The following is a 288,358-nucleotide window of genomic DNA, read 5'->3' as shown; positions in this document are numbered from 1 at the left end:
CTGGAAGCAAATGGAAAGATGGCATGACACCCATCTACTACCAAACCACTGCTCCTGAGCACCTTCCAAGGAGCTGCCTCACCACAGTAAGGCCAGAACTGTGAATGCCAAGAGACATTGCTGACTCCATGATTTTCTAGACATTTTTGCAGTTAGCTTTTGTTGTCGTGTCACTAAAGGTATTCAAGAACATTTTGATGTGGCCTAACCTGTTATTATCCTCCCAGGGCAGGGTACAGGAAATGAAGATGACAATCACTCACTATTTAATTATGCTGTCCATTAGTCAATCCTTTTCTTCTCATGCCCAGAAAGACTTCGCCCAAGATGAGTTCCTGCTCTACACCTCCATGGAAAAGTGAAAGGGGCCAGCAGCTTGAGCAGCTCCAGCCATCTGCAGGTGGACCCCACCACACAACCTCCAGCTGCACTCCCTGGTCCTCAGCAAAGCAAAGCTCCTTCCTTCGTATACCAGCTCATCCCTCACCTCTGCAAAAGGTGCAGTGAGACCTTGGGGGTTCGAGCAGAGCACACATGGGGTAGAGTGAGAAACCCCAGGGGTTTCCACTCTTTGAGGAGATCACCAGCAGTCTGTTCACCCAAGAGGATTTGTGCTAGTTTGTGCACCAGCAGAAGATGCTGCAGTGTTTCACACTGAGGGAAAAAAAAACAACTGTCCTTTTATTTCTGAATTGAGGAATAGCCTTCGGAAAAAGCAACAACTCGAAGCATGCTCATTCCTCCCCTTACAACTCTGAAATAATAGCAAGGCTGCATTTTTGTGAGTGAACAACAAGATGTACCTCATTGCAAGGGACATGGAAGAAGAGAATGAGTTGGGGCACCTGGACCAGATCCTTTGATGTCCTGCACTATGAGGGTCTGGGAGAAGTCAGCAGCTTTCCAGATTTCCCCAACTCCAGTGCTCCGGTGCTTGCCCAGCTCTCTAAAGGGAAGCTGGGGAAAGCATAAGATGCTTTTTAGGTGGAGGAAGTCCAGTAACCTGCAAAATTATGAATAGCTTTGTGCGAAAGCCAGCTCTAAATCTTTTCCCTATTAAAATAAAAGCTCTGCAGGTTCCTCTTCACATATTCATATAAGGCAAGATACACATGTCCTGATTTCAGCCATCAAAATTGTGGGTACCTCATCTAAATATTTTTGGAGAGGGAAAAACAGGATGATGATTTTAGCTATGATTTCAGGATATAAATTAACATGTGGGCACTGTGGACTGTGAAGGCTTTGGGTCTGTTGCCACAGCCCATGGGAGCAGGGAGATTAATGTGCATCTGGGAAAACAGTGCCATTTCAAACCAATGTAGTGTTGGTCAAAACGAGTACTGCCAAAGCAGTGTTGCCATAAATTGTTAAGAATTTATTTTTGCCTTTTGCACTGAAAATTTTGAAAGAAAATCCTGACTTTGCTCTATGAGAGAGGCTCTTAGAGAAACAGATTTGCTCTCTCTTTTGTGGGCTTCACCATGCAAACTCTCTAACTGAAAAGACCATTATGAAGAAAGGCAACAGAATTGTGCTTTTCTTTTAGACAGAGAAAAGGCATGCTCTGCATTGTAAGGGAAATATCATTTGCAGCCCAGTGTAAGTATTTCTTTGTAAGCCTTCAGAGCCAAAACCAATTAAATTCAAACCTTTATCCATCAGTATAAAGTCCCACTTTCTTAGCTAATAAAACCTCTAAGAGCATCCTGTTAACCATTGTAACATCACTAGATGAAAAGCTGCTTCTTATTCCCCCCTTGTGTTTTCCCTTGTGTTAGATTAAGCAATTTGCAACAATTTACAATATAATTAAAATTTAGAGTCCTCTGGATGGGATGGAATATTTATAATTACTCATTGTGAAAATGGGCATGGAAAAAGTCTTCTGACCTGTTCTTAATTATCCAGCTCACACTTCATTGCAGTACACGCAATACTTAATTTTTGAAACCAGTGTAATTGTATTTGGAATCTGTGCTATCCATGATGGTGTGAGGAAAACAAGCAGCCTGTTAGCATGGTGACCACCATTTCAGTGTGCCCAGCCTCCTGGCCACACTGAAATCACCAGCAAAGCAAAATAAATTGCTTTTGCTTAGCAGGAACAACACTCTGATCTCACCCTCCAAACAGAGAATTTCCTGCTCCTGCTGCTCTGACTCAGCAGCTTGCTCTGAGCAACAGGAAGAAAACAAAGAGGAAGAGGTCAGGGAGGAAGGCAGAGGTGGGAGCCCAGCACTCACTCATCCTCTCCTGCTGGTCCTCCTGCCACAGTCTCACACGTCCCGCAGCTCTGGTGCTTTGGGGCTGGACCTGGTCCTGGTGCTGGGATCCATCCATAACCCTGGTGTGGCTTCCCGTGCAGCCACAGCACTCCCTGCCTCCAGCCTCTCCCCAGGTCCACCTGCAGAGTCAGTACTGGAAGATCCTGCATCATTTTACCAACTGGTGTGCACCATCCACAGCCATGGAAGTACAAGGCACCAGGAATTCAGCTGACTCCTGTGAGCTCATCTCCTTCCCACTGACACATTGAACCTCCTCATTAAGAGAGATAAAAGGATGGCATAGAGGCATGCAGGGGAAGAGTAATGCCAAGCTGTGGCAATTCCCTTCCCTTTGCATCCACAACAGCCGTGCAAGCCCAGCCTGCAAATAGTAAGGCAATGAATCACCCTGCTACTCTGGATGTGGCTCTTATTGCTTTTATGCTGATGCCATGGGTGTCAGTGAGGCTCCTCCTGATTTACTACAGCAGAAATGAGATGAACAGGAGTATATGAGGCTCATGTATCAGAGCAGTGTGATTGCAGCACAGCCTCCTGAGAAGCAAGACACAGACACAAAGATGTGACCTGGGAGCAGCGCAGCAGAGCTCTCGAAGTCTCAGTCAGCACTGGACAGAAGCTGGACCAGAACAAAAAGTTTGAGCAGAGATCACATATTATTATATTGCTTACTTAAATGCCAATTAAATATTACCTTCTCAATTTGTATTTACCTGAGGAATCAAATGTATGTACTGCTGGTGGTATTCAAAGGCTGCCTGCAAGCTGATCTGCAGCTCATGATGACAGACTTCCCAGTGGAATGCTGGCCCTCAGTACCAGCAGCACATTGGTAGGTCCCACACCAAAACCTTCCCACCTGAGCATTTAACACGAACAGTTATTTACTGGGTGACTCATGAAAAACAAACAAGAAGGGAAGGGAATTAAGAGTCCTCAGTTTTTCTGCAGTTGAGTTAGTAACCCCCAGGGTGAGAAACCCTGGCACCAATCATGGCACTCTGCAGTGAGAGCAGGGCTGCAGACAGGCAGCATAAGGCTGGTTTGCCCCTCAGGTCGTCTACTAAGTGAAATACACAATTGAATATCCTTGAATAGCAGTCCCAGCTTTTGGCCCAAGGCTCTAGAAATGCTGTGTCAGTGCTGGTCCATTAACCAGGGCTGGGGCCCCAGCCCAGACACTGGCAGGGAGGTGTCCACACACTGGCATGCTCAGGGCCAGGAGCCCCAGTGCCTTGGAGGCAGCCTGGAAGGGACCACCTTGTCCTTGAGATGTGAACTCTGCCCCCAAGCCAGAGGCCCCCGTGGTGCAGGGGGTGGTGGGGATGAAGGCTTTTGCAGAGCTGGGATAGGACACAGTGCCACCCCTACCCCTGAATTCAAACTGGAAGCCACCTCCCCTTTGCTGGGAAGGCAGAAGTGCCCCACAGGTCACCCTCAGGGAGCCCCCAGGGCTGCAGGATTTGCTTATGGCAGAGCCCTGTGGGGAAGTCCAGCAGCTGGCCCAAGCACTGACCTGCAGCCTCTGCTCAGCCCTCATCTGGAGCAGCTGTTGGCTGCAACCCAAAAGCATTCATCACTAAAAAACCCAATTCCATGTCTATTTAACTACCTAGATAGATCATGTGAGTCAGTATGATGGCATCATTGACCCATGATGTCATCACCTACTGCACCAACCCCTATCTGCCATATCCCCCCCAGTCCAGGACTTTGCTCTTGGAAAGTTCTGTGCCTAATACAGGGCATTTGCCCATGCAATAAGGAAAGGGCATTGCAAATTTGTTTTCCTAATTTTCCCTTTTTTTTATTAGCAGCCCCAAGCAATGGGCTGACAACAGGTTAATTGTATCTGATTTCTGATGTAAAATTTCCAGGAGTTTTGTTTTGCTCTGCAGTGCACATGTGACAGATATGAATTGTGTTTAGTGCTCACATGAATACCAGGATAATAACCCAGAGAATCTCACTGCTTAGACTATGGAAATGGAAAAAAAACCCTCTTTCTGCATGTGTATAGCTATTTCCTGTCATGTCTAGATCCAGCTGTACGCAATCCAAATATATTCCATGATTAAAAGCACTTTGCCTGATAATGTATTTGTAGACTTAACACTTGTGCTGGGTGCAGAACTGAGCAGCCTGCTTTATTTCACAGGCAGAGGGCTTGGCAGAAGTTTGGCAGCTGCCTCCAGCTGTGGAGCTCTTTCTCTCACCAGGTGCAGATGGCAGCAAATCTCCTTCCTCCATGCTAAAATGTAAATTCCAGTCCTTTCCAGGCTACTGCACTGGATAATAACCACTCTCTTTCATAATAAGACTCACATATTCTGCCATGAACATCCTCAGGAAAGGGCAGAGAGAAAAGAGCAAGAGATGAGGTATATCCAACCTGTAGCAGACAAGGCAAGGGAGAAAACTTGAGCACTGGTGTAGATCAATTAAAAAATTGCAGTTAAGCAGGGACTGTGGGGGTGGCAGGAATTAGATTAAAGAGGGATTGAGTATCATTTAAGGGGAGGCTGTTGATACTCAATGCTTTCATTTCCTGATTTAAATATCACTGTAGCAGCCAGCAAAGTGTGCAAATGCCTTCTCAGCAGGTGAGAGAGGGGTGCAGGGTACAGAATGCAGAAGGCCATGGGGAGGCCAACTGCAAGGAGCCAGCTGGGGAGAACAGTGGTGAAATCTGTGAATCAGTTCAGAGACAGCTTCTAACAATAGCCTTATCATCAATACCCATGTTTGCATCAGGAAAGAAACAGGCAGGAATGCACAGATTTAACTGTATTTTCCTACGTGTTGCTTATTTGGGAGAAAAACACATCACCCACTGTACCACCAGGGTCCTTATCCCCCCACACACACACAGAGATTTATTGTTTGCTAATTGCAAATTGCTCACAAACACGGGGGCACTAAATTTAGGTTGAAGAGATGTTTCTTTGTTTGAAAACAAAACAAACAAAGCAAAATAATTACAGGAGTACTGCAAGCGAATGCAATAAAAAGTCAAAACAGAGGCAAAACAACACTTTTCCTTTCTAGAGCTCAAGCATTTCAGCAAAGCTGCAGCAGGGTCAGTACCTCCTCCGTGCTGAAAGGAAAAAAAAGCACTCTAATCCATACTAGAGGCCCCTGGCAGAATTCAGAAAACCTTCTGAATTTCTTGCCTCTGCAGACCCCACTGTAAAAATTTGAGGTGGGGATGTCATTTTGAGACAGATTTTCTTCTCAGCACCATGCAATATAAAATATAAGTCTTGATTTGCTTAAAGGCTTGCCATGCCAACAGAAAGCAGTCAGAGCCAGTCCTCAAATCTAACACCAAAAATCCACACCAGGGAAGGCCCATGTGATGCATCCCTCAAGCCCATACCAGCTCTTCCACACTGGTTCTTACCCACTGCCAACACATGATATTCCATTTTCCACTTGGAGCTGGTGGGAATGCTGTGCAAGCTCCCAAGATTTCTAGCAACCTCCAACCATAACAGCTCTCTAGACAGTGAGTTTAGTAAAGCTGCTTTCAGCTTTGAACCCAAACTCTACCCTGAAATACATTTAAAGCCCAAATCCTTGTTTTCTGCCTGTAAACACAGAGGTGAGCACTGATTTGGGGGGATGTGGAAAATGACCACCCACTGCCCCTCTGGCTGTTTCCCATGTGTTCCTAATATATGTCCATGAGTCCCTCACCTTCAGCAAATTCAGTGCTGCCAGGGAAGGAGGCTGGCTGAGAAGTGTGTTGGGATGCTCACAACAAACTCCTGCTCATGGCAGTGCTGTGGTAGAAGAAAAAATCTGTAGAAAGACAAGTGCATTTTAAGAAACAAGGGCAACATCATTAAAACTATTTCTTGTCCCCAAGTGACCAACTAAACTGTTGGGTAACTGTTGGGAGTGCAGACAGGAGCTCATGTGTTCAGCATGAAGCAACTACTTGCTGCCTCTGCAGAATAATGCAGCTGGAAAATTCACTGTGGGAACTCGTGGCTGGCCAGAAATCTGCAGGGGAGGCATGATCTGACATGACAGGAGCTGGATGTCTAGGAGCAGCACCACCAGCCAGGGAAGAAGAGCAGATTCTGGGAACACTGGATGTGGGTTAAAACTCAGGAAAACTGGGTCTAGCTGTAAGGACTTGCTCCTGCAGGTTGGGCTGCTTTGGTGTGCTGGCCTTTCCCCTGGGAGCTCAGGAGTAGCTCTCTGGTATGACCCCCTCATACCAGCCTGCTGCTAGAGATTTAGGAAATAACAACAAGTATGGGAAACATCCCACTGACCACAGAGCGTTGGCAGCACTGGGTAGCAGATCCCACCCAGCTGATGCTTGGTTGACCAAAGGAGTGCTCACAGCACAGGCACAGGGCTGAGAGCTGTACAGCAAGAATTGCTCTGGTCCTGTCTCTAACTGAGTTTACTTTGTACAGACCAAAGCATTTGGTTTTTTTATAAGTTCCTCAGTCCAGGATCAGACACTCCAGGTTAATTTTGTTCGCAGACCATTTTGGTTTTAAGTCTTCTAAAAATTTCTTCACTAACACATGCATTCTCAATTTATTTATTTCCTTGATTTTCTTAACAGATACCAGGAGGTTATATTTAAACCTCATGTATGGTATTAGCTCTTTGCCAATATTTAAATTCTTATGGGACCTGTGTGGTCTTGAAAATGAAAAATTAGGTTAATTGTTTGACCAATTCAATAAAGCAGAGCAGCATCTCTGCGATTTGAACTCAGGCCTGTGTTATCTGACTGGAAGGATATTTTTTGTTCCTGTCACTGAGACAACTTTCCCTCACACATCATGAGCTAGCCCCCTGGCATCAATGCAGGTGCTATCTCTGTCATTGCCTTACTTGGATGTCACTACCCTCTTGGTCCCCAGGGCAGGCAGGAGCTGGCAGCCTGCCTGCTGCCTTCAGCAGCTCCAGCTGTGTGCCAGGCGTGAATCCTGATCCTTAAATGTTTCCTCTGACTCAGCATCGACCCCACGATTAGTGCTTGGGAGGGGAGCACCTTGAGCCATTCCCTTCACATCAGTGACTCCCACATGACTCACAATGATGAGCTGGCACGGCTCTGTTGGAGACTTTTGGGGAGCAGTGGGGGCCTGCCCACTCCTGCACAACCCTCTCCTGTGCCCAGCTACATGGGCTGTGCAGAGCAAGAGTCAAAGACACTCCTGAGCAGTGCAGGTCAGCCAGCAGCCCCCAGGCAGCCATCTGGGGTCCTGGGGGGAAGCTGAATGTGGGTCCTCCCTGATAGGAACCCCTCTGATACCTCGCTCTCTTTGACTGGAAGTGGTCTCGACTGATTTTTCAAGATTAATAGAATAGTCCAGTCACCTTCAAAAGTCCAAGGGGCTAAAGCTCCTTGAATGAGTGAAGGGAAGGGTGAAAAAAAGCTCATGGTAGCAAAAATGATGAAGACAGACTGAGGGTGATGCACAGAATGCAGGTAGGGGATTCAGACAGCCCAGTGCATGTGCAACAGCTGCCTGTCATATGAGTATCAGCACATGCACCTGCACGCCACCTCTGCAGCAAGAGAAACATAAAACAGAATCACAGAATCATGGAAATGTTCAGATTGGAAAAGATGTCCAAGTCTAACCATTAACCTAGCAACACCACCATGTTTTCCATTGAACTGTCCTGAAGTGCCACATCCACACACTTTTTCAACACTTTCAGGGATGGTGACTCCACTACTGCCCTGGACAGTCTGTTCCAATGCTTTGCAACTCTTTCAGTGAAGACAGTCCAAACAAAACTAATATCCAAACTAAACCTCTGGCACAACTTTAGGCCATTTCCTCTCACCCTGTCTCTTGCTACTGGTGAGAAGAGACTGACCTCCACCTGGCCACAGCCTCCTTTCAGGGAGCTGAAAGAGTAGTAAGGTCTCCCTTGATCCTTTTCTCCAGGCTAAACAACCCCAGCGCCCTCAGCTGCTCCTCATAAGAGATCTTTTCTAGGCCCTGCACCAGCTCTGTAGCTCCTCTCTGGACTCCAGCCCCCCAGTGTCCTTTCTGAAGTGAGGGGCACAGAACTGGACACAGCACTCAAGGTGCAGACTCACCAGTGCTGAGTGCAGGGGGAAAATCACTGCCCTGGCCTTGCTGGTCACACTTCTTCTGATACAAGCCAGGATGTCAAATGTCAAAGAAGAGAAAACAGAAAAAGAATGCCTTGACTCTATCTTTCTACTCATTCCTGAAGATGACAACTGATCTACTGTTTTCTTATTGTATTTTCAGGGATCCCCGTGGCAGGGAGGAATGAAGGATCTGACTCCATGTTCTTAGAAGGCTAATTTATTACTTTATAATACTACATTTTATTAAAGCATACTATACTAAACTATACTAAAGAGTACAGAAAGGATATTTACTCAATGCTAAAAAGCTAATAAGGAAAACTCGTGACTCTTTCCAGAGTCTTGACACAGCTTGGCCCTGATTGGCCAATGAGTCAAACAACTCACACCAGAATCCAATGAAATAATCACCTGTGGGTAAACAATCTCCAAACACATTCCACATGTGAGCACAACACAGGAAGAGCAAATGAGATAAGAATTGTTTTCCTTTTCTGTGAGGCTTCTCAGCTTCCCTGGAGAACAATCCTGGGAGAAGGGATTTTTCAGAGAATGTGAATGCTACATTTTCTATCAAACAAAACTCCTATGCCCCTCAAATTACAGGACATAGTTTTCTGGGAAGCACTGGCAGGAGCCAACCTGGAGCTTGGCCTTGAACTCTTCATCACAAGAAGAGCCATGATTGCTGCTGCTCTTTGGTTACCAAGGGCTGCAAAGGTGATATGGATGGGGACTGGTTTTTCACACTCTGAGACTCTGAGGGAAATCCTCACTCAGTCATCCACCTCAGTGCACTGGTGATGCCCTCCCCTCCTGTCAGTGCCCTGCTGCTCCTGTGAGGCCTCTCCCAGCCCTCAGCTCCAGCCTGGAGAGCTGTGTCTGTCAGTCCTGGTGCTGCAGCCACCATCCAGCTGTGCTCATAGCTGAGCTTGCTCCAAGCTCTGTCCTCATTCACAGCTGCTCATCACAGCACAGGCACTGTTCTGCACCTGCAGGGGTTCACTTTGCTTCCCATGCCTCTGGGAGCCCAAAGGATTGGCATTTTACTCTGCATTGCACTGCTACCATCCAGCTGGGCTCTGACAGACAAGCACTGGCAAAACTTGTGCTGCTGCTGGTGCAGCACCCACTCTCACCCTTCTGTATTGTTATTAAAGTAAATAACCAGAGACACCTTAATTTCTCTGAAGTGGCTTTAGGCTACAACTACTTGCTTTGTCCCAGTAGGCCTCGCCAGTTGGCAGCCAGCAGCTGGTGGCAGGTTGAGCTGCCCTTTCATTTGGGTAAGGTGAGGTTTTGAGGATCTCAGAGCTGGGAGCACAGCTTGACACAGTAATGCCTTCCTGTACTGGGCAGGCTGGCAAGCCAGAGCATGGGCACCCCAAAAGCCCCAGAGCAGTGCTGGCTAGTGCAGGTCCCTGCTTGCAGCGTGAGGGCAGGGGCTTCCACCTCCTCCCATGGATGATGGACTGCAGGAGGACCCTGCCAGGTAGACTGAGCTGTTTCCCACTGAATGTAGAGCAGCACCAAGCTGCCAAATGGCCATGTGAAGCTATTTATGAAAATGCAGAGTGAAAGACATAAATGGTTTCTTTAACCAGCCTGCCTTAACAAACAATGTAAACTCTGCGTGGCAATGAGGGAGGCAAACCCCACTAATGTTTTGTTTGCTGGGATGTGCAGGACTCTCCTGTCTGGAGTGGGGTTGTCCTGCACAGGATTCCTCTACAGGAATGGCAGGAGCTGCCCAGACTGGGCCCTAGGGAGAGCCTCTGCAGGTTTGCTCATGCGTGAAGCACACGAGGGATGTCTGGAGGCACTTCAGCCATGTGTGGCACTGCAGCAAGGAACGTGGAGTTGATGTGCAGGGATTGTAATGCCTTGGGAGGCTTGGGGAAAAGTCTCCCTCATGTTTTCAGAAATGATGATGTGTGTTCTATCCATCCACTCCCCATCAAATGCTGTCAAAACTTCTGCCTGCACACCTCTGTTCTTCCAAATCCATCCTCCACCACAACCCACTGGCCACCAGCCTTTGTCACAAATGGACTTTTGCTTTCTTTTCTTCTTTTAAATGTGAAGCTGCTGACAACCAGCTTTCTATCTGAAAGGCAAATGGTGACTCACAGCCCTTCCCACCTCTGCATCCAGGAGAGAGCTGCTCCCTTGGAGTGGCACTCTGCAAACAAACCATGGGGGATGGGGAGAGATGCCATCATTCTAGCAACACGTTCTCTCTCCAGGGAATTTAAGGCTTCCAGCATTTTAGAAAAATGGGCATTTTTATTAGCAAATTCTCTTGTCCTGGAAGCAACTCTTCATTTGCAGCTTCACATTCATCAGCAATGTCCCTGACATGCAAAACTATCATAAACTGCACCAAGCTCTGTGGTGCCCTGGGCCATCACCTTCCCAGCCCATGCTGCACCAGAGCTGCAGTTTCCCCCTTCCTTTCCCCTTCCTCCTACTTGGTTTTCAGTCTGACATCAGTCTTGGTTTACAGACAAGCAGAATTTCCCTGGGTGGAAGAGAGGGAGAGGCACATTTGGACTCAGGATGGTGGAGGGGGGGCTTCATAAATTGTAAAAATCAGGGGAGGCAGGAACAGACAAATTTGCATCAGGTCTTTTTTCTCTCTGACCACATTCCCACTGGAGAAGGTAAAGTGTGTGAGGACACACAGCCCAAATGATGCTGTATCATAAGAGAGCTGGATCCCTGTGTGGGGAGAAGAGGCAGCAGAGAATGGTTGATATGGCTGGCTAAGGCCATCTAAAAGGCTGACCCTTTATTTAATTTTTATATTTCTGTGTTACTGCCTGCCTTTATTTCCTTGCTGCCTTTCAAAATCAAAACACCAATTGTTTCCTGCTGAATTAGCCCTCATTAGAGCACTGGAACCAGCACAGTAGCAAGTGTCTGTCCAAGGAGGGTTTGCTGAGGAACGCTGTCCTGCCATGTTGCCCTGGCAGGGACGGGTCTCCTGGCCAAAGGAACATTTGTTTTGTGCCATGCAGATACCCCAGACAAAGGGAAATGTGATTGAACCTGCCATCTTCCACTCACACACTGCCTTCCTGCAGCTCCTCAGGAGAGAGGAGGGCAGTTTCTGCATGTACCTGCTGGGTTATTGAGGGAGACAGAGCACCTCTGATCCTGTGGCTGTCATTTCACACCTCCTGGTGTTTGCTGCTGAGAGAAGGACTGAAGCAACTGCCTCCTCCTAGTCACTGCTCCAGGGCATCTTAGGTGTTTAAAAAGCAACAAGGACTGAGCTCTGGAAGTGCCTGTTGAGTCCTGTATTTTCCTGGCCTCTTGGTTAAATCTGCTATGAGAGAATTAAATGAGGCAAGGAATCTTCTAAAGCATTTATGTTGCGTTTTGCCCTTCTGTATATTACAAATTGCACATTTTGTGACAGGAGTTAGCATGTCAGATTGCTTTTCCAAATAATTATGCATGATACACTCCCTCAGCCAGCCCTCTGGTGACTCAGCAGGAGGTAAAGCTTTGAATAGGAAGGAAAAAATCTCTCAGACACATTTCTATGGGCTCTGTGCAGCCACCAAACAAACATCAAGTCTAGCCTTTTTGTACTGCTGTCTGGCTGCTGAATCCCACATCAGATACAAGCAAGGGAGTTTTGTGACAAAGAAAGATGCAGAAGATAGTCTGCTTTGGAGAGAAGTGGGGATTTTAGTGGTTTTGGTGCTGTCTCCTATTCCTTGCTTTGCTTTGCTGTTCTGAACCACCAGGTCCACCAAAATGACCTGCAGAGAGGGAAAATAATCTTCTTGAGGGTAGGGCAAAACTTTACAGCTGTGTTTTTGGTGTAATGTTGTGTACTGTGAAGAAGAGCCCCAGAAATGGGGACTGTCCCCCTCCCGTGTCTCCCCGTGCTGTGACCGAGGGGCTGGGAAGGGGCAGAGCCTGGGGAGCACCAGGGAGTCCCAGCTGTGCTGCTGGAGCTGGGAGTGGGGCTGGCACAAAGCTGCAGCAGGGGAGTGCCCACCCAGCCACCTGTCTTTTGGTTTTGGAGCCTGGCTGGGGAGCAGTGGGGTTCAAGTTTAATTAAGCAGCACCTCAGAGAAAAAAGAGTCACAGAGAAACTTGCTATCAGATGTGATTTCACAGGAGCCCAAGAGCACGACCTCTTTTTAAGCATCTTTATTTTTGCCTGGCTAATGAGCGTTTCCTCCCAGAAAAGCAGATTCCCAATGGGAGGGATTGCAATATAATCTACACCCCCTTTGCTCTGGCAGCAGTGCTGCAAAGGGGGATGGCAGAGGCTCAGGCACGCAGACCCAGCGGGTCTCATCCTGCCTTGGGGTCACGAAGCCTGGTGGCTTTTCCAACCCACTCTTCTCTCACAAGGAGAGGTCAGGGCCACCAGGCCCCAGCCCACAGAGCCATGACATGCCCAGGAACATCCCCTGTCTGTCCTGTGTCCCCACTGTGTCCCCACCAGAGCCCAGGAGCTGAGTACTGGAGAAGTGGTCACAAGGTGTGGCAGCTGCACTAGGAGGACCTGCAGGTGGAGTCTGATTTCCATAGGAAACCAGAGCAACAAATTGTTAGGAAAGCAAATAATCCAAAACAAATCCTTCTCCTTTATTCAGTAATGGCACACAGGCACAGAACAACAGTGGGGCCAAATCTCTGCAAGTTTGGATGCACAAATCCCTTTTCTTACTAATGGGAGCAGAGTGACAAATGTGAGCTATGACACGTCTGGTTACAAGACCCCATTCCCTTGATCAACAGGAAAATCCAGTCTAGGGACTCTTAATGTGGGAGGATCAAGAGCCAACTGAGATACAGGAGACTGGGAAAAATGCAGGACTTGGGAGGAAAAAAAAGCCTGTTTAATTAATATCTTTTTCTTATATGGAAAACTGTATACTTGGAGAAGAAATGTAGAAGAAACATTCTTGTAAATTAATTTTGCTCAGAGTGAACAGTGAAGGTTAGAGAAATGTTTAACATGACATGACTGCTGCCATTCTCAGATCTTCAGAATGCTTTCAATAACTAAGATATTTCAAATGAAGGTCTTTTATTTCAAAACTGCATGGTATCAAGCAATTAAAATGCTTACAGACTCTCAGCTTCAATACCTAATTTAATGATGGGTTTGGCTGCTGTTGTGTCAGCTGCCTCACAGACACTAAGGAGAGAGAGAGCAAATGTTAATTTTTCAAGCTTTTGCCCTATTTTCTTAAATTTGCTGATGTCTTGTGGTAGGATATAGCCTTCTTTCTTACTTAAAAAACAGCTAGATGGCTCCTTTTAATTTTTCAGCATTTTATTTTCCTTAAGTTAGAAATATATTAGTAGGCAACACATGTACAAGTACCTAGCATATAGTGGTCATGTCTCTCACAGTTTGAAAATAAAAACTGAAACTCAGCTTTGTAAATGTATCCATCAGCTCCTCTGTTGAGCTAACTGCATAAATCATATTTTCACCCTTAATTTAAAAAAAAAAACCAATAATTCTGATAAACAGCATAACTACTGAAATTACTTGAATTTCCTAAATTTGGTGGGTTTTAAAAAAACTATTTTCCTCCTTAAGCCTTTAAGACTTCCAGAGATTGTCCATCTCTAGGCAGAACAAGATTTCCCTGTCAGACCCCTGGCATCACATATTCCCACATGCCAGCCATCTTTAGCCCTGATGTCCCCAAACCAGCCCTGCTCCTGAAGCCAGGGGAGTATTTTGTCTGCCTTCCCCCAGCACCCCCTTGCCCCAGGGCCTCCACTCACCCCTGCCCACCTCTTCACCAGCACCTCCCTCCATCCCCAGGCACTTTGGGAAGGGGTTTGGTGTCAGCAGGAGATGCTGGCTGCTCTCCTCTCCCATGAAATCCAGCTGGAAAGCAGGATCCACAGACCTGCTGAGAAATGCCAGTTTTGTGGGAGTGTTAATAGGGGCTAGCTCCCTCCAACCAGCTGTACTGCAGGCTTTTTGATGAAAAACAGTCACCCTGGGGAGCTGTTTTGCAAAATTTTAGTTGAAGAGACTGTATTGCAGTGAATGCTGTGCCTTCCCCAGAAAAGGATTGGAAAGTCATCCTCGTTTCCATGGATACCCTGTAACAGGACTGAAAACAAAGCTGAAGCTGTACTTTTTGATATGGCTCCCTGAGCCTCCCTGTCTGTCCTTATGCACAGGGAAGGGACAAACAGCTTCTGCAGCATGAGGGGGTCATGTCCACATGAAAATATCCACTTGTGGCTGAGCAGGACTGGAAACTTTGTCAAGGCATCTGCTTTTTGCATGGAAACCCCAAGAGGCTGTGCAGTGCAGGGCTGGTTCTCCCCTCCCAATTAAATCTAGTTGAGTCCATGTTTTATATATGACCTTGAGGAGCTTTTTGATCAAATAGATTTCATTTCATCTCTCCATAAATGTCAGCATTATGGAGCACGCTGAAAAAAACCACAGCAAACATAAAGAAAATAGAAAACACTTTCTGGGCATCACATAACTGGTGATATTCCCTCTGTTGCCAGTGACATAAATCTGCAGCAGCTGGGCTCTGTGTTGTGGTGAAATGGTGCTGCAGGCACAACCACATGGCCCCAAAGCACTTGTGAGTCCAGCTCAGTTCTGAGCTTCTCCTTCCAGCAGAGATGCAGAAATCCAGCTCCTTACCCACTGGAAAGGGCTGACATCCAACATTCCCAGCTTTACACACCTCTGTGCTTGCTCGCTCGCAGTTCCCCAGCACAATGCCCACTTTTAAGAGGCCACACTCTGCTCTGTGCCAGGCTGCTTGCTGCTCTCTTTCTTCTCCTTCAAGAAGATGCAGAGGATCAAGAAGATACTCCACCTGACTTGCTGCAACCTTGATGCTGATGACTACAGCTAAGAGAGGGTTGGCTATTTTAATCCTCAGTGTAGACTCCATCCCAGAAATATTCCTTGCAGCAGTGTTGCAAACCCTTTTGCAGACAGTCACATCTTGTTATTCATCAATGTGTCTCTCATGGAAGTGCTCAGAGAGCTTAGAAGTCCAGAATTCTGTGTGTCAGCTGCTGGCCAGGGCAGAGCTAAACCTGCTGGCACCCTACTCTTAGCATGTGCTGAGCCACAACACTGCCTCCCCAGTACTGCTGTATAGTCAAAGCAGGGCAACCCCTGATGAAGGGGAGAAATGATGCATCTGACTCCATCTTATCAGAAGGCTAATTAATTAATTATACTATATTATTCCATACTATATTGCCCAGCATCTCGTGACTGTCAGCCAACAGTCCTGACACACACACCTGGATTCAACTGGTCAGTGAATCAAAACACTCACACCAGAATCCAATTACCAATTCCCTTCAGGTAAACAATCTTCCACAACTCATTCCCCTTGTTCCAAAACACAGGAGCAGCAAATGAGATAAAAATTGTTTTTTCTTTCTCTGAGGTTCAGAGAATGTGAATCCCAGAAAATCCTTGGGAAGTTGTGCCTTGCTTTTCTCTGTGAATAGAAATGCAGCCACACTGCTGTGCCTTGTCTTGGTCATCTGTGATGTTATTTGGAAAATAAAATGAGGAAACACGGGGTATACTAATGTTAAAAACAGAGAGATGTCAATATTGGTGCTATGTGAGTACTTCAATAATCCTTGGAAGAAGCTATTTTGTTGTAAGGAGCTTTGGTTGTTCTGTTGGATGGGAAGAAGCTTTGTGTGGATGTAGAAGGACCTGGTGGATCATGAGCCCTCATTCCAGCCAGGGATTCTGTTCCAAGCTTGGCAGCCCACCCTAGGGCTCATCTCAGAGCTTCAGTCTGAAAATGCCTTGGGAATTGGGAAGCACAGCAAGGACCAGACCCCACAGCACAAGCACCACACTGCTTTACCCCAGTGTTGGACCTGGACTTGCAGGAGATCAAAACACTTAATGAGCAGAAGTCAGCACAAGGGAGGGAGACAGAGAGTTAACTGAATATTCAAGATAACGAGTGAAAAGTGTAGCTTGCCGAGATTTTCTTCCAATATTATCTCCTGTCATTTAGTAATTGTATGTACACACAGGCATGCACGAGATACAAAGTGGTGGGAGGTGGGTTTTGGCATGGGCTCCAACAGATGCACTACACACAGAGGGAAGAGGCACCAAGTCAGCTGTTCAGATCAGCCCTCACAAGTGCCAATAAAGTCTTTATACCATGCCATTAAGTATTCACCATGCACCATCTGGACTGCAGGAAAGCTAATTTTGGAATGTTTTCAACACAGCACTTTATAATCTCTGGTGCATTAGTTTCCTAGTTACCTGCAGGGCAGTTTTGCAGGATTCAGAGAGAAATGGTAAAAGGCACAAACAAACTCAGTCTGCAGCTAGGTGGTTTTAAGTCCTCCATCCTGGACTCATGCAAAACCCCTAAGGTCTCTATCACTGGGAAGTTGCAGAGTGCCCCAGCCCCAGTGGATAAGCTCTCCTTTTCCAGTCAAACACTGGAATTCCTTTTTTAGTACTTTTTTACACATAGCTGATGCTAGCCAAATCTTCCTGACCAGTAACAATGGAGACAGAGACCAGAATCCTAAATGACAGAGTGGAGGAGGATGAGGAGGAGGAAGAAGGCAGCAGGTGGACAGGGTTGTCTGTGCAATCAGTGCCTCTTTGGACTGGTTTGGGGTTCCTCAGGCTCCAGTGGTTTCCTGGCTGCAGCAGGCAGTGTTATTTATTCCTGACCTGTCTGGGCATGGGTTCCTCTCTCCAGGCATGCAGCCTGCACTGCCCCACACAGGCACCATTGGGCACCCTCTGCCTCCCCTCTGGGTGGAGGGAGGCTGCTGGGACTGGTGAGCAGCCCGTGGGAATTGGATCTACTCTTCCAACCTGAAAGCAGGCATTTTCCTTTCATCCCTCTGAGCACAAGGGAGCACTGCAGGGAGCCCCAGCACGCTGCTTCCCTCCAGGCCACTCAGTCTCACGTCTGCAGGCAGGAGCCCTCCAGCCCTTGCTCTGCTTTTGTAATCAGAAAAGCTCTGGTTAACCCACTGGATTTATCCCTGCTCAGGCCAGGTAGATTAATGCTTTCCTTAGGTCCTTGTCCAGAGCTTTTAATACCTAAAGGCATTTGGCTGCTCTTTCTGCTGGCTTGGACCCACTGCTACCTTAGTGAAATCTGCAATTTCATGGAACCTTCCCCTCCCCATAATGGTCATTAACACCTGCAGAGCCATAACTGTGCACATATGCACCCACACATCTTTTGGGGAAAAAACACCTGAAAATAGGGACTGCACATATGAAATGGCCACGTCTCACATATTAAGTGGGTTTACTAACCAATAACATTTTGAATAAAAATTTCTTGCATTTGAGTTTAACAAAATTTTCTATATATTTTCACAGTAGTAGAAAGAGTTGTCAAGCTAAAATGTTATGCCTTTCTCTTTTTCTAGCTTCTTTGAAAGAGGGTATTTGCCTTTTTTCACTTCACATGTAAGGAAGCCCAAATCTGGCTTTAGCTGAGGAAGGCTTGGGATTTTTATCCAGCTTTGAGCTGTTGTTTTGTGCTGACTTCTCCTTGGAAAGACTCTGCTCCTCCCTTCCACCTCAGAGACTTTTTTCATTTTTAGGCATAGAAAAACCTTCACAACGTGCTTTGCTGGTGTCAGTGCCACAGGATGTGTCCTTTTTGGCACACCAGTGTGAGGGCAGTGGGGAGGTTTTGCCCTCTGTGCTGGTGCATGGTACATGGAGAACATTCTGTCCCTGAGGTGGGGGTCTGGGGGAGCACCCTGCATAGCCACAGCCTACCCTTATTCCTGGTTGTTGAGGTGGTATCTCCATTCCAAAAGCTGGGATGGTGCAGTGATAAGAATCCCTTGAGTGCATATGTGTGAGTAAATATAAAAATAAACTGAAATATGGTTGTCCAAGGTGTATAAGGAAGCAGCAATATGAGTCAATAAGTTGTCTCCTATTAGAATTGCTCCCATCCTAGTGTTATGAATAAATCATGGATAAGTCAAAACCAACTGCTCATAAGATGTAACATCAGCCTTCATCTGTGGATCCTCCTTTTACCTGCACAGGCACTGATCCCCTTGGCTGGGTACAGCACTGGAGGAAGATGTGCTGCATTCTTTCTCAGACATGGACAGGTCCATGTCCACACTGAGGAAAGATGGGGGAAAGTCCTGTATTGAGGGCTGGTTGGCAATATCATGAGAGTTTCCTAATTCAATTATTCAGAAATTTCATTATAGCATCCAGGGTTTGAGCAACCACCCCAGACTGCAAGATGTTCTTCAAGAAAGGAGGTGCAGCTTTATTATTTTAATGATGGCAAAGATAACCCCCATTTTCCTCTGCATAGGTCACCTCAGCCCTTTTCTACCTGACTCAAAACACACTCACACCCACTCACTCTGTACCCAGCACCAGTCACATCCCTGTGCACACATCTCTGTGATTTCCAGATCTGAATATTTTTATGGGTCTCCCTGGTACTTTTCCTGCTTTTCTCTTCCCCTTGGAAATTGCAAAGGGGAAACCAGAAGCAGGAAACTGTCAATTAGCATTGCTAGAAAAACACCTAACAAGGCTATCATCAGCTGGAAATGAGATGCTTCCCACACCAGCAGCTGCAGGCTACTGGGGATACAAATGTTTGTATCAGTCTTCTCAATGGTAAATTATGCCAGTCCTCACCTGGTGTGGGCTAAGGGGAAGGGTCTCTGCTGCCCTGAGACTTGCTGGAGTCTGTGGTCATTGGATACCCCTTTTCCCCCAAACCTGCAACTGCAAAACCACCCAGAAGATGATAACCACCAGCAGAAAAAGCAGGGAGACATCATGCAGAAAGTTTGCCCATAAGGGAAACTGCAAGGGAGCATAGAGTTTTTCTAAGAAACCTTGGTATGGCAAAAGATGGGAGAAAAAGTCTCTCTCTCACTGTTTCAAGAAGTTCTACTGTTAGTTATTTTGTGTTGGTCCTCCTCTGACCCAAACCTCATCTTTTGCTTAGACAAGGTAGGTATAAACAGCTCTTTCACAGCCAACATTTTTAAGTGACTCCCAGGGATGGTCAAACCTTGCCCAGCCAGAGAGAGACAATCTGGGCTTGTCTGCATGAGGAACTGCACTTAACCACATCAGTGCACTGAAGAGCAGTCATCTTCCAAGCATGGACACGCTTCCCTCAGTGCACTCAAACACGAGGGTAACATATCAAAAGGGGAATTACTATGCTTCCATAAATTATATCTGTATTTTATGTATTAGCTGGGTGGTAGAACCCTCAGCTTCTGCAATATCTGGGAAAACTTGTGTATGCAAAGTGGAACACAGACTTGGACCAGTTCACAGTGAGATCCCATGTACCTCTGCCTTTGAACCACTGCCAGTGGTGAGGGATGCAAAGCCACTGTGCTGGGTTCACATTATGTGTCTTGTGATGGAGGGCTGCATTTCACATTCACCTTGCTCCAGTGACAGCCCTCCTTTGCTGTCATCACCTGGGGCTGTAGGTGTGGGGGGAAACAAATTATGTTCAGAGTCTAATAAATGGCTCAGGAGATGCTGGAGCAGCAGCTGCCCAAGTCTGCAATGTTCAGAGACTGACCTTGCAAAATGAGACATGGAAATGGGTGAAAATTTCCAGTACAGAAAGTGCTTCCTCAGTTTGTGGTTGTTTTCTTTTTTTCTCGATGTGTAAATTCTGTCTAAGGATGTGGAAGGTCTAGGGCAGAGCATTAGCACATTGTCAGCCTAATCACACAATAAAACCTGCCACTGTGAAGCCACAATAACCATTTATGGAGTCAGATGATGCTGAAAAAAAGGTTGTTTACAGCTTAGCATCTCCTCTGTCTGAAAATCACCCAAAGAGAGGAAGGAACTGAGAGAGGACGCATTTGGTGATTTAATGTTTAAATAAGAGTGTGAAATGGATATTTCTGTCTCCACTCAAGAGGGTTCAAGATTTGATTCCTTAATCTCCCTGCAGCCACCCTCATGGGATGAGCACATAGGCCCATGCCCTGGGTGTCTCCTGAAATGGGTGCTAGCAGATGGGAAAAAATCCATGGGAATGGGATGCTTGTCACACTTACAACAGTAGTGGAGTGGGGAGAGGTAAACCCACATTTTCAATTACTTATTTCATCAGGGCTGTGTTATTAGTGTCTAGATAAGGGATGTGAGTCCATTGTGTCAATGGCTTTAGGAAGAGCAGGCACTGTGGAAGAAGCAGATCCCAATTTTCATTTCTATTTCCAGCCCTTTGTAAATCTACGTACTCCTGGTGCATAGTGTAGGGTGGTGGTAGGTTCATACCCACACAGCTGGGCAGCTGCAGTAGCAGTAACACACCACCGGCCTGGATTTTACATGGATCAAAAGCCTTTGACAAGGTCCTCCAAAACACCCCTCTCTGGATGGAGAGAGATGGATTCAGTGGACTGGTGGGTAGATAAGAAAGTGGTTGGCAGACACATCCAGGGGATTGTGGTCAACAGCTCAGAGTCCTGATGGACATCAGTGACCAGTGCCCATCTTGGGACCAGGGTTATTTAGTATCTGCATTAATGACAGAAACAAAGGGATTGAGTACACACTCAGCAAGTTTGCAGATGGCACAGAGCTGAGTGTTGCTGTTGACACACCTGAGGGATGGGATGCCATCCAGAGGGACCTAGACAAGCTCAAGAATTGGGCCCATGGGACTTTCATGAGGTTTAACATCACCGAGTGCAAGGTGTGCACCTGGGTCAGGGCAACCCCCAGTATCAATCCAGGGTGGGTAGTGGACAGATCCAGAGCAGCCCTGCTGAGAAGGACTTGGGATGGCATTCTGAGCCATCCATAATTTAATCTCTTTAGAATTATAAGATATATCAATAGTCAAAGAAATAATATCCTGTGTATTTTGATTAGTTTAAAGAAATTGATACCTTCTTCCAGTTACTAGAGCTAATGGTATCTAGCTCCTATATGAAGAAACATTCCTTATTTTCCAAATAAATTGTATGTTTGGGCTAATCAGCCCTTGTATAGCCTCTGCAAGGTAAATAATTATGATCAATGCAGAGTAGCAGGGAGCATTTAGAGGCAAAAAAATATATATCATTAGGAATCACAGTCGAAAAAAATTTAGGAATCACAGCAGTTGAAATAAGAGTGTCAGGGCTTCCCATGCCACCTGCAGCACTGTGCCCTTCCTTAAAAAATCCTGTATAGGTGCCCAACTCCATTATACCTGCCCTAACCCCAGTGTTTGCTCCTCAGTGAGCTATTTATTTTTGGTGTGCTTCTGTGCATCCTCAAAGCTGCATCTGCACCAGGACCCCAGCAGCCCTGTGGACCAGTAACCCCTGGAAGAGTTAGGGCTATTCTAAAAGGCCTGGAGGGCCATGCCAACCCAAACTGTGGCTGAAATGTTTTTACCTGACTGCTTTTACCTGTCCAGGCACTGCATAGCAGACTGCACAACACAAAATGATACATTGCTGCTTTGATTAGTGTATGCTTTTCACTCTTTTAAGACTGTTGAAAACAGTTGCTTCATAAATCTGGCTCTGGATTTATCTGCTTTCCTATTTATTGTGCAGCCTGCTGTGTCCCTTTACATGTTGTGGTGCCTGGGATATATTATTTCAAAAGTGTTTTCCCTGAAAGTGCTTCTTTCAATGAAATAGGCATGAGCAAGGGCAAGTGTGGTCTTGGGAGCTTTCAGACATTGTGTCTGCTCTAACATAACATCACAGCTGCTGAAATGCTACCCTCAAATCCAGAACCCTTACAGGCACTGGGGAAATCTCACCTAAGAAAGGCGATAAGGTTGTTATGGACACAGCACAGCCTGAATCTACCTACCATCCCCTATTCACCAGGGCTGCCAGACAGTGAGCCCGTTTTCTCCATCCTACCACTTCTTGAGACATGTGGCACTCTGAGAGCCTGCTGCTTGCCATAAGAGATGGCAGCAAATAGACATGGCATGCCATCAGCCTCCCCTTCCATGCCCCCTGCTGCTCTCCTCCTCACTCTCCCTTTACACCTCCAGCACCAAACCCATGCTGTGCAGTCATTAGCACCAGGGGAGACTTGTTCTGAGCACTTCCGAACACCATTTTCTACAAAGGTCAGTACCAAAGGTCAGAACATCAAAACATGCCCAACTTTTCCCCATCTTCCTCAGAACACAGCGGGGTTACTCAAATAAGCTTGTACCAAGAGTCTGCAGAAGGGCAGTGCTAGCATCATATGCATGAAGAAACACATCATGGTGTGGGAAAGTACCAACCTAATGATGGAAGATTTTTGAGCTGCCTCACTGAATTCTTCTGGAGGGATTTTTAGTTTATGCTGACTTCTCAAAGACTTTCCTACCAAGGGGACCAGGAAGGTGTTTTGCTGGATCAATATGCCACTACATAACAAGAACAACACAAGGCAATTCAACACAACCCACACTGTGCTGAGTGCAGAACTGCTCGTGATCCAGACTGCCAAACTGGGACAGCACAGCTGTGCTGGAGCAGCAGTGCCACCCAGGAGAGGCAAGACCTTGTTCAGGGTGGCACAGGTCAGGAAGTGGTTAAAGAACATGTGAGAGGAGATGACTGGAGGATGTGGACTGGTTGGCTGGAAGGCTGGAGGATGTGGACTGGTTCCCTGTCCTCTGATGTGGGCAGGGGCACTTCCAGCAGAAGATCTTTAATGAAGTAAGAAACAGGAACAGGCCTAGGTCTCCCTCTGCTCTTGCTGGTGAGAGTTTAAGGTGGGCAACAAACAGAAGAGAGACAATTAGTTAATTCTGAAACTCTAATTAGCACTATGTCTTCTGTGGAGCTTTTTGGGAGCACCAAAGCTCACCATATGCTCCGTGTCACACTGCTCTTCCCTGGCAAGATGGCCTTTGCTGGCAATGGCTGACTTCTTGTCTACCAGTGGCTTTGCCCTTCATGTCCACCACCATTTCCTGAGCCCAGAAAAGCATTGGCTGGTGTGGGCTTCAGGAGAGGCTCTCCCAGCCTATGGATGTGGCATTTAGCTGGAGGCACAAGCCTTCCCCATCCAGTGAGACACCACAACCTTGTCTCTCCCGTGAGTGACTCATTCTGTTCATGATGGCTTTCAGAAACACTGTGCACATCTGGAGCAGCTGGACACCAGCTCTGGGGAGGGTGATTTATGGAACTCCCACAGGGACAGAGAGTGCTTGGGAGCCAGAAAGCTAAAAGCCATTATCTCCATTCCTAATGCCTTTGGTCAGGAGGCAGATTCCCTTCTTCCAACACTATTAGCTTCCAGGTAACACTGGGAGGATGAAATCCCTGTTAACGTGGGGTAACTATCCAGAATACCCAAAGAAGCATGACAAAGAGCACAAAGCATGAGAAAAACATAACCCCTTCCACACACAATCCCTGCTTTCTCCTTGCCCAGGAGGAAATGTTGTGTTTTAATAGGTAGAAAGCCTCACTTATCCTGGGAAGCTGCAGAAGGAGGCTCCAGCTCGTTGCTTTCCCTTGTCTCAGAAATCATCTCTCCCTGAACTCCGTGGGAAGACATCACAACACATGAAAACACAAATACTGCTGAGATTGCACATACTTTTGACAGCCCTGTAGTTGTAGCTTACTGAATGACTGTGTGGCACTGTGCATAAGGGGCAAGGGGATGCCCAAACCTCACCTGCACACTTTAAGGCTGTAACTGGAAAAGTGTGAAGAAACTTCAAGCAGGGATCATCTGACACCAGCTCTCCTGGCTAGAAAGCTGGATTTGACACATAGCCTTGCCAAGCACCATTTGGCATCATCAAATTGAAAATTTCCAGGGGATGTGTGGCCAAAATTGTAAACAGAAGGACATTAGCTGGGATGGACAAAACCCCAGGCAGGTCAGTTGCCCACACTGCCCTTTGTAGGGTTCATGTTCATTCCTGCACCAGTGGCAGCCACTGGGACAAGTGAGGAGACACACCTGGCATCAACCTCATCATCTCAGACCACAAAACTACTAATAAAATAAAATAGCATAAATTTAAAATGGTTATCCAGACCTTACTTTTGAAGAGGACAAATGCATCTTTTCAAGCTAAGGAGCTTGAAGAATGGATTTATCAAGTTGGCCTTTTTCCATGAGGCTCCAAAGATAATTATAATTATCTTAATTCTTAGTTCATGTTTTAACAATCAGCATTTAATGACCACTTGGAGCAAAAGGCTAACTGAAAATCATATGAATTGTGGCTGAAAAGTTATGGCATGAGGCCAAACAGTCTGGTTGCACTGACTTGCACTATTTCTTGGGACAGCAGTAAATACTAACACAAAAACCTAGTAGTTTTGTTCCATTTTATGTGTCAGACCAGACCAGTAATTTTGACATCTACATTCATAAAGATTGTGTCCCTTAAATCAAACATTTAAAAATAAAGGGAAGACTAATGGCAATCTAATAAAACCAATACTTTTAGTGGAAATTACTTTTTTTTTGAATGCTAAAATTTATTATGGATGTTTCACCCATAGCTGGGATGGGGAAGAACAAAAGAGCTGCTCTTTCCCCAGCTTACTTCCAGAGTGTAACCAGGGTTTGCCAGCAACAGACCTTCCCTTACACAGGCATACTTTTGGAATTCATACAACACACAATGGCAAAGAAAACCTGCCCAGCTGCTCACAGGCTGGGATTCACTCTCCCTTTGAACAGGGCATATTGGCTCACGGGGACAGCAGCTCCTGCAGGCCTCGTGTGGTGCAGTGCAGGAGGATGAGCAAAGCTTTCTGAGGATAAATAATATTCAAAATACATCTGAGCTGAATTTTTTGCATCCAAAACTGAATCCAAACTGCCAAAAGTTCAAGGATGCTCAGGTCTGAGGTTCTTGTTCAGTCGTGTCTCTGGAGACCTTAGAAACCCATTTACTGTGCAAAGAGAAAAACAGGAAGCAGAGACTGTGTCACCCCCAGGGCCTTTCCTCCAGCTGAGCCGACTGGTCCTGGAGAGATTGTTTTGGTTGCAGGCACAAACAGGAGGAACTTTGCTCTGCTCTTCAGTTACAGCTTTTTCTGTGGAGCACTAACCCCCTGACAGGAGGCAGTGCCTACTTGCAAGCTCTGAGCCCAGCTGATGGAAACCCAGGGGCTGCATCAATGGTATCTCAGGCTCACAGGCTTTTGGAGGTAGCTTGCTTTTGAGGCATCTTTTCTCCACCAAGGGTTCTCACCTGGGCTTAACAAACAACTCAGTGGTTTTTTAAGAGAACTGAGTCTTGGCCTGGCCTATTGCCGGCTCTTGTGTCTCCTCTTCCAGTTGGTTTAAATATTCAGGTCATTAGGGTTTATCAGCAGGAAAACTCACAAAATAGGACAACAAAGTGCTTCTTGAAAGTGAATTTATGAAATCCATATATGTGTCAAAATTGCACGTGAAGTCTAGAAACCACAGCACGCAATTCAGGAAGCTAATCAGCCACGCTGTAATTGCAAACCCTTGCATCAGGCAGCTGAGTCATGAGATAAAGGGAGAGAACTGGGGATGAACAGCAAGAAAATCCACATTCTTGGCTTGGAGTGATGCAGAGCATTTCCAGTTCCCTTCCTGGCTGCTGTCAAGGCTTTGCAAGTAAATAACCAGAATGAATAATCTATGCATTTCATGTACACTACTCCCATAGAACAGTTTTAATGTAGAGAGGGTTTAAGGGATTTTGAGAAAAACTGCTCAGAGCTGTTTCAAACAATTGCTAGGTATTAATGTCACATTTGCAAGTCCTGGTGTTTCCCTGATTTTAGCCAAATAACATTTTCTGCTTATTAAGGGTTCATCTTTTTGCTCTAGCTGTAAAAATACTGGGGACAGATGCTAAATTGCAGGTAAATATGCTGCTGTGCTGGGGAATGGCCTTGTATCAGATGTAATTGAGACAAACACTGGAAAGCCAGGAGGCCAAAATTTGTCTTTCATTCAATCTGCTAAACAAGGGTTGCTGAATAAAATTAGGAAAAATTAGAGCTGATTCATGGGCTATATGCTGGCCAGAAGGGAAGTGAATGCATAACAAATACATTTTATAATAAGTAGTTCAACCAAGTCTAATATAAGAATTGCTCATGCCATGGCAGTGTGCCTTTATTCTTTCTCTGCTTTTGAGATATCACTGGAAGCATTTAGTTCTTCTCCCACTCTCTCCAGCTAATACACCAGGCTCATAATAACACATTTGCTAAGTTTCCAGTGTGACCAATCCCACATATGCAGAACCCTGTGTGTCTTATGGTTTCACAATATCAGGATTACATGTTTCCAAAAACCCTTTTTCAAATGTGCAATTTGAAGTGATGGTTTTAGCCACTATTCTCTGTCTGAGCTAGTTGGTGGCCTGTGCTCTCCTGACAAGTGGGGAGAAAACCTACTCAAAATTACAACTTCTTTACGGAAAGAAAATTAAATCCTCTTCAAGAAACTTCAGAGAGACCTTAATGGATGAGAGAAATGCTGTGGATGTGGTTTACCTGGACTTTATTAAAGCCTTGGACACTGTTTCCCACAGTATTTTCCTGGAGAAACTGGTTGCTCATGGCTTGGACTGATGTGCTCTTCCCTGGTGAAACAGTGGCTGGATGGCCAGGCCCAGAGGGTGGTGATGGATGCAGTTCCTCCAGTTGGTGGCTGGTTGCAATTGGTGATCCAGCTTGTGTTGAGGCCAGTCCTATTTAATATCTTTATCAATCATCTGCATGAGGGGATCAAGGGCACCTTCAGTCACTTCACAGGTGACACTAATTTGGGTGGGAATGTGGATCTGCTGGAGGGTAGGAAGGCTCTCTGATGCTCACCAGAAATCTGGGAGAGCTGTCTGGGTTAAATGCAGCAATAAACCACCCAGCAATATCCAAAATGGCAAGTTTAGATAAATTTGTCTAATGGCCCTTGAGACACAGTTTCACAGCACCTTCTTTCTTTTTCAATATCAAAGGCCTGTTCTGTCTTCTGCCAGCAACACCACGATGCAGCTGGACCATGAAAGTCAAAGGAAGGTGTTTACCAGGACTGAGATGAGCAATGGGCCACATCAGAGCACAGCTCAGCCTGCTCTGCCCCCATCAGCTCCATCACAGGGGTGCACACACTCCCATGCCCCAGGCAAGGGCTGGCATCATGAGGCACAGTGCAAAGCAAGCAGTGCAGCCACCTCCTGGAGGACATTAAGTCCCCAAGGGTTGTCTTGTGTTCCCCACTAAAACCAACCTTGCTGTGATTCTCAGTTGACTCATATGAGAGAGGTTTGCATCATGGCCTCGTGGTCATTGTGAGTGTGCTCCCCTTTCAGCTGCATTTATTTTTCAGGGTATCAAAGCTGATAATCCCCAGGAATATCACAACCGAACACAGCTGTCAGTGCATGAGTGAGGTTTTAAGGCAGGCATACCCAAGTGGTGATGTTGACTCTGCAAACCATCCTTACCCAGAATTTTTGTCCCAGAATGTGGCCTCACCCCTTTTCAGACTTATTTGCCAGGTATTCCTGGGAAAGGGTTGTGCTGTTGTGACACGCCTGGAAAATCCTACATTTGCTCATGTTAGGAAGTCAATTACTAAAATATGTAAAGTGAGCCCAGGCTATAAGTGATTTTACAGTTTGCTTAACTGGTTTCTTAGGAGAAGCAGCACAGCAGGGTCTTTGCTTGACCTTCCCACTCTGTACCTTAAACATTTTCTGATTATGGAACAGCTGTTTTATTGTGGGTTGTTTGTTTGTTTGGGGTTTGGGGCTTTTATATTTGTTTTGCTTGTTTGTTTGTTTTTCTTGATTGGTTGGGTTTTTTTGGGAGTTTTTGTTTGGTTGGTGGGTTGGTTTGGTTGGGTGTGTTTTTTTGTTTGTTTGTTTTCTTTTCTTTTATTTTACAGGGATTTTAAACTGCAAAGCTCTTCACAGAATAACAGGCTTAGAATATCCTGCATTGGAAGAGACCCATAAGGATCACTGAGTCCAGCTCCTGGCCCTACACAGGACAGCCCCCAGAATTAAGCCATGTGCATGTGAGTGTTGTCCAAGTGCTTCTTGAACTCTGTCAGGCTGGTGCTGTGACCACTTCCTTGAGGAGCCTGTTCCAGTGCCCAGCCACCCTCTGGGTGAGGAAACGTTTTCCAATATCCAACCTAAACCTCCCCTGACAATTTCAGGCCATTCTCTCAGGCTCTGTCACTGTCATCACAGAGAAGAGATCAGTGTCTGTCCTTCCTTTCCCTCTCCCAAGGAAGCTGTAACTGCAGTGAGCTCTGCCCTCAGTCTCCTCCAGGCTGGACAGACCAAGTGACCTCAGTCACTCCTCACACGGCTTCCCCTCAGGGCCCTTCACCATCTTTGTGGCCTCCTTTGGACACTCTGCAGTTGTTTCATGCCCTTCTTACATTGTGGCACCCAGAGCTGCCCCCAGCACAGGAGGTGAGGCTGCCCCAGTGCAGAGCAGAGCAGGACAATCCCCTCCCTTGCCCAGCTGGCCATGCTGTCCCTGATGCCCCAGGACAGGGATGGCCCTCCTGGCTGCCAGGGCACTGCTGGCTCCTGTTCAACTTTCTGCTGACCAGGACCCCAAATCCCTTTCCATGGCACTGCTCTCCAGCCTCTCATTCCCCAGTCTGTCTGTACAGCCACAGCTGCCCCATCCCAGGTGCAGAATCTGGCACTCTGTCTGTTACTCTTCATATGGTTGGTCATTGTCCAGGCCCTTTAATTCTTCAAGGTCTCTCTGCAGGGCTTGTCTGCCTTTGAGGGAGTCAACAGCTCCTCCCAATTTAGTATCACCAGAATAACAGCCCAAACTTCCCAATACAGGCTTTCAAACTGGCTTCTTGGGCAATGTCTTAGGCTAGCATTTACTGTCACTTTATAGACAGGTTCTTTTTCATTTTCCTCATTTCACTTCAGTTGTTTGTGAACAGCTGGCTTTAACCTCACAGTAAAAGCCCAGAGCTGTGTATGGTGTTCCTAGCCTCAGCAGATCACCTTGATTTTTGCCACAGAAAGATCTGTGACTGATCTGTTGCATTCCCTGTTTGCTTACCTGTGCACTCTGGCCTACATCCAGGTCCTGAGAGCTCATGGGTAGATATTAAGGTAGACATCCAGATAATTTTTACACGAAGATCCCAATTTAGGTTTGTCCTTAAAAATGCAAGGTATAAATTTGATGAAATGTCACAGGTTTAAATCAGTATAAACCTACTGAAATCAATGAGGTTATTTGGATTCACAGCATGAGGGCTGACTCCATCCCTGCTCTGATTGCAAAACTTCCCAGTTCAAGTGATGGTGCTTCTTTGATTTTACTGTTTAAGAGCCAACATTATTTAATATATAAAGGAATTACCTTGGCATGAAAGGAAGAAGGGAGACAATGACATTTGTCAAGAGTCAGGCCTGCAGTGTAGGGACAGACTGTCCTAAGGCAATCCAAAGTAGACCAGGCTCTGGGGATGACTGGGAGGGAAAGCTTGGCCAATGCAAAGAAAATAGGTTTAGTTTAGCCTGGTAAATTTGGGATAATTTGGGATGGTAGTGATCTCCATTAGTGCAGCAAACATTAGGGATAAGGATGATGATTCAGCTTGGGGATGGCACAGCTGGTGCCACCAATTGCCCTGCCAGAGCAAACAGGCTGTGCTCAGGAAAGGCTTCAGACTGAAATGAAATAGTGATTCTGGCCTGTTAGAGCAGGCAGGGACTGAAAAGGCTCCCTGAGGAAGGAGAGTGACCAAAAACACCTATGAGTTTGAAGATGGGATTAAATTTGACTGTGAGAGGGTGGGAGGGGTTGGTGAGTGGCAGGGAGGTCCCTGCCCATTCTCTGCATCCCACATGCCCCTTGCAGCCACTGTCAGGGCCTGCTCTGCCCATGGGGTGCTCACAGCCCTTTCCATGCAGAGTTCATCTCTGCCAACAAAAGTGAGCCTCTTCTGCAGTTGGTTTGGCACTTAAACACTGCCCTGAGGAGCCACATGTTGAGGCATGCAGCACCAGCTGGGTTCAGAGCAGTAGCACTGGAATGAGTGGCTGTGTTTTGGTGCCAGTGCCCTGCATCTTCCAGTTCCTACAAATCCACCTCTTTGTTCATTAATGTGGAGCCACATTGACACAGTTTTTTTTTCCATGAACAATCAGATATTTTTCTCTAGATGTACTGCCTATTTATTTACTATTGTTATTAGCTGATAAAAGTCTGGAGATGTGTATTAAAGACCTGTGCATCTAACTAAGGCAGTAACAACACACTAGTTTATTTTTTTGTCTTTAAATGAGTCAAGCTTCCTGCCAGCCCTCTTAAAGCATAGAGAAGATAAACATAATAAAAATTAAATCGGTGTCAAGAAAACAAGCCTACAGATAATGCAGTCCACAAAGAGGTCCTGGGGAGAGAGCTGCACTTATCTTTTCAGTCAGGTAGAGCTTGTGTTTCAACATTAAACTCTTAGTTCTATCAAAACTAACACTTGTTTCCATCAAAGTCATTAGTCATTAGCTGTGCTCAGTTGATAAATATGTTATTAAAATGGGGTGCTAATAGAATAATCTGCAGCAAAGCTCAAAACACTCACATTTTCACTCAACAAATGCTTGGAAATATTTAGTGCATGTTTTTCTCGATGGCTTCTAAAATTTGGATGTCTTATGAAGCATATTTACATTTACTATGATGGCAGCATCATCTGATGGAGTCTCTGAGAGGGCATTTGCTATAGTCTGGGCAATCCTTGTGATGAGGCATTAGTGAGCAATAGCTGCCCATAAGCAACTGCACAATGCCAAAGCAGGAGGCTGGGCTGAACAGACTTCTGTGGTTTGATAAATGAGGTGTCAGTGCCCTGTTCCTGCAAACAGAACTAACCAGCACTGTATGGTAAAGGAGAAAAAGGACTTCTTTCAACCAGTTTTTTAAGTACAAAAGCAGGTGGAATTGCTTTAAATTTGGTCCTGATGTAGAAAATCTGGCCTGTAACTGAAAATAAATGCCCAGAGAGCTGCTGAATGGTACAGTGATGCTCCTGCTGTATCACTCTGACACGAGCCAGGATCAGGAGGAATGCTGAGAATACCTGGAGTAGGCTCTGTTCTCTTCTAATTATTCATAGCCAGCTGAAACAGAAGCTCTTCCTGCCCCTCATGCCTTCCTTCACCATAGTACATGGCACACACCAGGCTCGAGTCTTGCCAAAAATGTCATGGCCCTGGCCCACGTACCCTGCCATTTGTATGAGCTGTGCCACACTGTTGTGGCACATGAAGCTGTTATTCCCTGGCAGTTCCTCCTGGGCCCTGGGAGGAGGCTGGAATGTACCCTGGGCCCTGGGAGGAGGCTGGGGGAGGCTGGCTAGCCAGCTCCCTGCAGGCCAGCAGATGCATGGGGGGTTTAGGTGTCTTGCAGACGAGACAGGCACTACTTTTTCTTGTCTGAAGATCTTCTTCCTTCCTGACTCCCTTCCTGAGACAGACAAAAGTATGGAAAATGCCAGGGCCTGCTCTCTGCAGGGGAGATAATTTCTGTCTCACTTCTGCTTCCAGACTCCCATGTAAGTGGCAGTCATGGGTATTACTAGACTTCATTTCATATAAGGTAATTTACCTGCCAACTTTTGAATGTGAAGATCTTGTTATCTTGTTCTACAAAAGGAATCTATATTTTAAAGTGATCTTTTTTTCTCTAGTTAAAAATCACACCAAATAGTTTAGGTTTTGCTTTAAACATGCAAGGGGTTAAGTATTCAGGATATTTCTGTTGTGGCCAACACTACTTACAGAGTCACAGAGGATGAAGAAGCTCTTCAGTAGCAGTGCCACTGCAGGAACACTGAAAAACAGAAGCTTGTTACCAGCATTATCCGCAGAGTAACAGTGCAGAATATCCTGAGCTTGGTATAATCAGCCTGAACACAAGAGAGTGATTAGTTAGAGCTACAAGAGTATGAACACTAATGCATGTAAATCAACCCCAGCCTTTGAAATATATAAGGAAACTGAATATAAATTGGACATAAATTCCTCTTTGGGGTCATTTTGAAGTGCCTCTGGAACAAGAGAAGAATGTGGCCAGAGTATTTTCCAAAGGCCAGGTTAACATGGACTCCAAGAATGTAGACACAAATCTGATAGCATTCAGTGCAGAAACCTGCTTGCTTAACAAAGAGAAAAATGTTACAGATGAAACCCAACATCTTCCTCAAGTGGACGATGTCAGGGCACTGGTGTGTGCCTGTTTTCTACACTGTTATTTTTGGACACAGCCTCCCTTCTCCTCTGGAACTGACTCACCTCTACAGGAAAGCCTTTTCCCTCCCCAGGCAGTTGTTTGCATTTTCCTTCCATGGCTTCTGGTTTCCTTCTAAGGGTTTGCACCAAACCTCACAGACAAACAGTCTTAGAGCATGACCACTGGGACTCTTTACAAGGAGACACCTGAGCCAAAGAAAACAATAAATGCTTGAACTCTATCCTGTTAATCACATCTGAAAGCATGATTACACCAAATCTTGTAAACCCCAACAAGTAATTCCTCTTATCCTCGCTTTACATACTTGGACAGTCAGGCACGGACAACTCCAGTTACTTTCCCCAAATCCATGCTGTGTAGCAGGCCCAGGAATCGATTTTAGATCTAGACATTTGTAGGCAGCCCAAACTGGAGGGGATGAGTTTTCAGTCAATATCAGCTCAGAAGCTGGTCTGAGCTGTCCCTTCTCAGTGCCTTCACTTCAATTGTACCAGGCAATGAAGCAGGGCAGGAGCACTCTGAACACAAACCAGACACAAACCTCTCTCTCAGCAACACTGTAGTTACTCTCTCTGCAATAAGAAACTGTTCTTTCATGTAGAAAATGAATCCCAGGGATTTAGGAAGCAAGCAGACACAATTTTGCACATCCTGATGGGAACAGGCACCCTAAAACAGGGCCCATTCAGGAGCTCCAAGGACCTTTAGCAGAAGATCCTTGTGGTGAATCTTTCCTTCAAATTCCCAAATAAATCGATCTTAAAAAGCAGGCTGCAGAAAACAAAAAGCAAGAATCTTAGTAATCATTGTATGTCTTTAAAAAATAAAGGGAGGGTGAAAGTGTCTCATTAGAGCTCAGTAGTTGGGTGGACCTGCAGGTGCCCAGGAGTGGATTTGTGTGTGGCAAAACCTGCTGGGAATGGGAGATGAGGTCATGCTCTGTTCTGGATTTTTGGGTTGTTTTGGGATTTTTTTTTTGTCTCTTTGCCTTCCTCTTATGCATCCCCTCAGATGACACATGAACATCTCTCATCTTGCAAAAGTTTACAAAACTGCCTTTTGGTAAAATTTTCATTTTAGCAGATCCATCTCCCCCAGCCCTGGACACGCCATAGCATCCAAGAGGAAAACCAAATGCTCAGCACCGTTCCTCCCTGAGCTGCATCAGGTCTCAGCTCACTGAAAAACCTTCCCTATTTGATCAGAAACCACAACACCAATGAAAACTACAATTTCCTGACTAAAATTCAGATACAAAATCTGCATAGAGATGAGGTCTTGAAGGGTCATATTATTCTCTGGGCTGATCACGCTCCCCTGCCCACTCTTTCTCATCTGAAGACTTTAATGGCTTTAATATGTAAGTGTTTGGAGCAGTCACAGTTTGTAGCTGTGTTTTAGAATAAATAGGAAGTGAGAAGACTTGAGCAGCAGTAAGGTTGCCATAGCAATTGTTTGTTGAAGAAGAGAAATTGCGACAACAAACCCCTGGAAAACATGACACTGTGATTCTACCCTTTGCATCAGGCCCATCTGGACTTCAGAAAGAACAGGTTGCATGGCAGAAGGGAGCCCTTGTGGCCCCTCTGGGCTCTTCCTCAGGAGTTTGGGGAGCCTGCCTGAGGGCACAGCTGAGGCAGTGAACCCAGGGGCTCGGGAGGAAGCTCTGTTGAGTGACACAAGCCCGAACTTTGCCGACACATTAAATCACGCATGACTCATCCTGTGATCCCATCCTTGTATCAGCACAAGCACTTACTTATAAATCATGGATGAATCATAAGGCATTAGTTTGACTCTTCAAACCATGGAGTATCAATCATGTATTTTGTCTTAGATTTCAGTCTGCAATCCCTTGGAAAACAAGTTGATCTCTGGTGTAGGAAGGTTATCTGCAGGGTGCTCTTGTGCTACTCAGCTGAACATTGATGGGCCACAACCCAGACAAGCAGATAAATGGAAAATAAATCCATGTGCAATGTGGGGAATCTACTTTAACTTACATGAGAATATCTCTGAGAACCAAACACCACTTTTACCAGTGTTATCTGAGCAATGCAGTGCAGTGATAAATTCACAGCCTGTCTTGGGAGTTTTTCCTTGTGGCTTTACATTTGATGTTTTATATATTTCATTTGCTTACCCCTGACACCAGCCTTTAATGGCTGACTTGCATTATTACTCTCATCTTACAAGGGAAGGGACAAGAACAGAATGTAAATGGGAGCCAAGGTGAGATAGACACAGCAGAGCTGAAAATTGATCTTGTTTCCTCCATTTGACACAGACCCTGCCTAATAGTGTAAACTCGTGGTTCTGCTGCCATTAGAGCAGATGCTGCTGGAACCTCTTGGATGTGAGGGTCACACCATGTCTGAGCATCAGCATTTCAGTGACAACATTCAGAGACACCCGTGGGACATTTATATTCACATGTCAACAGCACTGGCTCAGGAAATAATGTTTGCATAAAGAATTTTAAAATGCTGTCTGGAATATCTTAACCTCCATAGGACACCCTTCTCTAAATACAACAGTAAAGTGACCCCTGTGCCTTAGGATGAGGGAGGGGGAGGAGAGCAGCATCTCACCAGTCACCAAACCAGCAGCCAGCCACACTGGGCATCAAGCAGCACTTGCAGAATGCCTCCACCCTTCTCACCCACAGGACAATAGCTCAGACTAGAACAGTGATTCTCTAGTAAGGATTTAAAAGTTCACTTCATGACAATGTCTCTGCTATAGTACAGTGACACACAAATGCTTCAGCTGTACTCACAAAATACATGTGGATGATGGCATATCCAGACAAGGTCTGATTACCTTATTGAGTAATCAACTGGTCCCAAATGATCTTTTGTCTTGAAATAATTGCCAGCATTTTGTCAGGCAGAGACAGTTCTGTTTTGGAGGAGGAAGGTGGACCAGAAAGCATGCCAAGATTTCTTCCAGCTCTATTTTCTTGTGGACCTTGTTCTGGTTAAAATCAAATCCATTGCATCCTATTTGAACTATTAGAGCTTATGAAGCAGAACAAACTGCTTGGTTACTTCTTCAGTGCAGGCAACAGCCAGAGATCCAGTGGTGTGAGATATTCATCAAAACCTGTGGAGGAACACCAAAACTGCTTTCCTACATAAATCAATGAGCCATGTAAAATAGCAGCCCATGTCCAGTGGTCAGTTATGCCAAAGTCAGAGGGAGATGCAAAGCAGCACTTGGTGTAAAATCACTGCCAGCATATCACACAATGTTGACCATGGGTTAATACCATTTGCTTCCAGAAAAGCAAGGCAACTGTAGGATAATCCACACCCACTTGCCCTGTGGCTTTACACAGAACATAACTCCCTCAAAACTGGCTGGTATAGGTAGTTGCTGAGCAAATTTTTCATGCACAAGGACCTCCTTGCTCTTTAAAGTAAAAAACACCTTGTCATAAAGAAATGAAAATCTGGGACCTTTTACATATTCCCAAGGTAGTTTCCAAGACAGGATATGAAAAGCTATGGCTGCACTTAAAAGCCTGCATTAACTGACAGCTTGTGTTAGAGAGGGAGTAGCTGCCTTGCCCTAAGACAAGACAGGTGAAATTTTTGAGGTGGCAGTTCACTTCATCTGCTTGGACCAGCTCATGAAGGATCCACACCATTCCAGGGAGGGCTCATCCCCAGCTCCTTCCCCAGGGCTGCTCCATGGCACCGTGTCTGCGGTGCTTCCAGTAGGGACAAACAGTTCACCCACTCACTGACACCAGCCTTCATGGTTACCTGTGTGCCCAGAGGTGAAGGTGACTGCAATCACCCCTGCATGTTTGCCACCACTGGGAACCAAACACCTCTCAGCCTGTGCAGCAGAGCACATTTCTGCACAGCCCTGCTTCTGCAGCTTCAAAGCATTATGTATGCTTGGCATCTTGCTACCTCAACACTGAAACACTGTCATCAGGCAAAGCTACCTCCCTGGATTAATGTACTGAATGCCAAGGAACATGAACCATCCTACAGCAGGAGATTTGGTTTGCTTTTAGCAAACTCAGATACCAAATCAAATTTTTTTTTTTTTTGCTATAAGACATGTTTGATAAAAAAAGTATATAAAGCTATCTTTTGGAGGGTTTGAACTACAGGTTTGGCTTTCTTACAGACTCTGCTTCAACACTCAAATGAAAGCTTTTTGTTTCCCTACATTTCTTTTTTTTAGCCTGGTCAAAGAGCACTGCTCTTGCCTGACAGCAGAGCACATCTTCTGAAGTCCAAGTCAGAGCCCATGGGTGCTGTCTGTCTGTCAGCACTTGCACTGAGGTCCCTGGTCTCAGAGATGTAAATACTGACTTGATATCAGCCAAGCACCATTTCTAAAGCAGTTTCCAAATCCTCCATGCCAAGAAGCTACAATTGGCATAGGAAAGGCTTCAGCAAGCAGAGACAGGTCTGCTCATGGATCAGTTCCTACCTCTTATATTACTGCAGATATTTACCTGTAAGTAAGATGCTTTGTTCATTAAATAGCACCTATCCTTCAATGTATTCTCCCTCTAAAATCCAAGTATCATAGGTTGGTATCATAAACTTCCTGCTGCAGAAGTGGTAAGGTACATTAACAGGATCAGAAAAAAACCCTCATTTTTTGGAACTCTTATGTACAACAAGCCAAGAGTGGGGAGAAGCATAAGTTTATACTATCTCAGCAGGGCTATTTTCTACTGGAAAACTTTTGGATTTGTCAGCATTAGATGATGAAATGACTTTAATTTCTTAGCATCCCCCCCTTCAAGGAAATACATCCACAGGAACTCTTAAAAATTGATTTTCTCCCCTACCCCTGACAGAAGGATTTTCAGTATCCAATACAAACTCCTGGCCTTGGCCAGCCTTTTCCATGGTAGTGACCATGCAGCACCAGAGAGAGAAAGTAGGAGAAAATCTGTGCACCATGTGGTGTGTGAGGTGAGTGCCCTGTTCCTGCAGCTGCTGAGGGGCAGGGGAGCTGCATGGCCTCTCCAGAGGCCACCAGGAGCAGCCAGGTAGCCCATGAGGCTCTGGGGAGCCCAGGTGGGCTCTTGGCCAGTGGCAAGGTGCACAGCACTGGGCTGGCAGAGTGGCACAGATGCAGTGCTGGCTGCAGCCAAGCTGCCTCCCTTTGCTCTGCACAGCCCAGGGCAGTGAGAGGGAAGCTGGATCTTGTCTTGGCTGAGTGATGGAGGTGGCTCTGCAATGGTGGGGCCAGGGACATGAAGAGCTCCATGGATGCAAATTCAGGCTCGAGTCAGAGATGTGGGACTTGCTGCTTTGTAGGAGTCTTAAGGCATTACAGATGGCAGAGATGAGGAATGAGGAGAGACCCAGGATCTTGTGGAGAAGAGGGAAGAGGGTTAAATATTGTGGGTGCAGGGAATTGCAGCCCAGTAGTGATGTTTGATGGCCTCTAAAATCCAGTGTGCCCACGAGAGCTGGTCTGCACTGCGCTGTATCTCCAGGCTTCTGGAAACCAGCTTCACCTCAGGGAGCACCCTCACTGTTTGCATTTGTAAACACCAGACCCACTGAACAGTGGGGTGTGGATCTGAAATGCCTGCACACCTCTCTTGAGCCCTGGTCAGGCAGAGCAGCATTTATGCTTTACATTTTTCTGGTTTTTTTTAATGAGTTTTTTATTCCTTAAGATTGCGGGCAGACTTTTCCAAATGGGGACTGGGTATCACCCAAACACATCCCCTCAAGCTCCCACTTCACCACAGTGTATAATTAAAAGTGAAACCCTTCTCTTTCTGATGAGCTTCTTGTGAGACATTCTGGTTAAGAGGTTGTAATCTTAAACTCCTTTGACTGAGTCTACAGAAGGAAAATGATGGTGACTGATTTCTGTAGCATCTCCTGTTACTTTGGCTGTGCTTGGCTTCAGGCACAGGTGAGCTCTGGAGCAGACAGACCTTGACTCCAGCAAGGATTCAAGGCCATCAGATCACCCAAAGCAGAGGAATTATGTTGCCTGTTGCACAACAGCCTCAGAGTACCTCAGAAAACCCAATACTCACCACAGGAACAAAAGTTCTACGGATTATCTCTGAATGCAACATTTGTTATTTAATGCATTAATACATTCTTTAAAATAATATTATTATCTTTACAGGAAAAACCACCCTTTTTCTTAGCAATGATTCCTTTTTTTCTGTGCTCATTATAAAATTTCTTATATCAGAGTGGGATCCTGGGTGGAGATTAAAGTACAGACAAATAGGATTTCATAAGCAAGTATGACTCATTACCACCACCAGATAACAGAATTACCTATTCGAAGACCTCTGAACTATTTGGTATTCATTGAAGGTGAAGCATTACGTTTATTAACAAGAAGTATTTGCATTAGACAGCTTCTCCACATTCTCAAGAGGGCATAAAGGCACCACAGTGTGTGTCAGCCTGTGTAAAGAAAAGTAGACACACCAAGACAAAATTAAAGGACTCAACCTCTTCAGTTTTGGCTTCAAAGGAAAACACACTGTAAACTTGCTCTTCTTTCTACTGCCACTAGAATGTCCCAGGGGGGTGCTACCAACACTCAGGCTTTGGGGATGGGAGTGGTCTTGGGTGGATGCATGCTCTTCACTCAGGCCCAAGTAGCCACAAAGAACAAAAACCAGGAGCCTTGGTGGTTTAGGTGCTGCTGGGACTGTGAGTTGGTGTTGCCTCACATCAGCACTGGCTCATGGCAGCAAAGCACAGGTGGCACTGCCTCTTTCCTTTGCTCTTCTGGGAGCTCTTCCAAGCTCTCCACAGCTGACCCATAAACCAGCAACACCTTCAACCTATCCTGATGAAATGTTTCCCTTCTCATCACAAAAGATATGTGCTGTGCAGTACTGCCAGCACTGGGGACAGCAGTGTCCCAGCAATTTCCAGGCATTTGGCCCTTTGTTGGTCAAACACATATTCAGGAAGCAGCCTGCAGGAGTTTAGTGTACATTCAATCTTCTCTCAGGTGACATTAGATTAGGACAGGTTTTCAAGGATGAAGCCAGAAGAGCCCAAAGCATGGGCAAACACCTTGTTGTCAACTTTTTTTGTTCAAATAGTTAAATCCCAAATCTTTCATTCGCTTTGCTCTCTCGTCCCATAGTGATCTTCTGCTGCAGGGAGCATGGCCAGTGTAAGGCACAAGGAACACCCCACATATCTGATTCAGCTGGGTTCTTCTGTGCACAGCAGACAAGGTGCATTTTGTCTCATGCTCACTAACTCTGGCTAAGTCTCCTCCTAAGCCTCCTGAGAAGGGAGGAAGGGCCTTGCTTGAGCAAATCACCATCAAAAGACAGGAAAAAATGTTAGGAATAGGCAGGCAGTGTTTTCAGTCAAGGGTATTACCAGAGAATCCCACAGGAATTTCTTCCAGAGTTTAGATCATATGAACCGTATGGATCATATGACAGCAACTTCATAAATGATTTGAAAGAGTGAGGAGCAAAGATTGATGATATGAACTGATTCAAAGCAGTAAAACTGAAAGCTGACTGTACAGAGTTGTAGTACAACCTTGCAAAAAATGGCTGGATGATAAAAAGCCAGATGAAATGTGATATTGATAAATGTGGAATAATGCATACTGGAAAGACAACTTTAACTCCAGGCACACAGTGATGGGCTCCAACTGGCTTGCTACCACTCAGTAAAGAGATTTTAGAGAGGTTTGTTAAACTGTCTACTCAAAGCTCAGGATCAGTTTGAAAAGGCTAATTTCAATACTACTATTAGGAAATTATAGAAAACAATTAGAGAGAAAAAAAAAAGAAATAAATATTACAAGGACTGTATTGCCTGCATCTTACCATAAATCTCTACAGTAAGCATTGGTATCTCTTCCCAAAGCAACAGAGAAGCAGCAGAAAAAGCACAAAGATGTGAAGCAAGGGTGATACAGGGAAGAACCTGACAGAGATAAGAAATCTTTAACCTAAGGAGAGAGGACCATGAAGGATATGTTAGGGTTTGTAAAACCTCAAGGCACATAGGTAGATTAATAGGAAATAATGATTTAACTTCTCATACTACTTGTAATAATAATAAGTTAGGAAACCTCACATAAAATTTTCTAGTGGCAGATTCAAAAACAAGAGGTGCACACAGTGCATTGTTAAACTGGAGAGCTCACTGAGACATGACACTGGTGGATGTCACAACTGCATGTGCTCAAACAGTGAATGGAAATAGCTCATGGAAGACAGAATACATCAAGTATTATTAATCACAAAGGTATCACACTTGACTTAGGAGTTCCTTGGCAAAGCCTCCTGGGAAGTTCTGCTACAGCTTTCCCACTTTTGTGCTCATTTCTAAGCACCCACTATCAGTCACCTCATTTTTTACGGGCATTAACTTCCTCACAGTTCTAAATATCATTCTGCAGTCCCAGCAGAGGTGTGAGAATGCAGCAGTGAAACCCAGTAGAAATGTAAGTCAATCTCACAAGGGACTAAATGACACCAGAGTGTGCACAGAAAGAATAGGTGCTTCTTGAAAAAGAATTTCTATGTTCAGTGAAAAATGATGATATTCGTGTTTGTCTTCACATCTTTTGATCAGCAGCAGCCTATGGCTTGCACAATCTTTACTTTCTTTCTGAACATGGGCAGAGACAACCTGTTGACCATCCAGCCATCTGCTCCCAGCAGTGTACATTTGGTCCTAATGCTTTCTGGCTGGTGGGGATCTTAACAAAACAGTTGGGAGTATATAATGTTTGTAGGTGCCTAATGAAGTAGAGGATTAAGCTAACAAAATAATACAAGAAAGAATAGAATAGATTATTAATTGTGAAGATAGTAACAAGATAAGACTTGTTTCTTATACCCTGGGGAAAAATAGGTGGATTTTTTTGTATTTGAACCTGAACTTGTAAAGAACTTTGCAGTTTTCTCCCCTGTATTCCTTCTCACTTTTGGCCAAGCTGCCCCATGCCAGCCTCTGTGCACTTAGGGATAACCAGTAAAATCTTTTCTGAGGGCTGCTGTGCAAGACCTTTTTCTAGGCTTCCTATATGTCATGATACCCAGATTGGTGCAAAAGGGAGCTACAAGACACAGATACTGTCAGCCAACCCTTCCACTTGCCAGGGTTCCTCTGCAGGGTGCACAACACAAATCTCTACATGGGAAAGGCAGTGAACCTCTGGACCTCTCAGAGTCTGGGAAAAAATACAGGCAGCCTTTGCTTTCTGCAGGTTCAAACTTTTCATCCTCACTGTGGGTGTGCTGAGCATCTGCTAGAAGATTAAGGTAGTTGTCAGTACAGACACTTCACACAGAAATGAGAGACATTTCTTATTCCAAACTACTGCTGCCTCACCTGAGAATGGGTGAGCAGGTGTTAAGACATGATTTCAGAGCATCTGCAGTGTGTGAGTGCAAGCTATGTATTAAGTAAGGTTATTAATTTTAAATTGATCAGCTTAGTGCAGCTCTGAACAGAAACATGTCAAATTTGGCTGCTAATTTGGGGGGAAGCTGAGCTCAGAAGAGTGCTGGCTAGGTGAAGGAGGCAAAATAAGGGGTACTTTCAACAAATTTGAGAAATATTGATTTGAATTGGCTGTGCTGACAGTAAAAGCAGTGTGAGCAGGGTCTGGTCTGCTGTGGGTGAGTGTCCCCAAGGATACTCCCCTATCCTGTGGGTGCTTGTGCCAGCACTGTGCCTCTACATGGGCACAGATGAAATGCCCTTTAAATGTCAGTGAACAAAGTAAGGAAGACATCAGTTAGGTCCTGCCCTATTTTATGCCTTCTGTGGCATCAAAATCCAATATTATAAAATGCAGGAAATTTATCAAGAAAACTAAGTATGTAGAAGAAAAGGCCATAGGTAGGAGGACAGGGGACAAGGAAAGACAGGATGTTCATTTTGCTGGTGCTGTGTGTTGGATAAACCTTGTCTTCCTGAGCAGGTTGTGAAGCCTAGGAGAGGGCTGCTGTAGCAACAAATTCAAAAATAGAAGGCTAGCACCTCTCAGCAACTGAAGGACAGGGAATTGGAGTATTAGACAAAAAAGTAAAAAAACTGCTGAAGGACAAGAGTAGAAATGTAATTATGGAAGATAAGACCTGCCAAAGAGAATATTTCATTCTTTGAGGAGATTATGTGTTTGATTTATAACTGCAAAGACATAATAGAGTTTTGCAAGGTTTCTTTCTGAGCACCATATTGGCATTCTGATTAGGAATTGTCAATACACAATATTTATAAAGCATTATGTGGATAAAGCAGTGACGAATAAACAGCTAAAAAACCTGTTTTCTTCATCAAAGAGATTTGTTATCTGTTGGATATTATGAAAACCAGCAGGATCTTGATACCTCTCTGAAACTTTTGTCCATTAATGCAACTCTAGAGAACCCCAGTCTGCAAACAAATGTTCTCCTGGCAGCTGGAGAATGGAACCAGCAATGGTCATGGCACCACTAAGGAATTGGTAGTGGCCAAAGGTGCTGCTGCTGGGGCATGCACTGCTTTGTCACAGCGCTTCATTTCTCAGTATTTTGAACTGCCAATGCTCCACACATGTCACTTTCTAATTTATTTTTAGCTAATGAAGTTTCTGAGAAGCAAATCAGATTGCTATTGACACTGTGTCTAATGCAGCCCCTTCTTTGTCACAGTCAGTTTCTGAAATGAAGTTATAACAGTGCTGTAAAAAAACCCTGATGTGACAGGCCTGGAAGATGAAATGGTTTGTTGCTGTCAGCCTCTGCTAATGGAAGCTGAGCTGAACAGCTCAAGAGCAACAAATTATATAGATTTAGGGCACAGAAACATTTCAGCTACATCACCTTAATGTCCTTTGTAATGAAAACAAATTGCTTTGTGCTATATAAAGTGGTGCCAATGGGAGCTGGAAAGTTCAAAATAACACAAGGACATTGTTAGGTTCCCCAACCAGCTCAGTAGAAGTGTGGCAGAGTGAAAAACAAGGAAGGAACTTCACTGGTTCCTTCCATAAGAATTTAGTCCCCAAGACATAATCCTGAACCTTTGTTTGATACTACACTAAGAAAAATATGAAAAAATATTATTGTTTATTCATAGCAGTAACTTCTGATCATTTGACTTATCAAAGTATCCATCAAATGTCGCTTAAATTTGCAACACCTCTAAAGCCTGGTCTGTGTCTCAAAGAGTTTAGTCATTTCAACTGCAGTGATATAATTGCAACAGAAGAAAAAACAACCCTAAAATAAGTGGCTCTACCAAGAAGCTGTTAATTCAATACAGTTTATTTAAACAGTGCAAAGCAACATTAGCATTTTGATGAGCAATCATTATTTCTGTGGCGTGGCACCTCAGGCTCCCAACAACACACCTGCATCACTCTGTACTGGATGCTAGGTGAATATACAAATCTGAAGCCAATATTTTTATACCAGGCATTTAATATCCAAAATATATTTGGAGAAGATCAAGTTTTTAATTGATATGGAGTAACCATATCCTTGTTTTAAAGAGGAAAACTCAAGTCAGTTCAATACTTCTTCCTATTACAAAAGTGGAAAAGGAAACATTTACATATTTCCACAGAAGAGACACCTTTGTCCACAAAGACAGTGGATTACTGATTCATATAATCATATAATAAGGTTATATAATGAAATCCTTTTCTCCTTCCCAACCCTGACAATGGAGAAATACTATCTATTTTCTTTTGGAGATGACTACATTACAGTGCCACTCTTTTATATTGTAACAGTGATTTTTTTCAGGAATAAACCTTCTCATTTTTACATGTATGTTCATAAATGCCTCAAGGCTAATCTTTAAATCTTAATAGTCTTACTGGATACAGACATATCTACCTTTTGTACTGGAAAAAAAAAATTGGAATAAATCTGGACATCACTATATCTGTGTTGTCACAATTGGCCACTGACAAGACTGACTTTTGGCCAGGCTGGTGAGCCAGGTGCAAGAGCTGTGGTGCTGTTCAAAGACAACACAGATGTGAGAGAGCTCTGGGACTGCTCTGGTAGGTCTCAGTTGAGAATCACAACAGTCACTGATGCTTTGTTTTGCAATAAAAGGGAGCTCTTACAGCTGTGACAGGTATATATTCCTTGGATCATATCCCATTTACATTTTTTGATGCTTACATGACACACTAAGGATTTTGTTCACTTTCAACTAATGTTTCTACTAACTAACTTTTTGCTAATGCATCCATCAGAACAGCATCATAAATACTTCTGGAGACAGACATTAATTGTGGGGTTTTCAGGGAATGTGTGCTTGGCCAAACTGAAATGCATGAAAGATCTGTCAGTCAGATGCACAGAAAGCAAAAATCACATTGTATGAGCTGGGTGACTTTTCCTGCAGCATGAACATCTTGGGAATATAAGCAAATTCTAAAAGGAAATGTATTTACTTAATCACTGGCAAAATAATTTGAATATCAAGTACATTTGTAGAAGATCAAAGTCTATTCAAGGATGAATAAAATGGGCTAGTCTGATGAAGCATGTGGCCAGAGAAAAAATATTCTTCATCCTATGCTCCATCAAAATTCTACAGGTTTCCTAATGGCCTCCATTCCTTTGCACACATTATTAGTGCTTTGGTTATTTGTGTGCAGATGTACAATCAACAAGCCCATGAAGTACCTGTGTGAAGATGTGTATCCCAGTGCAGCTATTACACAGACACCTTTCAACTCACTCCCATGCCAGAGTTAAATTTAAGCCTAAAATGGCCCTGGCAATGAACTAATTCCTTTGAAAAATAACTCTGCTGAGCAATGGCTTTTTTATTCCTTGACAGCATATAGAGGAATTGTAAGCAAAACCCATGCTGCTGTTACAGAACCTGGAAGCTGAGAATCTCCCCAGTACACTGAGGATGTTGACATTCTGCAGCAAATCCAGTGAGGGCCACAATGGTGATGAAGGGGCTGGAACATTCATCACATGAGCAGAAGCTGAGAGGTGGGACTGGTCAGCCTGGGGAAGAGAGGGCTCAGCAGGATCGTATGAATATGTTTAAATACCTGCTGGGGAGGGAGCAAAGAGCACCCAGCCAGACTCTTCTCCATGGCACCCAGGGACAGGACCAGAGGCATTAGGCACAGACTGAAACACAAGAAAATAGATTTAAACATTATAGAAATACTCCTTTTACTGTAAGGGTGGTTGAACACAGGAACAGATTGTGAAATCTCCATTCTTGGGATACTCAGAACCCAACTGAACCTGCTGTGGGTGACCCTGATTGAGCAGAGCTTGGGCACTTTGCTCTCCAGAGGTCCCTCCTGCTGGTACCTCAGCATCCTTGCCCCACCTGAAGGCCAGGTAGAAAGTAGAAAACTGTGGCAGCAGCTCTCTGGCCACAGTGAGCAGCAAGCACAACTTTCCCAGGCGTTTTCCTGGGGAAGGCAGTGAGAAGATCAGAGAAAAGAATGAGAAACAATTCTTATCCTCACTTGCTGCACCTGTTGCTGTGAGCATGTGGAATGTGCTATGGAGATTTGTTTACCAGAGGGTGGCTTCTTGATTGGCCAATGGTGACGGTGTTTGGATGGACTAATTGGGTCAAACTGTATCATGACTGTCTGTAAGGGTGATGGGTTTCTTAATAAGTATAGCATAATAAAGTGATTGGTCAGCCTTCTGAGAAGCATGGAGTCAATGCTAATTATCACCCAGCTGGGGGCCTGTGGTGACAGAATGACAGAAAAGTTCTGGAACTTTGCAAAATTTTATTACTTAGTTTCATTCTCCTCTTCTACCTCGCTCTTCTTGTATCCTAAATTTATTTCTTGTGAGTCTTTCTGACCTCTGAACTGCAATTTTATGAGGCAGCTGGCTGAGTTTTGCTGTGGCTGGACTGGATTACAACTGGACAAGATTATGGCTGGACTGTGTCTCTTGTGGTAAAGACTATCATGGTGCCAAGGACATCTCCTTTATTAAAGCAACTCTTGGTCTTCTATCTTAAAAAAACAAAGGAAGATGAATAATAATAATGCAAACCTGGCATGCTAAAATCGGCCAACACAATACTACAAATTTTAAACCTCACCTCTTAAATTTCTGAGGAAGAAACCCTTTAATTAAGGACTGGAGAAGAGAAAAAAACAGGAAAAAATTTTAGAGGGTTATAGTGGTTCTAATTGTACACACACACATATGTATATGTATATGTATATGTATATGTATATGTATATGTATATGTATATGTATATGTGCCATTTACAGTTCAGTTGTGGTCCTAATAGCTTGTCTCATTTGTGTGACAAGGATAGTATACTGAGGCAGGAAATAGAAATGAGCAGGACATGCATAAAGATGACAGCAAGCACAGTAAATCCTCAGGATGCAGGCAGGGCAGGGCACTCACAAACACACCACTGTCCCTGACAGCCCTTTGCCAGGGGTCTGTCACTGATGAGACAGCTCTTGGCCTGAGACACTATCATGCCTTTTCCTGCACACACAGAGGATGGTAACTGGTTCATTTGGATGGGAGAAAAACAGAATTTTCATTAAATTTGGTACCTGGGCAGGCAGCCTGCTGCCTGCTGAAACCTGACATATGTGACTGGTTCAGCCTCACAGGAGGCAGAGAGAGAGGAAATCCAGGGGAAGGAATAACTCATACTACAAGCACAACAAGAGCCAAAAAAAAAAAAAAAAAGAGAAAAACTATCACTTAGGTGCAATCCCCTGCTAGGTGTAAGACAGATGGTTTTCCATGGCACAGAACCAAGTTTTTTTTTTTACTATTGGCCAGAAATTGCACGAAATCATGTTATTTATTTATTTATTTATTTACTTAGTCTTCAATTAAAAATACCATTGAACCAAATCTGACAGTGTTCAAATTCAGTTTACTCCAGCCCTACCATTTCACCCACCGATGGGTTTAATTCCTTTTTGATCTTTGCTGTACAGAATTTTTATAAGGTCTGCTGACAGTTTCACTCTGCATCAGCTCCCAGGACTTTCCAGGAGCAAATCCACCTGGGCAGGTGTGGCAAGACCAAGACTTGCTCCTCTTTCCCCTGCTGGAAAGTTGTCATGGTGATTCAATGACAGCATCTGTATGCTGGGAGGGAAAAGCTGTCCCACACATCTCCAGCCAGGGGGAGGGGAAGGGGAAATAAAAGTCTCTGTGGGAGTTGTGCTGCAGAGGCTGTGCCCCTCCTCAGCACAGCCACACCATTCACCTGATGGAAGGCCAAGCCCTCTGGGAGCACATGGTGCTTGTGATTGCATCCCTGCTACCAATGGCACCAGATTCCCACCACAGGTTCACAGAGGGGTGGAGGCTGGAAGGGACCTCTGGGAGTCATCTGGTCCAAGAGTGGATATCTGCACTAGTGGAAATATTATTTTGTGTTATTTCGTTCTCTCTGAACTGTGTGAGGTACGCTGAGACCATCACGTCTAGGTTTGTTTATTAGGTTCTTGGAAAAAATGGGCTATGAAATCTATTAATCTCTTTCTCTTACATTTTTGTAAAGTGCACATTTTGAAGTGATGGCCTGGCATCATACTCAGCCAAGTTTCACTGAAGGTGAGGATCATCTGGGAGCAAGGTGGTGATACAAGCAAGCTGACAGCAGAGCTGTGCTTGAGGTGCAAACACAGAGTGTGAGGGGTACTGGCCTGCTCTGTGAGATGGGATCTTCCACCCACCTCCCACAGTGCTGAGGGCTCACAGCCAGTCCAGCCTCACCTGAGATACTGAGTTAAAAACATGTAACAGAAACCAAACACAAGGCAGAAGGGAATAACCTACAGGAACTCAAACTCCAGGATGAGAAAACCAGGGCAGAAGATGTCATGGCCATGGGGCAAGGGACCAGCAGTGAGCAAGGCACAGCACTGCCAGCCTTGGAGAGCTCCCACCTCCTCTCCTCTCAGCCACAAGCACAGCTGAGGCAGGCAGGGAAGGGGTCAGGAAGCATCTCGGGGAGCTGATGGGCCGGGACAGACATGGTCTGGGAAAAACCCAACACATTCAGTAAGCCTTTATCTCAGGGCAGACTGTGAGATACTGGCAAATGTGAAGAGTTTGTATCACATAATTACTTCTAAAAACAAAAGTGGTGGAGTTTTTTTTCATGTAAGAAAGGTCTGGTTATGTGATCCAGCTGAATTTTTATTTAAAATCCTCTGCCCCAGATTTTGTTATAACATTTTCTCAAAGCAAACTGCCCAAGGACTAGATAAGAATAAGCCAGAGCATTAAATCTGTTAATTCACAAGGTTTTAATTTTCTCTTCATTAAATTTTGTGAAAGTTCTTTTACAACACCCTAAAAGTGTTATTTAAGAGAAAAGGTGATTTTAGCAGTCAGAAACAGGACATGAGGTGTCAGGGCTTATGAATCAGGTAGTAAAGGGTAAGCAATGAAAATCCACTCACTTCCACTAAACTAAAGCCATTTTACACCACCTGAGCATCTGCTCCTTCAGCTTCAGCTCACCTCCACTGCCAAATCTCTGTTGTGATAGCATTCTTCAATGCACGACATCCACTAATGGAAAGAACAATATGATTTTTCTTTCCTTTCTGCTGTTCCAAAGATAATTACAACTAGAGAGTTTCAATAAAGGTTGTCTTTGCTTTTGGTTTTGTACAAGGACTTTATTTTGCAGTGTTGAACACAAGGTTTAATCACAGCTTGCATTACCTTAGTTGTCCTGAAACACAAGCACCAAGGGAATGCAGCCCTTGAGCATCACTGTGCAGGCTCAGTCCTTGGCCATGGTGGGGCAGGGCCACCTCCTCCAGGGTGGGTTTTGGAGGGCTCCCTGCTGGCAGACCGGCTGTCCAGCCTCTCAGGCCAGCTCTCCATCCTCACACACATTTCATGGGCTTGGATGAGAAAGGAGAGGCAGACATCACATGCTCATTGAGCAGATAAAATGACTGAATGCTAAAAGGGAGCCATGAGCCCACTGCCCCAGCTGGAGCATGGGAACCAAGAGGGCAAGATGCAGAGGGAAGGGCTTTGTGCTGCTGTAGAGGAAATCATGGCCCTTCAGAAAGGCAGCACAGAGAATTTATTAATGTTTCATGAGTTCTGTTGAGAGGTCAGACCACATGTAAGGGTCCCTCTGGGGATTTACTCATCATTCACCCTCGAGAGACTCCCAGAGCTGCAGCCTGCAGGTTGTCCGTCTCTGCTCATGGATGCGTTTCTCCAGAAGTCCCAGTGTCTGAGTATGACCCAGTCATACCCACACCTGGCATTCCTGTGCTGGTTCACAACTATTCAAAAGTCTTTTTTAGGTTATGCTCTTCAGAGCTGGGTGAAAGCTGTGCATCAAATGCTTGCTTTTAAGTGTGCAGCCTGTGGGAGACAACCATCATGGACTGAGAGTGCCATAGGAGAAATCCTCACATCTGGGGAGTGGAAGCCTTGATCAGCTTTAGGTTTAATTAATTTCCTTTTCTAGGCAACAAACTTCACCTTAGAAAGGGCAGCAGAGTGCATAGCAAGGACCTCAGCATCCCAGCATGGTGCAGGCATGCCTCAGAGCCTGCAGAGCAATCCCAGCACCTTCAGTCAATGGTAACAATCTTTCCAGAGCACCACCTGTGCAATAAAGCTGGGGAGAGATGAGACTCTGAGGAGCCCCACACTCTTTCCAAGTAAGTCAGTCTCACACTTGAGAGCCTTGAGTGATCCTGCTGCCCAGAGAGGAGGCAGGCTGCCAGCACTGCATGGGGAAGGGTTTGCTGATCATTTCCTGAAGCAGAAGCAATAACTTCAGTCACCTGGGCTGTCTTTCAGCAGCACAGAACTCATGTTTGTGGCTGTTAGCAAGTCAGTTACAAGTAAGCAAATTACATTATTTAAAAATTGTGTGAGAGAACATGCCTCAAAACCAGGTGAAGTGGCCTGACTGTCCTTTTTTCATTCTCAGACCTGCTGTGTGATGATTCCTGCCAAGGATGCCCATGTCCTTGTGGTGGCATCCCTGGAGGACCAGCAGGCTCCCCTGCCTGCCTCAGCCTCTGCACCATCACACTGCAGGCTCCTGTCCCACCAGGGGAAGATGCCCACTCCTACCAGAGGTTTCCCAGCCCAAGCCAGCAGCTCCCAGCTACAGCTGGGAAAGGCACACAGGACCATGCTCCCCACCCAGGGAGAGGCTGTTGGCAGCACAGTTTGAGCTGCTGATCCAGCCCTGAATCAGGCAGTGGGGTTGAGACTGCCATCACAAAATGCTGCAATTTCCAAGCCTGGCATTTGGTCCAAAGCTCACCAAATGCAGAGGAAAAAGCTCTGCATTTCATGACATTTGGATTAGACTCCCCACCTTTAATATATAATAATGTTCCCTTGGCTTACTTTTCTTTCCATTATTAAAAAAAAAACAGCAGAAACACGCAGTAAAAGAGCTGTTACTTGAACATAGATAAGTCCCTCCAAATCATTATCCTCTTGTATTCCAGGACACCTGTGCATATTAAGCAAAATAATCTATTATCTACTACAAGGCAGGTGTTCTAGCTGTATTGGAGTTAGAAATGAGAGTCTGGCTAAAAACTAATTCAATTCAATGAGTAGTTCTTCAATTTAACACACAAATTGATTTGTTTTGGCTGATCAGTCGTGATAAAAATAGAAAAATATGCTTTGAAATAATTAAAGAAACATTTAACTGGAATAAAATGTTGACTACAAATGCCTTCTGAACGATAATAATTTTCACTTCAATTTTCTGAGAAGAGATTTGGAGCTGACAATGATGTGAACCAGTTTTCTAATATAGGGGTCCTTGGCTGCTTACAGACTACTGAAGTCATATGCTCCTTTTGAGAGTAACTATCTGACTTTAGAATGTAGTATTTAAAGAGATGTCATCAATTTTTAATGCCCTTACTGGCGCATTGTGTTACAATCCTTTTTCAGTACACAATTAAATGCTCTAAAACCTGAAAAATATATAGGAGAAAAAAATTACAGGTCTTAGTTTCTGAAGTTTCTCTTCATTTATTCCCTTCCTGAACTGCTCAGAAGCTGTAAGGATCTTGATAAATCCAGAAGTATCCTTCTCTACAGAGAGTTACATAGTGTTTTGCACTACAATAAAGAACCTGTGACATTGCTGAGTGGTTCTTCATCTCTGTAAGAAGCAAAGCATGACTTTGATCAGTACTTCTTGCTTTAAACTGAGGGGTAACTCAGGGTGATTAGTATGAGATGGAAATTAGTGGATTTTCTAAGAAAAAGGCATTTAAGCAAAATCCAGAATGCTTCAATCTGGCCTATCAGGGTGAAAAGTCTGCATTGGGAATCAAAGCAAAGCAGCTTTTGTTTTTTAAGTTCATGAACCAGGACACCTGGAGCACTCCTTGACAGGCATTTGCATCATTTCCATTGGAGAAGTTATCAGAAAATATTAATAAAAACAATGCAATAATATTTTCCAAGAACAAGCATCAGTAATTTTCTTTGGTTTTTAGTAATTGTCTTTGTTTTTACACCCACAATGTCAGCTGTGTAACAGATTCTTATGTTCAAGCAGGGTGTCCCGGGCTTTGCTGAGTTATATGAACATCATTCATATAGGGTCCACGGCATCATTATAGTGGTTGGTGTGGTTTTGTGTACATTGAAATTACATCAAGAACTTGTGTTTTTCAAACAGCTTGAAAGTGCTGCACAAACCACTCAGACCATCCTCCAATATCTTTATTGTGTTGCAATTTCCAAGGGATGCTGTTATATGGAGTAAACGTTTAAGCTGTCAGTATTGCAGCAGGAGAGTGAGGAACAGAGCTGGCATGTGGGCTGATTGTGGAACTGGGAAGAAGAGCAGAACTCCAGAGTTGTCCTCCTGCTTGTGCCACCAACCTGAAGGGTCATACTGTGACCAGTTTCCAGCAGGGATTTCCTTCCATTCACTATCTCAGGGTGGGTACAATCCTGCCTTATCACAGTAGCATTTTATGCACATGTGCAAAATGGACAAGATGAGTTCACTATAGCAAGTAAGAACATTTTCTAGTTTTATTACCCAGTAAAGAGTCTGAAGGTCAGGAGTATTTAACATTAACAAGTGCCTTGGGAAACCCTGGGATTCCTATGCAGTGCAAGAGGAAAACATCATAGCCACCGAGAGCAAAGGGTACCATTCCTTGTCACCCCACCTGAATTTTTCTAATCTTGCACTCTATACATATTTATAAGTAGAGCCATCGTGCAGTTAACATAGTCTCTGAATGAAATGTAAGCTCATTCTAGACACCTATACTAACAAGGAATTGGGATAACATTGGTGAATATTCTCATGAAAGAAGAAAAGCTACAGAAAAATCCTAGAGTGCGCCGAGAAAGTCTCTGCCTGTATGAAGTCAAGTGCTTTAATCTGCATGACAAAGGCCGCCCTCCCCTTCCGAACAGCCACAGCATGGCATTGGCTATTCATTCCATGCAGCCTCCCTGCCAGAGTGTGGAAAAAGAGGCCGGAGCCGTGCGGGCAGTGCCGCGAGTACGCCATGCAGAAGGCAGAACATCCAATTCTCCCCAGCCCATGAGCGCTCACCGCCTTCCCCAGGCAGGGCAGGGCTGGCAGGGCTCCCTTGGCGCGGCAGTCAGAGCCTTCCCTGCAGCAGAGATTCTGCCAGCCTGGCTCTAGAACACATTGCAGAGCTTCGATTACTCATTCACTATAAAATTCTGCATGGTAATGAGATGTCCCTGCTTGCAGCTGCTGGGCTGCCGTTGACACAACAGAAATAAGAGATAAGGCAGAAAGGAAGGAGTGTGAATCACCCAAACCCACAGTAAAGCAGACTGCAGTCAGAAACACGGGTTGCCTGTGGGTACTGCTTTGTGTGGGGAGTACCAGTGGGACCCCACTGAGATCCGCAGGGTGGGTGACCCACTGAGGGACCCACGGGCTGGTGCCAGCCTCCAGACACGAGTCCCTGCCTGGGAATGGCCAGGCCAGGGCAGCTCCCCAGAGGGACAAGCACATGAGCCCATCAGCCCCACTGCCTCCCCAGACAGTGCCAGAGCTGTGGCAGGGCTCTCTGAAGCCAGAGCATTCCTTTAATCGAGTATGTGTCACTTTTGACTCACACTCACACTCGGGTTCCCCAGACACACTGATTCACTCCCTGTCTCCTCTACAGACTGCAAACGCTCAGCACTCCAGCCAAGCTCTGCTCTGAGCTGCACAGGGAAAGAGAAAGCAATTCCAGTGAAGACAAAGTCTGACACAGAATAAATAAGCAGACGTTGGACTTTTCCCTTCTATCACTGACTTCTTACATTTAGCTCTAGCCAAATCTCTCCCATGTTTTTGGCAGGATCCCCTCTCTGATCAGACAGAGCTTCTGATAAAGACAAGATGAATCTTGCTTAAAGCAGGATCCTACTAAAGACAGAACAGTTTGTTGTTGGTTTTTGTTTTGGTGTTTTTGGTTTTTTATTTTATTTTGATCAAGTAGCAACTGTTACGGAAAGAAAACAACAATTTTTTAAACTTTAATTTCTTAAAAACTTGCCCTGCAAATCTGTGCCCAAAATTTATGTGAGATATTGAACTACAACAATTATCCATCTACTTGCTTGCTGTTACTGATCGTTCAGTAGGTCAGGATGGCAGAAGCTTCTTATCATGGGGCACAGAGACTCTGTGCCAGATTCTGATCTCAACTGCACGTGCTGTAATTTACCTTATGTTCATATTGCACTAGAATAACTGAGATGGAAATGTGTTTCACTCTTCCCATCCTTTTGCCTTTGGAGCTGAAGCAAAGGGAATCTTTATTTTGAAACGTAGGAGCAGTGATATGATTAACAAAAGCTAAATAGGGCAGTTTCAGGCTGAAAAATGTATGATTCATAGCAACTTGTTCAGACATCTTTCTAAGTCATATACATTATGGCAATTTAATTATGTAATAGAGGGATCATGTACTGTTGCGTGCCCACAGTTCCCACTCGTTCAGCTAAACGCAGATGGGCTCACACTACACAGAAAGTAACACATGAAAGAGAGGGAGAGAGGAAAGTGGTGCTGGAGTATAAGAAAAAACACATAGCAAAAATAATACCCAAATGGCAAGTTCTGTTCACTACAAAGTATTCATTTGCTCAACTGCAGCAAAAGGCTGGGCAGGAGAGCATCAGCAACAAGCCAAGGCAATCTCAGCATAGGATTAAGGCCATTAAATGGAGGGGAAATGTCACAGCATGCATAAGAAATCTGAAGGCTTCAGACACGCAAATACCACTGGATGTGACTGTCTTCATTATACAGCTAGATGTAGAATATCAAAGCCTTTCTAGCACATTTCCCCACCTAAATCAGAGGTTTAAAGGCTACTGAGTGTTGCCTCAGCTTCTTTAACCATTTGATAAAATCTAGCAGTGATTTCTGAATAGTGTGAGAAGGGTGCAGGTATTTTGTAGATCACTCATGCCCTCAATCACTACATCTTCCATGAGCCCAGGACACATCCCTACTTCAATTGAAAGATGTACTGACTTCAGAAAAGTCCTGGGTTGTTTATGTGCTGGAAGATTTAGGTCTATGGCAACATCCCTCTTCACAGATTGGTGTCATATTGATCTCTTTTGAAAGCAGTGATGGCAAACAGCAGCTGAACATGAGGGATGCAATGTTGGCACTGATCACAAAGATAATTACTGTTCACAGTGATAGGAAATTTTCAAAGGGGAAATGGCCTCACATTGTGCCAGAGCAGGTTTAGATTGGACATTAGTAAAAATTTCTTCATTGAAAGAGTGATCAAGCATTGGAACAGACTGTTCAGGGAAGTGGCTGAGTCACCATCCTGGAAGGGATTTAAAAGATGTATAGATGTGACAGTTGGGGACATGGTTTAGTGGTGGACTTGGCAGTGCTGAGTTAACATCTGATTTAAAGGTCTTTTCCAACCTAAACCATTCTATTATAGTGAAAAACTCCTTCAGTCCCCTGAGGTGCCAAAAGTGACATCCCTCTTTTGGCTTACCTTCATATCAGAGAACAGCATGAGTACCATCTCCTTTAGCCATCAATGCTGAGGGAGCTGTATGAGAGATAAAGCCTTGGTATGTATGAAATCTAGATGTGACACTAACACATAATTGCTTTTATATAGAATTAATAGGACCTGGTAATGTCAAGTTTGTGCTCTGTTATAGCTTTATGCCTGCTTTTGTCAGCTTTGGGAGAGCAGATAAGAACTGATTAGCCACAAGGCCCCCAGTGTGCATTGTGGTCCCTGGACAACAACACCCCTGTCCCACATTCCTTTAGCTAGGGCTCCATCCTGACAGGGAGGATTGCTCCCAGCAAGAGAGGAGGAGGGCTGGGAGTAATATAAAATATAAAGATACCTTTTAAAATATACAATATTCTATGATATAGAATATACAATCAAAAAACAAATGAAAATCAATGCTTTGGTGGACTGTCAGACCACCTGGGTATGTCCCCAGATGCATCCTCTCTGTGCCAGCACTAGCAGAGCTGTAAATACACTGCTGCACTGGAGGAAAACCTGCCTGTTCCCAGTAAATGGCACCTGAGACAGGAGCAACATAATTAAAAAATACATATTGGGGCACATGGTGTGAATGGCCTCTGAGCAAACAGAGTGGACACAGCCTCCAGCAAGCCTTGCTCCCTCAGATTTGACTGCTTCCCAACGGGAGGAGCAGGCAGAGTGGAAGCCTGCTCACCAGCCTGACACCTTGCCAGATATGTGGGGGGACACAGAGGGATGCAGAATGATGCAGAGCAATCCAGAGTGATGCAGAGGGATGCAGCCATAAGCAGAAGGAGGCAAGTGCTCACAGGAAACAGACACAGCATGGACTGGCCTCCAAGAGAAAAGGGACCTTCCGTTTGACGTGATACCTGCAGCTGCCACAGGCCAAGACTTGCACCTAGTGTGTGGTTAAACCCTGAGGGAGGGCAGGGAGAACTGTTGTATGGGGCAGATGTTCACATGCAGTGCAAGAAGAAAACCTTTACTTACTAATCCAGCCCCCATTAACCAGCAGAGCTGGGCTGTGGCATTTGTCTGCAGGATGTACAGAGAAGAAAGCATAAGGAAAGCCTTAGAAGAAAGGGGGTTAATCAATTTAAAGGAGAATGGGAGAACGTAGTAGCCTCCTGCAGGAGTGAGGTCTGGGAGCAGGCACAGCCCCCATGCTTAGCTGCACTGTCTCTGGATCTCCACTCCCATGGGGGAGAGCAGCCACCGCCCAGCGCGTGGGGAAGCCAGCGGGAGCATTACCTCATCCCACGGGAGTGACTCAGAGCAGCAGTATCACCTCTGCATGCCAAGTGCAGCAGGTCAGGAAAATTAATTCCAAGTATTGAGGAAACAGGTCTAGCACGCCAGAGAAAAGGAATGGACACAAACTGTAGAGAAAGGCACATTATTGTACCTGCCTGTACATCATCCCTCCATGTAGCAACATGCACAGGTGATCAGCTTCCATCAGCTGTGATGCTCTTCCCTCTCTCCAGGAAGAATGCAGCATATCCATGCTTCAGGTGTGCAGCTGCCCCCTCCCTGCTGTGTCCTGTTACCAGTGAACACAGGGGCAAAGAAGCTTACCTGAGTTTGGAGCACAAAGGCACATACTCCTAGGGACTGGTAGAGCTGGTTGCACAATGTTGAGCTAGTCCCTGAAAAATGGCAGCTAAAGAAAGAGCCCATATTGCACCTGAAAAATGGCAGCTAAAGAAAGAGCCCATATTGCACCAAAAATATTCATCATTGAGTTTACAGATCAGCTCACGCAGCAAGACCTTTGGGCTCTCTTTGCAGAGTCATGGACTATTAAACTTCCTAGAGGCTTAGAAAGTGGAGTAAGTCTGATCACTGCAACCATTCTGATCTGGAATCTGGAATAGTGTCTTCATGTATGGGAAATGACTCTGTAGGCATTACATGCAAATGTGGAGCTATACTTTGGGAGTGATGCAAGGAATACACTTCAGCTTGTCTCACCTTTGACAGCTTCAGGTGAAAGAAGCTGTTTCAGGAGAGAGACAAAACCCAAGCCTGATCCTACCCTGACTTTGTATGTCAGACCCCCAGTGAGCTGAGATCCACTGTTTCTGAACTGGGATCATACCTTCATATACCCTGAAGGTACCATATGTGTCCTTCACCAAAGCAAGCAGAAGGGATTTTGGTGCACTTCTTTTGGAACAAGCAGGATTCAGGTTTTAACACTTTGTTAACACATAGTAAGGCACTGGTCAAAATAGACTTAGTGACAGGATAATTTAACACACTTTCCTTAAAAAATAATTACAGGTAAAAAATACAGCTCTTTTTAGCAGTGATGGGCATCAACTTATCAATGATTTTAATACCAGAACCCTAGGTTGCAGGAGGCAGATTTCTGACCTCACATTTTAGCTGTGAAATCTTCATATAATCAAGTTGTGAGGCAGAAGCTATTTGTTGGTCCATCTTTATTCACAATGTTTTCAGTAGCTCTAAGAGACATTTTGCACTTCTCTGTAATCTAGGTTTTCAAAGGTTTGCATACACTAAAGCAAAACAACAGGGTTTAATTTTCTTGATGGAATAAAACCAGTAAGGTGTATATTTAATAATCACATAAGGAATACCCATTTTATTTCAGTTTGCCTTTAAACAGAATAAAAAGGCATCAGCTTACTTGATATCCAAGCACTGCCACCAGCCAGCAGTGGACTCTGTCCCCAGGGCAGGTCACCACCAATGGCATAGTGCACAGCATGCTGCCAGGCCAAGAAGAATTTGCTTAGGAACAGCCTTCTGGCACCAAAACTGCTGACTATCATATTTGACAATATTGCATCTTTTTCCCAGTCTGATTGAGAAATGGAAGGGGGATCATTCTGGTTTCTGAGGTGTAGCAGCTCATGACAAACAATCAGAAGAAATGTCCCTGGGGCTAAAAGTCAGTCCTTATTACCAGCTCAAGCTCAACCTTCATGCAGAAACTTGAGCAAGTTTCTGTGCATATGGAGATGATAAAACTAACCAATCTCATGGGGGAAGAGTTATAGAATTCACTCATTCTTTTCTACAAAAACCATTGCTTGATGCAGTGAACACAGGGCTGGGAACCAAAGATAACTCTGGAGAAATGCTCTGTGCTCTCTGGGCAAAACCTGTCTCACTCCAACCCTCTCCAATTTCTGCCATCACCATCAGTAGGGCTGATTTAAAAAAAAAAAAATCTGATTTTTTTTTAACCAAGCACAAATAAATAAGGATGTAAAAGTGGGAACAATAATGTTTATGGGACACTCTCCACTGGTTTGAGGTCTCATGGACAGGTTACATTACTGACTTCTGGCTTTGCCTAACCCTGGCTGTAGCAGCAGAAAGCCCCTTCCTGTTAAAATGTCAGAAATCAGCTTTTCTGCTTGGGCAGCTCATTAGCACCAGGCTCTAAAGTTTAAAAAAAGCAGGCTCACAGAAGTTTAAAAAGGCTGGAAGAAGTATTAACACTGCCTTGAACCTGACATTAACCACAGAAAAGGGGAATTACACCACCATAAAGAAAGTGTGAATTTAATTAATCATGCTGGCAACTTAATTCCCTATGTGAGTATTTCCCTTCCAATATGAACCATGGCCATTTTCAATACAGTTGATGTTTCTTAACATCAGAAGAGGCAGTTTAAACTAAGCTGAAAAGAAGTCACTCTTTAATAAGAGGATACACAAGAGATTATATGGCATAACTGCAGCAATACAGTTATAATTACAGCAGTCTGACTTCTCATGCAGAGGAGTCCTGACCCGGGTAGAATTATTGATTTGTGCTGCTTCCTTTAGGAGGGAAACAAACCCATTGTGTCTGAATTATTCTCTCTGCACAGCTAAGAAGGAGGACAACAATTTTTGGTAAAGAAAACAGAAATTACCTTTCTGCACTTCTCACTTCACAACTTGCAACAAAACTATTTTATGTCAAACCACATCATCTGTAGGATTGCAATCCTCCCAAAATACCATTTGAAACAGACTGCTTTTTATTTCTCATTTTTGCAGGTGCTAATGGAGTCATTTTAGATACTAAACCAAGGGAGAATGTGTTCCTCCCTTTTCCCCCTGCAGCCAAAGGTTAGATGAGCTGGCACTGTAGGCTGAGCCTGCTTTCATGACATCTTCCCTGACAGCTCATTTTCAATCCCTGATTCAGCCATCCCTGATCACAGGTACATTGCATCACACCTACAAGCTCCCTGGCACTTGATCAGACTCCAAAGAGCAGACTGTATTCCTATGTACCCTGCTCTGTATGGAAATAGCATAACATTAAATCATATGCAAATGTCTAAACACAGCCCACCATTAACTGCCATATAAATCTATCAAATAGGCATAATGAGGTGAAGGTATGAAACACAGATTACTCCAATGAGGATCTAACCCCAAATGCTTGTGAAGTTCAGCACTGCCTTTGTTTGAACCAAGTGTCATTCCACATGCAGGAGACAGACCATATAACAACTTTTAATGAGTTGCATATGAAAATGACCATGATATTAATAGCACGACGTCTGAAATTTAGTGTCATGCTCAATATTTAAAGCCTGTGGGCTCTAGTCTTTCATCAGGCTGCTGATATAAACATCAATTTATGAACTAGAGTCACTACCTGTCTGATCAGGGTCATGGACAAGTAAATGTAATGACTTGGGCTGAGAGACATTTTGTCTTGGCAAAAGAAGATCACAATTTCCCTCAAGAAACAGTTTTCACCTAAGCTATCAAAAGTAAACAGCACATGAAACCCTAAGTGCCTATTAAAACACTTCCCTTGATGAAATATTTAACACATTTTTTACTTAACAACATACATACTCCTTTTCTGCTTAAAAATTAAGTGTTCCTTTCTGCTCAATGAGCAAAAATGTGAAAAGGCAAATGGTGAAGAATCTCAGAAAGTTTTATGAATTGAAAACACCTCATTCAAGGCATTTAAGAACCTGGTTCCCACTTTCTGTATAAGGTGGAAATGCCTGGCCAAGAAGTGCAGTCTGGCATTTCAAGATGCTGTCTTTGGAGATCCTTTCTCCCTTCCCAGCCTCATACATTATTTGGGGGCACACAGAACATCCCTGGCAGGCAAGGGGCAGCAGACAAAACTTAGGCCAGCTGGGATGCCAAGGAATCCTACTTCCACAGGCATTGTAGAGGTTGCCACAGCAGGGATGGAGACCTGAGCACCAAATGACCATTATGAAGCCCTGCCCTGAAGTAAAAGCCACTATTAAGGAGAGGTAAGATAGTAGGTCAAAAGCACAGGAGAATCTTGAGAGGTTCCTTTCTCCTGATTTGATCCTCTTAGGTACCTCCTGGACAGGTTATTCCTCCCTTTCTTGTTTGAGGGAGTTACATTCCTGAAAGGAAAGGGCTAGCTGAGCTGCACCTGGGATGGCGGTGGGAAGGAGCACCAGCCCTGCAAGCAGCTCTCAGTTGCACAGGAGAACACAGAGTGTGCACAGAGGAGCTTTGGGGTCAGGTTGGGGCACAGAGCTCTGGGTGTACTCGTTTTTTACACACAGTTGTGTCAGTAACACAAAGCAGGTCTGCAGCTTGAGCTGCCCTCCAGGGTCCTCCCTCTGAGGCCTCCTTCAAGTGGAGGATCCACAGCAGAGACAGGAACGACTCTGATGTGTTTGTGTTATTTTTGAACTGAAGATTAACAACAGTAAGCAACAAATGAGAGTTTTGTCCTGGCACAACTACTGTGCCACAGACACTTTCCTCCTTCCTGGGGTCTCAGCTGGGATGCTCTGAGAGCAAAGGGACTTGTCCCTCTCTTGGGGGGGCTGCCAAGGCTCACACTAAGCTGTGACCAACTACACCTACTTCAGCTCTCTCAGAAAAAGGTTTGCTTTCCACCAGCCAAATGCTATGAATCTGCACGTTCCCCCCAGAAACCTTTTATTCATCCCCAACAAAACTGAAGTGACAGTGGCCAAGGTATAAGGCCTCAGGCACACACAGGTCTCCCAGCACATTCCCTTACCCACATGCATCCTCTCTGTTCACAGGCCAAGCAAGTTGCATTTGCTCATCCTCTGGGGCTGGGAGCTGGCAGCCAGCTCCCTCAGTCTCCAGCTCCACACTCCTGCAGCCCCTCCCTTCCTACAGGGTTCCTTGGCTCGCAGTTTGGCATGCCCCCCTCTCCCCAGCCTTCCCAAAGCAGCCTCCCAAATACAGGAGCTGGAGCTCGGTGATCCCCCTTCATCCCTCTCAGCCTGGTTATCCATTTCTGTCAAGGGGAATGATTTTTATCCAAGCCATTGTTTTCTCTTTCCTGCCTGGTTTCTTTAGTTCCAGTACTGCCTCCTTTAAGTCTGCATTTCCAGTTAGCAACACAGAACCAGGCTGGGAAAGCAAATTGTAAGGGATAATAATTTTAAAAAACCCCAAACCAAAAAACCACCCCAAACCAAACAAACCCAAACATTTTGGGTGCTTTCCCCCCACATTAAGAACTATGCAGAAATTGATGTGCATAAAAGCACAGGACTCTCCTGTTGGGGTGCTGGAGCACAGTGGGGAGCAGCAGAGGCTCCAGTGCTGCAGCAGGCAGGCAGGCAGGGTGCTGGGGAAGTGCCTCCCCCGAGGTCTGGCCTTTCCTATGTTTTCCAAATAACTGGACATGTTGAAGGTTGAATCCCACAGATGAGTTAAGTCCAAACCTTCAGTTGGTTGCAGTGAGAATGAGTCAAGGGTGTTTCACCATCCCTCTGCTCCTCCCTCCCAGCAAACTGGCACACTGCTCAGGTTTTTCTCTGCAAACTGCCAAACCACTTAGACTCATGCCACTGGAGAGAGGAAACTATTTATAGAATAAAAAATTGAATGAGTTTGCTGGCCTAGGTTCATATTTGGTGACTTCAACAAGTTATATAAGGGCAGATTTTAAACCACCACCTTTGGAGAATCCTTCTCAGAGTTTTCCCAGTTTTTCTTGCTGTTTTGCTCTCTGCTGATTAGAGCTGGGCATCATTCTTCAGGAGTGTTTTAATTAGTACATTTTTAATGTTTTCTTTAGGTGAGAGTTCTGTGCCTGGCCTGGCCTGAGGATCTTGCTCAGAGCCTTGCTGCAAGCAGTGGGATCCTGCAGCCTCCTGCAGTCAAGGCAGAATTCCCCTGTAGTATACTCACAAGCCTGATAGTGTGGTGATGATCACGGAAGGGATGGAAGATATTCCCTTCCTTCCCATTGTTTACATTTATCAAAAGTTCTTAATAAAATATATGTTGTAAAAAGCACTGCAAATTAACTTCACCTATTGTTAACAAAAGACCTGTCTTAAAAAAATATTTCATGGCTTGCATAACAAATGCAGGATATCATAGTTAAATATATAAACTGAAACAAAACTGAGCTGCCAGAAGCCTGGGAATCATGAGTGCTCAGTACTTCTGAGGACACTAACTGTCCTCAAAATTGAGATGCAGACAGCTACCTGATAAAATATTGACTTTTCCAGTAACACAACTCTGAATATGAAGATCAACCTAAAGACACAATTTCTAATCCAGAGGAACAGAGAGACCTGCTGTCCCATTGAAAACAGCTCCTGCAGACTTCTGAGAACCCCTCACAAGATGATATCAGCCCCAGCTGCCAGCAAGAGCCAAAGCATTTTAAGTGCTCGTTTTGAGTGCAGCATTTCCACGAAGCAGAGCTCCAGTTTGCAAGTGGTGAGAAACAATCCACAATATAAACAGGGAAGTGTACCCCTATCAGCATGCAGTGCTGCTCTCAACTCATTAAGAAGAAGGATTACCTTTCTTATTTCAAGACACATCACAGCAATACATGACCTTTCGATTAGACATGGGTTCTGGTGCAATCTTCAAAAGCATTGCAATGCATTTTACATCTGCCAGAGCTGACATGCATTAACTGCTGCAGAGTTTTATGAGACAGCAGCCTAGGGATGGTTTTGGCATCCCTGCCTACCTCAGGTCCATATGGCACGATAGGAAGCAGTTTCTCAGGTCACATGGAAGGTGTGTCTTGTTTCCTCCGGTTAACGGAGACAGGGAAGTGCCCCCTGGGGACCGTGTTTTAGTTGTAGTATTTCCTTTGTTGTAAACAACAAGTTATGCCCTAGTAAAGAACCTGCTAAAATGATCTGGAGGGTGAAATGTGCTTTTCTTGTAGCTTGGCTAGGCTTGGCTTGGCCACCAGGCATCAGCTAGTGCACCTAAGTGTCCAGACCCATAGCCTTTAATGATGCTTTTGAGTTAATTGACAGAGAATTAATACTCTAAGCTGCAAGAAATCTGTTAATATGATCTCCCTTTTTCCATAACTGAGGTGACTGTAACATTTAGGAACCTTTGATCCGTGGGTGAAAGCTGAACTTCTAAACTGAGCTGAGAAGTGTTTCAGTCCTAAGGTTCAATGAGTGCTTCAAGTTTCCTAATGATTTCAGCTAAAATGATGTATTATGAATTTAAGTATTGTGTAGGCATACACCAAAAAAACCCCAAACAGGCAAGGAAGTGGCATTAAACAAAAGCGAGAAATTGCATTAAGTGCAAAAGGAATGAAATTATATGGAGTGTTGGAATATTACTTAGATGTTGATGTTCAGTTTTAACAAGCTCTTAAGCAGTGCTTGATTAGATTAGGTTAGATTAGGGATTAGCAGGGATTAGATCTAATTCATAAATCAGACAAAGCCTGAAAAACTCTATGAGAGAAATGTGGCCAGGAGGATTTGGTAGCACATAAGTGACATCCAGGCAGTGGAAGATGATGGGAGCAGGGGCTGTGTCCAACAGCCTCCCTCCTGTATCTGCAGCTACTAAGGGTGAGCAAAGCTTTCCTGGCTGCACAAGTGAAATGCTGCATTGCACTCCAAATGCTTCTTCCTTAGAAAGATCCCAGTGTCTTCTCCAGCTTCAGTACCTCTGGAAAGGGCTGATATTGGAGGCATGGGCAGGACTCAATACAGCAGTAACCTCACACCTACAGGGGTACTGCCCCTGATACACCAGGTACAGGCATGATGACAAAGTCATAGGAGCTTCACAAAGGTACTGTAGGCAGGGCATCACTGCCTGTTGCCCAGGCATTGCTTGAAAACACACAGGACTCCAGGTTATTGCCTTGAAATTGTTTACATCCTCTTAACAACTCACTGACACACCTGGGTGAGGCAGGCACTCTTCCACTACCAGACTTCAATCTTTAATGGGGGCTCAGCATCTCTCAGGATGCAGAGTGACAACAGAAGGAGAATTGTCAGGGTACTTTATGACAAGGGCAACACAAATTAGAGTGCAGGTTCAGTTGCCATAATTATAATGCCCTTTACAGGCATGATGCACATCCTTGAAATGCTTTGACAGAGATCAGATTTCAGTATAAAGTCCAGATTACTTTATGGCCCTAATTTCTCTATTCATTTAGGTTGACACCAAAAACTGTGAGGTGCCTGTTTCACTTCACTTTCTTTGAGCAGGAAAAAAGCAACAATTCCCTCTTTATTTTCTCTGACAATGGGATGCACTGTTGTGGCCATATTCCTCCTTTCAGCTCAGAAGCTGGCTTAAAGCAGGTTGGGATGGTTTCTCAAGTCATTTTTTGCCAGGCATTACAAAGCAAGTGTCTGCTTTGGACAATGCTTCAAAGGACAAATGCTTGAAAGCAAACGTCATCCACAGCAGATCCATCCTGGCAGATGTATACCTGCAATATCATAGGAACTAAGCTTCTCCCAAATATTAGGCAGTGAAAGCTTGCCTAATAATCAAAATGGGGATGAGCTAATTACTGTACAAACAAGGCACACGGTCTTTAGTGTACCTTAACATGTGTCACATCCTTCTGGAAGTGTGCTAGGAAGTGTCTGTCCAGATTTTGGGACACATGAATGGTAAAATTCACCCAGGGAAGTAGATAATGTGATGCCCTGAGTTCAGGGACCAAATCTACTGCTGGTCCTGACTTTTTCACCAGGGGAAGGAAACCTTTCCTCTCCCCATCCCTGAAAGGGAATAGAGTTGAACAGAGGGTATTTGTTCCCTTTCCTTGTAGAAACAGATTCCTAATCCTTCAATGGAAAGAGCAAGATGCTCCATGAGGCACACTCCCTGTTCTCCTGCAGGTTAACATTCACTAACATCTATCCCTGTGCCTCAAGCTTGTGGCTTTGCAGGAGGCTTGTGATCTGGTTAGCTCTCCTCCAGACCCAACCCTGACTGTGAAAGAATGTAAACAATGTGACAAAATGGAAGAAGAGTGATCTCCTGCTATAAGGGATGACCCAACACAGTGACTTTTGTCTTTTCCTTTCCATGCCTGACTCCAGCTAGATGAGTGTCAGAGACAGGAGTTACGTGTTGTTGTTCTATTATTTCTCTGGAGTCCCATAATGATATTATCAGATTTCTAAAGCCCATACCTCTTCAGTGTAGTCTCACGGCTGCAGATCTTCACTGACTCCTTCTTCTGCATGCTGTTCTCTCTCAGGCCAGGGCTCCTCCAAGGCTCCCCCTAACTGGCTAACCCACCCCCTTTTATCCCAGTCATCTTCACTGGTTACAGCTGCAGCCCAATTAAGGACATCACAGCTGCAGCCCATCAAGGACAACGGGACTTCCTGGGGCAAAGCCTATACAGAGATATTCAAGTACAATACATGCATTTTGCTAGGACTCAAAGGCCACCTCTACTATATTTCCCCCTTTTCTTTTACTTGTTAACAGTTGTACAGATATTCAAGTACAATACTTTTCCTCTACTATAGTTATGTGCAGTGCATTTCACAAACTTGCTTTAACAGCATCAGTACACAATAAACAATGGCAGCCATGTCCAGCTGGGAATGGCAACTCCTACTCCAGTGCACTCAGAGATCTGCTTCAGCCTGAGGACTGGTACAACAGTGAACTACAGCTAAAACAAGAGTACAGGAATGGAAAGGGCAGCACTGCGCAGCCAGGTGTATTTCAAGTCAAGGAGCCATGAGTTTTTCCACCTCCCTTTTGGCCTTCTGAGACAAGAGGGAGACCAGTGCCACTGAAGGAAGAATGTCATCCTTGCCTTCTCCATGGATCCTTGTAGGACAGCTTGTAGAATAGTGTTAACTAGGCTTGCTCCTGCAGTTCATGTTTGTTTTTTACTGCAAACTGGCAAAGATTTAAAGCCATTTTGCAGGCAGATTCAGTAACCTGTTAGGGGAGCTTAACCCTTTCAGGATCACAGGAAGTGGATCCTTTTTCTGAAAATATCCCATATTCTTTTACTGATATCCTAACATATTTTGCTAGATACCTGGTTTTTGCTGCAGCCATTACCTGCCCTCTTGCATTTTGGCAAAGAGCAAAGTGCTGGTGGCAAGCTGATTTACCACCACAATCCCATACTGAAGTCTGGAACTGATGGCCTCTTGAGAAGCCTGCCTCTTGGCCAAACCCCTAGCAACTGCTTAGTGCAGGGAAAAAAAAGCAGATGAGTGATAGAGAGGGAGAGTTAGGAGCCTGACTGTGACAAAAATAAATAAATAGAGCAAGACATCAAGGATGGTACCAGGGCCTACTCCAGTACACTGTTACCAAGACCTGACTGTGCTCTGGTTCTGAGCCCCAGCTGGAACATCTCTCTACGTTGTAGACAGGGAAGGTACTATTCCAAAGGATGGGACACTGGAACAGGTTGTTCAGAGAAACTGTGGACACCTCATCCCTGAAGGTGTTCAAGGCCAGGCTGGAAAGGGCTTTGATTAATCTGGTCTAGTGGAAGGTGTCCCATTGCACTATTCCTGATATAGGTCAGGATGTCATTGGTCTTCTTGGCCACCTGGGCACACTCTGGCCCCATGTTCAGCTGCTCCCAACCAACACCCCCAGGTCCTTTTCACTAGAGAAGCCTTCCAGCCACTCTGCCTCCAGCCTGTAGCAATGCATAGAGTTGCTGGGACTCAAGTGCAGGCAGGAGCCAGCACTTCATCTTGTTGACTCTCATTCCATTGGCCTCAGCCCATTGATCGAGCCTGTCTAGATCCCTCTAGATCCCTCTGCAGAGCCTTCCTGCCCTCCAGCAGATTCACACTCCCACCCAACTGGATGCCATCTTTGAACTGTCTGAGGATGCACTCAATCCCCTTGTCCAGATTGTTGATGAAACGTGTTGCCTCCTCATCTACTGAGCTGACTGCCCAGGTGATAGGGCATTATTGCATCAGTCAAAAAAATTCACAGCTAAAGGAAAACTACAACAGTTGGAAGGTAAAGTTCTTCTATTCTAAAAGTGCTTACTGTAAACAGAGGAAGAAAACTTCTAGAGATGCGTTGCTGGCTTATGGTTTAATTGGTGCCCTCAGTTCTGAGCCAGCATAAATCATTATTATGAGGGAAATTGCTGAGGTCAGGCTATTCAGACACTCGCTAAAGGAAAGCAATTCTGAGTGTTGCTATAGGGAATTCTCTGCAGCTTTCCTGTAGTTTTGCAGTGTACTTTATACTGAACTGCTGGAACAAATTAACTTATACCAAAAGTAGTGCTGTCCTTAGCATGAAGATTGTTCATTGACACAGGTCTCTGGTGGTGCTCAGACTGGGAGGGAGTGTGCTTGTGCCTAGGGCCTGGTGTTCTGGAGGAATAGGATGTATTTTTCCTCCTCTGTCCTTATCCTTATTTTAAAAAATCCAGTTTTTCCTGCTTGCAACAAGTTTGAAAATGAGATCCTTCAAACTGAGGGCAGCCCTACACATGCCCACTTACTAATCTGCCTCTCGTGCACTTGGCTACCCCATACCAAAAGCAGCCATCAACCCTCCTAATGGAGACACACACAACCCCTGAAGCCTCTCCCAGGTAACAGCCTTCTACCCTCTGCTCTTTCCCTGGCTATCTAGGAATCCATGCCATGTTTAATAAATTTCTCCTTGAGTTACCAGAAAAGCACTGCCTTTAGACTCAGGGGACAAGGAAGAATTTGGAAAGATGAAATCCTTGTAGCTTCAGATTTCTTTAGGTCTGGACAGAGTCTGTGAGAAAGAAGACTTAAACCTGAGGAAGAGGCTAAAGGACAACTGCACTGGGTTAATATCTGTAAATTGGAAAGTAATTTCATGGTTTTCTCCTTTGCACATCCCTAGATCATCAGTGTGATAAAGAGGAGACAGAAGAGTGTGGGGAAAGGGCTGGTACCCGATAGCACAACGGCTTTGGGGGACCCTGGAGGGGCAGATAATTTTCCTGAAGCTCATGGTTTTAATACTCCTGCTTTTCAGATGCTTAGTAATGTAGTTTTGCTTAGTGTTTACTCCATGTGCTCCCCGCTATTTAATTTTTAAAAACCCCACTAAAAATGTATTTCCTTTCCACAGAAAGTGCAATTAATTCCACACATAAAATAAGGTAAAAGGTACACATGAATCATGACAATAGTATTCCATACACAAGAAGATATGCAATATACTTGACTGGTGGTTTATATAGACTTATCTGTAGTTCACAAGTGGCTGTTTGAGCCACGCCAGGAGCACAATGCATTTCTGACTTAATGGCCCCAAGAATGTACAGCATTTCTGTGAGGCTCCTCTTCTGTCTACTCAGGGCTTTTGGTTTGTATATCCTCTGCCTTTTCCCACATCTACAATTGTACACATACACAAGCCAAAAGCCCTCTTGCTCATTCTTCCCTTACAAAGTTGCTGCAAGAGTATTTCTGTCCTACTTCCACCTCAACATCAGTGCTGTCCATTCAATCATGATTCATCCAAATCATTTTTCATAGTCCTTATAAAGCTATCCAGGCCATAGGATAGTGGGCTGTTTTGCTATCTATGTGCAGGACAAAAGACTGAAATGAAGCAGCATCCTCTGAATAAGCAGAATAACTCTACAGAAGACATCAGGATTAGGCTGATTTGCTCCCATGAGGATCTCCGCTGTGTCCTTTGTTTATCTACAAAATGTACCCTGCACATCCAATTAAAGCTTCTTCAAGCTTGGGACCTTGGAACTGATCTTATTTAATACTTTCATTAACAACCTTGGCACAAGAAAATGAAAACATGCTAAAGAAACAAAAGCATATCACAAGATTCAAAGGCTGGGTCAATGCAGAGGAAGATCAGAGTATTGCATAGGTAGGCTAAGAGTAAAACAGACAGACTAAACTGAGGATCATGGAGTATAAAGTCATGTATTTAGGGGATTAACACCAGAATTTCTGCTAAAAAACTTAGAAGCCTGTAATTTAGCAGCCAACTAGGAACACCTTATATTTCTACATAAGCATAATCATCCCTTGCTAATGTGATGCAGGGCTGAAAAAGTTTGATGCCAAGAGGTATGAGTTATTTTCACCAGTAAAAAAGTTATTGTGCTAGTACTAAAAGTCTTATGGGGATCTTGCTGGGATATTCTAAGGAACTGGGGATTTTTTTGTTGAACAAAGACAAATTCAGGCTCAAGAGGTTCTGAGGCTGTTTTGGTGGAGGGAAAGAGGCAGATACAAAGGGACTAGCATTTAGGTTTAGGCTGAATTTGCACAGGCAGCTTGAGTGAATTGTAAGGTAGGAGGACTGCAGAATCTGAGGCAGATGTAGGCAACCAGACATGCTCCTGCCTTGAAATGTGCACAGAATTTGTTCTCATGCTTCAGTGAACAAGCACAGAGCCTTCCAACATCCCCTGTACTGCCTTCCACCAGCATATTTCTGCTGCTCATAATTAAAGGCAAACCTGAGAGGGGAGGCAGGCTTGCAGGAACAACTCCCTCAGAAGCTGCCATAGCAAAATGTGGAAAACTAATGTGGATCTTCTTTGCCAAATTGGACTAGACATAGCCATCTCCTTCCAACTAATGAAACACATCTTTTTGTTCCCATTTTCTCAGCTGGGGCTCCTATCCTGATGTTTTGATATTTGATCCCATTTTTCCCCATCTGCTCATATATTCTCTCCTCCCTCACCCCAACCCATTCCCTCTGCAAGTTGCCCATGTGAGTCTGAGGGATGAGATGAACTACAGAAAGGAATGTCTCACATCAGGCTCCCATGCTGCAACATGGGCATTAAGGAGCTCTTTTGCAATGAAGCAGCATCAATAATTCAGCAACATGAGAAAAGTGCAAAGCCCATGGCTGAGTTGGAGCCAGGCAATCATTTGGGAATGTAAAAGATGCCAGGAACTAAGTATTCCTATGTTGAAGCTTTGGGAATATAACATAGCAAAGAAAGCAGTTTGCAGGGATTGTGGACTTCCACACTACCTTCTGCATGTTGACTGACAAGCTATGCACAGAAATACATCTCTGCAGTAATGACTAAAAGACTGATGGAAGGAAGAGGAGAAAACGTGGAGTGCCTCCATGGATCCCAGCACAATGGAGTCTGCGGTGCCCAGCCTTAGCCACACGTGCCCATTTCCCCTGCCCACCCTTCACTGCCAGCCACAGGCTCAGCTGCCTGCCAGGGGCAGCCTAGGGTGCTTTGACCCCAGCTAACAAGTGCTTGGCTCTGAGGCTGTAGGAAACACTCATCTGAGAGCTCCACTCCTTCTACTCCTACAGGTTTCTCGGAACTGCTCTGAGACTGATGCCACCACAGCTGCCCACAGCATATTTTTTTTATCCAAACTGGTTCAAACTTCAAACAATGCTAAAGTCTATGGGGACAAGTTTTGTTTGGCCACCTTCTCAGATGCATCAAGTTGTGCTATTGTCACTGATACAAGCAAAAAGGTGGGAATACAGCTTTTACTTTTCACTCAGGCTACAGATAAACTGCATGGTGCCTAAAGATGTAGGCTAGTGCTCAATGTCTTGACTTAATGGTCTGGAAAAGAGTGTGAATAGGGCAAGTTTACAAGTGACACAATTTTATCTGACAGTCAAAACAGAACTCTGAGACAAGGTTGTGGAAAACCTTCATACAGACCTAACAAACGCTGGTTGAATGGACAACATGAAACAGAAGAAATGCCATGTTATCAAGTATAGTCTAGGGCAAAATTATTTAGGTATTGATGTGGTCAGCAAAATAAGAACATTTGCACCATGTTCAGTGTCATTTTATAAAGCTGACAGAATATCAGGAAGAATTGCACTGAGAAAAGTCCTGAAAGCACTAAACCACTGTTTAAATCAATAGTCTCACCTTGCAAGCAGTGTCCAGTACCAAGTCTCCCATCACAGACATATATGAGAAAATAAAGTGTCCACAGAGGTATAACTGAAGAATTTCAAAAGTAAGGACAAACTAAATGAGATGGTACAAATCCTACAATAAAAAATCTTCAAGGAATTAATTAAATGCAAAAGACACATATTCAAAACAGGCAGCATTTTTCTCTGATTTACACCAGACAAAAATCAGGCCTTATCCTTTTAAAGTGAATCAAAAAGGACCTTGTGCTCTGTGAAAGCAAACACTAAATGACTCTTGATGACAATCGTTCTACTTATCATGCCCTGCAACTACTGTTCTTTCAAACAAATTAAATGGATGTGTGCCAAGAGTAACAATAAAACAATTGCATCAGAAATAAGGAATATTCCTCTCCACCTGAAAAAAAGTATGACTTTGAATGAAAGTATATAAGTATGACACAAAAGGGGAAAATGTAGAAAATTCAGTCCCCTAACAAATGCCATTTTATACAGTATGAAATTGAGCCCTTCATACATGCCTGATGATCATTTATGTGCTTTCTGAGTGAACAATAACCTGCTCATAATTAGTATGTAATATTTGTATTGATCCATTAGGGGTAATTTTCAGCCATTATTCATGAAATTGTTCTCGTATTTGTAGGCTTTGGCTTATGTTCAGCCTATTTAATTTTATTTAGTTGCTTAAGGATCTGGAAACAGACACTTTCAGAATCTCAGTAAGATGGGAGGAATCATTCCCTGGAAATATTTTCCACAGGCTACACAGAGATGCTGGGGCTACTATGCTCAAAAATGCAGTAACTTGGAACTACGTCTATTGGAGAGAAAATCCAAGTCTATCTTTCTGTGGAGCATCCTAACAATGTCTTGGAAAACAGATCTGACATTTCCAGGATACACACTTCTCTTTATCTGTAAGAGAAGCCTTATTTCAGCCTTTCAGTATATACAGGGGACTACAAGAAAGATGTTGAAGGACTTTTTACCAGGGCCCGAGCAACAGGACAACAGTTTTAAACTGAGAGTTTAGATCAGACATAAGGAAGACAGACATTTTTTTATGATGAGGGTATTGAGGCATTGGTATGCATTTTCCAGAGAAGCTGTGGATGCCCCATCCATGGAAGTGCCAAAGGACAAGTTGGATGGGGCTTTAAACAACCAGGTCTAGTGAAAGATGTCCCTGCCCATGGCATGGAGGTACTTTCCTTCATACTGTAGAAGCATGGGGTTTTTTTCCATGAGAAAAGTTTGGCAACCTTCTTCTTCAGGGTAGGAATTCCTGAAGAGTTTGACAGAGCAGGACATTTGTTTCCTACCTAGCTGTGATGACAGTAGCATGGGTACAATAAAGCAAGCTGGTCAACCAGTACTCCTCCAACATCACACCCAGGAAAGTAAGATACCATCCCTCCTGGAAAACATTTGAATGAAATAGCTAACAAAGGTGATAATCGGTGACAATAGAAAAAAAAAAAAGATTAAATACTTGATACATTTAATATAACATTTTATGTTATATTTCCTTTTATATTTCCAAAACTTTCACCCTAATTATCTTATTATTTTAACGATCCATGCATAGCTTTTAAGCTCAGGTAAAGATGTATAGAAACATTGTATTTAAAAAGGAAATAAGGCCAATTCATAGAAATGCCTGTTCTGAAGAAGGGGACCAATGCTAACTATATAACATCTGAACATTCAAATATACTTTACTGAAGGTTACACAAACAACAATAATTTGAGGAACACCATAAAGAAGCAGAATGAAATAAATACTGGCATTTACTTACAGCTGTTCTGTGTGTTCTACCTGGAAGTCTCTGGTGTTCAAACACATGGAAATTAGATGTGAAAACTCCTCCCAGCATTAATGTTTAACACTGTGAACATCTAGCACCTTCAGACTAAACTGCTCATGTACTCATCCATGGATCAGGAGCACATCTGAATCTCCCTGTTCAGAAGTGTATCTCCTGCTGCAGAAATGGCTTTATCTGCCAACATCAGCATGTTACCATGCTCTCCATGATGCAAGCACAGCTTTTACCTCAACAGAAATCTCTGCTCTCTCATACGCAGTACAACACGAAAATAGGGAAAGGGAGGTTGCATCTCTCATTTGGTTTTTCCAAAAGGCAAAACCTCCCACTAGTAAGATCAACCCACCAATGCAGGAGGCAACCCCACACTTAGCCACTTCTTTCCCTCGTCTGAAGCTTTTTTCCTTGCTTGTAGCTCCATGGACACTCACCCTGTGTACCTGAAACTTCCTACAACATTAATGAAGTAATTAAGTGATATAATTTGCATTACCACAGGCCATCATTAAGCAGCTTGCCTATAATGATGGCAGACAAGTATAACAGTGATAAAATATTTCAGTAAAGCAAAGATGCAGTATGTTAACTGCCAAAATTAATTCACTTACTAAAGATGTATTAATAGTGCCCTGTTCTTGGCTTGTCAAAGGGCATTTCAGCCTAAAATATGCATATATATGCATATGCTATACCCTTCTTCCACTGAAGAATTATTTTATTCTACATATAAATCACTATTAATAGTGTACCAGATACATAATCATAGTGAGACATTTAATGTGTGTTTTTCATAGTCCTCAGACTTCTGATTTTTGAACATGAAAGACAGTTCTGAGTCCTAATTAAACTCATAACCAAGAACCTTGTCATTAGAAATAGTATGGAAAAATTCAATACGTACACATCCTATTGCCACATTGAGCTGATGGAAGAACATGAACTCTTCAAAACCAAAATATCTCATCTTTGAACAAATTGATGAGAAAGGATAGTTATATTACATCTTCCCACAGGTATCTCTACTTAACCACTTGACTGCCTTCTTTCTATCTTATCTTTTTTGTCTTCTCCCTTTCCTTACTTTATTCTTATGGCTGCTCTACACTGGGAATAGTCTGGTAATCATAGTTTGTTGTTATTGCTCCCCTAGCATGCACTGTATTTCAGAATAAAAGTGGCTTTCTTTATAGAATGGAGTTTCCATGAAAGGAATTACCCCAGTTTACTTAAAGTTTACAGGTAAAACTATTCACAATTCCTTTAGCAATCAGTTTACCTGTACAGATGAACACTTGACCTTCAGACATTCATCAGTTTTAATATTATATTCCCACAGCACCAAAAAGTACATTTAGATTATACAGAGAAACTACACTAGTACTTTCAGATCAAATGCTTGTCTATTTTTCAAGCTGCTAATTGATACACTAAGAGTTGTTACCTCTCTGCACCAGCTTTGCCTGCTGGCATCCCTAGCCCTAGCCACAAAACTAACAGGAGTGGCCTGCAGGGACCTGCCTGCAGGACCAAGGCTTTCTCAAGTCATGCTCCCAAATACAATTCCAATGCCCCCTCTCCTGTCCCCTCTGGGTCCCTTGGCTGACTGCTGCCCCTTCTTCCATTTGAATAACATGCTCTCAGGGCAATTGCAGAAGAAAGAGAAGAGAGAAAAAACAAGAAGTGCAGAGGTCAAACACAGACAGAGCTCTCCCTGAATTCACTGAATCTTTAGGAAACCTGGAGCCTTTCCAAGAACCAGTGCATCTTTATGCGTTTTGGTCTTATTCCCTAGTGCCCCTTTCCCTTCCAATACCTCTCACTCCCCAAAAGGCACACTAAATGCATGCAGTGTTTGTGCTCTCTGACCTCTTCATATCATTTTTGCCTTGCACATCCATCCTCACTACCTGCTTTCTCATTTGTCAAGGATGACCATTGGCAAAACGACAGAGGAGCCAAAATTCTATACAAATCTATTGCAATACAGATGTTTTCTGAAACCATTAATCTCATAGCACTACAACAAACTGTTAATGGATGAACAATTTTAATGGTCCACTCCATAAACTGAGTAATTTTTCTTAGATAAAAGCAAGACATATAATTAGAAAAGGGAACTAGTTACTTGTAATGAAAGAACAATCAAATCACCATTAAAAGGACATGAGCTACAGTTGTCTTAATTCTAGGGGCCCTCCTGTTACCTTCAGATAGGAGGATAAAATTTACTTGACAATCTGAGTGACTTTTTCCAGTTGTATTTGTTCATGCAAAAGGGGACCTTTTATCAACCTTTAGCAGAGTAAGTTGCATGTAACTAAACAAAAGCCATTAAAAGACTATTTGCTTCATTTCCATAAAAAAAGGACACCCCTCAGCATTGAGGGATACCATGAACTCCAGCTGGCTCCTGTCCTCCCACTTGTAAGACAGAGCCAGTGAAAATAAAAGAAAAGCGCACAGAAATCTGCGAAAGCTTTATGCCCAGCTGGACCAGTGCAGGGAATTCCTGGAGAGGAATCCCATATGGGACTCCACCACACGTGTCTCTTGACAGCTGCAGCACAGTGAGGTCCCAGGGCTTTGGATCTACTTCACAAGGGATTCACTGGACCTGCTTAGGACCAAAACAGACAAACCTGCATTTCAATGCCAACAGCACAAAATAGTTCTGTTTAGCCAGCGTCCTCCTTCCCTCCCTCACAGGCCCATCAGGAGGAAAGGAAAGCTCTCTGAGGTAGGGAGATGGCTCACCCAGGTAACACAGGCTTGACTCTGCTCCCCAGAGCCTTACTGCACTCTCCAGTACCACATGCCACAGATGGAAAGGATACAGAGAAACCCTGTCATGTTCAATAGGTTATGTATACTGCACCTCCCAAAAAAGGCGTGGAATCTAATATCAGTTACTGAAATGGTAGGAGGGAAGAGTGTCAGACAAAGGCTGAGACACTCCTATCAACTATGATCAGTAGCTGCCTCAGCACATCAGACTACAGCAGCATTTCCCTTGCAGCAGATACCAATATTCATCAATACCATCCTTTACAAGCAACGACCAAATTAGTCCCAGCATGGAGATACACTTATCCTGAAGCCACTTAAGCCAGACAAATGGCACTCAGCAGGAGAACTGAGGTTCAGTACCATCCTGCCACGCTGACAGTCACCTTCCTAACCCGAGTATTCCTTGATCCCTCTTCTCCCAGCAGAAGAAAACTATTTGCATAAAACAGCACCCAGCAGCAGCTACACATTCATCAGAATCTTCAGAGGCTTGTCCTCTGGAGCAATTAGCAGTGAGCAAGCCATGAAAGTATTTTCAAAAATTTAAGAAGTCTCATGGCCTCCTCACAGCAGAGTACAGACAGAATATGGAATCAGGATACTGTTTAAAGAGCTTGATCCCACTGACTCACATTTATTTGTCACTTAACTGGACTTGATGATGCTTTAGCCTCTTACATGGATGACTTTCTATTTTTAATATAAGAGCACTCGTGCCACCCTCTAGCACCTTTAAGCCATGAGAAAAAAATACAAGGGCAACGAGAGATCTTATCCTTTCATTCCTAAGTCCCCCAACCAAGTGCAAGATAAACGAATTTAAGTAAACTTAAGTTTTATCTAGAAGAGTCACGACCACTGGTTTAGTTCCTCTCCAAAGGCTTAAATACACACCAGTCTATATGAACACACTTAGAATGTTTTTCATGTTTTAGCTAGAATGGTTTAGCTGTTTTTCACAGAGAAAATCAGAGGGAATTCCAGTTGTGTCCAGGATGACACACTTTATTACAATTTGATTATCAAAGAATTCCAACACCTGTAACCATCAGAGTGGCACCTTAAAACTCCTCAAGAAATTGGCCAGATGGAAGCTAAGTCTTACACTGGTTTCATGAAAAATTAACCAAACATGGAAATCATAAAGAGAAAACTCAATTTTAATTGAGTTTCCCTCAGCTGACATCTTAAAATTTGCCTGCAGAATTTCCTTAAGACTCCAGCTCTCATATAAGACTGCTAAATGTCTAGGCCTCCTAAGAAAGTCTTCTTCTCTGCCCAGTTGGAACAAAAAAGGGAGGGCAGAGGGTACAGATACAGAAAGAATGACAGCAGAACAAGTGTACAGGCAGGAGCTGAGCAGAAGGCAGGAATCAGAAGGGGTAAGATGGGATAGCAGTGTAAATTAGGGAGCTGATAATAAGGAGGAGATTACAAGAAGAGTATTGGAGCAAAAGAGAAAAGTCCTTAACTACCAGAACACAGGGCCTTAATAAACATAAAATATGTTCTCTGGCCATGAAGTGAACAGACACAAGACTAGTTGTAAAGAATCTCCATCCTACTCAAGGCAGGACACAAAATGAGCAAGTTTTTCTACTGCTACCCATGACAGGACTATTGTGTATAGTTCAGGAGCATGCTGCATGTCCAAAGAGCTCACTCACACTGTTGTTCAGTGGTAGTCTGGGTAAATCCCATGACAGAAGTCTGTTTTGGGGAGTTCTCGTGTGTTTAGCTTCATTCACAGTGCTGTATGTTTGCTTGGTGAGATGCCACTTTGACCTGCCATGTACCTGTTGGACAGACAGTAGGAAGGACCCTCCTGCCTGCACCATCTCAACCTCCTTTGCTGTAGAGATGGAAAGCATTTGATGGAGGGGGCTGGTTCTGCTGACTAAAAGCAAGAAAAGTCTCATAGCAAATAACAGAGGCTCTAGAAAACTGTTTTCTAACTCTGTTGTAAAGTTCACATGTAAGTCTGAGGAATTTGCATTATATATATTCCTTATTTTTCTCCCACACCCCAATTGAGTAATTTGTGGTGTGAGCTGCTAAGATGCTGAATGTGAGTAGGTGCATCTGAAGTCAGTGGGAGGTGGACCTTCTCTACCTGCAAAGTAGCATAAAGCATTTACCACACTGGAAATGAAGGTCTTTGATACAGTATTTACCACTTGGGAAATTAAGGCTTAAATTTCTTCATATAGGTAACCAGAAGTGTTGATTTTTTAATTTCCTGCACACAAGACAAAATGATGCCAACCATTTCATAGTGGTGACAAGGGTAAAGTCCTTAATGGTCAGTAAGATTATAGCACTCCTGAAATGCTCTACAGGAAATTAGTTTTTTTAATTCAATAAAGGATAATGCTATGCAGTAAACTGTACATTAAATTACACATGGACTAAGCATGTATAAGAATATGTAATAAGCAATAAAAGAAACACGGATTTGGAAAGCTTCTGGAGCTTACTCTCCTGCTATTCCAGGCAATTACATCACATAAGCACTTTTATAAACTCATCAGGCTCTTCTTTCTGAGTGGATGGGTTTCCTGCCCTCAGCACAGGGAAACTGTCTCGTGGCCTCATTGCACTGAAAATTCCAATCCTTCTAAGTTACAGTCTAAATTCATTAGTGACCATTTAACACACATTTGTCTTCCATTTAAACAACAATTCTATATCCATGCCATTTACTCTTCCTGTGAGACAACATCAAATCTCCTCTTAACATTTATTTTTCTCAACTAAACACAAGAAATTCTTCAAGCCCCTTCTCTGAAAAGCTCCCCAAAAGACAACATTCCTACTCAGCAAAAGGATTCTTCTGGGGAAATAAGCTTATGGCTATGTGATTAAATCAATATTGCTGGGCAATCTCAGGGCACGTTAGCCCACAAGACCCAAGCCTGAAAAGCAAGGAGCACAGAGGGGGTTTGAAGGCAGACACAAAGGCCACACAGCTGCTCTGCACACATACATCAGGTTCTACATCATGCATGGAGTTCAGTCACTGCTCTGTGCACACAAACTGCTCTGCTCAGCTCTTCCCAACTCTTAACTTGGGTCTGTATTTCTCAATGTAGCCTCTCAATAGGTGGGAGAGAAATGGGAACTAAATGTTAGGAGGGTAATTCTTAATATCTTCCCCATTTCTGAGGTGAATCAGCAAAGGAAGTAGCCTCAATTAAGTCAGCTGTTCTTCCTCAAATAAAACAGACTCACCCACGCCTTATAGGTGGAATGGTTAGTTGATAGACATGGTGTTATTAAAAAAGGTTTTGTTACACAATTGGTCAATTTTGGTCTTTACTTCATGTAAATGAAGATAATTAATAGGGACTAATGAAAAGAGAACATATCCTACCAACAAGGAAGAATAAATGGGCATCCTAAAACTGTAGCAAGTTCCAAGAGGTAACTTCTGGGGGAGACCCAGAGCAGTTTATGAGTTTCATTAAATTTGAAAAGGTTGTTATCTATTGTTCTATATTTTTTTCTAATAAAGCAATGTTTCCCAAACTCAAATGACTAAGAAAAGTGTCTTGTTCACAGTATAGCTCAAATTTCCACATACACAATCCCAGTTCTAGTCCAAACAGAGACCAAGAGCTTTAGGAGTTGAGACAGTAACATCCTGGGATTGATTCAGAGACTTCATCATCCCATCCGGATGCTGAAGTTCCTCAGTATGACTATATTTGGTGATGCTGAAAACAAAGGTGAGGAATCTCATCACTTGACGCACAGACCTGGTACTGCACAGACACTGGAGAACCTGACCTCGCCCGAGCCCTGATTCACCAGATGCACTTGACCTGATTTTGTACGGCAAGACCAACAACACAAACCCACCGTGTCCTCACCACATCCTCTGAGGCTCGGGCAGCGTGAGTGCACACAAGTCATGCATCTACTCAGCCAACGGTTTGGACATACATATGGCCGGCCATAGGCGCCTCACCTTTATCCAGCCACGGGTGGGTAACTCGCTACTATTGTACGTCATAGCATGGTCTGACCTCTAGAGAATTAAGGTGAAATCAAGAGGATGAAAACAAGCACATATACTGATCGTTGCTTATGGGAAATGCTGCCTGTACCCGCGTGGGGCTCCGGGAACACGTACTCAGGAATGCGAAGCCCCGCAGTGCCTTTACCAGACCCCGCCGGCCCCGGCACCGGGCGGCGGCAGCTCCCGGACTTCGGCCGGCCCGCTCCGGAAGGGCCGCCCGGCCGCTCCCAGCCGTGCCGCGCCCGAGCCGCCGCAGGGCCGCCCGGGCAGGGCCGGGCTCGCCGCCCGCTCCTGCGGGAGCTCCCGCCCGCCGGCGCTGCGGGGAGCACCGACCCGAGGGCGCGGCCGCCCGCGGGCGGAACAACAGCCGCCGTGCTGCGGGCCCGGGCACCGCCTCGCCCCCCCGCTCCCGCCCCGCTGCCGGCACGGGCACCGCCTCGGCCGGGCCCTTCCACAGGGAGCCCCGGGCCCCGCTCCCACCATCCCCTCCCCTCCATCCCCCATTCCCGGTGCCCGGTCCCCTTCCCGGTCCCGGGCGCCGGGCGGGGGGGGGGGGGGAAGAGGCGAGGGCGGGGTGGGGGGGGGGGGTTGTAGCGGCGTCACCATGGCGACAGTGACGTCACCCCACCCTGGATCTCATTGGAGGAAACCCCGTGGCCCCAGCCGCAGCCCACGGGCCCAGCCGAGCTCGCGCCCTGCCCGCGCTCGCCCCCGCGGCGGCGCGCTCCTCTCCGATTGGTGGGTGGTGCGCGGGGGGGCGGAGCCGGGCGCGCAGGCCGGGCCGCTATTGGCCGCGTGGGCGCGGGCCGCGCAGCGGGTCGGTGCGCGCGCCAACGCCCTTCAGCGCTGGCTCGGCCGAGACGGGAGCGGCTCTTTCTCTCCGCCACAGCCCCGAGCGCGGCACCGACCGGGTGCGGCCCGGCCCCACAGCCCGGCGGACCCAGGTGAGCGCGGGGCCGCGGCCGGCGGCGGGATGGGCCCCGCTCCGCTGCCTCCTCCCGCCGCGTCCTCCATTTTGTGATCGCGGCGTGGAGAGCTCGGCAGCCCCGGGGAGCGGGAGGTGCATCCAGCGCCGCCATTTCGCACCCGCTGCCGCTTCCTCTTCCCGCCCCGTCGCCACGGGGACTCTGTCGGCCGCCCCCCGCCGTCCCAGGAGACGCGGCCGCTGAGCCCGAGACCGCACCCGCTGCCGTGTACCGGGAGCCGCCGCGCTCCCCGCCGGCAGCGCGGGGCCCCCGCCGCGCCGAAGTCCGGATCGGCGGCCGCCGGGGCAGACGGGAGGCCTGGGTCCGCCGCGCCCCGCCGCGGGGAGGGGAAGCGCCCGGGGCCCCCTCCCCGGCCTCGCGGCCCCGGCCTCGCTCGCCCCCAGGGAGGCGGGTCCTGGAGGGGTTTAACCCCTGCTGCGTTTGCCGGCGCCGAGCTCGTCTTGCTGCTTTTATTATGTATTTTTTCCCGCCAGTCCCGGCATTCATGCCCGCCTGCCTCCGGCGCTCGCCCGCAGGGCTGCTAGCACACGAGGGCAGGGATTTGGGCGAGGGCCCTAGGCAGGGTGGTAACCAGGCATCATTCCACAGTCCCTGTTAGAGGGCATATGCTCACGTAGGGCACGAAGGAAAAGCGGGGTGATGACTTTTTTTCTGATGGAAAAGCAGCTATTTCCACTGCTTGGCGGCTGGCTGCCGTCCCTTGGATAGCACCGACTGAGTGTGACTTCTCCGCCTGGGTTTCTAGGTCGTGGTTTCCCGAGGGGTGGACCCTTGGGACGAGTCCCCGTAGCCTTGCGTGGAAGGGCAGGATGTTGCAGTCCGCCTCTCCTGGAAGAGAAGTTGGAGATGGGGAAGGGAAGGCAAGGCTCACAGTAATTCTCGTTTTTTGCTGGGTTGCAGTGGGTGCTGTAGGATCGTGTTCGGTGGTGTTTGTCCTGGCATCATGGTTGCTGTCTTCTTTCTGTCAGGTTTTGAGGTGCATTCTCGTGTTGATAGTGTGACATCTCCAGCTTCTTCTGCTACTGCACTGCTCTTGTCCCACTGCCAGCCACCATGGATAAGACCGAGTTGATCCAGAAAGCCAAGCTGGCTGAGCAGGCCGAGCGCTACGATGACATGGCCACCTGCATGAAGGCAGTAACGGAGCAAGGCGCCGAGCTGTCCAACGAGGAGCGCAACCTGCTCTCCGTGGCCTACAAGAACGTGGTGGGGGGGCGGCGCTCGGCCTGGAGGGTCATCTCCAGCATCGAGCAGAAGACAGACACCAGTGACAAGAAGATGCAGCTTATCAAGGACTATCGGGAGAAGGTGGAGTCTGAGCTCAGGTCCATCTGCACCACGGTGCTGGTAAGTGGGGACTTTGTTTTTTCTATATTTCGTTTAAGGTAAAGAAATGCACTATTTAAGTGTGCTGCCGTACTGGGGGAAGCATTGGGAACTCGGTTGGGGCATATCATGCAGTGTTGTGCTGGAGTAGGTGAGGTCAGTACCATAACTTCTACAACCTTACATGGGTCACCGTGATGAGGAGGATCAGCTGCACTATGTTTTTGGCCCTATGTGTGTCGAGGCATTTGAGATACTCGGTTTTGGGTGTCTGTGAGGTACATTTTTGGGTGGAGTGATCTATATGCAGTATTTCACCAGGTAGTTGCAGAGATACAGAGAATTTAGCCTTTCTGCTGTGGTTAGTAAGCCTATTTGTAAGATAAGCTGGAAATGTGAAAACCCTTTTATTCAGATCAGCTAATAACTTGCTACAAACATTGAAACAATGTGTGCATTTTGTTTACTTCCTCACGAAGAAGAATACTCTAAAGGGATCTTCAAGAGACATTCTGAGGAATGTTATAAATTTGACTTTACAAACTTAAACATCTGTATTGAAGGGGGGAAAGAGACATGTAGAAATAGTCTTTGTTAGATACAAGCTGACTTTTCAGGGTATCTTTGAGATGAGTTTGCAGTAATTATGGAGCAATGTAAAGCTAAGGTGTAAAGACTGGAATGACACCCTAAGCATGCATTAAACCCAGAAGTACATTTCTGTGGAAGCAGCAGAATTCCAGATGATATTGATAGGAAAACTGTAGTGGGAGCTCAAGAGTTGTGTGTCAGCAGTGAGGAGGCTGCTGGACCCAGTTCTACATGACCAGGGAATTGTATCTACAAGAAACTGCATGTGCATAATGCAGTAGTAATTCTGTGGCAGATCATCTTCAGTGGTTGATTTGCTCCTCTTAGTTACCTTTTTTTTTTGTGTCTAGTATTGCTAATGTGAGACCAAGAGGAAGCAAGTCTATAAAGAAATAGACAATTTTGAGGTAAATTTATTCTAGATTTGTTTAGGAGATGTGACTTTAAAGGTAACTAGTCTGGAAGTAACTGATTTTTTCTTCTTGATTAAGTGTTCTGACTCACGTATAAGGGAATGCTTCTTTGGATTGTGCTGAAAATACCTGTATGCTTCCTTGTATGCTGCCACCTAGGTTTGTTCTTTCTTTCTAAATCAAAGTGAGTTGTCTTGAAAATAATTTTCGTATTTATTAGCTTTTAGTTAATTCCTTACCAATTAAGTGCCCATGCCTTCCACAAGAGCAAAATTGTTTCTCCAGTTACAGGTGTATTGAAATTCTGAAACTTTCACCTTTGTGAAAATGATGGGACTTCTGTAGGATTCCTGCTTCCTGTGGCAAAAGTTTCACTAGAACCCTGTGTGATGAAGGGCCAGCATTTGTGTCACTCTTCTTTCTCTACTCAGTGCCCCGCTTCAGAACTAATTTCTTAGGACCTCCATGTAAGGCTCACTTTTCAGATTTCTTAATCTCCCCTTGTCCTTTAACCAAATCTAGTGCCTTGGAGAAGGTGATGCATAAAATCTCATACTGGTTGTACCATTTTGACAAGGAACTCGTGTTTCCATAGGGAGAGGCGTGAACCCCTTCACACAGTGTCTCTGCTGAAGTTATTGCACCCCATCTGATGGTGGCCAGCAGCTATTCTGGTAGCCATGCTAGCACAGACCTCCAGTGTAGGGAAAGCAAGCTCTTCCTGTGCTAGATGATTTGTTCAATGCACTCTAGTCATTCTCTGTTCAATGGCCTGTTGGCAGCTCTCTCCTTCCGGCCTGCAAGGCTGCAGGAAGTAGTGAAGACCAAAACCCGCAGCTGAGCATGCTTTTCCTGTCCTGTCCTGACCTGCTGCAAAGATGTGCCTTCCTTTGGTAGGAGGAGGTGTCGGCTATCTACTGCAAGCCTTCCTTTTTTTATTCTCCCTTTGAGGGCCATGTGCAGTTCTGTTCTCTTCTGATTCCCTCCCTTTCCTCTCCATCTACCACTCCTCATGATCCATGAGTCAGCATATGAGAGGTTGGAATTCAGGAGGAGCAGGCGTTACAAAGGATGGGTTTCCTAAAGCTGAGCCACACCATGGGTTTGGCTCCTCCTTTGAATGATAATTTTTTCTGTACTAGTACTATGGTAACAGCTTGTGGCTTTTTCAGATCTCTTCAGCTGAATCTCAGAGATGCTTTTTTTAATTCTAGGAAGGCAGCTAAACTGTAACAACTGCTGGCAAATAGTATGGAAAGGTTGCTTGTCATCTGGAGTATTTGGATTTAGCAAGGGTGGGTGTGTTGGGTGGAGTGTGACTGCTGTTAGTCATACTACTAACAGTTTTTTCAAAGGTTTTTTTTTTAACTGCTGGTGTGGCATATTTCTAAATCTTCATGTATAAGTACTTGTGCTAGCATTAAAAATGCTGCTATTTTTTTTATTAAAATGGCATGAACATGGAATCTGTAATTACTTTTTTTCCTGAAAAAAAATGCCCCAAGCCAGTTAAGTAGGCATTGTTTCAGGTCATGGTTTGATAAAGAACTTAAATTTAATCACCACTAGAATACAAATATTCAGAATTACATTGAGATATCTGTATATAGGTATATGCATAAAAATAAAGCTTTTACTGATTATTTAACTGACATTCTTTAACTGCCTACCTTACAAGTAGACATGATCTGAATGCTTTTTAGCTGTTAATTTTATGACTGGTCTTTCAGATGAGAGTAGCTCTTTAATAGAGAAATGGTATGGCTGTCAAACAACTCGCATAAATGTTTTATTTGAAAGGTACACAGGAGTTTTGCTGAACTCTCTGTATTGATTGACTAATTCTTTGGTAATGTAGAGAGTTAATGTTGAATCATCCCTTATGACTCATAGTTATAACTGTTCGTGAAACTCACTTCTCCTTGACTAAAACAGGTTAGCAACTTAATTTTTTTCAAGATAAAGTTACACTACGTTGATTCATATATTCTGAGCACAAAGTTCATGTTGCTTTCTCTTGACTTGAGTGATTTCAAGACAGGTACTAGATAATGTAGAAGGGGTGGATGCAGCAGCAACTTTCCTATAATTAGTGAAATGATGTGGGGAACTTTGAAGATGGAACACACAGTATAAGAGCTGCTTAATTTTATGCACACTCCACTGTTCAGTGACAATAGTTTTTTTAAAAAGTTAACTTCTGAATTGGAACCTTTCTGGGAAGGTAGATTAAACTGGTGGGTTTTCTGAGAGCCTTGGTCGTTTTGCCATGGCTATAACTTGTGTTGCATTCAGGCTCCTTTGTTCTTTAGAGAGCAGTAATGTGAAGGCAGGAAAGACAGCAGCCCTTGCCTGGAAGCACTCTCCACTTACAGCTTGAGGGGTTTTGTGCCTGTTTGCATGTGTTCAGTTTCTAGGTCCTGATGTGTTGGAGCTCTTCGTGGAGTAATAGAGATAAGATTTGGTAACTATTTGCCCACAGTTTAAATTTTGATGAATATGCAAAGTCATTAGGGCTTGAAAACAACTGTGTCTTGATTGTTACTTCGCCTGTCTCTAGCTGAAGTGTTAAAGTGTTTTTTAAATATTCTTTAAAAATTTTGTGTAGAAAAGTTACATACCTGAGGCTTTTAAGTTGTTTCTCAACATCACTTTTCACAGTGTCCTCTGTAAACGTTTTTACATTGTATTGTGTCAGGCCCACGATGGCTTGTTTCTCTAGAAATGAGCGATGGCATTGTGAACTCTGAGAAATGACGGAGCGGTCACATTACTTGTGCTGTTGGTTCTTTTTGCCACCCTGTGGCAGTGCCTGCAATGAAATAGTTTTGAGCTATAGGTGTGCAATGTCTGTATTTTTACTGTCTTAAGGCTGGTGGGATGCTTTGATCTTCTGAGATTTTACTGTTAATTGTTGAAAGCATGTATTGGTGCGTTGCTCTTGCCAGCTCCCCTTTCCTTCCTTCCTCCCTCCCTCCCTCCTCCCCGAGGTTGCAGTGTTCTTGCTGCTGCTTCACATACTTAAGAAACAATAAAAGCGAATGAAAATGAGTAAAAAAATCTGTCCACTTCTGATTATTATCCATTTTGTAGATCTAGTTCTAAAGTTTGTCACTTAAAATGAGTAGAACAAAAATCTCCATGCTAGAAGGTAATGTTTAGAGCAGTTTGTTTCAACAGCACAAGTTCAGAGATCATTGAAAGTGAAGTTGGCATTTTCATGCAGTAGCAAATAGATTCCTCATATCAGCTAAAATATCTGATGTCTTGATGAATAACTTTGACCATAGCCCTATTTCTTCCCTACTGTTACTTTTGGCCTACAGAAAAGTGAAATCTTTGTGGGTTTTTTTGCACATGGAGAAATTTGCCATATTCAGTAGGTATCAGCTTCATGATGCTGTCTAAACAATTGCCAAAGTTTCATATCTTGTGAATTCTTTGTCTCTGTGTTGCTATTGTCAGGGAAGAGAGTTTGTACAGAAATGTATGTGGTATAGAGGTGAAACCCATAAATAAAAGGATATTACATATAGTCTTTTGATACAGGAAACTGTGTAGGATGCAGTTTTATTTTGAAGGTCAGGCATGCTAATCACTTAATATTACATTTGGACTTGAGTTAGTTGTCCTACTTGTGGTTGGGGACAGTGTTGCAAGTACACTTTTAACCTTTTTTAAGTTAAAGGAGCTGCTATTCTTAAGTGACTGAATAAAGGGAAAGGCTACTTCATAAAAGTTAGGTTGGGAATGTTACTTCTTGGTAAGTCCAGAATTGTGGAGTGAATGTGAATTGAATGAATAGTTTGGAATAAAAAATATTTTTTTGTGAAAAGTAATTTGTGGAGAGAGAGAGAGATGATTTTTCCTTTGTGTTCTTAGCACAACCTCTAGCAACCATCAACACATTTGTGGTAAGAATTGTGGAACTTAATAGTTTAATTTTTTTTTTTTGTGTAATATGCTTGAAACTTAGATCTGAACTTATTCATAGTTTTACCTTCTCTTACCTTCTCTGTGATCTTTCAATAGGATCTGCTGCTGGAATCCTCACTCTTGTGCAAAGGAAACTTAATCATTTCTGAAAAGGGTCTGATTCTTGCAGGAACAAAGCCTAGAGTGCACTGAGGTTCTTGAACAGACTGTAACTGTTCAAGAGTCCAGCTGAGAATAGTTCAAGGAATTCTGCTGGAGCTGCAGCCTCCATCCCATGCAGTCATTGCTTGCTGCCCCCTCCCCTTACAGCTGAATGCTGTCTAGAATTACTTAATTTCTTGGAGGACATTTATGGCTTTGGTGGCCTTGAGAAAGTAGGATGTGCTCACTAGGTCAAACTGGAAAACAAAACCAAAAATTCTGTTTTTCTGCTAATGCAGTGAAGCTTTTAACAGATTTTGTAAATCACAGTCAGGCTTACCTGCTAGACAGTTGTCTCACAGGCACTTCTACTACCTTGGATACTAATGTGATGAGGTGCCTTTCTGAAGAAAAACACAGCAGGCTGTATTTAAGAGAGAGAGAGAGCTTGATGGGAAAAGAACACACTTGAGTTTGAAGGTTATTACACTTGATTTCTTTGACATTATGCCATTTGGGGTTGTTTAGTACAGTATTAAAGGAGTAGATTGTACAGTTTCTGTACAGGCACTGTAACTTGGTATTCTGGTTTCAGCAGTGGGGGGATGCCTGATTTTCAGAGGAAGGTAGCAAAGAAAACAGCAGAGGAAGGGCTGGTAAAAGTGCATGGGTATACTTTGGTAGGTGAAGGTGCATGTTTCATTAATCAATGTTTTGATATTTAGCTTTATGCTCTTGGCCTTTCAGACTGAGGGGCCAGGTGCTTTCTTACTGCCAATAAACTTGAAGCCAATTTTGTCACAAAGGTAAGGTAAGTAATAACTATTCTTGAGCACTGCATTTGTGATGCTCAGTATAGCTCCACCAAGTTTATTGGAGGGATATAGAAGTTCCTCCTCATCCTTTCTGCATCCCAGGAAGCTGGAACCAACATGAGAACACTTCAGCTGTGCATACTGAGGATTTGTAAGCTTGTCATTTGCTAACCCATCCTCTATATCTGAATATATAACAGTGCCCAGTTTGTGTGAGCTGTGCACATAGGAGAGGCACCAAAACAATTTGAGTGCTGAGTTTCACATCTTGTAGTTTGTGCACCCACCAAAACATCAGGTGTCAAGATCTAAGAACTGGAAGTCCTGAATTAGCTATGATTTTGCTTGTACCTGTCTCTAAATTTGTTAAGTAATCAAGGGTTTCATTTACCAGTTTCTAATATTGATAAGGATTTATTATTTGCTCTATTGCTCTTTATTCTCTCCTTTAATTTATATGATCCATTCACTGAAGTAGCCTGATATATGAGTAGTGTTCAGCTCTGAAAACAGAAGAATTTGCATTTGCTTTAATAATAGCTTTTCTAAATACACTATATATACTCTTACCTGCCTGACAGCCACATCATTCCTGGACAAAACTTCTTCAGGAAGTTGTTGTAGGTTGTCTCATTTGGGGAATAACAAATTACTGGCACGGTCCCAATCACAGTCCCAATAGACTGAGTAAAATAATACATTGCTGGGTTTCCTTCAAGATAAAGTTGGATGATGCAAAAGGCTCTTCCAAGCTACACTATGCAATGGGAAGAAAGTGCATCTGTTGTGTTACCCTTTTGAGTTACAGTGATCCCAAGTCTCTGATCAAGAGCTCCCAAAGAGAGATGAGACCTAAAGCAAGTCAAAATTGCCCTTTGTGAAAGGGCGATGTACCTAAGACCACATAACTCCTGTGTGCTGCTGTCCCTCTTGAGTGCTGTTAGTCTAGCTATACCTTGGCCAGTCATTCAGTCTTACCTTTAGGCTTCTGTAGCTGCAGAGCATAAAGTGTTTTTAAATGAAAATTTAGACTTTTTTGTTTGATTCTGTCATATTATACAATGTCATGAGTGGATGCTGAAAGAAGCTTTTAGATGGCCAGGATTCTGAAGGGAAGGATTTGGTGTCTAAAATGTGTGTTTGCTAAGAGGAGAAGAGCACTTGGAAATATTTTGAGGAATTAGAACTATGTGAAACGCAGTCATGGAAGAATGTTAGAATCAATCTGAGATAAATGTCAGATACCAAGGAATTTTTCCTGAAAGCTTTTGGCTGTATGGCCATTAATTCATCAAAAATTTATAATTTTTGAAAAGAGGAATGACTTCTTTTTTAATACTCATTTCTACATTTGATGGAGGGAAACTGGAAAACTTTAGGGTCTTCCATAAAAACTTAAATAGTTCTCTGACTTTCACTGTATTGTTCATCTTGTCTGAAAAATCTGTAGAAAGGAGAACTTGTATTTCCATACATTTCTAGTTCCTGGCTTACATAGTTCTCTGGGGACCACAGAACTTTCTAACTTGAGGAGAAGTATAAGCAGTGAGTGTAAATTCTAGATTAAATTAATCTCAGCCCCAGGTGGGAATAGTGTGGGCAGACGTGCTGCAGCTCAGGCTTTCAGTGCATTTGTTAAGTGAGATTCCAGATACTTCATTCAGGGCCAATCCTAGGTATTGGCTGCCAGTTCTTACAACTGTATGGACAAAGACATGGAACCAAATGGAAAAGATGAATTAGGTCACCCTCTCTGTTTTCATGTCAGGTACGTTTGTCTCTGCTTTCAATAGTGCTTTGTCAGGTCATCTTAAGGCCATGCCATTACTGGAAAGGTACACACATATTTTCCTCAATACATAAACTTAAACACTGTTAGTCTGGAGAGGTCTGTATGAAAATCACTTAATGTTCTCCCAAAAGGAGTTGTTGCATAGAGCTTGAATCCTGAAGGATGAAGAACTCCTGAAGGTTCCGCTGAATTACAGTGTTGAAAGTAAAGTGATCTTACTGTAGCAGCAGGGGACTCTCCCTTTCCTGTCAAGAAAACAACTGCTGAACGTTAAAAAACACCTAGGTTTCAGTGAGTCATACTGTGGACTTTGGAATGACTGATTTTACTTAAAATAGTCAAGAAGTCTTAAATACTACTCTGCTAGACGATTAAAACAGGCAGTCATTTGTGAGTAGAAGCCTTATTGAAAGGTCTGAGCCCACCCCAATCATCTGTGCTGTCAGAGACTTTGGAATATTTGATGTGTTTAAATTCACATTTAAGTTATATTAGGTGATTATGTTGGTCTGAGCTGCCTCACCATCTTTAGCTTTGCTTTTTTACTGCAGTTGGGGTAGAAACCATTTCTGTCTATGCTGCTTCTAGGTCTTTTTTTTTTCATATTGGGTCTGAATGGACCATCAAAAATACTTGAGACGGAATAATTTTTTCAAATGTTTTGCATACTGCAGCCCTGAATTCATGTAGCCTCATACACTCATGGTGTTCCTGTGAGATGTAGGCTGCTCATCTAGATGGGACTCTGATGTTGAATCCATGTTTCAGGATGGTGAGGTAACTTGCTAGAAGTGTTGACATGCACTCTCTGCCTTGTGTATTATTTTTAGGAACCTTGTCTCAAAACAGGTTTATTTTGAAACAGTTTCTTCACTCACATGTGACTTTTTGGTTCTGTGGGGTTTGGCTAATTAGTGTTTGGTACAACATTAAGCAATCAGTTACTTGCTGTGACCCAGGTAACATCTGAGCTCCTGGCGGCTGTGCTCCTTGATAAACAAAACAACCCAAAACCACTTAGAGCTTGAAATAGAGAACATTCAGTGTCAGTTGAGAAAACAAAGAAACATCTAGGAAACAGCAATGAAAGAAACTCAGTCTAGTTCCTGTAAAACCTGTGAAAAAGTGGCATTCTGGAATGACAGCACCTCCTCTGCTGGCAGATCTGAGAACACTTGGACAGCTAAAAGGTGCTGAGCAGAAGTTCAACTTGGTTTCTTTTTTCTTCTTTCTTTTTTTTCCCCCATATAATTGAACTTTTTCATTATGCAGTGAGGAGGAATAGAATTTCTTTGATTTTATAAATATTGATATTTACTAGTTTGTTCCTCTGTCAAAAAATTACTACTATAAGATTTTGGGGTTTTTTCTATATACTTTTTGTGTCATATGAGTTCAAGCCAGGTGAAGGACATTGTTTTAATTACTAAAACCTGCAAATGCCAATTACTTCACACAAACTGTTAAGATGTTCACTTTTAAAAATAGCCTTTAAAATTACATTCACAGAAGATGGAGATGGTGCTGAAATAAGGAATTTTAAACATCTTGAAGTAAGATATGTGGGCTTATGGCTCAAGAGTATTGCTGAAACAGTCTGACTTGAAAAATCAAACTTTATCCAACATAGACTTCATTCAGAAAGTTGTGTGCCAGCTGTTTAGCGCATCAACACACTCCTTGCCTAAATACCATGCAGCAGCTTAACTGATGGGACAAACTTTTGGAGACCATTGCTGTTTCTGATGGTTGCTTTTACATTGACTTTTTTCCTTTTAGTGGAACAAAATTAATGATAAACTGTACTCAGTGAGGAATGCAAATGACAACGTAGATCTGTCTTTTAATAGCATAACATTAAATAACTTGGTGCTGGTGTTGTGACCCAAACATGTCATAGGTGTTGACATCTGAGTGATGGTGGCATTGTAAATGTTTTAGGTTACTTGAGTTTACCACATTGAGAACTCCTGTCTGTACCTAGGCACATGCTGTCTTTAATGTCCTTTGAAAATTGGCCTCAAACTAGTTGTGATGAGTAGATAATGTCTGGAGCTGACCTGGTTCACGTTTATCCTCTGGTATTGAATGGTTAAGTGTGAAGAATATGTCCACTAGCTTGTGATATTGGAATATATGAGGAGACTTACACTCATGTACTTGCTACTCTTACTGAAGCCCAAGTCTAAATGGCACAACTGCTGAAGGAAACTTAAAAGGTCAGTTGGGTATTCAAGAAGGCTTTTTTTTCAAATTTATCTTTGCTGTTGAGATTTTTTATAGCTAGATATGTGGGAAGAGAGACCAGCACAGACCAGATAGAAGTGGTATTTTTCTGCCACTTGAACCTACCCTGTAGTTAGACTGTATAGAAAGTATTTAGTGTACACTATGGTTGAACTTAATGTCTCAACCAGTCTTGCCTTTTAAAATAGGCTTAGGTGTGGAGAAAGTGGGACTTTCTGTTATGATGTCAGCTTTTTCAAGGAGGTGTTGCCCTGAAAAGACAGAACAGGAAGCATGTGTGGAGTGGGACTGGAACATGAATTGCAGGGGAGGTGTGCCAGTGTGTTGTAAGGAGAGGTTGGCTGGATGCACACACCAAAAATGATTATTAAGGAGCTCTGTCTTCAGGGAGCTGCATTGTCTGTGTCAGACATACCTTCAGGTAAAGGTATGCCTGACATTCCTTCAGGGCTTGCTTTTCATAAAGCTGAAAAAATGGGGAAGTGATGAGAGCAGATATACTTAATATTTCTGGCTCAGGTTAATTGCAGTGGTCAGTGAGTACCGCGTGCTCAACCCTTGAGCCTACTTAAACAGAAGGGAAAGGGGACTGAGAGGATACTTACCTAGTTGGGAAAGAGCAAGAGTAGAGTGGAGAAGGATCCAAAAAGGCAATTGAAATGTAAGTTTCATTTGCATGTAGAGGAATATGTTTGCCAATGGAGAGAGAAAGGGGAAGAAGTATCTAGCTGCCAGGCCCCCAGCCTGCTCCCCATGGCTTCTTCACGCAGCTGCAGACCTGTTCCAGGGAGCCTCAGCCCTTTGTTGCTGGCATCTCTATAGTAGATAAATAAACCTTCCTTTCATGGGAGGAGAAAAGAATATCATATATGAGAATATGATGCTGTTAGGATGACAAGAGTGTTTGCACACTGTGAAGGTAGAAATAAACTGAGATGGATGAGCAAGGCTTAGGAGAAGAGGAGTGGGAAATCTTGTCACGCTCTAGGAGGACCAGCGTGCCACTTGAGCGTAATATGGCAGTGTGGGGGAGGCAGCAGCTGCCAACCACAGCCTGTCACACTGCAAACCCATTGTAATGCAACTGCAGTGGGACACAAAGGGTCTGGTCTGAGGATAGAGCTTTGATTCCTGCTCCTGGTTCTGAGAGGCATCCCCATCAGGGCAGATCAGCAGCTTGGACATTGTGTGGCTTTCATGCAGCTTCTGAGGCATGTTTTGTGGTGCAGAGCACATAATGGCTGGTTTTTCAAGGCTTGGTTTAGAAGGTGATGGGAAGAGCTGCAATTCTTAAATGATGGTGGCAGCTGTATTTTAATACATAAAAGGGATGGGCACATTCACTGGATGTGAGCATGGATGGCAGCCTACTACTGTATTGCCTTACTTCATCTCAGAATCATGCCTCTTGCAGTGCTTGTCTCTGCCTAGGTAAAATCACAAAAATTTTGATGCTCTCTGTGGTCTGCTTCATTGCTTTGCCTGCCTGTAGCCATTTTACTTAATATCAGCTGATGTTGAAAATAAGGATTCCTGGCTAATTTCTCTCTGCTGGAAAGGTAAAAATGTCCAGGTGAGGAAAGATGAGAGAAGAGATGCAGGAAATTGAGTTTTCCTGGCTCTTACTGACTCACAGCAGTGTAAAGCAAATAATTTGGCTTACTGTGCTGTCTGCTCTCACTACCCCACCAGCATTTTGTCTCTGAGAGGGAGGGTAAGATGCCTTCCAAGAAGTTAAGATAATCCTGAGGTGAATGGCTCATGAAGTACAGCAAATAAATTATTGATTTGAAAGATTAACATCTGGCCTGATAAATAATCAGCTTCACTCAAAGTCTGTTTGGATTCTGTTCTAACTTACATGATTCATAAATGAGATCTTGTTCCATTTGAGGCTATTAAAAAAACAAAACTGAATATGTAAAGTCCAGAAGAAGAATGTTCCACCCTAGCTGAAGGAAAAGACACAGGTCTCTTCCCTACTTGTGTTATGTAAGGATTAGGAGGCCCTTTAGATGAACTGGGAGTGAGAGCTGCTGGGCTACTGAGCTTCTCCACCTGAGAAGTGCCTAGGAAATAACCCACTCTGTGCTGTCTGAAAAACTGCAGCTCATTCTCTGCATCACTTTTTCTCTAAGTTTCTCTGAAGTTTGGACAGAGCCACTGGTTATCAGATGTGTGTAACGAAGGCAGCATTTTAGGGATGCACTGACACACAGGCCCACAGTGCTGCTTGCTTGTGGAGGGCTGGCACAGCAAAATCCTTTCATATTCCCAGAAAAAGTGTGTGGCCTATGCCATCGGGGGTGGGGCAGGGGGAGTAGGGAGTGTAGCTTTCAGATTTGGCTTAAATTGGCCATGCTAAAGCTTTCCTGTAAACATTCTTTAGTGTGCACTAGATGCCAGGGGTTAAGTGTGTTTCAGCCATAACCAAGCCGGATCAGCTCTAGAGCTAGAGCTTCCCCAAAGACAGAATTTTGTAATGAAATGTGTAATACTTATTGTGGGCTAAGTATACAGTAAATTTCTGTGTTTTGGAAAGCATAAAAGAAAAATGCCTGATTGTTCCTGTGGATGTAGTTGTAACATCTTGAAAGTTACATTTCAGTATTTGAAAGATGACTCAAAGATAGAGTTTTGCAAAATACCTGGTTTAAAATTCTATATAGTATCTTCACTGCTTGTCTGGTCAGCGCTCCTTAGACTGTGGCACAGTTCATCTGAGCGCATGGATAGCTCACATCTCTGCTATTTAATGCAGTCCCAACCCTAGGATGGCTTTTCGAGGCTGGTGGTTACTCTTCTAACATCATGGATTTAAGGAACCTTTCTAAACCACAGGTGTATTATGTGTCACATTTCATCATTCTGGGCAGTTTCTTGGAAAATCAAAGTCAGACGTTAGACTTGAGGTTACCACGTTGTTGTCTCAGAGACTGAAACTGGTTTGTGCAGTGTTGCACTTTTATGGCTGACGTGGACATTGTCATAGGAGAAAAGTAGCAGGAAAACATTGAGCCAAAATGTGAAGTTCTTTTCTTTGCAGAAATTTGTCAAGTGGGAATAACTCATTCCAGTATGGAGTGATTCATGCACAATAACAGTATTAATCCAATGTTGTATTACCCAGCTGCCTACTACCTTTTAACTCTTCTTTTGAAACAGACCTAAGGTTTTGCTGCTTTTTCCATAACACCAGTGAGCTGTACTGTTCTATATGTTTGCTCAAGCCCCTGCAAGCTTGGCTGTGTTAAACTGTTACACAGATTCCTCACTTATGCCTTTGCCAAATAGCCAGTGTCTGGGCTTTGGCAGTGGTTTTATAGCCTTACACAAACTCCCAAAAACGTCTGTCTTTGATTTGGTAGGTGCAAGGGTGTGTCAGGCTTGGTATCATCTTACCTTCTGCTGCTTTCCCTAGGGTGGTATCAAGGGCAGGTATGATGCTCTTGTTGCCTTACTGCCTTGGTGGGGATCTCTGAGGCAGCTTGTCTGGGCACTGCAGTGTTGCATCCATGGGACACATAGAGTTTGGATGCAAAAATGCTTTTTTGACCCAATTTGAAGTACCCTTCCACAAGTGTCAGTTGAAAATAGTTGCCAAAACCTCAAATGGACTTGGATTGAGTAAACATTTTGAATTGGACTGCTCTGCTTCTATTGATCATTAAAGGAAGTAATAATGGCATGGTGGTATGCATAGGGAGTATGTTTGTGTCTAAAATTAGCTTGTTTTGATTATAGTGCTTTAGTAGTCAATTAAAGTGCTCAGGATTTTTGTGCAGAAAGCTAACAGTTCCTTGAATATTTCCTTTGTAGCTGCTTCATGTATTTGGATACATGTTCATGTAACAAAAATCTTAACTAGCCAGCTGCAAGCCTTGTGGAAACTTCCTGCTCCTTTTTTGACCTGTTCACTTTCCAAATAAGTAAATGCAGATCTTTATCACTTACATTCCTACTGTGAAATTTTTCTGAGTACTGCAGGGTTTCCTTGAGTGTGTCTGAACTCACTTGCATCTTTTGTCAACTCTGGAGAACATGGGTGGTTGTAGTAATGAGTTGGGTAAAATCTCTGGAGTTCAGGGGCAAGGTCAGCCAGAATCTGTTCTGCTGCTTGTCAGTTCTCTGAGCTACCCTGTTCTCTAGGGGAAAGTCCTGTACCTCTTCTCTCCTTTCTTCACCCTTGTCTTAGGATGACTTGCAGCCTTGGAGAGAGACTTACCTTCTCTTGCTGAAGGCTTGCAAACCTTTCCTTGTCCTTCTGGTATCAGGTAGGGGAGCTGTGGACAAGGGGAGTGATGTTTGCAGCAGCTCAGGGTGTGCTGGAGAGCACTGTATTGCTCTTTCCATTCTGGGAATAGCAAGGTGGGTATGAGGATGCCTCCCTGCTGTGCTGCAGCCAGGTGTTCCTTTAGAGCCTTGTGAAGAGCTGGTGCAGTTTGGTGAGGTTGGCTGCTGACTGAATGGGTTTGAATCCTTGACTCCATGTGGTAGGTGGGCTGGAGATTCCTTATCACAAGTCTAATAAACAGAATTGATGAAAAAAAAAGTAGCTTTGAAACTTTGTGTCGTTTTTGGCTTTTCCAGTAAAAGCTTACTCATTTGCAACGTTTTTGAAATGAGAAGTGTATATCCCGAAACTAAATTTGGTCCTGAAACTGTACATCAGTAAACCTTTCCTTGTTACTTGCAGTCTGATAGGCCAGTTGGCTGTTCATCTTAATGGTTGTGTGCCAACACAGTTTGTTGGAATAAGTGTGCACCTATTCTAGCTCTAAATGTGCCTTAGAACTCCGTTTAGCCTTGTAGCAAACGTTTGAGTCCATCCAAACTGGATGAACTCAAATCTGGGAGAGTAGATTGAACTTAGTTGCAGTGGTGTTTGCAATGTGTCAATGTGTGTTTTGTTGTGGTTTCAGGAGCTCTTGGACAAATATTTAATAGCTAATGCAACTAATCCAGAGAGCAAGGTATTCTACCTGAAGATGAAGGGAGACTACTTCCGATACCTTGCTGAGGTTGCCTGTGGTGATGACAGAAAACGTAAGTACCTTGGGTCTTTCCCAGCTCTGGTCCGTGGGTGAGGGGCCAGGAAATGAAATACACAGACTCCAAGTTCACATAAGTTAGCTGTGTTTGTCAGAAATCTCCAGTTTTCATACAGACTGAGAGCAAGATCTGACCAGGCCTTAAGTATGCCAGGGAATTTTAGCTGGTGTTCCTGTCATCTACCCTAAATTCCTGAAGAGTTGTTCTATAATGCTTATTCAAATCTTCTGGAAAACAATGTAGGTGAAGGTACGATAATATATTTAATGTTGCTTTTTTATAATTGTTTACTAAAATTAAGTTGGTTGGGGCAAGTAAACAAATCTCTGTAACATTTTGTACTCCATGGTTGAGTCCTGTTGGTCTTGAAAATTTAACCATTTCACTGTGAAGCAGACTTCATTGCAGTCACCTGTGTTTATAAAGAAGCAACAAAATTGCTAGGTTGATACTCCAGCAAAAAAGCGTGAGCTGTACTCTAAAATGATTGATTTTAATGGGAATTTTAGTTTGCCCTTTTGGGTTCAGCAGAAAAATCCTGTAAACTGCCACTTGATACTGGGCATCTTGAGACTGTAGACCTTTCCTAGGAATTAGAACAGGTGCATGGGTAGTTGTAAGTACCTCGGGAGCCTCTTCTGGGGAAGATTTTAATTCTGTATTGAGCAGATGTATTGAATTAATTATTAAAACTGTCTTGCAAGGTGCCCAGATAGTGTTGTGATGTTAAAAACTCTTGGAATGGCATAAGCTAGTGATCTGTTTCTACATAACAGACTAAAATTAGTTGTGCAGTAATGCTGTGACACGAAGGAGAGGGACTGCTGGAACCCGTGGATGCTGTGGTGTCCCCTGGGGTTGGGTGTGGCAGGATCTGTCTTTTTGGCCGCCTGAAACCGATGGCAGTGCATAGTGGGAGGATGGGGCTGGTTGTCCCTTCAGTAAAGGCTTTGTTAGTCTGCCTCTGTTGTAGGAGCATTCACATTGAAAGATGAAAATATACAGAATGGAGTAAAAGTCTTTGCATTAATGTGTTGCATTCAGAAATTCTTAACCCTTAATTTGATTCAAGTGCCAGCAACAAGTCCATGGGTAGCAGAGAAAAAAACTTGCCTTTGGCTTTCGCAAAGATGATGTGATTTATACTTTGTCTCAAGCAACAGCTACAAATCTGGGCTTGTCCAAGCATAGAAATACCAGCTCCTGTTTGCTAAAATGACTGCAGTTAAATGCCACACATGCTGATAGGGGATACAGTGCAGGAGAGGTTGATGGATACAGCCTTGTTAGCAGATCCTGCTGGGGTTTAGCTCTGAAGTTACAGTTCGTGTATCACCATGCGGACTTTTCTGCTGAACTTCTTACAAACTTCAAGACCTTAAGCTTTTCTGATGTTCCACCTCAAAACATCTGTTTATTTTCTCAGCTTCAAATATATTTTATGTACTTAAAAGTTAATTTATCTCCAGGATTTGCTAGCCTTTTGCCTTCTTTCACCTGTTCTCAACAAATGGATAGTCCTTTGGTACTCATTACTTGAGTCTTGACTCTTTTCAATACTTACTATATTTTACTTACAAGTTCTTTTACCAGCATTTGCTGGAGCAGTGCCAGTACTAGCTGGCTCCCTCACAGAATATTTTGAGCTCTGACAATGACCTTTCTTTTTCTTCCATTCTGCAGCATGTTTAAGGCAGCTGTTGGCCCTTTGGTTGTCTATCAGAAATAAATCTGGAATAGATTATAGGTAGCACTCCTGAAGTACTCTCTGACCTGATAACCTCTTTTCTCTGAGGTGTTTGTCCCAGTAACTCTGGGCACAACATTGGGGCTTTTAATCTTGACCTGTCTACATGCAGATTTTGGAGGCAAACCTTCAGTTTTTCAGGAACATAACTGTACATGCCTTCCAAACGTCCTCAAGGAATTGGGCCTTCTTTACTCTGCACACATAACTCACATGAACCTGTCCCTCCTGAGAAAGGAATGAAGTACAAGTTCTGTAGAAAAAGTAATGAACAAATGCTTCCCCTGTCCGCACCCCCAAAGTATCAGAGACCACTGAAGACTGAAGTAGTCTTGGATGCTTGTGTTTACCAAGTTCTGCATATTTATTCTCTTGAATACCTTTGTAGTGGCTTAGTTTGCTCCTTGTGCTTTGTCAGTGTGCCAGCTGTACTTAAGATGGGTGTACAATCGTTACTTTGATTAAACTAAGTGCACTGTTTTCCTAAGAACCAGTTTACATGCAGCACTGTAGAGTCTCCTACAGATGGAGTGATCTAGGTAGAAATATCTTTAAAAAAATTTAAACAAACCCAAAACCACTTTGTTTGTCATTCTTTTACAGAAACAATAGAAAACTCACAGGGAGCTTATCAGGAGGCGTTTGATATCAGCAAGAAGGAGATGCAGCCAACACATCCAATTCGCTTGGGTCTAGCTCTTAACTTCTCTGTATTTTATTATGAGATTCTCAACAATCCTGAGCTTGCCTGCACACTGGCAAAGACAGTAAGTAACTTTTTTTTCCCAGTATACCTGCAAGGAAATTAGAAGAGAGTTTATGTTTAAGACTGCACGAATTATTGCTTCCTAGAGTTTGTGAATGAAATAATCATGTTTAAAGTTTCTGGTTTCCTAGCTCGTATTGTTAGTGGGATTGAAGGGGTACAAGCAGGCTGTATTTACAATGTGACTTAAAAGCTTCCCATGCTGCTGAAAATTTATTATGTCTTTAATATGGTTTTGTTTCAAGTAGAGCAGGTCATTTAATGTCTGATGTTGCCTTTTTTTTAAGCTACCTTTTCTGATAGGTTTAGCTTCTGCTTGCTTAATGATCAGTTAATAGGAAGGCTAAAGATGATTTAATTATTCCAGGCATTTGATGAGGCAATTGCAGAACTTGATACACTGAACGAAGACTCATACAAAGACAGTACTCTCATCATGCAGTTGCTTAGAGACAACCTAACAGTAAGTTGCCTTTTTATGTATTATCTGGTTCTGTTCTCCAGGTGTTTGCTTAGACTGAATTTGTGATGGAAAAAACCACTTATTTTCCTCTCAGACACAGCACAGCCCTGACTTGGGCTGTTTGCCTATGATACCTTTTCATAACCTAGTTTGAATGTTGTGTAAGTTGATGTCCGACTTCATGCTGTGTAATGTGGAATAGCAGCCTGGTTAGCTCACATCCTTCCTGGTGTTTATGGTAGAGGGGAGAAGGGGCATTCAGCCCAACCTAATGTATGAGATAGGACAAGGAATTTAAAAAGGTCATCTGTGACCTATCAGGGAATTTTACTCAAACTTTTTTGATGACTACCTCAAAACAAAGTTTCTCCTCGTGTGCATCCAGTGTAGCTTGCTTTACTTGTTGTGATTTTCATTCAAAAGCTCTGAATTTTCAGTGTACTAAGAATAAAATCAGTTTGTTTGAGTATGTTATTATAATGTTGAACCATTTAAGAAACTGCTTTATGGAACAACTAAATTGTATTAAAATATGCAACTATGGCAGTTTTTTGGGGAATATCCTATCTGAATAATTACTGTGTTTAAAATTACAACAACATTTATTATTTTTCAGTAGTCCTTCAGTAGAAGTGTCTGTTGTTAGCAGAGCGAAGTGCTTAGCTTCGATAGCCAGAGTGGCAATCTACACTTGCAGAATTCAGCCTGCTGTGTTTGAAATGGAAGTTGCCCTTGGAGCTGCTGTTGAATGGCCTGGGATCTATGGCAGAGCTCACTCTTAGGCACGAGAGCTGGAGCCATTGAGAACGTGTCTGCTGTGCCTGAGGGGAAAAGCTCCTTGTGCCCTGCCCTGCGTGGGGAGCTCTGTCCAGTTACCTCTGCCCCAGCAAGTGCTGGCAGCCAGGGCTGTGCAGTGCAGTGCACTGGTACTCTGTGGGCATCCTTAAGTCTAATTCATTATCTTTTCCTTACACTCAGTAGTTGTCTCTTTTTGGAATTCAAGCTACACTTCTGAAAGCTGACACTGTTCTTCTTTTCTTTCTAGTTATGGACATCAGACAGTGCAGGAGAAGAATGTGATGCTGCAGAAGGTGCAGAAAACTAAACTGCACGTGGGGCGTCATTCTCCCTTTCCTTCTCAAAAAACCTTTTTACACGTCTCCATTCCTTATAGCTCCACTTGGATTTCCTATAGCAAAGAAAACCCATCCATGTGTATGGAAATCAATTTATAGTCTTTTCACACTGCAGCTTTGGGAAAACTCCATTCCTTGATTTGTGTTTGTCCTGGCCTTCCTGGTGTGCGGTTACTGCTGTAGAAAAGTATTAATAGCTTCATTTCATATAAACATGAGTAACTTCCAAACACTTATGTAGCGGACTAAAGTGTACCTGGTATTTAAAAACAAATCTGAACCAGTTCCTGCCAGTTGACTGTGTTTTGTATTACAGTAAGATATGAAAATGTAGTTAATTGCAACTAAAGAGTGTTCCACATAGCATTTAATTCTCCACATTCCCTTCTTATTCTGCAGGGTTTCCTTTCCATAATTGACTTTCACATGCTACTGTGTATTCATTTCAGTAGGAATATGGAAGTTTTGGGCCAGATCAAGTTGAGCATTTAAAGTTTGGAAAACCACAAATTGAGTTGCTTCCCGTATCATGTAATACAGAAGCTTGTGTGTTCAAAAACAGGGGCTTCTCTTAATCTTCAGTTGCTGCTGTTTAAGTTGATATCCCTTCCCAATAAAAGTTCACTTACACTCCTGCCTTTGTAGTTCTGGTATTCACTTTACTATGTATTAGAAGCAGCATGTTACTGCTGGAGTACAGGCAGTGCTTTTTGGCAGACTAAAGTGCATGTCATTTCTTAATACACTGGAATGGGAAAACCAATTGAAGTTCACATGTCCAAGTATAAAATTTAGTACTTTTCCATGCAGGTTTGTGCACATGTGAGAAGGTGTCAAGTTTGTCCAGTGATTGTTAGAGAGTTTGGACCACTATTGTGTGTTGCTAATCATTGATTGTAGTCCCAAAAAAGCCTTGTGAAAATGTTATGCCCTCTGTAACAGCAAAGTAACATTAAATAAAATTACATTTTATAAACCACCTACTGTTGACTTGTAACAATTCCATATAGTAACTTAAGGGCTGAACTTAAAAAGTAAGTATCTTGTGCTGGAAATGTCTTTCTCAAATTTATTGCATACTTCTTGAAAGTCTGCCTTTAAAGGAACTTGTTTTAAAAAAATACCCTGGATAACTTTTCATAGTTAATCTGACATGTGGACTTCTTAATAACTAAATTTACTAGAGGAAATGGATTCACCTTAGTAGTGAACTAAGAAAAGATAGCCAATTTCTTGATACACTTTCATGGCTTGCAAATATTCTCATCTAAATGATGCATTTTTTTTTTGTAATCTATTGGAGTTCTCTGCTGTGTTCCCTTGTGTTTTTCCTGATGGATTTCATTACAGTGTTCCAGCTACATTTTTAGTAATGCAGAGGACTTTGTTGTGCTCTAGAATGTTAGTTTGTGTGCTGCTACATCATGATCTGCTTTCTCTTGTTCTTAGACTACATTTAGTGTTACTGTTTTCCCTCATTTTTGGGGCTTTTTGTAACAATATGTTGCTCTCCTTTTTTCTTTTCCCCCTGGATCCCTTAAGAATTTTTTTCCTAAATCTCTACCTCTTACTTTCCCATGTTGGTGGGTTTTTGAAAATATTTAACTCTTGTTAGTGTTGTGGCTGGACAAGAAATCACATTGCAAAAAAGGATATATATTACTACTCCTTGAAGGCTTCTGGTGGTATATCTTCCACCTTCCATGTTTTTATTCATTGTGTGCACAATGAGTGTTTCTACAATAAAACTGTTCAGATTCTGTGCTTCAATTGACATGCATTGCTCTAAAAAAATTGTATAAATTCCATTTTCTTCATGCAGTCACTTTGAATTGCTGTCAAAGTATTGTGTGGCAGGACTCTACATAGTAAACTCATATGCTTCTTAATTGGTGTTTTGGTTTCGTAATTTCCCCTTCCCCACACGTTTCTTACTGATCCTTTATTTGTTTCATAAAGGTTTTAGCTCCTAAGTGCTGCCATTCTCTAGTAAGGGTGTTTGGGTACTACATGTAGCAGTCAGCTTTATCTGCTCGTTTTTTGCTTTCTTTGCTCAAGGTTTGCTTTCCTTGCTGTCTTCTGGCTGCTGTCTTGGCTTGCACTGCATTGTCAGCTAACACTGTTCTCTTGTTTCCTTTCTTTTGCACCTTGTTGAGAGAGTTGTCAGTTTTCCTTACAGGAACAGCAGCTGGGCTTTGTGTCTAGATTCTAGCTTAATTTATTAAATGTGCTTTCTGATTTTTATCAAGCTGGGCAAATGCTAGACTCTCTTGTTGATTGCATCTGTGTTTTACATGAAAAAAGTCTTGACACTACAGCATCAGCTTTAAATTTTAAATAATAATGAATACAGCAGTATCTCTCATTGTTACTTCCAAAATTTGGCCACGTATTTGCATTGTTTTGGAGGAGAGAGGGAATGAAACATGTAGGGGAATGGGACAATACCACAAATACAAGGGATGGATTGTAATTCCCTAAATTACTTTGCTGAGTCTTTCCCTCCCAGGTAAACCTGGGCAATAAATCATCATTTGTAGGTAAAGGGCAGAGTTTGTGATCTATTCCAGACATTATTGGAGGCATACAGACTGAGATTCCCATTGTACAGCTGAAATGCCAGACTTGTGTCCCAAGAACTAAGTGCCCTGTTTTGTGTGAGTGTGGCTAGATGACACAGCTGCTGAAAGCTGCAGCAATTACAGCTTGGCCAGCTTTCAGCTGTATAAAATGCCAGAGTGGGAAGGGTGAAATGTTAGTACCAGCTTTGGGTTACTGCCACGATATTTTCCGCTGCACTGCAAAGAGTCCAGCTTCCTAGAGGAATGCTTTGTTGTCTTCTGCCATGTGGTCATGAGGACACCTGACAATAAAGTGTAGCCTGAAACTATGTCATCAAGTATTTTAAAACTTGTATTTCTGTATATGCAAACCAGTTTAAAGGCAGTTTGTAGTATAGGATCTGTGCATTGATATTGTGTAAGAATTTCTGAGCAGAGATTCTGTAAATGCCATTAGAAGTGGCTCATAAGCTTTTTTTATTGCAAACTATATTATTTGTTGTCCAACCTCTTTGCTTAGTTAAGTCCTCATTCCTGTTGTGGTCATTATCATTGTAAAAACCCTCTGCTTTGGAAGCAAAAGGACAGTTTGTAAAATCTGTTTGGAGGGAGAAGACTGGGGCTTTTTTTAAGCCTTGGCTTCAAATCACATATGGCTGCTCATGGTGTTGCTGCTGAGCAGATGCTGGGTACTTCCATTCTGTTGTAAATATGTTGGAAACAATAAAAGAGGGTCATTACAGTCCTGTAAAAAGGAGGAAAATGAGAGGGAGAAGAGATGTTTGTTTCTATGCTATGAATTACTTAAATTGCATTCCCAGGGAAATCTGGTGTATGACAGCCAGGGAGTGATAGAGTTTGGTTTCAGCAGTAACAGCAATAACAACACTGTACATCATAGCATTCTTCACATAACTCAAGGCTTCCAAAGAGATTTTGTGCATGTGTTAAGTGATACTGAAGCCTCTGTAGTACAGGATGTGTGAATCAGCCCAGTGAAGTTTAAAAAATACTTGTGTTTTTATTAATAGAACAAATTATGCCAATGTGAACCAGGAGGCAACAGAATATTTTGGCTATTATAAAATGGCAGGGCCAAGGTTTTGCCACTCCCATCTCTTCTGAAAAATCCAGGCTGACACAAAACCTGCCTTTCTTCTTTGTTAGTGAAATTTCCTTGGTTTCAATGTATAGTGACTTAAACTTCATTTATAGAGCTAATTTGATAAGACTGAATGGTCTGAACAAGATCTTGCTATATGATTTAAAAGGTTTCAGTAGTTGGTGAACTTTAACATTAAAGGTGAATTAAGTTATTAATAGAATTAATCAGTTCAAATGCAGGATCTTGAGAACATAATTTTCAGTTTTTATACACTGGGTCTTCAGTAGGGTTTTATGCAAACATAGGATAAGCACCCAAAAATATATTTTTATTTGGACACTTCAAAGTATAGATATTTGTTAATATGTAGGTACTCCAAAATGCTTCAAATAAATATTAGTGCTCAGTAAGGATTGTGTCAAGTGGAAGCTCATGCCAGCTATTGCTGTTAAGGTTTGTGGTTTGAGAGGTGGTTGACACTTTCATCAGTGGGAGGAACAAGAGGAACTTCTTAAGGAGTACCAGAGAATCACCAAGGAATTTTGTGTACAGTGGAACTGCAGCTATAGCCAGTTTAACTGACCCAGTTTTTGATACTACATTTTGTCCCTCCCCTCAAGTTTTATACCATCTGGGACAGTTTCAATAATGCTCAGTGGGAAATAAAATTAGGGCTTTTGCTAGACCCGCTTGAATTATTTAGCAGCCAAGTTCAAAGCTACTTTGCTGTGAAACTTCCATCCCTACAAATGTGTTTCTGATCTTCTGGTTACTCTTCTGTTCTGCTTTACTCCAGCTGTCTTGCATTGCTCTTCCTTTCTACCCTGTTCTTGTAAGGCTCTGGGGCGAGGGCTGGGCACACTGGATGGTGGAGGAGAGATGCTCAAGGGCACAAATTGCTCTCCTCTCTTGCACATTGCAAATCCTCCAGGGGATGGTCTGCACCCAGGTGCCAGGTGTGTAGGATCCCAGAGGGGAGAAGATACAGCAAGATGATCACTACTGAAAGTGTTGTAAGGCAGGAGAATTGGAAAACCAGAGCCCATCTGTCAGTATTGAATGCAAACGCTGCAGTCTCTTGTTATTGCCTCCAGAGTGGAAAGGACTTAGGATACTTTTTCAATTAAAAGTGAGGGATGTCATGCATGCAAGTCTGGTGTGTGGTCAAGGCTGAGAAGATGTTTGATATCTCTGCATGTGCTGCTCCATTCTGCAAGCAATGAGATGATCATGTGCTGTTCTGTACCAAGAGTGCATGGTCACCTCTAGTGAGTCTGTGGAATATAGTTCAAAACCAGTAGCTTTGATAAATAATGAAAAATATAAATTTTGCGACATAATAATATAAATGGTTCCTGTGGAGGATACAGCCTTAAGTTTGCCAGTCTAACCAATTGAAGACTTCTGTTTCAAAGTGGGACAACTTATGCTGTGGTTTATGTACTTAAGTCAGGGGAGACCCCCTAGATATCACATCCCACTCTACACAGTACTTATCAGATGTGTATCTGTATGTTCATCTGCTGATAGCTGGAAAGCCAAATAAAAGCTTTCTCTTAGCTAGTTTCTACCCACTTGTTTTTGTGTCAGGGCTGCCTGTTAGCTAAACCTTCTAAGTATTTTGCTGTCAGCAGCTCTGCATGGAGAGGAATCTTAGATTAACAGAGTGCTCCAGGAATGTTTTGTGGTATGCAGGGATAGTACATTGTGCAGAACTTCAATACATCTGTAACAGTAACTGGTTTTCAGAGGTAGGTCCTAATGCTGCACATCCTTTTGCTCAAGGTTTTACTGATTTTAATGAGGATTCAGTTCATCAATGGTCTTCAATAGTTACATTTGTATTTTTTCAGTGATAACTTGGCTGGTAAGGGAGGCAATTTGCTTTGGAGTGCATCTGCAAAGAATCTATTGCAAAAGGAAAAAACAACCGAGGAAAAAGGAATTGTTTTGGTTGCTGAATAGAATGATCTTTAACAGCATGGGCATTGACATTTGAAAGAAATAAACATACTTTCTTTTTCCAAATGGCTGCTCTTTATAAAAATGGCTCACTTGTTAGTTCACTGTCTTAAAAGATAAAAAGGAAATGTTGCTTATCTGTCTGGCTTGGTTGATGGGTCAATTGCAAATATTCCAATTGGAACTGGAGAAGGAAGGGCAAATCATTCTTGTCAAGGGCGCTTTAATTTTTTAAAGGTGCTCAAGCTTTCCAGATGTAACTTTTTTTTTCCATCCAGGTACAAATATGAGATCAATATCAGCATCCTGGAACGTCATATTGTATTCCTTGACTTCCTAAATTTCACTTGCTGAGAAAACCAGGCACACCTTCCTACTAATTAAAAAATCACTAGGATTAAATGGTGCAGTAAGAAAAGTAACAGAAAGAAAGAAAACAAGTTGACTGTTCAGTGGATTTGTAATGCTGGAATGTTTTGTTTTTCTCTAACAGTAGGAAATTGCTACACCCACAAAAGGTCTATAATTTAGTGTGTTCTTCTGTTAGTAACCACATCTTTCCTCATCAAGTGGAATCTAGAAACCTGTTACTGCAAAAAAAAGCCAAGGAAAATTGTCATGTCACCATGGATCTAATCATTATTGTTATTACAGTAAAGCTTCACAACCCTGCTGTGGAGAGCATCCAAATCCTGGGAACTCCCACCTGCCATGCTGACCCTTTCATGAGTAATGAATGTTGGACAACCTTTGGTAACTGCAATGACTACCTAAAATAGTGGGATAAAGCCCATTTAAGTTAAGACAAGGTCAAGCATTATTTATGTAAAGGAGTGAAATACAGTGTTCTCATGTACTTTAAAAGACAAGTAGAACAATAAGGATTTGACATTCAATTCAGGGTTTATAGCAGAGATGGAATAACCCTGCAGTGTCTTTGTAGTTCTGCTGGGGACAAAATGAAAAGCTATGTAGATTAATTTGAAGATTTAATAAAGCAATGCTAGAGAGTAGCGTGTTTTATTCCTGAACTCTGGAGCACCTGAGAGCACTTTTCCTCTGTTGGAGAAGGAAAAAAAGGCATCTTTTATCAAGAAAATCTTACTTCTCTGGTGAGAAAAAAAGCAACTACATGCACTTGTACTTGAGGTTGCAGTGGTTGTGATCTTTTCAAAGATCTAGACAAGACATTACTCATTTTGTCATGATGAGCTTGTTTCTGAATTACTGAGTTTGTACTGAAGTTCCTTAAATGCTTTTGAATCCTCTCTGGTGAGAATGTTGCTGCAGGGTAAAGTTCAAACAAAATTCTCTAGTGAAGGATGATGGTCTAAAAACATCAAGAAATAATGTAGATAAGTGTGAGAAAGCAAAGAAGGATGGGAATTTGGTAGCCAAAGTGATCCAGTGAGGCTGAGTAGAGTTTAGAGAATCCCTGCCTAACTTCAGAAAGTGAATCAAGCCTTAAACCAAACTACATGGTCACATCTCTGGGTAAAAATGAAGCAAATGGGTCCTTTGGGAAAGGACATCATCCTTAGGGAAATACTTGGACTGCCACTTAATGGATTTACTCAATGAGCACAGTGAGGTAGTGGTAAAAGATGGGGAATGTTTGTATTTGCAAGCAGCATGGAAGTCATGCTGAAGCTGCCATAAAGGAAGTAGTGTCCCATTTCCCTATGTGTCAGTTCTAGCACTGTTTTTTCCATTTGTTAATTTTTTTTCCCCTTAATAACCAGTCCTGCTCTGTACAGACTGAGTGTTGTTTGCCCATTGAGATGTTCTGCTGAAGGATGGGAATCCAAGCACTGGGAGTAATTTATCAAGGCAACCTGGAATGCCTACAGTCAGCTAGCACTAGTGCTGGGTCTCCTGATGATGGTCTGCTCAGAGTATCACAAGTACTGGATGCTTCCTAAACTACTTACTGAATTAGTTGCTTGATCTTTTTAGCAGGAATCCTATTGTTTGATTGGTAGAATTGAGTCACAGAAACTACTTCCTGTCTAATAAAAACAGTGTCCCAAATTATCCCAAATATTGCATAATTTTTCTGTTAAAAAGTTTTTATTCAGAATGAAATTCTGAGATTTTGATTTTTTTTCTTTGAAATGAATTAAAAATTTTTCGATCTGATTCTCTCATTAAGCATTCTTGGCGAAATAGAAAGTCCTCAAAAGCTCTGGAAGCCATAGCCCAATGGGACTCTGAATTGCATTTCCATCCTCAAAAAGACTGTTGGAAAGATAACTGTGTGGGAAGTGATCCACAGCAGGGAACAGTCATGTCCTGGCAGCAAGGATGGACCAGATGACCTAATTTCTCTTTTCCATTGGAGTTGCCTGATTCCTCAACTAGTCATGCAATCACATGACTGATAACAAGGATAAAAAAATATGGAAAGTACATCTCCCAGTGAAACAAATAAATCCTGTTATTCTTGATTCCATCACCTTGCAAGCACTGATTAATTGAATGCCATACAGTCCTATATCATTATGTTGGTGTTTCAAATGAAACCCTTAAAACTGACTTGCAATCTGCTCTGTCTGGAATCCAGCACTGCTTCCTCAGCTGCATGAGACATCTGCTTGGTACAGTTGATGTATGAATAGAAGCAAGGCTTGAGAAGAAGAGCTCAAAAAAGGAGTTGCAGGAATAATATACTCTATTGCCCAGTTTTAATATTACCCCATACAACTCATCTACAAGACTTTGGAAGTGCAGCACTGTGCTGACTACTTCTCCATTATCATACCTTGTATCTCTCATACCTGAGCTTGCTGAGCCAAAGTCTGCAGTTGGTTAGATTGGCCTTAAGATGGCTTTTTTTGCAGCTGTTTATAAATCAGCCATGACCTGGTTATCATGATCCAAAAGGAGACTTTTTCTTCTATGTTTTTTTCTTCCTTTCCCATCAATTGGTGCTTCTTGCTGGCTGAACAGGCTACCTGTTCTCCCTGAGTGAGGTAGCTCAAGGTCTTGTAGTGGCAGATCTTATCTGCAATATGAAGAATTTTAGAATCAGCATTTAGATTATTATTAAGGGATAAATCTTTGAAATACATTTTATTAACATAACCTCATGCTGCAGAGTTTATACATGGAATCTTATTCCCACTTGGTGCATCCCATCTGTAATTGTTCTCCATTATTCACATCATACCTACAAACAGAACCAAACACGAAGGGCAAGGACTGTAGCATTAAGATGATAATGGATTACAAGAATGCACTTAAAAACACCTGCATCTGGGCAGAGAAGTGAGGGTGTACAAGAAAAAGAACTTTAAAAAGCAGAATACACAGACCAATAAAACACTTTGCTGTTTTGATGGAAACTACACAAAACCCCTGTATTGTCTGAAAGAGGATGTTTATCCTTGAGATCCTTCACAACTCTGATTTGTAATTACTAGATGGATGCTCATCTAGCCAACTGAGATGCAGGAGGAGTTTTCCTTCAGAACCACTTTGGAAGAACTCTGGAAAGGTTGATTTTCTCCTCAGTAAGAGAAAGTGGAATAGAGTGCTTCTTGCTAGAAGTGTTATGTCATATACTTTCTATTGCTGCAGAAATCAAGAGCCTCTGCAATGCCCAATCTCCTGACCTCTTCTTGTATCTTTTTTTATTAATAGTTGTGGCTTTCAGTCTGTTTCTTTCGGTATTTTGGGTTAGAGGATGTTAAAAACCTGTCTTTTAGCTTAGATTTATTGACTACATATTTTATGGGGCCTTCTGAAGTAGATGTCTATTACAGACTAGTATGTACAAGACTGGACAAGTCCTGTATTCCTTTGGCCCTGGTAATCTGTTCTTTCCTACTCATGTAGCCAAAAGGAACACTCTCTCCACCCTGCCACCTGTGGAGCCAGAGACATGGACAAGATACAGGGATGTCAATAGTTTTCCATGCCCTGCATTCTTCTTCTAAAGTATTTTCCTGTGCAAAGCAATCCCAATTTCTAAACAATGAGAAAAAATCTTCAACCTCTCAAGAAATATAAATAAATACATGTGTATTATAAAAATATCATTGGTTAATAAGAAAAATACTGTGATAATGAAGAAATTTTAACATTTAGAAATGAGGAGTGTCTGACTACTGAGAGACCTTTGTGGAAGGAATGACCAAAAATTTAAAAATCTTACATTTAACAGCATATTTCCTGTCTGTTCCTGCTTGTTTTTTCCCTTGACTTCTGCAGCTTTCTGATGTTTTCCAATTGGAATAAAGAGATTGCTGCTGTTCAGGGAAACTGCCTCAGAGACCTACTCCACTGAAACAAAAGCAACTGATAGATGCAGTTTGATGTATTTGTGTTTGGTTTTCTTCCTTGTCACTCAGCTTTCATATCCATTTGCACCCACCCACTCCCAAACTCCTGTTTGCTATTAGTAATTTGTTTACTTGCCTAATTTCAAAGATCTTTACTTTAAAAACTCTACATATTGCTTCTAAACAGTGTTGTGGGATAAAATGTATCAGTCTGACCCTTACAAATTACAGCAATCCAAAGGCTGTGCTGATTCATACTCCCTGCCAGTGATGTCTGAAGATTTTCATTAAAGGGGAGTTGCTGGGGTACAAAGCTCCAGTGGCAGCCTCTCCTCCTGGGCCATGTCTCCTGTGCTGACAACCAGATGCTGCACTGGATACATGCACTGGAGGATCCCTCTGAGGTCACAGTTATGCAGTCAATTTAGCCCAACACAAATCCATACTGCCTTTGAAATCTTCTGTGTCTCATCTCTGCTTGTCCCTACTGCCCCTCTTAGGCTGGCATCAGACAGCCTGAATGCCAAACCACACGCAGGGATGGACACCTTTGCCTTCTCCCTCCCCTGCCCACATGCTGACCCTCAGGAAGGGAAATGCATGGGAGGAGAGGCCAGGAGCACTCCTCCTCCCCATGGAAATGCAAATTAGGATGGATGATGTGGCAACATAACAAAAATCACAGGTACAAGGAGTTTAATCTCTTCTTGTCAGACTCAAGGCAGGTTTATTTGTCTATTTTGCACTGTATTCTGGGTCTGGTCTTGTAATGTTTATGGTTGGCTCAAAGTGAGTGACACCAGATTCTCATTCATTAGGCTGCATGATCAAAGTCTCTTTAGGAGTAATATTTTCCAGCAATGAAAGCTCATGAGTCTCAAACTGCACAAAAAGAAGACTTGTAAATAAAAGACAAAAACTAAGATCTCCACCTAGGAAAGAAGCTTGATATCCTTAGCAGAAGTGTCAATCCATATGACACCCCAGCAGAACACAGGCATGGTCAGCAAACCTGTTTTACTGCAATTTCAGGTGTTCTGCATCATCCAATTTCTTTCTACTTTCACAAGTTGGGCTTAAGGGTAAAAACAAATTCAAGCATCAAAAGGCAAACCTTGTTTACAGTCCTCCTCTGCTTTATTGTGTGGGAGGCTGTTTCTGTACTGTTCCAGAATGAAATGTCCTGGTATTGACACCTGTTATCAAGGAAACAGGAGAATATGGGATTAATGCAAGAAACAAGATGAGTTGATAATTAACCACAGAAAATTAGTTCACTAAAGAAGTTTAACTCATTAAAATGAAACAATCTAGAGCAAGACTCCTATTTCTTTCAACTAAGAAGTGGATTTGGAATCCTCTCTCTAAAATTATAACCTAAAAAATACACCATATTCAGGAGAATTAAAAGGTGGAAAAGTAATGAGTAATGCACCAAATAGTTTCAGTTGTGCTAGTGTGTGTATACTGAAATATATATTTTATTTATAAGTATTTATATATACATATTTACATGTATTTTTATATATATTTATATTTATGAGAATTGAAAATTTGACCATGTCTGCTTGCAGACAACTGACTCATTTGATGTTAGAAATTAGTTATAATCACATGCTAATAACTTTTGGTTACTAAGGACCTAGGATGACCCCATGCCAGTAACCACACATCATTAGCTGTGAGTTTGCAGTCCTGTGAGCCACTCCTGCCTTTGCATAATTTGGATTTCTGGACTCAAATGGGGACATAAAAATGTTGTTAAAATTTTGTACTAAATACATTACTTTAATTATGGTGTCTTGGTTGAAACTGTTAAGAAACCACATTTATGTGGTTCATATTGTCTGGAAAAAACATAAATAAAAGTCTAAATCCTCAGAGATAAACTCCTCTTTTCTAGGTGTTTTTGTATACAGGTAAGAACAGCCAGTTTACCTATTAATTAAACTTTTAAAATAGCTCATTTGAATATGGTTTAAGTTATGATAGGAAATACTAGAAACTTGCACAGTAAAACAGCAATATAAAAGCAATCAACTCATACAAAATAAAAAACCTGCTCAGATTTACTTACTACCATATATGCAGTATCTTTGCATTAATAAGAGCAAGATAAGTAATATACATTTAAGGATCTTACAAAAAATCTCACACTTAAACTGTTTTTCTACCTTGCATAAATTACACACACACATTTATAAAATGCAGCTGTTTGTTTATGGCTCCATACTTTACTAATTATGACTTTTTATAGCTTAACATCATGCCTCCATTGCTCTTATCATTACACAATGCTGTCAGCTACTAACAAGGCAAATATTTTAATAAAAGCACCTTAGTTTCAATAATGCTTTAGAGTCATAAAACCATTAAGGCTGGAAGGGACTTATGGAAATTACATGGTTCATATCTCTCCTCTCAGAGCAAGTCCAACTTCAAAGTTACAGGTTCCTCAGGGCGTGTCTTTCTAGCACACATAATGCTAAATCATCCCAATACTCTGCATAGCATTAAATGCATTCATACAGTCAGTTGTTCTCACTAATCCACTAACAAATACATTAAAGTTACCCTGTTAAAGTTAAAACTAGCCACTATATTTATTTAAACTTATATAAACAACAGTGTTGCAGGGGTTTTTTTCTCTCAAGTTCTTAACTTCTTTTATTTTTATACTATCTTTTTTTATTTTAGACCCCTTATTGCAGAGTCATTAAGTACAAACATATTTGTATAGTCAGTAGTGGTTTTATTCTTGGGGAACTACCATTGCATTCTTGAGATTGGGGCTTGATGAATTATGCTTTAGACTATTTCTTAGATGCTCAGAAAGCCAATAATCTGTATTCTCAGGGGAAAAAGACATGGATTTGTATCAGCTATGGTAAATGAGAAAACCTGTCCAACAGCAGCACACTAAAATTCAACTGGTTTAATTTTGTTCTAATCACTTTAGTGTCATAAAAGGCCCTGAAAATGATGTTTTCATTAATTTCAGTATAATTGCCTCGAAACCAGCAGCAATGCATCCTTGTTTACACTGGCTCCAGCAATGTTTTCATCAAAACACACAGAAGAACTGATTTTTGACAAAATGGATGGTTTAATTTGCAGTGGATAGTCTGCTAATCTTACTGATTCTTACTGGGAAATGACTCCTCTAGCAAGGCTCTGGCACAGATATCTGATCAGTCTGAAACCTGGCAAAGGCACCTAATCCAGTCTGTAATCCTGGCAAAGGTACCTAATCTACTCTGTAATCCTGGCAAAGGCACCTAATCCAGTCTGTAATCCTGGCAAAGGCACCTAATCCAGCCTGTAATCCTGGCAAAGGTGCCTAATCCAGCCTGTAATCTTGGCAAAGGTGCCTAATCCAGTCTGTAATCTTGGCAAAGGTGCCTAATCCAGCCTGTAATCTTGGCAAAGGTGCCTAATGCAGTCTGTAATCTTGGCAAAGGCACCTAACCAGTCTGTAATCCTGGCAAAGGCACCTAAGCATGATGACCACTGTTACAGGAGTCCAGAGGTTGTGCAGACACTTCTGCTGCCCTTACATGGAAAATGTAAGTGGAGGCCCATGGGATCCCACCACAGATGTTCACCTGTGTCTCAGTCTTCCCAGTCAGCTGTCCTGGAGGAGTCTTCCAGACAATTCAGAAATCCAACAACTGTAGAGCTTGATTGTGCATAGCTATTTATGCCTTCCACTCCTTTTATTTTACCTGTATTTGTGAACACAAATAAATTTTAAAAAACCCAACCAGCCAACAAAATAAACTGTAAGTGTACCTAAGAATTCAGTGTGATTTAATTACAAACACAAACAATGACAAACCATATTCAGCATCATTTAACTGGCCAAACTGGAACAGTTTTTGTGAAGCACAAAGGGAAAGGGAAATGAGAAGAAGGTATCAAGGAGACAAGACTAAGAGCAAAAGCTCTGATAGCACTACAGAGCTAGAGGGTTTTTTTTCTCTTAAACTTTTTCTTGGCCTCCTTTTGGACCTCCTCATCTTTCATGGCTCTTTTTATCACCTATTTCAGGCTCCTTCTTTGCCCCGATCCCACGGGTCATCTTTTCTCAGTATCCCAGAAAAAACAAGAAAAGTTGCCCAGTGTGGACATCTGACAGCAGAGTAAGTTTGATACAGCTGAAGCCTGGTACCCAATTAGCATAGGATCAGAATTAGGTTTTCCCTGTGTGTCTTAGAGATATGAACTTTATCCTTTGAACCACATTCTTGATAATATTTGTCACACATTTCCTTAGCAACTTCAAAAGTGTTTGAGTCCTTTAATTATAGTGCTGTTTACCTACTATCTTAACTAACAGGCATTCACTCAGGACAGACATTTTCTCAAACACTCCCTTCATTATCTTTTTCCCCAAGTGCAAAAAAAATTTACAAAGAGCCATATTAACATCCCTGGTTATATATAAATCAGTATTCTTTTGAGAACAAAAATATCTAAAGAGTAATAAGCAAGTATGAGTTTGTGTCCTAGATTTGCAACAAACTCTGTGCTTGTGCTTTTTGCTTTAGGGACCTTGGAAACTTCTGCCTACCAGTTCTTCATCAATAACACTTTTCTCGTGTGTGAGAAACACAAGCTTGGTGTCACTTTTCATTAAAAAAAATACCTAAGATAATCACTTTAAAATGGGTCTAGCACTGTGTTTGTTTTCAACTTATTTCCCAGTCCTTTTAAATTGGTGCTTTAAGTCAGCAGGTGTATACTACCTAGAACACTTGGCTCTTGCATTGCATATCTAATATATATCACTGTCTGTGTTCTACCACTGAAATCTGATTTCACACACAGAAAGGTGATAAGACTTAGAGTCTCTTTAATGGTACCTTAAGTTAGTTACAGTTGAAGTATTTTGGCCAGTGGTTTCCTCACTGTGCCCCATAAGCCACTGGTATGGACTCTACAGAATCATATGAAAACATGGTTTTGGGGAGAATTTTAATAATAGGGTGCAAGAAGTTTTCAGAGTTGACTGCACTCCAGTGGTCCAAACTGTTTGGAGACTCCTGAGCTAGTCTGACATTTGTGATTACAGAATTACCAAAGTGCTCCCAGCTGCCTTATGATGGCAGAGCTGTGTTACCAGGGTGATATAAGCGGCAGCTCAATGAATAACACAGCCAGCATATTTGCTGAGGGCAGGTCTCTTGAGGCTCTCTACTACCACTGCACAGAATATACTTCCAACCAAACCACTGCAGGTAGGCCAGGAGAAGGATAAAGAGCCAGCACAGGTGTAGAAGGGAACATGCCTTCCAGTAGCACTGTCCTGAAGCAGAAGTGTCTCCTGGCAGTACCCTTCTCTCTTGTCTTCCTGCTGTGTGCCCTGTATCAGATCTGGCTGGTGAGCACATCCCAGAGCAGTGTAATTGGGCAGGGCTGGGGAGTGGTGATTCTATGAGTCACATTTCAAGCACACGGAACTGAAAGCCCTGGCGAGGAGAGAAATGAGGCACCACGAAAATGAGACATCAAAGGCACATAAATAGGAAGACATATTAAAAAAAATGTTGAAATCTCAGCTGATGGGCAGGTGACTTGAATTACCCAGGTCTTAAGCTGTTCAAATGCAGCTCCTTCACCAAAGTTCCATGATGAGGATGGCCCTGACTGTTGGATGAAGTATGCCAGTGGTGCTCCTGAGCCTGAAATCAGTGGGCTATCTACAAGTCCAACACATGTGCAGGCCCATTTTGGAGTGGTGAACTGGTGTCCCAGATGCAGGCTGCTCACAGAGACTTCCTTTTCTTGTTGGAAACAGGTGGTATGTGTGAATTCTGGTCACATGAAGATTTTGACAGTGTTCATAGACCCAAAACATTTGGGGAACTTTTCTTTGTAAAGAAATGATTTAAAAATAAATTCTCTGAGGACTTGGATCCAGACTGCCTGCTCAGTGCAGGCACTTACACCTATTCAGAGTGTGAAGTACTTGCTAGCCTGGAGCAGCAATGCTTCACACTTACATTGCTATCAGTGAGTTGACAGGGTCAAAAATAAGTAAGGAGAATGAAACCTCTGAACTTGTTGATAGCTTGTAGACACTAAGGATTGCAGCAGCTCAGCAAAATCCAGCCTGCATTCCTCCAGTTCTGAGGTGAATGGGTTCATTCAGTCAGTGGTGCAATTTAGGGTAACTCTGCCCTGTCCTTCTGCTGCAAAGTCACCAGGTCACTACACGAGATCCTCTTGTCCTGATCTTTCCCCTCTGTTGAGCCTTTCAGATAGTTTCTGGAGGAGCATTAAGACAAGGCACACAGCTTCTCATTTTACAGAAGGAGAATTGCTGCAACATCCCATCACAGCAATTTTTTCAAGAGCATCTGCTTCTGCAGGAGGCTCAGGACTCCAATTCTCACGGTGGAACCCAGGGAAAATGCAAGGTGTCATTTGGTTGGCTGAGGCATTTATCTCTTTTCAAGCAACTCTTGATGATGCCTCATTCACAAGTGTGGTCTACCACAGCTCTAATTAGGAATAGCAAGCAAAATCTAACACTATATTCCATGTATTCCATGAACTGCTCCATATTTGAGGTATTGCCAAAAAAAACCCTAGAAGGCACAAATCCATTGCAGCACAGCCTTTTTCTAGCCCACTCTTTTTCTGTCTCTTTGTAACACAGATGATACAGAATTCAACACATGAATTTTCCATAGTATGTTGAAGTCTCCACTTACACTTAAATCCCATATTGTCAACCTAGCTTGCAAGGGAAAAAAACCCCAGGAGTAACCTTCAACTCCTATGCATGAGAATAAATCTCACTTGTGAAGCCAGCAAATACTGGTTTCAGTTTGCCCAATAGAGTTTCATTTATCTCTTTCATATTATTCTAAGCCTAAACAGGAACTCTTCATATGTATCTAAAGACATAATAAATATACACACACGAATGTAGAGCAAAGCAGTCTGCATAAGGTAGAATACCAGCAGATCCTCCCAAACCCAAACATATGCGAATTTAATCAGTAAAATGTTTTGGGGTGTTTTGTTTGGGTTTTTTTTTACTATGGGAGGTGTCCTGTTGTCCAGCTGCCAGGTTTTGCTTAGGCTGCTGGACTATACTGGCAGTCAGCTCCCTCTGCATCTCATACACCAAAATTGTACAGCTGGAGACTGGCCCACATTTCATCACTTCCCACAAGGTCCACGTTTGCTGCCTTGATATTAACAATACTCCTGGAATAATGTCTGGTCCTAATGTCTGATCAAAAATGCTGCCCAGAAGAAACACATTTTACCTTGTGCTTAGATTCTCTTTTCTTCTATTAAATTTCACATCAAAGAAGCTTTTTCCTAGGAGAGAAAAGAGAATCAATAAAAATATCTGATGTCCTCTGAAGAGCAGAAATTGATACCAAAGATGTTAACTTCCACCAGTGTCTGTGACAGCTGTTGGGTGGGTAAGAGAAATCACCAGGATATATGTTAAATCATCCGGATGTATTTTAGAACCAGAACACAACAAAACCTGGGAATTTGACATTAGGTCCAGTTCTTTTTTTTTTTTTTTTTTTTTTAGTTTTTTGGGGGGTTTTGTGGTTTCTTTTCTTTTCTTTTCTTTTCTTTTCTTTTCTTTTCTTTTCTTTTCTTTTCTTTTTTCTTTTCTTTTCTTTTCTTTTTTCTTTTCTTTTCTTACTGTAGCCATGAATATTACCAAACAATTGCACTGATGAAAAGAAAATCTGATACCAAATAAACAAAGCAAAAAAGTTGATCCTTTAAGCTTAAAAGGAAGTACGCTGCTCTGTGGCATTCACACATTTGTAAATGTGATCAAGCAGAAGAGAATGTGTCTCTCCATTATATATTGCAAGGTCTTTTCAGGCCAAATTTTGTGAAATGTGCTCAGTGGAACCTGAAGCCACATGACCTGTTAACATTGATGCTAACACAACTGTCTAAATTACAAATAGTGATTTAGGATGAGTTTTAAAACTGCATCCTGCTTCCATTTAAAGCAGTGTCACAGCTCTTCTTCTCTGAACAGGGCTGGGATGTCTGTGAATGTATGAACCATCTTGCCAGAGTGTATCCACAGATGTCTGTAAAGGTGAGAAAGGCATGTGTGAAACTACCCAGGAAATCATAAAGTTAAGTGGTTTATATTCATCATCTTGCTGTGGAACACTAAAAAACTCTGGATAGTTCCTGAATGGCTTTGCCAAGGACATCTGGTGAATCTTAAATATCTATGTCCAGTTGTAAGATAGTAGTAAGCTTTAAATATGGAAAGGTGTTTTCTGTTTCTCTTAAGATCCCTATTAGGACAAAAGTGTACCAGTCAGATGGCAGAAGTATCTTCATAATTTATGCATAAACATGTGCCACCTTTCCTAAAAACTGGAAAGGAAGAGATGGAAGACTGGCAGCACCATCTCCTGGCAGATAAAAGAAATAGGGACCACTTTCTGTCAGAAGGTAGGGCCCAAGTAATTTCTTCGTGGATTTTAAAAAGGCTGAAGCAGGAAGTAACTTCACAAGAGTATATTCCCTCCCTAAGAAGATTAACTTTTATATGCTTCAGGGAAGAAAAGCATTATGTGTTATTATAATTATAGAGAACATATGCTCACAATAATGAAGAACAAATTCAGATTGCTTCTGCCTTTACAAAGCTCTCTCATGTTAGTCTCTGCTCTCCTTTGTGATGCAGGAATAGCAGATTTCAAAACTAGCACAGCAGGTAAGTCAGTCCAATTGCAGCATATTTGTGTAGTCCTGGAAGACCACAGAAAACCATAGTAGTTCCTCGAAGTCAGAAAATCTTGGGATATGTATATTTCAAGAGTTGTAGCCAAATTTCTGTCTTTCTGAGTAAGTAGGGGAAATGTTGGGAAATCATCGGCTCACTAATGTTGAAATGTTGGAAACTCCTGGATCACTTATGTGGAGTGCTATTTTACATATTTTGAAAGTGACAATAGGCCAAACAGAGCTAAGTAGGGGTGAGGCCTTCAAAGTAATGAAACACTGTATGGGAAAGAAAAACATCTATGGAGATAAAAGAGGAGACTAAGTCAGATGACTTGGTGAAAGACAGACATGGAAGAGAAGAGTGGAGGAAAAAGAGGTAAGGAATTACAGAAATTTCAGAACTGGTATGCCACAGGAGTCCAGATCTCATTTATCAGCAAGAGGAGGACAATCTCAGCAATCAGGCCGACCTGTACCAGTCTTCTGCCTGTTAACTCTTGCAGACCTGTTCTTGCTGTTAGGTCCCCTGTTCCATGGTATGAAACAAACACAAAACCCTCCTTGTGCAACACAAACATGGATGATGTTTTGTTGTTGGGGTTTTTTCCCATGTTTTGGAAGTTATTTCACTTTAAGAAACTCCCATGTGCTTTTAAAGTTTTGTTTGTTTGTTTTCTTTCTGCAGAAAGAAGTGGAAGAGATTTATGAATATGTTCATTCCATCCTTCTCCCAAAGTATGAACACTTCTTATAAGTCACTGCACTTCCCAGGACTTTGCCCAACATAGATTCAAAAGCCACACGTGATACAGGTTTCAATAATTCCCATGGGAAAATATGCAGCTTTATGAAGCCTACATCTCCCACATGGGTGGGGAGGAGCTCTGCTTATCTCTTTAGCTCAGAACCAAGATCAGGACTTTTTCCTCGGGGGATCATTTACTCTTCAAACATTCACAAAACAAAGGTAATCCACCATCTTCCTCCAGGGCATGCCACAGAATCCATCTTCCTTTCCAAACAAACTACTAAACTGTATATTTTATGAATCATTCTGAGTAGTGGGCTTACCTCTTTTACCTAATAGTTTTTCTTAAAGGAACCCTTCTTGTCAACAGGGTCAGTTACCCAGCTAGCTGTCACTCCACATCTCTTTATTATTGACACAGGGAAACACAGTCACTGCCTTTATATATAAAATTATTTTGTTTCTTTTCTTTTTATTCAATGTGTTATACTTGTGCTATTCCTCACCAACACACTACGTGCTGTTTCCCATTAATTTCTAATCATATCCTATCTATTTAGCATATCCTTGTTTAGTCCATACTCATATTAATAAAATGGCTCAAATTCCTTACTGTGGGAAGGAAAGAATGCATTTCTATTAATACTGAGTATCAACACACTCCAAAAGTGGTCTTGTACTGGACACAAGATGATATATTTATATAAACAAATTAAGATTTAAAAAAACCCCACACTCAGACATCCCATTAAACTAACCTACAGATGACAAATCAATTCTTGTTATTAATGTGGAATAAACCATATTGCTAAATCAGTGACAATTTTCATAATTACTATATACTGTTATGCTATTATTAAATAGCAATAGTCTAAACACTTTAATCTAACAACTCCATTGTGATGGGCTCTGTGAAAACCCAAAGTGCAACTCTATAACCCTAAAAATATTTACAGCCAATCAACTTCTATTATTAAAGTGTCCTTGTGAGATAAGAAGTAAATGAAAGAAAAAAAAATACTCAGTGGGAACATTCAAGTTATAATAGAAAAAGAAACTTTTAATCTGGCTTTCTTTATCTTCCTCCACAAGTTACAAAATAGTGAGAGATAGAATAGCCTATCCATCGATAAAAAAATGGATCTGTACTGATACCTCTGAAGTCCAATATGTAATCTGGAAATTGGGATTAGAAAGAACAATGCATTCCAAAAAGTTCAATCTAAAGTTGATTCTATAACTTGCCAAAAGATTCTGCCATATTAAATCACATCTGATTAGATGGCAAATGAAAATTGAGGCTTATAAATGTTACATGTAACATTCACCAAATACTTACAATGATGACCACTTGTTTAGTTGTTATTAATGTGAAATGACATCTTAGAAAGCTGATGAAGTATCATCTACCTGAAACTTTAATTCTGTACTCAGTGGATGTCAAAAATTACAGAAAGTCACTAGAATCCAGACATGTGTAGAGGAAAATTATTTATTATATACTTCAGAATGGCTGTGCTATATCAAAAAACCCCCAAAAACCACAAACTCAAAAACCAAAACCCAAAAGCCAGAAAGATGTTTAGATTAAGCACAAACATGGATTAATCAGATACAAAAGAAGGCTAACCAAAATAAGACATTTCAATTGGAGAAAAACCCAATCAAACTTGTAACTCAGAGGGTTATGATAGATTTCATGAATGACATAGAAGGAAAGAGTCATAAAATGCATAAAACCCAATAATAAATAATTTTCAAGAAGATCTGAAATAATTTAAGATTATTTCAACAATCTTAGTGTACCAGGTGCCAGAAGCTGAGACTCACCAACCAAACTGGCTGCAAAACCAGTACTGAGAGATGATAAAACCATGGTGGAAAACCCAAAAGAACCTCCTGAGTGTGTGTTCCTCTGCTGGAGCACTTCATCATTAGCCTTACTTACCTCTGATCTGTTTCAAATGGAGACATTGACCTAAAAAGTTCATGACACAAAACAAACAACTTTGAGACAAATTCTGAAGAGACATTGTTCACCCAGGAAACTCAAGGATGCAATATTTTGTACAGTGTAGTAAAATTCTAACTGTGGTATCAATTCTTGCTTAAAACTTTCTTGGCATCTAAGAAGTAGATTGTATCAAATGTTACATTATTTTTTTAAATCGTGACCATTAAAAGTGACACCTTTTCCACGCAGACTAGTACAACTATAATTAGTGCACACGTGGGGAGATGTGATTTATCAGGGAAAGATCTACAAGGGTTTTGTCAACATTGTTCTTGCCAAGAGAAGTCTTGCTTTGTAAACTCAGATTGAATGTGTCAGCAAGCACCTGGATAAGAGGGATTGCAGAGATACAGTTTGCTGAGATTTCTGAAAGACTTTCAAGACTTTCTTGCTAAAGGTTCTTAATGAGACTAAACAACCAGAGGACAAGAGCGAAGATCCCAGCATGGATTGAAATGCAGTTAAAAGACTAACTTTATGGTCCATTTTCACAATGAAAGAAGTCACTAATGCACCTTCACATCTCTGCACTTACTCATAAATAATCCAAGTAAGATAAGGAGTGACAAGACAAAGATTGCTGAAGATATCATGTTATTCATGAAAGGAGAGAAAAGGTGTGGCTGAGAATTGCAGAAAGACCTTCCTCTGTTCAGGGCTCATAGACACCTACTGATGATCCACTATATGGGGACAGATATGCTCCAGCACAGGACTCAGCAGGGACCCCCAGACTCTTCTAAAGCCTCACTCCAACCCTCTGTGTCATCTGGAATAGCACAGGACACCTCCCTGTGGACAACTGAACAGAGACCTCAGAGCCTGGCAGGAAAACAACAGATGATCATGAAAACAACAGATGATGTAAATCCATGCACATGGGGACAAAGCAGTCCTACATCACGTGTGGAATAATGCTCTCTGAACTGACCACTACATGTCAGGAGTGAGAGCTGGGAAGTTTAAGGTTATTTGTAGGACAATGCCAGCTCAGTGGAGATCAACAGCACATTGAATATTCGAAATATTCAGAAGCAATACTGAAAACAAGGCAGGAAATATTATTATGCCACTTTATAAATCTACTAGATGCCTTTGTCATGAGCCCCATATGGAGTTCAAGTCCCACCACCACAAACAAGAATAACAGAAATGGTGAAGTTCATAGAATAGCAACATACACCTCACTGGAAAGGATATTTCACTTGGATTTGTCTGCAAGAGGAGCCTTACCAGACTGCAAGGGGATTTCATGGAGGCTCTGAAGTGGCGACTGGCACAGAGAAGGCAAACTTGATGTACTGTCCTTCCCCAAGCAAGAAGCAGGGTCAGGTCATCACACGGTGTCACAAAATGTCAAGTTGAAAGCAAGAAAAGTGGCTGTTCATACATACAGTGACATTGTGGAACTCCTGCCACAGGATGATATGGATGCTACAAGTTTACAAGCAGGAGATCACAGAAATCATAGAAATCATAGAAATCACAGAAAGGATAAAGTTGGAAGGGGCCACAGTGGAGCATCTGGTCCAACCTCCCTGCTTAAGCAGGGCCATTTCAGAGCACATGGCACAGGATTGTATCCTGGTGGTTCTGGAACATCTTCAGTGAGGGAGACTTGACAGCTTCCCTGGATAATCTCTTCCAGTGCTGAGTCACTCACACAGTAAAGAAATTCCTCCTCATGTTCAGCTGGCACTCCCTGAGCATCAAACCAACTGAACAAATGTATGGAGGAGATACAGTGAGGGCTGCTAAGCAAGACACAACCTCTGATTTCAGGAGCCACTGGATGCAAATTGTAGGAAGTTCAAAGCAGACCCAGCAGAAGTTTCCACAGAAGTTTCACCTCTTACAATCCTTTCATCTTTGGGGACAAGAACTGAGAGACACACTCTTGTTTTAAGTGATGTATCTGCCTTTCATAGCCTTTACGGTGCTATGAAAAATTGAAAAATGAGTAATTTTATTGATGCTTTTAAAATATTTCAGGTTAACTAATGAGCAGCACAGCTCAAGCAGGATGGGCAATTGGGACACTTTTTCTCCAGTTTTGCTGAGTACATCACTTGCAATCATCTTTGCTGGAGACATCCGCAAAAAGGTAAGAGATCACCAAATTCAGGGGAACATTAACCAGAGCACTACAGCACAGTTGTAACACATTTTCTATGCTTATATCTCAATAAGGTGTCCTCTTTGGGAACAGTTGAGCCATGGACCCATCACTTATTATTTGTACCAAGTGCCACAGTCCTCAGTTGTGCTAAGGAAACTGCACAAAACCTTGTAAAGTCCCTGAGTACAGTCACTCACGTGGGCTGGGGAGGAGCAGCAAATGCAGCTGTGAGTGGCATCACTGAGCCTCCAAGTTCTGAGAGCACCAGGGTCCTGCCCAGGCAGGTCCACACACCACACTGTCCCCAGAGAGGGGCTGCAGAGCCCAGAGCCTTCTCCCTTCCCAGGGGTCAGTTCCTGCCCTGGGGAGGCCGTGACGGGGCTGTGGTGAGGCTGTCCCAAGAAGGCAAGTGCTCTCAGCAGGAAGAACAGCATTGCCAACAGGTTGAAGGGGGTGATCCTGTTAGGAGTAAACCCTTTTAATTTCAATCCTGCCCCTCTACCCAGCCCTGGTGAGGCACACCTGGAGCGCTGGGTGCAGTTCTGGCTCCCCAGTGCAAGAGAGGCATGAAGCTCCTGGGCAGAGGCTACAAAGATGATGAAGGGACTGGAGCATCTTCCTTATGAGGAAAAGCTAGAGAGTTGGGCCTGTTCAGCCACAAGAGATGACTGAGAGGGGACCTCATCAATGTATTTCAGTATCTCAAGGGAGGGTGTCAAGAGAATTGAGCCAGCCTCCTCTTGGTGGTGCCAAGCAATAGGACAAGATACAACAGGCAGAAGTGGATACTCAGGAAGTTCTACCTGAACATGAGGAAGAACTTTACAGTGCGTGTGACCAAGCATTGGAACAGATTGCCCAGAGGCTGTGTCGTTTCCCTCCCTGAGTATACTCAAGAACGGTCTGGATGCAATCCTGTACCACGTGGTCTAGGATAACCCTGCAGGAGGGGGGAGGCTGGGCCAGACGCCCCGCTGCGGTCCCTCACTCGCTGCCCCACGCCGAGCCTCCGTGAGGGCAGCGCCCGCCGCCTCCCGCCCTCACAGCCGAGCGGGCGCGTCCCCCCGCACCGCCCCCCCAAGATGGCGTCCCCGCCCGCCCCACAATGCCCCGCGCGCAGCTGCCGCGCTTCCGGGTGCGGGCCCAGGAGGGTGGCGGGCCCAGCACGGCGGGCGGAGGGCGAAGCTGCTCCGAGCGGATGCGAACGAGCGGGCGCGCAGTGCCGGAGGAGGCCGCGCCCGGACCATGAGGCTTCGACTGTGGCTGGTCCCGGCCCTGGTGCTGCTGTGGGGGCCGGGCGGGCTGGAGGCGCTTGGGCACCCACAGCGCCCGCAGCGCTACGGTGAGGACAGGGCGCGACCACGGCAACCCCGGAGGGGAGGAGGAGGAGGGAGAGACCACTGCGACAGTGGGGGGGAGGCAGGCGCGGCACCCCTGTCTCTGCCGGGGGTTGGCGATGGGTGCTGTGTGGGGCGGGGCAGGGCAGGGCAGCCCTTGTGCTGAGGGCATCGCTGATGGGCAGCGTTTGGGGCTACTGCTCCCTGCAGGGATACACCATTGTTCACACGCGAGGTCTGCTGAAGAGTTTTCCTCCCAGGAGTTTGTGTTCTGTTAAGGCGGGCTAATCCCAGAATAGGTCGGGTAGGACGGCACCGCGGTGGGTCATCTGGTCCGGTGTCCATGCTCCTGCAGGGTCATCCTGGATCACATTCCGCAGGATTGCACCCAGGCGGTTCTGGAATATCTCCAGGGAGGGAGGCTGCACAGCTTCACTGGGCAAAACCATATAAATGGCATCCCTTCGTAGTTCTGTTTGGAGAGTCACCAGAGAGTTATTGGAGCTGAAAGTGACCTCTAGAAAAGCTTGACACGGAGTAGAACCGCTGCTTTATTTAACTTCTATAAACAGTTTTGCATCTAAGCTTCTGCTTTGCACTGAAGAAGTTGTAGACTTTTGTTTGATAAGCAAAAGCTTATCACTGCAATGGCAGACGGACTCTTGCATGAGGCAGTGGCCATGTCTTGCCCTCAAGACCCATGTCTTACATACTTCTTGGATCCTTGTCTTTGCTCCATTTTCCTCTTCTCTGTATGATAGTTTCTGAGCAGCAAAATTCTTGTTTCCTTTAAAAGCTTTGTCTGGCCCCCACATGAAAAACCCCTGTTTTGAAAATCAAAGGTACAAAAATGATTTTGTGATAAGTTCTGTTGCTTTCCTTGAGCCCATTGCTATGTAGGGTGGGATTCACATGGCGTGATGCTGACATTCAAAGGAACAACTGAACTGTCTAAAGACAGTCTCGGAGCACTGTTGCAGTGTTTAATCAGCTGTACATTCCCACAGAGATAGCTGTCCTGTCTCCAGTCCCTGAGGCCAGCAGGGACTGCTCCAAGTCTCCTTTCTTGGCTTAGATCTCTCAGCGCATTTCCTGACAGGTGTCTGCACCTCTGCCCTCCTCTCCTGCACCTGAGGTGGATGGATTTGTGGTTTTGTGCACACCTCAGCAGTTTGTGGCTGTAGGAACCTGGAAAGGCTCAGTGGGGGATGCTCCAGGAAGTGTAATAGAAATAAAACAAACACAGTGTGTCCTTTCACCATCAGGGAGGTCCTGAGCAGCTGTTGCATCTTGGGCTGTCAGATCTTCATGCCTTCTAAAGGACCTGTCTGCTATCAGTTTGTGCAGTCTTTATCTGATGGCTTTTATCTTCTTGGCCCACATACCACTGTGCCTGGACTATGAGCTCTTCAATTTTATGAAATACTGCATGGAGGAAAACTTTATTTCTTCTGTTTCTCAATGTTGGAAGAATTATTAATTTTCTTCACACCTGTAGTGACTTACATACCTATGCAATTTGTCTCATTTGTACTACTGTTTGTTGTTTAAATGATAAAATATTAGTCTATATAATAATTCTTAATATGAGGAAAGAATCATGGCTTTATTGGTTACTTTTTTCTATATATTTTGTGTTGGATTTTTATTTATTTGAGATGTATGGTCAGGGCTGCAGGACACCATTTGTAATACAAAGGCAGCATACATTTATAATTATGAATGGTTTTGGTTTTGTTTCCTTTCTGGGTAGTTTTTGGTCTTTAATAGTCACATCAAGCTCTCTTTTCTTTGTTTTTTTTTTTTTTGTTTGTTTGGGGGTTTTTGTATGGGGGTTGGTTTGTTTGTTTTTGTTTTCTTTTGGGTTTTTTCTGGTTTTTTTTTTGTTTTGCTTTGAGTGGTAGTAATTGTACTGATAAACTTCGTTGTGTAAAAACAGTGAGGAATTCTTTTCCTCACGTGTTATTTCACACATTCACACCTTGAATTTCATCACGTTTTGTTTTGTTGTCCAGTAAACTAAATATACAAAAGTTTTTTGTGAGGGAACTTGAAAAATCCATGTGTGCTACATTAGCTGTTACTTTTATCCACACACTACTGCCAGATCCATATATATGTATAGGAGGCACTGCTTTCCCCGTACCTTATTTAGCCCCAGGCCTAGTAACTTGCACGTCCTTGTTATTGTTACCTGTTGTTACCACGTCGGGAAACTGAATGTATTTGTTGATTAGGCCTTTGGATGGTACCTGGAGTGGAAATTGGTCTCTTCAGACCCCCTGCACCACACCAGTGGCTCTTTAGTCCCATAGCACAGTTAGGAGTTGACCAGTTCTATTTTTGCAGTGCTTTGTAACTCTTGGGGTAATGCATTCATATCCTGTTGATTTATTGGTCATTTTCTTGACTTCTTGTAAAGCCTCTTTTCCTGAGTCTCAAACACAGGTCTTTACATATATCCTATCATGACAAAAAGGTCCTTTTGGGGAACTTTTTAATCTCCTCTGCAGTGAATACTAAGGTCAGTTATTGGTACTGGCCTTTAGCATCCATTCTTGGGGCTGTATTTGCAGCTTACTTGTTTTACAAGCCCTTTTGGTTATTTAGCTGTGTGGTTTCTTCTCATAAAATAATAAATATTTCAAGTATTAGCTTTCTGCCTTTTACAAGCTGTTTTTAAAAATACCTTTGCCTATTATTGTGGTTTTACGTTCATCTTTTGTTGGAGTTCTGTTGTCCTCATCTTACAGCTTGGTTTTCTAAATATCATCTTTTCCTTCTAATAATTTCAATATTATTATTTTGAAAGCTTTGTTTTTCCATAGCTTAATTTTTGGGAACTGAAATCAGATTTCTGATGAGCAGTATCTGTAAGGAAGTTTCATGAATTAACATTTTGTGATTTCTGTTGAGAACTTCTTGCTTATTACTCTGAGTTCAGTTTTTCAAGGAGGAAAAAAATTATACAGCGAAAAAAAGAATTTGACAAAGAATAGAATAAGTGATAAAATGATGTGGGTCATTTTCCAGCTTTTTTTGGCTGAAGTAATCTTAGGGTGTGGTGCTCCAGGAGTCTAAATTGATCTAAAATGGGACTGCCACAACCTGACCTCAGCTTTCCAATCCCTTCCCCATTCCTGTGAGCACATTCATGGAATGTGAGCTGTCTGGAAACTAATCTCTTTTTTTGTTTGCTTTTTCCTTGCTTTTTTTTTTTTTTTTTTTTTTTTTTTTTTTTTTTTTTTTTAGTGGTTTAGGGTCTTTGTTTGCTTGGTTTGGGTTTATTTTCAGTAAAGGGTATAGTTTCTCTCTGTGAATTCCATTATTGTGAAGCAGCTCACAGTGTGACTGTCCAAGAACCTGCCCCATTGTTTTTGGGGGGTGGAAGGGGTTGTGTTCCGGGTGAGGGATGAAGGCAGAATGGTATCCACCTCAGTTTGTCTTCAAGGTGTTCTCTTTTTAGTAATGTTGACATCAGGGATCAGTTTCTAGAGAAGTGGGACTCCAGTACTCAATACAGTGACTGATACTATAGTTTGGCCCCAGAAAAATTAATGGCAACTCTTTCAAGATTTTTCTCTTTGTTGTAATTTATCTCTGAAGATAACCTTTTATACCTATAAAATATTATGCTGCTTGTCTTGGAGTTCAGACATATCTGAATGGTAACAGAGTACCATTAATGTACTTGAAAAGAGTAACAGTGCAAATGTCCAGCTTGGGTGCTGAATAGGTGAATAGGTACTGAATATACCTAAAGAACTGCCTGAATCTGTATTACAGTACAGTGGTACAAGTTGTGTGCTGCCACTAAGCAGCATGTGTGCAGGTTACCCCCAACAGACTCTGGATGTAAAATGTGTTTTACTCAACTGTTGCCCTTTTTGAGTGAGAACTTTTTGTCATAAGCTGGGCAGGGAACTAAAATAAGATATTTCTTCCTTTGCTGGGCTGATGATATTCTTTAAATCACTCACTGGGGTTCTTTTTCTATCTGCCAAATTGCACTAATAAAATCTGAGGCAGGTACCCTGATTTTCACCATTTTTTCCTCCACGCTGCAGACATACCACGCAGAACTTGGAACAGCTGCATGAGCTGGAGAAATGCCCTGGTACAAATGGTTCAGTGCAAACCTACCTGATGCACATCAGAAGACTCGGATTTAGATTTGTTGAGTGAAAAAAACAAATGGTGGTGGTGTTGATGAATAAACCAGGGGAGCTAAGTGATACAGAGGGCAGAAATAAATTGATTTACAGTCAGTTTTGAATTCTTCACACTTGGTGTGACAAAATGCAGGAAGTCCAAAGGCCAGGAATGTAACTTGCTGCCAGAGAATTTAGGGATTGGAAGTTTAGCTCAGGGTCAAGAATGTGCAGTGAGATAACTAGTGACAAAAATCGTAATGCAAGGTTAAATTTTATCCTGCTGGACTGAAGCTTCTGTTGGAGACTAAGGCAAGACCTAGGTGAGAGTCAAATGATTAATTTCTCTACCATGATCTGCCTTTTTTGTTACAGTTTCTTACCCCATTGGACATCCTTTGAAGCAAGATGACTGTTTTAGATGGAGCTGGTTTTGCAGTTTGTCCCCAAAAGCTGAAGGTTGAGTGTGTTTCTCACCATGGTGGAGAATTCAAGGAATCACATCACATGGTGGAGAATTCAAGGACACACAATCTCACAGCATGTGGTCCCTGCCCAGGATGTGGCAGGATTATTTCAAAATCATTGCAGGAATTGATGCAGTGTGTGTCTCTGTATAAACAGCAAATGCTTGGTGTAGATATGGCCCCATTGAATGCAAATTACCACTATTATTTTTGTGTTGTGGATTAGCAATCTTTTCCATGAAGTTACTTAATATCAAGGTTTTCAAGTACTTTTCTCGGGTTTGTTTTCATTTGTTCATATGAATAGGTCAATGTTTCCATTTCCAGCTGAAAAAAGTGATTGAAGTGTAATTTCTGCAAAAAGTACTCAAGGTCAACGAAAAGAATAATGTCCATGCTACATTAAATTCTAATTAATATGAATTACCTTTAACTGTTGTAAGAATTTTGATAGTGGAAGCCTAACACAGTGCTCAGCATGGGTTTGATTTTCAGTAGTGCCAATTTGTTCTGACCTTTAAGCAGACAAAAAGTAAAATTCTTGTTTGCTTTCAAGATTTGGGGTGTTTTAATTTTCTCCCCAGTAAAAACTGACAGCTTCCCTGCTGCTGTAGATTGCTGATAGCAGCAGTGACTCATCTCAGTTTCATGCTTCTGCCACTCTGGATTTTTTGTGTGCATGTGCAGAAGCCCCAGCATGGATTTCTGCTCTGTGGCTGGAAGGGCCAAGTGAGGAAGCACAGCCAGCCATACTCTAACACTGGCACTATGACTTTACATTCAGATGTAATTGTGTGTTTAGTAGTCAGCAAAGATTTGTCTTTGGGATAGAAGTTTATATTTAGTTTCTGTTATGAACAGGTTGATCCCCCACTCAGACTGTAGGAGTCTGAGTTTACCTGTTTGCCAGACTGATGATGGCATGTGTTTTGCTGTGAACCCAAGAGCTAGGTTTCTTTAACAAAGAGCAGTTTATCCTGTTGTCCTTTTCTGTGATCTTCGTGTGCAGCACATGAGCTTGCCTGTTTTGGGGATGTCCAGCGACCCTCTCAATGGTTCTAATGGATTTCCTGATGTCTTTCATTCTTATAGATACATGTGGTAGTACTGCCCATCTTTGTCACTTGTGGCCTGCATCTCTTCACAATATCCATCCCTGTCTTCCTGTGCTGCCCTAATGTACATTATTTGTACTTTTTTCCCTCCTTGATATTTGCATTTTTAACCTTTGTAGGCAAGTGGACTGGGAAGTGGGAAGGCAAGAGGACTCTGTTATGAACGGAGGCACCTACAGCTGCCAGTAGATGCTGATCTATAGTTGCTGAGGTGTTGAACAAGAACATGATATCCCTTGGTTTCCTTTCTCACATTTTCAGGTTTTCACTGAAATAGTAAAATTCTGCCCCTCGGTACCTGTGAGGTGCCTCAAATTTTGGAAGTTCATGTGTGAATGAGTCCATAGTTGTGTCCACAAGGAAAAGAAATGCAGTCAGAAGTGAAGGGGTTGGTCTCACAAGTGTAGTCTAGACAGTAATTAGTGTCTACCTAGAATCAGCTCCACTTGATTTTATTTTGTGACCCAGCAGGATTTTGTGGTGTGGTATCTTTGTACAGTAGTGAGGCTTGTAGTTTTTTGATAGCCAGACAAATGGTCTGTTTCCAGAGAACACTGCATCCTGGTGACTGGGCAGTTCCTCTCTGCAGGATGTATGAAAGCATGTGATTTAGGGGTGGGTTGTGCTGGGGGTTTTTGAGCATCAAGTCATATGATGCTGTTCTCTTGTAAGATGGGATGGCTGTATTCCCCTTGCTTCATTTTAATTATGAGGATGTTCATTCAGTAGACTTCCTTATTTTTTATAATGTCAATGTTTGGCAGTATATTGCTTTTTTTTCCCTTTGGAAAGTGGTCTATTGTCATTAACAGGACAAACTGTTATTAAATCAAGTAGATCCAACAGTGTAAGTTTTGTTCCTCACTGGTCCTTATTTAAGATGTGATTAGTGAAGGAGATAATTTGCAAGGTTGGAAGTGTGTGAGGTAATGTGTGGGAGCCATTGTGGGTATTCAGCTGTATTCAAAACCACCAGAAACAGCAGCTTAATTATCTATACAGCTTCTGCTAAACAGAATTTGCACCCTTAAGGAAATATTCCCACTGCCTAGAAACAGATGTTTATTTTACTGTGGGGAAAAACGTTGGAGTAGTATAAAGGTGCTGCTACATGAACAAGTTTTTCCTGAGATGAGCTAAAGGGTATTTAGCAAGCTGTTAGCTTTTCCATGATACCCATCACTGGCATGTCTGAATGTGTGATAAGGAGGGAGTAGTTGCCCAGTGTAGCTGCAGGAGAAGTGCTCTGTGGAGAGGTGGACAGTAAAGCAGCAGCATCCCTGCCCTCCCAGCGTGAGGGCTGATTAACCCTACCCGGAGGCTTCCTCTGCTGCTGAGTGAGTGAGTGAGTGCAGGCACCTTGTTTTCTCACGTGGTTTGACTAGTTTGGTGCAGCTGGGATCGAGTTAAAAACATGCCTTCTAAAACATTCAGCAGTGCTGATGTGGCTGACCATTCTTACTAACAGGTTTGTCCAGAAATGTGCTCAGAGTGTAAACTTTTATCTTGTTATGGTTTATTAGAAGGCTGTCATGTATTTGGTTCTTGCTTTGAACTGGTTTCTGGTACAAGTTCTTCTGTTTACATGTTCTTGATGAGCAAAACAGCAACCACTCTTCAGTGGAAACAAGTAAACATGATTTATCTAAACTGTTGAAAGCATGGGCTGTTTTGTGTGGGGTAAGTGTTTCAGTTCACTTTGTATTGTGTCTCTGGCAATGTCTCTGTACCAGATGTGCTGGAAAAAGATGTAACAGCACGTGCAAGGAGTTGTTACAGAACAGCTTTCCCACGATGAACCTTCTCAATGTGTCCTCTTTGTCAACAGTCTCCTAAAAGCAGCATAAGCTGTTCAGAGAGGGTACCCACAAACATTTATGCAGGACTGCATCACCTCCTGCCTGGCACAGACCGTTTGTGTGCCCAGCTGAAATGTGAATATATTTGCCTTCTCCATTAGCATTCCCTGGAATGGTGCTGCAGCCAAAGGATCCAGCTGTGTTGCAGCCAGTGAGTGGCTCTTACTGCAAACACAGGGGCAGCTGTTTTATCTAGGGTGATGGACACCTGCTTTAGCTCTTGTGCTTCAACCAGTCTGTGTTTCCTCGTCTAAATTCTGAGACTCTGAATTCTATTTCCAATTATTGTGTTTGGTTTCTTCAATTAATATATTTTAATGTACAAGAAGAGCATACAAAACTAAATAGTAACAATTAAGAATATGGAGTCCTTCTATTCAGTCACTCCTCAGCTGAATCAGAAAAATTGTTACTAGTCAACTGCTCATAAGCTTTTGATAGGTTGATTGGAAATCAGCTTGAGATCAGAACCCAGATGTAGTCAATGAGTACGACATGAAATACAGCCTGGAGCCCCTTCTTCAGTCTTGGAGATGACACTGATTTAACAGTTCCACTGCAAAATCCTTCCTGAATGTGTTTGCAGTGCCTGTTGTAGGACTGCTCGTGTAGGCTTGTCATCCCGTTCCAGTGCCTTTGACTGAAAAATTATTTCTGCTTTTATTCTCTTGGAATGATTGGAGAAATAACTGCAATTATTCCTGCAAGGCCCACTGATTATCTAGTGGTCTTTTTTAAATCCCAAAAGTAATTTTTTTTTTAAATTTTTGATCTTGAGTTTTAGGTAGGAACACTTTCTGTCATGGGATAATTTTGAAGAGAGTTCTAAAAAATATTAATTATATCTTCTGAGTTAAAACTTCACACTTCCAGATAAGCGTAACCTTTCCAGAAATGATGCAGTGCAAAAGAATGCTTATGAAATGGCTGACTTGCCACATTTACTTGTTGGGTTCCGGACAATAGATGGGGCATGAGATCATGGGAATTTACTATTGTACTTATGAAAGCCAAGCTGGTTGGAGAAGGCTGACATTGGTATTTGAATTGCTAGCTGAGCACTGAAAGAGAAACTTCTTCTTTCGAAATACATGCAGTGGCCTCCAACTCAGGGAGTTAAGCTGTTCTCTCGTGCATTCTTGAGCTCTTCGGTGCTAGAGCAGAGTTTATTAAAAGCTACTTTCTGTGTTAAGTCTGGAAGTCTAGTGCCAGGAGGCTTTTAGCCCTGAAACAAGGTGAAAAAAAAGAGGCAAGAGTTGGTGAAGTCAAAGCTGGGAGCAGAGGTGGATCACTGCTGCGGATTTCTTCTTGAGAACTTTAGGATATTGTCTTTGTCACTGATGTTCCTTCCCTGTCTGTCTTACAAACCCAATTTCTGTATGTTCTTAGGAGGTTTGTCTCCGGGAAGGAAGGTACCATGAGGTGAAAGCTGGTGGCAATAAATAAATACTTGCCATATCAGGATGCAATTAAGAGGTTCCCTAAAATGACAGGAATGCAGAAATCTAGGAGGGTGTGGAAGGGAACGAACCGCAAAAAAATGGTTTGGGAAACCTAAGCTCAGATCTGTTGAAGCCCATGGGAAATGACTCTTGGACCATAATGAAGATAATGGGGAATGAATACCAGAAAGATTTTTAAACTTGAATAAAAAGTCAAGTATATGCTTTCTATGGCTCCCATCCACAGTCTGCTGTACAGCTGGATTCTGTACAGTTCTGTGTTTTCTTTACAATAATGACACTTCATCTTTTATTTTCAATAAGCCATGAACATGGATTCATTTCGCAATATGAACATTTTACAGGAAAACTTTGTTTTGAGTGTATTACCAATATATTTGTTCCACATCTGTCTGATACCATAATTAGTTAACAGATTATGTCTGGGAGCAGTGTATCTTAAGCCTCTACTTATGTTGTAAGTAAAATTAAAAGCAAACAAATTTAGGAAGGATAAGAGGAAATATGAACAAGTGCACTCTTGTTTCAGGGTTACAGGAACTGGGAGTGCCGTGTGTTTCATTTGTTACTTCAATAGAATCATCTTACTCATCTTCATGAACTTCTTAGGTCTTGTTCTTACTACCCTTCCTGTGTCTCTGTGAGACATTTCCAAAAGGGTGTCTGTATATTAAGGTGGAGTAGGACTTGCCTACCAAATAAAAAAGCCTGATTTTTTTTTTAGCAGACCTCTCAGTTCTCTTGCCATGAAACTGAGACATTTTGTCTGGCCATAGTGGCAGCTGCGTCTTGCTTTTTGGCATGGCTTTCTCTTGGTTCTGGTCTGTACTTCAAAGGCAGAGGTGGAAAAGGACAGTAATGTTTTGTAGCTGGGGTTGTGCCTCTCGGGCAGAGCTTGTGCTTGGCAAGTCCCTGAACAGCACGGCAGTGGTACCACGCCTCTTGTTTCATGCCCCATGTCCCACACACTTGGTCTGTATCATAGACCAATGTTGGATATCCCGTGTATCAACATTCACTTTAATTGAGGGGTCAGCTCTAGCCTGAGTGTAGTGACAGAATCTCGAGTTTGATTAAAAGAATTCAGAACTAAGCAGTTTAATGAGTTTTTTTTCCCAGAACTGATTTCCTTGCCTGTTCCTACCCCTTCCTAGGTGGTTCTGGATGAGGGCAGACGCCAGATAAAAAGCAATTAATTAGAACAGATTTTTTAACAAAAAAAGAGCTGTTTGGAGGGGGAAGTTAGGCATTTACTCACTGCATGGCTCTAGTGAACCAGCTCTGCAGCGTTTGGCAACTGAAAATGAAGGCCCTGCCTGACATGCAGCAGTGGGGCACGTGTGGGGAAAATCCCAACGACAGAAAACACGGTGATAGAAACTTGTCTTTGCATATAACCCGAAACACATGGTAATCATGTGCAGGTGCTCTCGACCGGAGGGTTGTAAACAGAAATCAGGAAATTGCAACTGCGCTGCCCTTCCTGTGTTGCTCAAGGCCCGGGGAGGGAGAAGCCTGGGAACTGCTGCTCAGTGGCGTCTGCTGCCCAAGAAAGGAGCCGTGTCGCCTGTGCCTTGCTCTGTGAGTGGGTCTGGTGCAGGGCCAGGAGGGCTGTGAGGGTCATCTTTGCTTCTGTGCCTTCCTCACTTCAGTGTACACAAGCACACCTGTGGCTGTACAGTGCTGGTTAATTCTCCCCACCCACCCACCCCCACCCCCTTGCAAAAGGAAAAGCAAGGTGCTTCCCTTGCCCTCATCAGTGCATGCGTTCTTAAAGCTTTCCTGTGCTTTGGAGGCATGGATTTGGGGATAAATTATGGTACTGAGTGACAGGTTTAAAAAACCCATATTATTTCAAGAGCTATGAGCATCTAGATTTCAAGTTGGCAATCTTGGTTTGTTGCACAACAGCTGGTAAAACAGCTTATTAGTGGTGCTGCTTACTTTAAAGGCCAATAAAACACATGAGGTGCCTTTGCTGAGTGGGGCAAGCTAGTGACCCCACTAGCTAGGGACTCTGAAGGAATGCCATCTTCCTTAACAGAAAACTTCTTTGGTAGCTATCAGGTCTGGTTTAGAAGCATAGTTGGAAATGGAGGGGAAGGAAACAGGAATTTTTTAAAAAAAAAGAATGTCTGGGTGAGCACTTCGGTCTCTTGGAAAGCACATCTGAATCCTCATTTAGTGCAGTGAAGAGTGAACACCTCTGGCTGAGAAGGAAAATGGCCATGTGGGAAAAAGAACCTGTGGTTAAGGCTTTAAATAGCAACTGAATCTCTCAGTGCTAGTGGAAGCCAGGGTGGTTGTTGGGTGTCTCTCTGGGTGGTGGGTGCTCCAGAGAAGCAAGAATGTGGATGGATGTTTGGATGAAGGAATGCTTTACAAAGTAGCAGGAGGCTTTATCAGCAAGAGCCAAGAACTGTTTGCAGCTATCCTGCACTTGTTAATGGTGAAAACATCTGCAGAATATCGACCTGAATTTGTAATTTGTGTACTGCTCCCATAGGTATTCAGGCACTTGGTCTCCTTTCTCTGAACAAGTTTTTGTGTTCTGAGTAGGAAAAGGAGTTTTGCATGATGGTAAGGTATTGGGAAACCAGGGTATCTCACCTGAGTAGTCTTGTTAGTTCTGATTGATTGTGCTATCCAGATATGTTTTCTGGCTACTGTTGGCCAGAGAGGCCCAATACAGTCCAGTCTGCAATTAACTTGGTTTAAGTCTCCTAGGTTAAACTATTTCTTCCTCAGACTCATGTGGGGACCAGCAGAGAAATTCACCCCAGAGAAATGGGGACATTCTCCCCATGTAGTTTCTGGGGGCAGCCAGGGAGGGTTTAGTTCTGCATTGCTGTGGCAATAAAAATGATGAGTTGGTTGCTCAGAAGTTGTAGAAAAAGTGAAGCAAACTCTGTCACTCTCAGATTGTCTTGTCTCACTCTATGATTTCTACTTGTGTACACAAAATAGGCCATTACAGAAACGTACAGTAGTTATCCTAAAATTAGAGCAAACTGTGGTCTCACTGTTAAAATGGGAGTCTCTGGTTTGCTCTTTTTTTTATGTGTGCATTTGGAAAGAAAGTCTTTTGAAACTAAAGCTTTCCTTGTTGGTCTTTCAGACACAGTTGAGTCCATGCTTTCAGACTACGACATCCTCTCCCTGTCTAGCATCCAGCAGCACTCACTGAAGAAGAGGGACCTTCAGCCTGAGACACATGTAGAGAGGCTCTTAAGTTTTTCAGCCCTGCAAAGGTAATTAAATCATTAATGATGAAATAGCATAATATTTTCCCTCAGTTTCTATGAGTAATGTGCAGTTTCAAACCCAGAAATTGTCTTGTTTTCTGTCATGACTGGCCAGTTCTTCTAGGTTAGTGATCTGCATGGTTATATGATTTCAGAGAGGCTCAGAGGAAAGGGGAAAGTAAGTTCTGTTTTATTTCTCTGATGGCTGAAGTGACAGTCATTTAGGATTTCTTTTGCTTTATTTTTAGGTTTAGTTTCATGTAGATTACTCCCACTGATAGGGTTGAATCTCACTTATACCTCATCTGGCAATGTTGTCAGTACTTCTGGGCTGTCCTCTGGTTCTTGAATATCTCAGCCTTCAGTTTGGGAATTGTGGGTGGTTTGCTGCCCAATAGATTTACTGTATTTCATCTTTTGTTTGGTTTGGTTTTGGTTTTTGGTTTTTGTTGTAAGATGGGACATAAAAGTTCAGGTGAAAGGGGGAGGAGAAGTAGAAGGGAGCAGGCATGAAGATTGCAGAGATTTTATTCTGAGAGTCAGAAAAATGCCTTGCAGGTATTTTAGTGCTGAAACTGAATCTGAAATGGGGAGCAGGGTCAGAATAACACTTTGTATTAACAAATATAGATTCATTTTTGTTTGTGTGACATCTTGTCCTCTGTGTATTCATGTGTTTCCCCTGTGTCATCTTCAGCTGTCATGCAAGTAATGCATATTTGTTGAATCTCAAAATGTTTGAAAGGGCTTTTTTTTTTTTTTTTTTGAGTTTGGAGGGGCAGTTATGAAAGGTTAATGGGATCAGATGTCTGACTGTCCCTGTTTTGCACTGCCTCATGCACGCTGGCTTTAGGGTGAGGTTGCCAATGACGATTACAGAATAATTGCAGAGGAGCATGCCAAAAATCTTTGACCCAAAGCCCACATAAACCAAGAGCCCACGAGGCTTCTTTTAGAAAAGGGATACTTCTTGGGATAGTTTTCAGTTTTTGTGACAATATATTGTAAAAAATGTAGAAAAATGTAGGGAGTTTAGATTTCTGTTTATGGTCTTCTGCCTGTATTATGTCAGAAAGTAAGAACTTCAAGATAATTTAATTTCAAATAGATGGAGAAATTTCTTGGTCTGATTCTTTTTTTTTTTTTTAATAGTTACCAGTAACTGGTTTTGCTTAACTGCAAATGGAGAAGGCACATTATGGGCAAACTGACTATTTTAGATTTGGGGGGTTATATTTTTAACTTTTTAATTAAACATCTGTGACTCTTAAAATATTTACAGTTATCAATTACACAGTATATGTTTTTGTAGGCTGCTTATCAGAATTAATGCTTTTTAACTTCTTTTGGACCCTCAGTAAATGGAGATTGAATGTATCTGTTATATGTGTATACTTTGCTTAAAAATAAATGTAAGTAAATTCTTTTACAGGCACTTTAAATTATACTTAACTGCAACTGCTGAACACTTTTCAGAAAAATTTCAAGCATTAATTGTGGATGGTGAAGGCAAGGAAAAGGAGTATCGTGTTCAATGGCGAGACTTTTTCACCGGACATGTCGTTGGTCAGTATGAAGTAGACTATGGGTCAGTGCTGAGCAACCACAGCTTTGCTCGAGTCTCTTGGGCACAGTAAATGGTGTATTTCCCTCATTTTCATCAGATGTGGTTAGGATGAAGAAATAAACATAATTCTTATCCTCTTGGGTTTTCTGGTTTTGTTTTTGTGGTGTGTTTGGGGATTTTTTAGGTTTGGTGGGTGGTGGGGTGTATTGCATCAAGCTCCTAAGACAGGACTCTTGTGTTGAGTTTGGCAGGACACAAAGGTATAATTTACTTAAGCTGCAGCTTGCAAATTATTATTTTTTTTAAATGCTGATGGTAGCTTTAATTCCAGCTGGAATGTAGGACTTGAATGTTCCTTGCCCCAGAACACAAAGCCAAGGTAGAAGTGATGCAGTAATGCCTAGACTGTTCAATTAAAAGACTTAAAGATAGATAATTCTTTGTAGATTACTTTTCTGTAAAGAAAGATGCCATGCTCCACTTACGTGCAGTACTAATGCTTCTGCTAAGTTGTTTTGATTTCTTTGTTGCCTTTGTGATGTGGTGAGACTTTTCCACTGGAATGCAGGCTGACGCCATGAAATTGCTGTCTGATAGTAGTTAGATGCACGCTGCTTTTGTTGGCAGAAATATTGTGTCCCCCATTATTAATCCCCACAGCCATCTGAACACTTTCTGCAAAATTTTCTGTTAAGTCTGAGTCTCGTTGATTGTCACCATTGGGAAATTAAGACCTGGGGGAAGTGCTGATTAATTTCATTTTTTTCTTTAAATGGAACAGTACAGAGACTGAGAAAGGTAATTTGTCATGAAGTTTAGAAACAGTTAGAAACCCCCAACAAACAGTGTATGTGCAGGAGCACATGCAAACAGCTGAATTAATTTAATGCTTCCATGCTTGTGTTAAAGGAGAGCATAATTCCAAGGTTGTGGCACATATTGGGGATGAAGATTTTACGGTGCGAATCAATACTGATGGAGAAGAATACAATATCGAGGTATGCTTTGCTGTGATGGAAAACTGTATCCAGACAATCACCTTCTTTTCCTCTGGGTGTTCCTCTTCCTTGTTGGTTATGTTGACACTTCTGTAGCTCAAACTAGATTTGGTGGTAGTGTTTGTTTTGGAGTGAGGATGGAGAGAAATAAGAAACCAGTTTGGCTTGCAAGTGTTGATTTTTATTAGTGCGTGGCATTCTCTGACAGTTGCATGTTTTAGGTACATCAGGGAGAAGGTATACTTTAAATAGGAAGGGATTTCAGAAACAGAAATGGATAATGTCAGAAATTAGTGGTGATCGTGGCCTCTAACAAACTGTGGCAGTCTAAACAGAGTCAACGTCTGTGAAGCTTTTTAAAACTGGCTTTGTTACATCTTGGAAGTTTTCCCATTCTTAGAGCTTCATTAAAAAGCTGATATTTTATCTGAAAATTGGTAATTTTTCCCTACTCCCTTGTTTTTCACCATTTTACTTGCTTGTGTTATTTTGAACTCTTGGTTAAAAAAAAAATTCAACAAGTATATAATTAGAGACTGTCATAATGAGATATTCAGTGCAGTATATTCCCAGACACAAGCAGTATTTGAATGGGTGAATAACAGTAATTATGGCTGAGTGTTATATGGATATTGTAATTGTCTCCAAACCCAAAGATACGCAGAATTATGGGTAAACCTGAGAAATCTAGTCATGTTAAAGTATAAAAATGTGATCAAAATGCCCAAATCACTGTACTTGTGTTTTACATTGAGAACATACAGTATCTGTTAGCATTTTTGTGTTTGTGCTCCAGAGCAGTTTGTGGGTGTGCTTGTTCCTCTGTGCAGCCACCCCCCTGTTCCTGGCTGGCTGTGTCTGTGCAGCTGGGGGCAGGCAGTGTGTGCAGCCTCTGCCCTGTTGCCTTGCTGGGGCTGTCCCCAGGTCAGCTTTGGCCACTACCAGCCCTGGGTGAGATGATTGCCATGTGCAGAGGGAGCTGGCCTGAGTCTGTTCCCCAAAGGCATCATGGGCAAAGCTGCTCTGCCATTTCCTGCTTTTGTTTTCAGGGTAGTTGTGTATGGTTTGGAAAGGCTGTGGGCCTTTGTGTAAACTGCTGGTGCCCTCTCACCTTGCCTTAGTGTGTGAAACCTTCAGTTTTCTGCTGCAGACATGGCTGCTGACATGGCACAGCCTTTACATTCTGGGACCTTTTTGCTGTGAAGTGAAAGCACAGTGTGCTAAATGATGGCTGGCTGAAGTTGGAAGAGCCCTGCCTAAGGGCCAGAGGAGACCCAGAGCCAGGTGCACTATGCTGTAGGTGCAGGCAGTCTGTGCTGCTTGGCTCTGGCCAAAGAACTGACCCTGTCTGTGTCATATTTGGTGTTGCCTTAGATTCATAAAGGTGTTGCTTTAGATTTAACATTCAGATAAAAATAGGATTTGTCAGTAAAGTAAAAAGATTATTTGTATGCATCTGCTATGGGAATTGGTGTCTTTCCTTGAGATTTCTTGGTGTTCTTTGGTTTTGGAGAAGCTTACATGCTTGTGAGTGACTTAGGTAGCTGAACATTGAAGAGCCCACATTCTGCTGTGTGCTTAAAGACGCTCTGTTACCTGTCTCTTCCTGTGCTTCTGGTCAGTGCATAGGTTAGCAGTTAAAGATATCCTTCTGGCTCCATGCTCTTACAGAGGGGAGCAGAGGAACCTGAGAAGCCTCTTCAGCTTGCTCAGATTCTGAGGAGAAGAAAAATTCTCTCCTGTGGCTTTATCAGGTAGCTACCACTACTTTGTTAAGATGCTCTGAGACTTTTGCATTCCCGTGTAGCATAAGAGAGTTGACTGCTGTTGGCTTTCTTGTGGATGTCATTTTATCAGTAGATTTGTTCCTATGGGTGAAGTGCATTTGTTCATTTGTGTGTGTAGACAGAAAACTGTAGAGATACAATGGTGCATACATAAAGTTTTTTACTTGTCTAGACTTTGGGTTCATTGTATTTTCTAACTTCTCCTTGTGCTGTCAGCCACTGTGGAGATTTGTAGATGATGCGGAAGATGAAAGACTGCTGGTCTACAGATCTGAAGATATCAAAGATTTCTCAAGGTTGCAGTCCCCCAAAGTATGTGGTTATTTAAAGCTGAGTGAGGATGAACTGCTGCCAAAAGGACTGGAAGACAGGAAACAAAATGAAGGTGAGTGTCCATACCTTGGGAGAGCGACATCTTTGAAACAAATTAGCTCTTTCAATTCACTGTGGGCATGGAGGGGGAAGCAGCACTCCTCATGCCTCTTTAAACAACTTTGTATTTCTGTGCACTGTTCAGCAGGACTTGTTTGGCCTCTATGGTCACTCAAGGATCCATCTTGAGCTGTGATGAGGTTTTGAGAGTTTTTGGTCCCAGTTTCCTCTGTTTTTTGCTGTGTTAGCAAAAGTTGGGGTAATGACTAGGAACAGGAGGAGGAGAGTTGTTAAGGCTGTGGTGATGATCTTAAAAGCTCTATAAGTAAATCTGATTAATAACTCAGTTTCACTGCCATGCATTCTTTTCCCTACAGTAGGTTTGAGGACTGTTAGGAAGACAAAGTACAAGAATGACTATTAAAAAAAAGCCCCAAACTAAAACTAAACATCCCCATTCTCCTCCCAGGAGCCCACCCATGCTCAAATTCAGGTCTTGAATAAGGACAGTAGGCTCAGCTGTGGTAGTAGTATTGAGTGGGTTTTTTTTGAAATATTTACTTTAGGAAGCACCCATCGAAAGAAAAGAGCCGTTCCAGAGAACTCCAAAAACACGTGCAAGATGTTGGTAGTGGCAGACCATCGTTTCTTCAAGTACATGGGCCGTGGGGAAGAGAGCACCACTATCAATTACTTGGTAAGTAACACCATACAGCTTATATTGCTTTTGTACACATGGCTTTTACCTGGGAAAATGCTAAATCGTGCTTTAAAAATATTCTACAATGAAGCTAAGGTAGTTCAGTAGTCTTCAAATTTTACTTAAAAGCAAATTCCTTCCTGTCATATACTTCTGTTAGCTATGCTGTTTTCTGCCCAGGAACTTCTCTTTTCTTAGTCAGAGGTCTAGAGTCTCCTGGGTTTTGAAATCCACTGCAAATTATCTCAGCAACTTTAAAGTTCTAGCATATTTAATGAGAAGTTAAAGCAACTCATATAGATCTTCTTTTCCAGATTATTTCAGGTTTCTCTGTCCAGAACAATAAATTAGAAGCAGGCCCAGTAAACAAGTTGTTTGGTTGTACACTGGTGGTGTGGATTAACCCCAGCAGGCAGCTCAGCTACAGGCAGCTCAGCCTCAGGCAGCCACTTGCTCTCCTAGATGGAATGGGAAGAGAATCAGAAGGGTAAAGGTGAGATAACTTGTAGATTGAGATAGAAACAGTTTAATAGCAAAAGTTGTTCACAGCAGCAAAGCAAAACAAGGGAATTAATTTACTGCTTTTCATCAGCAGGCAGGTGTTCAACCATCCTCAGGGAAACAGGGCTCCATCGTGTGTACCAGTTCCTGAGTGACCCAGCTGAAACACTGGGGTTGTCTATCTGACAGGTTTTTGTGAACTAGAACAAGGCCCTTCTCCCTTTCAGCAGAAAGGGAGAGTATGGGGGTTTAGAGACTGAAGACAAAACAAATTAAAACTGGTTTGGAGGCCTGTTGTTCATCTAAAGTCTCTTTCTGAGCTTTACTCTTTGAAATGCTAATCACTCTGTTCCACTTTTGCTGGCGTTTGGACCTTTCTGTCCCCAGAAGTGCCTTCACATTCTCCAGGTGAGGGGGCCTCATTTGGTGTGTTCGCAGAAGTGCTCTTACCTCAGCATCTGACATGTGCTGAGGCTGACCCCTGTTGTGTTTCCTGGGTAGATGGGTACTGTTAACAACACTGTGATTGGAAAACTAAAGCATAAGCTATTACTGAGTGGTTCTGAATGTCACTTCTCCTTCTCAGCAAGTTTGGTGGTTTATATTTAGCATAAGGTGTTTTTATAAGAGAACAGCTTGAAAAGGGAGGTTGTGGGCACTGACAAGAGAGACTTCCTGGAACTTTGTGCTTGAACCATAATGAGGAAAATAATAGGTTTTTGGCTGGGTGAGGGAAGCAAGCCTGGGGGGTCAGTTAAACTAGTTAAGCTCTATGCTGAAACAAAGCAGTAAAAGCAGCTCCCTCCTCTGCCCTTCCCCTCAAAGAAATCTGGAAAATTAGTGTTTGAACAAAGTGTTTCTCAAAATGTCTCGTTCTTAATATTATTGCTATTCTACTACACAAACAAAAGTGATAAATGGAAAAGTTTGTGGTACTATTTAATGATGGAAAATTTTCAAGTATATTGGATGATACTGATCCAAAACCAACAGTACTTGGATCCAGGGAGTTTGTCCTATTACCTTACACAGGGTTCAATTTTAAGTCAAGTGACTGTTTCTAGGTAAGTATGTAGCAGTTTCTCTGAGTGTCTTTTGCTCCATGAAAGCTCATTTGGGTAACTTGTTTTCTCCTCCACACAGATTGAACTGATAGACAGAGTAGATGACATCTACCGAAACACTTCCTGGGACGATGGAACCTTCAATGGGTACGGCATACAGATAGAGCAGGTATTCACTGCACTCTGCAGAGGGCTTCCAGCTTAAAGGAACATGCTTCAAACAGCAGTGCTTCTGATTGTTTTGTCTGGGTTAGAGCTAAAATAATAAAATCCTACATTATTAACCCCAGCCAGGAGCACTCTGAAATTGCATCTTGCCAGTGTTAATGATCTGACACGATGCCCATTTTCAGTTCCTTGCGGTGTTTGAGATGTGAATTTTCAGGGAGAATTTTTCCTTATTTATTCCTGATTCAAAAGTGTATTTTTCACCTGAATATGAGCAATTCTTTTTCATTCAGACATACTCATGCATTTATCTCATATACCTGTTGCTAGTGCTTGGCTTTCAAAGTCTGAGTGGGCCTCAAACCCAGGTGAAAACAATCCTGCCTGAAGAGCTTTAATGACTCCCTTAGACAACATGCTAGGCTTGTATATGAACACGGGGAATGTTGTGACTTCAGTTTCTGTGATGGTGTCTTGAAGTGCACAGAAATCTGGAAAACAGCATTAAAAACAGGAGTCCATCAGCTCAGCATACTGCAAGAGCTGTGATGTGGGACATGGAGACTCATGGTACAAGCCAGCTGCCCCTTTGCTGGGAAAAGATCTGCAGGCATAAAGAAGGAGCATTACTTGGGTAGGGAGGGGGTGGAGAACATGATGAGCTAATTCTGGATTACTGGGAAAGTGGCAGTCCTTTAACGTACATTTTGGTTAGCTAGAGCTCTGAAATTATTTGGGATTATTTATACTGGTTTTATTTGTCTGGGGTTTTTCTAAAAGTAAAAGACATCTCAAAGCAGAATTTTACAGTGAAAACTTCTGATGTTATCCTGTAAAAGGGTTACTTACAATGTAATTATGATTTAGTTGGTGTATTTAACTAGCAGAGGCTGGAAAGTTAATATTAGAATCATGCTAAGTCTGAATTCTTCTCCTTACAGATCTATTGGGATATTTAAAATTATATTGAAACCTTTTCTGTAGCTATAAAATTGACAAAAATTCCTGTTCATTGTTGTTGCCCTTTTTGACATGTAGATTATTATCCACAATGAGCCAAATAATGTAAAACCTGGAGAAAAACATTATAATATGGCAAGAAGTTACCCAGATGATAAGAAAGATGCCTGGGATGTGAAAATGCTGCTAGAGGTAGGTTGTAACCCTTGAAAAATTGTGGCCTTTAACAGAAAATTGCTCATTCATATGGCTGCTCTGTAGTAATGGGTGAAAGTCCTCTGCCCCCTCTGCATGATGTGTAGATGTCACACAAAGTCAAACCAGCTGCTGTGCTCTGTAGCCCTTGGTAAAGGGCTCCCTTGCATAATTACAGAGCAGACATCAATTAGTCTTATTAATGTGGTCTGAGTCAGGCAGTCCTGATATGTCTGGCCGTGAGACTGGCTGCCTTGTGACCTTCATCAAGTTATTGTACTTGGCTTTGTCCTCCCTGTGGAAAGGGAAAATGAATAGACAAGTTATGTAAATGAATGGGTACAATGTACTTGGGCATTATTTTAATTTCCTGCAGCTCTGCAGGACTGCTAAACAGCTGCTGTGTTCTGAATAACCAGATCTAGGAGGTACTTGTCTGGCACATTAAATTAATATTATTATCTATAGACTTCTAACAAGAACTGTAAGCTAACAGGGATTTGACTTTTTTTTTGGTTTTTTTTTAGCAATTTAGCTTTGATATTGCAGAGAAAGCAGCTCACGTGTGCCTTGCTCATCTCTTCACGTACCAAGATTTTGACATGGGAACACTTGGACTGGCTTATGTTGGCTCTCCCAGACCTAACAGCCATGGTGGCATTTGTCCTAAAGGCAAGGCTTCTTCTTCTTCTCTCCCAGTTCTGGGTTGGAAGCTAGTTTTTGTTATTCATGTTTAATTCATTTCTCCAACTTTCATGGAGTATGTTGTGTTATTTGCACACACTCTAGGAGCTGGTTTTTTACATAGAAGGGATGGCTGGTTTTTTTGGCTGGAGCTGGAAAAAGGGGGAAGGATAAAAGTCACTAAACAAAGTTGCTAAGCTATCTGGTGTGAGCAGGCTGTATAGAAAAAACCCTGTTCTAAGGGCTGCTTTGTGTGGGCACATCCTGCAGCGGTTCTGGAATGGCAGATGCTGTTGTCTTGGAAATTTCTGCTGTTTTTGCCTTTACTGCAATACATGAGCTTTTGGAGCTGTGCTTGAAAGATTCCCAGCTCCAAAAATTGGCAGGGTCTCACAGAGCCTGTGAGAACAATAAAGCTGTAAAGCTGTTCATTTCCCCAGACAAGTATCCCTCTCTTCCCAAAAGTACCCTGAAACTCAAGAAAAATGTTTCTCAATTTTAATTTATTTCTCACTCTTTCAGCTTATTACAGTCAAATTGTAAAGAAGGATATCTATCTGAACAGTGGCTTGACCAGCACCAAGAACTATGGGAAGACCATCCTCACAAAGGTAGAAGAGTATCCTCATATGTGTGTGCTGGTGATGTGTGCCATGGGATTGTGACAAACTCCTGTGCTCTCTCAGAAAAGAGCTGCTGGCTTTCCATTTGAGTGAGATCTCTGAGGACAAGGATATAAAACAAAAATCATCTTTTTTGTTGTAGCTGACAAGGGGAGACAGGACTGAATGGAACTGAAAATTGAACTCACTGTGAAACAGGAATAGAAGCTAGTGTCTCATAGGAGCTGTAGTTTCCTAGATATAAACAGGCTTTTGATGTCTGAAGATGAATTTAAATGTGTTTTGTTTTAATAAAAAATCCCCAAGCAAACAACAAAACTCTTAACAAAACAAACCTCAAACAGAGCAAGCAGGCAAAGTAGGAGGTTTAGTTTGAGCCTTTTAATGAAATTCCTCCACCTGATTTTTGTGTGTCCTGAGTAGAGAACAGTATAGTAGACACAGCTTATTAGTGCTAATACTAAGATTAATGTAAGTTGATGCATACTTACATTTTTTCCATACTTTATGAGATAGTAAATGCACAAAGGCCTAACTATGAGCGTTGTCTCACTTTTAAAGACAGCAGAGCAGTGCCTATGTCTGCCTCTATTAAATCTTTGAAGTTGGGCATATTTCACTTTTGCTGACTTCTGCTGGCTTCTCAGCTGTGCTTTTCTGTAGCATGATTATAATAATAGGAATTTATAATTGATGTGTGGGCTAAAACTTGGCACAGAAACTGTCAAGAAGATAGGGAAAAAAGACAGTAAAGCTTTGTGTTAGAGGGATGTTGACAGAGAGCTCTAGCAATAGCTGTTGCCATGCTATTTGCATTTGTTCAATCTCCAGACTGGAGTTCTGCCTTAGATTACAAAGGAGGTTTAGTTTTCCATCTTCCCAGTGGCAGGCTTAGGGCTTGGGATGATGGTTCACATGGATTTCACAGGGAAAGTGCTGCATGGTTTCCACTTTGGTTTAAAAAAACCAAAACCAAAACAACTTCCTTAAAACTCTTCTCCAAATGAAACACAGTGAAGGCCAGGAGGGATGCCCGGGCAGCTCTTGGTCCTTCCCATGCCCACACAGCAGCTGCAGTGACAGTTCCTCTCCAGAACTGCCCAGTCTCCTTGTGGTTATCTTTATTTCTGTGTGAGTTTAATTTGTGGTTGTCACCTTGTGAGTGTGACACCATCTGCTGGGGAGGGCGCCGTGGGAGGTGCGCAGCGAGCAGAGCCGGTTTGGGATCCCCAGCACAGGCAGGCGTGTCTCACATAAATGATGTTGGAAATCCATCCCTGTTGGGCCACAATTGTAGGTGTCTTTCCTAGAAATCATGCAGTAGTGGAGTTTATTCAGCACTCCTAATGTCATCATCCATTTAGAAGAAATAATTCTAATGGCAAGATCTGTTAAACAAGAGATTGACTAATTGTAGTAGCTGTTGTTTGTTTGGATTGGGTTTTAACTTTTTATGCCTTCCAGCTACATAGAAGGAAATTTTCATATTTAAGCATCTGCATTGCCTTGAAAACAAGTTTGAATTGGTATTCTAGGACAGTATTTTGCCTTTAACAGTGATTCAATGTTCAAATCTAGTCCTTGAACTTAACTTTGAATAGGACCACAATTTTATTTACCTTAATTTCTCTAGAAAACCAGAAAAATGTTCATAGGCAATTCCCTATCATCTTGGTGTATTTTAGTATTTCTGGTGGCCTAGAAGTAGCTGGGATCTTTTGTCCTTTACTCTGGTCAGACTAATTTTTTCCAACATTGTTTTTTTCATGTTCAAAAAAGGAGGCTGACCTGGTTACAACACATGAACTTGGACATAACTTCGGAGCAGAGCATGATCCTGACAGTCTGCCAGAGTGTGCCCCCACTGAAGACCAGGGTGGGAAATATGTCATGTATCCTATTGCTGTCAGTGGGGATCATGAAAACAACAAGGTATGGTTGTTTAGTTTTGCATCAACACAAAAGTTTCTGCCATGGTCAGTGACCCTTTGCATGGCAAATCTATTTAGTTAATGATTCCTTTAGTTTGAAACCACCAGAATGTAATAGATTAGCCATAAGAAAATATTTGCATGCAGTTGGGTTCTCTGTAAGATAAGCTCATCTTTGTAATCTGGGTTTCACTGGAGTTCATAGCATGTCAAGGTGCATTTTAATTAGTTGTTTGTAATTAGCTGTGGCCATATGCTGCTACAAGCAAGTCCCAGCAAGAGTCAAATCCAGCACCTTCAGTCCCACACAGCATTGGGGTGCTCCATAGGTGCTGTTGGAGAGGGGCTGCCAGGTGCCACAGCCGTGGTGGAAGCTTGCCCTGGCACTGTGGGGTTGGCATTGTGCCTGTTGTACAGATGAAATCCAGATGAGCAGGGGATGCTTGGCCTGCAGTCTGCCCTGCCCTGTGCCTCCTGTGCAGCTTCACATCCCATCCTGGGGCCGCTGAAGCAATGGGAGAGCTGGAGCTGTCTCTGAGCCAGGCTGCGTGGGGGAGCCCCTGCAGTGTGCAGCAGTGTCTGTTACTGACCCAGCTGTTACTGTCCCATCTTAAAGTTCTTCCAAGGTATCAAACTGACAGTACAAAGGGAATAACTGCATTCTGGAATGCCAGGGCTCAGAGATATGGGGAGGCTGTGGCTGTCCTAGATGCCAGTTGTTGACAGAAAGGTACACTCAGTGCTGCTTTTTTCCTCTGTGATTCTCTAGATGTTCTCAAGCTGCAGCAAAAAATCCATCCATAGGACCATAGAGGTCAAGGCCCAGGAGTGCTTCAAAGAGCGCAACAACAAAGTGTGTGGGAACTCCAGAGTGGATGAAGGCGAGGAATGTGACCCTGGCCTCTTGTACCAGCTGGCTGATCCCTGCTGCTCTGCAGACTGCAAACTGAAAGAGGGTGCCAAGTGCAGGTAAGGGGAAATGAGCTGCAGCTTCTCTTTACACAGGAGAGAACGCTGGATTGGGCTAAAAACTCCTAAAGCCACCTGCAGTGTCACGGGCCCCTTTCCTGGCTTTAAGGCTGAATGAGTGAGCTCACAACAGTGAAAGATTTCATGACAGGCTTCTGTATGTATACATTAATTTTTATAGCATTCTGTTTGTTTTCCTGAGAAGTGTCAAGAGCCACAGCCTTGCAAATTATTATAGTGCTGTCATTGTTATTACTACCATTATTATTAAGCAAACTTAGGCAATCAAAAAGCATTAAAAAATTTCCTGTGCACACTTTCTGTGCAAATACAAGTTTTGTTTGTGTTGGAAGGAGGCTTTTTACACTGGTACATAATGGTAATTCCAGAATGCTGCAAAATGTGTTTGAGCAGACAACACAGTGACTGCACTAAGTGACTCCTCTTTCTGTTGTTGCTTTTTGGGATGTTCATGGCCTTGTTGCAATGCAGTGTCCAATCTTTTTTTTTTTTTTCATAGTTCAGCTCTACACCATGTAACATTAGAGAGGTTGTGCAATTCCTGTTGTTTAGCAAGAAAATCCACACAGTTTAATGAGTGTTTTTCTACTAAGGGCCTTCATGTATTAGGTGAGAAAATGAAAGTAAAGACAATGCAGAATAGAAAGTAGGAAACCTTCAGGACAGACAGAAGGGGGAGAAATGTTTGGGGAAGGAAAGGGTGAAAGATCTTGTCCTAAGCTGCACAGCAGGTTACAAGAGGCTGATCCAAGTGCCTTGAATAAATACAAGGGTCCCTCTGTTGTCTCTCAATATATTGTACTTTCTATGTGATTGGCCTTCAGTGCATGAAGAGTGAGTATGTATGTAGAAAGGTGGTTGTGGGAGGGGGGCAGAGAGGACAAAGGTTGAATCAATGAATCAGTCTCCAAGAAGCAGCTTTTTATTTCCTAAACATCTTTTTTTCTCTGGCTTTGTCACACTTGTACTTATTTTTTAAAAATTGGTTAATATTTATTTCTTTCATTTTGATCTTTCCCCAGTGACCGAAACAGTCCTTGCTGTAAAGGCTGCCAGTTTGAAAGTGCACAAAAGAAATGCCAGGAAGCCATAAATGCCACTTGCAAAGGAGAGTCTTTTTGCACTGGTAGGATGTGGTTCTGTCCCCTGTATGTCAGCTAGCCAAGTGCTTCAGGCTCAGTGTCCTGTTCAACCCACTTTCAGTCTAGTGCCCTTTAGTCATCCGGTACATGTAATTTTAGAGACCAGTTAAGCATCACAGTATGCTCCTATAATGAGTTTCATTGTAGTTCAAGAGTCACTTTGTGATTTATTGCCCAGAAGAACATAAAAAAGGTTGTTTTTAAAAAATTTGTTTCTTTCCCTTAAAAGAAAGGAAAAAAAAAGCAAAACAGAGTGTGTCCCTGGGGGGGAACAAGAATGAATTTTGCATAGAAAAGGTGGAACTGCTGCAGCTTTTCTTCACTTCCCCACTTGTTTACTTCCTCCTCATAGTTTTTCTTGGAGACAGGGAATCAAGTCAGCGTGTGCTTTGCCGAGGGGGGCTCCAGGGTCTGCACCTACTGCTTGGTGGCCAGTGCCACAATGCCTGAGCTGTTGATAGCCTCCAGAGCTTCTGCTGCCTCTCAGAGCAGCTGGCAGGCAGCCTGCAGCTGAAAGCCAAGAACAAGCTATTATTGGGGTTTTCCTGGGATAAGTCTGTATTTCCATTATTTTCCTTCTTTCTTCTGCACACTTAGGTTCTCTGCCCTTTGCTCTAACACAGCCCTCCCACTCTGCTGACTTCCATCTGCAGGGAACAGCAGCGAGTGTCCCCCCCCAGGGAACGCTCCGGATGACACCGTGTGCGTGGACATGGGCAAGTGCAAGGACGGGGAGTGCGTCCCCTTCTGCGAGAGGGAGAGGAACCTGCGCTCGTGTGCCTGCAACGGTGGGTGACACACAGGAACTGAAACGGGGCCGGGACTGAAATTTGTATTTCATCCCTGCTCCTTGGAGAGTGCTGGCTTCACTGTGGGCTGAGTTTGTGGTTTCTGGAAAAGTTTAAACTGTTGGGTTTTGTCAGCTGTTCTCTGTTTAAAAAGGGAATGTGAATGTCCTCTGTCTTCTGGTGGTTGGGATGAAGACATTAAGATGAGACTTAGGCTCTGACACTCCAGCTGAAGGAGAGGACACTCTCCTGCCTTCCAGCTCTACCACAGATGGACAAGAAGGGATTGTAAGGAGATTCCAACCAACCTCTGGATCTGGCATCTGACAGGGGAGTGGTGGCCTCCAGCAAGGGGTTAAAGAAAGATTTCAGAGAGATTAAAGTGTCTTGAGAATATAGAATGCCCTACTTAATTCTCCTGCTAACTTGCCTGCTATACACTTCTGCCAGTGAGTTTTCTTGCTCCTTTGCTGTCCATTTTATCCCCTAAATGTGGGAAAGCAGCTTGGGAGTAGGATGAAAACTTCAGAGGGGCAACACAAGGAACTGCTGTGAGCCCCACCATTTGAGATGGAGGGCATAGCTGAGGAGACAGGTACCTAGAGGACTCAGAGCCCAAGAAATATTCAAATCTATCTTTTTGGATGTGCTTAGAACCTCTTCATTGGCTGTTGATTTGTGCAGTTTTGGGGTATCAGCTTGGAGAACTTGGTCCCACTGTACCCCTTAATATGTTGCACAGGGCATGTGATTGAGTTTTAGGTTTGATTGTCAGAGTGCCCAAAATTGGGTGGCTTGGCCCTGCTTTCCCTGTGGGTCAGGACTGAGCTCAGTCAGGAGACACACGGGGTTGTGGGTTGCAGGTGACTCTTTGTGCTTCCAAGGAACGAGTTTGCTGCTCTGTTTCAGAGACAGATAATTCCTGCAAGGTGTGCTGCCGGGACGAGCAGGACAGGTGCACGCCGTACGTGGATGCCAACGACCAGTTCCTGTTCCTGCGCAAGGGCAAGCCTTGCACCGTGGGCTTCTGTGACACAAATGTAAGTGTGCCCAGCTCTGCCCTGCTCGGGGTCTGAGTCCTTGGTGAGGGGGAATGTGCTGGGGAAGAGAAGCCAAAGCTTGAGCAGGGTAATGGCTTTTAAGTACCTCTTCACGGGGTAAATACTAAAGGGTGTTGGAGTTCTGCAGACACCCATGCAAGGGGAGGCTGTTACCTTCTGGAGCTGCTCATTGTCCCCTCTGCTGCTCCCCACAGCCCAGACAGGGACCCTGCTCAGCTGAGCAGCCTGGCACCCTGCACAAAGGAGGGGACTGAGTGCTGCCATAAGCTCGATTGGGTTTGCAGCGCTTGCCTTTTGCCGTTGTTCCTGTTAGCTCAATCAGTTTTTATTCCAATAATTCAGGTCAGGGAGCAATCACATGGAAATCCAGCCAGCAGTATCTGAAAGGGGCAGTGAGCCTGTGGCAGGGACACTGGTGGGTTGTTGGCATTCCGTGGCCTTTTCCATGGTTCAGCTGTACAGATACCTGCAGACCCCAGTGACACCCCCTGGGTGTCAGCAGAAATTAATTTGGGAGGGCATGCCCCAGTCCTTCTGCTGGCAGAACTGGAAGATCAAGGTTCTGCTGTGTTAAACCAGCACAGCCAAATCTGGGAGTGAGTTTGTCTGTAACCTTGGGCTCCTGAGAGCTGCAGCCTTCTTTTTGGATAATGGGAACTGAGGCTTTCAGTGTTTAAATCTCTACAGAAACATCAGTATTATGTCCCCTAACATGGGCCAAAGGTGGAGGGAATTTTGCACATTTCAAACAAAAATTATCTGATTCAGACCACAATTGAAGTGAAACTAGCTTGATAAAAATAAAGGCAGTAAAAATGGATTGCTGTTATTGGGCATGAGTGTAATTCTGTATTCAGAATGTAGATTAAGTCATGCTGTGTCTGTAGTTCTCATTTCATTAGTATCATTGCACCTCCCTCTCCAAGAAGGCAGTGCTTAATACTTGGGTGGTAGAAAATTATTTTGTTACTTTTGTAGGGCAAATGCGAGAAGCAAGTCCAGGATGTGATTGAACGGTTTTGGGATTTCATAGACCAACTCAGCATCAATACTTTTGGTAAGATAAATAACTGTATCCTTTGGGGATTTTTGAGTTCATGACACGAACCTCTAAAGCCTCAGGGGGAGTTAGCTGGCTGGATTTATTCACCATGTGCAAGGGTAGCTGTGCTTGTCATATATCAAAGTATATTTTTGCCTGAAGTTTGAGACTACTGATCTCACCTTTTAAAGCTGAAAGGATGGGAGGCTGTTTTGCATTTTTGTACTCCATTTTTTGGTAGGCATCTTCCAAGCTTGTGAAAGGGATGATAGCTTCTTGTCTGAATACCAGGAACTAGGTCAATTAGAGAAAAGCAAATAATAATCAGTCTCTTTAGAGGTCAGCTAGATTCAGCAGGGTATGAAATGGGCCTCTCAGTGGGTTTTAAATGTCAACAGAAAGGGAGTGGAACATGTTTAAGAAAACCAGAGGTCACACACCTCAAGCTGTGCCTGTGCTGAGTCACTCCCTGTGACTTGAGTGGGCCTCCTTGGTCTTCATCCCAACTGTGCAACCCAAGCAGGTGTCACCTCAGCCCAGGTGTCACCCCCAGTGTCTCACTCTCTTACTGGTACCAGACAAAACCCCTGGTTAAGCTGGTGCTGTGTCCCGAGCCCCAGCTGTGTGTGCTCATGGCACCACTGTGCCTGCACAGTGCAATTACCTCAGCTGCAGCTTTCAATCCCAAGTTTTAGGGACAAAAAATTGTTGCTTAGGTAACTGATAAAGCTATTTAGCCTGCTTGGATAGAGGCAGTTTTTGAATCTTTGGCATCCAGATATTTTGTTGGTGGAGGCAGGTAGAGATCAGGTGGCTGTTACATCAGAACGTGGTGAGGGACTCGCAGTGTGTCTTGTGTAAGTGAGAGGGGCAGCTTGGCTGGCTCAGTATAGGCTGTTCCAAAACAACCCATATTCAATATTACAGCCTCACAGCATTTCTCTTCACAGAACAGAGTAAAACCTGTTACTGTTAACATACTGGATACAATTTTTTTAAATTGTGTAATTTTACCTTTGCCTACCTCAAAGTAGGCAGCCTGTGCTTCTCTAAGCAATTCTGAGGCTTCAGTTGCCTGAGCAGTGGCTGCAGAAGGGGGGATAGATGTGTGTGTTCAAACAGTATTTGGTGGGTAACTGACAGATTTGAACTTGGTTCCACAGGGAAGTTCCTAGCAGATAATATAGTGGGCTCTGTGCTTGTCTTCTCCTTACTGTTCTGGATTCCTCTCAGCATCCTTGTACACTGTGTGGTGAGTAAGCTGTCTTTGAGATGACACAATCTGTTGGATTTTGCTGTGAGAACACCCTTCATATGTGAAGTGGCAGATGGCTGTGGGAGAAGTGATGGGAAGTTTTTAGCAAACCCTGGGGGGAAATCCAGCATATGTAAGGCTTTTACTGCTCCTTCAGTAGGCAAAACTCTTGCTAAACTCTGCCAGGCCTGGCAGACCCAGTGCTCCCATGACTATTCCCTGGAGCCTTTCCCATTCTTTCCCAGGCAGATTTTCTTTCTCTGCCTTCTGAGTTCCACCCAAGTATAATTTTAGTATTTTTATCATTAAAAACAAAGTCTTCTAAAGCCCTGTGAAGAAAAGACACCCACATTTTGAGAGAAGACCCAGAGTGGGAAGTGATCTTAGTTGATCTTGGGTGGATGGGTAAAGAGAGTCAGTGAGCCATGGGCACAGGGAGTGTGGACATGTGGTGTGCTGCCAACATCAGTGTGGGGTAGAGCAAAGGGGTGCTGTGCCCACAAGCACTCCTGGTATGAATGGGAAGGCATGGGAAGCAGGGGACCCTATGCTGAGTCCTTGCAGGAAAAAGGAGTCTTTGGCATAGGGAAATTAACTTTCTTATTTTGTTGTGTGTTTTTCAATAGGACAAGAAATTGGACAAGCAGTATGAGGAGAACACAAAGTCCCTGTTTTGCCCCAGTGTAAGTTGCTGTCTATGTCTGAATTGGCAGAATGCTGTCCCATGTGTAATGGAAAACCTGAACCTCGGGTGTCTGCAGAATATTTTCCAAAAGAGTTGTAAGAGAGAGCCCCAGAGCCCCATGCTGCAGGGGGTGAATCCATGAGAGGGGAAGCTGGTTTCTGAACAAGCCTCTGTTCACTCTTAGCAAGCACTGCAGCATGGCAAGGTCTGATCCTTCCTTCCTGTAAGAGCTGAGCCTTGTTGGCAGAGCCCTGTGGTGCAGCAGAGAGGGGCAGGAAGCCACTCTGCTCTGCAGAGCATGGCTTCACCTGTGTCCAGCATCCCCTTGGGCAGCACCAGCCACAGGCTGCTAGTTCCCAGCCAAGTGGAGTCACTGAAGCATGAGGCTCAAAAATCTCTGCAAAATGCAGTGTCTTTGCTGCAGAATGGCTGTTTGCAGGAGGTGGCTTCTAGCGGCCACATGTGCTACAGCCTTCCAGTTGCTCAAAGGTCACATCAGCAGCACTTCTCAGCTTGCAGATAATGAGCTGGGAGAGAGGAAGAGCAAAAAAGTGCCAAGATAAATTTTAATTACAGTGCAGTGTGGGGCATCTTGTGACATAGAGGTTTAGGTATCCTTTCCTGTGCTTTGACAATCCAGTTCCTATTATAAACTAGAATATTCAGTTAAGGAAAAGTTGTTCTGTTAGGGGAGGGGAAAAAAAGCCTTGTGGAGCTCTTCCTTATGCAACCATTGGAAGAAGCATACTGAAGTCAGAGACTACTGAGGCAGAGTGCCTCTGTCATCTACTGTGACAGAACTGAGGGTGATCTTAAGTTTGAGTGCCCCATAGCTGTGACATGAGAAAAGTTATCTTGGTGCTTCTTACCTGCATGCAGTTGAGAAAATCCCAGAGGCAGGAGAGAGAGCACAGTATAGCCAATGGCCTCCTTGCACCAGCAACAGTTTAACAAACAGATTTTGTGTCTTTTGGATCTGCTGAGGATGGAGAGTTGGGAAGTGATAGCAGGTAAATGTCTCCTTCTTCCCAGTATTAGCATTTGCTGAGGTCCTTGGGGAATGTTTATGCTTAGAGCTATCTGGATATTTTCCAAACCATGCTGAAATAGTTGCAGACATCAATGGACTTGAACTTACTCTGGGTTGAGTTATGATGACACTGATCCCTGCAGTGTTTGACCCTATGTTCAGTGCAGCTCTTGTACATGAAACCATGAACTCTCCAAGTTGGGAGGACTGGAATAAGCTGTACCTTGGACTGTTTCCCTACACTGATCTCTGTGCCGTGTGGCTTGACCCTGCATTTCCAGTCCTAGGCTTTGCCAAAGCAGTTTGGGCCCCAGGAAGGAAGGGCCGACTCATCAGCTCTTCCCAGTAAGGCTGTCACCTGTGGTGCTTTCACAGAGGAGGAGGAAGAAGAGACAGAAAAGCATTTCTGCCCTTAGGGACTGGCATGGATGATATGGCAGCCTTTAGGCTGTTCTAACAGGAGTGCAGCTGCTCCTCTGAACGTGCCTCCTCCCTTTGAAAAACGCTGCAGAAACCCAACCCTGGACCAGCTGCCGGTTGCTTTGCCGGTGACGTGGCCTCTTGTGTCTTGCAGAACGTGGAGATGCTCAGCAGCCTGGACTCGGCCTCCGTGCGCATCATCAAGCCGTTCCCCGCAGCACCGGCCGCCAGCCGGCACCAGCCCCTGCAGCCGCTGGCGCCCGCGCCCGCCGCGCCCGCGCCGCCCAAGCAGGAGCACCAGCGCATGGACACCATCCAGGAGGACCCCAGCACCGACTCGCACATCGACGAGGACGCCTTCGAGAAGGACCCTTTCCCAAACAGCAGCTCCGCCGCCAAATCCTTCGAGGACTTGACAGAGCACCCTGTCATCAGGAGTGAGAAAGCCTCGTCCTTCAAACTGCAGCGCCAGAACCGCGTGGACAGCAAAGAAACAGAGTGCTAGTGTCCTGCTGCCTTCTCAATGTATGACTCGTGTCTGCAAAACAAGGATCTGAAACCATTTCATTTCTATAAATATAAATATAAATATATGTATATATATTTTTGTGAGGGAGTGGGAGAATAAGGAAGTGACCTACTGCAGATGCTGGTCATGTGTATGACCTTCCTTAAACTACATTTAGTAGAGCATTATATCTTTTAAAAAGGAAAATCCAAACTAGAACTGGCTTGTTTTTGAAGCTTTTTGGATTTGTTTTTCTACTTCCTTGACCTTTAACATTTCCTTCGACCTGTGGTGCAAAACCAAATATCCTGATGGATACTGGATTGTGTATATCGGCCTTTTTTTATAATTTAATATTTTGTAGTCTGACAGCACTGATAGACAAAATTAAGGGGCTTTTAAAACCAAAATGAACTCTGCAGTATGTTCCATAATAGAGTAGATAATTTAGCAGTTTAAGATACATGTAACCAAAAGCCTAAGCAAATGCCTTGAGAACAGAAAGAGTAATGAAACAGGTAAAAATACAGTCTCGCAGCATTCAGAATAAAGAAATTTAAAATGCCCAGCTTCTGTATAAATCAAAGGATCACAGAGGCTGTTACACTGTACACAGTGCATGAGAAGTGCTCCTCTAGCATGAAACTCTTCTGCCTCAGTGGTGAGGCTGTCTTGCCTTGGTGGCTTTTGTTGGGAGCTTCCCACTCTGCACTAAGGTTTGTGTGCCGCAGGTGTCTGCTTGGAGAAAGAAGCATAAAGGAAGAAATCATTTATGCAGATGCTGTTTACAGCAGTTTTGGTGTAGAAATGTTTCTCCAAATGTTATTTTAAAATAGGCAACACTATTGTTGAAATTTTCAAATTACTGAGCTCAGTTTTCTGTGGTCTCTGTGGCCTTTGGAAGCTCCTACTGCATGAATGACAGGAAAAAAATACTCCATTGCAGGGGAGGCATTTGTTCAAAAACAATTGTGAATTTAATAAGGAAATAAACCTTTGTTAAAACTTGCAGGGTAAGTATAAGGAGGAGATTTTGTGAATACAGATACTCACACAGGTAGTAAAACATGATGTAAAAAGCTGATAATTGGATGGTGTCTTCTGTACACCTGGAGATCTGTCAGGTGAGCTTGGACTGGCACATGAGCATTATTTTAGCCTAGTAGCAGATCGACTGACAAGCAGAGTCACAGAGCAACTGTCCTGGTAGTACAGCAGCACCTTCATTCTGCAGCTGTTTTCTCCCACAATAATCTGTTGATAAAACTGACAGAACATGGCCAAGGGCAGAACCATTTAAGTCTTACAAGCCGGGACTCAGACACAGGCATGTGGGGCTGCAGTGGGCCCATGTTTTTAAATGTGAGGGAAAGGAACTGAACCTGTGCTGCAGCATTGTGTGAGTGCTCCCTCTCCTCCACACCCAAGGATACTTGTTACACTAGTTACTTGAATGTGTGCCTTATGGTATTCCTATCTGACTAGCTATTATGTTTTATATGCTGGTTTTGAACTTTGTTTGGGGTTGTTTGTTTTTTGTTCAGGTTTTTTTTGATTCAGTGCAAAGTACACATGTGAGGAGTTAATTTAATTCCCAATAAAATAAAAGCTTTTTATATTAAAAAAAATCAGTTAAACAAGAATTGTTTCTATGCAGCCCTTTTATAAAAGATCTCCATTCTCTGGTTGTCAAAGCCTGGGTTAAAAGTCTGGCATGCAGCCAGGCAGGAGCCAGGATTTCTGACTGCTCCTTTCTGAGCTCAGATGCTGCAGAGGCCAGACCTGGACTATGAGGGTGCAGACCTGCACTGTGAGGGCTGCCTGCTTCCTGGAGCTGGAATGCCATGTGTCCTGCAGATTATCATCAGTTCACATGGTGACAGTAAATGCCTGAGGGATGGGGGTGTGCTCAAATGCCTGTCCAGCTACCACATCTGTGAGCACATGTTCTCAGCACAAAGGTCTTTACATCCCAGGTGAAAACCATGCAGTGGCAGGTGCTTGGGACCATGGAAACAGATTTGGAGCAGGCCCTGGAAATCACTGAATCCATCCCCCAGCCTGAGCTGTAGTCCAGAAACTGAAAGCAGTACTTGCATGGTTTGTTCATAACATCTAAGGCGGGAAGATCCACAGCTTCCCACTAGGAACCTCTTCTGCTGTTCAGCCAGTATTTACTGTAAGCATTTATTACAGAAAGGACAGTCCAGTTTAATACTCATAAATATTTATATATCACTTGCTTCAGCTCTGGCTCCAGGCACATGAAAAATACTTATGGTTCAGTTTATAACACTGTTACGTAGTAGATGACAGGTCTTGGCCAGCTTGTCTTGATTATTTAATGAAGCAAAGGCAGTCTAATGGCACTGACAGTGCAGGACAGCAGGAGAGCCTCATTACTCTCCCACCCCCCACATAATAAGCATGTCAACATGTCAACATAACTGTTAATACAGCCCACAGTTATGGAGGGGTTACATTTCCAGTGATACACCGTTTGATTTTTATGCACATTTAGTTGTACCCTCATTTTTGCTGCTATCTGGCTTGCTAGACAATCATTTCCCAAACCATTTTTTTCCATACTTTTTGAATTTCATTTAGGTTGCAGACAATGTTTTTGGTTTTTTTTGTTTGTAAAGGCAGTTTTGTAGTTTGTGTACTCTTGGCCAAAACCTGCATAGTCTGCAGTACTTATGTATTAGATGAGTTGTAAAATTATTTTAACAACTTACTTAAAAGGTCTTCTTAACTTGATGGCAAATGACATAGGATGCAGCTTTGTCAGCAGAGATGCAGACCTTTTCTAGTAGTTTCTCCAAGGTCATATTTCACCAGTTTTATACTGCCCAAAAACATGCACTGGTCTGAAACTGGGACCTATACAGAAGAGCTGGGTATAAAGAGGCTGCTGCTGGTGCCAGAGTAAGTTAAATTTTAAAAGCCCTGCTCTAAACTACTCTCTATCAATACCAAAGCCACAGTAAAACTTAGGGAACTGCTGCTCCTGCTGTATAACATCCAAATAAATGAATTTGGACTGACACTAACTGCTCTCGGCAAACTCCACCCTACTGCCTCTTACGAGCTCCTCTGTGTTCAAAGCAAGTAGATGGTATTAATCATAGAGCAGTCCCCAAAGCTCAGCAAGGCCAGGAACTGCTCAGGGCAGCCTCTATCCCTTGGCCACAGAACAGCTGACACTCATTTTCCTCTGAGTCCTCCAAGGAAAGAGCTACACATCCCCACAGCTATCCTGGCAACAGCAGCATGAAGAAAAACCACCTCAGGACACACCCAAGTGGTCTCACCTTTATTCTCCCACAGACCAAGAGAAGGGGACAGAGAAGAGCATTGCTGGGACTCCCCATGCCGTGCTCCCCGAGGACACAGTTTGCAGCACTTTGCTGCCCAATGAGCTGGCTCTGCCTGGCGCGGCTGCCCTGGCTCCTCCCTGCAGGGCTGTCACAGCAGACTGGCCTCGGGGTTCGTGTGGTCCACGTCACGCCAGTAAGGAAGCAGAGAAGGAAGGGCAGACAGTTTGTGTTCCAGGCGTGACCAAAGCTGAGCTGCTACAAAGCTGTTGCCTTTCGCTGATAAATGAAGACCATCAGACAAATAGGAAGAGAAATCCTACAAGTGAGGTTAAAACCAGGTGTTAGTGGATTTGCTGGCTGCAAAGTGCCTTTAGTAATTCTTCAAAGCCAGCTGGTAAACCGGTTTTATTTTTCACTGTTTTTGTTAAAATGTTAAGAGAATGTTCTGATGGCCAAAATTGCTGCTATTTATTAGTAAAAGATCATAGGATTAAGTGATGCAATCAAAAGTCAGCAGTCTACTGCATTGGGGAGAGCAGAGAAGAGAAAATGTTCAGGGTCCAAACTAGAGTTACCTGCTCACAGCAAAAGTCTGCAGTCTCCCATGGATGAGTTTGGCTATTTGGTCAGAAGCATCAACAACACCTCTGTGCAGCCAGATCTGACCTTGAAATTAGCCCCACACTGCACAGTGGGTTGGACAAGAAACCTCCAGAGGCCACTTCCAACCTAAACTATTCCATGGCTCAAGTTCAAGAAAAAGGCTATTTAGATATGATGTACTTGGGATATGTGCTAACCAAGCACCATGGCCAGGTTGCATACAGCTTTATTTCTCATTGCCAACTATGAAGCACTCTGGATTATTTTCTCCCTTCCCTAAAGTGTAATTTTGATGTATTTTGCAGCATTTCAGTGATAATGCAGCACCACCGGTTCCTCTACGCTAAGTGATGCATTTCCCAATTTGTGTCAGTTTCAGGCATTTCTGATTTCATCGTACCTGGTTCTTCTGCATCAGGCTCCAGAGGTCGAGCACGTCCGTGCCGCACTCCTTGGCCACCTGGACACAGGCCTGGGCGTACTGCCCTGTGGTGGCATTGCAGCGGTTCAGTTTGTCACCTGCCGGGCACAAACAAGGACAACATCCAGCACCCACCACTGATGCAGCACCATTTCAGTCTTCTGTGGCATCTGCATCAGGTGTCAAACCAGTACCCATAACCAATCACAAACTAAATCCACAGCAATGTAAGTGGCTGGAAGCTACAGCCTGTGTGGTCTTTCTCAGGGCACCCTTTGGTTCTGAGTCATTTGAAAATGTCTCTTTTGAAGAAATGCATCAGCTTGAGAGAGAAGCAACAGCAGACAGTATAATTCTGCTGCTCACAGCTCTCACCTCCTGTCCAGCTTCAGATGAAAGCAGTGCTTAGGTTTAAACTCTTTTTACACCTGCTAGGGCAGGTAAAACAGAGTTAAGTAAATGGAAATCTATTTACAAGTTGCCTTCTGCTTTTTGTCCAAGTCTCCAACTCATAGTGGAGCCTTGGAAAATGTTAAAGACAGAACTCTGGAAAATGTTAGGCTTTGTGTTTTCTCAGATCACTGCACCTGCATAAGCAGTATGATAAATGATATAATTGTTAGATGTGATGATTGTTTAGTACTTAAATCATAAGAAGAATCATGAGAAACTATGTTGGAAATTTAAGGGGGCTATGTTTAGCTGAAATCTATGTATACAATAGAACAATATAAGTTTAATAATTACCATGAAAGTTATATAACGATAGAATATAAAAACAGGATCATCTCGAATGTATGGTCGGAGTCAGATTTGAGTTGAATACTCCTGACACCCAGAGCTCAGAAGAAAAGCACCTGCATATAATTGCTTATGTGATTATGTGTTTCTGAACACTAACAAGTCCACATGCAACTGCTCCTTGCAGTAGCCCTCTTGCTACTTTTCACACCTGGATGAATGCTCCTGTGAACATCATCATCCTCCTGCTTCCCATCTCTCCTTTGTTCTGATACCTGACAAAACTAGAAATAGGCAGAAAACTTCTCCTTGATTCTGGAGGGCAGATGGTCTGATATTGCTGCTTATTGTGCCCACAACACTTCATTTGTAGTCCATGGTCTGAGATCACCCTGCCTTTTGTTCCATCCCCAGACAGTACTCTCTTTTAGACACAAGCTGGCAGATTCAATGCTGTAAATTCAAGTTTCCTCCATCCCTACTCCATAAAAAGGACAGTTTTAAGAGGAAAATGGGTTAACATTACAAGTGCTCCTTGACAGCTGGGAGCCAGATAAGCAGCATTTGAGGTGCGCTCACATGACATCACATCAAAGCCTCCTAATGCAAAATCATACAATAATGTTGTCTAATTTAATGCAGTCTAAACTTACAGTCATCTTCAAAGTTTTACTACTTTGATTGAAAACATGACTCAGGATATGCAACACCACCTAAATCATAGAAAACTGTGCCACAAACAGTACCAGCTCAGTATATCTATGTACTATGTATTTGTACCTGACCTAACTCAGAAGTTTTATAAACGTGCAAGAACTGGAAAAGGTGTCCCCAACAGAAAAAAGCACATGCTCTCAGGAAGTAAAATCTGTCACTGCTGGAGTCAGTGGGATTATGGCAATTTCCACCAGCTCAGTAACACGAATAAGTGGTGCTATTATGTCTCTAACTTTAGAATTAGCTTCAATAACATAATGGGAAATAATTTAACTACCTCTTTCTTCTTTTTCAGGCACTTTTATTAGCATCCTTAGAATATGATATTCTCTGGTATTGTTTTTTTTAACCTTAAAATAAACCTGGCTGGAATATTACTGCTTATCCAAACAGATGTGAAATCTGCTGTACCTAGTAAAAACTTTTCTAAGGCCCACAATGCCAACATTTCTTCCATTATTTGTATTATTCTGGAAGCTGCTGGGACACGATGGAATCTGCCTAGGACATGCTGACAAACCCCATGTTCCTAGAGGGCAGCAACTTCTATCATTTCTATGCATTAACACATCAATCAACACTTTGGAAAAGATGTTTGTAATTACTTGGTAGTTACTCCATGAGCTTATCCAGAAGTTGTTTAGTAAAACCAGCTCTTTTCCAACAAATCATAAACATGACTGCAATATGGCACACACAGGAAGGAAACCACCGGACAACCTGGGATCTGTCACTTACACTCCACTGGTAAAATGCAGAAATTCCACCCATCCTCATCACTCACCTTTGGCAAGACATGCCTTTTCCCAAGCTGATTCCTGAAGAGGTGGGGGTGTAATCAAAATAATCTTGTCTGCAGTAATGTCTACTGACTTCAGGTACTGCACCATGCTCTTCAGGTTGGCAGCGTACTCCTCCAGAGGAACGTGCTGCTTGGGGTTCAGCTCTGTCAGGGGGGGAGCACAGGCATCAGTGGGGCTGAGCTCCCTGCAGGCTTCCTGCACAGCATTACAGCTCTTTTACACAGCATGGCCATGGACACTCAGATCCAGCATGCAGTTCTCGGTCAGGGATCTGGGAGATGTGGTAGGAGAATTCCGTTCCTCGATACCCAAAGCAGGCAAATCAAGAATTTAAAGACAGCATTTCCAACAGGCAAATAATGCACAGGGAAAAAAACCCCAACAGTTGGGGTTTTTTAAGATGCTTTTTTCACAACTTTGTATCTTAGTATCAGAAAATATAAGCACCTCAAACCTTGCCTGAACCTAAACCTGAGATTTCCAATATTCTTGGATGCAGAGAAAATTCTGGAAAGTCCCATGGACATACAGTCAGTCCTTCATGCATTGATGGTATCATTTTGATTAGACTCTGCATCCTGCTATGATCATCTGAAAGAGAATCCAAATGCTACCTTTCCTCAATTCCTCAGCCCATCTGCTGAGAACTCATCAGTCTCCTTTAAAGACAGAAGAAACAACTGGGTGCCCAACTCCAATTTTAGGCAACTAATTCTTGAGCACCCTGAAATTTATTTTTCTAGTATTAAAACTTGGTGATAGGGAGGGAAATGGAAGGCATTGCATGGTTTAAATACAAATGAAATGACAGGAAACAAACCTCTGTATAAATAGAAAGAGAGTAATCAGTTCCTAGAGAAGTAGCAGGAAAAGTCTACTCTGAAATGTTCTGCCTATTCTGCTAAATAAAACTGTTTTAAGAGAATAGGTCACAGGAAAAAAAAAAGACAGAAAGCAAGCTACTCTACCTTTCAAAGCACTGTCATTAGCTCCAAAGAAAATAGTAACTGCAGCAATACTGTCAGCACCAGTATTTTCAGTGATCAGTCTAGGAAGAATCAACTTAGCCCATCTGGTGTTGTACCCCGAGATCCCACGGTTCACAACATCACATTTTCTGAAACAGAGACATGTATCAAAAAGAACATCTCTTCTCTGTCCACCAAAACAAAAACTTTGGAAGGTTTGAACCATTCTATCAGGCCACCTGCTTCCATCCCTCTCAGGAAAAATGAGATGTCACGTGAGTTTTCAATGTGATCATGCTTTGAAAGTGCACACACAGGCTGCACATGTACTGTTTACCTGTTACACCATGGAACCAGGACAACAATCTTGACAACCACTAAGGGATTTTTAATTTCCACTCAAGCTTTGAGTGGAAACACCCAATGAATATTTTCACCAGTTCTGGGCATGCTGCCCAGAAGATAGTTCCACTTCACTAAATAAATAAACATCAATAAATAAACATGTATTCAGTATTAACCACTGTTGGTCTGGTTTTCATTTAGAAAAGCTCCATGACTTTCTGCAAGCTAGAACTTACTTCTGAAATTTAAGCCCTTACCTGACCAGTCTCTCAGCAAGGTATGCCCCCCAGCCATTTTCCTGGAAGGAGTACTGAAAATAAGGAAAATGGTTAGATCCTCACTGGAAGAACTTGTTCCCCAGAGCTTAGCCCCACCACTGGCACCTTCCCACCTGCAAAGCTTTTGTGCCTGGCCTCTGGCACTGCTGCTGGTGCATTTCCTCCCTGCCTGCCCTGTCCCTCTGAGGTCAAACACTCCTGGTTCTACCCAGGCACACTGCTGGCCTCTGAGGCAACACAGGGCTGGTACCCCTGGAGGGATGGACCCTGCGGTCCCTTCAAAACCCAAACTGACTGCTGTTGGACTGTAGCTTCATTTTGGACAGTGAGGGTTTGCTGTGTTCAGAATATTTTTCTATTTTATTTCTAATCATTCTGAAGACCATCTCTCAAAACTCCTTCCTCTTCATGGAGTTCAGTTTAATACCTACCACTTCCAGAAACAGAAAAACTAATTCCTTCTCCTTATTCCCACTGCTGCACCATCCTCTCTGCTACAATTCTGCAGCGAGTAGGCTTAGACACCCATCTCCCATTAAAGACAAAGCTGGTCTCTGGTTACTTTTTCATCAGATCAGCTCCGTGACCCACCACACAACCCATGCAACAGAAGGCAGGGACCCAAAATCAACGCCAAGAAGCTGCGGCTGCCTCAGACATGTTCACCAGGTGCAGTCACCTCAATGAGGAGCTGTGTCCGGCCTGGGCGAGCTAGACACGGGGAGCAGGGAGCTAGACACGGGGAGCAGGGATGCCCCAGGAGCCGGGAGGGCAGGTACAGGTCCCTGCAGGCAGCAGGGGCAGCACGCTGGGCCTCCCGCATGGAAAATGCCGCTAACACCGCAACATCCCAGCTACACCTTCACCTTCGCGCCTCTGTGGGACGGCCCCGAATCTCACATTCGCCCCCAGGCGCGAAGGCCCCGGCGGGTCCGGGATTGTAACCGGGGCCCCGAGCGCGCTCCCGGCTGGGCAGCCGGACCGTCCCCTTCCCGCCGCTGGGCACCGCAGCTCAGACCAACGCCAGCAGGCTGCTGGGCCGCCGGCCTCGGTGCGGGGAGCCGGGCTGGCCTGGGAGCTCCACACGGGAACTGCGGGGCCAGGCCAGGCGGGCGAGCACTACCTCAGTGATGGAGTCTCCGAAGAGCAGGACGCGGGGCCAGCGCAGGAGCCGCCCGCGGGCTCCCGCCTCTGCCAGCGCCATGGCCGCGGCCGGACATCCGCCGGCAGCGGCGGCCTCGCCGCTTCCTCTGCAGCGGCAAACGGGGTGGATCGGTGGAAGGCCCCGGTTACAAACCGGGTTCAGGTTCCAGGCCCACTCAATCTTTTATCGCCCCTTTAAAAGGCTCAGTGGCGCAGGGACGCGGGGAGGGCGCGCCCGGGGCAGCCGCGGACCCACCCCTCACACACCCCTCGTGCTGGCTGGAAGCGCTCCCGACAGAACGCGCCCAATTTCATGGTCTTTATCTGTTTCAAAGAGAGACTTCCTTCTTAAGAAAATACAATTACCTGATTTAATTGGCTTCATACTGTTTAGCCTACTAACGACACAATTTGAAGAGGAAAGTGCCGTTAATTTTGCTAATCGTCTAACACTACTATTACTATGAAGCTCATGGTTTGACAACAACTGCAGCTACCTCAGGGCATCAACCATGCTGTATTTGGAATTCTGCTCTGTGTCCTGCAGTGTCTGATACCCTGTGTCCCTTCTACGAGGCTGGGGTGGTCACCGACTTGGGGCACCAAGGCTGTGACAGATCATAAGTGCTCCCTTCTCTTGCAGGTGGTGGAGTTTTAAAGCTCCAACTAATCCCACCATACAAACATGGATTCCATTTTCAGTTGTGTTCAAGACTCTTTTGAGTTCAAGTAGATACAAGCATGCAGGCCACCACTTCCTCAACAGGAACAAAACTATATATGCAAATTCAATACATACAATTTCTCCTCCAACCAGTTTTAATATTCAAAAATACAAAACTCCATTTAATCTTTGTAATTCTGTATCAGGTTGAGAATTATTTCTTTTTTGTGCACGTAAGAGAACATATGCTCACTCTGCCTGATTTAATTGCATCTATATGCACAAATACAGTTGTTATGAGGTTGCTGATCCACTATGTGAAATAACTCAACACTTTCACATTCAAAGAATTGAAACCTTTGACTTATTCAAGAAAAAAATCTATTTACTTGTAAAAAACCAGCTCAAATAAACTGAAAATTTAAAAGATTTTTTTAAGCAACCTAAGTATCTACAGCGGTCAGTATACAGGGCTGAGGGCATCATAAAGCCTCTGTGCTGCCAGTTCCACCATTTCACGAAGGGATTCGTCATCTTCACTCCCTGGCTCACAGTCAACTGTCTGGGAACAGAAAGAGAAGGATGTTACAACAGTGGGCACTTCATGCTCCCTGTCAGCATCCACACAATGCTCCCAAGGGGAAACAAAAAGCAGCCATGAAATTATCAAGAGCAGCAGCCACCATGTAGAGGAGTTCAGAGAAGACTTAAGCGAGTCTTATGCTCAAAACTGCTATGTAAAATGCACTAAATTTTGTGGATTACATTGGATTAGAAATCAAATAAAATCACACAAGATTCAATTCCTGGAGATTTTGTTTTATCTGTGAATTCACTCACACTGTATTAGGGTAACAATGCAAAACACATGTAGTCACTAGAGGTACAGGCACCACACAGATGTTCCCACACACATGATGACATTTACACAAAAATAATCCAAGTAAATTAATTTTTTACTAAAACAAATTTTCCTAGAAAAAGATGCCCACCCCAAACATGAAAGTTGATCTACAATCCCAACTGCTCTACCTCAGAAACAGAGGACAGCATTTGAGTAGTAATACTGTTCTTGGTCCTGTGGCCTTTCTAGACTCTAGGACTACACCTCCTTTAATTCAGTATTAACTTGTTACTCTTGTGATTTTTCCAACCATAAAGGTTTGGGGGAAGAAAAAAGGCACTTAAAACAGCAAACATGCATTTAATGTTATCTAGCAATGTTATTGAAATCATGTTAACTGCGAGAGCACTGTGTTAACACGGAAAATAAATCCATGTGTCCCACCAGTCAGATCTACACTAAACAGCTTTTTATTTTAAAGCAAATAAGGTTTTATAAGATACATACACACGTGAAGAAAGACAGGTCTGCCTTGTAAAATCTGGTTCACAATGGCACAAGCTTGCCATTGCCAACACAGACTGCACAGCAAGTACTGCAAAGATACACCCTGCTGTAACTGAACTGGGCTTTCTGTCAGTACACAAATCTTTTAACAATAATGATGTATTACAAAAAAGAAATCAAACTCCTTGATTAAGCAGTTGCATCCTTTTCCAGTCTAGTTACTTTTTTCTTTATTTCAAGAGTTCTTTCACCAGTCCTGTATTTTTCTGCACTATGTACAAACTGAAATGTAGGATTTTTTATTAAAGAATTGAAAAGAGATGGCACAAGTTGTGTGTTAACCACTGTAACTCACTATTTTCTTAAGATAATTAACATTCACTTGTTTTGTTTCAATAGGTAACAAATTTTTGGCAGGGTTTCTTCTGTGTTTGTAGAACACTTAAAACATTTGTTGTGACCCCTTAAGGAGAGCATATGAGAGGTGCTCCATAGAATGAATTTTCATTATATTACTGCTATGAATAGAGGCAATACACAAGCTATGTTTAATATGTTATTAGTAATGACAAAGTCAGTGTGTTAAAATGCTTAAGAACATGAAGGACATGGTTTTAATCATTCTTAACAGTTTTAAATTATTCAAATTACTAGGTGTGATGGCTTCTTAAAGCACCCTTCTAACATGCATGACATCCAATTCTGTAAGCTAGTAAATTAATAAAGTATTTCTTTTTGTATTTCAGGCTTTCAATTTAGCTCCAAAAGGATCAAGATGGCAAAAAAACAACCAAAAAACAAACAACATTCCTACCCTGTAGCTGTTCAATTATTCAGACCAGAGCCATGCTTTAAAAGCATTTTTAAAAAATTGTGGGTTAACTCAATTTCTCTTCTACAATCTTTTTAAATTTTTTTCATACAACTGAGCTGGTGAAAAATACTAGTTTTTTTTCCCAAATATACTGCATTTGTTGCATAAACATGGCTAGCATTTTTTAGTTAAGAATGCTCTGTTTTGATACGAGTACATTTCCTTAGCAAGTGAGTACACGGCAGTGTAGGCAGCACTGTGTGCCAGCAGGAGACTGCTGAACACAGCACACACAGAAGTGCTTTGCTTTGCTTAACATACCCGAGTGTCCAGGGAAATGTTGGCAGTCTTTCCATCCACTGTGATGCACAGCACAGAGTCATCTTTGGAACTCACACAGTCCTCTCCAAACATATCCCTAAAGCAAACACCCAGGAGTGTAAGGTGTGGTCAAACAGCAAACCTAGGTTTTTCTATTAACCCTGGGGTCACTTTGGCAGGTGAGTATCACCTTTCAGCAACGATTATTTAACTCACTCTGATGTAATTAAGAAGATCAATCTTTATTATGACAGTGGGTATCAAATAACAGTAAGAATTTTACCAAAATAATCTCATCATAAACAAAGGGAAGGTTTCCTTTGGTTTCGAAAGAGGCAAGATTTCTACATAAATAAAAGAATACACTCAGAGTAAGTTTTAAAAGAGATGTGATCCAAAGCTGTTTTCATTAACCATTTGTAGCATAACTTTTGGAGGAAACTTAAAAATCTGCTTCTGGAAGACATAACTGGGCCCTGTATTCAAAATTTTAATGGTGTTGAGAACTTTTTACTGTACCTCTTTCTTTACTTAATTCCTGGCCTTCACAGAAATTAGACTGAAGTAAATTTGCATGAAGTATTTTTACATAACTATCTTTAAACCCTTTTATACTAAGGCTATTCTATTTATATGGTTAACATTGCTCATTTTCCTTTAGAAAAATACACATCAACTTACTGAAGCATGATCTCCATTCTCTTCCTATATACATCCATATCTATTTTTTTGGAAATCTTATTTACGGCAGCTGAAAAGAAAAAAAAAATTACGTTCACAGACATTTACTGGGAGGGAAAAATGGCTAATTGATAGATACTATTCACAAACTGACTTTCCTGAAAAACAATAAAAAAATAAAAAAAGTATGTTTAAACAATTTATTAAAAAATGTATTTAAAAAAATGAGACTGAAGGAAATGCATACATTTCCATTACATATGCCTATTCTCATCATATTTTAAAGTAAAAAATTTCACAATTCACATTCTGAGTTTTTACTTCTCCTGTTTATTCTTAACACTCATTACATCTCATATATCCTTTACTTAATAGAGAAAATAATTTACTTTTATCAGTTGCTTATAATCCCTCCATTTTCTCTTATTACATGAAACTACCACATCATGGAGGCTGGGAGCATGCAGAGAATAAAATAAAATGAAATAAAACTGGACGGTTTTGTTTTATACTGAATGTGAGCAGCAGTAATAAGCACAGGCATTTCTGCAATATATTTCAGCATAGAGAGGCTGAAATAAAAGCAATACCTTTTTTTAGACCTGGTTTCAAAATTAAGAGGTAGTGCAAAACAAGTGATTTTTCTTTTGAACATAATTATTTAAGTATTTGATTGTAAAAGAGTCAGAAGTCTGGAGGAAAGGGTAGTTGTGAAAACTGCTACCTTTTTCATTGATGGATACAAAAACTTTAAGTCTTTTGAAAAACTGTTTTCAGTACTTCTAAATCAGCTGAAGAGTTCAGAACACAGTGGTAGTAAGTTTCTGATTAATTCTTTGAAAAATTTTTCAACTGCAAGTGACCGAGCTTAAATCTTAATAATAATAAAAAACCCTGAATAAATATATTTAATTTACCATTCCTTAGATAAGATACAGTAACTGAATGTACTAAACCAGATATAATTTCATCCTGGGAATAAGGTAAACACAGGCACATGGTCAGCTAAGCAACAATAACTTAAGATATTTTAATTTGATCTCTTTTGATCCTGTGTACATATCCTAAAATATGCAACTGCAAGAACTCTTTCAAATGTTTTTACCCCAAATAAGAACAAAAAAACCCAAAAACTGAAAGAAGCCACACCTGAGATTAGCAGACAAAATCAGCACCATAAAACAACATGGGAGATAATGCTAAAAGGCCCATAAAAATACAAAGAATTAATTTCAGGGTGGTGGAGGGTGGAGAATCTAGATACTGTCACTAACAAATCATACAGAGAAAATGTGGACTATGAAAAAACAAGATAAGACAGATACTACAATAAGAAATTTTAAAAATCTGGCAAAACAGTGAAACAGTTTTGTCCATCTGTATAAAAAAGGGAAAAAAAATAGAGGAGGTCAAAGTATCATTCAAAAATAAAATTTCTATTTTTGGTCAGTCTCATAGAGCAGAACATGAGGACATGGCCAGAAGGACTTATATAGTGAAAATTATCACAACCAAGATCAGATCATTATACTCTGAATTTGTTCAGGTCAAGGTGACTGGAAAATCTTTACCCCCAAACAAAGAACGGTTATGGGAATTTATAAACTCAGGTGAAAGGATTTTTAACAAATGTGTTGAGTCAGGTATGGGACTAAACCCCTAAGGAACACTGACTGCTATTATACAAAATTATTAAAATATATAATAAAAAGACAAGAGGGGTAATCCAGTGAAAATAATCCAGTGAAAATATCTGTCCACACTGAATCATGGAATCCAAAAATGGCCTGGACTGGGCCATACAAAACTTAATCACTTTAGGTTTTTTTACAAGGTTTAAAACTTATTTTAAATAAGGCCATGTTTTCCACAGGCAGTCATCAGTTGCCATGTAAGAGAAAGTTTCAACAAATGAATATGGCACAAATAACAAAGACCAACCTATAATTCTGTTTTAAGTAGCAAATATTACTCCCTAGTGAGTTCCATAAGGCAAGGAAATACAGTAAGGGGATTGCAATCTACTGGAAGGCATTATTTCCCTCTAAGCTTGATGTAAAAAAATAGGAAGAAATGCCTCAGTTAAATAATCATACACTAAACTTATACCTTTCTGTATTTTGGGGTTTGACTGAACTTCCAGTATCACAGTTGTCACAGTGTCTGCATACATATCATTAGCAGGATTTGCCACCCACTAGAAGACAAAAAAATTGAATTCATGATTTAGACTGAGTGAATAATGCAGCATAAAGACAATATAACATTAATTGCATTCTCCTTTTTACTTTTCTCTGAATTCCACCTTCAAATGACTGTCATACATTTCACACCAAATCAACTACTTTTAACTGGGTGTACTCCAGTAACTTCCCATGAAAAATTCAAGCTTTTGAATGTTTCTAAGCATATTTTACAAAATAATTAATTACCACAACTCTTTGGGGGAGGAAGAAACACCATTTGATGTTATTTCCAATTACTATCTGCCAAATGAAAAAAGGGCACCAAATCTGCCATTATACTCATTAGATACAGCAAAAAAACCCAACAGGCACTGGATAAATCAAATAACACATATGCACACGGGACCACAGCTCAAGGGGAACTTTGTTCTAGCCTTTGCTGTGCTTGTTATACAACAGAAAACTTAAAACATTGAATTCTGCATAGCATCTCTATGGTATTATTTTTAAGAAACTGCAGAACAAAATACTTCTTTATCCCTCACCAATGCCCACCTCAAGGACTACCATGCCTGGTTCCTGGATCACCGTAATATTTTTGAAAACCTTCAGGGCTGGTTTTTGTTGGATTTCTATTTCTTCTACATCACCTAAGAAGTGACAACAAACGGTTAGCAATAATGAAATTATACTGGAAGCAAGACTAACTTTATTTGCCTAAGAAATAAGTCAGTTTAAGAACAAGAGGGGTTGTCTGTTATCACAGCTTCTCAGAGTAGCTCACAAAATGGAACCCCATACTCTCTTTCCTTACATGACAATATTCATTGTTCTGGATTGTTTAGGGTTTTTTTATTAGGTAATTTTGGCCACTTTACTTGGTTTGAATTCTTTCATTTGACTAGCTTAGTACACTGAGTGAGTACACCAACAAAAAAGAAAAGACACGAGGAATTTAGTTAATTCTGCTCCATTTGCAGAAGTAACCAGCTCATACCCCTTAAAGGATAATCCATTGCTCACATAAGCATAGAGCTTAAAAGAAAAGCACTTGTGTGCCTGCTAGCACTCGGGTTATGAGACCTGAACCCCAACTGAATATAGGTGTTCTCTTCACTAGTGACATGAACTAGATTCTGACACTAGAGAATTTAAAAAATTCTGAGCTTTAAATCTGGGAAAGGAATCTGCAAGGTGTGTGTACCTAGCATAGGAGCTGCCCCTAACCCTTGAGAAAGCCAGAGAGAGGCACAGGGGATCATCCCAGTGTCAGGTTTAAATGGCTTCTCATCCAGGAAAAGCCAATTCGTGCCTCTTGGGGAGGCACAGACGAGGCTGTCTGTCCCAAAGGAGGGCAGAGCTCTTGTTTTGATTAACTGGGTGGCATTAGCCATTTCATCTGGGGCTAGAGATACAAGACCAATTAATAAAAGTTTCCATCAGAGTGGCCAGAGCACTCACTTTGGGGCTGACAGAGACAGAAATCAGCTATGCTCTATATTTCTATATGTTCATCACTTTGTAATATGAATGCAGAAGAATCCCCCCCAAAGCTGTGTTACACTCATGAACTGCATCTGACAGAAGCTGCACAGTCTAATGTAAGCTGTAAAATACAAAGAAATCTCCACTCAGAAGACCTCTGAAGACTGGAAGTTGCTGTAAAGGCTGGCCAGTGTGAGTGCTGGCCGTGTGCTGCCCAGCACGCACCAGTGAGTTTCTGCAGCTGGTAAGAGAGCAGATTGAAAGGGCCCGTGTAGGGGATGGCTTGGGTCTGGGTCACCGTGCTCATCGCCAAGTCCGTGTAATCTGAAACCATTTGAGAGAGTGCATGTTAAAAACTACCCCTCTGAATTTGCTGTCTAATAAACAGAATTGTCATTAGAGATAAATAATAGCATTGATACATTTGAGACAAGGGGGCTAAAAAGGATAATTTGTAAATTTATCTGTTATAAGATAAATAATGTATTTGTGGTTAGGAAACCAGCTTGTTTTATTATCCTGCCTATTAGAGACAAACAATGAACTAGGGCAGCAGAACTGCTTTCCCCCAAGCTCTTCTGACCTCAGATTTAATTCCTCTTCTATTCTGAGAACAGATCAATTCCCTGAGTAATAAAAAGCATAGGAGGACTATGCAAATATTTTCTGTGTTCTGTAGCTTTTTACACTAAAAACTAATGACATTTTAGAAAATGGTAGGACTATTGATTGAAGTGTGTTTTTGGTTCTCACTGGAATGTTTTATGCATATTCTTCCAGAGGAAAAGCTTTTAAGTAACCAGAAGGGAAATGGAATTTTGCTTCTTTTTTGTTAGAGAAAGAAAAGATTTTAAGTTTGAGTGAATGAGTTAAAGGCATTTCTTCTCACTACGATAGTTCAGAACTTATGGCAAATAAGAAATAAAACTAAGATGTTCACTACTTGCTTATGATACACAAAACTGCAGGAAAATACCCCAGAATTATAAGTGTTTTAATGACACAGTAAGTTTCAATTACCCACTGATCACACAACTGTCTGTACTTACTGGAAAGGTCACATGGAGAAAGGATGTGATAGTTAAAATTTCTTTTAACTAGGATTCCAGAAATTCTCTGTCCTTGCTCTGGTTTCTTATCTGCTAAAGATCCCATCACCTGGAGAGAAAAAACACATATAGTGCATCAAAGCAATCTGAAGCATTCACAGCTTCAAGTAATTATGGAGATGAAATATGGATCTCTAAGAAAAATCAGAGTACAAAATTAACTCTGAAAACAAAAGAAGGAGTTACCTAAAAACTTTCTGAGACATAACACAAGAAAAGTTTGTAAGAGTGAATAACCAAAAAAAAAAAAAAAAATCCCCAAAACAACAACAAAAAACCATCAAAATAAAAAACCCTGAACCAAACACCAAATACAACTAAACACAAATCATTCACATACTTGGACAACATGCAATTTGAAATCAATCAACTAAAAATAGAGGCTACAAAGATAATGTGCAATTTTTACACCAGAAGAAAATACTGTTCTACATATAAGAAAACACTGATTTCATACCTTGGCAAGTTTTTCTCCTCTGAAGTTTAATGTCACAGCTTCAGTATTCCTAGGATTATGAACTTCTATATGAACTTCATCATTATCCTCATACTCCCGTATCAATGCTGCTTTCAATCTGGCCATTTCATTCTGCTCACCATGAACTAAAATCTATAAAAAAGACAGTTTTCCTCTTAGCAGAAATTGTTTATCCAACCAGATGTGTTTAGTAAGCAAGTTATCAAAAAATTTGCCATATTCTATCTCATCTTTATAAAAATGCAATTCCATGAGGTCACAGTGTAGGAAACATGAGCTCAATTACAGTTGTGTCTGTGAATTCTCTGCATAATTTCAAGGGTGGGATTTCACAGCCCTGAGTATTAGCTGAAAAATCCATGCTACCAAGCAGAGTGCATTACAGAGATCCTATTTAAGTTTTCACACACAAATATATTGTTGTATTATGAAAGGGAAATATTAATTTAAGTTCAACAGAAGTCACTTAGCTTTATATTTTTGTCTGTGTGTAGATATAAACATAATAAACATGCAATTCAAAGAGGATGCTTCAGAGTTCACTATTTTCTTTGCCAAGTTAATTTTCTTCTCTTCTGTGATTTTTTTCTTTCTTATCTGTGTTTGCACACTGTTTCACCACCAGTTTCAGATCCTAGTTGCTATTTTCACATTCTGGTCCTTCACACCTTCTTCTTCCCTGGATTTGCTCATGCTTTTCCCTCCAAGTGCTGCCTTCGTCTTTTGCTGTCTGCACATACCTCATATGTTTTCTTATTTATTTCAGGGCCAATTCCAGTGAATTATTCCAATACCAGCATCCCCAACTTCCATACTGCATCTTACTTCCCAAAACACTGCTGGAAAAGATTATGGCCAACACCATTGTCTGCAAAGTCATCCCCAGGGATCCCACATGCACACAGTCAAGAGCAAGTTGATTTTTACTTTGCTAAGATAACTTGACAAAAAATTATTAAAATCTCCACCTTTAATTATTCAAAGCACAGGCATGCTGGCTACTGCTAGACACCAGTCCCTGCCTTGACTCAAGGCTGTGAGCTGTTTTGATGAATCCCACTCTGGAGAAAAGGGCAGCATGGATACTGACCACATGTGGAGGTTTCAGGGCCCGGATAAATTCACTGGTTTGTTGATAATCTGTGTGAGCAGAGAAAGAAATGTAATCCACAGACATCTTCAGTGGGAGTTTTTGCCCTGACATAGTTGTGATCTCTTCAGGTTCAGACATGATGTGCTAGAAAATAAAAAGCACCTTAATTAAAAAAGTAAAGCCTCCTATACACACTGTATAACTAAAGCTTTACATTTCAAAAATCAATGAAATAATAGTGGCAGCCATGTTAAATGTGAAGCAGTGAAAAAATCTCACAAATTTCCCAGAACACACACTCACACATGAAAAACACAGGCACAACATACCATTTCATCTTGTGCATCCTCAGCTGTTCTGGGGGCTCATGCTTCTTCCAGATAAATCTCTCTGACTTGTATCAAAACAGTAACAAGTGTGTGATTTCTATCTCTAAAGGAAAATTAGATGCTGTGGTTGCCTTTACCTGCTTGAATTTGGAAGGATTTAATTCCCTACAGATGGTGAATGGCACAAGGTGCACAAGGCAGTCTGGTCTCTGACACATAAGTAGTGTTAGACTTAATATCAACTTCTCTAGAATTATGATTAGAGCTACCTTCTTGAAAAATTAAGCAGTGGAGAGGTCTAAAGTACCAATCATTCCTTCGCATATCTTGCCCCTAGAAAAGATTGTTCTATATAATATCACTGGAAATGACCATATGCAAACCATCTGTACTTTTCATTAGTATTAGCCAAAAGCAATCAGTTTTGACTACATACTCATACATACCCAACAACAATCTCAGTAAATCACATAAAGACACTTCCTATTGACCAATTCTTTCAAAACCTAACATGAATGCTATCTGTAATTAAGAGGTTGTGGTGCATTACCAACTCACCTTGGCAAGAGTTCCTTCAACGCAGTACCCTGCGATAATGACTCCATTTCTCTTATCTGTGCACCAGCTCTCAAACAACTCCCTGGATAAGCCACTCTGCATCATACCTGGGGAAGCCATCACAACACTGGGGCCAATGTCATCAAAGTGATCCATACTCTAGAAAGACACAATGGGAATATCAGTTACCACAGCTCACTTAAACAAAGCACAGCTCGGCTGCACCCTTACACAACATACAAGAAGGGCCCTGTGTTCACAGATTATACCCCATCCTCATAAAAAGTGCCCTTTGCAGGAAAATTCCTCTTACTGATACCCACAAGGAGTAAACTGCAAGCACAGGGATCTGAAGTGGAAAAAATGTTGGGGCATAAGATTCTCTCAAACAGCCCTCTGAGCACTGGGACAGCAGATAACTCAGATATAAACCAGCATCTAATCAACCTATTAGGATATTAAGGATATTGATTGGCTCAGCTGATTACAGCATCGTGCTAAAAACACATCAAGGTTGTGGGTTCAATCCCTGGAGGGGCCACTCACTTCAGAGCTGGACTCCATGATCCCTGTGTAACCTTCCAACTCAGAATATTCTCTGGTATCAGGATATTAAACATGCAAACTATTGAGCAAATATGAACTCTTCTGTCACATTCACCTTTTTGTGAGAATCTCAAGCCTTACCTTCAGATTACTAATATGCTTGAAAACAAAAGGATTGTTGATGTTAATTTGCTTGCGGATTTTGTCGTTCATGGCATTGACGTATGTCTGATAAACTGCCATACACTTCTTGGCCAAAGAGGAGGCATAGTATATGGGGATATCATGCAGTTCAGGATGATTCTGCCAGTATTCATCTAAAAACACAAAACAAACAAAATAATAAAAAAGGACAAAACAAAAAAAAACCCAGCCACCAAACAACAAAACACAAAATTCCGTCCATAGGATTATTTATAAAGTGTGTGCTTCTCAGAAACATCAGTAATTCCTGTAAAACAGATTTACCAGTGGGCTTTTTCATTTTTAGTACAGAAAATCACCATCACAGCCTCTTTGCTTTCATCTGCTTTTCTAAAACAGTCACCAGCTAGAACTATATACAACCAGTACAATCATGCAAACAAACATGACAAAGGTGAACTTCAGATCCTTTCAGCAGGTCAAATTTCAATCAACCACCACCTTCAGCTACAAGCTATAAAGTATACATGAGACTACTCTGCAATAACTCTACGTTTATGACAATAAAATAAAGCTTCTATGTCCCTGTCAAATATTAATTCTACATCTAAGACATCTGCACACAGATTTGTTTGTGAGAATTCACTGTATGAACATTCTGTAAAATAAATCCATGGAGTTCAAGGTGAGAAGGAATCACTCCATTATCAAGCCTGGCTTTATGTATAGCACCAATAGTTATACTTTACAAGCCCAACAGGAACAAAAACAAGGAAAGAGCCTCCGTTAACCACAACTTATTTTATCATTGTTGACAGTAGCCATGGCCTTTCCTAAACACAAAGAAGAGATCTGAATGCAGCTGTACTCTCTCATTTGGATACATTTCTGCTAGTCTGAATGATACTTATGTTGCACAATTGAGACAAAATAGTCCAAAAATAGAGGTACACTCTTTTGGCTGTATTTGTGCATTTACAATGACACTACATTGTGCTTTTACCTAACATTTCTGATTTGCAGGCAAAGCTTCTCACAACATTTCAGAGAGGCTCACTGCCATGGCTACCTTAATTAGCTCAGGAGTAAGGTGGAAACAGCCAGTGAAAGATAACCAGGCACAAACTGAATTCATCACCATCATTTTCTACACCATAACCCAGTATTTCATTTTTGTCATACAGTTACAGAAAGAAGAGAAATAAACACAGAAGCCTACAGGCTCAGCTGCGTAGGCATGTGAGATGCAATTGCATTTTCTACCTAATTAAGCATCCAATTGCATGTCTAGCTTTCCTAGATATATTTTCAAGCTTATCTTTAGAAACTCAGTTTAATAACTACACACAGCAAAGAGAGGCAAACAAATTACAACCTAATGGCCACACAAGGTTGAAAATACTCAGTTTTTATGTTCTCTAGAAATTAAAAAAACCCCTCACAATCAATGACAAGTAGTAAATAATTCTACAACATCAAATACTACTGCATGCCTAGATCTGGATTTCTTGTTTACATTTGAATAGACTAGTAAGACATTTTGAAAATAAACTAGTTTTCTAATACTGAGCTAAAACTGAAATGAAAAGTGAGAAAGATTTCAAGTAGTTTAGGGATCACTTCATATTCAACACCCCTAAATATAAGCATTTTAAGCTTGAGATAGTTTTCTTTTGATCTTGCCAGCCCTTGAATGAGCAGAAAGACTAGTGAAAAAAATCACATAACAGTACAAATTAAATGTGCTAAAAGGAAGAAGAGAGGCCTGGGAATCATTTACTTAAAAGCTGTTTTTTCTTAAGTACCTTGTAACTATCTATATATTTTATGTGAAGTAGCTTGTTGTGTTCATGGGTAGTTCTCACTTTTGTTCGAAAGCCTAATTTACTTTTCATTATTATTAGGACTTCAGAAGTGTTAGAAGTGTCTTCTAAGCTTTTCCTATAAAGAGCGTTTCGTTCAGGTTTGTAAATTAAAAGTGCAAAAATAGCAGAACTTCAGAAGAAAATATACCCCTTTTTTTAGCAATACAGTTTAAGTAGAACAGTTGCTGTTGTAACTTGTTGTTGTTATTTTTCTGTTTGTAATAATTGTCCCTAATTGCTGAAATCCTGATTCAAAAAGATTCAAAAGCCAAGCACATATTATCACACCATCATCTCCTCCTTTCTAGGTCTCCCATCCTACTTCACAAAGCAGAACTGCTGGTCGGTTTACTGGACCTTTTGCATTTGAACAAACATGCATTATATATTAAATTATCAGGTAAACAACACACTGTAAAATGGCTGAAGAGTTGTTCAAGGAATTATGATACCTGAAAACATTCTAAATCCCTTTCTGTGCCCTTCCATTAAGAGCAGCTGGGAAGGTCCATACCTAAGATTAGGAGCAGTTCCTGAGCTCGGCCCAGGGCAAACACAGGGATGAGGCCTCGGCCCCCTCTGTTGACGATGTCGTGAACGGTGTTGCAGAACCTCGCCTCCCGCTCTTCCCTCTTCTCGTGAATGTGAGTGCCATAGGTGGATTCCTGCAGATGGACAGACACAGCATTGAAAGGCCTGACACACAGAGTAATTCCTCATCTTCTCTGAACCCAACCACAAAAAGCAGATAAACATACTGGTGTTAACATGTTGGGGAGAGGAAGGAGAGAGGTCAAAGAGAGGGAAAAGTTCCCCCAAGTTCCCAAAACCATCCCGCCAAGGCAAATAACCAAAACTTCCCTGCTCCCAAATCCCTCCAAGCAATTTAGACAGACAGATCCTGTTGGCACTAAAAAAGTTAGAGCTATTAATTTCAATACTTCTTTTAAGAGGTTTCCAATGTAACACACTTATTTTCCTAACTGCAAATGCTGCCAGAGCTTTGATGACCACACTGACAGGGCCTATAGTGGTACATGTGCCATGGTTTAACCTCAGACTTCAAATATAGGAATTACACAAAACACATGATTTTGATGTGACTTAAAATTAGATTATCAGTTACAGAGAACAGCCAGAAGGGACACAGTAAATGAAATAATTCTATAAGTTCCCAGTGTTTGTTTCCAAACCAAAACTGTTACTTATAAAGTTTCCCTTGAGCGGCTGTTTTCCAACCATGGGTCCAGAAAAAAATAATTTCACTCAGAAAACAAAACAAAACTATGGAATAACACTCAGGGCCCCTCCACCAAGGACAAATTCTTAACATATCTGGAACTAGGTTAGGATCCACTAAAAGAGATGTCTGGTTAAATTTGGGTTGGTGTAACACAAGTCAAAATCAAATAAATCTCCCATCTCAGAAAGGTCTGTCTAGAGTCTTAAGGAGCTTCATCAGAAGAATTATAAAATTGTAATTAGACTTTTCAACACAATAGGAAGCAACGTCAGAGTTCTGAGTACCCAAGTATTTTGGATATTTAACACAAATCCCTCTCTCTAAATCTCACTGTCTTTGTCATTCTGTTTTGGCTTTAGTCAAGTCATACCCCTAATCCATAACTAATCACTAACAGAAAGAAATCATTTTGCAAAACTTACAATTATAAGAATGTCGGGTTTAATATTGGGAATCTCAGCTGCCATCAGGTGTCTGTCTTCCTGCCTTGAGAAATCACCTGTATATAACAGCTGTTGGAGACAAAGAGAAGCAGGTGCTCTGGTTACAGGTTCTACCAGAATTAATGAATTTCTGATAAAAAGATCAGCTGTACTTTAAATAAGACTCTTCTTACGTGAGCGGTGCTTACAATTTTAGGTCAACAGTACTACAAGTATTTAAACTTCTATAGTAAAGATTTTTCAAGTAGTAACATCATTCCAACAAAACCAGGTAAACAATTATTAGGCTCTTATTTTTCATTTCAGATATCAAGGTACCATTTTCAGCCTCACAAAGAAGTAAAATTAGACATAACATAAAACACAGCAACTCCTACAAGGAAGTAAATCAAAGATCAAACTGTATTTACATACAAGAATGCAAATATAATAAATAATCCAATAAAATTATTTATTAAAAGTTCTTATAATATTTTTTGATACTGAAAAAGCCTGTAATCTAATTCGTTTTCCAAATGGAATAATCACATTCCCCAATACACCAAGTAATTTTTAATTGTTATTAATTTTGAATGGATTCTTAACTGCAGGGTGGAATGCAACTCTCTGCACCAAAATTGGTTTCAAAACTGACATTTTTTGATTTAACAATAATTCCATTAATGTAAATGTGAATAATAAATAACATACAGTCAGTGACAGCAGACACCTGGTCTGCCAGGTAACCTACTATCACAGGGAATTAATGAAAATAATGATATTAAAACCCAATCTATTTGAGTCATGCATAGTGAGAGGGAAATCTTCATCATGCCCCAATCAGAAAAAAACCCAAAAAAGCAACACTAAGAGATCTAAACTTTATTGTGATCACTGTAAACTCAGTTCTATTTCTAGGATTTTTTTAAAGTTAAAATTCTTGTGCTTCTCAATCATTATAAATCAGGAACAAACTCCTGGGCAGCAAGCCTCAGAACCACCTTCTCTCTTCCCTCTTCAGGGCTGTGTGAAACTGTCCTTGGACAGTGATTATCCTGCTGAACTCTAATTCATGAGATGTGTTTCAAGTATCTGGTTTTGGCACAGTGCTGCCTCTGATTATATGATTTACTTAATCCCTCTGTGGCTAAAATTAATAATAATCTTATTTATTTAGGTACTTTAGCACAGGAGGGTTATGATAAAAATGTAACTCACATACACTGACAAATGCCATATAAGAGCTTGAGACAGGCAGAGACGTAAGTGAGAATTACAGAAACAAACATCTGTTCAGAGATTTAATAAAATGCAGCTTCCACAAACTGCCTCAGCTACCACCTGCCTCTGATCAGCCCAGCAAGGGAAACTACAAGTTTAGTGGTTCTAAATCTGAGTCATATCTCAGACTCCCATACAATCCACACATCTTACCTGATTTGTGTCACTTGCCAGTGTTAATCAATGAGAAAATACATGTCCTAAGCCAAGGCCTCTGCCCCTGGCCTGAGTCCAAGTCTATTGGACAGCTCCAGCCACAGTGGTGGGGCATAAGAGACAATAATAATTAATGACTACATTAGTACTCAGGCTTGATTTCAACTTGTAAGAAAGAGAAAATACCTTCACACCAGCTATTTCAATCATAAACATGGCTGCTCCCAGAACATGGCCTGCGTGGTAGCACCAGAATTTGATTCCTGCCACCTCTTTCACTTCATGGAAGTTGATGGTCTCAATCTTGTCCATGCTTTCTTCCAGGTCTGTTTCTGTGTACAGCATGTCATCTGCTGAGATGTTACTGCATACAAGTGAAATGGCTAAATATCAGCTCATCTGAACAGCTGGAAAAAACTTCCTGGCTTTTCCCCACTGACAGATTTCCATTCAGTAACACCACGTCCCCCATGTTAGAAATCAAGCCCAGCTCCTCTAATGTAGCTCCTTAACGAGAGTTAAAGTACCTTTCTTTTGAAAGGCCATGCTAGAAGAGTCTTTTCAGTTAAGAATCTGCTCTGTGTTTCTCCAAAGGTTCCCAGCCCCGGGCAGGGATCTGCAACTTAGATGTAACAGTCCTCAAAAACCACATGGATCCATGCTTTTCCTACCAGCCCTGAAGAAACAAGTTAAAAGAGGACTGTTCACCAGGATTCTGATCCAAGCTCAAAACAGCTGAGTTGAGATACACTCAGGACCACTGCAGTCACAGGGAAATAATGTGTCAAGGCACGAAACACAAGAAAACAAAAAAATATAAGAGATAAAAAAAACCCCAACATGTAAGTAACAGAGCCTCTTTGTATATTTAATATTTGATCTGTCCTTTGCTGAAGAGTGAATTGTATCTTTAGGAGCTTAAAATTCACTACAAACTATCCATGAGGTAGTAAAATGATTCATTACTTCTAATCTGGTTATATGTAATGTTGCTACTTAAGATAACATCCAGGTTCATCCAGCTACTTTTGGTAGCTTGACCTTAAGTTTCCCATTGGAAAGGGAAATAATAGGTGAAATAATTCAGGAAGAGACAGCCCACAGGTTAGCTTACCTGACTTTAACATAGTCTGAAAGAAGCCATCTGTAAATAGCTTTTGTGGCATGAGTCATAAATGTCCTTCCCTTAAAACTTGTTTTCTGTAAAAACCATGGCAAAGCCCCACAGTGATCTAAATGGAAGCTTAAAACAGACACACAAATCCAATTAATACATTCATATTACATAACACTAATATATAACATCTATAATTCACTACTTCACTGGACTAACCATGGTGTCATAAAAATCCAGAAACAGAATTTTCAACCTTGTTGTTAACTGTGCTGGTCTACATTCTGCAGACTAGTGACTAAAAACATGACCAAGAAAAGGTAAAACTAATACAGGAAGTTCTCCATTAATTGCCAAGGTTTTACATGTATAGTATTAGGATATCCTTCTTTCTGTAATTTCCATATAAATTTAGAGGGAGAAAAGGAACAGGAACCAGGGACAGTAAACTTCAAAGATACATGAAAGCTAAAAACATTATCCTAAGTTTGCATGTTACATACTACAGAATAAAACATGATCTCTGAAAATTAAATTTTTTGTTCACACTTCTAGTTCGATCCATCTTAAGAAATACTTTTGAAATACAGGTAGAACAAACACATACCACAAAAGCTCAGTATTTTATGGAGAATTTTTTATTACTGATTACATCATTTAGAAATGGCTCTCCTTGTCTCTCAGCCACTAAGCAATACATAAACCACATTCAAAGCTTGTGTGAGTCTCCAAGAACCTTTCAAATTCAAAGCCAACAGATCAAAAAACACAACCAATATTCTACTGCAGTGTTTGTGTAGAAAACTCACTCCACAAGCTATCACAATGGTGTTAAAGCAGGACAGGATGTAAAACAGTCAGAAATCATAGTGACCTCAGAGAAGAGCTGTAATGTCAGAAGTGAATGAACATCCTCAATGTTCAGTCCTTAATTCTAAATGGAGATCTTCAAACTTTTTTTTAAAAACCCAGAAACTAGAATTTTCCCCTACCATCTAAATAACTCCTATTTTTCAGTCTCTCTTAATAAACTACAAGTGAACACAGCTCAGACCATGATGTCAAGTTATTTGTGCTTTTAGGTGCTACTTACTGACTAATAAGGAGGAGATCAATCTCAGCTGGATCTATCAAATCAATGTATGGAAGAGCATCCATTCCTTCCAGCCCAGGATGAATTCCACAATCAAGCTGAAAATCGAAACAAAGTTAAAACTTCTAGCAGAAGGTATAAAATCCCCTCTTCCATCTTGGTCTATGACATAGTTATTAGTGACTGGTAACTTTTAGCATCACACAAAAAAAAGTTTTTTCTTCATTAAACATTACTTTCAGCATTGGACTTCAAGCAGAATGGTTTGGGTTGGAAGCACATGCATTCTATATAGGGAGAGGGTTTTATTTTACAGCACAGCCTCTGTGATGTCTAATGGCATACATGCTATACTGCTCCAGAAGGCTACAAAATGTGCCTTTTCCAGCACTGTGTCTGACTGCAGAGCAGAGGCTGAATTTGACCTACAACATTTCAGATCATTTCTGTGATGTGAAGTAGCACACTGAGAGGGCATACAAACATATCCATGCAATAATTACCATTATTTTTCTTCCTTTAAACTCCAGAATGATGCATGACCTTCCTACTTCTTGGCCAGCACCTCTGCAAAAGGATATGAAAGTCATGAGGACTGAAACAACCCACAGCGCACAGATGTGACCACACTGGATGCCTTTACCGCGGTTATTTTTCTGTGGAGAAATAACAACTGCACGGCCCTTTTAAGCCCAGCTATCCAAAGTACCTGAGCAGCTGTACTTATCCCAAAGGAAATGAGGCCCTATGTAACGCAGCAGAAATAAAACCAACCCGTTTGAGGAAATTATTTTAGCCTTTTTTTTTTTTTTACTGAACACTCGAGTCTCAAACTATTGACACGTACAATTAAAGTTCACCTAAGTAACAAACCGGGCCCAATAAGCCTGGTGTAGCACCTTCAAGCTGTCCCCAAACCAAGGCTTGCGGGAACGCTACCACAACCCCCCTCAGCCGGCAGCGACCCCTTGACCAGGGCAAGAGGCGGCCCCAGCGGCGCTGCCACGGCCCCGGCCCGGCCCCCCGCGCACCCCCGCTGCCCCGGGCGCTCACAGGGGCCGGATGAGCAGCTGGTCGCTCTCCTCGGCCGGGATCAGCGCCTCGGCTTTGCGCTTGGCCGCCATCGCACCGCGCTCCTTCCGCCGCCCCGCCGCGCCTGCGCCGCCCCGCGCGACCCGGAACGGCATCGGCGGCGGCAGCAGCGGGATCGGCAACGGGATCGGCAGCGGGAGCCAGCGGGGCCCGGCGCGCCCGGTGAGCAGCGGCCGCATCGCTCTGTCACTTTTCGGGTTATCGGCCGGGGACGGAGGGAGGAACGGGGAGAGAAGCCAAGGCGGGATCCGGTGCTGCCCTGCCCGGCTTCCCGGGCCGCCCCCTGCACCCGCTGGGGCAGGGATGCTCCGCGGAAAGCCCGGGAGCTGCTGAGGGCCCGTGGATGCACCCGGACCGCCCGGGAGCCGCGGGTGCTGAGGGCCTCGGAGGCCGCTGCGGAGCGGCAGAGGCGCCTCTGGAACGGCCGCAGGGCTGTGCGGAGCCGCCGGCGCATCCACGCTGGAAACCGGGGCTCGGTGTGTGCTGGACACCGCCCTGCCCCGCACGCCGCTGGTTGCCCTGGGTGGCTCTCACTTAGTCCGCCAGGCACCCAGTGCTTGCTTAGCGGCGGAACAGCGGCGGCCTAGGGACTGTGACCCATCACGGCATCGCGCATCCAGGCTCCGCCTTGTGCTTCTTTCATTATTTTCTGCAGTGGGAGCCGTCTTCCGTAGGTTGTCATCATCCATTGTCCTCTTTCTTCTGCCTGCTCAAAGTTTCTGAAGTTTTGTAATGACAATAATTCGTCTCTGAAGCTGAGAAATAGGGTTTCAGAGAAACAGAGAGCCAGCGTCCCTGTTGCTTGACACTGGCCAGCCAAAGTTGAAGTGAAGCAAGGTGTTGGTAGGGCAGGCACATAGGAAATGGGGTTCTGGAATCCTCTCAGAACTTCCAGGAACTCAGTTCTAATGCAGTAAATGTACCACGCATTTTACTTAATTCTCAGGAATATGTTAAGTGGTAATGGCTGCTCCTATGAGTATTCCAGTCAGTAGTTCTTCAGAAATAGGTTGGGGTTGGTTTTTTGTGGTTTTTTTGTTGTTGTAGGGTGGTGTTTAGTCGGGTGTTGGGGGGGATAGATTTCACTTTTTGTTTTGTTTTACTGGAAACACTGCCATAGGAGCAGGGAATGTGTTGTGCACACTTCATAGGGCACTTAGATTGTACTCACAAGTAAAAATCACCTAATGTTTAGGTGGGAATAAATTTTAAATTTTGCCTTGTTTCTGAATCTATCTATGCGTTAGAAACTGACCTTTGCAACACTCTGTAAACCAGGCAGTAGCATTTTTTGGCAATTCAGAAGAATAGGGAAGTTTTAGCAGAGAGCTTGAGGAACTTTCCCCAGTCATGCATGAAGAGCACCAAAATTCCTACCTCCATTCACAGAGTCCTGAGCAAATTTCCAGTTTTAGTCCACTTTGGACACAGTCACTGATTTTTGCATGGACCTCCTTCCCTTGATATGACAGGCTTTAATTTTAACTTTTTCTTCTTAGAAGATCTTCTTTGATCCAATTATGAAAAGATGTTTAGAAAAGGAAAAAAGCGACACAGCAGCAGCAGCTCACAAAGCAGTGAAATCAGCACTAAAAGCAAGGTAAGCTGGATGTGGTGTTTATTCTCTTTGTGAAGCACTTGGGTTTGTTCCAAGTAAACAGTTCAGTGGTTCACTTACACTGATGGTAGGATGTGATTTCCATAAAATGTCATGTTCCACAAAGAGAACTTTCTACTTCCATTCCTCAGATTGTGTTATGAGAGTTAAAAATACCTATCAGTCATAAAGCCCATGTATTCTGAGATGAATACTCAGTCACTTCCACACTGAATTGCACAAGCACAAAATTTTCTCACAGCACATAGAAAGGTTTGAAGAAAAAATTACTACATTTGTTCTAATTTTTTTCTTTAAGGACGGTGCCTGCTGCTAGATACCAAAATGAGTTTATTCTTCAGTACTTCTTGGTTTCTCAGTATCTCTAAAAGTATTCTTAATTTTGAATAATGTGTTCATTTTGTCTGATCAGTTTTAGAATGATCACTTGAATATTGTGGATTTTCCAAGGTGCTGTTTCTTTTCCCCTGCACTGCTGTGTTATTTTAGGTATTGGTGACAAGCATGTAGTTGTCAATTTCTTCATGTAAAATTGCAGTACCAGAAAAAATGGGGCATAACCCTAAGGTTTATTTTTCCTTTTTCTCTGGAAATAACCTTAAGGTTCATTTTCTTTTCCTCTGTCACTTCCTCCTTCTTTCAAAATATCTGTGGACTTCTCAAAGGTTCCTGATGAACTTTTATCAGTCCAGTCTGCACTGAGGCAGAAAAATAACTTCAGGAAAGAAACAGGTGGTACTATTTTTTTCTCCCCATTTTCCAGTGCTGCTGAGTAAATAGAACATAAACTGTAAGGGTTTAAAAAAAATACTTGAGGCAGGACATCTACAAGTTAATTGTTAATGCATTCTCAGTAACTTTCTGATGATGCTGATTTTTTTTCTTAGTCTGTAGATTCCAGTCTTGGGGGACTTTCCAGGTCTAGTACTGTGGCCAGCCTAGATACAGACTCCACAAAAAGTTCAGGTATGTAATCGGAGCTTGAGCAGGTATGGATGGAGCAGGATTACTGAACATGGAGAAGTATGGTGGTGTTTGCAGGGGTCTTAGGATGAGGGAAGAGATGAGGATCTGACTCCATGTTTCAGAAGGCTTGATTTATTATTTTATGTTATATATTATATTAAAACTATACTAAAAGAATAGAAGAAAGGATTTAATCACAAGGCTAGCTAAGAATAGAAAAAGAATGAATAACAAAGGCTTGTGACTGACTGAGACAGTCTGGACAGCTGACTGTGATTGGCCATTAATTAGAAACAACCACATGAGACCAATCAAAGCTCCACCTGTTGCATTCCACAGCAGCAGATAACCATTGTTTACATTTTGTTCCTGAGGCCTCTCAGCTTCTCAAGAGAAAAAAATCCCAAAGAAGGGATTTTTCATAAAACATGTCTGTTACAGAAAAGCTTAAGATAGGTATTTTCAGTAATATGAGTGAATCTGTTAGGTAGCTTGGTGACTATTGCAGGCACAGCCCTAGGCTTCTATTATTTACAATTCATCTAGGACTGAGTCATTGTTTTCAAAGTAAAGTGTCTGAGGATGAAAAACTTAGCTGTGCTACCAGTCTGTTACCAGCACAAATCTTGTACAGCTTTTTGGATTGCTGTTTTCTGCTTTCTGAGTTTACATTTGCACCAAAATAATGGAAATAAGATTTGATTTTATTTGTTTTTAGTCACCAGTGTATCACTGTTGGACCAAACAATTAATTTGAAACAAATAGACCTCAAAAAGTAGAACCAGCTTTTTAATGTTTTCTGATTCAAGGTTGTTAACTCTAAATTTGAATTGGCATCAACAGTGCTGTTTATACCAATGTCATGTATGCATATAAAACTGTTGCCTTTACCAAGGGTCTGTTCTAAATCAATCCAGTACAATTCATTAAAGAGAAGTTAATATACTGTGATAAGTGTTTGATGAAAGTCTGCAAAATTAGGGAATTTATTATGTTAGCCCTGTCAACAGCAATTAGAATAGCCTTACAGTTCTGGAAGTCTTCAGAATGGCTTTGTTTTACTTTGTTGCAGGACAAAGCAATAGTAATTCTGATACATGTGCAGAATTCAGAGTTAAATATGTTGGTGCCATTGAAAAATTGAAATACAATGAGAGCAAAAGTCTTGAAGGGCCACTGGACTTGATAAATTACATAGATGTTGCACAGGTAAGTGGGTTACAAAAGGCAATACCAACAAAGTCAAAACATCTTAAACTTAGATGTGGGGTTTTTTTATTTATCCTTGCATTTTTTATTTATTATATATCCCCCCATATTTTATTTATTAAAATCTGTAAGTTTTAGACTTACTTGAAGAAAGTGGCATACTTTCTTTCTATTAACCTATGAATCTCAAAAGCCATCACAGTTCTGTAATTTTAGGTGACTGGAGAAGATGCATCCAGAGAACCATTCTGCAGAAGCAGGCTCAGAGCCAAGGCCCTTTTCATGAGTCCTTATTGATCAAGTCCCAGCTGAAAGTTGTTACATTGCCTCCAGCACGATTAGGATTAGTATCCAGGAAGGAACATCTCCCCAGATTCTTTAGTATTGTAAAAGTTTTCCCATAGAGGAGGATGTCAAGTTTCTGCAAGTTTCATCACTCATGAACCTGTGACCAAAGAACCTGAATAATATTTGGGTCATCCTTGCCAAACTCTGGTTGCTTGTACTTACTTTTGTACTGAAAGCCATAACTGGTTGTTCTCATTAGGTAGCTGATTATATATATTTAAAAGCACAGAATGTCTGTTTATTGTGCAGCAACTTGCCATTTCTGAATATTTCCTAAAATTGTTTTTGCAGCCAGACAGTGAAGGTGCTGCCAGTAGAACATGGATCACCTTGGGTCAGTGCAGCATGATAGGCCATGCATGATTTTTCAGCCAACCTGATTTGACCACAGAGCCAAATTCTCCCCTGAGATGACAAATTCCTTTCTGGAACCATGTGATATTTAGAGTAGAATAGAGCAGAATGGAATAGAGTGTTCCTGCTGGAAGGGACCCACAGTGACCACCAGTCCAAACTGCCTGACCACTTCAGGGCTGACAAAAGTTAAATGTGTTGTAAAGGGCATTGTCTAAGTGCCTCTTAAACACTTGACAGGTTTGGGGCATCAACCACCTTTCTAGGAAGCCTGTTCAAGTGTCTGGTCACCCTCTCAGTAAAGAAATGCCTCCTAATGTCCAGTCTCCCCTGACTGTATTTCACATAACCTTAAGAGACTGGATGAGCACTGGGCAGTCCCACAGAGCAGGATCTGAGCAGGGTTTGTGCTGGTGCTGACCCAGTGGACCCAAGTACACATAAATATGTTTTCTGTTATGTATCTTCCTTGTTCATGTTCTTCTGTCTGCACTAAAGGATTTTGTTTGTTTCCCTCCAAAGCAAGATGGAAAGTTACCTTTTGTTCCAGGTGAAGAGGAGTTTATTATGGGAGTTTCCAAGTATGGCATTAAAGTTTCCACATCTGATCAGTATGTAAGTGCTTCACCCAACTTGTCTTTCTGATGAGAGTTGATAAGTGCTTTCATTTATTTCTCTGGTAGATGATCTGTGTGACCAAAATGTCATTTCTGGCTTTAAGCAAAAGCAAAACAAACAAGCTCTCCCGCCAGCACTGCTTCATGTCATATCTCCACAGGCTGTGTTTTCCTGGATTTATGACAAAAAGCTGTTCCTTTTGAGATTGAGCACCAGACAAAAGGCAAGCAAGTCTTCGGTGACACTCGTTGGACATCATTGTTTCTTGGGGGAAAGTAGTGTGACTGTGGTGGCCAAGACCATTGGTTCCTCAGCCCAAGTTAGCAAGGCAGTTCCTCTTGGCGTTTCTGTGAAGAGGGAAAAACAAAGGATGGGGTTTTTCTAAGAATACCCGAGTTGCAAGCTCTTTTAAGTTCCATCCTGCACTCCTAATCCAAGAGTTAGAGTTCACTCCAGCATTAAAACCTCATGATTCCACTTTATTGATCAAGCCTACTTTTTGTTTGCATCATTTCCTACATGATTTCTGTATAGTTTCTTTTCCTTTAGTGCACTTCAAGTAGCTTCTTTGCTAAAAATAAAAATCCGGTCTCTTCCCCAGGGCCCTCCAGTTGCCTTTGTGTAGCTTTGTGTTGCAGCCATGTGGTTTCCTTCTGGTTGCCCTCAGAGCCCCAGATGCCATAAATACTTGGCCTTATGAAGCCTTGACCCATCAACAACCCAGCGATGCCTGTTCATGAAAGCCTCAAGTATGAGCATGGAGAATAGCATTGCTTAATAGTTGAATGCTCTGAAGAGAGCCAAAAAGTTTCCTTTGGTCCCTTCAGAAAATCAAACACTTGTTTCTTGTGCCTGGGAGGAAGGGTAGTACTTGTTATTCAGACTTTGAATTCTTTTGAATTCTGTTTTTGCTCTCCTAAATTCTTAATTCTCATTAAAAACATAGGTTACACTATTCTTTGAATTCCTTTGTGCTTTGGTAAAGATCAAATAGCTAATTTAAGACTTTCATCCATCGCTTTTCAAATTGCAAGCTTGCACAAGCAGATAAAGCCTTTTGTGGTTAAGCTAGCTTGCACTGATAATTTGTTGCGTTGCATTGTTCCTCAAATTCTGGCTTTTTGCATCTGTGTCACTGTAGGCATTTAATTTGTCCTTCAGTGTGTTAGTTCACCAAATTCTATTCACAGAGTTCCAAGATACTAAAAGGATGGGAAGAAATGAATTTACAAGGAGGCTGTACTCAAAAGAACTCTATCTATGTGTATGTAGATTATCACTCTGTGAGTGATGATCTACATACACATTAGTACTGTAGCAAGTGCCAAGCAAGCAACCCTTGAGAGTTACTAGTAATTTGGTGAGCAGTCTTGGCATCTTTCTTACAGAGATGGGAGGGTGGATGCAGTAAGCTCCAGGCAGGCTCCAGCTGTCCTGAGTGTGGTGGGATATTGCTGATGGTGAGAGCAATGTGAGCAATGAGCTGAGGAGCTTCAGGATGGAGATGTTTTTCAGCAAGGTGACCTTAGGGCTCTGGTGGAGGTCTCTCCTTCCAGGGTTCCAAGGCAGGCAGCAAGCTCACTGCCCCTTTTTACAGCTTCTGTATCAAAGTGGGCATTGCTTTAGACCCTTCAGCTGACAGAGACAGCTGTTTGATGCCATGAACACAGAAACAAAGCTGTCTAGAATTCCTAAGACCCTGGAGATGGTATGACTGGAATAGACCAGATGAGTACAATCAGAGGGCAGGATGGCTGGAGAAGAAAGGCTTGTGTAGGGTACAGCTGCAGAGACCTTGTACTGAATGTCTTCTACCAATCCCTCTCTGGAACGGCCAAAATCAGAAGTATTGGGACCATGGTGGAAATCCTGCAGCTCTGATGGAGAGTAGATTTCTCCTAGATGAGCTTCGTGGAAGAGTCAGGACACATCCTGTGGTTTAGATCACCAATAGCCTGGCTAAGCCACATGGCTACTGCCCCCCAAAGCAACTGGCCTTGTCTATGCTCTTTTCTTGGAACAGTTTCTTGTGCGTATCCTTCCCAGAAAAATACTGGGAAAGTAAGAAGTTGTTTTAAGTTACCTCTGTGGCAGAAGGACAGAGTGTCCCACCTGTCACAGCGGCCATGTGAGGAAGTGAATGTGCACTTTCAGATTATGGCCAGGAATGTCTCCATAGAATCATGGGAGAGGCTGAGTTGGAAGGGATCTGAAAGATCCTCTAGTTCCACCTCCCCTGCCATGGGCAGGGACACCTCCCACTACACCAGGTTGCTCAAAGCCCCCTCTAACCTGACCTTGAACACTTGCAGGGATTGGACAGCCACACCTTCTCTGAGCAACATGTTCCAGTGCCTCAGCACTCCCACAGTAAAGAATTTCTTACCTTAAATTCAATAACTTACTATAAACATACTCTTTCAGTTTAAAGTGATTCAAATCCCCTTTTAGTCACTACATACCCTTGTAAGAAGTCCCTTTCCTGCTCTCTTGCAGACCCCCTTCAGGTACTGGGAGGTGCCCCAAAGTCTCCCCATGAGCTTTCTCTTGTCCCAGCTGAACAACTCTGTCAGCTTATCTTCATAGTCCACATAGGAATGCACTTCTAAAGTAGAAGCAAAAGTTAAGGCTAAACCTGTGCTTAACTACCACTTTTTAAAATCTTGACTTAACTCTCAAAAAAAAAAATTTACCAAGGAAAACTTTTCTCCTTTAAATAAATCTAAAGTATTCTTTTGTAAGTAAGAATAAAAACATGGAAAACTGAAATATCTCTTGCTGTTCCAGAGTAACTTTTATTTGCCATGTGCTTTCAGGATGTGTTACATAGGCATGCTCTCTATTTGATTGTAAGGATGGTGTGCTATGACGATGGTCTGGGAGCAGGAAAAAGTTTACTGGCTTTGAAGACAACAGATGCAGCCTCTGAAGAATGCAGCCTCTGGGTATATCAGTGCAGTAGTTTGGTAAGAGTTTATGCTTTCAGTATTTAAAATAGGTATTGGAATTCTGATTCCAGTAAAGGGAGATTGTAAAACCGAAGGCCCTTGTGAAGGCTTTTTGGCAGAAGGAGGATAGCTTAATTAAAAAAAAAAGGTATAAATTTGTGCTGGCTGAAGAAGGGAAAACAGCCCTGCTGCCTTCATGGGATCAGTTTTGAGGAAAACACCTACATTCCCTAAAATTGCCAGTGACTGTACTCACCTGAGAAAGCTCTGTCCAGTCTAAAGGGTGCTATGGCAGCACCTATGGACAATCTCCACTTCTATTTCCAAACAAAACAAAAATCTTTTAAGATGTGGAGCAGGAAGGGATGGAGTAACAATTCTGGTAATAGAGCATGCAACCATATTTGTAAGCAAGGGAGGTGATCCCTCCTTATGAGTAGGAGAATTCATTGTCAGGATGCTCTGATGACACTGACCCTTGGCTGGCAGTGCTGGGGGAACACAAAAAATGAGGTTCTGAATGTTGGTGCTGTGCTATGCTGACAGCCAGCAATGCTGACATGGTTCAAAAGAGCTTGTGTAAGACAGCTCCTATGTGTCATTGCAGGCCAGACAGGTGTTTTGTGGGTCTCACAGAAGAAAATGAAGGACACACTCTGCTTTAAATGAGTTTTGAGAAGTTTAGAAGTTCTTCAGCAGGTGTTAACATGAGTGTCTGGGTTTTTTAGGAACAAGCACAAGCCATTTGCAAAGTGTTGTCTACAGCCTTTGACTCAGTTTTAATGTCGGAGAAGTCCTGATTTCCTTGGGCAGCAGCGTTGGTGCGGGAGGCACCGGGTTCCTCGTGACACCAGGGACAGCTTGGGGCCACACACTGTCCTAGGAGAGACTTACTGTGCAAAGGAGACCCTCACAACCTTGCACATGGTACTTGGCATTCCCCAAACATGACTTGAAGAGTCCATCTTCAGTGTCCAGGATATTACAGAATTTTATATTTAACACAATTTCTCTTTTTCCTAAATCATGTTTTGTATGTTAATGTCAATATTGCAGAAATGTAAAATAAAACTGACACTTGCTTCTACCTCGTTGTCTGAGAAATAATTTGTTAATATAGACTTTGATTCTGCTTAACCCAGGTACTAGAAGAAAACAAAAGCCAAGTGGTAAGATGGAATTATTTGGTGCTTTACCCCTGTAATTTAATCTCTGTAGGTGTGCCATCTACAGTTTTTCTGTTCAACTAAAGTTCATAAGAAAGACATTTTTTCCTCAAGTGATACTTGTTTGTATTTGTCATTTTTATACATTAAAAAGAACAATATTGCATAAGCAATACAAGGGAACAGAAGAGAAGCAGAAAAAGTGATTTTAAAAGTAGTTTTATTTTTCCAGACATTTGACTGGTTAACAAGAGTAAAATTTATTAATCATGCTCTAATTATAAATCACTGCATCCAGGACATTGAAAATAAGAGTTGATTTTAGGTTATACAATATATACAGTTGCTCTGCAACTAAACAAAATAAAAACAACTGAATTGAATATTATACATCTCATAGCATTCTAAGCTGCATTTTAAGTGTCACTTGCTCCCTTTTAAACAGTTAACACAGCAACCTAATAGTCTGTCTATTAACAGATTTTTTTGAATCAGATTTGAAAAGTTGTATGAAATATGCCAACATTTTGGACTTAAAATTCTTAATTTTATATTATAAATAGATATCTACAGGCTCTAGAATTTCATTTTTCTCTGCCAGAGGAGAAAACCTTTTGAGAAACTCAGAAAATCAAGGGATAAATTTTGCTTAGCTGCTCTTTATTGGTCCTTGGGATTTTACCTGTCAGCACTGTTAGTGCTATTAAATTGTAGTCTACAAGTTTCCTGGTCTTTAAGTGACCAATGAACAAAGTTGTGACATTTTACTCTATTCCTCTTCTAGCAGAACTCAAGGGAAATTTGTATAATTTTTTTAATGTTACGAATTGTTACATACACTATAAGATTCTGTGTTAAAAATACTGTACATTAGGAGATCTGTGCAAAATAATATGCCCATTTACTCTCTAGACTCTATCAGGGATAGAAACATACAAAATAGTGTTGCAAACTGAACGTATCAGTAAGTGAATAAAACTGTAGTGCTAAACTATTACTCTATCATTTTACTGGGAACTTTGAAAATACAGACTAATTTGCTTCAACTTGCAATAAAAATATCTTGAAACATTCCAGTTTGTTCCCCATTCATACTGCAGCAACAGCATCTAGGAAGTGGAAGTTACACATCTACGTGGCTGTACCCACACGCCCGAGAGGCATCAACCAACGGTACCATTCAGGAAGGGTGACACAGGGTGAGATCAGTGTTGCTCTTCCAGCATTTTCGCAACGTGGTTCTCATCCAAATAAGCACAGATGTGGTGGTGGCCTGTTTTCCATTCCTTCCAATATGAAATGGCCAATTTAAGCACCATTTACCAGAAATTCAAAGCTCTCTTGATAAATCTAGAGATACAATGTTCACGTAACGTGATCAAAGCCAATGTGACCTAGACATTGATTTTCTGTATCCTATGCCTCAGTTGTTTCCTGTAGCATAAGCAAAACCTGGTACAATTTCACAATACACAAACATCAAAATGATGTCAGATCTGTATTGGTGTTTTAAAATTCCATCAACCACCTGGGAACTATCCATGGCCTAGCTTTTGTTCACAAATCAGCAAAACAAGTTTAACAACAGTGTAGCTACCATATATGTGGGTATTCTATATAAATACAGAGTGAGTTGGCAAACTATCATTGTTTGCAAGGTAGTGGCACGCAAATTTCATAAACCAGAACATAACGTAGTGAACTCATGAGGTGTCAGGTATCTTATTGACCAAGGATAATTACCTACATGTTCCACCAAATATGTTCTCTCTGTGAACACATTGCTGGATGATTTAAAGAAAATTCAAGAATTTTAAAAAAAAGTCTTAATGCTATAATGAGACAAGTGTAAGAAATGTTCTGCAATCCATCATCATAGTTAAGTACATTTCAGGAAGTGCAGTTTTCAAATCCTTGAGTTAATGTAGTAACTCATTAATATTGCCATAGTTTAGTTAACCAGCAGTAGTCACATTAAATGACCAAAATGGATGTAACATACATAAAGAACATTCAAAAAACAGGTTCTACACACATGCAGCATAGAAAAACAAAACAGTCTCAAGCTCACAAAATTAGAACTAGAAAGTTCAACGACTAACACAGATTTCAGATAACTTTAAGCAAATATCTACATCCATTCTGAAAGAAAGAAGTTTCTCCTGTGGTAAACTGAAGTACTTTTTCACTTTCACCTGGCCAAAGACACATAATTAAAACAATTTCTTCTGCAACTGTTGGCATCCTTGATGACAGCCAGTATGGCAAGCTACTAAATGAGTCCATTTCAGAACTACAGAGCAGCTTGCATGTTTTGGTTCCAGCACTTCAAATGGTGTCAAGAACTAGATAAGTTCACTGCCCTGGTAGATGCACACACAATTTCTTTAACTGGGGAAGCAACACTGAACTGTTGTACTGTCATGTTACAAAAGGGAGATTAAAATTACAGTGAATTGATCGATAAGAACATTCATAATGTTGTGATATTCAGACACGTGGATTTTGATTGTTAAAGCTTTTCAGTTCACCTTGAAAAATACAGGAAGAATTGTTTTTATTTAAAAGTGTAAACTGCTTATGAGAAATTTTCACGTAGAAAAAAGTTTAAAAGTCCCCAAACCAGAACAATGGCAATAAAAAAGTAAGCTACAGTACCTAGGACTTGGGCAGTGCTCTGGCAAGGTGGCTGCGGATAGGTAGGTGAAATGAAATAGAACAAAACTTATTTCTGTGACTGCTGGAAATGAGAAATGTCTTCACTTATCAGTAGCAATCTAGTCAACAATAAAGTGCACAAATGATACAGGGAAAGCTCCTTTCCGACTGGGATCTCCATCAATATGACCAATCTGAAAGAGTCCAGATATTTTTCAAGTTAAATCTCGAAATGACATTTCAGTATCACCAACATGAATACCAGTGACCTTCCTGCCTGTAGCATAAGCCTCCCACCAAATCTTTTCTGCAGTAGTGCTAGTTTTCTTCTGCCAATAGGAAAATTCAGTCCTAAAGAGTGCCTATTTTTCAGCTGTACGTTGGGTTTTTGTCAAATGCAAAAGTTTTATCCAGTTCTTTGAATATACAACATCTTACTGCAGTACCACTGCTGCATAATTCCAGTGCAATCTGTAATGCCTGGCAGCCCACGTTTGGCCTCTGTTGAGTTGCTCCTCTAACCATCACTGTGAGGCAAAAGGATGAATCAAGCTTCAACAGTTTCAGGTTTTACATTAACCTATTTCTGTTTATACATATTCTTGTCAACTTAGATGCAATCTGAAGCTCTGTTCTTCACTAGCTAACAGATTAGGGCAAGTGTTTTCATGCACAATAATTTTCCAAGATTTTGCTTGAGCCAATAAGACTCTGGAATGTAAAAACTTGAGATGGTTTCCCAGCTCAAATAGACTCAGTCCTAGTCATCTAAAGGCTGAGGACAGTACAAAGCTCTCCTCTGATGCTGTCCTGGGGTGACCAGGATGCTGTATTGTATTTGTATCCCCATCCATCTGTTTAGCCCAGAAATAAGTTCTTAATAATTCTACACCTTTAAAACTAGATCTGAGAGCTAAGGGAGGCAGAAGAAGAATTGGTGGAATGTCTAAGGAGACTGTATTCAAAACACAGAGATAAAAGCTTCAGCTCTCTTCTCTCAGTGCATGTTGTTTGCAGCACAGACAGTGAGTGGGACAGAGCGCTCCTTTGCTTTTAGTTAGTTTTTAGCTAGCTGAGGAAGACAAATTCTCTGGACTGTGGATTTTCTTTTTCTTGGAACTGTTCAGCCCTGCTTTGGACCAAAACCGCAGAAAAACACGGGGAGCTCACGCCTGTGGCCCACCAGGGCCTGGGACGTGGCATTTCCAGCACAGGAGGGACTGATAAGAGACTGAGCGAGCAGAGTCACACCCCACAAAAAAGACTCTCTGAATCTGCCATCTCTTCAAAACAATGAGAGGTTCCATTGTTTAATATTATTCATTTTTCATGTCTGTGAGTACTTTGCTTGTTAAATAAACAGTTTTTTCCACTTTTCTTGAAGGAGGTTTATCTGCCAAACAGGTGGGGGGGCCACTGAATTCTGCCCTTTAGGGAACGTCCCTTTGGAAGTTCCCTTCCAAGTTTGTCTCAAGCCAGGACAGACACTCACTACACAGCACCTGTAATAGCGGGTTCTTAAATTGCTGACACTCCACCAAAAATTTTCTGGATCACAGAGACCACATCCCCAGTGTATTGTGAACCCTGCTAATCAGATTTCTTTCTTTTTTTTTCCCCCTGAATGAGAAAAGCTAAAAGCTTGTCTGAAGTTTGACTTTTGAAATTTCATCTCTGGTTTCCATGAGATGAAACTATTCTCGTTATTTGGAAACCCAGCAAGGGATCTTCCAAAGTGAGTGTCAACCTCTAAGATTTAATTTCTTGCTTTCAAAGTGTGTTGACAAAAAATGCAAAATACTCACCCACCACTCCTGATCTTCTTCACCATCAACTACAATAATATCTCCCTCTGCAAAAGTCAGCTCATCTGGGTTATCTGCTACACAGTTGTAAATTGCTTTTACTCTCTTGGGTTTAGTTTTTGACTGAAATAAAAAAAAAAAACCTGAAGGTAAATAATACAGCACAGAATAGACAGAGTAGACTTGGAGTTTTTTAAAGAAAGTTTCAAAACTGCTTCCAACTGCTCTTTTTCATAGGTTTGAGTTCAGCTATATCTTTTATGCTGGGTGCTCACACTTCACACTGAATATGGCACCACCCAAAGCTTTTTGGAGCCACTGTGCCAATAACATAGGCCATGTTTCCCGAAGAAATTCTCCACTTTGGCTCACCCAAACCTACAGAGGGGTCACCCTCTGTCTTCAGAGCTCTACATCACTGCAGTGAGCATGATTTTGTTCAGATGATGGGGTGATCAAATTCTGTGCAAATGTAACAGCAGCAGCATTATCAGAGGGAGGCCTGAGCCACCTGCCAATATGTTTCTTCTTAATTTGTTAAACCCATTTCAGTAGTGTAAGAACCCACCAAAACATCCTCTGCCTCCCAGCAGTGCTCTGAGGACTGCCAGCCACAGAGTCTTTTGGCAGCTCTTTCAAAGGTAGAGTTTAGTAAGGATTGTAATATTCCAGTATGGCAGTGGGACTCAGTCCTGGCTATGTTCTGAGCAAAGTGATATCAAAATTGTTTCGCTCTGGTTTTCCTCATCTCACACCTTTTCCAGTACAAGCCAGTCTGCTGCTGCATTTCTTTTCAGCCTCCTCATTCTCTGTTGCAGACCAACAATAATGCTGCTTACACAGTGTTCCCATGCAAAACAACCCAACAAGTGAAGAGGCTTAAGGGCTGGAGGCAGAGTATAAAGCTTTCCACCATGAATCCACCCTTTTTCCAGCCATAGGGAACAAAAATCTCTCCTTTCTACCCTAAAGCATCAGAGCAGAGGTGTAAGTGCCATTTAGGTCTGAGATGGCGGTTAATGCAATGGCTGTTAGAGACAGAAGTTCCACATGGCATAAGGAAAAGATGGCCTCATCACCATACTGGAGTTCCCCCAGTGCCTGGTCCCAGTCTCTAGTTAGGTCAGCCATGGAGCAGACAGATAAAAAGGAACAAGAGATCTCATTTACAACTCTCATTTTCTCCATCAGCAAAATGCTCTGCTGAGGAGAGAACTGCCCAACAGTCTCTTATTGTGCCATTGTGCTAGAGCTGAGCACCATGCAGAGAAAAGAGGGAATGTGGATGGGGAAGGATGGAGGCAGCATGATTGTTATGTTCCTCTAGAAGCATTAATTTGCATTCTAGTATAAATTGTCTAGTATAAATTCTAATATAAATGAAGCTGTGGCCTGCCCTGGGCAGGCACATCCTGAGGCTGTCTCATCCATGGGAGCTGCCAGCCTGGCACTGCAGCACAGCAATTTTTCCAGACGCTCCCTCTCAGACAAATGACAGTCTGAACCACAACCACCTTTTAGGTCAAAAGGGAAAAGCTTCACATCAGTACAACAGTGATATAATGACTAACTTCAAAGTGCAGTAATTACAGGTATTTCTTGTTCTTTAGAAGGCAAGGAAATTAAAATAGATCTCATTCCCAGAGGAATAAAATCATCTAGGGAAATTTCCCATGTATCTACAAAATGGTTTCAAAAATCTAAATATCGCATTGAGGAAAAAAAAAGGAATCAAAAGGTGAATCAGGAATTTCCACCTGATAAACAGGCTATTGGGTAAATGCACTGTGTAGGAGATAAGCCACTGGCTAAATGTGCATGTACAACTAGACCTGTCTTTTCTTTACTCAAGGAGCACTTCTGCATTTGTTTTCTAAACTTGGGCTGGCCTCTGAATTCCCTGGCAGGGTAAAGACATAGCAAAAAAGCCAGGAGTATAAGGCTAAATGGAGCAATTTAGCCAAAGAACTTTAGCTAGACTGATCTAGCTAAAGCTCTTTAGCTGAGGGGCCCTTGACTAAATCTCAGCTAAGATGCTTTAGTTAGATTAATTTAGCTAAAGCATCTTAACTAGCACATACTTCTGAGCCAGGTTTTCCCTTATTTCTCTGTCCCTATGACAGAAGAAAATCATCCAGCTGATTTGCTCAGTGACAGAATTCACCTGAATGAAGACCTAGAGAGAGCTGGAGAGTCAGACACGTTCTTCATATTATGTGCAATTATTATTAAACATTGAAGACACTGACCCCAAAACTAGCCAGCACAGCCCATTCCTTCATAGCTAAATCAATTTGTCCTATTAAAAAAAAAAAAAAAAAAAAAAAAAAAAAAAAAAAAAAAAGAGAAAGAACAACATAGGGAAACTACAACTTCAATTTATACAGAAAGTCAGGTTAGGAGCTGTTTCAGATGTGCTGGAAGGATGTAACTAGTGCTTACACTTGAATCCCAGCACACACAAGAGAAATTAAGATCAGAGTCCAGTAGCTTCACAAAGTTAATATGACAACATAAGCAATTTACACTACTTAGACCATTTAATTTTTTGTGGCCTAAAAAATGAAGGTTACTTTAATGCAAGACAGACAGTAACTTGGTTGAACAAGAGTGGGGGAGGAAAGAAACCAGAAAATTTTATACTCCCAACTAATGCAAGGTGATGCCTCTGAGGCTTCTCATCATTATCAGATGAGAAACAGGTAACAGGGGCTCTGTGTGCTGAAGACCAATGGCCAGGCTATGCACACAAACACACCCAACTCTGTCCTGGAGAGCTGCTATTTCAGTGGACATGGTTAAGGAAAAATGGTTGAAGGGAGAGACACCAGGGACTGAAGGAAGCAGGTGTTTTCATTACAAGCCATTAACAAGAGCATTGCAGAGCCTGGAACAGCACATCTCCTACCTCTCTGCTTATTATTTACTACTGAAGCACACTCCTGCACAGAATGTGTGAAACTGCCCAGACCCAGTCACACACAGCACCTCAGAAATGTATGGGCTCTACATATTGTGATTTGCTTCCTGCAGAGATGTACTGGCATGATCAAGGATATGGATCTTTTACATCTATCACACAAGAAAGCAACATAAAATTGAAGCAAGAACCAAAGACCAAGTTAACTACATATAATGTACAGCTCCACTGACATCTGGAAATACATCCTTTTACCTACACCAGTATAAGATTACAGGTACTGACACTAATATGTGTTACCATTCATGGTCCTGGATTAAAAATAATAAGTAAAGAGTATAAAAAGGCCACACAATCAGATCAAGAGTCCATCTAAATCCAGTATCTCTTTTCTAATAATCACTGTAAGGCTGGGGGAGGGTGGAGAAGAAAAATATAGAATTAACCACCTTCTGCTGGGGATATGCTTACCAAGAGATTTCTCTCCTGTCACCAGGTGAATGCTGAGAACTGACAGCACAAAGAAACAGTTTGTTTTGTTTTGAGCTTGATTCCTGCTAGTCTTGTTTGAAGTCATTTCACCTACCTACATGAACAACTGTCAGTATATCTGTGTCCATTATAAAAGCAGAAGAGTTCCCTTATAACTAAGGACTGAGAATGAAGCCACATGTTACAAGTGACTCACCAAGCTCATCTACAAGTCACTAACTCCTAAAGCTTATCTATCTCCAATAAGTCAACCATAATTCTGTGAATTGTGTTGGTCACATCTGGACATTAACAAAGAATACAACTGGTTTGGTTTGCTTTTTTAAATTTAAAAGCACATACTATCCTATAGGAAATTCAAGGAAAAAAAGTTTTTGTGACTATTTAGTACAAGTCACACAGATACTTAAACACAGGATACAGACCTTTTATGTTTCATGGCTCTCACACTTTTACCATGGCAGGACACACTATCATGTCTACAGTGTGTTTGATAGAATGCAGAAGATGAATAAAATCAAACACCACATTTTGTACTTACTATTTGTGATTTCCTTGGCATTGGTGCTGGTGGCTGGATTTGTGCCAAAGTATTTGCTGTAGAACCAGTCTGTGTTCCTGGAATGTCACATACAGAAGATGACTCTCCTGCTAAGGTAAATAAACCAAGTAAATATTAGGCATGCTTCCAAAAAAAGGAAGAGTGATGGTACCAATTGAAACCAAACCAATTATTCTTAAAAGTATATAAATCATACTCCCATGAGTATTTAATTTTTACTGGTTCTTTCTAAATAATGGAACAGAATTCTATCCTTTTCCTTACCAAAAAGGCAACTTTTCCCAAAGACAACTATCTAAGACATTAAACAGTGCAGATATGCTAAGAGAGATAAAATAGATGAGGGCAGAACCAAATATCCTGTTCCCCCTTTCCTTCCCTACAGACTGTATGCTGTTAGAACCTTTCTTTCCTAGTAAAGACCGTCATTATCAGGGTGCTGTATCCTTCACAGGAGACTCCTGCCACAGATGGCAGATAGCCATTAGCAAATTCCTCTGGGATATGTCAAGAGAAAATGAAAAAGAATCACAGTAATTTCAAATGAATATAAAACATATAGTATAAGGGCAAACAAGGTAGGAGAAATTCCACTACAACCACCACAGAATTTGCACAAACTTCACTGTAGAGATTTTATGGAGATTACATTATTGTCATGTCCCAAAGTAGTAGTTACTTCGAACAGCAAAAACCACAAAATGAATAATGGACTCTGAATAATGTACTCTGTTTATTAACATGAAAAGAGCTATATCAATTTGCAATATAATTAGAAGTGACACTATATAAGCTCTGGATTTTCAAGCCAGAAACACATTTTTCTATACTAAAATGTGTATCTGATACCTTGTTTATGACATATGCAAACAACAGTGCAAACAAAAATGTTCAAAATGCATCCTTTGTTTGAGTGGGTTTTAAGGTGAAGTTAGGAAAGCTAAAGCCTAGCTGGAATTGAATCTGGCAAGGAATGTCAAAGATAACAAGAAAGGCTTCTATAAATTCATAGGTAACAAAAGGAAGATTAGAGAATATGTGGACCCATTGTTGAACAAGATGAGATACTGGTTACAAAGTACTTGGAAAAGGCTGAGCTACTGAATGCCTTCTTGGCCTTAGCCCTTACTAGCAAGACAGGTCTTCAGGAAACCTGGTCCAGTCATCAGGGGAGAATCTGGAGCAATGAAGTACAAAGTTCTGAACCTGGGGACAAACAGGCACACACCAATATATGCTGGTGGCCACCTAGCTGAAAAGCAGAACCAGAGGCAGTGGACACAAACTGAAACACAGGAGCCTCTGTGTGAACATCAGGAAACATTTTGTCAGTGTGAGGGTGACACAGCACTGGGACACGCTGCCCAGAGAGGTTGTGGAGTCTCCATCCTCTGGGCACAGTCCTGGGTGATCCACTCTTGCTGACCCTTCTTTAGGAAAGAGTTAGACCCGATAACCTGCAGAGGTCCCTCCCAACATCAACCATTCTGTGTTTATATTTATTACATGGTCCCATTGTTGACTTTATGTGGCCCATAGCTCTGCTCATGCTAAAGAACTTGAGGCATCAGGGCCTACACAATCACAAAGAGAAACAAGAAGAATGTTGGCACTGATTATATTTAAATGTGTAGGGTAAATGAACAGATTAAAGAAAACCTCAACAAACCCACACTCTCCCTTTGATTGTTATGACAGCTTAACTATAATAAAATAAATCTCTAAACCACAATTACCAGGTTGTTGTAGAGACCCAAGTCCTCTGGTCTGCCCTTTGTTAGTTAAGCCAGATGACTTCTCAGTCCTGTGCAGAAAGTGGGAAATGGGTCCATTTCAGAAACAAACAAGAACTCAAAAAGCAACAATACAGAGTACTTTCCAAATTTTAAAAATCTTGGCCTGTCTTCAGTAAAATCTGGTGACAGCTATTTTGTTTTTAAAAGTACTACTTTTCTTCTGTATTCCTGATTAAGTGAATTGAAAGTTACACCTACTTTTAAAAAAATAAGGCAGAAAAATAATACAAGTTTGATTATTGCAATTTATGTCTTTTCCTGAGATTCGAAGTTTCTTTCACTGTTATTTTATTTTTTTCTTAAAATTATTCATCCATATTACATTATAGAAAGCTTCAACAATTTTGTCTACCTTTTATGTAGTACGGTACATCAAAAAAAAGGGTTAGAAAAGAGCTTAAGGGTCAAGGTTGCTTTCATCTTTCAGTCCCAATTTGCAAATGAAACATTATTTCTTCCAAAATTTGATCAAAGGCCCTATTTTCTAGATTTCTCATTACCTTATTGATCTCCCCTGGTTCCCACCTCACTATTTAATTTTACTGCAATGCCCCAAACTGAACACAGCAGTCCTGCTGAGGCACCACTGATGTTGAGACAGTTGAGAGAATTAATTCCTATAGTTTGCAGGCTCAGTTAAAACTATATTCTTTAACTCTTCCACAACAGCACTAGGTCATCTGCCTTACTTACAATGTCCTTACAGATCCTTCTTCTAAGGACTTTTGCTTACCTATACTCTGCTGTTCTCCATGCTTCATCCCTGTAGTTGATTGTTCTTAATTACTAAGAATGACACCCTTCTTTTCCCTTGACTACTCCTTCAGTTTCTCAAGGATGTTTTGGATATGATTCTGTTTTCCAGTGCATATGTGCTCCTAACTTACTTTTCTGCAAATTTAAAAGTTTTTTTTTTCTTTTCCAGATCTCTCTACTTCTGCCACAAATGGAAAGATTCAATGGAACAGAACTTATACAAAGCACGTGAACAATAAATAGCACAATCAGACATTAGATCCCATTATCTCCTATTTGTTACTAGATGAGAATAAGGAATTGAATATTTTTAATAGTTTTTTTTATCTCCATCATAGCTAGGCATTCTGGAGATATTCAGATAACCTTAAATCACTAGGCTGTCTTGTTTTTACTGTAGTAATCCTTGATTACTGTAGTATTCATCTACATCCTTAGCATCTGCCTTCTGTTCATTCTCACATGAACATATCATTGCCAAAAGCATGCATGCTTTATTGATGATTGCATGTTATAGATATATTAAGTTACTAAAAATGATGAAGTATATTAAAGATTAAAATGACATCAGTTACCCAGGAATAGGCTTTCTCTGAGAGATTCTGCTAGGAGGTTGTGGAGGCAGTGGTGGTGGGGTTGGCTTGTTTTGTGGAGGAGCTGGCTGCTGTTTTGATTGCTGGTTCAGAGCTTCTATAATGCTGGCTGTCTTTGCCACTGGAGGCGGTGGTGCTGGAGAAAGTACATCTATATAGGAAAGTTAGACAGAAACATGGAATTAAATTTCCATTTACCATTTCATTTCTTGGGTTCTCATAACAGGTTCCCCTGTTACAGGACGTATGTAAGAAAAATGCTTTACTACATGTAATGGAAGGAGGACTTCTTTGGAAAATGGTTTACCTTTTGTTTCACCTAATCAAAGCTGGAGACCTCACAAGCACTTAAATTTATTCAAGCATTAAAGTGCAAGCAAAGAAAATTCTTACTGAAGTCAGTCACATTCTTGAAAACAGTAGATCAGAATACATTTTTAAAGTGCTAACATTATTTGTCCAGTCAATACCTTCAGTCTGTGTTTTATGGAAAAGTAACCAAGTGAGTAATATCTGACAAATTTTATTTAGAGGAACAACTTTTCTTAAAATCTTGTTGTGATTCACAATTAACAGCAGACTAGGTTTAGCAATTAATTAAAATTGCTATTGAATTCTTAAAACCACCAAAACAGCAGCTGGCAATGAATTAAAACATCCTTTTGCATTCCAGTGGTCTGCAAGAATCAAGCAAAATGTGGAGACACAGCCCCAAGCCTACATGTAACACTCACCTTCACAACTAGTGAGAAATACAGCACAAAAACTATACATATATATATATATTTATATATAAAAATAAAATGATGAGCCCTTTAGCTGTAGTAATAGATGGTGTTTCCTGCTGACCCTGCACTACACCATACAGTACTCACTGGAGCATCAGAGAAGATAGTTTGTTACTGGATGGGAACGATAGGCCAAAGCTACAGTCACCAAAAGAGGAAGTATGAGTTGTGGAAATGGAAAAATAAGCCAACTGTGATTAGATACAGTAGAAGGGAGAACAGGGGAAAGTGGAAACATACTTGTAGATGTTACACGCAATGGCGGCACAGGGGGATGAATAGCTGGTGGATCTGATGAAGACCTCTGCCTGCTTATACTTTCCACTCCTAAAAAATTTGTCTTCCACATTGCATTAGATGAAGAAATTGTCTGAATACCACTGCCAAGAACTGAAGGCTGAACTAAAAAGAGAGGAAAATACTGCATTATTATTATTACTTACCCTAAGCACAAAGTGTTAATATTCACACCTGTGCTTTCAGAAATGGTGTGGATAGACCACTGTATTCAGCAACACTATATTCATCAACTATAGTCACTGCATCCTGATGGAATGCCAGGGCAGAAATCAGTCTGGTGTTAGAAATTACAGAAAAAATCACCCAGAAACTTCTAACACTTTACCTAAACAAAATTTGTCTCCAGTCATTACTTTAAAATATATCAATACTTGAAAAAGCAGATTTCTCAGTAAGAAGGCAGAAGGCACATCTTGCTACCTTCTTTAGTCCCTGACTGATAACTGTAATTTTCTCAGGTACTGCAAGAAAAGGACCTCACTCTTCCACAAGCATGAGCACACATTGCTGACTCAAAGTGAAACATCAGTTTTGACTTAGAAATAAAATAAAACTGTAAACCTGAATTTCACTCAAGCAAGAAGCTATAATAACTAGTTGTGAAACAGTCACAGAGTACTTCTTCAGAGCCTCTTAAATTACTTCATCCTGAAGAGCTGCCTCCTCTTTTCATAAAAACAGTCTACAGGTTTTCTTTACAAAGCCAGCATTTTGCACATATTATGCCATTTCTCACTACTCACTGCATGAGTATCATATTAAGAAAAGATGAAACAGAGTAAGGTATGAACAAATATTAGGTTGCAGGGAAAAGCATAAAAGGCTCAGAAGACTTGGAAAACAGCCTAAAGCTATGAGGATAAAGGAGCAATAATACACCATAAGCATAACATTAACAACATCAGCAACTGAAAAGAAGCTACAGTCAATGATACTATTATAGCTTTTAACTAAGTATATAAATTAATAGGCTAATACATTGCTAGAGTAAAGAATATGAGCTAATAATCATAGGCAGGCAGCATTGTCTTCATGGCATGAGTTGTATTACAGTGATGCCAAGAAGTTTGGGGTTGGGAATGAAATTAAAATGACACTTCTTGAAATGTGTCATTTAAGCAAGGGCAAACTGTGGGTATGGTTGGCCATGATTAAAATAATATCAAAGGATAAAACAGTCTTTTTAACTATTCAATTTTTCACTAATTCAGAGATAGAATCTAACAGTTAAACAAACCAGGCAAGCTCCTTGAGTAAATTTTCCTGTTTGGTGGGGAAAATATTCCTTTCCACCAAGTGAAAAAATGTTGCCTAGATATTAAGGTTAGACTTCATGTGAAATGTCAAAGTAATCCTGCCTTGGTTAAGTTTTACATATAACTAAACTTCCCCCACTCCCATCCTACCCTTTCCAAGTAACCCAAAACCAGACTTTTCTGTTCTCAGTTTTTCTGCCCGTTTTATGCAGCCATTCCATAACTGACTTTTCATATTACACAGAAGATCAGATTGCCATCTCAGGCACAATCACTGGTGCATGGAGTCCTGGATTTTGACCTCTGCACAGTGCTCCCAAAGGCAGAAGTCACCCATGTGTGCCCAGAAGATTTCCTGATCATATCTCCTCTTAGGGGGTCTGAATACAGCACCACAGAAAACCATGGGTTTAATAGTAACTTTTCTTGAATAGAATTGAATACATAAATTTAGCCTCCATGAAAGATGGTGGATAATAAAGGTATTACAACAATGAAACACATTGAATATGACCTGTACTAAGAGGACCTATTTGGATTTCTCTATGTTTCTTTACTGTGATGCAAACAGATTACATATGAAGATAGGAATGAAGTTCACAGCACCAGCTTTAATGGTAGATTTTGCAATCACACAACCCTCTGAATCAGGATGAGACACATACTTTTACACTGTTCTAATGATCTAGGGACAACCAGTAATTGGCAGCTGTGTTTTCAGTCAGATATCAGGTCGTGAAAATCATTCAGTTCTCCACATCATGACACTTACACTTTTATTTCAACAATCCTGAAGCATGTATTTATTAAGAGAAGAATTTGCAAGGTTAAGATCTCATGCTCTGTATACACTCTCCATTCTCTGAGGTCTGAAACAAAGTTTGATGACAGACAAACGCTATTGAAATTTTATCTTTACAGTGAACCCTGACAATGACGTCTTCAAGAAACAGAAGTATGAAAAGATTGAATATAATAAAAAAATTGATGAGCTACATTGACTGCAGACATCCTTTTAATAAATGGTTTAACTCTGGTGAGGTTATCTGGGTATTGTTTTCCCAAACACTACTGTGTACTGCCTTGCAGGTATACCAATAATCAAACTCAGAAGACATTATGTAGATTCACTTCAAGGATATAAAATGAGGCCATCAATAACTGTTCCAATACTTACCTGTGCTAAATAACTGTAAGACAAAACCTAAAAATTACTTTAAAAAAACAACTTATGATCCTATTCTTCTAATATAATTATATTTTCTAGTACCTTTGCCAATATTCCTTGGAGGTAGAGGAGGTGCACTACTTGTAACAGGTACTGCAGGCGGAATGGGAGGTGGACTGCCACTGAGTATTGCTCCATATGTTTCATTCTGTAATATACTTGGCATAAATCCTCTTTGCTTGTCCTTAGCAATGTTTGCTGCATCTCTTGCCAAGGATGCTACATTAGGCTGAAGTTGGTTTGATCCAAGCTGGTAGAAGCTGACAGGCCTGTCCTCTCTCCGGTTGGGACTGGGTTGCTTTAACACGATAAGAAAAGTACTCATTGATATCACATTAGTTGTACTCATTTTATTTATTAGTTAATAGAAAGTTATTAGTTTCTAGAAAGAAAAAATGGCATCTAAAATGCGTTTCTGTTGCTTTTAATACATAGCCTAAAACCTACATTCTGCTCTCTTCAAGACAAAGTAACTATGCACCCTAACAATGCACCCTAACAACAATAACAAAAGATTTAAGGTGAATTGCGCTTCAAAACTATTAATATATTCTCATTTCTTCTGTAGTACACTGCTACAGGATACTACTGTATCCCTATCCACACAAAGCTATACTTCTACAGATAACCAGAATAGATTTTCAGGCTGGATCAAATAAAGTTTTCCTGCATCAAAATATCCAGCAGTATTCTCAAAACTAAATAAATAACTGTAGGTCCTAAGCCTTATCTGAAGTTCAGCAGAGCTAAATCCCAAATGGATGATCATGATCCCATAACCCAGACAAGATTTCATCTAAGTATTCTCCCTGTAGCTCAGCCTACAACAAATGAGTAGCCAAAACTTCTCTTAAACTCTTTTTAACTCACTAGTATTACTGGATAAGTTTGGGAGATTACTTAATTGGCAGCTGGGATGGAACATTGCTCATCCTACACACGTTATCAAATTCTATCAGATGAGCTGGTTTTGAGATTTACGGCAATCATCTGCACTTAGCATTATTCTTCCTGTTTCAACAGCAAGCATAGTCATTACTATTATCAAATGATAATTAAAATAGCTGGAGTTACAAATTCATATGGCTAGTACAGCAATGGACTTTAACAATCCACAGCCCAGAGAGCATAAATATACCTTCATAAATAGTGCTAGATAAACATGCTATACTGACATATTGTCTGTATGAAATTAGAATAACAATTTATAGTAATAGCATTTAGGCAGAATAAAGATTTACATCAACAGTATCACTAACAAGCAATTGATTTTCCTCTGAATACATTCAATGATTACTTCTGGATTCATCATGCAGGGCCTTTAGATCTGTTATAGAACAGCATTATAACTCCAAGATTTATCAGAATTATGTACATTACAGTCCCTACCCTTGCTTTGGCTTAGCAGCCTCACTCCTCATTGGCTGACACTTTCCATTCCCTTACCTCTCCACTGTCCTAGTTCTGGGACTTGTTTCAGCCCACACCTTCTTCTGCTTTCTAAATCAGCAGAAGTTCTTTTGCATGTTTATGATTTAGCTTTTCACTGGCTCACCAAACTGAAGCAGGTCAGTACAGGGACAAATGTGTGCCAGAGTGGAGGCAAAAGCTGAGACAGGACCAGGCAGCCATGGTGTACAACAACAGCAGAAACCAGTTGAATTATCTTAACCTTCTTTTAGGTTAGAGTCTCTCATATATGAAATATTCTAGACTAAAAGAAATTTCAGACATGAAAAGAAATCTCTTCTGACATAGATTACAAAATCTATTCAGTTGTCTTACCAGCAAAACACATCCAATAGTTTGACATTTAAAAACAAAACTCTGATGTGATCCTAAGCAACAGCACCTGTGCAAACAACGTAGTCACAGACACTGGGACTCTGTGATTAATAGTCTTTAATCTTCTTTCAAAAGTCCTTGGAGTATAAACTTACTAATAGTGGGCAGTGAAATAGGAGCTTCATAATTTTAGCCACACTGTTGAGTAGCAGATACCTTCCTATATGAGATGGAGCTCAGGGACTAGTCAAAAAAAACCCCACTTAACCGCAGAAGGCAACTGGCAACAATGAAGAAAGTGAAGGACAAGAACAGATCAAAAAACAAATTTAGATCATGCCTGAAAGGGATTAGCATTTGTAAATAACCAAAAACTTTTATACTTGGAAAACATGAGACCTCTAAAGGTTTCAATTTGTTTTATCAAAATGATCATCACTATTGTTATTATCTGGAGGGTGATAAAATATATAGGAATACATAAATATGAGGACAGAGTATCCTCATGCAGAAGAACTGGATCTAGCAGCTCACAGATTTCAGAAATTAAATTTTGAAAATGCAATGAAGTTTCTGTGCTATTGAAAAGTTTTGCAATATGACCATCATTCAAGCCATCTGGATACGGTCCTGGGCAACTGGCTCCAGGTGATCCTGGTGTAGCAAGGAGGTTAGACTTCCAACCCCAACCATTCTGGGATTCTGGACCTAAAAGTACCACAACTCCACTAAACATTTCCAGTATGAAAAGCATGAAGATGAAAAATTATTTTATACATGAAGATTCAGAATTAAGACCCTACCCTGCTGTTAATGGATGCAGCTTATTTAATGCACAGGTTCAGTTGAAGACAAAACAATGCATAAACTGTTTTAAAGTTAGAGTCATTGACTGGAGATATTTTACAAACATGAGGAGATAGTGTGAGGTGCCTTCCATTGTAAAGGCAATTTTCCCAGTTCATGTTGGATCTGCTTCACAATCAGCAGATCTAAATATTCCTGATATATTGAAACCAACTATTGACTTGATTGAAAAGAATATATAACACATGGCTAATAATTTGGGACCACATGGCCATTTTTTAAGAGGAAAAAGAAGACAAAGTATAATTCCAGAAACAAAAATTTAAGCTACTGCATTTTACTACAGAGATTTATTTCACAGTGTCTTCATATCCATAGGAAAAGCTATGGAATTATGGAAAGCTATGGAATTATTGAAATAATTATGAACATCACACTTACACATACATGTGTACAGAAAAATAATATTGATACAAACCTGTAGCTTTTCATCCACATCATCATCACTTTCATCCAGATCTTCATGAAGTAACCGCCATTCATATTCTACATGAACATGAGAATTAAATCTTCCAGACAGTGCTTGAGTAAGCTAAGGTAAAAAAAGATGACTGTTGACACTTATGTTATGGGCAGTACTTATTTTAAAACAACATATTTAAAAGCAAACAAAGTCCACAAATAGGAAGAATCTTGGTTTCAGCAATCTGGAAAGTTACTGCACTGAAGTAAATTTAAATTATGCTGTGTTACCAAATACAACACAAAAAAATCAAAAGTTACTAGACATTTCATTAATCATTGTAGATCCATTCTCCATTTTCTGATAAGAAGCATCACATAGTATTTGCTTTGGTTTAGAAATTGCAATTCAAAGAAATTAACTGCAATGGCAGTTTCCTTGAATCCGAGTGACTTATTAAGAAGTGTTGACCCCCCTAATACGATGGGGCATCCACAACTTCTCTGGGCAACAAGATAACGGCCTTCATCCATGACCTTCACTCATAAAAAGTACTGTAGTAATTAGATTTCAAGGAGATGTCTGACACTTCGATCCATAGAATCATTTAGGTTGGAAAAGACCTTTAAGATCCAACCATGAACCCAGAACTGCCACATCCACCACTAAACCTTAGCCCTATCTACACTATTTCTGAATACCTCCAAGAAAGGTGACTCAACCACTCCCTTGCATCTGAAGAAAAATATTGTTTTCTTCTTAAAAGCATATAACTTTATGTAAGCATATGAAAATTTCTGAGGACATAACTATTTCTACTACATCACTATTGCATCTGGAATAGATTCACTGAATATTCAGCTGCACATTGTTAAATGATCAGACCTGAAATGCACACATAGAATGACACAATACTCACCAATTCTTCACAGTGAGTATGTTTTAAACGTTTAGCTATATCAAGTGGTGTCTCTCCTGCTTCATTTGCTATATTACAGCAAAAAAAGAAATGCATGATGAGAGGTGTCACTATTAACATGTCCATTACTAAAGACAAACCTGCATAATAAAGTACCAAAGCAACACACTTGAAAACTCCTCTCTTTCTTTTATAGGTAGGTCCAGCTCCTATCAACCCTCTGAACATGACAAGCAGTAGCAATTCAAGATGCCATATATACATATGAATGACAGCCATGAAATGGCAGTATATAACTTGACAACAAAACAGCAATTAAAAGTCTAAACCTGTTTAAAAACTAAGTGTAATATATAAGGCAATTTTAAACTTGAAATAAACAGTGAATACTGATTCTCTAATAATGAACATTTACAGAATTATGATAAACAACAGAGGAGAAAATGCACTTATTCCAACTTCACTGTTTCTTATCTGAAGCAAAGACAAATAGGAAATTGAAGTACACATTACCCTTTTACCTATTTCAATAGAAGCCTTCCCTCTCAGCAGCAGTTTGAGGCACTCAACGTTGTCTGTTAGACAGCAATAATGCAGGGCTGTGCTACCTTTACAGGTTTGCTTATCTAGATTGCCACTTTTGGAGTACAAGAAAGAAGAAAGGTAATTAAACATAAGTTTCCTAATCTATATTATTAAGCTACTCTCATTAGAAGATTTTCAAAGAATAAAATGACTTTTGCAAATACAGCTTTAGTACTTCAGTAATTGTATTTATTTAGCATTTATATTACTTTACATAAAAGCAATGTCAGTATTTAGCTTTCCATACTTACCTGTTCTGCACTAAAAAGTCAACTATATGAAGGGATGTTCGATCAACTGATCTAACAGCAAGGTGCAGTGCTGTTTCATCTTGCTCCTAAGAATAAAACGAAAAATGATATTTGTTTCTTCTTCTTCTGAAGAAGAAATTTTAGTAAGACATTAATTAAATCAAATAAACACGTAATTTCAAAATATTCAAACGTGCTACCATTAAAACATCTGTGAAGACTTACTGTGTCCCTTTTGTTCCTTAAAAGTGAATAAATAAATAAATGGGTTGAAAACCAATGGATTATTGAATTCTTTAGTATTTAATGTTTTAATACATTTAAAATAAGATAGTACTTGGGAACAATTTTAGATTAAACTATTTAGTCTCTTCTTTTTTAATTGTTAAATTACATCATTAGAATTACATACATTCAGAACAGAGTTTCAGATACTATTTCAAATAATTTTTAATTAATGAATGCACATTGCACTTACAACAATTTGTCTAATAAAATTTACAACACTTACATGACCATTGGCCAGTGGAATTTTTTCTGTGAGATCCACCCCATCAGCATACACTTGAACTAATCCAAGAATGTCTCTTGATTTCACTGCTTCACAAAGAGCGTGCAATTTAGCTGCATTGTCTGCATGCTTCTTCCTTGCATATTTTCTCTCAATATACTTGGCAGTAATGTAATCTTTTCTTGCATTCCTGAAATTGAATGTGATTTACTTATATAACTTTCAGCTGAAGATACATATTATCATTTCCATAAATACATGCAAGTCATTTGAAATCCTTCATTACGATAATTTTTCTTTTTAAATATGCATGTAACCATGCAGTTTCATATTTCAAGTATGAAATGTAGTTACAGAAAATGAATCAAATATCCAATATGAAGATAGACCCCAAATTTCGTCTTCCAAACTCTGCGATGATGTTGAGATCAAGACTATCCAGCTCTATGTACAGAAGATACATCAAAGCTTCATAACGTTGGTTTATGTTGCCTTGCAAGTTTATGTTTACCTGACTTGGTACTTCTACACAAGGAGGGGATGCAAAGGGATGGAAGGCATGGGATACCAAAAAAAAAATAATCTATCTTATACCTCTGCACACCACTATCCAGGCCTTGAATTTGAATTCACAGGAGTATGTTTTTTAAACTCTTCACCACAACTGTAACAGGGAGGATAAGTTGGACCTTTTAGCAACATTTCTAAACCAAGATGAAAACTTAGTCCACCTGACTCAGCACAAGTTATCACTTCTGCTGTTGATGCCCAGTAACACATCCACTCCTCTTCCCATCACTCCAAGGCAGGAGTTTGCTTGCCTCCCAAAGGCATAACTCCTTAGCAACTCTTGGGATGAACACAGCATTGCATAGAAGACAATTGACAAAGTCATACCATATCATCTAGATACTATGTAATGGGCAACAAGTAAAAAAAATCCCAATAAATAATAATAAATTGATTGGATCAATGGCTAACTCTTGTTCATAAAGCATTTGATAGCAGTCAGGTTCTCGTTTCTATAAAATAGCCCAAATTTTGATAATTTCTGAGGTATCAAATGAAATTATCTTTTTAAATACAAATTTTTAGAAGTGTTCTTATTATATTGATTCAGCATATGGTAAAATTATTGGTAATTTAAATTATTAATATTAATACTCTGCATTTTTATTGATAGTAGTAGTCCAAAACTATCTAAACTGCCTTGTTTAACACTGGTTTTGTCAGAATGCTAAAAATACACCTAATGTAAAATCAGCTTCATCCAGAGCCAATTCTTCTGGGTTTGTTTCTGCATTGTTTACTAGCTCTTTCACGATGAGTAGTATCCAGCCAAGTAGGCAGCTGTCCTTGCTGTATCTCTGCCATCACTGTTCAGTGCTTTCGAGGAATTCAGTTAAATGTTCTGTCTCCATTCCACACAGACTTCGGTCCTAGGTGTAGTTTCTAAATGCTGTTCTGTATCTTTCAAGTAAATGTGCACTTTATTACAATTTCTATATTGTTTTCAAATAGCACAAAATTAATTGCTTTTGTTTTAATCCCTATCTTTGTATGACTTTAAGGTTCCCAACAAGTCACAGTTAATTTGTTTCTTTCCCACAAACCATGATTCAAAGATTTGGTAAGATATTCCTTACTATTAGAGTAGGTACAGTCAGATAAAACTCAATAAAAAAGACATGCAAAGCATCAGAAGAAAGGTTTACTCCTCAGCTATAAGACCATAAATAAGATATTACACATCTTCCATGGCCTGCCAGTGCAAACCATAATGGCACAGCCCCTTAGCAATATTAAATTAAATGCCTGCCTTTCTCAGAAGTAGTGGCTCTTTACTTACATATCACTGCTTGGATTAGGCTTGACCACCTCATCAACTGGAAGACAGAATTCCATAATCTCATTAAATCCAGCATTCCCAATATTCTTTGCAAGCTGTTAAAAAACAAAATCCCACAGCTCAATTAATAAACGTGTTCAGTTATTAGCCACAGACACAACTAGGGGAGAACAAGGGAAAATGAGAGTTGGGACCTCTTATTTCTGATTTCTTGGCCTGCTGCTATGTCAGCAATAACAAACAGATTAGGGACTTTTTTTGGATGTGAATTTTCAACTGGGATTTAGTACATGAACAAATAACTGCAGAATAATCCATCAAGACACCAGTTCTTACAATAAATGCAAATACTCTGTGCTGGGTAAGAACACACATATGAACTGTCATGGAGCAGTTGATAAGTGGTAACTTCTTTGTGTAGCTAAGCTGACTACATTTTTTTCCTTTGGGGATTAAAGTTGTCTTCTAAAATAGTGCTAAATAATTAATGGGTTAAGTATTTGTGAAGTCCTCCAATTTTTAATCTGAAGCACATTTTTATGCCAAACAGCTGTGTTCTTTTAAAAAGCAACTCAGGATAAAAAGATTTGAAAATACAAAAAATATTAAGCCTCTACTAATTTGAGTTCTAAGATAAGAAAGAGTTTACAGTAGGACACTATGTTCCAGAAGATTCCAATAAACTTAAAAAATTAAGCTTTCTTAAATAATGTTTATCTAGAGACAACTTCAGGATTAGAACATCTTGCTAAAGTGACAAAAAATATACTTGTGTTAGAAGTATTTTACAGTACTATTTTTAAGTTAATAAAAGCAATTTGATTACCAGAAGTTCAGATGTTCCCAGCACATCTAATGTAAGTGACTGCATTCTGGAATAATGAACACCAAGTTCTCTATGGATTCCTGAGCATTCAATGCAAGTTAAAATTCCCAAATTTGTTGAAAGCCAGGTAGGATCTGTAACAGAAGGCACCCACAGAATTAAAATTATTCATGCAATTATTTCATCTAGAAAATGTAGAATACACAAATTAAATTCTGTAAAATAAGATTCTTGTAGATTAAATTTTTTTGTTAATTTATGTCTTTACATTTACTCTACCAGGAAAAAAATCCAGGACCTTTTTTAATGCTGAAAGAAGTGGAGAATTTTTATTTCATTTTTGTGAAAGACATTGCTATCCAAGGGAGCCCGTTAATCACTCCAGTTTGTCATTCTTCAAACAACTTTCAAGAGTTGCATTTTCCCACCACCAGTATAATGGTGTCATACTCTCAACTGGGAATACAAGTGCAGTTTAAACTGAAATAACAATGTTTACAGGGTTGGGGTTCTTTTGTACTTCAAATATAGACTTCCAACCATGTGAAGCAGAAGTGATTCCGAGGTGCACACACAGCCCACACTACAAGATTCTCACTCAACTACTTCAAAGATATTAAGACTCATCCCTCTCCTTTCATAGCCCTTGAAAGTCTTTTCTCCTGGTATTTTGCATTTACTACATCATTCCCTCATCTTCCAGCCAAATAACTCATTTCTGAAGATTGAGACAGCTTAGCAATTAATTTGTTTGATAAGGTTTGTTAGTTGCCATTTACAATGTCCTTTTCTAAGACAGCAGGCTTGACTCTTCCCATAGCCCTATACAGTACTTATTGCTGGAAGTAACGATCCATTTGTAAAGTGCACACAGCATCCAAGCAGATATTTGCAGCTACATTTTTACAACAAAAAAACCCTAAGTCCTGCAGTGCCCCTGCAACATAAAAGAACAGAAGAAACAGCAGGATTTTAAAAATAAGTTGAAGAGGGTTAAAGTAGAAATTTATTGTTGAAGAAAACCAACACAGCAAACCACAGTCAGCAGGAGCATTCTTCTCAAAATGAGTATAGTCTTAGACATATTCCCTGTTTCACTTAGTCTAACATGATTTAAAAAAAAAAAAGAGAAAAGGTATATTAAGAAAATGTTCAAGTAACTTATGGCTGCTCAGTTTTACCTAAATCTTACATTATTATCCCATATTTTATGTAAGTTCATTTGATTAATGTAAGCAAAAGCTACAATTAGCAAAATACATGGGAGAAAAATAAGCTTCGTAGTAACTTTTCTCCCCCTGATAATAAGCACATAGCAAATCAATCTTATTAAAGTAGTTCCATTAAATTGTTAGCATATTCTACTATGTGTATAATTTTTGTGAAATAATGAGTAAAAGTGAAAGTATAAAACATTAGTTTAAAGATTCTCATGAGACAAAGAATTTTTACCAATTAGAAATATGCTTAATTGAGTCACCTTGTGCTCCACAGTCACAACAAACATCATTTCCAGTCATCCTCTGGACTTCAGATATAATTTCTTTTGTCAGTTCCTGGACAATATTATTTTCTCCTGTGTTATCATCTCCTTTGAATGCATTATTTAAAGCTTCCTCTTTGCTGTTTTGTAGCACAGATGTCCATCTAAAATGGCAGCAATATTTTGCTATTAAGTGTTATGGCACTTCTGAAGTTCAAAGTAAGTCTCAGTAGATCACCAGTGTCAACAATAAAATTAGCAAAGTAACTCACATTTGACATTCCTGTTCATCCTCTGCTTGAAAGTGGTATGTCCTGTCGTCTGCACAATAAATAATTCACATACTGATTAAAAAAAGTTATTGAAAAACTCATCTTGCAGAAATCTCTCAATGAAATCTAAAATTAATTGATTCCTAAGGTCTGTATTTTCATCACTGGAGTGTGTTGACAGACAAAAAGTCCATTTAAAAAGTTTCACCTTACTACCTACAGTTCCTGTATGATTACATCTGTGTTTACACAGGGTGGCTTGCTGCATTTTAAACAGAAATTGCTTTTTTCGGGGCTGTGCTTTTATCACAGAAGCAGCAGGAGAGCAAAGGAAATGTTCCATGTTCTGGATATAACCTCCATCATGACAAATATAAAGTTCTGCTGGGAGGGAGGGGAGTAAAATATAGAGTCCATATTTGAGTTTATTTGTGTATGTAAGAAAGACTTAAAGAGTTCAAATGAGCTCTTAAAACCCAACAATCACAAACTTCTAAAAAAATCAGCCAGACACAAAGTCCAAACTACAACCAGGATGAGCCCCAATCTGTTTCAATTAAACCAAGCTCATAATTTTTAATTTACTACTACTTTTCTAATTCTAAGCATTGTTATTATAGGGCACTACTAAAGAAAAAAGATAATACATTGTAAGTCTATAAAGAATAAGATATGATACAGTTTAACGATTGAGCTGGAGTGAGAATAGTTGATGAGAACAACAGAGGTAAAGCTATACAGGCAAATATATTCTAAGATGAAAATTTCTAAAGTTTGAAAAATATTGAGGCTAAAAGATATTAAAAGATAGCTACAAGCATGGAAAATATTAAGACAGTGAAGATATATGAAAGAACAGAAAGGAAAGTGCTACATTAACAGATTTTTATCTTGCCATGATACAGCAATTTTCATTTTGTAAAGAACAGTTTTTTTTTTACTCTACAGTAAAACAAAGTGAAAAAGTAATCTGGAGATGGCTAAGAGGCCAGTTATGCCTTTTCAAGTGTGTGGTAACATTGCAGTAAGCTGACACTGGGCAAAACATGACATGGTCATCAACAAAGAAAGAAAGTGCAAAAGCAAACAGGGAAGGCCAGCTGCTTGAGCAGAAATGAATCAGCTGTATGTTGCACACAAGCATTCGAGCCCATTCACATAAGCAGCACAGCTTACATTTAGAAGAACATTATGCTTCAATAAAGGAACAAATGAGGAATACATTTATATTCTTCTCCCCAGCTAATTTGAGATACATATTTCAGTAAAATATCCTAGTAAGAAAACAAATGAAACATTCTACTACACAATTTCATATCATACCACTCTGATCCAAAAATTATTCTGTTTTGGTGGGTTTAACATGTAGATTCTTTATCTCACCTTTCTATCTATTATGAAATAATAAAACCAGAAAATGTTTTTAGTATTTTCTTCACAGTTGCATAGCAACCACCAGACTTAAATTTTAAAAAGTTTAACAAGCACCTTTTGATCTTGTGCACAAGTTTTAACTTTTCAAGATGATGAGCTAGGATATTTTTAGTATGAAGAGTGATGTCATAGCAAAAAATAGTTACTGTGCTGTAAGACAGCAAAAAATTAAATAGAAAAAAGAAGTGAAGACAGCTTTTAAATACAAATGGTTTTCCAAAGAAACAGGCACAGTTAGTTGCATTATGCTAAAATAACTGAAAGGTCAAATTGTCATAGGAAGGGCATTTTATAAAGGGAAGCCTTCTACAATGGCAAAAATGTTCTAGTGGATTACTGACACATCTACAGAAATAATGCAAAATTCTGCTATGAGCTGCAAGTAAAAAGACCTGAACAACAAACCTACGTGATATGAGGTCAAAACACTTTTTCTCCTCAGGGTTTGTTTTCACTTGGCAGGTTAACAGATTGAGCTTTGCTGGAGGTCGGTTAGCCTATTTGAAGATAAAACATACACATTTTAGTACACCCACACTGACTGAAAGGTGCAGATTGAAAGCACAGGATAATGTCCCACTGGCCAAAAAGACTTGGCAAATGGCTGTTAAATTTTTAAGGTCCCCAAGTTTTCATTCATGTTTTCTTCCACATCATGGTTCATAAGCTACTTTTATTTGATGACTTTGTTTACTGGTAGCTGGATAGACACTAGAATTTTGAAAGGAAAAAGGGTAGAATCTCTTTAATTACAACTAACCAGGAAAACTTACCTGAAGGAACTGGGCATGAAAAAGAGACAGGTTCATCCATATATTTAATCCCCTAAAACTCAGACATTTAGTTTTAAAAAATTACTTGTTTAGTTATCAATAATTAATTATTTTGACTTCTGCTAATGCCTTTAAGGGGTCCCCAAATAGCCAGTTAAGAACAAATGCCAAATTTTTAAATCACTAAAGGGAATTAAGTGAAGGAAAGTAAGTTTTCACAGAGGAGTCTTTCAGCAAACATAAAAAAGTAAACTGAGCTAGCTGATTACTAAAAAATCTAGTGAAATAATGTATATTTTATAATGACATATATTTTCTAGTCAAGTTCCTCTCAGCTATTTCAGTTTCTTTTTGAACAGAAAGTGACAGTGTTCTACTAAGAACAAGATTTACAAGGAACCTGCATTTTGAAAGACTCATAAAGGCTACAAAGAACTTTTCAAACAGCATCTCTGCACTCTTCTTTCCCTTAACCTACCTGTGCTACAGACCTGGGGTAGTACCTAGAAAGATTTGTTTGCAACCTTGACTTGGGGAATGGCTTTCACTCCCTACAATTGATAACAAGTTCCACTCTTCTTTTAAAATAATTAAATTAGAAAGCAGATTTAACTAGTCAACCTTTGCTCTAGAAAATAATATCTAAAAAATCATTAAACCATCATTAAACCATTAGGAAAGAACTATTATAAGGATAGCAATATCCACAAATTCATTACCACACTTATTGTTGCATTCTAACAATATTTATAGACTAAGTTACTAAAATAAGATTTAAATATCTAAACAAAACTATTACTAAATGAAGCTACTACTATCACATAATGTGATAACTTGCAATGAATCATAAGAAATGTAGATATTCTCACAATCTCATCTAAATTTATTGATGAAAACATTTAATTCAAAAAAACAAGGGACAACAAGTCAAAAGATTACAGATTCCCTTGAAACAATCTGACAAAACAATATAGCTGGCCAAAAAAGAACAGTACCATTATATCTGCAGACCAGTTAAAAAAAAAATCAAAAGCATGGACAAAGATAAAAAAGGAAACAATTAGGTATTTTTTTCCTGTTAGGGGAAAAAAAAAAAAAGCATGGTGTCCTTGAAAAATAGTATGCTCATGCTTTGCCCAGCATAAGCAGCAGACAAAACAAAGTCGTGCAAGCTTTGAAACAATAAATGTGCAGGTCACTTGCTGGGCAATGTAATACAAATTATACCCAAGAGAGGTTTTGGAGGCAGCAAGATGACAATTTATTGACTAACACATTGTATTCTCTGCCTAATAAATAGTTTTTCCAATTCCAGCCTTCCTTTTAGTAGTAAAAGTGCATACAGTTTTAATTATTTAGTTATAAATTATATATAAATATATAAAAATATTTCTAAATTATTAATTATAAAGACACTGGGGCAAGTCATATATACCATTCTCACAGGCTCTATCAGAATGTAAAAATGCAATTCATGTTTAAGAGAAAATCCCCTTGCCCCAAGACTTTGGCTCTGAAGTGTATTTGGGACCTAATTAGTTTTCTCTAACTTACGAAGCTGTAAATGAATGCAGTAAAATGCTTTAGAGGGGTCTGAAGGAGCAATGCCCACAGGACTTGTCCCTCGGGACAGGAGAATGCAGCAGAAGAACTCAGTATCACAATCTGGCAACACAAAGAAATGGCTGCAACACCAATAGCATATCCTGAGCAAATATGCTGAGCTTGGAATCCATACATATTCTTGAGCTTTTATCTGAAGAACTCTAACTTGAAGTCAGCATCAACAAGGGTATTAAAGACCCTGTGCATGTGTAGCTGATAGCACCTCATTCATGCTTCCATCCTGCAGCTGACTAACATTCTCCAGCAGCCTCCCCGGTCTGTGCCCACCACACTTCCATTACATGGCAGATGCTGCCTGGGGAGAAGTTGAAGCTTAAAAACAAAGGGAGGTAAGGCTGTGTGAGCTCCTTAGCCACACTGATTCAGACACTTGGCAGGATTAGGAGACACTAGACATGGAAAAGACTAACAAATGTAACTAACATTACACTATTTGTTTGAAACGTCTGAGATTTACTTTCCTGATTGAGTCTCTGATTAAATTTCAGACTACTGCTGAGTTTTTGGACACCCATGTTAACATGCCAACACACTGAAAAGTGCTACCACCTTTCATGCCATACACAGACCTGATCATCAACTCATGTTCCTTCCAGCAAAAATGGCAACTCTCTATCCATCAAAACTGACTTATAAACTGTTCTAGCAACAAACAGAAGTGTAGGAATCAAAAAGTTAGGCCTCTGAGACAATACAGGAAACATAGAGCTGATTTTACAAAAGGCATGAGCAAATAGGTCTACTAACAGACTGGCTGATTTCATAATGCATTTCTTCTGGATATCAGTGATCAATTTCAAAATAAAAACATGAAATCTGATTGTTTTGCCTTCAGATCGTCCTTTTAATCATCATGGTAAGGTTTTCAGCAGTAAAGAAAGACCAACAAAAAAGGTTTTGATAAGGAGTCTCTTATATTCTTTCTTTTGCAAACAACCACCAAAACTTCTTTAAACACAAATCCAGCTTTGAGGAGTCTGATGTTTCTGAAATATTTTTTGCCTTGGGAATTCTTGATCTGGAAAGGACTTAGGAATTCCTAATTACATGTTTCAATCTTCTTCTATCATTGTTTTTCATCCACATATGTTAAATGTACAAATGCTGATTTCTTTGGAGCTTTTAGCTGTCTAAAGTATAACTTCTGCACATATGCCAATGCAGGCAGGCACATAGAGGGTCACAGCTGGGTGACTGACAGAGAACCAAACACATTATCTCCATCCATCAGGAAAGCACTTGACAGGCCAGTTTAAGAACCTGCAATTGCTTGAAGATAGCTGTTCTAGAGACTGACAAAGTAGTCCCTCCTAAAGATAGGCTACATGACCAAAGAAGAGAAATCCAAGAAGAATACTTAGACCTTAAAGGAGAAGTATTTACAAATTTGTGTTTGATAAAGAAAGCAAAACTGACAACGGAATTTCTGAGATTTTGATGAACTGCTGGGATGAGAGAACAATACATCATATTTCAGAGACCAGGAGATATCAACCCTGAGAAGCTTGGAAATTCTCAGAAGACATTCAGAGCAGCCTAGAAAAAATTTAACTAACAAAAATAACTTCTACCTGTTTCAGTGTCTGTGAAACATTAATTAATTTTTTACATAAAGCTATCATCAATATATAAGGGGGAAGTGAGCAAATAAGTGAAAATACCTTTTAGGAGTATATTTTAAAACAAGGAGGGACTTTTTTAATGTTGCAATATAAAGACATCGAGACCAAACCTGTGCAATGCACCTATCTAAATTCACATTTGAATTATTCCCTTAGGAATGATTTCCAGCTCCACTGGCTCCATGGCTCCACTGATTTCAGTGGGAACATACTGCTTCTAAAAATGTCAGACCATCCAGTACACAGCTTATAAAAAGAGAAGAAAACAGTATCTTGATAGACTCAGTAACTGTACTTGCAAGTGAAAGTTTTCAAATTCTGCTCCACAAGTAGATTTTGTAGCCTCTGCCAGCTCTGAGCTCTCCCAACTACATTCCTACTGGTACCAGTACAACATGTCCAACATCAGGCACAATCACGGCACATGGAGACACCACCACAGAATACACCAACAGACTTCCCTCTGAGAAAGACACACTCCTACACACCCAAATGAGAAGAGGCATAAACAAGTGACAATTCCAAAGCCATAGTAAGGACTCTGCAGGCCTGACTTTACACTCCTCCTTAACTCCTGATTATCAATTCTGAAGGCAGCAGCTTGTGCTTAGATGCACAAATGAGAGATTGATTCATTTTTGCTGCCAGGGTCAACTTGTAGTCATAGCAACAGGCATAACAGGATGAAGAACAGAACAGTTCATAACAGGAACAAGAAACAGGGCTGTTTATTAGACCAAGAATGGGAAATACTGACACTGAGTTATTTTTTGCCTCAAGAAACTTTCTTAAAAGTTTTGAGAAAACAATATAAAAAATGTTACAGGAAAGCACAACCAAGTTGAAGGCGAAGTACAAAAAGTCCAAACCATGAAAGCATAAAGTTTTAAAATTTTGACAAATGTTTAATAGTTATAGTTAATATGTTCAAATATTGGTAGCAGTAATAAAGATGAATTTGTAATTCTCTATTTCTTGTCATTCTGGTAGAAGTTGTTTTTAAACTTGATTTTCCCCAACAGCTACTCCTAGTATCCTAAGGAGCTAACAGACTACCATACAGCAGCAAATCTGGGGGAGAAATGCAATTCAGCATATTCTCAGTTTATCTTGCAAATATAAAGAGTTGTTTAATTCATATCTAAAAAATGGCTTAATGCCCAACCACACCTTAGAAAAAAAAAAAATTAGAATTTGTATTTTTAGATAGCCCGGTAAAATATGTACATTTACAAGAACTGAGTCACTAAAAAAGACCTTTTTTCCCATTAACAGTCATGAACATTAAAATAGCTGTATTTTTAGATACTGTGTATGTCTTGATATATTTCTAAAAGGCTGCCTTAAAAAATATATTCCTCATATTCAAAACACTGCATCAGGAATCTAGCTAATTCCAAATCATAAATATAGACCAGCATAGCTTGCCTTTCTGTATTAGCAACCATGTACATAAAATACTGTAAACAAATACTTACTGTACCATGGGAAATTGTAAGAAAACCATTTTTAACTGAGCACTTCCTTTTCTGCCACACTTTTCTGATTCTAGTATAAAAAGAAAAAAGAAAGGTGACAGTTTTAAACATATTTTGTATTAGATTTTTTGAGTTCTTAGGGCCTAATATTTCTCCCAGCAAACTGCAGCAGTACTTACCCATCACTTTTCTTGTACAGACTGCCACTGCGCTCAGTGCCATGTTCCTTGTTTCCCTGAGGCTGATGTAAACTGTAAGCTGTACTCTGGCGAATCTGAGAATCCTGAAATAATCAACAGCAATTTGAGATTCATTCCACACTTTTAACCAAACTACTTCCCCATTAATGAGTTTCACAGCTTTTCCTTCCTGCTCTAATCCAACAGGCCAAATGAAGCACAATTTCCCTCCTCAATAAAATAGAACAAGATCAATTTATTTTTTCAGAGGGCATAAAAAAATTGAGAAGCATCCATTATCAGCACCTGCCAAAATCTTTTTACTTGCCTTTATTTATATTTACTTTTGGTCTTAATATATAGGGGTTTTAACCCAAAACTTAATTGAGCAGTGGCCTTTCCAACTCATGTAAACACAGCAAGATACAAACACTAAAGACTATTATTACCTGCAATTCCTAGTGTACTCTTCCACTGAAAAAATAATTACATACATCAATTTGAAGAAGTGATAATTGCATACATCAATTTGAAAAGCAGAAGAGTCCTCCTGGAAACATAGTTCAGGAGTCATACAGGAAAACTGAAAAGTCATTTCCAAAAAAGAATAATTTAAAGCAAAATATCTGGAAGAAAGTAGAATTCTGAGACAGGAAGAGACAAGGATTAATTGAACCCTTCTCACTGCTCTCAGAACTACCTAGAGGCAGGACCCACTGCTGTAAGAGTCCAACTTCTTAAAAAATAAGAACCTGAAAAGGAGGAATCTGATGTGTCATACCATATTAACAGCAGTAACATGACAGAATGGACTTATAAATGCACAAAGGAACAGTGACTATTACTTCAAATTTTCATTTTTTTCTTTTCCACTGTCATTGCTCTATGGACATAATTACTCTTGTGCTATATATGGCATATAATACCAGTATAGTAAGGAAAAAAGACACAAAGCAGCTCACTCATATGACTATGAGCATTTCTAAACATGATGGTAGGGACAGAGCTCCCACATACACCTCTGTTCAGAGTGCTTAGGACTCCTCACCTCCAAGCTGCAGGATTTCAGGCTCATCCTGAATACACTGCAGGAGCTCAGTGGTCCTGAGAGCCATGAGCTGAGCTCTGCACAGGCTGCAGCACTCCTTGGTGCTCCTTTTCAAGAGAAGCAACCTGTGCCCTCTCCCTGCCTCTCAGCACGTGATCCAGGAAGCCATACCAGGTAGCTACAACACCATCAGAGCTTTTAAAAGGCCCAAAGAACTACCACTTAGCTGCCTGAGCCTGACAAAGCATCTCTTTAGATTTAAACCAGTCTGTTTATCATTCCTTTCTAGTTGGTTTACATATAATTATTTGGTTTTGCACTCTGCACAACATAAAGCCAGAACAACATTTTTAAAATATTCCTGTCACTCATTAAAAACTGCTGCATGCATACATTTACTGACTTTTGAAGAAAATCTGATCTGACACTGCCTATTGTGCCCTACCAATGCCTTGATCTCTGCCTCCCATTAGCCAGTAAAGGAACTCCATTCACAAGATTAGAGGCCTGACAGGAAATTAATTTCAGTTCTCCCCATCCTCAATTATGTAAAGATTACTGATGACCTCCAACACCTGCTCATAGTACCATTCCCATTAGTCTGTGCTGCTACTTTTTGTGCATTATTTTCTGCCTCATTTCAGCTACCTCCCTTCATCTGTTTATGCTCAGCTGCTGTGTTTGGCCAAAGTGGCAAACCAATAATACAAGCTTCCTGCCTCATTTCAGCAGGAGAGGAAGTTGCAGCAGCTGACGTGTATTTCCACACATTCATGACTCTGAACAGGATCTAAAAAATTTAATACTATTTCATTAAAAGATCTTAAGGATAAACATATTGTTCATTTTAAATTCTCAGTTCAGGTCATGTCCAGATCAATACCGTCCAATGTGATTGCCAAATGATAGTTTTCCACAGCTGTCTGACAAGAAGTTCATGATTTTGATCCAGCTCCTAAGAGACGGTAGCCACCCCACAAATCACCACCACAATTAATATCCTTCCTTTCAGCATGCCTTTTCCATAAGCAGGCACTCCAAGGATCTTCCCTTATTTCTGGTTTGCATACTACACAAAACAGAGATAGAAATCACAGATAACAGGGTCAGACCCAGTAGCCTCATTGGAAAAGCAGAAACAATGTCCATTACCTATGGGAGGAAATGGAATACTGCAGGCTAAAGGACACACACCTAGTGCAGAGTATTGTCATTTTAAGTATATCTTAACATAACAAAATCAGAACAGGCTGAAGTACACAAGCCTAAGGAACTGAACTTTGACCACTTTATCAACTTTGAAATGTAGATAGGCATATAAAAATAAGTGAGTCATTTAAAATTTGCAGCATGTTCTTAGTGAATCACTTCACTGACCATAGAAAGGTTTGAAATTCTTTCTTGCAAAGTCTATGAAGATATACTAACTTTTAAGTCAAGCTGAATAGCAGAGCCAAAAATGAAAGAAATGTGAAAACAGTATTCTCTAAAGATGGTCTGCGAATACTGATAAGAGATATTCTGAGATCCTATTTGTCAGCTCCACTATGTGAACATAACAGAACTTTTCCTACAAGGTGCTTCAACCTATACACAACAAGTTTTGGCTAGCCATTCCACAGCTCCCAGGGAGTGGGATTTTAGACTGTTTAGATCATTCCTGTGTGCAAAGCTGCCAAAAAAAGCTCTTATAGCTTTTCCAGAGCCTGAGCGTCTCTGACATTTGCAGGATAATTGCCAGGAGGATGTTCCTGAGATCCATCCCTATCCCTATTACAGCCCCACAAAGTCTCCAAAAGACATATCTATCAGAACCCCCTGCAGGCAGCCTCTCTTATAGCAAAACTACCGTAATTTTTGTCAAGAAATACAACACATATCCTATTTTGCAGTGATCTAAATAGATTATAGGTTCTAACAAAGAAGCAGAAATGAATCTAAACACTACAGTCACAGGAGGTGACCTCACCCAAGGTCATGGGAACAAGAACAGTTAAGGCAATACAACTCTAAGGTTGACTCTGAAATTTGTAGAACTTCTACATTTGAAAAATAAAAGCTTAAAAATTAAAAATTATGAAGGTGCACACAAAATAACATTTAAAAATAAAGTTTCCATATAAAGTAGGTTTAATGAAGTTGTGTACAGGAAGAAACTATGTACAACAAAACCATAGGGACAACAAAAAAAAGGTTCACCAAGAGTGCTTGTGTGTGTTAAATTTCTTTAACGTAACAGGAACAATGTTTGTCAACATTCTGTCATTTCATACATTAAGTCCATTTTAATTAAAAATACATATATCTTCAAAATCTTGCAAGAACATCAAATCAAGCAACTGGATTTAATTTCCAAAAGAAAGTATAAAGGTAATCACCAATTTGTCTTACAACAATTTTCTTTCCCAAGAAGAGTCTGATAAATTTTTTGATAATATTTTTCTTTTTTTTTTTTGGGGGGGGGGGGGGTAATAAAATACACCAAAGAGGAGAAAGAACTAATCTTTTCATTACAACAGACAAAAGCTCAGAGGAAAAATCCAGTTTCTTGAAATCTGAATGCAAATCATGCCACTATTTTGATTAAAACATAGTAACACTTACTCTCCTAGACTTCGGTCACAAAATGTAAATGCATTTCAGGAAGGAAAAAGAAATCAGTTATAGTAAAGAAAATTACAGTGCAACAAGAATAATATTAGTGGGTTGTACAGTAAATTATATAAGAACTCTCTGGCATCCCACTGGAACTCTTCGGCATCCCACTGATTAATTGATGTTTGGAAAAAGCTTTAAAAATAATTATAGTAATTCTCATGCTCTGCAGGTAAGCATCTATATCTAAATTTGAAGAATTACTAAATAATGACTACAGCATAAAGCACTTTTTATACTTGTATTTCTAAATGTCACAAACTCAGTAGAAATAATAAATGTATGTGTATTATTAATTTTTGAGTATGTGAAAAAATGTGTACTTGTCACATCTTCCATATATATTTAATATCAGTATTACTGATAGACATTCCCAGCAACCAAGAAAGCCACAGACCCAACTAAAAGAGGACACCTGCTAACACACCCCAAACAGTAAAAGCTCTTTCTTGGGAGTGGGCAATCAACGGCTAACCCAAAGCAGTGTCACCACTTCCACAAGGTTCGCTAGCGTCTCATTCTACCAAGCTCAAATTTGGAAGTTTTTGGCAAATCAGTGAGTCCTGAATTCCAGGCAAGTTTCTAAGGAAGTGCTTGCTGATTCTTGTGGGACTTTGTACACAATGGTCATTATCACAAACTTCCCAAGGTGACAAAGTGAGGAGTGTTCCAGACCGTTCCAAATGCCTGTCTGCAAGTCACAGAATCACATGGATTGGGTTGGGAGTGGCCTTCAAAGATCATCAAGTCCAGCCCCCAGCTGTGGGCAAGGACACCTTTCACTAGACTACATTGCTCCACAACCATCATCTGTCACCAGTAAGAGCTAGGAGGCACCATAACTTTTAGGGGAGGATCAAAGCAAGACCGGAAAAGATCAAGGAAGTCTGAGTTCTGCAGACTAAACTATTTCATTGTGATCCCACTCAGAAAGAGAATCTGAAAAGTGGGGGGGTGGTTCATTCATCACTCACTCATGGCCCAGCAGCCACACAAAGGAAGCTGGCTGGCTTTTATTTATATGAAGAGGAGGCACTAGCAATCTGAAACAAAAGTAGACCCAGTATTTAGGACTGCATTATACAAAAGATGCTTACTTCCAGATCAGAGTTTGAGACTACTCCAGAATTCATTAAGTCTAATGGCAATCATAATTGGAACTCAAAAAATACTTATCGGATTGCCAAACTGACCCAGCTCTTGCACATCTGAACACTGGCATTTTGAAGCTGAGTACCAAACTTGATTGTCATTTTTTGCAGATGATGACAGAGGTGTTTTGGGATTTGAAGTTCAGTTTTACATAATCATTATAGAGTTTGGAATAATATTGTGAGATAAGGTTCTATATGGTCTTCTTGATACTGCCCAAGTTTTTTCATTCTCAGTTTGAGCAACACTGCACCATCCAAAATATTTTACAACACTGGTAATGAAAATAAATTATTTTCAGTAAGTCTCATATTTTTAGAGGGCATTCATTTTTGTAAAAAATGCCTTTGTCAGAAACATTCAACATCAGCCTCAAAACAAAAATGAATTAACAAAAGGAATTAAATGTCTGATAAAAGTTAAAATACCTTTATTTTGAATATTAACATTACATTACAAGTAACTAAAATAGGTATTCCAAAGTTAAACCACCTTATATGCTCACCTCTTTCTGATCAACTTGGAGTGCTGATTTTAAAATATCTCTGAGCTGTGTTAATTGTCTTCGTTCTTCGTCTTGTGCTTGTTTAATCTTGAATGAAGAAAAACACAGGTTAAAAATAACATTTTTTTAACTTTTGATGCAGGTCTTTAAAATTTGCTGCTTAATTGGTTCATTTTTTGAGAAATATTCAGTTAGAATGAAAGTGAAAAGAAAAGATATGATCAGTTTATTTTCCCTTGTATTTTCAGAAAACTTGATAATGGTTAGGATATTGCTGGGTTAAGGCTTTGATATTGCCTCACAATGCTCTTGCTTCCTTGTGTTCCATTTGAAACCACAGGTTATTTTCCACTTAATAGACACTTTTGAGCAAAGGCTATTTTCATAACATTTTACACAGTGGGGTCCTGAACTGAAACTAAGACTTCTGAATGTCATATTAAAACAAGACTTTACCAACAATCTACTCTCAACCTTAATGCTGACTATTAAAGCAGCCAGGCAACCTGAACCAAAATGATAATGCTTCTACTGTAGAAAACTAAATTTACCACACAAACATGAAATGTTGCTACTCACTGTATAAAGATCTGTCGAGAGCATCTCAATTGAAGGTTTGAGACTTTCAACTGCTTTTAACCCATCCTGAAAGAAACTTAAAAAGAAAAGCAAAAAGCCAGCTGTTATGAAACTTTACTTTGAATTTTCTGCTTTAAAAGTTGCCAAAGTAAGACATGCATATTATTATGCCATGCCATAAACTTCAAAATAGTAAACTTTTTAAAATTAATCTTTGACTCATCCACCTCTTTATTTCCATCGTAGCTTATTCTAACATGCAAAATCCGCAATTAGATTCAAAACTGCCACAATCCATTGCCACATAAATTTTCCTCATTCTCACCTCAAATACAAGTTCTTATCACACTTTGTGAAGGCCCAGAACAAGTAAGATTCACTTGAAGAACAGCAAAACTCCATATAAAATAACTGTGATTTCTTGAAGCCACATAATTTTATGTCTGATGCAATCTTTTTACTAAAGGAAAACCCTTCTGTTTCCAAAGCATTAATTATGCTCTATAAGTGAGCTTATAGAATGTTACATCTTTCTGTAGTACATGTATTTTGAATTGGTAGAGTAATGCTGTCTATGCCAAGTATTCCAGTTCTTTAAAAACATAATTTGAGATTTAAAAAATAAATTATAAGAAATCACAGTTACATGCATATTTGATTAAATGTTGCTGCACTGTTTGCAACATAAAATATTCTCACTCGGGAAGCAGTCATGAAAGTGACAATGCAACACAGCACTTACATTGCTAAAATATTATTAAATGGACAGAGCAGATTAATGACACACTACAAGTGAAACTGATTTTAAAAACAAAAGGCATTAAGGAAAAAATACATAGATGCAAACTGGTGTTTTAAGATGAAAACTTAACTGATTTCAACAAGTTAGCAGTGGCTCTTTCAAGTTTATAGCTGTAACTTCATTGCTACATGACAGATTTGTAACAGTATCATAGCAAAAGCACATAATTCCAACGAGAACTTTGTGTTTTACCACTGGATCCTCCTCCAATTAACTAGAAAAAGAGTGACTCTTTCAATACACTTTTATTCCACTGCTTAGGCAACTTATTTTTCTTGAGTGCATAATTAATTTAGATCATTGCTAGATACACTCAAAGAAGTCCATCAAAACTAAAAGTAATAGATAAAACTAAAAGCCCTGTTTGAAGAGTAGTTTATAAACATGGCAAATTATTGTTCAGTATTCCTTTGGAACATACAATTATATTCAATTTAACAAGCTCAATCTCATTACATGTTTCAGAATATAGTAACAATACCTATAACTAATCTGACAAAAGCAATCTGTCAAAAGACATCAGCAAGAAGAGCTGAAACTTAAGATTTTAAAAGTTCTAGAAAAGTGTTATGATGATGTAAAAATTTGAAAACAAAATGTTGTTCCAGTTAGTGTAGAGATTATGAAAAGTAAAACATACTTGCACTGAGCATGAAAATACTTGATCAAGTTCTGAAGCAAGTCCACTCCTTTTTTAATCTTGATTTCATTGACTTTCAGTAGGTACTGTAAAACAGTAATTCAGAAAACAAATTATTTATTACTGCTACAGGGCTTTTTTTCCACTTTATTTTCATTTCTACTTCAACAAGTTGCAGATTTACAAAACCTAAAAGAAAACCTAAAAAACCTAAATGCAGCAAAACGTGGCTTCATGAGTTAAGTCACACAAAAAGAAGCCTTGTCACTGCTGACTTTTGATATCCTGTGAGGACATTTCACTATGATTTGTTCAAATTGTTAGAATATGCTTTGGGGCTCCTAAGGAAAGCCACTGTTAAAAAAAAAAACATGAAAGGGTTTGTAGAGTATATTTAGGAACCCATTCTTATACCTAGTAGCACATCTAAAAATGTATCTCACTAGTTGTTAATTCATTACCAAACAGATGTCATTAAGGAGGAAAGCAGTTTGCTAAAATAAAAGTGAGGGATTATTTTAACAAGTTTTGAAATCTGCCCGTTGATTTTGTAGTTGTCTTTATCAAATCCTTATACATGGTAATTACAACAAATTACAGTTTAGCAAGAGATTTTTCAATTAATCTACTGTCAAGTGCAAAAGAAGTGTAATTACTGTCCTTTTGCAAAAGGCACAATCAAAGTCCACATTAAGTGGCAGCTCCTCCCCATAATATCATAACATAAAATGTCAGCCATGCAAGCAGAAGTATGATTGATCAAATATCATAGTTCTTAACTGTCCATTAAATGACAATAAATTTTAACCCTAACTTAGCCAGTGACCTCCAAGCGAAGGAGTGAACGTCTTCTTAATGATGCTTTAATGCATCTGAGTTTCCCCTTCTCACCATACACCCTAAATGTTTTAAATCAGCTCAAGTAAAGCAGCATCTAAGTGCCAGCTTTCAATATTGCAGCTTCTTATGCTGGTTCAGGTGAACAAATGATGAGCCTAAATGTAGTCATGTGCACTGGATAGTATTTAGTTACAATAATCACCTCTCCAGCTGTCTGTTAATTTAAAACGGAGCTCTAGGCATTTGGTATTCAGTTCACTCTCATAATTTATAGAGAACTAGTCTATACTTAGGATAAAACTTCAATATGTCACCCTTCTGACTTACTATCAAAACAAAACCAAAGATCTCTTTCACAACTATTCAGAGGTAACAGAGTATAAACTTATTTTCCTCAAAATCAGAAGAAATACAGGATACACTTCAGCTGTTCCACATTGAAGGTAATTTAATCCAAATTCACAAACTTCACCCTTCATTATCACTACAACTGACTAAAGTGAACTCTTCCTTTATTGTGACACAGCAAGAGAGAAGCATGTGTTCCTAGTTGTTTCTTAGGAAGGATATAGATGGGCAATTAGCTGACAACATCCATATGTTTATTTGTTACTCAAATCCCTTAATCAGTTTTGAACATTTTAGTGTGATTCTGTATAGCAATGTGAAGCTTTTCTCTTATGTATGAGTGTATATAGTTACTAAAAGTAATATCCAGGACAACTGCAGTTATGCTATGCTGGCATATGAGTCAAATTAGCTATCATCATCACAGGAAAGGCAGTAGAAACACCCATGGTGTATTTTTGGGCTAATGTGTACTAAAAAAGAACACAGCAACTTGAATTCCCAACCACAGTACCAGACATATCCTTAAATGATTCGAACCAAAAATATTCACATCAGATTTAACATACTGCAAAACCACGGAGATTTTGAAGTAGAAACATTCTGAAACAACTTGAAAGACAATTAGATTCCATCCCTAGCACTTTTTTCCTGTACCAACCCAGCAGTGCGCTAGACTAGAGCCTCTCCTCCTAATAACGCAACAGCTGTCAGGACAGGGAACAATTCAGAGAATGATCAAGGGCTTAAAATAACTTACAGTGAAGTAGTGGTGTAAAGACTGATTTATTATAATCTCTCAGTGTTTTATTTGCATTAATTTAGCTGTTTAGTGAAATTAGAAAATATCTAAATTTCCTGCAAAGTTTGCCCATCAGGATGATAAAAAAATGTTTTTTCACAAATGGAGTCAACAAGTAACTTGGCATTTCCCTTTAATATCACAGCTACTCTTAAACAATTGCATTTTTCAAAAATTTCCTACAAACAGCACAATAACAATATTGATGATAATGATAATAATAATTTCACACTGAATCTTACCTCACACATCTGTAACTGGAAGAACCTTCTTTCTTTCTCCATCTCTTCTGCAATTTCAGCTCCACTTATTTCTGTACGAATCATTCCATGAAGCTTAGCATGCTCTTTTTTCTCCTTCTCTATTTTTGTACTATAAGGCAAAAAGAATCAGCCAATGAAGTGAGAAATCCAAGCCTCTCAGGAAATCAGATTATTCACAAAGTCTACTGACGGATTCGGAGCCAAACTACTGTAGCTTTGCATATGACTTACTTCCAGATGACATTTCACTTGAAATTTGACAATGACTAAAGATCAGCAATGACATACAGTAGCTGAAATCTAATTAATCATCTGTTAAAGTAATGTTCTGACAAATATTCCAAAAGACAGTCAATGAGAAGTACATACTAAGTTCCTGCTCCAAAGAAAGAAAATACAGAAAAAAATAATGAGTTTTAATTGAAAACATAGGGGGATGTTTAATCCCAACAGAGCAAACACTGGTTAACAAAGTTCAGTTATGTCACCAGATTTATTGAGTCTTGCCTGTCATCAAGTCATCTTCTATATATACAGGGTTTCCTAAGCCAAAATCACAGTTGCTGTCTCTACTTGCTGCTGAGCCAGTTGGCACTGGGAATGCCGACCAGCCGGCTGTGTTGCCGACTTCAAAGTCTGCTAGACCAGCTGTCCTAATTCCCTAAAAGTTTCCATGAACATTTTCCAAGAGCTCTGAATAAAACAGGTTCTCCTGCAGAATATAAATGAATAACTAATGCCTGGTCTATTCCCATAAACTCACTTCTGCATTTGTTAAAGCTATTCTCCCTATTATTCCTAAATGCAGTAGCATAATTTGACAACCCAGTTAGATAAGTCTAACATAAATACATATATATATTAAGGAAAGAAGATAGATGAGGGTGTTTACTTTTTGAAGACTTTTAGTTTGCCACTCATGTCGTTTAGAACCTCAAATTCTGAAAAGAGCTTCCTGAGGAAATGCTATACTACTTTTGAACAAGGAATACAGGAAGGAGATCAGAGGAACAAATAACACAGACAACTGTCCTACCTCCTCTTGGGTAGTCAAGTGTCTCTTAGCTCTCTCTCTGAAAAGGTGACATGTCTCAAGTAGTCTCTTAACCTGATGTTAACATTACCCTAACAGCTTATGGGAAAATGTCTGGAAGATCTAAGGACTTCCAGACAACAAAATATTCTGTACTTACACTTCTCATAAATGAGGAACTGCCTCCTATTACACCTCAAGCAGCAAGGGAAAACAAGAATTTATTCCATGAATCCTTCCCTTCAGCATTCCCACTGGGAAGCATTTTGAGCAGCAATTCAAGAAGCCCCCTGTGCTCTCAGCGCAGGCAGGCACAGCAGAGGCAGCCCTGTGCAGTATTGCAGCAGCCAGCACATCCAGCCAGCACTGTGCTCCTCCTCAGCCCATCACATCCCGCCAGAAGTAGACGTTTGGAAGGAAGAACCTCTCCTTTGAAATAAATGTTCTGAAAACCTCCAGTTGCCTGAATTAAAACTCAGTTCCAGAATGTTCTGTTTTCAGAAAGAATAAGTCCTCACTCTTATCCAATTACTACCAGTTATGCTATTTTGAAGGTGCTACAGAAAACAAGAGTCCAGATACAAGAATTAACCAGACAATCCTGAACAGGAAAGATAAACCACTAGAAAAAGGATTCACAGAAAATTATGAATATGCAGCTCATTTCTAGCACACACTGTAGAAGAGTTTACATTACATCATATTTGATAGTTCTAAAACAGTCAACCTCAGAGGAAAGATCCAGAATGTTTTTGTTCTCTCAATTTCCAAATTAACCTAACAGTTCTTGAGGCCAGAGAACTCACTAACATGTGACCAGGTGTGAGAAGGCTAATAACTACCAATTATCATTGTATAGTATTTTCATTTTTTACAGAGAACAATACTCAAGCATAAGAAAATGAAACCAAGTCCAAAATCTTAGGAGTTTATTAGCATGCCACAAGGTACCTCTCAATGCTAGCTAAACCAAAAGACAGCTAACACTGCCAAACAGTCAAACATTATGCACAATACCACAGCATACATTGTACTCCTCTTAAAGAAAGCTAGATTTTGGTGAAAGAGTGCTTTCTGCTCTTTAAAGGATAAATCATACTCCACAGGCAAAAAAATAGTTAAACCAAGATGAAAATATACTGACCTCTATCAAGCAATTCAGACAAAGATACCCTTGAAACCATTTGGTGGAGCTTCAGGCTACCTGTTTTCAAAAACTCAAAAAGATACTTTACCAAAAACTCCAAATCACCTCTCAGTGACAAATATCAGAGATACATGCCTTGTGCATTTCATATTTACATTTCCTCATTATTTTACTTTTAATAACTAACTACATCTTCATCTTTGTAATTCAGAATTTACCCTGTTGTTTTGGCACAATTATAGGCTACCTCCTATCTGACTGACACTACTGGACACTTTGTTTCTAGGGAAACAAAGAAACCCCTCACAATCCTTCTTCACACAAATCTTCTGAGTGCTAAAGGCTGGCTGAGTGTCCTATCCAAATGCAGGGATCAACTCAGCTTCAAGTGTCAGTCTATTGTGACATTAACCAAATCCTTTTGGCAAAGACATTCCTGTAAGACTACACTGTGAGATTTCCAAATGTTGCAGGGTATTTAGGTTTTCCAGGCAGATCAATTAACCCAAATTATTAAGAAAATTGTGAAAACTCTAAAAAATACCCTAGAAGCAATAAGAAAGCAGCAAATGTTTTGTAATGCTGCTATTCTTGGAGCTCATGCAGCACATATCTCATATAGACACTTTGCTGACTAAGACTAAAATGTGAGCACACGTCAGTCCATTCACAAGACAGCTGCACATAACTAATATACAGTGAGGTCAGATGTGTGTAACAGACAAGCAAAGCTGAAATACAGGATGAACAATTACAACAGTAAAGTCAAAGAGATACAAAGTGAATGGTCTCACCCATTCATTTTCCAATATAAGACTATTTTTACCATTTCAATTTGAAAAGAAACCATCTTTCAATATAAATTACAATTTTCATCTCAAATAAATCAATTTTGTCATAGAGATTGTGGTATAAATAAGCACCAAAAACTTGTATTTATTTTCTGTCAGTCAGTAAGGGTAAAAAAAATTAGAGCACCCTGTGTACATGCAGCAGTAGTGAACTGTCTGGGTGGGAAGCAACTCTGTCATTCTTCTTCTCCTTGTCCACACAGCAGTCAGCCAGGCTGAGTCTGGGTACATACATGAGAAGGTGCAGAGACTGAGAATAGCACCTGGAAGGAACACACTTTAATTGGTAGCCCTCTGGAAAAAGAAGTGCTTCTGAAGGCTATTTTGTTTGACAAAATAATATTAGACATTTTCATTTCAAATATCCTTTCTTTGTCTAGTCTTCCTTTTCAGCCTGACTCTCCAGGCTTGGGCCCTCCAGCTTTTTGGTGAAAAAGCCTCCATTTCATTTCACCCTACTGTCTGTCAATGCTCACAGTAAAGTATGCCTCTCCTAACACTCAAGTCCTCAATGAAGAAGTCATCTTTTCCTTTTGGAAATGCTTGAAAGGTTTTCCCTTCCATACATCCTGCTCTGAATGATAAAGGGGAAGAAGACAGAAGGAGTGAAATATGCTAGGATATTTTCATCATTTCACATCTGCAGATTCATTCAAAGACTTTTCCATTTAATTCATAGGTAATCTATTTCAAAATAAAAATACTTAATATGAAATCTTAGACTTTAAGAAACAGTATATTACCAGCAGTTACCTGGACTTCAGTAAAGCCTTTGACACTTTAAGCCTTTCCCACAGGATTCTCCTGGAGAAACTGTCTGCTCATGGCTTAACAGGCACACTGTTCACTGAGCAAAAAAACTGCCTGGAGAGCCAGGCCTGGAGGATGATGGTGAATGGAATTACTCCAGCTGGTGACTGGTCACTAGTGGTATTCCCTAGGCTTGGTGTTGGGGCCAGTCCTGATAAATATCTCTATGAATCACCTGGAAAAGGGGACTGAGTGCCTTCCTAGTAAGCCTTCAGATGACACTAAGCTGGGGGGATATGTGGATCTGCTGGAGGGTAGGAAGACTCTGCTGAGGGATCTGGACAGGCTGGATTGATTGGGAAAGGCCAGTGGTATGAAGTTCAATAAGGTCAAGTGCCAGGTCCCACACTTAGATCACAACAACCCTAAGCAGCGCTACAGGCTGGGGACAGAGCGGCTGGAAAGCTGCCTGTCAGAAAAGAGCCTGGAGGTTCTGGTCAGAAGCCAGCTGAGCACAAGCCAGCATGTGCCCAGCTGGCCAAGGAGGCCAATGGCATTCTGGCCTGTATCAGTAATAGTGTGGTTAATAGGACCAGGGCAGTGATCATCCCCCTGTAATCTGCACCAGTGAGTCCACACCTCACCACAGAAGTGTTGTGTCCAGTTCTGGGCCCCTCAAAGACACTGAGGTGCTGGAGCAAGTCCAGAGAAGAGCAATAGAGCTGGTGAAGGGTCTGGAGCACAAGTCTGATGAGATGTGGCTGAGGGAGCTGGGATTCTTTAGGCTGTTGAAAATGAGGTTTGAGGGGACCTTATCCTTCTTTACAACTACCTGAAAGGAGGTTTTAGCAGTGGAATTTCAGTTCCTCTCACAGGTAACAAGCAATAGCAGAAAAAGAAACCGCCTCAAGTTACAGCAGGGGAAGTTTTGATTGGATATTAGAAAAAAAATTCTTCTGGAAAGGGTTGCCAAGCATTGGAACAGGCTGCCCAGGGGAGTGGTTGAGCTGCTATCCCTGCAGCTATTTAGATGTGTAGATGTAACTCTTAGGGACATGCTTTAGATGTGGACTTGGCAGCGTTAGATTTATCGTTGAACTTGATCATCTTAAAGGTATTTTCAAACTTAAATCATTGTATTATTCTATTCTATGATTTTATATTTAAGCAACCTTGTTTAGCACTTTCATTCTATATCACTATTTACGAGCTGTGACCTCCACTTCGTCTTATGTACTTGCACTAAAAGGAAGCATGGCAGAAATACCTAGGAGCTATGAATATCAATGGTCTTCTGTGTCAAGTTAGAGCTCTGAAGAAGTAAATTGAGAAATGCTTGCAGAATTTTCAGATAAATTTGTTTTATATTGTGCAAAACATGAGTTCACTAAACTGGAAATAGCATCACTTAAATAGTTGTGCAGACATCTTAACAGATTACTTTATTTGACTTTGTTCATTTTTCCATTGACTTCAAATAGTTCAGAAACAAATCAATGACAGTTATTTCTAGAGATGAGCACTTGCATTTCTTCACAGTAATGTATTGTTAATGCCTGGATCTTAAAATGCCATAAGCACATTCAAACAACTTGTTCTCTTCCCTCAGTTGTGCAAAAGAGACCTCATGCCCAGTTTTAAAAGGAGAATGGCAAAGAAGGAGAGGTAATCAGCCTTCCCAGAAACAGTTGATTAGTCTCCATTAAACCTTTACATTTCGTAGCATGAGCACAACACTTGTTAAAGAAGACTTCTGAAGATAATAGGCATTTACAGGCCCCAAAATAAGACAACTCTATTTTAAAAAATTAACATTTTTTTTCTTTTCAGGAAAATCAGGTTTATATTCAGAATACAGACATACTCAGCTAAAAAAAAATTGTGAATAATATGCTTCAGTAAGTTTATGCTTCTATTTCCTGTATAAAATTGACACATAGTCTTTACCTCAGAATGTACCACAACAGGACCGATCAAACTGAAGTGTGTGGGTGATATCTGGCTCAGCGCCTTGCTGAACGCGATCTGTCTGCTGGGAGAATGAGCAGTTTTTATGACATGTGTACTCCTTCCCCATATGGTCCCTGGGCACGCCTGCCATTAGTGTTTAAGTACACAGGGGAAAGCAACTGCCTTGTAACAAGAAGAGCCCAGTCTGAAACAGCTCTCCCAAAGGACACAGACCAGTCCCGCTGCGCTGCTTTGGTGGCCGGCAGCATCTCCCAGCTCTTATGTGGGAAACAACAACTGGAACTGAGGTCCCATCAGAAATGCACTGCTTTAAGGCTTTAAAAACATTTTAAAATCTTTATGGCTCCAACTGAGTCATGTTAATGATTGGCGGTGAGAAAATATGAATAATTCATGAATGCCACCTCAGGATAGTCCCAATTTTTGACTGAAGTAGGTTTGCATGAAGCTATAGGTTGCTTGCTCTTCATACTACCTTACTCAAGAGCAGCCCCAGGGTACAGAGAAATAGGGCTCGTTTCCCTCCATTACTTCACCTAAGGTGATTCTGAGGAAAATAGTCTGAGAAGTTAGGTGGCTACAGGGCAAAGGAGGTGCATAGTAATCAACAATGATGGATGGTGATCCAAGATCATTGGAATGGATCTTAAACATCTCACTCCCAAATAAGAACTAGATACATAGGAATTTTTAAAAACACCTAATTACATAGAGAGGTTGAATCTCAAAAATTGTTATGGGAATAAAGCAAAGCAGGTGCCAGTTTTAAATTAACTTTTTCTTTTCAAATATGTCACACTTGGGTATATTTGCACACAAAGGTGCAAGGAAGAGAGATGAGATAGTGTGATAAATAAGCTTAAAATTTTTCCTTATAAAGGCAGCAATCAATATGAAAACTGTCGCTTCTCAACAGACTACAAAAATACCACTTCATTACCTGGCACGTAGCTTCACAGGTCTGTACTTGTGACTAGGAAATGCAGATGAACAATATGATGTTAAGCACATGATACAGAGGCATGGGCAGAAAAAGAGCAGCCTAGCAGCCTTGAATACTTTGTTAACCAAAATGGAAAAGGAAAGGAAAAAAAAATGGGGGGGGAAGAATTTTTAAAAAGAGCTATTCACGTGTTAGAAGAAATATCACTGGAAAAGACAGCTCACTAAGCACACACCTAGAATTGGTTTTAGACACAATCCAAACAAGGAGTTATCTAAAGTAACAGATTGAAGAGGGCTGAGCAAACCTCTGGCTACCAGCACCTACATCCACCACTCAACTCTGGCAATACAAGCTCTAGGTGAGACTGAGGTTACCTCTCCTGGTTCCTTTGTCCTTTTTATTAAAGCAGAGAGCATGAAGATACCACAACAAAACCCCCAAAATTTGTAATTAAGACTTCTTGAGGTGATTCTGCATCCACCTACTGCTACAGACGACCAAAACACACAGCTATAAGGAAGTCTAAATCCATTCAGGATGGCCACAGAATGAAACGAGTTCTTTCCTTAGCAAACCTCAACAGCTTGTATAATAGCAACCCAGAGAAACCTCACGGTTTTTCTATGTCAAAAAATTAGTATGAGAAAAAAGATGACCTGAACAAATTCAAGCTCAAATAATTATTCTCATCCTAAGTTGAAAATCACATCATTAAAATTCCCATCTCTAGTTTTTGAAGACAAATGCTCCATAATGACAGGTTGTAACACCTCAATTTATCTGGGAACTTATGTACAAGAGGTCTGACAAATCCCACAGTCCTACGGGCAGGGGTCTCAGGAAAGGTCCAAGACTGACTTTTAACTCAACAAAATCATGGAAAACTGGTCTGCTCCTTGGTATAAGCAACACAGCTTGCACTGAAAAACAGTACTTCCTGACTGCCAACACTATGCCATGAAAAGTAATTTCCACTGTTGTAGAACAGCCTACAAAAAAAACCAACCAACCAACCAACCAACCAACCAACCAACCAACCAAACCAAACAAAAACCAAAAAAACAAAGCAGCAGTCCATTATTTGAGAGAATTGACACAGAATTCCCAGGCTCCCTATCCTAAGCCTCAAGCAGATGATCCTTTGGTCTATATCAAAGTCAAGGAGTCCAACAGACTGGACTAAGAGCTTAAAACTTCAAAATATTGATGTGGAGCTTTCATCTAACCACTTAAAAAATGCAGCACTCAGTAATTGTACCAGTCCACAACTTAGAAATACCAAAAAAATGGTTCATAGATCTGAAAAAAATTTCTGATAAATGTGTGCTACCTTCAACTTTTGCATGTTGAATAACCTGACATGCAAATGGCTTAGAAAAGAGCATTGTCAAGTAGGGCTGCTTCATTTGTTAAAAAATCTTGCAGAAAGTAGAGGTAACTGCAACTGGAAAAAGGAAACCCGTTTCAGATCAAAACCCAAGTGTCTTACTTGAAAGCAAAGTCTTAAAATGGTTTTCTAAAGGATTGCCAGTTGAAAGAAAAATAAAAAAATCTCATTATATCATACAAGCAGCAATGGATTCAATGCCACAGACAGAAAACACATTGTCAGCATCCTGTTTTCAGATCATGAATGACACAGCACACAAAATAACATTTCCAACATGTCCATAACCTCAAATGAAAATCCCCAAATATACAAATACACTTTCTAAGGGGATTTCTTACTTTGCAATTACTTAATTAAATTAAATAACAACTGAAAACATTTCTGGTATATCTGACTGAAATTCCAGCTCTGAACAAACTGATGATCAAGCACAAATCCTTACATCACTTCAACACATTCATCCTAGTGAATATTAGATCAGAAATCTTAAAAGCACTAGAGGACTTGGTCCAGTAGTAACATTCCTCTTGTTGTATGTCCCAGCAGTGCACAAATTTATTTTAAATTTGGCACATAAACTTCGTGGGTTGTCAGTATGAATACTCACACACAAATAAACAAGCTTTCAAATCCAGCAATCAAGCAGTGCTAGACAACAGCAGACTACATTATAGGATTATTCTTTAAGGCCCATCCTCAGAGATCAACTACTGCCATAGGCAATGATTAGAAATCTCAATTATCTCAAGAGTCAATAACTGGAATGGCACCAAATGAGACTGCTCACAGGTGTCAGGAACATAAAACACTGGAGCCAACACAATCTTCTATGGATTTAGTATCAGACCAGAGGTTTATCTCAGTATTTCAGAATGTCCTTTTATGAAAATCCACCTATAGCTAGGCAGTTTCAAACCAAAAACCACAGAGGTCTTCCTCACAATTTGATGCTAGAAAGCAATAACTAGACCATTCTCATTGTTATTCACAAAAGGAAAAATGAAATTTAGCTAACTGGTTGCTTTTATGGGTAAACCAGCTACAGGAATAATTTCTGAAGACTTCAGACAGACTAAGTCTATAAGTACTGCACTATAACTTTGTGCAATTAAAAAAAATACATAAATGGTGCTGGATTTTCAGCCAGTCTAGTTGGCTGTGGATCTGCAAGTTATTTACGTTAAATAGTGTCATCATACATGATTCTTCTGGACCTGTATCATCAGAGATGGTCTGATGCAAGGCAGCATTATTTCAGAAGAACAAAGACACTGGACATGTGACAAAACTGATAGTCCAGGTAACACTGTAATGTGGAATAAAACTCACTACAAAATTCTACTTCAGAGACTGTCAGCTGTACTGATACAATTGACCTGGCCAACCCTGGAAACAGCTGTCTCTGATGCAGGACACTGAACCACTTAAGATTTACTAGGAACCAGAATAAATTGTGTTTGATATTAGGTGTTGAGCTTTGTTGACTCATTCCATTTATTTAGCTAGATATAAAATTCCAGTTTTTATAAACTTATTTTATAGCTGTTTGTTTAAACAGTGTATCTGGTAACTTCAAACAAGTGGCTTATGCTAAGTAGGGTTAGATCCACAACATAAGACACAACTCACAAGCCTCAGATAGGTGTACATCCACTTCTAATACATGCTGCACCTGCTGAGAACATTCAACCTCAGCATGAAGTAATAACCTCTACAGATTTCAGTTACATTTCCCTCTTAAATAAAAGTTTAAAAATACATACACTTTTGTTTCATAGTCCTTCCAAGCTTTATCAAAGGGTTTTTTCAGGTCCTGTCAAGAAAAGAGAAAAAATAACACCCAGCTATTTACATGAGAAACACTGTGGCTCTAACAGTGAAGACACACCTTGGCCCCTTGCAGTGCCTACTAGAACAAGGGACCTCACTCTCTCTTCTAAGGGTTCTGCAAAAGCAATCTTGCACACAGGAAAACTAATCTTGTAAAGAGAACTAATACACCCATGTTTTTGAAAGCATCTCTAGGATGCTCTTTACTATGATTTTCACAGCTCCATTTTACTCCTTAAAAGGTATAACAACATGTTATCCCAAGACCACACTATGCAATTAAACAAAGTAACTGCTTTCTCATCATTCAATCTCTGCCTGTACTGGGAAAAAAGTTCCTGTACCCAGGCTGTGGTACAGCCTTGGCTAAGAACTTGATTCATCACATTAAAGTTTAAAAAAATCAAATTTCCACTGACTTAATGGGAACAGTATAGACCTTATGGCTCAGCATAACTAATTCCATGAGAATTCTGAATTACTTACATTACAAATTCCTTTATCTTCTTTTCTCTAAATACGGTAATTTGGATAAAATTATCTTAACAAGTTGTAAAGTTATTTCTCTGATGTCTAAAAATGCAAGAGCTGAAATTTTGATGAAGTTCAAGAGAACAGACAACTACAACTGTCAGACACTGGAAAATCTTTACAATTACAGATTAAGAACTAATTCTTAGATGTTAATTAATGATTGAAATAATTATTAAATTAACTGAAGTAGCATTTGATTATATTCTCAAGGCAGTGGGGAAACACTGTATTGTAATAAATGTATTTATTCTGACATAGAGAAAAACACGAGTGAAATGTGGTAAGCAAACAACACAAAGATAATAAGTCTATCTTATTAAATAATCTATTTATGCTCCAGTAATTTACAGAAACCATTTTTAGTCTATGTACATATTTTTCTCCTTCCTTCAGTGTCCTAGAACAATAGCTGCCAGTCACTTCCTGTTTGCTCACTAGTAAACAAAGTAAAAGCTTTGTAAGTAAGTTTGCTCGCCATAGGCTCTGAAATTTATCATAAACATATCATCATTTGAGTCTTAAGTTGCTGTTATTTCAAATAGGAAATGTCCTTGGGGCATAAAGAAATAGATTTCATCTTCTTAAAAAAAATCTTATGCTCATACAGTCTAATGTGTGTTTCTTAATAGTTCCAGGTAAGTTTAGAATGCTAAAAATCCTTAAAAATATAGTAGTACCCTTAACTCAACTAAGTAAATATCTGAATCTTACACCTCTTTCTCTGCTTATCTTCTGCATCTCAGGCCTGCTTTTAAAGCTTCTCAAATGTTGTTTGGTATACACAGTCAAGAACATGAAGTATGTGAATGCGCAAACAGAAAGGATGACTTGATTCACAAAAAAACCCCAAAAACAAACAAAACCCCCACAGTCTTGTTTATTGAGCTAATATATTACTTGAGTATCCTACACCTTCCAACACATAAGATTAATACACTTGCTAAACGTATCTAAACGTATCTGTACCAACAACAATCCTATACATTAATAGGAGGAAAGACATACCCCTTTCACTCCTTTCAGGTCTCCCTTCAGCAAACTGTCCAATGGAAAAGTGATTATGTTGTTCATATTCTGAATCTGTAACAAGAAAATGACACCAAATCAGATAATATATTTAGACACAGAACGTAAAATGTCTTAATACACACACACATTTCAGAAAGTTTCACAAGGAAATCTTACATATTATTTTCCTGTCCCTGCCTTATGGAGATGTTTATCAGCACAGCCAGTAGTCAAAGATGAAAGCAACATAAGTTAATTAAACTCACTCTGGAAACACTATAACCCAAACCAGCAGGAAACCTCCAGAATTACTGCTGATTATAAATACCTCACCCAACAGTATCTGCAAAATAAGAACACTAATTTTTACATTGCCTTATTTCCCCATTTAAATTCTATGAACAAAAGTATACAATTTTTTTAGCACTGATAATTTTAAGCTCATGAGCATATTTTATATTAACCTTGTTTACTTTCTAGCTTCTTCAGACCTATTCCATAAAGCATATCTGCTACTCTCCCAATACATGGCATCTTACTCTGACAGAAGCTATAAAGGCAAAGAATGCTGGCCTGTAAAATAGCCACCATTCCAATGTTTTCCATTTGTTTTTAAAAAGCAATACATCTGCCTTATTTATCTCATTCAAACTTTGAAATTAGATTTTAATGAGGTCTTTAGTATGTAAGTAATTCAAGAGAGTACTTCAAGAAGATAAAAATTATTTCAAATTAAGACTGGTAAAATAATAATGATTTTTGTTAAATATCTGTATGATAATATTTTAGTAAGTAAAAAGAACAAAGAAAGACTGTAGGAATAAGACAGCTAGGACAAGATTGTATATCAACTCCTTTATGATTCAGGGAAAACATTCAAGGTATGGACCATAATATCTAGGCAGAAAGTTTAAACTGTAACTATTCAAAAGGATTGGTTGCTCTGAGGAGCAAAACCCAAAATACTTTTGAATAACACAAAGAGAAAAAAATCAGAATAACTTTTGCAGTAGTTCAGTGAAAGTTGCCCTTGGATGAGTTACATCTTTTTTGGTATTTTATGGTGTTCTTTTAAAATGTGATTTTTTTTCTGAAATCCCTACATAAAGATGGAGTTCAAATGTTCCAATTACAGAAAGAACTTTGCATCATGTAGGAACAAATGCTTTTATTTCTCAGGAATAATGTCAGGGACGTCAAAGTCCCCTTTAGTGTAACCCACCCAGAGATGAAAGAATACTAACATTTCAAGGAAAAAATAATTCCAATTATGGATGCTTCAGTCTCCCCAGAATTGTAAAATACAAAATATTATCACCCTGTAGTTACTTGGTGGCCTCACTAGAACAGACTCTGTGCTATGTAACAGTTTTTGTTAAAACAAACCAGCAAAGCCCCACTGTCTCCACCTTTCCTCCTCAAAGAAACTACCTTACTGCATTGGCTTGAAATTTCAGCCACCAGTCAAAGTGAACCTTCATCAGTTTTAAAGGTTACACAGATTGTCTCTGTATGGAAAAGCTAAAGAAATACAGAAAATCTGGTCTTTTAAACTCTTAACACAAATCATATTTCCCCTCCTCCATCCTACTTTTTTCCTCCCCAAAAAGCTGCAGGACCCAACCACAGCCCTTCAGGATCAACATGTTATATTTCAGCTCTGTATTGGGGTTGTTTTTTTTTAAGTACTTCCTATAAAAATTGAATGAGCAACATGTACACATGCTTACTGGCAGTGCTGGAAACCATCCACCTCCTAAGTCCTCAGCAGTACTACCACGTGCATATATCAACACAACCATTCCCAAAGGTACTAAAACTATATGCCATAGATACAGGGGAAAGAGCAAAGGCTTAAACTGCACAACACCTACATAAAAGACCTCCAAAACTTCCAGAACCTGCAAGTGCACATCCAGAATGGGCACTCAAGTGGAAAAGAGAAGAGGTCCCTTTCAAGATATCTTTCCATGCAAAGTTTTCTACTTTTTTAGTCTATTTTATGAGTATGATGTAGTCAAATGTCTAACTTAGGGATCAATACTTTCATAGCCTCCATTTCATTATTCTCCAAATTCAGTACACAGGAATAAAGAACAAAGCATTTTTCAAGAGCAGACTCAAGACAACTGATTTTTGTTTAAGTTGTGAAAAAATAAACCATCTGAAGTATTATCCCAAGCATACTCATGTGTAAACATCAATCAGACTCCAAAATAGTTATGGATATTTACTAGAATTTTACACCATGAGGCCTGGAGTCCAAAGCAACTTAAAAAAAAAAAACAACCAAAAACAAGAGAAAAACTCTACATTCTTTTTAAAAGTTTAGAGACTGTTTGCCTATTCAAATTAATTCCTTCTGTGTGCTATCACCTGTACATTACCATCAGTCTATTGTATTCCCTGTGCTCCTATTCTATTTGTAACAAAAGTAAACATACATAATGCATGAACTTGTCATTATTAACCCAGTTAGATGAATCATACTCCCTCATATTTATAAGTTAGCAAGCAGTATACAGATGAAAGATCTTACATGTTTTTCCCCTCTTTCTTGAGAAGCATAAGCTGAACTATCTAAAAATATAGACCCATTTTTGGCATACAGAAGCACTTATATGTGCAGCTCCTACTCTGTGTGCAGAGTACAAAGAGCTAGAACATATGCAATGGACTCTACATTTTGACTACTTTATGTTTTAAAATGTGCTTTAAAAAATACACAAAGGTGCAAGAAAGCTTCACAGAAATTAATGTCATCCTGTCTCAGAGGAACACTAGCACATTTCACATGGTTAAAAAACAAAGAAAGGAAAAAAATAGTTGACCTCGTTTCCACTTCCAACTTTGCTGCTGTGGCACTTGCAGTTTTCCTCTGACAGTTTCCAACAAGATGACAGTGTAAAAAAATTAAAACTTCCTAAGTTGGAGAAGGCTTAGAGAAGAAGAAATGGCAGAGGAGAGAACATATAAACAAAACACATAGCTGCCAGAAGTGCTGGTAAGAGGCAACAAGCAAGCCAGCATTTGTAAGAGGGAAAGATGTTCAAGTGGTTTAAGGGCCTATGGTTAAACATTTAAATTCACTGTTTGCCAGCCCTCCTGATTTCTTTAATGTAAAGCTCTTTTCCATGAGAGCTTTTTATACTGGTGCCCACAGTACTTCTGTAGATTTTGTCTGCTAAATCCAAGCAAAAAGGAAAAAAAGCCTTTTCAGTATACTTCAGAAATTAAATACTTTTCTTAACATGCAGAACTTAAAACTTTTTCAGTTTAAACTAAAATTCAGGCAGTTGAGCAGTATGATATGTCTCCTATTGCAGTCCCTTTACTTGGCTGTGGGCTTCTCAACCATCAGTGAGCTTGTGTGTGTGTGCAGGTGATGGCAGTACTGCCTGCTGACAAATCATTATTTAAGTTGGTTTTTTTTATGGCAAGTGCTACTGGATTTAATAGTTTCCAATAATTTTCCTAGTGACATGAGTTTTAGTAGGACAAGGCCAATCAACACAGCAGGGAGAAAGCAGAAATCAGAGCATCCACAGATGCCCTGATGAGCATGGTACAGATGAGACATTGTTTGTCTAAACTTTAAGGCTTAGCATCTACCCCCAAGACTTCAGAAAAATGTGTAACAAAGACTGGTGGCACAAACTTTCATCTTTGCACTGTGCCTTCCCCTCACACACAAGGACACAGTGCTGCCCTTCCCCTGTCCTCACCCCCTTTCCCCCACAGCACAGGTGTGGCTGAGCTGGGACATCACCCCCCGCCCATTACACCACAGGGAAAAGGACTCCAGCAGAACAGGAGCTGAGCACCACTAAGTGTCCACATGGAGCTGCCTACAAAAATGCCTTCACACAAGATACCAAGTGTTGCCCCCATGGACTCCTTAGAATCAGCCCCATTATTAGCATCAACATGCAAAATACAAACTGGGAACTTCTCTATGAAGAAGTACTTCATGGGAAATCTGAAAAGCATAAAATTAAGAGCTGCAAAAGAAAAGGAAGAGGATTGGGGTTATTCTAGACCTTCTTCCTTGCCAGTGGAGAACTCCAGAGTGCACATTTCCTAACCTAGGCTGAAAGGATAACTGGTAGGCTTCTATCACTTTCTCTGGGACACTTCACCTAAGATTTTTGAAGTGAGATTCTATTAATACACAATTTATTGTTTTCCTCCTCCACAACCAGTTATCTGTGAAGTAAACATTCTTTGGAACTTTGTTCATAAATCTACCTATTGAAGCCCTAATCATGTTTTATTACTGTCCTCTGAATTTCCTCCAGCTGGATCAATACCCATTGGCAAAAAAATAAAGATTTGATTCCAGGTGGAGCTGAACCCATGCTTCTCAGGAGGAATTATTACATCTTGGTTTATATCTTTACAAGCATAAATCAAAGAGTACTCTTTTTAAACTCGCATTGTTAGCCAAGTTTTCCTCAAGTGTACTGGTGAAAAACTGAAAGCGCACAACTTAAATCATTAAGCTCCATATATAATACTCCAATCTCAAACATGTATACCTGTAGAGTTTTCTCATGGACTTCAGCAAGTCCTTATAAACAAAAATATGTTTGTGAAGGTTCAGGCATCAAACATTGTGTTTTAACACCTCGGTCTAAACAAAGAAAATTCTGGGCATAAATTTTTCAAGTTCATTACATAATACAGAAAAGATAATTCCTTCAGTTTTGCTGTTACCTTCTACAGTTAAGGAATTTTTCTTTCTTCTTACATTTAAAAAAGTAAGTAAAGCAAGAGCATATGGTCAGAAAAATACCACTGCTGTTCTTCCATTTTTTATGACTAAAACTACAAGGATTATTAATAGGAAATAAAATGTCTTTGTTTCAGCTGTCTTCCACAGAGTGGAAATATCATATCCACTCCTCTCAATGCAGCCTGTTTCATTAGCTTTAAATTTATATAAATGAAAAATAATGGAAAAACTAAGTATAACAACAAATACAGAAAATGGTATTTGTTAAATAGCTACTTTATCTTCACAGATCAAACCCCTTTCCAAGGAGTGTTGACAAAAATGCACAACCAGAGTTTATTTCTTCTCAGTGTAGAAATTTAACAGGATTTAAAGGAGAAAATATTTAAACTGCAAATATATTGCAATGAGCCTTTCCTTGTCCTGACATTTTTCATATTAAGAAAATATGAAAACACCTTTATCCCTTGGCATTATACTTAAGAAGGAATAATAATTAACACTACAAGCAAGTACCACGCAGACCTTACCCACCTGGGAGCACTGCCTGCTCTAGTGGGTGGCCCAAGTCTATTAGGAATTAGTAACAAGGTTGCCATCAACAGCAATATTGTGCTTGTCACAAAATGTAGTATGTTATCTCTGAAAATGGCCTCTGGTTTTTCCAGATCTCTCACTACCAAAAAGACAAACTGATTGCTCAATCTTCTTAAAAAACAGAAGTTGAAAAAAAAAATTAAGTTTATATCAGAGATTCGGCAAGAGAAAATAATTGCACAGTATGTATCACAAAGTGATTGAAATAATGCAAACGGGTAGAATGGCTAAAATGAATGGTTACAAGGATCTTGTACACAGTAAATATAAAATAATTTCTTGAAGATGCATTTATAAATTCCTTCAAAAGTAAAGAAAAAATACAAAGGTTGGGGTGGGTTTTTTTTTCTTTGATGCACTATTTGAAAGTGCACACATAAAAGCAGCAGAGCAAACTTATAAAAACCTCAAGACCTAAACTTTAACTTGAATAGTAAGTATACAGGTTTTAGGATTACAAACAAAAACACTTCAGCTGTTATTGAAATACTTTAAAACAATGATGCCTTCATAAGGCCATAAAAAACTTCAAAGTCTTTTGGGAAACTTTAAAAATTATTAGAGAAAACAAGCACCTGAAACTTGAGTTAAAGCAGAACAACTTTATAATGGCTTTCCTCTACCTTGCAAAGGACAAATTTAAGGAAAATCTGTGTGCAGAAGGACTGTAGAGCTACAGCTCTAAATGCCATCCAGGCCAAGAGCTGACAGAACACATCAGCTTCTAGAAACAAAAGTAAAATATATGACAAAGCAAAACTTGACAGTAGCCCTAAAGCTTTGCCAGTGTTAATAGCTTTGGCATCTGTTCCAGTCTGAACATGTCCTCTCACTTCCTTGCACATTCCCCATCCACTTCAGTTAAAATCTTCTGTGGAAATTCAGCACCCTGTGAACTCCAGAGATAGGCCTATTTAAAAAGTACCTTTCAGAATGTTTTTTCAACAATAGCAGGTTGCATGGCCCTGGCTACATTTTTAATGAAAATATTTACAACCAAAACATGTGGAGTGCTACAAGGAAACGCCAAAGGAGAGGCCTGTTTTTAGTACCATTATATTGAAAGCATTCAGAGTTTGATAGGTCACCTCATTTTGAGAATGCACATATGACTGTGACTTAAACAAAATACTCCCCAAATTATTTCCAATTCCTGTACAGAAACTTTTATACTGGTCAACACCCTTTTAACCTTCTAGAAAACTAGACCTCAAACACTGAATTTATTAACAAATTTTCAAAGTGACCAGTTACGAAAAATTTTTTCTAGTGGCATTAACTTCTAATAGGCAAAGCTATATAAGGCTATAGCTTTTCATTACTCTAGATTTTTTTTCATAAATATGGCATTTACAAGCAATAATGAAGTTCACATCTTTTTTTCATATGTATTTCTTTCTGGAGGAAACTATTTTCTCATTGAGACACCAAATTCAAGGACCTTTAGGTCTCCTTTGCTAGTCAAGAAAAAACAAAAAGCTTCAAGCCCCATCAATATGAGGCATATCAGGAAGGAGCAGACCTTTACAGAGACCTGCTCTTCACCAGACAGTAATAAAGAGAGAAGGTGCCTATGCTACTACAACATTAAAAAAAAAAGAAATTATATTCATGCCTATGCAAAATTACTCTTCCCTTCAAAAACAGAGAAAATAAGAACCACAAACTGAGAAAAACTACAGACTTAGCTACTCTCTTATGACATGGCCTCTTCTTATACACACAAACTGAAGCAAAAGGACATAGCTGTTACTAAAAAAAAACAGTACACAGCAAAAAGAACTACAAATATTCCTTGGAGAAGACACACAAAACACCTTACAGGTAAATAACAAAAGGTAACAAAAACATTCATTCTAACATCCCATAGATACATATTTTGGTTATTTTTCCTTTCCAAAGCATGGAAGAAAATTTATTCTTGTCAGAAACATTTTGCAAAGACAGTAGTTTCTGGTCTTAAGAGAACAAATAGCTAAGATTTTTGGTAAAAAAAACAACACCTTCTAGCCTTCAGAAGTATTCTTGAAATGTAATACATTGAAAGATTTTTCTGGGGAGGGGGTGTAGCTTTTAGCAGATTGCTTTTTAAAACCACTTAAACATCACATTTCCCAGATCCATTTGCCTAATGAATTCATCATACTTCAATTAATATATGATAGAGAGGGGATTATAGTCAACAGAAGGTATCAATTAGAAGATCCATTCAATTTTCGTTTCCAAAGGAGCTGCCTGCCTCTGTATGAGAGACTTGGGATAACTGACTCCCACTGAATCAGGATGCCTCTTCTGATACATAATCTCAGATAGTATTTGTACATCCAAAGAAGTTCAAATCAATATAACCAATATGCAATACATTTCATTGTTGATAAATACATTTGTGGCTGTATTCATCAATACCATGATTGGATAAAAAGACAGGACAGCATCAGGAGTGAATGGCACTGCCCTAAATCCTATCAGCTGGAAACATTCCCCAAAGAAGTGATTATGACCAGCTGGCTGCAAACTACAAACATTTGGTCTAGACTCACAAAAGCATTTGATGTGCCTTCATGCCATTGATTTCAGCAGACACAGACTTTTAAATGCTCCTGGGAATCTGGGTCATTTCCCCTTCCTAGCCCCTGGTATAAGAGTTCTGTGAATTCAAGTAAATTTGGTACTTAAGATATGGGATAGCTCTATCTCCTAGGATGTAATCAGAATCTGCCCTTTTTGCACCCTCTGATTAATGTGAAATTGAGGCTGAAAATTCTCCATTTATAATGAAAAATCCTGTTCTTCCATTTGGCTCCATCCCATTTGGCTCACCAAAGAGGCTTTTAAGACTTACTGGCTTCAGCTGTAGGATTGGTCCCCAATGGATGCTACTGTTGTTTTAGCATTTTGCTTGATTTTGTTTCCCTGACTCATTTCCCTGAGAAGCAAAAATGCTGTCTTCCAGGGCCACTAAAATCTCCCTTTACAAATACAAATGGAAAGTGGGAAAAAGTAAAGTAAAGCATCGTGATCACACAGTAAATCAAGTTGGGTTTTGCTGGTTTCACATTTTAAAGCAAATTGAGATTTATTGTGTGTTTTATTTTGCATGTTATAACTACTTTATTGTGGGAAGCTTTTAGGCATGAGAAGTGTTGGAAGAGGAGGGTTTGTTGTGTTTTTATGCTGTGGTGGTTTTTTTTCTGGTTTCTTTGGTTTGGGTTGAGCTTTAACTTCTGCAAGGGGAAAACCTAGGACATGAGCTATTTTCATAAGCTGAGAATTTCGTAAGAACAGTGGTTGCTAAAACACAAATTGTCTTCAATACGAAGAGCTGTTATAATACCAAAATACAGCTTTTGGCTTTAAAATCCCAACATGTTTTTCTTAAGTAATTCTTACCAAATTTTTGAAGAGTGCAGTTAATTCCTTTGTAAACACAGAAAATTTTAAAAACGCTGTTCCCAAATCTGGGTCATCCCTGCAAACACAGTTGCCACCAAACTTCTCCAGTGCTTGTGTATACTGTTCTTCATTTTCCACATGAGCTTCAAAAAGAGCAAAACATGAAGATATCATCAGCAGATAAAAGGGTAGTGAAATCACAATTTATGGGGGTTTTAAAAAAAAAGCTTTCCAGAGTTATTGCTAAAAATGTTTACTTGATATAAAAACCAGACATTATTTACACTTTAACACTGATATGCCAGAAGTATGACATATCTCACTACTTCCAGTTTGCATGTACCTATCCACATGTACAAATGACAATGTGCCAAGACAAGACAAACATCTGACACCCTAGAAAGACCCATAATATTTCTGCACCATAGCATAGACCTCATAACAACTGCCAACTCTTATAATGAACTTTCAGATTTTAGTCTATTATTAACATTTTTTTATTTTAACTGCGTGCTGTTATGCTTTACTGTGTGCTGAAAAAGAAGCAGAGGAGCTAAAGTGTGCTGGCAGTCTTGGATCTCTACAACAGAAGGCAATAGATCAAATATCCTTGGGTCATATATCCTAGGAAAAAGGACTATGAAGCATGTTACAGAGGAGGACAAAACCATATCTATGTTAGTTCTCCAATTCAGGGCAGCAGTGGGGATTTGAAACAAATCCTAGCAATCTGCATTTACCACAGGCCAGTTCAGTTCTGAAAGCAGTTCTGGCTCATGACAACCAGATTCCTTTCTGAGAAAACAAAACCAGAGGCTCTGCCCTAGAAATTATCCAGTGGTCCTGGGCTACACCAGGACAATTCATGCAGCACACATCTAACATCAATGTTCAAAAAGCTTTGAGCTGCACATGTTGGGGGGTTATTCAGCCCAGGGCATGAGAGGAAATCTAGGCATAAAATAAATTCAAATATAAAGGAAATCTGAGAGTCTTAACTACTCTGCCCAAGTGATTTATTCCTAGGTCACCAGGTTACTTGCCTATATAGAGAGGCATAAAAAGTCCCTTTGTCAAAAGTCAATTTGACCTGTGGAATAAAACAGAAACAAGTTTTTCTGAACTCAAATTTAGTGACCATGTCATGCTTGAGCATGTGGACAAAGCACACCAAGTTACCACCTCAGAAAGCTAACATTGCCTATTTCTTATTCTAGCTGTAGACATTTTCTAAAGCTTCAAAGCAAGTCAGGGAAAAAAAAAACTCCCCACCCTAGAAAACAATTATGCATTAATAAGGACAAAGACTGTATTGGTCATTACATGAGACTAGCATAAACCCTGAAGATTATTTAGAGAGGATTAATCTGTTTAAACAAGCAATGATTCAGTTCATTTCAAGCCCATTTTTACATATAAACATGTTTAATATCCAAAGTATTTTTGATACAATGTCCTTTCCCAAATTTCAGTGAATTGGTTTTATAACCTGTTCAATAAACTTATCATGCTCCAGACTAAAAATAAACCTCTGTTCATGCATCCTATCTGGAATGCCATTCAAGATATTTGTTTCTCAAACAGCTACTAATTTTCTCTAATTTCCAGTATATGAAACTAAAACCTTGTGCAGTAGTGGTATAACACTATGTAATTAAAGACTGACATCATGTACATGCAGAATGGGAATTACTCAAACAGCATTAATTCTACTAGTTTTTAACTTGAGCACTTGAATTTGCAGCCTGTAACAGATAGTTTGCAGATAGCTATAAATTTTAAAACTGAGTACTAGCACTGAAAGTTACTTATTTTCCTCTGCATCAACAGCAAGGCCTGAGCACTTAGCAAAACTTTTGCTGCAGGATGAAGTAAGGATGTTCAAGTAATTCTATTGTGTGACATATATACACCTGAACAAGCTTTCAGAGAACTGGTACAGACAGCAAAAATGAGGATGGGGGAGGTCACAGCTCCTTTAGATCTCACATCTACCCCGTAAGGTGAATTATTTCCACACAGCTTTCTGCATTTTTGCTGCTTCCTGCATCCAGCTTATCTTATATGAACCCAGGTGAGAGAAGAGCTCAGGCCACAATTCCTACAGCAAAAAGAGAAAGGTGCCCCTGCATGAAAGCAAGGTGAAAAGGCTGCTACCATTAAGTGTAATGGTTAGATGTGCAAGCAGTAGCTGAGCCATGCTGACTTTTTTACCTTAGGAAACAAGCATGGCACCCATTCCACATGGCATCCCCAGGAGGCTTCTATTCCCCAGCATCCTGGGGACTGCTCTTCTGGATTCTGAGACATTCCCCAGAAGGCTGATGGTAGTTTATTGCAGCAGTACTATTAACTGGGCTAGTAACCCCAAAGTGCTTCTGAAGAACACAAAAATCTACTTTTCTGATGGAACCCTCCAAAACCTGTCCTATGATGTTTTCCTGAAAAATTTTAAAAGTTTCTCTACAAACAAAAAGTATGAAATCAAAAAAAGAAACTTGATCCAGTTTTGAGGGTTTAGAGGCTTTCTTTAAATAAGAACCCAAGCTATGTACAAATTGAGAGTCACTATGCAATCCTTAATAATGGTTTCTAAACTCACATTAAAAAAGAAAGAGAAAACATTATTTTATTATTATATATTATTATATTATTATAATATTAATATATTAATATATTATTATATATTATTATATTTATTATAACATTATTAACTATTTAGGGAACCTACAGTAAAAATCCAGTCACTCTTCTGAGTGTAGGACCATGGGGTTTGTTTTGTTAAAAGAAACCCCAGGGGCTGACAAATGGTTTAGTGATGTTTCTGCTGGTGGAAGATAAAAGCCTCCAAACCTTTCTTGTCAAGATTGGGTGAGCAGCATAAATTTAAAACATGGGCAAGGTATGCATGATTTTATGCAAAGACTAGTGATTTGCTACAATGTTCTAACAGGTACTCTGATTGTGAGGCATAGCCTAGCACTCTAGAATAAAATGTTAAAAAACTCAACAGCCAAAAAAACCCAGCTAAGCAAGAAAAAGAAGAGAAGAAAGGATGCCAAATCAATGAAACAGCTCCTGATAAATCTTAAACTGAACCCTCCACAATCCAAAGATAACAGCTTTATTACATTCAACAAGGAACTTCCTTTCAATTACTGGAGATGAATTACACCACAGCAGCAGTTCTTGTTCTAACCTTGTCTGAACACCAACATGACCACAAGTTCTGTCAGGTATTGGTGGCTCTCCAAGGTTGACAGGCCTATCTATTTTGCATTTAATATAGGTTTTGTTAGCTCTAATTGCTATGAACTGAACAGTGAGAACAAAAGGCAACCAAATGCTGTTCCTTATCCACAAAAACAAATGCTGTTTCTTATTCATAAAATGCTGCTGATCCACAAAAACAAAAGCTTCAGTTATTTTTTCAAAGAAGATAAACATACACAATTCTAAGAGAATGGCATACATTTAAAAATGCATGCAGCAATAGCTCTTTATATTTTATACAGCATTGTATGAAAAAATATCTGATTTTTTACATGATAACAATAAAAAGTTGCAGCTCACCAGCTCCCTCTTGTCATGAAGTTCTCAACATACATAAGTGGAAGCCACCAGGGAGACTGAGGTTTCACAAAGTAGAGCCAATGTAGCTTCTTATTGCTGCCAAAGAGTAATTTCACCCCCCCACACCCTCCTCTCTTGATGATACATACACATGGCTCTACCACTTCAGGTGCTCATCTAATCCCAATTAAGCTGATCTCACTGCATATGCAGCTTTATACCAGCTTAAAAACTCATCTAGGGCTCTGCTGAGCAGTGGGCATGACAGAAGGAGCAGGGAGCCCACACCCAGTGGAAAGAGGAGAGCACAGCTTTACCACTTGGTACCAGCAGGGCAGCAAGAGAGGTTTAGCTACCCCACAACACCTCATCCTTACTGAGGTCATGATCAAACAGCTAGTTCAAGATTGCCATTTTAAATGCACATATTTCTCTGCCCAGAGTTACCCATACAACTCTTTCTGATTCAGTATGGCATCTGACTGTCTAAATCTTCTAATTTCACCAATATAAACTAATAGGAATTATGTACTTACCCAGACCAGATAAGTTTATGGCTTTGACAGATTTCTTCATTTTATAGAGAACAGTTCGGTCAACATCCAGAGCCTAAAAAAAGAGAAAAACGTAATAGTGCATTGTCCTTTGGCAAATTTCTGCCCTGGAAACCTGCTGTACTTACAACTATTGCATAGTTAACTTTATTTCCATAATTAATAAATTACTTGCTATTTGCTTCCACCCCCATCCATACAACCTATTCTGTCCCCTTGCCTGAAAAAATATCTCCTCCATCTTTGGCTGGAGACCAGCATCATGTAAACTCTGCAGGAAACATTTTACACAGTATCATCTTTCCATGCTAAATTATTAAAGAAGCTTAAAATGGTTTTCACTCATTGTATATTCTGATGTTGCTGAAGAAATGAGCAATATCACTTCCTTAGGCAGAATATTGAAAATGGAATTTAATTTCAGTTTTCCTGGATAATTTAGTTAATTGCTTTCTCAACTATATGAACTTTCTAACTGCTATGCTGAGCAAAATAAATTGCATATCTCTCAAATATCTTTCACACAATTTAACACTAGGCTAAGCTTTCCCCAACACTATATAAAATTCAAGTTTAAATCTTGCCCAGAATGCTCAAACACTTACAATCAATTTGTTTCAAAGACAAAAGTGAAAGCAGGTTATCATTTTGCTTACTGAAGCAAAATATGAGCAGACTCAAAAATGTAGAATTGTTCCAGAAGGGAGAAGCAGAATTATGGTTATACACATTATTTTTTTTTTAAAGTTGTGAAACTTGAAGAAAATATATGCTCCAGAGATGGGGTATCTCTAGACCCCACTGAAAAACAATACTGAACACTACAAATTCTATTATGCTTAGAGCTGTTTAGCATGGTACATGATAAAGCAAAGAAAACCCACCAAACTAATTCCAGTTTTCATTCAAAACACTGCTATGAATTGCAGCAGCTGCACATCTGACCTACCATTGTTTTATGTGGAAAAGTCAGCCCCTAGGAGTTGATCCAATTATGTTAACACAGCGAATGCAAAAAGAAATATTAAGCCCCCTGATTCTGGGAGTATTCTTAAATTGAATCTATTTAGACCACAAATAGCTGAACAAAATCTTCACAGCATTCCATGGAAACCAAGCAATTCTGACCATGCCTTAATGTTCACAGCATCATGGTACTGCTATATCCATTGGAGGTTTTACCTCCAGCATATTTATAGTTCACATCTGAAACATATCAGCAGGAGAAGCGCACAGGCCTTTTCACCTGGAATTCTGAAGTACAGAGGAAGGGGAAAATAAAACAATCTAAGCAAGCCCATAAAAGCCATGCCAGATCTGTTCAGCAATTTGAATTCCATCTATACAACAAGTCTGTATCTAGTGTGATCTCCAAGGTTAGATTAGTCACCTGTTTGGATGGGAGTACATTAAGTGAATTCCCTCATGGTATATTTGGTGATTTCTAAAAATAACCTCAGAAAAGCACCCTCCAACCAGCTGAATACAGAGGAATAATTTCATTGATGATTGCAAAGAGCAGTCACCTTCTTGGAGTACAAGTGAAAGGAATGTCTCCAAATATAAGCAATATGAGCAACAGTCCAAAGAGAAGGCTGACAGCCAGAGACTTAAAATTTACAGATTTGATTCTCAGCCAAGTCTTAGATTTGTGTGTACAGCTGAGAAAATTTAAATCTCTGCACCTTAGTTTGGGGGAGATAATTCTTAAGGAAGAGAAATGTCAGAAGGATAGATGCATGGGATTAATTGTATTACTGTGGTCAGGGATCCAGACAGATCTATGGATTCATAAAATCCTCTGGCCCAAGACTGTCTCAGTGAGAAAGCACAAACTCCCAGCAAGGAAAAAACCTCAAATCCACTTCCTCAACTAAAGTAATCATTTTAGTTTGAAATGTCTCTCAACCAACTTCCACTTTCACCAGGATCAGGCAGCAGAGGAACAAATCCACAAGGCCAGCACAAACAGAGTCCAATAGAAATGGCAGCTAATGCCCCTAATACACCAGTGACAACTCAAGCATCAACCCATTTCAGACAGCTGGTCCACATAAAAATTAAAAACAAAGGATAAGAGGGGAAATACCCCACTGACAGTACCAAGGACAACACAACACGCAAAACCTAAAACCTTAATGTGTTGAAACTGTACAGGTCAGGCTTTCTTGGGTCCTCTCTTCATCCTCTGTCTTTTCAGCTGTGTCAGAGCAAAGCTGTACTTGAACCTTAACAACCTACTAGTAGAAATTGGGGGGGGAAATCAGTTCTGGAAAGCTCTCCAAACAGGAAACAAAAGATAACAAATATCTAGCCTTTTGAAGAGGGACCTGGATACATTTATGAAATACAATTACTATGTTTCCAACTGTGGCAATATAACTACACTTGCGGCTGTAGGACGTTCTGTCCATTCCTCCCTTTCTTGGTCAATCTTCTCATACGTAGTGTGTGACATTTAAGAGCGCCAATGTGTGCCTACAACTAATGGACAAAATACTGAAAAGCTTCACATCTTTAATACTGTATTTCACTCTTGCTTACAGACCAACAAATAGAGAGGAAGACTTTGCCTTTGTTTAATTGAACAGCATTGGTGTTTATTCACATCTAGTGTTTCAAAGGAGTCATTTCAGGATAAAACTTGAAAATGTCAGCTCCTTGTCTTTAGTGTTGTTCTTCATATTTCCTTGTCCTTGTCTTTGCCCACATCTTAGCACTGGGAAATCAGTGAAAATCCAGCTGTAGCCTCACTACAGTTCACATTTCTAAGCTTCTGCTTGTTTCATAAATATATACATACTATACCAATGCACACACATGCACCCTAATTCAACTTCTTGGTGCATTCTCAGTAGTTTCAGAAGCAGGAATTTTAAAATGGCTTTGGATGTTGCATATACTAGTGTTTCTTTTTATTCACTTAAAAATGCCCAGTAAACTCCTGAACAAGAAGAAAAGTGACAATGTATTTCACATGGTGGGATCAGTTTGTCCTCTCAGGTAATGTTTCTAGTTTTGCCTCAAAAAACTCTTTTGTAAGACTGGTAAGACTGCTTCTTTTAGCATTTGTTTCAGCACAACTGAGACCATATAAATAATTTTCATAGTCCCACTCAGCTTCTACTGATGAGCACTCAGACTCTGCTCTATTGTTAAAAACAGTAAATATAGCTTTGACTTAAGGCGGGGGGGGTGGTGGGTGGTGGGAATTCTCTACAGTACATAGGACAAGAAGTCACACTATTGTGGAAGTGGTGTTAAACACGTGAACTGAAACAGAAACTCGAAAGTGACCTTCTTGTGTGTCCTTGTCTGTGCAATCTTTTTTCCAAATACAGTATTTATGTGTTTTGTTCATTTACTTTCATGTGATTTCTGATGGCAATCTGATGAAACTATTTTTAAGGTAAATTACTTTTCAGTCAGAAGTATACTAGGGAGAGGAACAAGCATATCACAACCAAATGTAGATTTTCAAAGGAACACAGCACAGAGGACTCAAGCTACCAGTGATAAGTAGCAAAGCTTTTTTCCACATGTAGGAACAAGGTCCAGTTTCACTTGCCAAAGGCCAATTTCCATTTTCACTGCTTCAAGAGTTTTTACTTTGAACAGTAAAATGTGTCAACTAATTAGAACCAAATCCATCTTTACCATGAAGAAATCAGTCTGAGATTACTGAAACATCCTGAAATGTTATTCTACATCCTACTCTGTATGCTTCATTCTAATTAATAATAATAATAGTAGTAGTAGTCCTGCTTAAGTCTGTTTCACATTGCCTAGAAAGATTTAAGCCCACCAGGATTTGCAATTTTCAAACATTTAATTGAGCTCCTTCCCCCCAAAAAAACCTTAGAAAATAAAAAGACTGGTATCAATCCCCAAATCTATATTGTCTAAATAGATCTGTGCAATATAGATGGCTGGCATAAAAGATGAATGTTTTATTTGCCCTTTTCAGTGGAGAGAGGAGAAACAACTGTTCTATTATTAGCATATTTAACTGAGGGAGGAAAAAAAGCAGGAAGACAGAAACTCAGAAACTGAACATCCCAGAGATGATTTTGGCACCTTTTACAGAGCAAAAGGGTACGGGGAAAACCAGGGCAGGAGCAGCATAAGTGGAGAGTCCCCACGCTCTAGTGGTTCATTAAACACCTTTTGTGCCAAACTTACAGAAGTCTGGGTCTTTATCTTATGCAAGTGTCCTCACACCAGTGTCTTTTTCTTTGTGACCCAGAAAATAATTAATTATTTGTGAAGGAATAGAAAAACAGCCATACTGGATCACATCAACACTGCTTTTAACCTGATATCCTCTATCAGGAGCAGCCAACAGCAGATGTTCGGGGCAGCAAGCAAGGAAAAGCACGTACACATCCTTCCCCAGGATAATCTCCCAGTTTCCAGTAACGAGTTTAAAAACAAAAGACTGATATACTCTCAATCATAAACACTACACAGCCCAACAGGCTATTCTCAAGAGAAACAAGAAGCCAAATTTTCTCATTCCAGGCAAGGGAAAGAAAAAAACTAAACCATGGGAAATAGGGACGGAGGAAGAGGAAGGAGTCAGCCATTACCTTTACTTTATTTTACATTTAAAACAGTTCAAAATCTCTAACACATTCCTTCCTACTTACCCACAGCAGTTTCCTTTTGGAAAGTGTAAAAGTAACTATTTCACATTTTCAGCTATTTGGATGGGGTTTTGCTGAAAGTATTCATAGAACTGGATTACCATTTCATAAAATAAAGAGTCCATTGGAACAACAACAACAAATGCTTGAAAGTACTGCTAAAGCAGTAACAAAATTTTGGGAAATAAATCTTGTGTCATTAGAAAAATTATCCTGGAGTCAGGAACCTACATGTTCTTCTCTACACTGAGCATCTAACTGACAAATATACAAAAAAATATTAACACACTGATTTTTGATTTATTATACACAGTTATCTTAACACTAGTTCTTTCAAACAAAATCAGATCTCACTCTTAATTTTAGCAATTTACTTTAAAACATTAGTCTACTCAACAGTCATAAATCCTGCACTTCATCCATTCCAGTATTTCAGAAGAAGTAATAATGCCAGAGGCTGCTGCAGAGGCTGAACACATAAAGGAACATCCTTCCCAAAAACAAAAGGGCACAGGAAGAAACTTGGTCAGTTAAGGAAAAGAGAGGCAATCAGGTAGTTACTGTAGAGACAGCAGAACAAGACAGGGTTCTTGTGCCTCACTGGACTGCTCTTGATTAAAAATTAACAACAGCAAATTTTTTATACTTGTATCCAGGAACCACAATAGTTTGGCTTTTCTCCTGTATCTTTACAGGCAATCTGATATTTGCTGTAATTAATCCTTGCTGACTCAAAAGATCAGAGATATCCACAGACATTCTGTCTCAGCTTGTTATTTTTCTACTAGAAATGAACTGTCAACACCACTGGCTTCAATCCACTTCTCTGTTACAGAGGGTGGTAAAAAAACTCCCTAAATTATGTTATCCCTCTCCAGAATCCTCTTTCCATTCTCCTACTCTTATGTCTTTCCTCCTTCAATGTATTAGTTTCTTTTCTAAACCCTCTCCAGTTTCCTTCCACTGATCACCTTGCACATTCACAGAGGGACTGATACAAAGGATGGAAAAAAACCCTCACAGGCATAGTCTGGGGCAAGGCATTGTAGCTTCTGAATGGATCCTAGAACAACAGTAATTTAAAAACACTTGAATTTGGGGCAATTACTTTACTGGGAGCAGTAGCTATGTGAAAAACTCAGCAGCTATGACAGTTAATTTGTATAAATGAGCTCTTTGCTGTGAGACCTGTCAGCTAAAGAAACTGAAGGTTCAGAGACAAACCTGCAAAAAAAAAGGACAGAGTTTATGGCAGAATAATCTCTGAAAGGTCCCTTTCCACAAAACCATGATTTCTCCAGCATCTGAGTTCATGGTTCTTGAGGGCCGAATGCCAAGGCAATCTGTTTAAACAAGCACTGGTGTATTTGGCAGAAGAATGTAGCAAACTCTTGAGCTAAGGATATGCACAGTGGAAAAAAGTAACACTAATGTGCTTTGGGAAATTAATACGTGAAAGTGCAAGGTAATTCTGCTGCAAAGGTAAACAATGAGAGAATCTGGCACTGCTCTATGTTCTGTATAAAACCAGACCTGAACATGATGACTTTGTACAATGCATTTATTAATACAAAGAAGGGATGCCTAAAAACCAGATTTCTCTAACAGACTACTTCTGTCAGAAGAGAAATCCTAAATCAGAAGTTCAGAGATACAAAATGTTACGTCATTAATACAAGTCACTAAATGAGACTGTTTCACACTAACAGGTGCTGTATCTGTGTATTAATTGATTGCCACAGGCTTCCCTCACTACAAAAAGTTAGAAATGCAACAGATACTCAAATAGGAAACAGACATCAAGCATTTTTGTGAAATAAAATCTCATGCTTAGAGAAAGAATGGAAGCTGCTTATGCCAGCTATTTCTCCAGAACACATCCACCTCCTGCATTAACTAGTTTTTACACTGAGAAATATACTTTCCTTCTCCAACACGGCAGCTATCTGCTTTCAAAGACAAGATGACTGGACTTTAAATACAGATCTCCTAAGCAACTTAATAGATGATGCACTTAATCTTTAGAGTTGCTCATTTATAAACAGAAGGGATGTAAAATAAACTCCCTTATTTAATATTTAATTGTTGTTTATTTTTTCAGTTGCAGTAGCCAATTCTTGATATCCATCTCCATTTATTTAATATTACATGCTTCAACATCCTAAGATATATCACCATGTAAAATAAAGTAATATAAGCAACAGGATTAAAGTTCCAATGATGATTGTCTTAAATGGACCACTAAGACTTACCAACCCTTTACCCATGCCAAAATTCTCTGGTCCTCACCCTGCAAGATTCTTTTTTGTAGCTTCATATTTTTGCATTTCTGTCTGCTGTCAGCAGTTCATGGTTGGAGTCCAGCTGTTGGAAGAGGCTGATCCTCACACTGTATCATTCAACAGCATCATGATGAGCTGGCTGTTGGGATTTCCCTTTTGCACATCTTTTAATTCAGGAACTTTTTTCTCTGGTATTAAATCTTTTTAGACACCATCAGAGGCAACAAGAATTAATCTTTGCAGAGCATAATGCCATTTTATTCTGGATGTGATAAGCTTTCTAAAAAGAGAATTTTTAGTTATTTATGGGAGCAATTAACAAATCAAAACACTTTCCAGATACTCAAAAGTTCCCATATTAGTGGTCTAATTTGGTATTTGTAGTCTTCCAAGCCTCTACTTGAACCAGGCAGACACTCCTGTTACAATCCCTATAAAACAATGAAAAATGAAACAGTTACATTTCCCCCCATGTATGATGTACTTTATGCTAAAAATGAGAATATTTGCAGTGTGTACACAGATCCGCTGGATGCCATAAACTGATCTATCCCTCCACATCCAACACTCCTTTGACTCTTTCTTTTTAGGTATCCAATAATTCTAGTGACAAGCAACTAGCCTAGAAAAGAGAAGAGTCTACAGCAACACAGCAAAATTGAACTTCAGTCTTAACAGGCCTCTGAGAGCTTCTTAACAGACATAAAAAATAAATTGGTGTCACAAACATCTCTGGCAGACACATACAAGGTGTCCATTCTGAAAGGGAATAGAAGGCATACAAACTCTATCTAGCTTATGATACACCTGAAACTCTGAGGATGCCATATTCCCACAGCAAAGAACAGCAGAGGTACCTAGAGGGGACTTCAGGAGAGGAAGACAAATCACCTTAAATGAACTAACTATTCCTAGGGACATATAGAACCAGCTGTCAAAATAAGGTTCATCAGAGGTAAACCAGCACATTGGACATCATCTCTCTATTATCAGGGTAGAAATTTATTAACAGCATCTACCTATAATACTAATGCTATATTTTCATTATACATAAAACCCAGTGTCAAATGATATAACTTATTTTCTCCTGAAACATTATAAAATTATTTCCGTTCTATAGTGGCTTTCAGACTTCAGCCTGTGATTTGCACTCCAACTTCTCTGTAATTCACTCTACCTTTGAAAATCTCTGCATTATCTCAGTATCAATACACTTAAATGAAAGAATGCATCTAAACTGCCATTCATTTCAGGTGCTCAACACAGAGATCACAGGACACTATCACAATTTGAAAGCAATGATCTTAAATTCTACTGGAATTTCAGCAGCTTTAAGTATAACTAAAATTACAGTTCAGACATTCCTGTCACTACAGACAGCTGCCTCAAAGTGTAAGTGAATCTTAAGTGATGCAATTATTAGTGCACCAAACAGTAGAGATACAATACTCATTTACATAATATTGATGCAAAAATAAAAGCTTTATCCCTAGAGTGGGCTTTGCCAAAATAATGAGAGAGTTCATGTCATGGAAGGTATCTCTAGAATGGAACAGATGGTACTTCCCTGTATCATCAATTTACATTAGGAAGGTAAATTCATACACAACTGTTACCTAAGACAAAACACTACCTAAGACAAAGAACTTCTGCATTTAAAATTGAAGCAATTTAGAACAGAGAAGCATGTCCAGGCCTATCAGAACCTCTGTTGTTCTTAAATGAAATAGAAAAGAGCTACTGAATCAACCAATTGAAGCAAAAGAGACAAATGCCTGAATCTATATGTAAACAAGCACGGTGTGTCCTTGTACCAGTTCCACATCCGTATGGCCTGGGGGACAGGGAAGGCAGTGGCAAACATGACTCCATCCCTAAACAGACTGGGCTGGAAATACTGATATGGAAAGCTTATCATCTATATCCAGACCATTTAAATAACAGAAGAGAGTGAACTAAACAGAAGAATGAATGAAACTGAACAAAAAGCAGCTTAGGAAAGATTTACTACTTTGTTGCTTCTTCAATGCTATTCTCATTCTCTATCAGCACAATCAGCATCTACTCTACATGGAGCTCAGAGTGTGGGAGGACTCTGCTGGCATTTTTTCTATTGTTTTGTAACATACACCTACAGTGCTGGAAAATAAACAAATAATTAAAAACATGTGCTTTGCAAAACTCCATACTGCATGTTTTGCATGTGACTACACAGCAGGGGCTCTATGTTTGCAAATGCTAGGGAAATTTCTACTCCTATTGCAATAGCCAAACAGTAATCCTGGTTGATTGAAGGGGCTTAAAATGATTACTTCATGCATTTGTTTCTGAGTTGACTTCCCTAGAATACAGCCTAAAATTCCTTGAAATTGCATATTCTAGGAAAGAAATCTTTCATTAACAATAAAGAAAAATCATAAAACATGAGAAAATAATCTGTAAGAACATCCACATCCCTTCACTACCATTTTTTCCTTCCTATGTGCTTTTTAAATGTAGTACAAAGCTTTCAGGAATGTGGAAGTAGTTTGTTCAGCTCTAATCACTTCAGCTGTTTTGATGTAACCACACACATACTTAGCATAATGCCTAGACAGAATTATAGATTTCAGGCTAGAACTACATTGATAATCTGATCTTTAATCAGGGCTAGCTGAGGGGTCCACAAACAGCAGATGGTTCTGAACACCACGCAGCTCCAAGACACAAGGAGCAGAGTTTCAGCCTTCTCTCTCAGTTCTCTATTTCTTCTTGGTTTAACAAGTCAGATGCTAGAATTTATACTACAGCTTCTTTCATGTTAACTTTTACAGCCACCTCTTAAAGAATATACTCCCATGAAATACACTGCACTGTATGTCACTTACATAGTAAATATTTTTGTGAAGCAGAGTTCACATACACAAAGAAGCAAATTTTTCAAATTCTGTCCAACACCTACTCACTTGAAAACAAAGCCTACTACTTGAGATGAAAAGTACTGAATCACACCACCCAAGCTAATTTCCTGCAAAGCCCCATTGCTCATAAGAAAAAGCCTATTCAGTTACAATGCTGTATCTCAGTTCCTCCATCAATAAATCCTCCCCTGTAAGGTAAATTATTTTCTCTGTCCAAATAAAATTGAGATATGTATAATATCTCATAAAGTCTGCATAATTCTTAATTACATCCCATTTTCTGAGGAACTTACAGTACTCTTCTTCCATTCCTAAACTACCCAGTAGGATATAGCTAAGAGATCACCATTATACTCTGTCCTCCACCACTACCCCTTCCCTATATTCCTGCCCACTTCCTTGCTACACTGACCCTTTTCACATTAGCCCTGCCCCCACCTTCTCGGGCCTGTGTTTTCATCCTATTTCCTGTGTGAACACTGCCACACTCCCGCTTCCTCTGCAGTTCCTGTCAATTCCAATTTCTCTGAATTTCCTCAAACTTTTTATGCACTTCCTTATCCCCTCCTTAATGCTTCTCCCCAAGTGGCAATTCCTGACCTTTCAATTCCTCATATGCCATCGCAGTACTTCTGCTTCTGAATAACTCTCTCAATCTCTCAATTAGTTTTTAATTCAAATTTCCTTTTCTTGTTCTTCACATTTGACTGATGTCCACTTTGCCTCTTAAACATTTCAGGTGTCCATTACTTTGTGAGTCTTCCCTTTCTTGTGTTACCATTTTTTGTTGCTTCCCAGCCAAATTTCCTTGACCACTTAATTCCCAGATTGATGTAAACTTCAGAAAAGAAGTCTAGATTTAGTCAAAACAAAAGAAATTTGTGGTCACCTTAATCACAAAAAAATCTCATCTCTAATACTAAAACTCTTTGAGCTGATGTCTCTGTCCCCACTAAGAGCAGCTACAGTAAGCATTTTGCATGCAGAACAGTTTAAGCTTCATGCTAACAAATGTGAGACTGTGTGGGGAAAAGGCTACCAAAAAAAAGAGAAGTCCTGCCCTTAATTTGCAATAAAGTTAATAGTACAAACTTCAAACTTCTGCTTGTCCCATAAGTAGAACTACATTTTCCAGCTGGGTTAAAGAAAAAAAAATTGTCTCAGTTAAAATGGACCAAAGGAGAGATTTTAATGCTATATGAAACCTGGGTATGACCACTTTGTACAGCTTTACAAGTATGATCCTCAGTAATTCTGATTTCCCATTAGCAGCTTCCAGCACTGCTGAAAGAGTAAATAAGGAGACACACAATTTCTCCAATTGGGAACCACTTGCACATTTGACTATGCTACAAATGTGAAAGCACAGTCTTCTTGAATAGCAGCGGTAATTGCTGTAAATGCACGTTTAGAATGTTTTTCAAGCATTTCTGGAAGCAGGAGGGGAACCAGTACTCATTTGCTACTCATCCAGGAACACTTACAATCTTTGAGTAAGAACACCTCTCCTCAATTTAACAGTCATGGTCTGCATTTCTGCATTCATTGCAATATTGGTTTTTTTAGATTGTAAATATTTCTCCTCTTCTCTCCATCCCTGCCTTTTTAACCCTCTGTGCTACATCAGATATCAAGCTAGTCTTCAGAGCATTTGTCAGAAATATTTGCTAGTTACCATCTTAGTTCTTTCAGGATCCTGGGAAATAAGTCAACCAGCCCCAACAAACTGAGTGTGTTAAGCTCACAATTTTGTTTATTGCCTTGCTTAGTTGCACCTCTATTCCTGCCATCCATTCTACCTTCTCCCAGACTTTGAGCTCAAAAATTGCAGCATAGCACTTGTTTAGATTTGGCAATACCTACATTATCTTTAATACTACATTCTAACTGCATATTATGTCTTCTTTTTCTCCTTGCAATTCTATGTGCTTAAAAGCATTTTTGTTTGCTTTACTGCCTCCTGTCACTCCTAAAGAAACTTGACTTTTGCAAATTTGTCTTTTACCTTTACACACATTCTTTAAAACAAAACCTTCCTCTGAATATCTGACATTTTCTTCACATGTCTGACAGGCTCAGATAATTTGGGACATTCTTCCTGGGGTGTTCCAAGTCTATGGATTTTCCCATAATTTTCCCCTTTCCTGGAATATTTAATGAACATTTTTCAGGCTTTAGTACATGCACTCTTCAGTTCTATCAACCTCACCAGCTCTCAGTTGAATGATTTTTTCCCTATATATATATATCTGTGTGTGTGCTTTGCTTTTAATTTCTTTGTTTTGCTTTTAGTACATAATGAATTCAGCCCCTACTATTCAATAAACACTTCACTTGTTTCCGCAACTTGATTCTTTCCTTTAAACCAGCAACTCTCACATTAGCCCATCCAGCATCTGTTTCCTTATATAAAAGTCAACATCTTGGCTTGCCACGACAGGTGCCTGACTATAACATCACTTCTTCCCTCTCTAGCAACTTCACAAAGAAAATAAGATTTATTTGGAGAGAGCAAGGGCTGAGAACAAGTCAAGGCTTTTGCCACCAGCCCACCCATGAGTCATTTCACCTTAGCATGAAGCCCACCTGAGGTCCAGCCATTGCTCCAGTACCTTGGACAGGGCTGGGCAAAGGCAGGGACCTCCAAGAGATGGGACAAAGCACCAATAATTGCTGTAGCAAAGGAGGTTCAAGACATTAAGAAAGATAAGGAGACTGTAAACACTTAGAAAGCATAGGGAAGCTTGATACCCAAGACAAGAGAGGAAAAGTCAGCCTAAACAAGGCTAGACCCAACTTTTGTGGAGCTTTAAGTGGAAAGGTTGTTTTTGGGAAACTGGAGTAAACAGATCATCTGGGCTGTCTAGAGTAAGGCTCAGAAGGTGCAGTGCTGGAGCTTACACAGGGAATGGCTGTATGTAATGCATGCACGTACTCACACATATGGAAGGTGAAAATTATAAAACAATCACAGATTTAAGAGCTGAACTAAGTGTTTTATAACCACTATTCCAACACATATGAATAAAAAGAAAGTACTTCACAGTGGTTCATCTACTAACACAATACACTAGTCAGGTGCACCAAGTTTTCTTGCATTTCTCCATCTGTATTCAGCAGCCAGATCCACTTGACATGTGGACTGTAAGAACTCTGGAGCAGGGATTAGGCTTTTGTCCTGTGACTTTCCAATGCCTTTCAGAATAAAGGCTTCACCTTTATTCACCTTTATTTAACACTGCTGCATATTATGGTATACAGAGAACAACATGAAGAGGAAGTGGGTTAAACCTAAGCAGAAGTAGCCACTTTCTACATTACCATCTTCTGGGATCAGCATGAAGTACACTAGATTCAAATAAGATGGTTCTGAAAAATACACCAACATTATGGAAAACTCAAAACACAAACCTCCCAATTAGTAAAATACTTCAGAAAGATACATATCTTTCCTTATAAATCTATATTTTTCATTCATGTTCCTAGGAGGAATGGGAGCATTTGGTAATGTTAATCAGATTCATCACCAAATGCACTAAGGTAAGGTGCACAAAAATCTTTTTTGTGGTTTGACATTGTTTTAACTGACTGCATGTTGATGTTAGAAGTTTTAAGTTGAAACTGACTACCTGAAAATAGGCACAAAGCTCTAGCTGAAGCCGTATAGTTTAGCTCCTGTAGTTCTGCAATTTTTGTTCTCTATATTCCTCTCAAAAAGAAAGCAATTCCCACACTTCTTTTGAAATCATCATGCCTTTTGTGTTATAATGACTTTTCCAGAAACCTTTGGATGCTGATGACAGAGAATCATGATTCCAGAAAGGAACACAAAAAACATTTTAAACAACATGTATTTGTGGGAGTGTATTTAGTAACGAGGTAAGAAAAGTGTGTAAATATGTTCTACTAAAGAGCATGCTGCTCTACTAAAAAGCAAATATGTTCTATTAAAGGGCATAAAGATGTATTTTATTAAAAAGAAATATACAAGGAACCATAGTAAATTTCTCAGAATGAACTACAGTATATCAGACTTCCTATTGCTTCTCAAACTATACAGAATCACTCTCTTCATGTAACTTTGAAATGCAAGGCACAATCATCAACTATAGGAAAACAGAATCCAGTCCTATAAATGTAGCAAGCAAAAAGTAAATATACAGATACATCCATGTATCCAGACTCACATTCTCCCACCCTACCAAGCTTTATTACATCTCCCCCTTGTTAGCTTTGCAGAACCAAAATGCAGAAGAGCACGCTACAGAGTTGTACCATACAAGAGGGAATCAAATTCAATAAACATTGATCCCTTACACCACTCCAAGCCAGCTGAAAACTGTGGATTGCCTTAGGTGGCAAGAAGATGTTGCCATTTCTGATAGAAAATTGCATTATAAATGACAGTGAGAAAAAAAAAGCTTTTGATACAGAAATGACATGCTGCATTTGTAGGAGTGGTAATTGAAAAAAAATCTTTGGAAGTGTAAAATAACAGAATTATTGAGGTATAATCATCATGGAATGGGACCTAAAAAACAAGTAGAGACCTGAAATTAGAAGTTATTACTTTAACATTCCTCAGCTTTTACAAAAATTCCTTGAGAGTGGTTTTTAAATAGACTGTAAGCAATTGAAATCTATTTCTATCCAGAGAACTAAAACCACCTTTGTCACCACTATACTGTTTCTTTTGGTTGTACACTTTTCATATTGCCCCCACATTTGTCCTCTCTACTTTTTAGGACACATTTACTCCAGTGGCAAGTGCCACTGTGATGTGGATTGTTCCAGTAACCTATGAAACTTCTCTCAGCGTTTCCATTCTCCTCCCTTCACAGGGAAATCTGTGCACGCAGTGAAGTTTAAGTAGGTGAGTAAATTTTGTACTAATTTGTACTAAATACCTCAATCCTGACTTAGATGGAAATGTCTTCAGCACAGGGACTGTCTGCTCTCTCTGTTTACATATTAGTCTGCAAAACTGCTCCCTATCCTAATTACTTGGTCCAGCACTGGATCCCAATTAACAGTCAGAACAGAAATACGGGCTTCACTTCCACTCTTTATTGTAAAACTTAACTCACGCTTCAAAAAAAAAAAAAAGTGGCACAATTAGATCTTAGTCATTCAATTACTCTTTAAACTAATGTCTAAAAATCTTTAAAATTATCACAGTTACTAGAACCACTTTGCAGGTTTCATTACAATTTAGTTTAAAAATAGTCACCACAAATTTTTAGATCCTGTGACCTTTAGTAGAAACAGACAATTAAAAAGACTGCAGTTCTCAGACCAGTTTACTGATTTCAAGCAACACCTCCCCGAATCATGTGACCATGCACTGCACTCTATCAATTAAAACTTATTTAATCTTAGTCACTATCACACTGGTAAAGATTAAACAGTAACCTGTAAGGGTCTGTGACATATTGCTCACTAATAATTTTGTTTCAGAATACGCTAAATATTCCCAACATTTTGCTAAGCAACATCCTAATCTGAGAACAATGAAGAAATTATATGATTCCTTTTCCTTTGAAATCACTTTGTGTTCCACAAGCACACCTTCCCTAATCCCTTTTCCACTACTGAGAGCAAATAAACAGATTCAGCAAAGAATCAGATGCTCTTTCTGCAAGTGTTTGAAGAGGCACCAGCTCCCAAACTGCAATGCAGGTGTTTCTGGTGATCTCAAAAGCCACAATCCATGGTCTGTAATCAGTGTATGTAATCATATAAAACAGTAAAACTGAAAGTATTTTCAACTAAGAATCAACCATATTGTGAAACTGACAGAGGTCACTTAATCCAAGTTCAGATTTAAGGCAATACCACTGCCCACAAAGATACACAGATAAATTATACACTCTTAATTGTCCAACATCTTATTGAATTCCTCACGTAACAAGGCTCTTCCACACCACCATGGAAAACTTAATTAACTAAACTTTTAAGACACAATTAGATATCTACTAATTAACAAAGACAGAATTACAAAACTAGTAGCCAGCAATGTTAAGTACAAAAGACATCCTAATGGGACGTGAAAACATATCTGTGTTTGTGGACAGCTGAGCTCAGGCTAACAAGTCACAGCAGCCTCCCCCTCCTGTGCTTCTGCCCTGCCTCCCCAGCTCCCAAGGGAGCACCAGACTTGGGAGCCCAGAGCTGGCTTCATGCAGGAAGGTGAATACTCCATTCCAGAACCATATTTGCTGGGAGTAGCAGTAAAGAGACATCCTCTAAGTATCAGTATTAACCACTTAATTTGTTAATTTAATAAATGTATACAATATCCTGGGAAGCAAAAATGTGTCTTCAGTTAATAAACTAGCTCTTACAGTCGCTTGCTCAAAGCAGGGCATACACAAAGTCAGCAGTCAGCCAGTTTCAACTTACCTATTAACTGCTTTAAAGTAACACATTCCCTCAATCATGCACAGCCAGACTTCCTAGTTCCCACAACTGCACTGCCTGCTGCAAGAGAGCAGTGTGCTCTGCAAATCAATGCTTCACACTACCAGTGCCGCTGGAAATGCACAGGTTCTTTGTATTCCCTGAACATTTTTAGTTGCATTTTTTAATAAGCTTTAGTTCATAACAAGCTGATGAACTACTTCTTGCCCAGCCTCCCTGAGAAAAGGTGCTGAGCCCTGACTTCTCTATTACACAACTTGTAGACAGCTTTTTATCCAAGAATCACATTTAACCTGAAAAACCAGGCACGTCGTGGTAAAGGATCTGAGGATTTCCAAACCAAAGTCTAAGCCTGAAAAAAAATTTCACCATTTTGAAACTATGAAAATATATTTGTTGTTCTTGACAAATCACAGAGAAAAAGAGTCAGTAGTTGTTTCCACACATGCTTTCAGACAGCAGCACAAACAGGCAGGAACTGCTGATATTTTGCCAGAAGTGCCAGATAGATCAATACTATTAACAACTACTGCCAGTCTCTGCAATCTCTCACCTCCTGCCTTGCAAACTTTACTAGGCTCATTGTTTATCATCATTATACCTAAAGATAATTTTGTACTAACCTAGCAGACAGCATCTAATACCAGAAATAAGCAGATACAAAGAAAGATTGAATGTTCTGATTGAATTCCATTAAAAATCAAACACCAATCCACTAAATTCAACTTAGAGAAAAAAACAATTTTTTTTCAGAACTGCAATAAAAATCTCTAAATCGCACAAAACTGCTTTTGACACAAATGCTTGTACCAACTTCGATCTTGTATTAGTCAATTATTAACCACTTCTAGCTTGCAATTAAAATTATTCATTACTATAAATATTCAGGAAGAGGTTGTCTTTGTTACAGAATTGTTGATCTTAAGACTATCGGGTTAATAAAGCATAATTAAATACAGGCATTTAAGTGCAAGCTTGCAGGGCAGAAAATTACCTCAGGAGCAAGATTATTTTGAATTCAGCTCCTTGCTTTAGTGGTTTTGGGAACTGGCAAAACAGGAAAATCCTGAAAAGGGTGTTTAAACACCTAACCTGCGTTTTGTTCACTTAAGACAAGTTAATAATCCATTGCTAGTGGCAGTTCTTTTGAAAGAAGGGACATCAACAACTGACAAGATTCTTTTTGCTGAAGAGGCTCTTTTTAAAATATATGCTTACTGCAAAACAAATCAACTAAACACACACTGTAAGAACTGATGTAACAGGTAGATGGAGCAAATTAATCTGCAGCACAAGTAAGATTCCCCCCTCCTACAAGTTACTTCAGAGAAGCTGCTAAAGGAGTCAAGATACACAGACGCTTCTCATTTCATTGTGCGTGTATGACTGGGATGTGGAATGTGCTCTCACTGTGTTCAGACCTGTCCCAGATTTCCCTCTGATTTGAAACAGGAGGGAAAAGAGCCTCCCTCTCCCGAGTGCTGGCAGACATCCCCCGTGGAGGGAGGGTGGGCTCTCACCATCAGGTCCAACGGCACGTTCCGAGTATCTTTAAAGACAGAAAAACACCCGGCTCTCGGCGAGACAAAAGCGGCTCACGCCAGGCACGAGCAGCCCGGCTGTCCCGGAGGAGGCAGGGAAGAGGGAGCTCGGGATCCCGACACCAAAGAGCGGGCACGGCCCTGAGGGAGCGGATCCCCAGGGAAAGCTGCCTTAAACCGTATGGCCGGGGGAAGTGCGTTTAAATTTCTGTGTGCGGGAAATGGAAAGCGGATTAAATCCCACCTGTGCCCGGAGGCAGGCAGACACACACTCAGGGAAAGGACAAACAGGGAAAGCCAAAGCCCCACACGGCAGCTGGAGAGACCAAGGTGGTTCAGGTGGCGATGTGAAGGAAGGGGCTGACGGAGGAGACTGCAGAGTTCAAGTTCCCCCACCCCCATTTACGAAGAAAGCGGCCGGAACCGCCCAGATCGGGGCTCCTCGGGCGTCAGGAGGAGCGAGAAGCGACGGCTCGGGCTCCCCCAGCTGAGGGCGGCGGACGACCCTGCCCCGCGTGCGCTGAGGGGCGGGCGGAGTGTGAGCCCCGCGGGCCGGGGGAGCGGCGCCCCGGCCCTTCCCCCCTCCTTTTCTTTCCCCTCTCCACTCGGGCGAGCCCCATTTCCATTTCCTCGAAGCGGCAGCCGAGGGCGCTGCTCGGGGCCGGGCGGGAGAGGGAGCGGCAGGAGCCAGCGCCGGTAGCGCCTTGTTCTCTGCAGCCAGGCCAGAGAGGGCTGCGCGCCCCGCGCCCCCCGCCCGGGCTCACCTCCTCGATGGCCGCCACCGTGTTCCTGCACTGAGCCATCCGGGTGGTGAAGTTGGAGGCGGTGGGTGACTTGTAATCCTCATTGGTCTCGGACACGAATTCCGACACGGAGATCTGGTCCGGCATGGCGGGGCGGGGATGAGCGAGGGGAGGGAGGGGGAAAGCAGGCGGCTCCAGGGACAGGGAGGGGAGGGCGTAGGGGGGGCTCTCCCTCACATCGCTCGGCAACCGGCGGCGGCGGCAGCGCCCTCCTCGCAGCCCCGCTGTCTGGAGCGGTGTTGTTCCTCCGCCGCCACACAAGGAAATTCCCCGCACCCACACTCCTCCTCCTGCTCCTCCCGCGCGGTCACGCAGCACCGGGGGCCGGGCACACGCCCAGCCGCGGGAGCTGCCTCCACACCCCGCCCTCCCGGTCGCTTTCTCCCTCTCGCTTTCCTCCTCCTCCCTCGCTCCCTCACACGCTCGCGGGGCGGGGGCGCGGCCGCGGACCCCCGGCAGCCCCCGGAGCGGACCTGCCGCCGCGCGCTCGCCACCGGCGCCCGCCCTGAGAAGATGGCGGCCCCCTCCCTCTTTCCCTCCCTCAGTCCGTCCTCCCCCAGCCCCGAGGGGAGAGGAGGTGGCAGGCGCCGGCTGGGTAATCCCAGCGACAGGCAGGACGAATCCAGCCGTGCGGTTCGGATAGTGTTTAACAACAAAAACCCAAGGGCAGGGGAAGGTGAGGCGCCGTGCCTGCCTGGCAGCAGGGGGAACAGGTTGAAGCCCACAGGACAGGTCTCCGCACTGTCCCCTCCGGAACTGCTCGCAGGTGCAGAGACAGTCTCTTCCCTCACAGCTCGTAATTTATGTTTCAACAGTTTAATCTGTTTTACCAATTCGTTGTCTAGTTTAGAGGGAGCTAAAGAGAAATGTTGTCATTCCCAAGAGGTCCGTGCAAAAATAATTTTAGGCTAAGTAACGTTTCAATCTAAATTCTTGAAAAGCTTTTTCTGTACTCAAGGAATAAAGCTATCAGAGGAGGTGCTTTGTTCTTCAGTATAAAGCCACAAGGATCACTCAAGGCAAAAAGGGGTGAAACTCATCCGGAGCTGTGGTGTTTGTGACTGATGCAGCAGAAAGGACACTGGCAAGGTGTCCCTGAACGAGCATGGTGTTGCTTGCATTGGGAATACAGGGGTTTCTTTTGGCCTCAAAGCCCCTAGGACTTCTAGCTGATTCCTGCAGAAAGCTTCAGAAGTCTGTATTTTGGCCCAGAAACTCTCCTGTGGCTCTTTCACTCCCCTCTGGTGATAGTTATTAGCTTTCTATAAGTGATTCTTTATTACTCTGTTTTAAAACTCTTCGGGGAATTCAGATGAATAAGCAGGTACTCTTTTGCTGCCATTTGTAAAATGTCCAAATAAATAACTGTAAGCCTGCCCAGATGTTACTGCCCTTTGCAATTCTTGCTAGATCCTTTAGCATAAATAATAAAGCATGTCAGCCATATTTATTTTACTGGTTGTAGTAAATCAGATGAATGAATGCAGGGTCTATCTGCATGTTCTCTCAGTTTTTTAACTCTTAGTAGTTTTTCCATCCTAATCATTCCTCATTTTCTCCAATGAAAGTCACCACTGTTGTTTTGCTTTTAACTTCATTGCTGCTCTCCTTGTTAATACTTATGTATGATCAGTTACTACAGCATGCAAAGGTATACATTGTTCTGCTGCTAATGCATTAAATTTCTTGTCTGTATTTGTACATCACATAATAAATGAATATAGTTGAGTATAAATATTAATTCTTGCTAAAAATGTGTGATCTTAAATTTTCATTTTTTGCATTAGCTGATGGTGGTACCTTTAAAGCAACACTTATCACACTATTACCCAAACTTAGCAACACTAGCATTCTTAAACTGCCTACCATATTTCCAGTGTAGCATATTTATTTTGATATTTTGAAGGGGGTGAAAAACTTGGGATCTGAAAGGCAAATACTCCTAGACTTTAACTTCCTGCAGCAGCTCTTCTATCAGATATAGTGTGCAAATCTGCAACATAATAATGCAGCTTCTAGTGGTTGCATCCAGTTTGATATTGGAGTATATGCAACTGAGACGGTGTCATGGTTTAACTCCAGTCCAGTACAAAGCAACAAAGTACCACACAGACATTCCTCACTGCTGCTCTGCCCAGTGGAAAGGAGAATCAAAAAATAAAGGAAGAAACTTGTAGGTTGAGCTAAGAACAGTTTAATAATGGAAACAAAATAAAATATTATAATAGTAATTTTATTGGGAAGGACTGAGAGAAAGGACTAAAACTGAAGAGGAACAAGCAATACATGGGACAATGCTCACCAGCTGCTGGCCAGTACCTGTCCCATCACCAAGCAGTGGTTGATGCCCCCAGCCAACCCCAGTTTATGTGCTGAATATAACATTCAATGGTCCAGAATATCCCCTTGGCCTGGTCAGATCAGCTGTCCCAGTCATGCACTTTCCTGGCTTCTCGTGCACCTGCTTGCAGGCAGAGCACGGGAAAATGGAAAGTCCTTGATTTAGAGTAAGCACTACTTAGCAACAACTAGATTGGTGTGATATCAACATTATTCTCATCCTAAATTCCAAACACAGGATTGTGCCATCTTTGAAGAAGGAGATTAACTCTATCCCAGCTGAAAACAGGACAGACAGTACCATCATGCAATGAGTCTTTGAGTTCTACAGATTCTCTTTTGTACAGCAGGTTAAGTTACATGATTGCAGTGGTATCTGATCTTCTTCTCTCTTTAACTTAAATGGATTCAAAAATTTGCCATCTCAGTGAAACTGCAAGGCCTTTTTGCTTGACAAACTGTGCATTTGCCTGAGCTCTTCTCTTTATGAAGCTAAAGACTTGTGCTTGGGTAGACCTTCTAGAAGTTGTTTAGACTTGATATCAAGGCTCAACAGTTCAAAGAATTCCCTGCCTCTGTTGTGTTTTAGGACATCAGCTAATTGCATCTACAGCTATTATTCCAATTTTTCAGTAGTTAAAGAACTGTTTGGTACTCAGGCTTTTCTACTTGTAAGCATTCTTGTACACAGGCATTAAATAATTTCCTAGCTTATTTCTTGATAAACCAAACTGAACAATTCCCCTCTTTTAAAGAGGGCAGAGTTAATTTGAATTGCTTTGCATTGGCCACAAATCCAGACTGAGTATCTAGGCGGTGACTGTGAGTCAGCTGACACATGGCACCTCATTACTCTGCAGTAACACTTTTATTAGTGTGTGCAAGTCCTGTGTCTCTCACTGAAAGCCTGTTTTCTCAGCCCTTCCATCATTTTTACAGTTCTAACACCTCAATAAATTATTCTCCTGGTTCTCTACTTCTTCATTGTTATATTCAAGAGTATTATTAGACTTTCTGGTCCCAATGTCATGCTCAGGTTCATCTAACCCTATAGTCCGGCCTTTAGGTATTTAAGAGTGATACTTAATTTCAACACCCCATTCTTTGAACCTGTGAATAAGTATTGAAGTGGAATGCCTTGATAAGGAGACAGCTGTGAACAAAGCTTTCTTGTGCAGAATGGGGTACTACTATCTTGTCTCTAGGTTTTCCTGCTTGCTTCCTCACCATGGCTCCTCCTGTTCTGGTTTTGGACCCTCCCTCCCTCAATAAAATGCCACTACATTCTTTGACCCAGTCACTCAGTTAGAGATCTTCTACTAAGGAGAAATAAACAAAACTATTTTCCAAAGATTCATGCTCTGCACATTGCTGAAAAGCTTCTAATCTGCTGGATACACACCGACTACAGCTCCATTAGTCAGAATACTTGATTTGTACAAACATTTCTCCCAACACTGACTTCAAAACAACATTAATGGTTACATCAGTCAGTGTTGTTAAAAACATGTCATCTTCAAAACAGTAAGACAGATTTAAAAATAACTGATTTTCTTATGTTTTTGTTTATTTGTATGGTTGGTTTTGAGCCTTTAGAAATCTTATCTCTATGTCAAAATCTTTATTTGCATCAGTGAGAACTCAAACTGAGGACCAGGTGCTATAGAAACAGAAAAATAAGGCAGCCTCTGGAGACCTTGATATCTAAAATTAGCTAATGAAAGGCAATTGAGTTAATATAAGGAAATACTGGACCATTTTTGGTCTGTACTACAGTCTATGATCTTCACACACTGCTGCCCAAATGTTTCTGTAGACATTTTAAGTATGATTTTCAAGAAGGATTATGTGATAGATTGGTGTGTTTAAGGGGGAATTATTGCAAGAATAAGGGTCAACATGAAAGAAAGCACAAAAGACTTTGTGTCTTTGAAATTTAACATGTTAGAGTCAGAGGTAAATATCATGGATCAGAGGAAAAATTAATGTCTGTTTAATGAGAGGACATGCTAATGGACTTTTGAGAATAGCAGGGAAAGAACATGATGATCTGGTTAGAATATGATGATCCCTCAAGCATAGGGTGCCTAGGATAGGACCCAAAATATATAAAGCTTTTTTTTTTTAACCCACAGCATGTTGTGTCATTGTTGCCCTCCACTAACCAGCTCCATGACAGATTGTTTCTGTTTGCTCTATCTTTATTTTATGTCAATGGTTTTTCACAGAATTTCTTTATTTGGTAGCTTTAGGTAGTTTGAGGAAATACTTTTTCTTGGCCTTCTTTGTGTATGCTCAGTACTTACAATGATTCTGAGGTATATTTGTTAATTCTATGAAGGGTGTTTTGAGGGAACACAACAAGAAGATGGTCCATAGAAAATCTCATTAGCGTCATCATTTATCTTTGAACTTTAAAAATAGGCATGCAAATGAATGTAGTCTGGCAGCTGCTAATTACTGGGTGACAATTTTCAGGCAGGTGGATGGTAAACTCAGGAAATTTCTATAGTATATATAATTCATAGCAGCTTAGTAAAACACTTTGTGGTGAGCCTTATTAGTGGATTCTGCAGTTTCATCCCAATTCTTACATTCTTCCTGTGAAGTATCAATCCCTGATGTTGATTGTTCAGAGAAACACTTTCAAAAGAGCTTCCACTTTTGAAAATTTGTTACTACAGTTTAGGAGAAAGATTTCTCATGATTTCTAAATGTATTAATCCCCAGAAGAGCAAATACCTGGTTATTTTAAAGTTTTTCATATGATTTTGGAGGTGTAACTCATGTTTTAATGATAACCATTACAATATGTAGCAGCTTTAGAATAGCATGTGTGTCTGCTCTTTTAGAATTAACTTGAAAATAATTCCTATTTGAAAATTTATTTGGTCTCATAGGACTATTTCCAGAGATTTATTTCTACAAATTAGTGCAAATTCTGCAAATAAAGAAGTTAGTTCAGAAAAGTATGTTTTTTTCAGGTCCTTTTGCATTTGGAAGTGCCTACTTGAAAATCTGGTTTAAGCACATGTGGTTGTATGCTTTACCCACCCTTACTACATTTTACATCATGTACCTTTGCATTGCTCTCAGACTTTTGTGGAGAATTTCAAAAGATTTATTTTGCCTAGCACTAATAGTAACAATTTCACCTGTAATTGAAATAGTAGTGTGTAGACGATAGCAAGATGGAAAACATGGAGTTGAGTGTTGGCAATTTTTTCTATTTCCCTCAAAGGTCCCCAAAGATATTATTTAAACCAGCAGTGGGGGAGCATGCTACTCCAAGGGTAAAACTGGGCAGGACTGAGTCTGTAACATCTTCTGGTGTAACCAGAATTTTGCTCACTGAGATTTGGCAGAGCTACACCACATGTATTAATTTAA

The 288,358-nt window shown here is 40.9% G+C and overlaps 6 protein-coding genes across 13 annotated transcripts; 3 read left to right on the top strand and 3 right to left on the bottom strand.

Moving 5' to 3' along the window:
* Positions 1 to 81,218: 81,218 nt before the first annotated feature.
* YWHAQ (tyrosine 3-monooxygenase/tryptophan 5-monooxygenase activation protein theta) lies at positions 81,219 to 102,821 on the top strand. The gene is made up of 6 exons (XM_054629726.2): positions 81,219 to 81,375; positions 82,386 to 82,764; positions 97,601 to 97,724; positions 100,081 to 100,244; positions 100,611 to 100,706; positions 101,752 to 102,821. The coding sequence occupies exons 2-6, from the start codon at positions 82,471 to 82,473 to the stop codon at positions 101,809 to 101,811; spliced, it is 738 nt and encodes a 245-aa protein (XP_054485701.1). The 5' UTR covers positions 81,219 to 81,375; positions 82,386 to 82,470; the 3' UTR covers positions 101,812 to 102,821.
* Positions 102,822 to 126,379: 23,558 nt separating this feature from the next.
* ADAM17 (ADAM metallopeptidase domain 17) lies at positions 126,380 to 161,124 on the top strand. The gene is made up of 19 exons (XM_054629015.2): positions 126,380 to 126,715; positions 138,884 to 139,016; positions 140,443 to 140,576; positions 141,487 to 141,575; positions 143,579 to 143,747; positions 144,301 to 144,431; positions 146,079 to 146,168; positions 147,206 to 147,319; positions 147,850 to 147,994; positions 148,529 to 148,617; positions 150,409 to 150,561; positions 151,330 to 151,529; positions 152,573 to 152,676; positions 153,346 to 153,480; positions 154,390 to 154,520; positions 155,520 to 155,598; positions 156,747 to 156,835; positions 157,465 to 157,521; positions 159,128 to 161,124. The coding sequence occupies exons 1-19, from the start codon at positions 126,619 to 126,621 to the stop codon at positions 159,476 to 159,478; spliced, it is 2,490 nt and encodes an 829-aa protein (XP_054484990.2). The 5' UTR covers positions 126,380 to 126,618; the 3' UTR covers positions 159,479 to 161,124.
* IAH1 (isoamyl acetate hydrolyzing esterase 1 (putative)) lies at positions 158,076 to 169,072 on the bottom strand. 3 transcript variants are annotated; one of them, XR_013181294.1, is made up of 7 exons: positions 168,357 to 168,773; positions 167,657 to 167,709; positions 167,055 to 167,203; positions 166,068 to 166,229; positions 163,805 to 163,923; positions 162,796 to 163,117; positions 158,076 to 162,364 (listed from the first exon to the last, which is right to left on the bottom strand). XR_013181294.1 is itself a non-coding variant. In XM_054629020.2 (6 exons), exons 1-6 carry the CDS (start codon positions 168,879 to 168,881, stop codon positions 162,950 to 162,952), a joined length of 732 nt encoding a protein of 243 aa, XP_054484995.1. In that variant the 5' UTR covers positions 168,882 to 169,072; the 3' UTR covers positions 162,785 to 162,949. The 3 variants fall into 3 exon arrangements, 2 of the variants coding, with proteins under 2 accessions (XP_054484995.1, XP_077031179.1); XM_054629020.2 differs by lacking the exons at positions 158,076 to 162,364; positions 168,357 to 168,773 and adding an exon at positions 168,801 to 169,072 and having other exon boundaries at positions 162,785 to 163,117; XM_077175064.1 differs by lacking the exon at positions 158,076 to 162,364 and having other exon boundaries at positions 162,785 to 163,117.
* Positions 169,073 to 169,607: 535 nt separating this feature from the next.
* Positions 169,608 to 188,955, bottom strand: CPSF3 (cleavage and polyadenylation specific factor 3). The gene is made up of 18 exons (XM_054630162.2): positions 188,807 to 188,955; positions 188,257 to 188,320; positions 187,754 to 187,851; positions 186,661 to 186,789; positions 185,733 to 185,910; positions 184,110 to 184,199; positions 182,959 to 183,109; positions 180,577 to 180,752; positions 179,890 to 180,048; positions 179,000 to 179,146; positions 177,889 to 178,041; positions 177,372 to 177,480; positions 176,548 to 176,646; positions 175,393 to 175,487; positions 174,761 to 174,848; positions 172,652 to 172,721; positions 171,971 to 172,067; positions 169,608 to 170,046 (listed from the first exon to the last, which is right to left on the bottom strand). The coding sequence occupies exons 1-18, from the start codon at positions 188,938 to 188,940 to the stop codon at positions 169,945 to 169,947; spliced, it is 2,139 nt and encodes a 712-aa protein (XP_054486137.2). The 5' UTR covers positions 188,941 to 188,955; the 3' UTR covers positions 169,608 to 169,944.
* Positions 188,870 to 197,994, top strand: ITGB1BP1 (integrin subunit beta 1 binding protein 1). Of its 2 annotated transcripts, none has more exons than XM_054630164.2 (7): positions 188,870 to 189,007; positions 190,345 to 190,445; positions 191,351 to 191,429; positions 192,503 to 192,639; positions 193,864 to 193,956; positions 196,776 to 196,925; positions 197,636 to 197,994. In XM_054630164.2, the coding sequence occupies exons 2-7, from the start codon at positions 190,374 to 190,376 to the stop codon at positions 197,705 to 197,707; spliced, it is 603 nt and encodes a 200-aa protein (XP_054486139.1). In that variant the 5' UTR covers positions 188,870 to 189,007; positions 190,345 to 190,373; the 3' UTR covers positions 197,708 to 197,994. The 2 variants fall into 2 exon arrangements, with proteins under 2 accessions (XP_054486139.1, XP_054486140.1); XM_054630165.2 differs by having other exon boundaries at positions 188,904 to 189,007; positions 190,348 to 190,445.
* Positions 197,995 to 198,276: 282 nt separating this feature from the next.
* Positions 198,277 to 282,941, bottom strand: ASAP2 (ArfGAP with SH3 domain, ankyrin repeat and PH domain 2). 5 transcript variants are annotated; one of them, XM_054629972.2, is made up of 28 exons: positions 282,590 to 282,940; positions 264,019 to 264,091; positions 259,907 to 260,052; positions 251,182 to 251,256; positions 249,576 to 249,625; positions 239,704 to 239,833; positions 237,472 to 237,557; positions 236,030 to 236,105; positions 235,451 to 235,537; positions 230,091 to 230,194; positions 229,912 to 229,981; positions 224,822 to 224,909; positions 222,979 to 223,027; positions 222,704 to 222,870; positions 221,224 to 221,357; positions 220,398 to 220,492; positions 218,549 to 218,738; positions 218,038 to 218,123; positions 217,723 to 217,838; positions 217,202 to 217,269; positions 216,298 to 216,411; positions 213,270 to 213,525; positions 210,684 to 210,845; positions 209,638 to 209,806; positions 208,247 to 208,314; positions 206,490 to 206,599; positions 202,537 to 202,659; positions 198,277 to 200,925 (listed from the first exon to the last, which is right to left on the bottom strand). In XM_054629972.2, the coding sequence occupies exons 1-28, from the start codon at positions 282,713 to 282,715 to the stop codon at positions 200,851 to 200,853; spliced, it is 3,093 nt and encodes a 1,030-aa protein (XP_054485947.2). In that variant the 5' UTR covers positions 282,716 to 282,940; the 3' UTR covers positions 198,277 to 200,850. The 5 variants fall into 5 exon arrangements, with proteins under 5 accessions (XP_054485947.2, XP_077031174.1, XP_077031175.1 ...); XM_077175059.1 differs by having other exon boundaries at positions 206,490 to 206,596; XM_077175060.1 differs by lacking the exon at positions 210,684 to 210,845 and having other exon boundaries at positions 282,590 to 282,941.
* Between the last annotated feature and the right edge of the window lie 5,417 nt (positions 282,942 to 288,358).

This window comes from Agelaius phoeniceus, chromosome 3 (genome assembly GCF_051311805.1).
Source record: "Agelaius phoeniceus isolate bAgePho1 chromosome 3, bAgePho1.hap1, whole genome shotgun sequence".
In the NCBI taxonomy this organism is placed as follows: Eukaryota; Metazoa; Chordata; class Aves; order Passeriformes; family Icteridae; genus Agelaius; species Agelaius phoeniceus.
This window is presented reverse-complemented; position numbering and strand designations above follow the sequence as displayed.

Excerpts from the sequence above, each read along its gene's own strand:
- YWHAQ (XM_054629726.2), top strand. The coding sequence starts at position 82,471 with ATGGATAAGACCGAGTTGATCCAGAAAGCCAAGCTGGCTGAGCAGGCC. Across the intron at positions 97,725-100,080 it reads CTGTGGTGATGACAGAAAAC|AAACAATAGAAAACTCACAG; the intron begins GTAAGTACCTTG and ends ATTCTTTTACAG. Across the intron at positions 100,245-100,610 it reads CCTGCACACTGGCAAAGACA|GCATTTGATGAGGCAATTGC; the intron begins GTAAGTAACTTT and ends TAATTATTCCAG.
- ADAM17 (XM_054629015.2), top strand. The coding sequence starts at position 126,619 with ATGAGGCTTCGACTGTGGCTGGTCCCGGCCCTGGTGCTGCTGTGGGGG. Across the intron at positions 126,716-138,883 it reads ACAGCGCCCGCAGCGCTACG|ACACAGTTGAGTCCATGCTT; the intron begins GTGAGGACAGGG and ends TTGGTCTTTCAG. Across the intron at positions 147,320-147,849 it reads ATGTGAAAATGCTGCTAGAG|CAATTTAGCTTTGATATTGC; the intron begins GTAGGTTGTAAC and ends GTTTTTTTTTAG.
- IAH1 (XM_077175064.1), bottom strand. The coding sequence starts at position 168,500 with ATGCGGGAGGCCCAGCGTGCTGCCCCTGCTGCCTGCAGGGACCTGTAC. Across the intron at positions 167,204-167,656 it reads CTTGCTGAGAGACTGGTCAG|AAAATGTGATGTTGTGAACC; the intron begins GTAAGGGCTTAA and ends TCTCTGTTTCAG. Across the intron at positions 166,230-167,054 it reads TAATGACAGTGCTTTGAAAG|AGCTGAACCCCAAGCAGCAC; the intron begins GTAGAGTAGCTT and ends CCCCCCTGACAG.
- CPSF3 (XM_054630162.2), bottom strand. The coding sequence starts at position 188,940 with ATGCCGTTCCGGGTCGCGCGGGGCGGCGCAGGCGCGGCGGGGCGGCGG. Across the intron at positions 179,147-179,889 it reads TTGAAGGAACTCTTGCCAAG|CACATCATGTCTGAACCTGA; the intron begins GTGAGTTGGTAA and ends TTTATTTTCTAG. Across the intron at positions 172,068-172,651 it reads AGAATGGAGATCATGCTTCA|GGATATGTTTGGAGAGGACT; the intron begins GTAAGTTGATGT and ends TGTTTGCTTTAG.
- ITGB1BP1 (XM_054630164.2), top strand. The coding sequence starts at position 190,374 with ATGTTTAGAAAAGGAAAAAAGCGACACAGCAGCAGCAGCTCACAAAGC. Across the intron at positions 191,430-192,502 it reads AGACTCCACAAAAAGTTCAG|GACAAAGCAATAGTAATTCT; the intron begins GTATGTAATCGG and ends ACTTTGTTGCAG. Across the intron at positions 193,957-196,775 it reads TTTCCACATCTGATCAGTAT|GATGTGTTACATAGGCATGC; the intron begins GTAAGTGCTTCA and ends ATGTGCTTTCAG.
- ASAP2 (XM_054629972.2), bottom strand. The coding sequence starts at position 282,715 with ATGCCGGACCAGATCTCCGTGTCGGAATTCGTGTCCGAGACCAATGAG. Across the intron at positions 249,626-251,181 it reads ACCTGAAAGGAGTGAAAGGG|GACCTGAAAAAACCCTTTGA; the intron begins GTATGTCTTTCC and ends TTTTCTTGACAG. Across the intron at positions 218,124-218,548 it reads TTCCACTGGCCAATGGTCAT|GAGCAAGATGAAACAGCACT; the intron begins GTAAGTGTTGTA and ends TTTTATTCTTAG.